Source organism: Panthera leo, chromosome C1, assembly GCF_018350215.1.
Source record: "Panthera leo isolate Ple1 chromosome C1, P.leo_Ple1_pat1.1, whole genome shotgun sequence".
Classification (NCBI taxonomy): domain Eukaryota; kingdom Metazoa; phylum Chordata; class Mammalia; order Carnivora; family Felidae; genus Panthera; species Panthera leo.
Window position 1 is genome coordinate 141488903 of NC_056686.1, and position 265126 is coordinate 141754028.

The 265126-nt window shown below is 41.1% G+C and overlaps 1 protein-coding gene across 6 annotated transcripts; it reads right to left on the bottom strand.

Moving 5' to 3' along the window:
* Window positions 1-1743: 1743 nt before the first annotated feature.
* Window positions 1744-176515, bottom strand: CACNB4 (calcium voltage-gated channel auxiliary subunit beta 4). Of its 6 annotated transcripts, none has more exons than XM_042948767.1 (17): window positions 176452-176515; window positions 160723-160878; window positions 143203-143330; window positions 140757-140871; window positions 137379-137538; window positions 52469-52588; window positions 50507-50629; window positions 41302-41432; window positions 38807-38883; window positions 37250-37269; window positions 36946-37026; window positions 35565-35623; window positions 26342-26451; window positions 20077-20228; window positions 17405-17500; window positions 4066-4251; window positions 1744-2083 (listed from the first exon to the last, which is right to left on the bottom strand). In XM_042948767.1, exons 5-17 carry the CDS (start codon window positions 137382-137384, stop codon window positions 1823-1825), a joined length of 1422 nt encoding a protein of 473 aa, XP_042804701.1. In that variant the 5' UTR covers window positions 137385-137538; window positions 140757-140871; window positions 143203-143330; window positions 160723-160878; window positions 176452-176515; the 3' UTR covers window positions 1744-1822. The 6 variants fall into 6 exon arrangements, with proteins under 6 accessions (XP_042804701.1, XP_042804700.1, XP_042804702.1 ...); XM_042948766.1 differs by having other exon boundaries at window positions 143203-143339; XM_042948768.1 differs by lacking the exons at window positions 140757-140871; window positions 143203-143330.
* Between the last annotated feature and the right edge of the window lie 88611 nt (window positions 176516-265126).

Genomic DNA, 265126 nt, shown 5'->3' on the forward strand with positions numbered 1-265126 from the left:
GAGAGGGAATGTGGGAGGTCACCATGGGCGTCAAGAGATGTGTAACTGATCAAGAAATTGGAACTTGTTTTCATGGCGAGGAAGATTATTTAACTGGTGCATGCTTTGAAAGCCTAAAGGTTGAAAGGCTTGGGAAGAAAATAAGGTAATAGAAATCAATTATCATTGTTTTCAAAATACAGTCTTCGTGACATGTACCAGTACAAAGGGATTTTTATGCCTGGTCCTTTGGGGGCTTTAGAAAAATGCATGCATTGTGGATTTTTAGAAACAAGAGGCTTTTCTGAAAGATATTTGTATAATATATAAAAGGGTCAATTTTCAGTAATTCCTTGGATCATAGTGAATCTAAGGCTTCCTTGATAATATAAGACAGAAGGTCACCAATTTCGTAATTACAGCCACTGGAAAAACTGTGAAGATTTCACAGGTGAAGAGGAGTGTTCATTAGAAATAAGGCAGCTCAATCTCCAAATTCTTTATAATTCTCGTCAGTAAAAATACTATAATTTTAGTGAACAGATATACTCTGAATCTGTGAGTTTGCTTTATATTGCAAGCCTTTAAGTTCATCATTTTTGTTTTCACATTTTTCATTCCATTATTTTGTATAAACACAGCTCTCAATATCAAAATTGAATGTTTCCGTGTAAAACAAGTCCTTAGCATGATTATAAAGAATTTGGGGAAGGGCTAGAACATTCACATATTCAAAGACAGAGACTGAATGAAGCAATGGAAAGATATGCAACTGTGCTGGCAGGAAACACGGGCCCCATGTTTGTGGTAAGTTGGACAGATGAATTCCCATCTGGAGATGTTTAGCTTCGCACTCAGGAGGCTCTGTGCCCATCCTTACTGTCTGACTTCGGATTCCTGGATGTTGTTGTGTATGTAGTTATGCTCAGATTAAGTAAAGGGGAAACAACTCCTCTTTTTCCATTTCCTGTGACCAGCTATGATTGGGCTTCTTTATATTATTCTCTCTCACTGCTAAAGAAATTTTGAGGGTTTTTGTTTGTTTGTTTGTTTGTTTTTTGCCAACTTCAGACAAGCTAACAGTAGTGACTAAACACAAAGCAAAACACTTTGAATACAACAGCTGTGCCAGGAAAGAAACAAAAATATTAAAATCTGAGGAGAGTGAATAATTTCTGCATTAATTGGAGACTTTTTTTTTTTTTTGGCATCATCAATACTTTTGGTGAGTTTGAAAGCCATTCTGGCAACGTTAACATATATTAAAATGTTTATACATTCCGACTTTAAATGTAAATTTAGCTTCCAGCAAATAAAACCATACCTGGTTTTGGCTTCTTTTGGTATTTTGATTTTCTCATTAATTAGGTTTTTGGTTTTTTTGGTTTTTTTTTTTTTCAGATTTTTAAATTGACTACAACATGCTCAAGTAGACTTTCTAGTCGATTCACCCAAATTCCAACAGGAATTGGTTTATAAATTGGTTCCAACTGGAACTGGTCATTTGGAATTTCCAGCATGGGAAATTATTTTATATGTGCCTTGATAAGTACCCTAAATTACAAATCGATGTGTCTAAATCTAATGAAGAAAACAAAAGGTACTGTTATGTAAATGCCGCGCTTAAAAATATCTATATGACTGGGCATCTAATAACCATCTCGACTTAAGGGCATAATGTTTTTTTGTTGGTTTTTTTTTGCCCCTTACCTAGCATCAAATGACAGCAGCCCACAAGCACAGGAAACACTGTGCTGTACTTGCCAAGTTAAGATGATTGGTTTATCCTAGCAGTGCTATGGCAAATTGTCAACAGATGAATTTTTTGTTTGCTTCTGCAGACTCAAAGCCTATGTCGGGAGTCATGGCTATATCCCCCAGGCGATCCTCGGTTCCTATGGGGTTTGTAAGTGTCCTGGTATGAGTCAGGGTAATCTTCTTCCACAAGAGGGTAATGATCTCGGCTATGCTGGGAACTGGAAGACAAGCGGTTCCTACTCTTCCGAGCCCTTTCATTGTGATAATTTTCATCAGAGGTCATTAGACTTCGTCTTTCAATTGGAGAGTTCTCTGTGGAGTGGTTGCTGTGCCTCATACGCTGACTCTATAAATATCAGATAGTTCAATGGTTAAATCATGTCAGCCTCATTCATCTAGAACATTTAAATATACGTACAACAGTAGGATATGTACAATAAAACTCTAACTATCAGACTTAATAAAACATTTTGATGCACAAATGGTCTGCTCAAAAGATCTGGTCTATTCCATTCAGGACACAACGTTGCAAAGATACTAAAATGCTGATAGTTTATGAATTTAATTACATAATGCTAGGTGATTAGGCTGCCTATTAAAAATAGAGAATTGAAAGTTAATTGCTGAATGGAACTTAATATATCTAGGAATACCTAATAACTCCACTTCTACTGCAAAACTGAGGATTATTTTACTTTTGGGAAATAAGTTAAAGTTCAGAATAGCATCTGCTATTTTATTTCTCTCTTTAACTGGTAAAATCTTTCTCCTCCTAAAGTCACACACTTCACCTTTATCTAGCTGAATGTCCCTTATGCCCTATAAAATATTTTCATGAAATTATGATTTGTGCTGCCCATAAAATAATGTGTTTGTTTCTTCATCACACATAAACATTAAGGCTCTCAGCAGTGTTCTCTCCAAAGGAGTGTATAATAATTATGGAGCTGGCTAATTGATATTTGCAATTCTTGCTTCCTCAACTGAAATGTCCTGCAAAAATTATCTTCAGATATCAACTAAATTCCTCTAATATCATTTATTGAAATTAATATCTTCAGATACTTATTTGATGGCTCAGAAAATGTTATTCAACATTTTTCTTTAAATCATGGGAAAACACGTATCATAGCTGTGGCTCTCTACTTAGGTCACCTCCATTAAGAAACAGGATCCTGATGAAACCAAGGACCGAGATACATTTCCTCTAAAGGGACACTCACCTTCACCCAGTGGGAAAATCATTCAATAATTAGAGCCTGTGTCTTTCACCTCAGCCAGGAGGCTAACAATTAAATACTCATGGTCACTAAGAGAAATAGGCTCCAGGATAAAGGGCACCACATTAACTCAAGTGAAATTGGGAGAACCACTCTAGGTGGATGCCTTAGAGGTGAGTCAGAGTGTTATATTCATAAATAAAGTGCATTTCGCTTCTACCTGCATTATAGAAGCATATTGCTTCATGCATCCATTTCTCTTCCATAGTATACAATTTGGAGCCAACCCAAACTAGTCAGTGGATATGCCACACTTGGATTAGCACACAGGCAGCGAAACCAGGCAAGAAACAGTCCTGGTGCATACATATATATGTGTATTACCCTAGCACATTTCCCATGTTCATTTCCAGCCTCAAAAACTGCTCCTTTATAGGGCAGTTTTTTGCTTATAAAGATGAAATTTTGTAGGAGAGTAATACAGTTATAACACAGTATTTCAGAGAGTGCCCTTCCTCTCAGGCTTAACTTTACATGATCTATAATTATGATTATCATTATAACTCTTTAATATAAAACTAGTCATGATACAAGAGGGCTCAATTGACTAGATGTACCTCAGCCACCTGTGGGTTGGGCTCCATTCCAGCAGACTCTCGATAAATGGTAAATAATTATTGATGTCAAAAGGCAAAATTCACTTTGTATCATAATGCCTCTGGCTCCTGACATCTAGCCTTGAGTGCAACAGTAGAATAGCAGAAGAGAAAACCTCCGGTCCTTGAACTTGTCCCCAGCTTTCCTAAAGGAGACCTACCATAGCCGCTGACCAACATGGGCCCCCACACTCCCCCCACCCCAAGAAAACGCAGGGATCTGTCACTGTTTCCAAACAGAGTGACTCTACTTGTGTGCACATTCTATGTTGAGGAAGCTAAGGGACAGGCCCTATGGGCCTGTAATATTTTGGATTTTTTTTTTTTAAAGATAACACCCACATATGTTTTCCTCTTCAGATTAAGGATAATCCCAGTCTTCATCCCCATTAAGTTCTCTGTAGAATCTTCAGTTGTAAGACTGTAAAAGCATGAGTGGAAAGTGGCAATACCTGTAACCCAGAAATTGCTGTGGGGTATGGTGACAGTGCGGTTGAGCCCAAATTCCTTCCGAGCAGAGGGGTCATGGGGGTGCTACTGGTTGTGTGGGTAGCACGCCAGTATGCTTCAAGGTAGTCTCCCAGATGTTCACAAGCATCCTCCAGCTGATTTTCATCCAATATAACATCAAACATTTCCTGCGGGTGACAAGACAAATCCGTTTTACTTATACTTCACGTTTTAAGCAATGAAACCTAAAATTCCACTTAATGCAGATAATAGCACCCCTAACATCTACTAGCAAATATCACATTGGAGAGGCTATGCTGGCAGTTTCTAAAGTTAAAGTCCAGTGAGGAGCTATACAGTTAACCAAGTGCAAATTTGGACATGGTCACGAAAATGAGAGCGCTCATGAAATATTTAGATCTTTCACTATTTAGAAGAAAAAAGATGACGTGAGTGTAAAAGTGTTATGTGTAGAAGACAGCAAAAACATATTTATATTTATCCATACATTCCTATAGAACTCAATTGTACTTACTTCAGAATATTAATGGCATTAAAAGAGGCATTCTCAAAATATTCTGGGCAATGACCATATCATGGGAATAAACATTTCTCCCCCCCAAAATATCTATGTTGAAGGGAATAACATTTACTAAGGCACTTTCCAGGATGTTTGTGAAAATGTTATCTGTCTCATGATAAAGCAACATGGAAAGAAGTTTTAGGATTAATAATAGAAATGCACATTACAGTGATTTCTGCTACCAAAAGATCATTGTGTGAAATGGTTAAAAAAGAACAAGGACCAGGAGTATTTAATTGTGGGAAGGATGGGGTGACACACAGGAAGTATCTGGTATCCATGTTTCTGTCAGGAAGGACTTTGTTCAACATCTGGCCTGTAAACAGGATGTGTTCTACCCCAGAGGGGCAAAGTGGCACTTCAGTGACCCTGCAGTGTGGCTGGGAACACCGACAGGATTTACCCAGGATGCAGATTCCCTGGAGAGACAGTCAGAAAGCCGTGACGCCTCACAGAGAGAAAAGCCATTCCATAGCTAGTGAAAGCACATCCCCAGCTTTCAACCACTGCATTCACACCTGCCCTCTCGCAAAATCTCCACCACTACCTACCTGCTTTCACAAACTCATTTTGCCAAGACAAGAACCTTTCACTAATGAATCAAATACAGGGTTACTGCCACCAGCACTGATACTGCAGCTAGATTGTCGGTTCACGGAAACTGGACGACTATGAGTTGGTGGTAGGTCAGCCGACTCACCTGCATCAATGTGAGGCTTCCCTTAAGCAGAAGTCCCCATGGAGACAATCTTTTCCCCAACATTTATACTGGAGCGTTTTCATCACAGTGATCTCTACTGCATATGTGGACCCTAATATGCAAAGCAGTTTGCAAGTCATTGGTGCAGTGAGAAATGTTTCGCAACTAGGCAAAGAATAAGGTGACTTCAGTCCAAACCGACTGCTGTTTGAGAAGACTCAGCCAGTTCAACTCATGCAGAGGCTTTCCCCTTATTGGTAGACTTCAGGTGTTGTTTCGTATGTTTTATTTATTCATGAAATATGTACTCAGGACCTATTTTGTGCTAGGTATTGTAAGTGTACAGAAAAGAAAACAGACATCATCCCTTTGCTTAAGAAGCTCCCCTCTTCTAGTGGGAAAGACACGTAATAAACTCCTTAATACCCCAAGTCACACTGGGACTTTAATTCAGAGCAATCTAGAGACAGTTAATGTTCTCAGCTGCAGCTTCCAATTCTGAATTTAGAAGGAGGCCCAGAGACACATGTGAAAGTTGGACTTTAATAAGGGAGGGGAAATTATGAGTAAATCAAAGAATTCTATCTGTAGAGGGAAGAGAATAAAACAGAAGCAGCAACGGAAGAAAGAGACCATGTGGCCCATGAGAGAATGGAAAAACAGCTCATTCCTACAGAGTCAGGCAACATATACCCTTATAATAAATCCCCTGTTCCACTAAATAACTCAAAGACATTTCTGCCTTTTGCAATCAAAAGCCCTTTCCCCACCTTAAAGTAACCCATCAAATGTCGAATCTGAGAATTATTCATACTGCTCTGATATGAACTTGCATTCTGACAGCTTTGCAGCACTGACTTGAGTGGGATGAGAACAGGCTTACCCCAGAGAATGTTGCACAGACTCAGACAGATGACACAGGGAGAAGAAAGTTGAAACTGGGCAGCACTGGAACAAAGGCTCACTCTGTTAGCCAGTCCAGGCTAACACGGTTCACAGTTTCTAAACTGTGTGTGATTTGGAGGCTGCTGTTTACATAATTTCATTTATGTGAACTGTCTAATTCACCCTCATAGGTCTCATTCTATAATGTGGGTTCTCAACAAGGTGTGGTCTCAAAAACTCAATTTTTTTCCTTTCATAGAGTCCCAAGTTAAAGAACCTCTGAGGACACCTGGACTGAGGGTCCTGACTGTCACAGGACAACAAAGCCCAGAGAGGGCAAGACCAGGCAAGCAGCCCCCACAAAAAAGTATTATTTGAATAAGGTTTATATCCACTTGGCTGTTCCACACGCTACAGCTATACCGTCATGCTACAGATACAATTAAGCATACAGTTTATTACAAGTAATTTTAACAAAGTACTCCTCTTTGCCAATGGACAGAATTTGTATCCATCAGCACACGGCTGTTTGCTCAAGCCTCAATCATTTCTAGGAAACGATGCTTTTGCACCTGCTAAAAAAGACAGTTATATGATGGAAGATGATTTGAAACTGCTTTCATGCTTTCAAAAGCACAGAGGAAAGCAAATTTCAGCTTCTGAATGAATACTGACATATGCGGCTTATTTTCAACTAAGAAGAATTTCACAGCCTGTATATCTGTGACAATTTTTCTTTTCAACTGTTGAGGAAATAACACAGCTGATTAGACCAGAGTGTTAGAAAGTGAGTATAAGGGCATAAATTTTTAAAAATATTATACATGAAATTCAGAGAAGCAGCCCCATGAATTATGCAAACTGGCTTTGCCAATTTTTCAAAAATGTAATGGTTCAAGTCTAATTAGTTCCTTACTGTGCAATACGTGAGGCCTCCAGCGTGGGATATGGACTCAGAGAGTTATCTGATCAGCAGAAGAGGGTGTGGGTAATGGGACAGTCACAGGCAGTGAAGAGGGACCCACTCAATGACACCATGCCCTTGGTGACTGCCAGAGATAGGGTACCACTAAGCTGTTTTCAAAGCTCTACCACGGCAAACGCCTCTGCTATACTGTGATGGGATATTTTCTTTAGCTGAAGTGGGCAGAAATAATGTGGCTGCTGAAGTAAATACATAGTGAACACAGGAGTCAAAACCATTGGAAAACCAGGCACAGTAGGTCCCTTTTCTGGATAAGCTCATTCAGGAAAATGAAATACTAAAGCTTTATAAATAAGAAGAGTGAAACCCAGGCCTCCAGCTCACCCAGTAGTTCAGAGAACTAGATGACAGGGACGAGAGAAAGCAAAAGACTGATGCTGAACTGAATGGACATGAAGAAAATCGGCAATATCTTTTTAAAAAATTTAAGTACTTAACAACAATCTGTCTGGTTCTCCATCCACAGAGCATCACAAAGTTTCCTACGAAAGGCACCTGAATTAGGGCAACCAACTATCCTTATGTGCCCAGGGCTGAGTGTTTTTGGGTACTTGGGACTATTAGTGCCCAAATCTGGAAAACCCAGGGGGAACTGGAATAGTCGGTCCTCCTAGTTTTTACAGAACATAGAGCACTTCTCAGTTCCTACAGTGAGAACTGGAGCAGGTCCCATTTACTTCTGGTACATTCTTTGAGGAGGGGAGATACAGAGACAGAGTGTACAAGTCTTTCTTTATAACTATGAAATTCATCCTTTCTAGCACAGAAGGGAATGTCTCATCAAACCTAACATATAATTTGTAATAAGTTTTATCTAGCAAGTTTAGCAAGTTGCTAAACATTTTCTAATAAAAAGTATATTAAACTTAGAAATTAATTTTACCTTTTTTTTTTTTTTTTAAAGCTGGCGCATGACAGAATACTAGCTAGTGAGGAGATTAAGTACAAACTCTCCCACGGTATACGCATTGTTTTACATTTATTTATTGTGCATAGATAAAACCTCATGTGGGGAATCTTTCCTATTTCTAGGAGGAAAAAAATAATAGGGGTGGGTACGCTTTTATTTCTTTGCTACTAGAATAAAGAGATCCTGAATCTGCCACCATTAAAAAAAAAAAAAAAACTGGAAAATACTATTCAGTAAAATAAAATGGCTGAATGGCAACTATGTAATACTAATTATAAAATAATTAACCAATGTTTCTTTCATATCACAAGTGCATTTTTGATATTATTAAAGCTTTTGAAGTCCTGAGTACTTAACTCAGTGACCAACTAGTGATGGGAAACTGTTACTAAATTAAACAAATCTAGGAGGTATTATGGGGATAAAGGAAAGCCTACCGATATTGTGGGGCTCTAGCAGTTCATCTCAGGTACAGTTTCCAGCTTTAATAAGCTGCACAGGAAAGACAATCAGAATTTGCCACTAATTTCGGGGGCGGGGGGGACATGAAGGCAAAGAGTATCAGTGACTTTGATCCCTTGTAGTTCCTGTCTTAACAATCAATGATGTTCATTAATGAACCCACGCACATTTCCTCACTACCCCCCTCCATCCTGTCCATTCCTATTCTTCAAAGAATATAGCAACATCTACCCGTGTTACTGTCTGTAGAAGCACCCAGTGTTTTTGTTACGTTCAAATTAATCCAATGCTTTAAATCATAGCACTGGTGGGAGTGAACTATCCCTAACTCCATATATCTAAGTTGGGTGGCTAAAATCCCTACAACAAGAGAAGTCTCCTTTGGATTGAGAGAACTAGATCCTATGTGGCCTTGTTTCATGAAGGAGACATCTCCTTGATTGATTACTGTCTTTTTCAAAAGCAGTATTATGAATTAAACTGTGGATGTCCAGAGGCTCTGTAATAGTGAAAGCACCGCTGGTGACAGTACTTTAAATAGATGGATGAATCCACACGATTCTAAATAATTTACATAAAGTGGCTGGAAGAGGGCAGTGGAAAATTACTACCATGATAGCAATATGATCAAGGATACGGGGCACCATTATTCACTTCAGAGTGCTTGTATTTAATAGAATAAATCTGAGTCTATTCAGCAGTGGAAAATAAAGGGTGACAGAAGAGAATTCCTATGGTGACTGTAATGTTAGAGGTTTGCAAGACTCCGTGAGGAGATGAGTTCCCCTCTTGCAGAGAGAGCAATCAATGTCGTTTTACACGCTCAAAAAAATCACCCAGCTCAGAGAGCCACAGGGTCATCTTATGGTAACACAAGCCAGCTTGTAACTAAGTAGGATTAAAGGATTACATTTCATTTATATATTCAATTGTCTGCCTGTCTACTTTTCTCACCATGTATTATGTAGCTCTTATGTGTATTACCACAGTACTGGGCCAGTTCGAACTTTGGCCTTCTTAAAATGTACTATTTTCAATTTCTCTGAAAAGGACAAGGGTACCGATACCCAGTGAAACCAAAATGAAATCTAATCATGTAGTGTATACATGAATATTCCAACTACAAATTCAGGCCAGTCATATTAAAAAAAAATGGGTCCTAGGTTCATTGGCCCCTCTTCTGTCTGCATCCCACGTTTTCTTCTGTGAATCCAGGGCAGTCAATGAGGCACTTCTTCCCTCTTCCAGAGTAGAGCTGTCTGTGGCAGATTAAACATGGCCACATATTCTTTTGACGCTCCCTGCACTGAGATGGAGAATTTATGTCCTCTCTCCTTGAATCTGCGCAGCTTCTGTGATTCCTTTGCCTGGCAGAATGCTGTAGAAGTGACGCTGTACCATTATCTAAGTCCAATATCTAAGCTTAAGAGATTGGAATGTTTGGCTTTCAGAGCCCTGGGAGCTGCCATGTAAGAAGCCTATATCCCTGTGGGAGAGAGCCCATGGAAAGGCCCAGCAACCATGTGGAGACAAAGAGGAAGGAGCTGGCTAAGCCCAGCCTTCCAGCCATCCCCACTAAGGAACCATGTCAGCCACCGGCTGAATACCACCAAATACTCATTGTTTGAAGTCACTAAGTTTGAGGGAAGTTTATTGCACAGTTATGGATAAACAAAACATTGTCCCAGAACAAGGGTGGCGACTTTGGTGCAACTTTGGTAGGGTGGCTACAGGCCTGCTTCCTGCTTCTATAAACAAAATTTCACTGGAACACATGCACTCACTTACACATTGGGTATGGTTGCTTCCCTGCTACCAAAGCAGAGTTGAGTAGTTTTGTGAAGAAGACCATAGGGCCCACAAAACCAAAAATATTTGCCTTCTGGCCTTTACTGAAAAAGTTTGCTCACCCCTCTCTTAAAAGAAGCTTCCCCAGGGTGCCCGGTGGCTGAGTGTTGGACTCTTGATTTTGGCTCAGGTCATGATCTCATGGTTTTGTGAGTTCAAGCCCCATGTTGGGCTCTGTGCTGACAGTGCAGACCCTGCTTGAGATTCTCTCTATCTTTCTCCCTTTATCTCTGCTCCTCCCCCACTCATGCTATCTCTCTCTCTCAAAATAAATAAATAAACTTAAAAAAAAAGAGAGAGAGAGAGAATCTTCACCTGTGAAACCCAAGTTTCTCTTTCCAGGAGGATATATAATAACCAGTTTGCTGCCATTTACTATCTGATGCTGACTTTGGCCAAGTCTTATGTTCTTTGGAAAGCCAATTCACCTCTCTTGGTCTCAGTTCCCTCCTTTGAAAAATGAGGAGGTTGGACTAGATCAATCTTTCCCTAGAAGTGTTCCACGAAACACTAGATCCATAGGATGCTCTGTGGAAAAATGGTTCCACAGTCAAAATTTAAGGGAAACACTGTATACTATCCTGATGGAGATATAAAACACTCATTAGCATATTAAGGCAACTGTAGTAGAGAAATCGGTTTATCTTTGTTTACATAAGTTGTTTCTTCAAACATTTTTGGTATCAGAACTCTCCCCATAGCACCTGCTGACATCACATGGAGATCATATTGGGAAGAAAACACTCCAGGAAATACTACACTGGCTGCTTTTCAAGGTTCCTTTCTGCTTCAACAATCCCTGAGCCTAGGATTCATTTTTCTGGCTACAGAGAGCTAAGTTTTTTCAGCACTATTTTAGACTTCCCTTTCTAAAGACTGCTGCCTTTAATTTCTTAGCAATGTGCGACTCTGCCAGTATAATTTGCTGACTTTTCAGATTGGAGATGTAGTGGCCAATTAAGCAAGTTGTAAACTCTCCTAGAGGAACTAAAATGACACAGTGATCACCAGTCTTTCAGTGACAATTATAATCATGGTCTTAAAGTAAAGTAGGGACAAATGCAGACACATTTTTAAATTACTACTAGTTTTTATAATCCAAAGATTTTTTTTTCACATGTGCCAACCTAGAGTGTAAAATTCCTTCTTAGCATTACAAATGCTATTCAAACAATATCAAATGAACATGTTTAATAATGTAAACAGTGTTTAGAAAATATTAAATACAAAGTAACCTTACTTATCCAGACTGCTTGTTTAATATTTCAGGTTATCCGATCAATTACATAAAACAAGAATTTGCTGCAGAGGGGAGCCTGGGTGGTTCAGTCGGTTGAGCGCCCCACCCTGGATTTCGGCTCAGGTCATGATCTCACGGTTTGTGGGTTTGAGCACTCACAGTGTGGAGCCTGCTTGGGATTCTCTCTCTCTTTCTCTCACACTGACCCTCTCCCTCATGTGCACGCACATCTGCCCATGCTATCTCCCTCTCTCTAAGTAAATAAACTTAAAAAAACTTTTGCTGCTGAGACATAATAGAGCAAGACTGTCTCCCAAGTGCCTGAGGCTGTGTGAGATTCCTGACATGTGGACAAGTCCTAAGGGACCTCACAGTATTATTTCCACTTAAGTATGCGCCTATATTTTCTTGGTTCCAGCTATTTCAGAGGTAACAGATGCATTATATACACAACTATTCAATTTTCAGACCTCTCAGAAGCTAAAATGCCTCAGTTTTAATAGGACACAAGTATTTTCTCTAATAGTCATGAGGAATAAATATTAATAAACTCATTCTCGTAAAAAGATCAAACTAAAAAGAAACAAGTTTAATTCACCTAGAACGTATCTCAAGAAATCACTTAGTAATAAGACTTCTAAAACATTACTCACCGAGACTTACATATATATTAGCCTAAACCAGTGGTTCTCAACCAGGAGTGATTTTTTTTTTCCCCTAAAGGACATTTGGCAATGTCTCGAGACATTTTTGGTGGTCACAATTTGGAAGTTGTTGCTGGCCAGGGATGTTGCTAAACATCCCACAACGCATAGGACAGGTTCCCATAACAAAGAATTATCCAACCTAAACGGTCAATAGTGCTGAATTGGAGAAACCCTGATCTAAACCACTCTTTTGGGGTGCCTGGCTGGCTCAGGTGGAAGAACATGTGGCTCTTGATCTCAGCGTCATGACTTCAAACCCTGCGCTGGGTGTAGAAATTACTTAAATAAATAAAACTTAAAAAAAAAACACTTTGAATCTATAAGACATTTCTGAAGTAATATCTGTAAGGATATTATGATCTACCAAATTGTTTGCTGAGAGCTGACTTAATCAACTGCAATCTATTTTTTAAAAAGTGAAGTGTAGTTGACATATCCTATCAGGACACACTGATTCCACAATTGTATACATTACAGAATGCTCACCACAAGTGTAGCTGCCATCTGTCACCATAAAAAGTTATTACAAATTATTGACTATATTCCCTATGCTGTACTTTTCATCCCCATGGCTTATATTCATTTATAACTGGAAGTTTGTACCCTGTAATTCCCTTCACCTATTTCCCCTGCCTTCCCTCTGGCAATCATCAGTTTGTTCTCTGTATTTGAGTCTGTTTTCTCCTCTTTGTAGCCAACTGTCATCTTATTAGATTATACAGTCCTTGAAGGCAGGCACGTGCCTTTGAATCCCTAGCACCTAGCAAGGTAACAGGCCTAATGCTTGAATAATATTTGCTAAATGTCATTCTTGTAAGTGAGCCACACGGAATTGAGATGACCAAATATTTGAGTTTGTCTGACTTAACCATACGGTGACGTGGATACTATGTCCTCAGACATGCTCACGGACCATCGGTAGAAGTATCTGATCTTAATGCCATTTTGTTTGTTTGTTTGTTTGTTTGTTTAGCTTCTTTTTTTTAATTCAATTTTTTATTTTTTTTAAATTTACATCCAAATTAGTTAGCATATCGTGCAACAATGATTTCAGGAGTAGATTCCTTAGTGCCCCTTACCCATTTAGCCCATCCCCCCTCCCACAACCTCTCCAGCAACTCTCAGTTTGTTCTCCATATTTATGAGTCTCTTCTGTTTTGTCCCCCTCCCTGTTTTTATATTATTTTTGTTTCCCTTCCCTTATGTTCATCTGTTTTGTCTCTTAAAGTCCTCATATGAGTGAAGTCATATGATTTTTGTCTTTCTCTGACTGACTAATTTCACTTAGCATAATACCCTCCAGTTCCATCCACATAGTTGCAAATGGCAAGATTTCATTCTTTTTGAGTGTCAAAAAGAATGATCTTAATGCCATTTTGAAACAATGAGGATATCACTTTACTTGACATATTTTTTGCTTTTAAAATTTTTTTAAAAATTTTTTAAATGTTTATTTTTTAGAGAGAGAGAGAAACAGAGCACAAGCAGGGGAGGGGCAGAGAGGGGCAGAGAGGGGCAGAGAGAGAGAGAGAGAGAGAGAGAATCCAAAGCAGGCTCCAGGCTCCGAGCCATCAGCACAGAGCCCGACCCGGGGCTCAAACTCACAAACCGTGAGATCATGACCTGACCCGAAGTCAGATGCTTAACCCACTGAGCCACCCAGGTGCCCCTCTGCTTTTTTAAAATACTCTTCTCTTCCTTGGGCTCCATAGCCTTCATGGTTTCACTAACATCTCTACACTGATTAATTCCAAAATCTAGATAGAATCAGTCTTGCAGTTGAAAAGGGTCTTAGACACCATATCCTTCAGCCTTCACCAGAAGAGATTCCTCCCACATCTTGACATCTGTTTCTAGAGGCCACTCCACCTCCACCCTGCCTTCAAATGAATGCAGTGAGAGACTAGGAGCTCAGTACTTAGAAAGGCATCCCATTCTTCCTGGCATTTGCATTTGAGTAGACTTGTAAAATGCCTTGCTCCTTGTGGATGAGACTGCTCACTCTGTCCAGTGAAATTAGACACACCTACCTGCTCTCTAGTCAACACAGATCTGCTCCCAAAACTTCTGCAGATCTTGGGGCCACCTCAGGGACCTCACAGAACTAGGCTGCCTGCACAGCGTAGACCCTTCTACCTCTCTGAAGGTAGATATGATCAACGAATTTTGAGGTATTAATCTGTGTTTCTCCTTTTGTATTTCCCCCTTTTCTTTTCTACCACTCATGCAGGTGGCAGGGTCTGGGCTTCCTTGTCTGGGGGGCAGGGGAGGGGGTGCTATGGCAGGAAATTGCCAGCTCTCCATTTCCCTTCCTGGGTTTTGTTTCCCAAAAGCCTAAATTGGTTGGAGAGATTCTGCTAACTGACTCAGGAAACAGTAGAAGGTGGGGATGCTTTTAGATACAACAAAAGCAAAGAGGAAGTTCTGTTAATAGCAACAGTAGGGGAAAAGAGGGAGACACCTCCTCTCCCCCAGACATAGAAGAGAAAGGAACTCTCCTGCCAATGTCCCAGAGAGGAGGCGCTTATCTAAAGATTCCCTGCCTTACCAAAGATTCTCTGTTCCAGATGAGGTTTGATGCAGCAGAATATCCATCCTTAAGGACCACATGGGCATGGCCAATGGTTGTCTGAACTGGAACTCCCCCCCAAAAACTCCCTCAACTTCCTCACCAACCCCCGCCCTACCCCACCCCCAGCCCCCATCCCTGCCCAGGTGAGGTCTTTGTTCTGCCCTGAAGATATTTCTTGCACAGCAAAGTTGGGGCCAAAGATTCACCTGCACTACACAGCTCTGTGCAGAGGTAGAGAGGCATGGGAAACAGAGCTTTGTTGGAGTCAGACAGATCTAGGGTTGAATCTTGGGGCTCATTTACTAATTGTCACCTCCAACAAATTTCTTAGTCAGGGACTTAGCTTCTTTCCCTTCTAGAAAGCAGGGATAGTGTTATCTACTAGAGTACTCTCAGATTTCCTGGAAAATTTGCTGTGATGAGTGAAGTCAGCAGAAACCCCGGGATGGGGGTTAGGGGACCTTGGCACCTTCCAGAACCACTACAGCATTCAAGCCAAGGCCACGCTCTCCACAGGCTGCTCCTAGCCAGTCCCTGAGCACAGCGTGGGGACTAGAGCCTGGACATTTCTGCCAACATGTGACAAACATGCAAGAAATCTGCATCTCAGTCTGAGGCTCCTTCTATCCATTTCTCCTTCCTTCCTCCTTTCCTTTCATGAGATCAGACTTAACGTCTGATCAGAAGGCTCTCCTGCCTTGTTCTGCCCCCTTTCTCAGGCATTTTCTCCAATCAATTTTCAGTTCTAATTCCATTTAGGTGTCTGCTTCCCAGAAGACCCAAATTGATACAACTCTACATAAAACTATTCTAAAAATTGGAAACAATAGCATAGTTCCTAGTTTTTGGTAACTGTTTGATAAAGGTTAACATCCTTTAGCTGGGAAAGATTATAGAGTCAGGGCTGGGTAATACATTCTTCAATATACATGCAGTGTTTTAATCATACATCCCATTTTGCAAGTGGACTTCATTCATAGGCCATGTGTAGTGAGCCTTCTTAACATAGCACTCCAGCTATCCAAATTATCTGTGGACAGGTAACCAGGCGTGTATATAGGTGGGTGGGACTGTGAGGGCAGGAAACTGGCTTTGACACCAGACAGATCTAATCTAATCCTAATTTGCTGTGTGACCTTAGTAAAATCATTTAACCTCTCTCTCTCTTCAGTCGCTTCATCTACAAATGGGGATAATATTGCCTACTTTACTAGATAACAGTGAAGATTAGAGATAATCTATGTAAAGCATCTAGCACAGTATCTGGCCTATCCAATAAAAGGATGCATCATACTCTTATTGCCTTTCATTCACTCACTCGTCAAAAAAAATATTTACCGTGGGCCTACCATAATAAAGGACTGAGATAAAACAGTAAAACGGACAGGGACAGATCCTTACAGAGCCTGACAGGTTAGGCATGGCACAATGCAAAGTACATCCAATAATTATAACAGAAACACCTAGATGGTGCTTAGTATGTGCCAGTCCCTGTTCTAAGAGCTAAGAGTCTCTCATTGAATCTTTATACCAACCCAGTGAGGTAGATACTTGCTGAAGATTACATAACTAGTGTGGACTTGAACACAGGCAATTTGGCTCCACAGTCCATACTTTTTACAGCTATGCTGTATTGTCTCTCTAAACATCTGAATTAGATTTTATGCTTCCACAGAGCATAAATGATCCTTACACAAGTATATGAAAAAATCTAGTGAATCAAATCAGTAGGAAAGACAGTTATTTCCTTTAGACAAACACAGGCACAGAAGTAGTAAATCAGCTGAGCAGGAGTAGACACTGATCAGCCACTGGTGACCCATATGATAGCAGTTATGTCCCTCAACACCCACCAAAATCTCTGCCATTTTCTTGGCTTCCAACTCAGCAGCTGTTTTCTGGCAATGGCACTAGGAGTAGAGTTGCTATAATACGGTTTTTCATTTTTCTTAACCCTGACTTCTTCTTTATCTGCTATAACCACAGGGCTCTTCTTGTTCCCATAAATTCTCAACCTTCAAGGTCCTATCTTTTCTGCCTACTGGAACTTCCTGGCAGAAAAGTTAAAGAAAAGTCAAATCAGTATGTTTTATTTTTCTTCTCTGTTCATAAAAGTGCCGGCATGACTGGATTAAGTAGTTTGCTGAGTGTTTGTGAGGTAATCAAGGTAGCAGGCAAGGACATCAGACGCTGAACACTAGGTTTAGCTCTTACTACATGGCAGACACCCCCCGTTTCTGGATGCCTGAATGTAGCCAACATGACAGCAGCAGTTTGTTTGAAAAATACCTTAATGTTTACGACAACATGTCATTGCCATCATTCTAGAACAAAAATGGCAATGGTAACACGAAAACAAACAACAACAACAACAACAACAAAAACAACAAAACCACCACTCTCTCCTGTCTAGGCAAGAATGATTATGACTAAACACAATGGTACTTACTGGGGGGCATTGTGCAAGTTTATCAGCTGCCACCAGTTGAACATTTAAGTGTTTACTTTGGGACTTTCCTCTAGATTTAATCAACCGCTGTAAAACCTGATAGAAGAAGACATAAATCAACAAGTTAAAAGAAAACTAAAAAAAAAAGACAAGATCTTTTAAATAGTCTGTTTAAGCCCTGAGTATTAATAGAGAAGAAATACAATATGAAAAACCATATATATATATATATAAACTCTGTAATGACATCACCCACTTACACTGGCTCTCAGTTATAGTGGATTTGATAGGTTCATCCTATTCTCGCTCCGTGTGAGGCCTTGGTGGGATCTTGAGTTCCCGCCCTAGATTTTACCCAGAGAGTTCAAAGAGAGCCCTGCAAAAGTGGAGGAACTGATCTGTACCAGGTCATTTATGTCCATATTTAGTTGAGCAATATTTTAGTTCACTATCTCAATGTCAGATAAATATCAGTCACTTATATATTTGGTTCTTTTGGTCACTGATAATTATTAAGGTGTTCCAGTTTAAATTTACATTAATAAGAATGATTTTATGATAGAAATCTAGGCAAAACATTTGCACTGGCATATTGCTACATATAAACCAGTGAATATCTGTTCTATAAATGCTATAACCGCATTTGCCATATACTCCCCTCTCCCTTACTTTTTAAAGCTGAAACAGGGTCCTTCCCCCAAAACAGTACTAGTCAGTGAGGCTCTATGATAACTCAGTGCATATATCCATAGGTACCCCTGTTCCTACACTTAATGACCCCATGGTGACTGGAGCAGGGGTGATGGAGGTTGAAATCTATTCTACTGCAGTGAAGGATGCTTGAATCTCCTTCAGTTCTGGGCCAAATAGACCTCCAGGTGGTCAAGGCAATTTCAATCCATTCTAATGGTTCTCCAAAGGCCCAGGTTTGGTCAGGATTCCCAAATCCATCCTGTGCAGAACCAGTGCCCAGAGAGATGGAAAGCTGAGGGGTTGGGGAAGGGCACAGCTTCTCTAGACATTCTCCACCTGTGAGAGATGACTGGTTGGAAGCTGAATTGGCATTTTAGCACTAAACTGCACTCTTGGAGGCATTGAAAATAAACTAATTATTAAGCTTGTACCTCTCTAGAATATCTATTTCACATTACTTATTACAATATCATCTACCTTTGCGGCATAAAGACACATGGCAGATATCCCATTGTGTTTAATCACAGCGTATCTTATTCCTTAAAGAAGCCAACCTAAGCATATATATACACACATCAATTACTTTTCCATAATAGATTCTATACAGTAATGTTTGACTCTATACACGATAAATGTAGATTCCTTTCTTGAATTACATACTCTCTCAACTGGGGAGAGAAGATAGGTGTTACAAGAATCAATACTACTCAAGACATTTACTAGGACAGAACATAAGTCTCTGAAAAGCCATACTTTACTTTTCCTCACCTTTCTTAATCTTTTGTTTCTATTTTGCTCTTGCATAACTGCCCAGTTGGGGAACCACAACAGACAGGGAACTTCTTTAAAACAATGGCTATTCTTTATTTGCTATCTTAGGATTTCTAGAAGCTGTACAGACTACAGGAATTAAAAACCGCCCATTAAAAAGGGCCTCAAATGTGGAGAAACAGGAACCCTCTTGCACTGTTGGTGGGAATGCAAACTGGTACAGCCACTCTGGAAAACAGTGTGGAGGTTCCTCAAAAAATTAAAAATAGACCCACCCTATGACCCAGCAATAGCACTGCTAGGAATTTACCCAAGGGATACAGGAGTACTGATGCATAGGGGCACTTGTACCCCAATGTTTATAGCAGCACTCTCAACAATAGCCAAATTGTGGAAAAAGCCTAAATGTCCATCAACTGATGAATGGATAAAGAAATTGTGGTTTATATACACAATGGAGTACCACGTGGCAATGAGAAAGAATGAAATATGGCCCTTTGTAGCAACATGGATGGAACTGGAGAGTGTGATGCTAAGTGAAATAAGCCATACAAAGACAGATACCATATGTTTTCACTCTTATGTGGATCCTGAGAAACTTAACGGAAACCCATGGGGAAGGGGAAAGGAAAAAAAAAAAAAAAAAAGAGGTTAGAGTGGGAGAGAGCCAAAAGCATAAGAGACTCTTAGAAACTGAGAACTAGGGGCGCCTGGGTGGCGCAGTCAGTTAAGCGTCCGACTTCAGCTCAGGTCACGATCTCGCAGTCTGTGAGTTCGAGCCCCACGTCGGGCTCCGGGCTGATGGCTCAGAGCCTGGAGCCTGCTTCCGATTCTGTGTCTCCCTCTCTCTCTGCCCCTCCCCCGTTCATGCTCTGTCTCAAAAATAAATAAACGTTAAAAAAAAAAATTTTTAAACTGAGAACTAAATGATGGTTGATGGGGGGTGGGAGGGCGGGGAGGGTAGGTGATGGGTATTGAAGAGGGAATCTTTTGGGATGAGCACTGGGTCTTGTATGGAAACCAATTTGACAATAAATTTCATATATTAAAATAAATAAATAAATAAATAAATAAATAAAATTAAAAAAATAAAATAAAAAGGGCCTCAATAAGATACTCTCCTTACTCATGAACAAAAAAAGCACAGAGCAAAGACTATTTCAAAAGAAATGTGCTTCTAATTCTTAAGGCAGAAATGAGGTAATTACCTTTGGAGATGAAACTTTAACATGAACAATAATTGGCGCTAAAGAAGTCTTTATAAGTTGTGCTGGGTGATTGATGGTGTCTGCGTCAAGAACAACCAGTTGCAAAGATCTTGCCAACTCAAAGATTCTTTCAATTTCACTTTGCACTTCCGCTAAAAGGAGAAATAATAAACAACAGGGCATGGTTATTTTTATTAATTAGTTCTTATATGTAAAACCATTTAAAACCATTTGGATGTTTGTCTATATTGCACAACAGAACATTCTGAATGTCATGCTTCTGTTAACTTAAGATCTTTCCTAAAGAGAGAGAGATGGGTTGAGTTTTTCATAAAACCAAAAAATTGGTGAAAAAAAATTGAGATGGCTCTCTTGACTCACTTCTTACACTTGCCCTGATATTCAGCTACTTATATAGCTATGTTGTTTTTGATTATTGCTTTGTTTCAAAGAACTTTTACTTTAGCTATAAAAGCTGAAACCACAATTAGGAAAGAATTGAAATACATGCAGAGCAACATTGCATAGAAAGCAAATTATACTGAAATATTCCAGCTAAGCAAGAATTTATATATTGATATTTTGTGAATATGTTTTTAAAAAAATCCCACAATTCATCTGTTTTGACTGATGTGCACATTTTTGTATCCAGGGTTAAATGTTCTGGGTCTACACTTAACGTTAACAAACTGCTATGCTTTAATTCAAGTATTAGGGCCAGTACACTTGTTCTAAGGCATAATCTTCAGCATTAAAAAGAAAAACAACTAAGGCCAATTATATTATAAATGCTGCAATGCCTTGAGAATGCAAATCTATTCAATTGGTTGTAACAGCCAAGTGACTGAAATCTCTGTGTGAATCTGGTCGAATAAAAAAATCTAGTTATTTGTCTGAAGTACTCTAGCTATTTTAAAAAAAAAATTTTTTTTAACGTTTATTTATTTTTGAGACAGAGAGAGACAGAGCATGAACAGGGGAGGGGCAGAGAGAGAGGGAGACACAGAATCTGAAACAGGCTCCAGGCTCTGAGCTGTCAGCACAGAGCCCGACGCGGGGCTCGAACTCACGGATCGTGAGATCGTGACCTGAGCCAAAGTCGGCCCCTTAACCGACTGAGCCACCCAGGCGCCCCACTCTAGCTATTTTTAAAGCAAAGCAGATTACCTATAAAAACATAATACGTCTTTCTAAAACATAAAAAACTTTTTCACATATGTTTTATAAATCATCTGACTTATTGGGTCATGTCTAAAGTCTGAATTAGACTACTTAATTTTCAGAGAGATGATCTTATTTTGCTTTTTACTTGTTTTTATTTTTGGCCTATTTATTACAGGCATGACCCAGCAATGTTGTAATCTCATTTAAATTACACAGAGCAAACAAGTTACCTAATTTAAATAACTTCAAAGATGGCCTAAGTAAGAGGTGATGTTGCTCTAAAAATAACTCTAGAAGAGTTTCTACCACAATGTCGTGATTTGTTTTGCTTATCCAGTATACATTCAAGTTCATGTCACCCACCACAAGCCAAAACCTGCCATAACCAAACATACGGACAAGGTGTGTGGGATCATGGATGTTCAAGACTATCATGTAACTCTAATTTGGGGGGCTTTGCATAATAGCATAAAATTCTGACTTCCCACCAAATCACTGATGTTTAATGCATGATTTGTATTAGAAATATGAATTTAGAGAGTCAACATAGCAATCATTGTTCATATTATCCAATTCCAATGTCTGAAAGATGTCATGTTACTTTGAACTGTGACTAGCTCTCAAGGTATCTATGTAAAGAATCTGGACGATTAGGCTTATTTGCAAAATTCTTCTGAAGTCACCTAGTACATTTGTCAATAATAAATAACATACCCGTCCTTTTTTCTCACATGTCAAAACACTTTTTAAAAAAAGAGATCTTTCTTATGAGAGAAGTTCAGAAAATAAATTTTATTTTTATTGTAGTAGATTTCAGCCTCAGGCTGTTGGGGTGTGTTCTCCATTTGTTGTTGTCATTAAATTGACACTGGTTTAAGGTAACTCCTGGCCAGGACTGTTATAGAACAAGTCTGCATTGTTTTAAGTTTCAAATCTGAATACAACATTCTCTCAAGTAGCAAAATGGCAGTGAGGCAAACTGGACTGCTCTGGTATAAAGAACCCTTGAGACACACTGTGTAAATAACTCAGAAATGCCTGGGCCTTATTTACTCTACACCAGCAATGAGATAAGTGTGGTTTTTGACCTGTGCGGAGGGCAAGCACATCCACAGCTTAGGCAACACAAAACTCTTAGGCAATGGCATTCCAGCACAAGTGGAGAGGTGCTCAGGCAAGCAAGCCAGGAGGCTGCAGACAGCCACACTATATACTAGAGTGGGTCCCTATGTGGATAATAGGTATATAGAATTCAATACCTAAACTGTCTGAGAAAGAGAATGGCATATGTATCTACATAGCTCATTTTCTTAAAAACTTGGAGCAAGCCCAGCAATCCTGACTTTCCATGCTGATTCTCAGAAGGTTCCAAAGTTTCACCATGATCTTACTACAGACAAATGGGGCTCTGAGAAATTTGGACTATGATGCTGGAGGGACCTCAATGAACACTTCTATAACTTGACCACGACTGATCTAGATCCACCTCTCTCTAGCATCTCTGACACCTGTGATCTTTCTTATATCCAAATGCTTAAACTACTTCAATGGCTCCTTTGGGTTCAAAACAACATTGCCCAAAGTGAATACCCTGGAACACTAATCCCATAAGATATCCTAAGGGGAAAAAGAGATTTTTTTTTTTTTTGCAGGCTATAATAATTTCTTTTGGAATTTCAAACATGTATTACCCTTTGTATCTTAATGGCTCTTCGAAGTCTTGCAGTAAAGAAATCTGCCAATTGTTTAATCCAAATTTCCAAATTTATCTGACTGAGGAAAATGTTTGGATGTAACAACTATTAGTATCTTTTAGAACCCACATTTCATAGAATCTACCTTGGAGGAGGTTTCTTTAGCAAGGCATACTAGAGCCCTAACATACTAGCCTCAACCTACTTTTTCAGCCTCTTTCCCTGTTGCTCTCAAACCATGCCACCCACTCTCTTTTTTTAAGTATGCTGTGCACAAACTATTTGTTTATCACCTACACAGTGTTTTTTACATGTTGATGCCTTTGGACATTCTTGTCTTCCATGAAGAACCAGCTCAAATATAACTTCTTCGAACTCTTCTCTTTCACCTCTTACTCCCTACCCTTCTTTCTTTATACCCCTAGCTTGTTGTTCATAAATCTATTATCAGACAGTATTTTAACCACCTGTCCCTTCTTTCTGTTGGCTTATAGGTAAGACACTTTGTCTTTAGTTATGTTTGTACTTACTAAGTCTGGCATAATTTGTGGCATATAACAATAACCATGTGATGGGGAAATCTACAAATGTGCATTAACAAGCAGGCAAATGGACATAAGTGGCTCACATAGGGATTATCATAATAGATTTCCATTAAATTAATTCCAATGGCTATAGGTATATGAATTTACAAAGCAAAGGAAAAAACCAGTGAACTGACACTGCCTTGTTTCTTCATCAATATTTACACTAGCTCCACTCCACTGACTGAAACAGGTGACTAGATTACACAGAATGACTTCAAAGAATGTCCATGAAACCCTTGGCTGGTATAGATGGTGAGAGTCAGGCAACCTCACTTATGCATCTAAGTGTTTTTTAGCCTCTCATTATTTATCAGAAGAAGAAGTAATTAAAAGTCAAAGGCACTTTGTGGAGTGAGGAGAGTGGAAGAGGGAAGAACAGACAACAGATGCTTGTTCGAGAAATCTTCAGTCTAACTTTTCCAAAGAAGACATCCAGATGGCCAACAGACACACGAAAAGATGCTCAACATCACTCATCATCAGGGAAACACAAATCAAAGCCACACTGAGATATCACTTCACACCGGTCAGAGTAGCTGAAATGAGCAAATCAGAAAACAACAGATGCTGGTGAGGATGTGGAGAAAAGGGAACCTTCTTGCACTGCTGGTGAGAATGCAAACTGGTGCAGCTGCTCTGGAAAACAGTGTGGAGGTTCCTCAAAAAATTAAAAACAGAACTACCCTATGACCCAGCGATAGCACTACTAGGAATTTACCCAAAGGATATATATATAGGAGTGCTGACACATAGGGGCACTTGTACCCCAATGTTTTTAGCAGTACTTTCAACAATAGCCAAATAATGGAAAGAGCCTAAATGTCCATCAACTGCTGAATGCATAAAGAAGATGTGGTTTATATATACAATGGAATACTACTTGGCAATGGGAAGGAATGAAATCATGCTATTTGCAGCAACGTGGATGGAACTGGAAGGTATTATGCTGAGTGAAATAAGTCAGTCAGAAAAGGACAGATATCATATGTTTTCACTCATATGTGGATCTTGAGAAACTTAACAGAAGACCACATGGGAAGGGAAGGGGGAAAAATAGTTACAAACAGAGAGGGAGGGAGGCAAACCACAAGAGACTCTTAAATACAGAGAACAAACTGAGGGTGGATGGGGGAGGGTGGCAGCCCAGGGGAAACCCAGGGGAAAATGGGTGATGGGCATAGAGAAGAGCACTTGTTGGGATGAGCACTGGGTGTTGTATGTAAGCCAATGTGACAATAAATTATATTCATAAAAAAAAAAAGAAATCTTCAGTCTAATTTGGCATCCTTGTCTCTCACAGTATTTAACTTTAGTCACCTAATCTGATTCATCATCATCAACTCTTCCATTGTTACCACCTCAAGGTCAAAATTACTGTCTCTTTAAGAGTGTTTCACTCAGCATGTGAGGGATCTAAATACAAAACTAAGGAAAGAACCACTGATGTCCAAGCTCCTGCCTTCACAAGAACAAACAACTATTCATTTGGTATGTTTAACATTCTTTTTATAAAGCAACTATGCAGCAGACATTTATTGAACAATTACCATGTGCCAATCCCATGCTAGGAATATACAGGTGATACTTTGTAGCCTCTTTGCAATCTGTACAATTCTTGGTGCAGGGTCAAGGTATAGCCTTCAATGAATTCTTGAAGGGACGTTTAGGCATGCAAGCGATCTTGGAATTTTTTTGTTTTCTATTATCATCTCAGTAGTTTAAGAAAATATAGTGACAGAGAAGACCCTTAACTTTCCCACTCTGCCCATGAGGGAGGAGGTAGCAAAACAAACTGCCCTCAGAATGTGAATGCAAAAGAGACTCCTAGAAAGTTGTAAGTGGACTGCACCACTCTCGGCAATCATAGAAACCACAAACAGGCTTTTTTTTTTTTTTTTTTTTTTTTTTAAATTTTTTTTTTTTTTAACATTTATTTATTTTTGAGACAGAGAGAGACACAGCATGAGCGGGGGAGGGGCAGAGAGAGAGGGAGACACAGAATCGGAAGCAGGCTCCAGGCTCTGAGCCATCAGCCCAGAGCCCGACGCGGGGCTCGAACCCGCGGACCGCGAGATCGTGACCTGAGCTGAAGTCGGACGCTTAACCGACTGAGCCACCCAGGCGCCCCACAAACAGGCTTTTGAGATGAATGTCGTGATTGCCCAGCAGTGTGGACTTGTTTCTGTGGATGGTAATTCCATCTTCCACAGCCCTGCTCATAACATGGTGTTATGTAGCTAACCATATAAGGTGTTCTTCCATTTTCCATCATGGTGAATTTCATAATTCTTTCTAACTAGTGCTCCAGGAAAGACACATTTAAACTCCCTACATGTTATTAATGCTCATTGCTATTTCCACTTAAAGATGTGACTGTTCTGGATACTACCAGCTAGCAGCAGAAGCTATACTAAGACACCGTTAGCTAGCTTTCTTCTAAAGATCTGAGAAAGTTGAACATCTCATTTCTTTTCATGTCAGCTGCGACTCAGGTATGGCATATCATTAGCATCACTGAGAAACTTGGGCAGAGTAGAGATGGGTGCTTTCACGTGGTTAGGCAGTAGCAGACCAGGGGAGCCCAATGAGGGTTCTTCCCACCAGACTACGGATTAACTGATTGACTAGAGCTGAGACAGAGGAGGCTCTGGCTGTTGAAGGAGTCTGCTCCCTTCTTTTCCATGAGAGCATTCTCTTCAGTTAATCAGCACTTCCCCATTCAGAATGGGGAGAAGACTGGAAAAGACATTCACAAATGAAACATGTGTCATCCCACTCCAAAAACACAGCTTGGAGAAGTACCATATTTGAACATCTTACCTAAGCTGGACCGAGTGTTCGAACGTTCAATTATTGCTCGCTTGCTGGGATTATTTAGGACAGACCTCTTAGCAAGAGAAATGTCAGCTGTCACTCTTGTTATTGATATCCTATGAATAGGAACACAGAACAGAACAAGCCAGTAGAAATGTTATGGGGCTCTCAAGTGATTTATAACCACAGTATTTAGTAACCACTTTACATACTGCATTGCAACCACGGTATAATAAACATCGCCACAAGTATTTTAAATAGGCTTTGGCTAGTATTAAAAATATAAGTCAGGTATAATGGAGGAAGGTTCTGGCTATTTAACGAAAACAAAAAGCAAACCTGTGGTTAAAAACAAAGCTCTTCCTCCACTACTGTCTAGCTTGTCAAATTCTCTTTATAACGCACACCACACCAGGAGGGAATCAAAATATGTGAATAAACATGCTCTTTCTAGGAAGCATCAATACAATTTCCCTACAATTCACAGTTGATTTGCTCTTGAATAAGACCTTCAGGAACTACAAATGTTCTGCCCAGGCATATCAACCAGAGGGGAAAACCCTGTTCATTTTCATCAACACTCAACCAGTTGGTAGTGATGTTGTATTCCTGATGCCTAACAGTTAATTCATGATACAAGAAGCATCTCTCCACGAGCCCAAAGGAATGTTTCATTTCGAAGAATATGGAAAATATGACTTCTATTCTGCCTGCACAAGATCCGTCAGCATATTTGCTTAGGACTTTGAATGCATAAAGTGGAAAGACATAAGACACTATAGTTGAGGGCAATGTGAGGATTGCGCCAGGATTTTGGCAAGTCAGAAAGTTTCCTGCAGTTACACAAGAGAAGAATAAAGCTAAGAAGTTGCAGATGAACAAAGAGAGGAGTCCATATGCATATGATTTATCAAATAAGAATCTCTGGAATTTACAGCCTTAAAATTCTTTATTTTAAACCGTGACTGATGAATTTCAGGTTATTATCTACCTGTAGAATGCAAAGCATGCCTCTCTAAGCCAGTTACCTTCACCATGGACCTTTCCCCATTCTCATTTTCAGAGCTTTGGCAGAGTTCTGGAATGGAGACAAGAGAGTAGTGCCCCTTCCTTTTTTGCTCAGTGCACCCATTTGCCTTCATTTTTATATTCCTTTGGCAACTGGTGCAGGGAAGAGGTAGAGTTGATATCAATTACTGAGTCATAGTTTTGGTATACTATCAGCACTCTCAGGAGACTCTTCACCTGACTTCAGTGACCCAAAGCCTTAAGGAAAATTTAAAGTATTCCTTGTCACAAATGGTTCTTTAAAGCTATACAGGCTATCTAAAAGTTCTGATACCATTTTAACGCAAAGCACCTTCTTGTGTCATTGTATTGTATTTACATGCTGTAGATGGTCAGTGAGTTTTAAATTCTTAATGTTTTTAGAATTTTTAGTCACTAATAAATTATTGGAGTCATCTTCATATTATCTTCTACAGAAACCAAGAGTTTTGTGAAATACTTCTGGGCCACCAAGAACACCAAGGGGAGGCTGAGTTGGCAGACCTCCAGCTTTCCTACCTTCCATGTCAGGCAAACGCCTCTGCATTTCTGTTTTCTACATTGGGGCTTTATATATGATTTCCTTGTAAAAAGCTGCCCAACTGCTAAAAGACATTGGAAAACACTGGTCAAGCACAACTGCTTCATTTTACCAAGAAAACTGAGACACAGAGAGGAAGTTCCACATGATTAGTTAGAGACTAAGAAGACCTGAAACACAGGCCCCCAAGCACCAGGCCAATCCTTAGTCACCTGAGTGATGATAAGTCTCACAGAGCTTCAGTTTTCTTCTCCAGCAACCCCACATCCCCAGATGTAAGCCAAATCATCAAGTGCAGATGCAATCGATCTTGGCCATGTGCAGAGAAGTGGTCAGGACTTTAGTGAGCTTAAAGTCAAGGGAACCCCATGTCTGAGTCTGCATTACTCAGTTGGCTTTTGCAACTTGAAGTATGAAATCTCATAGGCATCCTGTATTCACAGCTTCTTTAATTTACAGAATAGAGATTGCTCATTTATTTTTGTGTGTTTGTTTGTTTGTTGTTTTAAGGACAGAGTTGTTGGTTAGAAACATACAGTCAAGTTCCAGAGCAATTCAAATACATGACTGGAGACGAATGGGTTAAATTAGGAGTAGAATTCAACTTTCTAAAATAAAGACTTTTGAAGGGCCCAAAAAGTCTATTCTGCTTATGGGAGATCAAAATTTGTAGTTCTATACAAGCCAAATAGTGAGTCTTGGTTCTTAAAATTTGAAAGGATTACCACCATACCATCACATATAGAGTTTTATAAGTTTTTACAAGTTTTACAAAAAAGCAAGCAAACAAACAAAACAGTAAGACACACACACATCTGCTTCATATATTCTCCAAACAGAAAAAGGTATGGACAATACAGGGTTCTTTTTCTTGTTTTATTTGTCACCAAAATACCAGCGAACTTGTTAATACAAGTTATTTCTTTTTAAAATTTTTTAATGTTTATTTTATTTTATTTTATATTTTTTGAGATAGAGACAGAGCATGAGGATGGGAGGGGCAGATGGAGGTGGAGACACAGAATCTGAAGCAGGCGCCAGGCTCTGAGCTATCATCACAGAGCCTGATGCGGGGCTCAAACCCACAAACCGTGAGATCATGACTTGAGCCGAAATGGAAAGCTTAACTGACTGAGCCACCCAGGCACCCCAATACAAGTTATTTCTTAATAAAAGTACACATGCATGCATGAAGGAGCTCAGGACAAGATAGACACAGCCCCAGAAACCCTTCAGTAAGACAAAGCAGAGTTTTCTGTTTTCTACTGCAAAGATGCTTACTATTATCAAAATAAAAAACCAAACCCAAACTTTTTTTTTGTAAAAGACTCTCCAGAAATATAATTGAATACTTCTAGTTTATATACTTTTTTTAGTTTTATATACTTAAAAAATATTTTATATACTATATATTTTTATATTTTTATATACTAGTTATATATTTTTATTACTTTTTTTAACTTAAAAAATGCCCTTTCCACTTCTTTTCTTGCTGTACTCATTCCCTCCAGTACTTCCACGCATCTTGTTTGATGTATGTTTTTACGAAGTTCCCTAGGAAACTTTTCTGTGACATAGTGTTAGTAGTTACTAGCTGGTCGATTAATGCTAACAGAAGTTCAGCTCCTCAGCAAACTGGGTTTAGTAGCAAATGTCACTGAAAACTAGCAAAAATTGTTCTCTAACTCTAGCAAATCTGAACCCTACCTGTTCTTTATTTCTGTTTTCGAATTCATCAGAATTGCCCCAATCTATCATGACCTATGAGTATTAGTTTTTTGAGAAAAGATATTACTTTCAGTTATAACACATCCATTCAAAAATAATTGTTATTTCCATATTGGTTCAGAATGGCTATAAGGTCCTTCTATGCTCTATCTTTGCTACATCTAATATGCAACACTGTTAGTACATTAATTAAAAAAAAATAACTCCTAGTATTCATAGAGAAGAGTATTCCAAAGAACAGAACAGTGCACTGTCAAGAGAATTGGGATGGAGGGCCTATATAGACCTGAGTATTCTTCCTGGATCTTGCTCTTGCTGGTTGTGTGACCATGGACAAGTCAGATTAGCATCAGAATCCTAATCAACAAAATGGTGATACTGGTCAAAATAGCTAAAATTAACAACTCAGGAAACAACGGATGTTGGTGAGGATGTGGAGAAAGAGGATCTCTTTTGCACTGCTGGTGGGAATGCAAACTGGTGCAGACACTCTGGAAACAGTGTGGAGATTCCTCAAAAAATTAAAAATAGAACTACCCTATGACCCAGCAATAGTACTACTAGGAATTTATTCAAAGGATACAGGAGTGCTGATTCATAGGACACATGTACCCCAATGATTATAGCAGCTCTATCAACAACAGCCAAATTATGGAAAGAGCCCCAATGTCCATCAACTGATGAATGGATAAAGAAGTTGTGATTTACATGTACAATGGAATACTACTTGGCAATGAGAAAGAATGAAATCCTGCCATTTGTAATAATGTGGATGGAACTGCAGGGTATTATGCTAAGTGAAATAAGTCAGAGAAAGACAGATATCATATGTTTTCACTCATATGTGGAATCTGAGAAACTTGACAGAAAACCATGGGAGAAGGGAAGGGAAAAAATAGTTTTAAACAGAGAGGGAGGCAAACTGAAGGTTTAAGGGGGGGTAACAGGGGGAGGGGAAAATGGGTGATGGGCATTGAGGAGGGCACTTGTTGTGATGAGCATTGGGTGTTGTATACAAGTGATGAATCATGGGAATCTACTCCTGAAGCCAAGAGCACACTGTATACACTGTATGTTAGCTAACTTGACAATAAATTATATTTAGAAAAAAAATAATAAAATAAAATAAAATAGTGATAGCAGCTTTGCCAAACTATCTTCTGGGACTGCCAGTAGGGGCAAATGAGGTAATATACAAAAGTGCTTTGTTAACCTAATATATAAAAGACAATTACTGCAGATTTGAAGACTTGAAGGGGACAGTTTCTTTATATTCTGTCCTCAAAAAAAAAAAAAAAACAGTCTACCATAAACTCTCCTACCACCGGAGTCCATGGAATTTATATAGACTTTCAGGGGAGGAGAATCAGGTCAGACGTGTTGTAATCAAAACCTGCTAATTTAAGTATTCATGTTTGGCATTAAAGTGTTCAATTACTTATCTCTAGTGTTTGACCACTGATGAGTCTCCACCTGAAGAGAGAGAATGGTAGAAGGAGATGATAAGAGGGTGATATTGACTTTGAAACAGAAGGTGCTGTGTTGTTCTTTTCCATTTGTTGACGGCAGTTACAAGGTGTTTTGATTCTGCCATGACTTGGCTGCTCTGTTGATAGCATCAAGGGTTCCCATTGCTGTTTATGAACAAACATTACCTCTCTGAGTCTCCTAAGTTGTATTCTCAGCCTCGTTTCTTCAAATTCTTCCTCAAACCCTTTTTAAAAAAGTATTCCCCCTCCCTTTATTTTTATTTTGGAAAGAGAGAGAGAGTGAGGGAGTGTGAGAGGCAGAAGGGCAGAGGGAGAGGGAGAGAGAGAATCTCAAACAGGCTCCACCCCCCAGTGCAGAGTCCTGACACAGAGCTCGAACTCAGGAACCATGAGTTCACGACCAGAGCCAAAATCAAGAGTCAGATGCTTAACTGACTGAGCCACCTAAGTGTCCCTCAAACCCTTTTTTCCTTCGAGTGGCCTTTGGCTAATAACTTCCTTTAACTTTAGATTTTATCTATATAGATTACAGGATGTTCATTTAGGATTTTTGGCCACGATCATGTCGATTACAAAGTGTTCAGTAATTGCCATAGAGCTGATCTGATCTAGTCATCAAAATGCCTAAAGCCAGCAATTTTATTGGAATTTGAAACGATTAGCATAGTTCAACAAATGGCAGTTGGTTTGACTGCCTGCTGTTCTATGAATGGTATATTCAACCAGCTGAACAAACCTCATCCCAAAGGATGATCCCCAATGAATGTTTGTGGTAGAAAATGAAGAGAGAAAAGTTCTACATCGTTGTGAACCCTGTGTGTTCACCAGGCTGATGCCATCGTACCAGCTGGTTAGGCTCATCTAATTTACGATCTGTGCACAGGCACTGTCACCACGTGTGGATATGCACATGGACGAGGGTTCCTCAGGAACTATTTGGTACTATGCTTTTCATTTTTCTTCCGCGTATTACAGTTAGGCCCTACAGTAGCAATCATGGCAATAAAACTGTCCAATAAGCAGCTCTCAACGGACCCAAATAATTTCTAAGGTATCAAAAATGGGCAAGTATATGATTTGGTAACAATCAAGCTACTGGACTTTAATCCAATTTGTTGAATTACTGTCTAACCAGGATCTGGAAAACAGTACTGAAGAAAGCCTCTTAGCCAATGGATCCATTTTTTGCTTTTTCTGGAAAATAATAAGACTTTCTCTTGACTATTTTGTCTAACCTACTACATTCATAGCCAATGACACACTGAGTAGGTTTTCATTAGAACATACTGTTTATGCTGTATCACTGTGCTATAGCCTTCTGTGTAATTGTTCTCTTGGCTGGTTTCAGTTAAAGACTATTTGTTGTTTTCACTCTCTTTATTAATTGGTAAAACATAATACAGCAGATTGTCATAGCTCAAAATGTAAGGCTATTTCCCACACAGCAGATGTGTCAGAGTCGGCGTGAAGCTACAAGCACATGGCTTCTTCCTTATCAAAGACTCTACATACCCTCAACTAATAAATTCATTACTGGTTTTTCTGCAGCACTGTCCTCTTATTATCTGAAAGCAAGTCCACTCTGCTACTCCCACCTTTACTGTCTATCTTCTATCAACTCTGCCATAAATCAGAGCTCTCCAGCACCGAGTCTCTTTCTCTGGCTATTACTTTGGCTGCTGTTGAAATCTTCCTTTTATCTCTAGATCCTCTGCTGTGCCATCAGACCATATGCAACACTTGGCGTTGACATTTCAATCCTATTTCTACTAAAACCATCTTCAACAATGTGTATAAATGCTTGATGCAGCAACTTTACCCGACTCAAAACAAATCTCTGCTGTTACAATCAAATGAACTTCCTCTTTCTGGGCCTGAAAATTGAGGAAGAACCTCAGATGCTTCATTCTTGAAAGTAGTAATTAAGCCATTCACTTTCTCTTTGTGAAATTTTAAAAAATCCCCTTCTTCTTTTCCTTTCCATCCTACCTTTCAGACAGTTAAAAATACTATTATTTATAAGGATGTTACATGGTGATGGAAAGAATCTAACACAAACAGGCTGTGTTATGGGACACAATTGTTCAGCTTGAGGACTGTTACCGGGTCTCATGATGAGGTACAGCTCAGAACTTCCTTAGGTAAAGACAACAGAGGTTAAAACCATGTGACTTCAAGCATAGTTAAAGGAAGTGTGTGTGTGTGTGTGTGTGTGTGTGTGTGTGTGTGTGACCAAGAACACAGAAGACTGAGGGGCGCCTGGGTGGCTCAGTTGGTTAAGCATCCAATTTTGGCTCAGGTCATGATCTCATAGTTCATGGGTTCAAGCCCCACATTGGGCTCTGTGCTGACAGCTCAGAACCTGGAGCCTGCTTTGGATTCTGTCTCTCTCTCTCTCTCTCTCTCTCTCTCTCTCTCTGCTCCTCCCCCACTCATGCTCTATCTCTCTCTGTCTCTCAAAAATAAATAAACATTAAAAAAAGAAAAAGAACACAGAAGACTGAGCCATGAATGTTAGCTGTCAACAATCCACAGTCTGCTGCATGAAGGTAAGGATTAAGGCCCAATCACTAGAAGGCAAGACCAAGACCAATGCTATTAAATTAAAGAGTCGGAGTTCAGCTGTTCTTTGCAATGCTTTTTCAAGAAGTGAATTCTCAATAACCAAACATTCTCAAACAGAAGCAGTTTATCCATCTATTTGTGGTTGCTGAAGCAAAGAGATTAGAATAAAAGAACTTTTACATTTCCTTCCAACCCCAATATTCTAGTATTCAGTGCTTCATTTGTTTTCTTTGAAACCACCTCATTCTCTGCGTATCTTCTGTTTAAAAACAAGGGGGGTGGGGAGAGGAGCAGGATAAATCCAAGGCTTTCTTAGTAAGCCTTTTGGGTGCACTAGATGAATGTGGCAGAGACGGTTATTTGTTCAGCAAAATCTATTTCCTCTTCCTCCTGAGCCATGGCTAGACTGTATTTCCCATCCTGTTTTGTAATTCAGTGTGGACACACAACCAAGTTTTAACCAATGAAAAGTGAGGATCCATGTGCGTCATGTCCAGGCTGGCATGTGCCTCTCCCCACCAGCTGACCGGAGAGCCCCCCTCAGGCCGAGGGCTCCAAATGATGGATGGAAGAAGCTTTCCGCCCAATCCTCCCCTCCACCACTCTATCACTTCCTCCTCGCTGAGGGACACCTGCCTCAGACTGTTAAATGAGCAACAGTAAGCTCCCACTTGTGTTTAAATCATTATATATTTTGGGGTCTATTTATTAAGGCAGCCTGGCACTGTATTAATGTACTCAGCTATTCACATAATGGCTCTGAAGCATTCTGATTTCTTGAACTAAAATCTCAATTATTGGAACTAAAATCTCAGTTTCTTTGTATATAGTCCCAGAAGCTAATGAATATTTTAAGTACAATTACCCAGAAGGCTTTTCTTTTGACAAAAGTATACAGTTTGTACTCAAAGCATGGTTTGCTTTTTTCCCTTAAAATAGCATATTTTTCAAAATGTATTTGATGCTATTTAAAAAATATATTTGGTAAGCTGGATGCATGTACCCATACTTCTCAGTATACACTGTGTACCTTTTCTTCATTTCTACTATGTCTTCGATATTTGCATGTTATTTTTACAAGGAGTGTGTTCTGCATTATAAAGGAGCTTAGTACATCGTATCAAGTCAACATGGACTTTTTTCCATTTCTCTGCGAAACACAGGAACTCTTTCTAGATGTTTTTCACAAAACCTAAATGATAAAATTATTTGATGGCTAAAGACTGAGCCGTATGAATAAGAGGATACATACAAAATACACTAACAAACTACAAGGTGATTTCTGATGAAATGAACCCAGAACTAAGCATCCAAACAAGTGCTATTCTCTACAAAGTAGTCACTTAGGGAGGTTTATGATGAAAACATTTCTTGCACTCTACTTCTGAGAAAACACAGCACTTTACACCTTCATATGATACACACGTACATGCATACACACACACACACATATATGCACGCACACAAACATACGCACGCACAGTTCCCAAGTGCTACTACCAGCTTGACCAGCAAGCCACCACATTTATCAAAATATTCTATATTTTCATTAATATATTTCATAAAAATAAGTTTGATATGAATTCACTAACAAGCAAGGAATAAAGACAAACACATACATTTAATTAAAACAAATGGGTTATTTTCCTTCTCAAGGTCCTTTCTCCCTTAGGGATTCAATGCTATACTTCATAACTTCATATCTTCAGAATTCTCTCATTGTATTCTTCCCTGAATACTGAGTTAACTTTTAATTAGAGAACTTCTGCAATCGCTGGAAACACAGATGCACAAATCAATTTATCATACACGTTCGGTTAAAGGAAAATAAAAATACAAAAACATCTGTATGTCTCACCTCCCATCAAACCTGTGCTTCAGGAAATCAAAGAGGGCTTTCTGCATCATGTCTGTTACCTTTGCAGAGGTGAGAAAAAAAGAATGAGGCAAACACACGCAGAGAGACAGAGAGAGAGAGAAGTCAAAAGTGAGAGAGGTGGAAGGGAAGGGCACTTTGTCTGAGCAAAGACCTCACACAGCCTGTTGTCTCTGAGGGGTAGGGCAGGTTGTCCTGGAAGGTGTTTTTCATGCTTAACCACTTACACTTACTCAAGTTTCCCCCTTGGTTGTCCTCTAGGGTGTTGAACGAGCCAGCAGTGTTCACTAGACCTAAGGCAGACTCCCTTCCCTTATTAGGTGATAGAACTGCAGCCAAGAGACCACAATAGGCTGGCTTTGCTCGCAAGTGCTGCCTGTCCTTGGCTCGCCCGAATGGGTGCTTGCCTCCAGTGAGGACCAGCTAGAACTCCTGCAGCCAGCCCTGGGCTTGGCCACCTGCTAGTCTGTGCATGCTGGTAGAAATTCTCCATTCCTACAGATCACTCGCCTGCTTTTCCTCGGACATTCCCCACTGAGAAGCGAAGGGAAGGGGGAGAGGAAGGAAGGAGACACATTTTAATGTCCCACCCCACCTAGTTTTATCTATGCTAGCACGAAATCAAAATGGAAACACCCGAAACATAGTACTTCTAAAGCCTTCACTCTTTTCCTTCTTACATGGTATTGTTTAATCTCTGAACAAGTTCATTAATACTTTCGTGGACAATTTTTCCCTTCTATGTGTCTTTGAAATAAATGAGAGAAATATTTGGTGGGGTATGGCATCATGTTGAGCACCCAGCAAGGTGAGGTTTGTTGGTGCTTTGAAGGTTTAAGTTTGCTGGAAGATTGCCTACATTGTTCTCTTGTGCTGTTCATACTCATTTATTTATTTACGCATTTATGTATTTATGTATTTATTTATTTATTTAGTTTTACGTAAACTCTACAGCATGGGGCTTGAACTCACCACCCTGAGATCAAGAGTTGCATGCTCTACCACTGAGCCAGCCAGGTGCTCCCATACTTGATTATTTCCAACAGTAACGGGAATGGTTGAGACTACATAGTCCTTCACTTTGAATTTAATGCAGAGGAAACCTTTGACCACAACTTTCCATCATAAAGGTTTTAAGGGATGTATTTCTAAACAAAGTGATACATATAAGATGAGAAGCGTGCCAGAGAGGGAAGAAAGAGTGAAGGGCCACATGAGCCCCATGCTGTGCCACCCGCCTTCACATGTGGAGAATTGGCCCCATCGGTACCTCTCTGTAAGCAGACCCTAGAGGAGCAAGCTCCCAAGGCTGTCTCCTAGGTTCTTGATCAAGGACTGAAGCATAACAGACTGGTATTTGTACCTCATAACCCTTCAGTGACGGCCCCACTAACACCACCGGACGCATGGATGGCACAACATCATAAGGAGGGATGTGCTCCGTCTGAAAAAGATGATTGGACAGCATGACAAGGTGAGGATAAGCATGCCTTCTCAAAAGCCATAGCAATCGTAATTCTCAGGTCGAACACAAAATGATTACCACAGGTCCCCACCAAGGAGGCTCATCCCTTATTTTATAGCCATTTGGGTCACTGAAATGGAACATTGCAGGCACGTGCGGATAGAAACCTTAAAGGAAGATTTAAAAAGGAAACACAACTTACCACTTTTTGCTTCTGTTTTGCTAAAAGACAACAATGAGAGCCATATCAAAATACGTAATCTCTGTAAATGATAGTACATGATTTTAAAAGATGGAAGAATGTACCAATTTGTCCTTATAATTCTCATCATGTCACTATTACCCACTCTGTGGAGAACTACTCTATTATTTCATTCTGGACGAGACGATTTTGAAGACAAATGAAACAGACAACTTCTCCCCGTACGAATGACCTTATATCCTGATTTCATGTTGGGTGTGGAGGGTGGACTGCATGAAAACACTAGAAATTCTGGGCCAGCCATGGGCCATAGGTTGTTTCCTGCCACACACAGCATACAGTGTGGCTGAGAACAACTTGGACAAATACAATTTGATAAAAAGGAATTAAGAACGACGATTTGGGTAAAAATGATCATCACCTTAATCAGGAGTTATTTTTGGATTTGTAATTTTGATGAACCAGGAGAAAATTCTGCAGTCCTTTGTGTGTTCGTTAAGTTTTTGCCTACTTTCCAGGATAGTGACATATTTTTCCTACTATGCTGTTCTTAATTTCAAATAAATTTATAACCATTTATTCCTGTTCTTTCTTGTTTGTAATAGTGTAATAGGTTTGTAATGACCTAAATGTCCAACAAATGGGGATGAGGCAAAATACATTTGATACCTGATTAAACTGATTTTGTTTAAACTGGTTTTGTTTGGCCATCAAAGTGGGTCCAGTCCATCTGGGGACAACCCAGAGATCTAGTTCAGTTCAGAGCACAGGATATGAGGAAAGATCCACCCAAACAAGGACCCAGCACTCAGCACTACTCCAGAACCAATCCCGTTTCCTGCAGTTACGGTAGGCCAGGCTAGACCTTACACTTGCCCTTCTGAGTTGGTAATACTGGATGCCCTAATGCAGCATCAATTCTGGGCCAGAAGAAATTAGACTATAGGAGTCAGGGAATGTGGTAGAAGGAAAATTCCTGCTTGAATGTCTCCATAATTATCAAATATATAACAACTCTTGATTGGACCACCACTGTCCCTTCATTTCCATTAATTCCAGGGCTTGGTTATCTGCTTTCCAAACAGAAATGAGGTCATCTGGGCCCATTTGCTGCTTCAACCTTTCCAGTCTCCACAGCCCAGGCTGTACCATCTTAAAGTTCCCCATGGAGACTGAAATAGAGCATTTTCTTGAGAGTCTACAACTTTTTTTTTTCTTTTTTAATTGGCTTTCACCATCTTAAAGTCTGTTGGGTTCTTGGGTGGAATAATGAACTTGCTTCAGATTGGTCTGCACAATGGACAGTTACTGGCTCTGGGGGGTAAACAAGATTTTTCAGAATCAGATTGTAATGATTTGAATTTTTAGTTTCACAAGTACCCTTTAAATCAAATCAAATTACTATAGAAAGCAAATGAGCAATGAAGAGTTAAGTAGAAGAATTTTTAAATCAAAGCCTTAAATTATTTCCAAATTAGTAAAACTACTTGTGTGTATGTTCAAATCCTAAGGGGGGAAAAAAAAACATTCCATTAAAAAAACCCCTAAAACCCTTACCTGCTGATGTGGGTGTTGCTCGAAATGTTCCTGATACCATTTCTCCAAGACTTGAAGAAGAATTTCCACTGGATTTCCTAGGATAGAGAAAAGGAACTTAGGACTCATTCCCCAGATTCCTTGAAAATAGAACTTGAGAGTACAAAGCTTTCTTTGGCCTAAATCCTACTAAATAATTCAAAACACACCAAATCCTGCCTTGGAGAAGAACTTCAAGAATCTGTCCACATGTTTTCTTTGACATATTTCTTAGAGAAGGTGGGGAACAAACTGGACCTAGAAATACTATGCATAAATATCTCTCCTAGTTATTCAATACAGAAATTAGGCAGAAAAAATCACTGACAGAAACACTCTTGTGAACTGATGCTTAATACCAGTCACCAATGCACCAGTCGGATGTCAAACACAGCTCAAAACAGCTGTAAGACCTAGAAAAAAACATTTCCTTTTAAAAGTGATTTTATTGGGTGGTGCCTGGATGGCTCAGTTGGTTAAGCATCTGACTCTTGATTTCGACTCAGGTAATGATCTTACTGTTCTGGGTTCGAGCCCCTCATTGGGCTCCACACCGATAGTGCGAAGCCTGACTGAGATTCTGTCTCTCCCTCTCTCTTTGCCCTTCCCCTACTCACGTGTGTGAGCTCTCTCTCAAAATAAACTTTAAAAATAAATTTTTAAAGTGATTTTATGGGAGTCAGAATTAAAAAAAAAAAAAGGTAAGGATTTGGTCACAAAAAACATTAGTTGTGACCTATTGGGCAATTGTTCCATCAGTCTCCTCTTGCTGCTTTGGAAGCTTCCCAGAAGCCCACAGAGTCCCTTGGGAGCCTACCTTCCTAGTGTTCTTCCCTTTTATGCTTGAGAGTATGGTCCTTAGGTCAGAACTATCTAATTTCTCATCCTGGCTTTTCCCCTTACTAGTTGTGGTAGCTTGGCACATCGTATTTCATGTCTTTGAGCCTTAGTTGCCCTATCTACAGAAAAAGTTACACCTCACAGGGTTGTATAAGATCATGTCTGTGAGCTCTTGGTTTTACTCCTGGCCTGCCACAAAAAAAAAAAAAAAAAAAAGCTTTTATTCAAAAGTACATAATAACATAATAAAATAATAATAAAATAACAATTTTGGAAATGATAAAAATTCATTTATTATTTCATTCAACAAATATTTATTGAGCATCCACTGTTCTAGAAACTAGGAATACAACAGTAGGGGGGAAAGACAAAATCCCTTCCTCCCAGAGACAGATTTTAGTGGGAGATATCACTATCAAACAGATGAACAGGTAAATACATCGTATTTCTGACAGTAATAACTGCAATACGGAAAACGAAGTCAAGGAGAGAGATAGGAAGTAAGGGAAGGGAAGTGGGTACAATTTTAAAGATGGTGGCAGAAAAGGGGTCACTGAAAAGATTATATTTAACAAAGATCTGAAGCAGATGAAGGAGTGAGCTGGTGGAAATATGAAGCAAAGTGTTCCAATAAGAAAAAAAAACTAGCAGGTGCAGAGGTCCTAAAGCAGGAACGTGTGTTCCTCATGCATTTAAGGAGCAGCAATCGAGACAAAACAGTCAAGAGAAGAAGGGATAAGAAGAATTAATAATTAATAATATTATAGGCATGTTATATACTAAAGAAGATTGGCAATTAAAAGTGGGGCTAACTGTACTTTTGTGATGTTTTATCATAATTAAGAAGTTCCCTTTAAGACAAAGGCAAAGGGCCCCTTAAGAACACAGGAGTTTTTGAAGCAGAAAAGGATCCAACAGAAAAAGGAAGTGAGAGTCAAGAGAAAGAACTGCTTCTATTTTAGGTCTTTCAAAAAATGATAACACTTATTAAATTCATGCTTCATTGTAGGTTCTCAATATATGCAGGCTCAGGATGATTCTGATTTCTCTTTTCTCAGGCTTTGTTTGTATCCTTGGGACCTACAAACACCTGCACTCTGAGATTTTTGTAGCTATTTCTTTAGTGTACTACAGGTTGATTCATCTGAAGTTAGACAGAATCTTCACTCCATTATCAAGAGATGGTAGATGCCGTGGGGTGGAGGCAACCTCTAGCCCTGGGATGGTACCATATGTACCACTGCATTACATGCCCGCTTGACAGAGGGTCTCTGAAAGTTAACCAGGAAGAGCCCTGATGCCAGGTCAGGTCAGGTTCCCACTTACTGTACTGAGAAAGAATGCCCTGTGACCATCACGGAGGAGACCTCTTAATCTCCAAGCAGGGTTTGCTGAGGCCACAGAAAAGTCTCCGCTGTGGAATTCATGGTGATGCCAATGAGGTGAGACTTTACATGCAGGGGGGACAATGAACTCCCTGAAACCCCTCTGTGTCAATGTCAGAAACACCTCATACACAGAAAAGTACCTTTTACTCTCAAAGCATACATATTTAACCTGATGAGCAAACTTGAAAACATCATCGTATTTTTCTACTCACCTCCCAAAATAAGTTTCTAAGAAGGAAGGAGCCTTACCCTCCGTGAAAACGTCCCCTTTTTTGTTCTTGCTGAATCCGTATATTCTCCAGTCTAAGTGGACTTGGGATGAAGCCAATCTCACAGCCCTCTTTCACCAGTCTTCCTATCCACCAATCATTGTTGTATTTCTGGAATGCAGAAATAAAACTGCTATCAATAGTAATTCACTTATCTTCACATTCCATTAATTAATTTCTGGGGGTGAGAAGAACCAAAAATACTCTTTACATTATACTATACTATATTATATATACACACTACATTATATTATACTATGTTATACATATCAGAACATGTATCGACTAAAGCCAAAGTCTACAACCTTTGTATCTAAAGGCCCAGATAGTAAATATTTTAGGCTTTGGAGGCCACATGGTTTCTGGCGCAACTACTTAAATCTGCTATTGTCACATGTTAGTGGCTATAGACAATACGTAAACAAATAAGCATTTCCTATGGTTCAGTTAACCTTTTCTTTCCAAAAAAGACAGCAGGCTCTAATCAGCCTGCAGGCCACAGTTTTCCAATCCCTGGACTAAAGTTGGATCCTAATCTTTGGATTCCTTTGGTCCTTGTCAAGAAGCCCTAGCCAAGTCTTAAGGAATAGATAGTATAGGGATAATTATGCATCAATGTAATTGGAACCCTGGAGAACAAGACAGACAAGTCTGAGATGAAATACACTCAACTGTCTGTTATTTGTCGAAAAGTTTCAGGTAAAGATTCCACAATATTGTCTGTAATCTACTCTCATTGGAGAACTGTAATCTTCCAAACACAGGTTTACAAACTAAGGTCCATCTCACTACCTGCTGAAAAAGGTTACTCTTACAAAAGAAATATATTGTATATATGTGGAATTTTTGAAACAATATCCAGATGGCCTGAAGTTCAATAGAAAAACCAGGATTTCCATTTCTATAAAGTTCCATGACACATAAATTCAGAAAACAAACCCACACAACTGCTTCAGCCAATATGGGGTAAGACTCTGTGAACGTGATCCTATTCGGTGGGTCAGCAAAATTGTATTTGGAAATACAGATTTGCTGGAGCCTAAATCAGAAGGTATATTTAATCCAAGCCACCTGCCTCAAAGGAAGGTTTCAGGTAGATGATTTTTAGAATGCAGGTATCAGTCCTATTGTTTACATCCTCCAGAGATGATTCCAAAAACTCTTGTCTTCATCAGCGTGGGGCAAGGTAATTCTCTCTCTTTTTGATCCAAAAAGTATCTGCTTTTTTTCAAAATGAAAAACTATATGTAGTACACTTTGTTTAGCTCAGAGAAAAGGGAAATTTATGTGTATATGACATTGATACACTGTGAAGGAGGAATGGATGGTTTCATTAACTCACTGCAGCATGAAATTCTGCATAGCTTTGAGTAATTCTCAGCAACAGCCTCACACTCAAAAGCAAAATGATATGCCTTAGGGATTTGGCCTTTATTATGCACACAGCTCCTACATGAGGCATGCATGGCATGTAGTATGAGACTGCACTGAAGAAATGTGAGTTGACCTAATATAAAATCTTGAACAATCTAAGTCGTGGTTTTTCTATCTTCCCATCTTTTATTTCAGGATAACAGGGCTGAAATAACAGGCCTATTTATTTTGGAATTAACAAAAGGCAAGAGAGCCCTTTTAGAATCTTTGGTGCACAGGTCTGGAATTCAAATCTTATTGTGGTGGGGACAAAGCAGACTATGAGTCAGAGTATCCTAGGGTTTAAGTTATTTCCTGAACTTTAACTGAGCCTGCTAGAACGCTAATTTATTAAATGATACCCAAGTGACCTTAAAGGGCTTCCTGAAATGGTTAATGGCAACTTCCCAACCTGTTTTAGCCTAGTTCTAGGAAACAGTGAAAGCTCGGTGATAATCTGGCTCAACGTAAATGAAAAATTCTTTGAGCTACCGGGCGGGAAGTTGCTAAGTACATTCAGGAGCTTAACACACTCGTCATTTGGTGTGTGTGATAAGCAGAACTGTAGCTTTTCTTTAAGGTTAAGCTTCTCATTACTGAAAAAAGTGTTTAAAACAGTGCATGAGAGATGGCTTTCTAGATGACAGATGAGAGAGGAGGCTACAACCTGATTACACAAATGTGTGCAAATGTGGATGTTCCAGGAGCTTGTGCCAGCGTTCTGGGGAGGTCACCTTAGTGTTGCTCCAGTCCTTCTCATTTTCATCTCCCTAACATGATTAGCACTTTCTCTTTCTAAGATGTTTTCTTATCTGTTATCACAAGCTCTGAAAACAAGTGGCTCTAATCCACATAGGATTACCAGCTCAATACCATCCATCCACCTGCCTGTGTGAAGAGAAAGTCACTGATCAAGAGACATGTAGATCAAAAAGCAACCAACGAGACAAATGGAGAATATTGATGGCATGGAGGAAAGCAATAAAGTACAGCAAGATTGGAATGCAGGTGTGAGTGGGTATGGATAAATATGTGAGAACCTCTTACCTTTTAAAATTCTGCTTCTCCTTTGAAGCAAGGGGTGTTAGTGACTAATGAGCATGGTTTGGTCATTTTTGGTGGAAACGGTGAGACAATCAACTTAACCATTCAGAGGCTGGGGCACATGTTTCAGGCTGAGAGTCCCCGTCTACTAGGCAAATATGGATATCCTCACCACATACACCTTGAGAATGCAGAAGCCATCAAGTCAATGCTACCCCAGCTTCCTGTTACCCATCAAGTCAATGCTACCCCAGCTTCCTGTTACCAAGGCTCTGAACTGTCTGTGCCTTCACCCATCCTTTCCCTGCGTGTTGCAATAAGTAAGTGGATACCCTGCTGTCAAAAATCTCTCTCCCCTATTCAGGGTCTGGATCCCACCCTTCTTGGCTCCCCAAAAACTTTACTCCATTGCCTATCTTTCCTTTCCCATCAACCTTTCCCTCTCTCTGTTTGTTAATATCAGCCTGTGCAGGTGCTCCAAGCGCTTCTCTCTCAAAGAAAACCTCTTTTGACTTCACATCCTCCTCAGTCCACTACCTGGTCTGTGTCAGCTTCCTTGAAAGCATGGTCTATGTTTACTAAACATACTTCCTAACCCCCTTCCCACTTCATCCCCTTTCATTTGGCTTCCAGACCATGGTCCCAGTGACTTCCATGCCACTGACCACCATGTTGCCGATCCAACGTTCATTCCTCACTCCTCATCTTAGGCAACGTGTGACACCATTCACTACGGCTGACTTCTTCCTCCTTTTGTACACACTCCTCTCTTGATGTCTCCATATGGCTCTGTCCTGGTTTTCGTCCTATATCTCAGGTTTCTCCTCTTCAGTTTCCTTATTTGTTGAGTCATTTCACATAGCCCACCTCTGCAGAATGGAATTCCTTCGGGTTTGATGCCCGGCTGCCTTCTCTTCTCCCTCTAATCTCCCTTAAGTGACTTTGATCATTGACCCACACAAACTAATGATCTAAATTTACATCTTTGGCCCAACTCTTTTCCTTGGAGCTCCAGATTCTTATATCTAACTTCTACTTGATATCTCCATTGAGATGTCCACTCCTCATCTGTCCTCTTCCCACCCTCATCATCTCCATCCCTATTGATCAATTCATAAACCTTGATTTCCTTGATCATGCTGGATTTCTCCCTCAATCTTAGTTTCTACACCTGACCCATCACCAGCACTCTTCATTGAATGTCTGCAATAGATCTCAAATCGGTCTACTTCTTTCCATCTCACTGCTGTAATGCTGGCTCAATTCCATTATCTCTCACTGAGAATGGTTCTAATGGGCTCCCTGATTCCATACTTATCCCACTCCAATCCGTGGTCTCTATAACAATCAGAGTAGCTTTAAAAAAATAATAAATTCATCCCATTCTTCTGCTTTTAAAGTTTTCAATGGTGGGGCGCCTGGGTGGCTCAGTCGGTTAAGCGTCCAACTTCGGTTCAGGTCATGATCTCACCGTTTGTGAGTTTGGGTCCCACATCGGGCCCTGTGCTGACAGCTCAGAGCCTGAAGCCTGCTTTGGATTCTATGTCTCCCTCTCACCCGGCCGCTCCCCTGCCCGCACTGTGTCTCCCTTTCTCTCTGTCTCTCAAACATAAGTAAACATTAAAAAAAAAAAGTCTTCAATGGCTTCTCATTCCACTTAGAATAAAATCTGGTCTCATGATCACTTTAAGGTTCTCCTTGACCTGTGCCCCACTTAGTTCTATAACTGTCTCCTACTACTAGGTCCCTTGTTTATTGCATTCCAGCCATATGGCCTTCTTCTAGTTAACTGATTGTGCCAGGCTATTTTCCTACTACAGGGCCTTTGCACATAGTGTTTCCTTTCCCTAGAAGGCCTCCTTTTAATCGTTTTAATGCTGGCTCCTCTTCATCCCTCAGGTGTCTGCTTAACAGTCATGTTCTTTAAAAGGCCTTCTCTGGTCACCTCTGTATTTAAAAGTATATATAACCTCCTCATCCCTATATTTTAATTTTTTTTAGCATCTGCTTCATTTTTTCCCCAAAGACACAATTTGGAAGTATTTGTTCATTATCTGTCTCCCCACTAGAATTTAAGTCCATGAGGGAAGGAAATCTGTCTGCTTTTTTTATAGCTGTCAGACAACATCTGCCAGGGCCTGGCACATACTAAATGTTCAAGAACTATATCTTGAACGAGTAACTTAACAAAGGAACAAATGTAGAGCCTCAGCCAGCTCACATGGGCACAGCAAAGAGAGACATCTGTAGACATCCAGATGTTTGACCTACTTGCTATCAAGTGGTTAAAATGTTAAAACTATGTACGTCTTGGTGTCAATAATGCCATCTTAGAATGCAGAGTTTCTTTCTTTTTTTTTTTTTATGAAATTTATTGTCAAATTGGTTTCCATACAACACCCAGTGCTCATCCCAAAAGATTCTCTCTTCAATACCCATCACCTACCCTCCCCGCCTTCCCACCCCCCCCATCAACCCTCAGTTTGTTCTCAGTTTTTAAGAGTCTCTTATGCTTTGGCTCTCTCCCACTCTAACCTCTTTTTTTTTTTTTCTTCCCCTCCCCCATTGGTTTCTGTTAAGTTTCTCAGGATTCACATAAGAGTGAAAACATATGGTATGTGTCTTTCTCTGTATGGCTTATTTTACTTAGCATAACACTCTCCAGTTCCATCCACGTTGCTACAAAGGGCCATATTTCGTTCTTTCTCATTGCCATGTAGTACTCCATTGTGTATATAAACCACAATTTCTTTATCCATTCATCGGTTGATGGACATTTAGGCTCTTTCCACAATTTGGCTATTGTTGAGAGTGCTGCTATAAACGTTGGGGTACAAGTGCCCCTAGAATGCAGAGTTTCAAAGACAATGATTTTCAAAATTGTTACATATTTACCATGCACATCACGTTTTAGACTGTGGGATAAGTGCAGGTATCTCAGCAACCTGGAGTGATAGGTTTATGTTGACCACACTCCTGTTTCACTTTACTGTTCCCCCTATACACTCTTTCCTAAGACCCAGTTTCTAACACCTCCCTCTAAGCAGTGTCACTGGAGACCAGCAAGCCTACATGCCTTCTGATGTTAAGCCCCTGAGTCCGACTGGGAAGTCCTGTGCAGAACAAGAAAGGCAAGACTGTGCTCCTGACTTGACCTAGTTCTTGTGACCATCTCCCAGATGCCATCCTCACCCCCCCCCCACCGCCGCCCATCCCAGCCCCTCATTCAATCAGTGATGGTTTTTCCATCCAATATATTTCACTAGGTTCATTATCTCAGCATGGGAAACATGCTGAAATCTTCCCTGTTTAACTAAAAAACAGGGGAGCCTGTGTGGCTCAGTGGGTTAAGCTTCCGACTTTGCCTCAGGTCATGATCTTATGGTTCATGAATTTGAGCCCTGCGTTGGGCTCTGTGCTGACAGCTCAGAGCCTGGAGCCTGCTTCAGATTCTGTGTCTTCCTCTCTCTCTGCCCCTTCCCCATTCACACATACTCTCTCTTTCTCTCAAAAATGAATAAACAATAAAAAAATTTGGGGGGAGGCACAAAAACAGATACTCAGATCAATGGGACAGAATAGAGAACCCAGAAATGGACCCACAAACATATGGCCAACTAATCTTTGACAAAGCAGGAAAGAATATCCAATGGGATAAAGACAATCGCTTCAGCAAATGGTGCTGAGAAAACTGGACAGCGACATTTAGAAAAATAAACCTGGACCACTTTCTTACACCATACACAAAAATCAACACAAAATGGATGAAAGACCTCAATGTAAGACAGGAAGCCATCAAAATCCTTGAGGAGAAAGCAGGCAAAAACCTCTTTGACCTCGGCCACAGCAACTTCGTACTTAACACGTCTCCAGAGGCAAGGGAAACAAAAGCAAAAATGAACTATTGGGACCTCAAACCATCAAAATAAAAAGCTTCTACACAGCAAAGGAAACAATCAGTAAAACTAAAAGGCAACTGACAGAAGGGGAGAAGATATTTGCAAATGACATATCAGATAAAGGGTTAGTATCCAAAATCTATAAGGAGCTTATCAAACTCAACACCCAAGAAATAAATAATCCAGTGAAGAAATGGGCAAAAGACATGAATAGACACTTCTCCAAAGAAGACATCCAAACAACACATGAAAAAATGCTCAACATCACTCATCATCAGGGAAATACAAATCAAAACCACAATGAGATACCACCTCACACCTGTCAGAATGGCTACATTAATAACTCAGGAAACAACAGATGTTGGCAAGGATGGGAGAGAGAGGATCTCTTTTGCACTGCTGGTGGGAATGTAAACTGGTGCAGCCACTCTGGAAAACAGTATGGAGGTTCCTCAAAAAATTAAAAATAGAACTACCCTACGACCCAGCAATTGCACTACTAGGCATTATCCAAGGGATACAGGTGTGCTGTTTCAAAGGGACCCATGCACCCCCATGTTTATAGCACTGCTATCAACAATAGCCAAAGTATGGAAAGAGCCCAAATGTCCACTGATGGATGAATGGATAAAGAAGATGTGGTACACACACACACACACACACACAATATGGAATATTACTCAGCAATTAAAAGAATGAGATGTTGTCATTTGCAACTACATGGATGGAACTAGACGATATTATGCTAAGTGAAATTAGTCAGAGGAAAACAAATATAATGTGACTTCATTCATATGAGGACTTTAAGATACAAAACAGATGAACATAAGGGAAGTGAAGTAAAAATCATATAAAAACAGGGAGGGGGACAAAACATAAGAAACTCTTAAATATGGAGAACAAACAGAGGGTTATTGGGGGGGGGTGTGGAAGGGGGGATGGGCTACATGGGTAAGGGGCATTAAGGAATCTACTCCTGGAATCATTGTTGCACTATATGCTAACTAACTTGGTTGCAAACTAAACAATAAATAAGTTAATTAGTTTTTTAAAAAAGTAAAAAAAAATTTTTTTAATAAAAACAAATACAAATTTAAAAACACTCCTTCAATTCTATGTTACTTTTCTCTGGCAAGAATGCATTCTCCTTTTCAACTCAAAGCATTTAGGAAGAGCAAATTGCAGTTCCTCTCCTCTGGCCTTCAGATTATGTGGGTAAAGGCCTATTAAGTGTCTTTTTTTTAAAAAAAAATTAATGTTTACTTATTTTTGAGGTGGAGGGAGAGACAGAGAGAGAAGGAGACACAGAATCCAAAGCAGGTGCCAGTCTCCAAACTGTCAGCACAGAGCCTAACATGGGGCTCGAACCCACGAACCGTGAAATCATTACCTAAGCCACCCAGGCGCCCCAAAGGCCTATTAAGTGTCTTCACAGGGGTTTCAGAGTACCCCAGACACAGTGTACCTAAAAGCCAATTCATAACCACATCCACCCTGCAACAGGCGTCTCCCTTCTCTGCCTTCTTTATTTTGAAAGCTGACACTGCCCATCTACCCTTTCTAGCAAGCTGTAAAGCCTTTCTCCATCCTTCCTTTCTATTTCGCTTTCTCTGATATCCCTTCCTCATGTGAAGTCTCCCAATCCTGTCTGTCTGTCTCATCATTCTCCCTCCAAGCGGCTCCCTCTCTCCAGCCTCTCTGCTGCAACCTTAGTTCAGCCTCTACAATACTCCCTGGACCATCAGAGTTATTATGCTAAGATCCAAGGCTGGTTGTAACTGTCCATTATTTAAAATTCCTCTTCAGCCCACTGCCTGGTGATAAAGTCCAGTTTTCTTGTCAGGGCCAAAGAGGTCTTTTCTTATCAGGCCCCTGCCTCTGAGACCTGGCTCATCCCCTGCACCACTCCCTACTTACTGCCCTCCAGCCATGCTGCAATGCTCCTGGCTGTCCCTTCCACCAGATGCCACCCCCATCCCACCCAGCCTGAATGTCCTCAGGCTTTACCACTTGTGTAGAGCTCTCTGGCCCTGTGATCCTCCTCCCCACCAGCCAGGTGGTCCCTCCTTCTCCTTCTTCAGGCTCCCACAACACCCATTTAGTTTTACTATAATAGAATTTGTCATCCTTGGCAGAAACTAGGAGCCTCTTAGTCTTTTCCACCAGATTCGGAGCTCCCGGGCAGTGGGGACAGTGAGCCTTCATCTCCAATCGCTCAGTGCCCCGCACAATGTCTGAGATGAAGTAGGATTTCAATTTAGGGTGACTAAACGGAAGTTTTTGATGTAATTATTCCACCTTTCAAGTTGCAAGGCCTCAAGTCCTCCTTGTACTGCTCAATCCTTTAAGCTTTCTGTTTCCCCAAAGTCCTCTGCCCTCTTCTTAGCTTTAATACTCTAATGATTATAATGTCTAGTGTCAGTTCCAAGGTCAAGGTCCACAGGATTACAGCACAGATGTTTATAATTAAAATATCCCTTGTAAATGGTGCCTCATGAGTAGGGCGCCATGCCACCAAATTCACGTTTCCCTAAGTTGGATCCATAGATCTGTGGCTCTGCAGTCATACAAGGTGGTTAAAAGGTGACCAGGAGACCACAGGTCTGTCTTAAATCCATCCTATGATGACGGTGATCCAATATTCTCAATGTGTGATAATGCAAGCGATGATGTCAGTCTTCTAAATCTCAGTGAGAATGAATGGATTTGGAAAGCCCAGCAAATTAAATGAGGTAACACATTGGCAGTTCCTCAGGGTTCCTCTCTAGTTTGGCACAGAGCGGATTCGAGCTCTGGCCTTGTGGCAGTTGCAGAGAATCCTACATTTACCTCTTTAATGTGGAGAAAGTCCTTGGCATCAAAGGAGATGGCCGTGCTTGGAACAGGCACATCCTCATCCAACGCACCACAGTAGCTCACGTTCGTCTTCACAGCAAATGCTACAGGCTTGGACTTCGGGCAGAGCCATGGTGTGAGGATGGGGGAGGAAGACAGAGCAGGATTTTTCATATTGAAAAGTATAATACGATAATTGATAGTACCAGGCCGGAAGGGAAACCACTTTTCAAACAGGTGTCTCCAATGGGTTCCCTGGCAGCATAGAGAAATTTGTAGCAATGACTCTAACGGTGATTCAACCAGATCAGCCCAACCATTTCCCCCCTCTGTGGTACTTTCCAGCATCCTAAAGACAGAATCCTACCCTAAAGTATTGGGGACAGATGGAAAGATGGAAAGAGGCTCTCTGCTTTCTCCTCTGGTCCTAAGCTTATGTTTGTTTTTTAAAATGATAACCGGTGCCCCTTGGGATACAGGAAACGTGTGCTAGGTCTTACATTAAATGGTGGTGGTGGGAGTAAAATAAATAGTTTTGAAATAGCCTCCTATTTCTGAAAACCTGTGGGATCTCACTCAGTAGAATACCTTGTCCTGCCAGGAAAAAAGAAAGGCCATTCAGGGGGTAGACAGCAAGGACAAACATCATCTTCTCTCTAGGTAACAAAAGCCGGTTCTGAAACTCTGTTGAGACAAATTCCTCCTTGGCAAAGTGCTTAGGCTGGTGCAGCCTCACAGAGGCTAAGCAAACCAACAGCCTGAGCTGACGGCACTCTGGCCGCCATCTGGGTGACCACAGAGGCCACAAAACACTCTGAAAGAAAACTAAAACAAAAATTAGCCACAAATGAGAACACGAGGTTCCTGCAATCTGGGGCTACTTTGTTAGTGGCTCATTGTTTGTGCTGAGAACGTGACTGGGGGGCAACAGCTGAGGGGAGACCCCAGCTAGGGTCTCACTTTCACGGGCACCACCCCAAACCCCCCTTGGCTAACCGAGCACAGACAGCATGGGTGTTACAGCAAATGAAGACGCCTCGTTCTCCTCTTACTACTCTCATAAAGATTTTATTATAAAAACAGAAAAAGGAAGGAATTCATATTATTTGAGTTTCAGTTTTTCTTCTAAAAATAAGAAAGATTGGATCAATATGCTTTAAGAAGTCTGTCATGGAAGGCAAGGAAGATAAGCTGGCCATGACCCCTGTCTTATATTTTGCTATTATGCATAAAACCTCATCTGACAAAAGGAATTCTACGCTAAAAAACAAAAACAAGAAGTTTGAGAGACACAGAATGGGAGATCTCTAGTGACTCTTCCGATTCTAAGATTCAAAAATGCAATTTGCTCCTGTGGCCTCTTGTGGGTACAGAGATTTGGGGCTGGAGGTGGGGGGGGGTCATCCTTTTGTGTGATATCTGAAGTTCGGCAATGCCTTCTACTGCTCATCTTTGCTGAAATGCTAGTAGTTGTTCAAAGCTCTGAACTTCACCCTGAACTTGAGACAGGAGGCTGAAACCAAGAGGCAACTGGTAGAGAGACCCACAGGGAAACCCACAGAACAATAGTGCACATGTAGCCTGTAATGAAGGCTGAGGTCACGGACAATGAGGGGTCAGGAACAGATAGAGAACCTGTACCTTAGGAGGCTCTCTGCCAACACTGGGAGCGGCATGCTTAATATTAGCCACAACCGTGAAGTTGGAATATAGCCGATAATTCAGCCCCAAACCTAACACAAAGGGTGAAGAAGGGTCTGTACCTCAGGAAATGGCCCCCTGGGAAAGTTACTAACCTCTCTTAGGGGATGAATGGATCAGGGAGCCTTGAAATCTGGTGCCTCATTAGGATGATCCTAAAATGACTGTTCCAGAGGAATTTGAGGCAGGGGAAGAGCAGCTGATACCTGCTGAGCAACATGACACTTTGGAACCCAAGAGGGGCAAGAAAGTCACCTTTGCTCTCTCAAGCTGGATAGCGGCTTGTTGCTCTCTCTCTTGCCGAATCGCTTCCCGATCCTCTTCCAAAGAGACATCGGAGTCAGACGGCCTGCTCGTGTAGGAATCCGCTGAACCCTGGAAAGGAGAACCCACAGTGGTTTAAATGAGGTGACGTGGAGCTTCTTAAACTGTCACGTCCATAACAGCATCCTGGAGTGAGTTATTTTCACTTGCATGGGGTTTGATGCACACACTCTGTGCCTCTGTTGCAGGTATACATTTAGACAGCAGAATATAGTGAAGCATCTGAGGGATCCGGAAGGTAGGAATGTTGTGAAGGAAAAGAGTTTGACTAGATTAAGCGTTAGGAAGTGAACTGCGATGAAAATTATGTGATATTTGGTCCCAATTCTTCTTGCTTTATGCTATGTTTATATTAAGCTCACATTAATTTGTAGACCTGAAGTTTCATTCCATTCTCTTATACATACATCTAAAGGAAAAAGAGACTCAGCTTATGACAAGAGCTAAATTCTACCTATATCTCGGACTACAGAAGATAGATTTATCTAAGGTTGCAATACAGGCAAGCAGAATCCTGCATTAGTACATGAGTTCCAGTTCTAGCATCCACACCATCGAACTCTTTCACTGTGAAAATTTCAGTCATTGTCCTATAGTAGCCATACCTGGTCACTATGGCCACTAAGCCATGAGCCTTGAGGATGAAAACAAGGATGTCCTCAACTGAAGCACACAACCTAGAAGGGCTATTTGAGCAACACTGAAATCCAGTCTGACAGAAGTGACAAGGTACTGGGGGTGCCCAGCATCACTCAGTATTCATGCTGTAAGAGCTGAGAACTACGGCATCTAGTTAAAAGTTACAAACAAACAAACAAACAAACAAACAAAAACCTCTTTGTTTGCCTCTGATTGCTAAAGGAACATCACTGTGACAGTTTCCTTAAGCTGGCATTACCAGTTGATATTTGCATAGATGACGGCATTTACACAGCAGAGGTATTGATGGTGTATTTGGCATTTTTCATAAATCATGCACAGATTTTGAAAAGCATAGCTTAATCCAGATAGCTGTGAATTTGTTATCCACCTCAGAAAAGAACTCTAAGAATGGTTGACCGCTGAAATGGATCTTTTGAAAGTTTTTCTAAGCTTAGAAATGTTACCATTAGCACAGATTTTCCTGGTAGCTTAGAACAGTAACTCCTGATCAAAGGTTTAATCAGAATACCCGATAGACACTGGTTCTAAATTCTGCCTCTGCAACGTACTTTTGAAAACCTTATGCAAGTGACTTCGGCCACTCCAGACTCAGTCTCCTCATCCACACAATGGGGACACTGCTTACTTCAAAGAATTAAATGGAATAAGACATAATGAACAGCTAATATTTACTTAGCCCTCACTATCATAGTAGCACAGAGCTAGCAGCTTATCTCTCTGAATCCTTGTAGCAGTGTAGAAGCTGAGATTCAAACTTGGGTAGTCCAACCTTCAAACCAGCAGTTTCAAACCCTACATACACTGAGCTGCACTGGATATTAAAATATTTACTCCAGGATCTGGCATCTGGTAAGCACATAATAAATGGCCATTCTCATTCCTATTTCCTGGTCCTGACAGCTCTACATTGATTAAAAATTAACAGATTTTAATCATTCTTTCAACTCACTCATAATATATATTCATAATAGCCCATCTTGAAATGTATCCATTTTTCTTATTGTATTTGTTGCCAAGAAAACACTATGGCTTTCCCCCAGCTCTGTTGAAATATAATTGACATGCAGCATTGTGTAAGGTTAAGGTATACAATATTTTTGATTTGATATATACTGCAAAATGATTACACTTTAAGTTTGATAACTACCATGTGCCCAAATCCATGCACTTTTGAAAAGGCCCTTTATGGAGGAAATGGATTTGTTAACCAAATTATAACCAAATTCTTCTGTGCAAACCTACTGGGGAAAAATTTGGACCTACAAAATGGATAAATACAGAGCAACGGACTATTCTCTAGATTCCTCATTACTGGGGGGGGGGGGGGGGGGGGGGAAGAGCTACCTTGCAATCTTTTAAACAAATTCTCTTAGAACACAACTTTTGTCCAGATGCATAAAATCCAGAGTAAGAGAGAAAGAAAACAGCATTTCTAAAATATATATGAGGACAGTTTTGAGTAAGTTCTAGGGAATGCTTTGCTGTAGGGTGATATGTGCAATAGATCTTTCTAAGGTACTGGACTGGCTACATGAAGATGTCTGGACTATAACATGATTATGATGCAGGAAGTCAGGAAGGAGGCGCTTGCCTTGTTTTGAAAACATGCTGGGGAGGCTAATAGTGAGCACAGGCCACAAGCAAGCAGGCTGCCTGCTGGAGCAGTGGGGTGAACGACTAGAATACACAATCTACTGTTGACATAAGGAGACGGCTAATTCCCAAAACAACCTTAACGACTTTTCAAATCCTGGCGTTCCGTCATCTCTGAGCACACAAGAAGCAACTCAAGGATTCCTGCCAATGAACTTTATTTTGAAATGTGAACAAGACTGTGAAAATTTCACAATTATTTAATAAGTTCTACTATTGCCAAATATGTAAAAGCAGAAACTTCTGTTTACTTCCCTATTTCTAAGAATATTGGTTGAAGGAAAGATAAAGCACTAGGGTGTCCATTTTCACAATTACAGTTGTTCCATCATTTCAGCATTTACTCTGCTTTTTCTTTTTCTTTCTTTCTTTTCTTTCAATGCTGGCTACATTCTTTGAATATGGAAATCACTGCTGCTGTGTCTCAGGATCCTAGGGAAAACAGAGGTCCAACGTCAAGAGCCCAAAATTGGCCCATGGACGTCTTCTGCTGGCTTGGTACAGAATTGGTTTCTTGTTTTTATTTATTTGTTTTGTCTTGTTTCAGCCGGGTGAAAGAGAGGAGAGGCATATCCCAGGAGAAAGGAAGGAAAGGAAAACAAAAAGGATCTGCATTATTTATAAAGACTCAGAACAATAGAGCCACCAAGAGGCAAGAGGAGAGTGCCAGGCCAGACCAGAGGAAAGATCTGGAAGGGAGGGGGCTACAGGAAGCTTAGTACAACTGAGGGTTGGAGGGACTGCCAGAGAGATGGTTAAACATTTGTGATTAGGCATAGGGACCTGGCAAGAAGAGAACAACGCTAGATGCTGAGAGGATATAAGTGAAGATGTAAAGGTTACTAGCTCTGGCAAAAGCTGGAAAATGCAGCCCCATCAGCTTCTCATTTTCCAGAATTCCATTTCATAAAATAGGTGAAGAGCGAGCTAACCAGCTTATCAAGTGAGACAAGCCTGTACAAGAGGCACAACAGGGGCTCGCCTCAAAAATTCCTAAGCAGACACCACTGCAAGTCACATCCTGAAGTCTCCAATGAACCAAGTAAAATCAGGAATAAAAATGGAAATAAATGCTGCAAATCTCTTCATATATAGCATATTGTATGTAGACGTGTATATACAGGCATATAGATATATGCATATATATCATTTTAAAAGCATCTTAGTGAACATCAAGAGAGAAACGCACTATCTTTTCATTAACCTAAGGTTTGGCGTCTCTGCCCGCCTTTTATTCAATATTGAAAACAGATTCATGCCTTTCAGGAATCCTTTTGAGTACAAAATACAAAACACTGATAGAAACATTGGGAAATCGGTTTCCCGTTGTCCTGGAAGAAGGAAAGTGACCTCAAGTCAAGCGATGGAAGGACTTCTTCTCAGAGAAAGGGCACGATGTAGGGGAGAGTGTTGCCATGTGCTGGTGGGCCAGACAGTGTTACATTTAACACTCTTGCCAGTTCTCACTGGCTGTGGATCTTGGGCAACTTTATTTTAACTTTCTGACTCTCAATTTCCTCCCCTGTGAGATGAGGATAATAATAGACACCTTGCAGAATTTCCCAGTGTTTGGTTAGAGACAGAGCATCACTTCTTTTACCATCAATAGGGAAATTCAGGAAATTCCACCAACTAATCTTTGACTCACTAAAATTCTGGACAGCTTTCAACATTAAATTTGTGGCTGCCCCAGAGTTTTAGGGTTTACATCTTGCTCTTTAAAAAAACAAAACAAAACAAAACAACAGCGTTTCTAAGGCATAATTTATATACCATTAAATTCACACATTTTTAAATGTACAATTCAATGATTTTTAATAAAGTTACAGAACTCAATTAAGACCACAATCTTGTATTAGAGTATTTCTACCACCTCCAAAGAGACCTATGCCATCTGGGCATCCACTTACTTACCTTGTCCTTTTATTATTATTTTCTAATGTTTATTTATTTCAAGAGAGATTGAGTAAATGTGCGCATGCACGCATGTGGGAGAGAGGCAGAGAGAGCGAGAATCCCATGCTGGCTCCATGCTGTCAGCACAGAGACTGACGCTGGGCTCAATCTCACTAACCATGAGATCACGACCTAAGCTGAAATCAAGACTCAGATGCTTAAACAACTGAGCTGCCCAGGGTCCCCTTACCTTGCCTTTTTAAAACTGAAATATACTCTCTCGCTTTATATGTAATTTTGATATTTGTATTTTATTATTTTACTTTATTATTTATATTTTGTGAGTATTTTACTATTATGTCATTAAACTAGATTAAGGAGGAGGGAAAGTTCACAAATGTTTGATATTAAAATGCACCAATAGCGGAACAGAATCTTGGTCTTGCCAGAACTTCTGGGCTTTCGGGTCAGACAGTCCTGGGCCTCTCAATTGGTAGCTCAGCTGTTCGTTCACTGAACCACTGGTCAGGTTCTGCAGTGGCCACTATGTGAGAAGAGAATGGCTTAACTTTCAGAAATTCTTTCCTCATCTGCAAAGTGGGAATGAAACCCTTCAGGGTTATTTTGGAGAATTAATAAGAGACCATAGCACAACAAAGTGAACAAGCACAATAATGGCATGTACTAAACCCACGCTGTCCAGGAGAACTTTCTGCAATGATAGATGTTCTTTATATGGGTGCAGTCCAATATGGTAGCCACTGGTCACAGGTGGTTATGGAACACTTGAAATGTGACTAGTGAGACCAACAAACTAGAATTTTCATTTAATTTTTTTTTTAATTTTTTTTTTTAACGTTTATTTATTTTTGAGACAGAGAGAGACAGAGCATGAATGGGGGAGGGTCAGAGAGAGGGAGACACAGAATCTGAAACAGGCTCCAGGCTCTGAGCTGTCAGCACAGAGCCCGACGCGGGGCTTGAACTCACGGACCGGGAGATCATGACCTGAGCCGCAGTCGGCGGCTTAACCGACTGAGCCACCCAGGCGCCCCTTCACTTAATTTTTAAATGCTTAAAATTTTATTTTACTTCAATTAATTTAAATAGCCACATGTAGCCAGTGGCTACCATATTGAGCTGTGTGAGAAATAAGCCCACTGACCCAATCAAAAGAGGGACTGGGAGCACAATGAAGCAAGGCTTTAATCAATGTTCTTGCAAGAGCCTGTCTGATGGATAAGCACACTGGGGTAAGTTACAGCAGGCAATGTATCCCCTAGCATACAAATCCCTTCCCTGGTTCCTCATTGGCTGAGTACTACAGAGGTTACAGCCTTACCGGGATGTCGCCTATGCCCATGTAAGGCAAAAAGTCATCTGATTGGAACAAATATACATTCCTTGAGGTGACGCAGAGACTTCAGTTCTCTGGCGCGTGCTCATTGCAAAGCCCGCAAAACAGAGAGGGGAAGAACCAGAAAGCGATGTGTCAGGGTTTGGGACTCCATTGTGGCAGGGCCAGGTGGTGGGGGTGGGAGGCTCGTACGTTTTCCAATAGGTTGTAAGCCTATTTTAATTAGACAGCACAGCTTTTATTTGGTACTTCTGAAAACGAATCATCTCCCTTCCTTCTCACAAGCTGTGCAGTAGCAGACATTCCACATGTCAGTTTCGCTTCCAGATCAGATAAGTGAATGTTCAACTTGGTGTAAATCTGGTATGTTAATAGTTGCACTGAGTGGACTAAATGACACTGAGTGGACTAGTTGCACTGAGTGGAATGTCCAGAGAAACCTGTCACTCCCAACAGATTTGAGTTTGTTTCTCTCCAACGAGCTTGCAATGACTGGGAGGATGCACTTTTCCACACTGCAGAAGAACAAACCCTTTCCGGATTACTTTCCAAGATTTCCCAGGGTAGAAGGATGAATAGCCCACTCACAAGGCTGCCCTAGGCAAAAAGGTCTCTCAGGCATCCCTTATGTTTACAACCTACCCCCACTTTCTTACAGATGCTTTCTTTTCCTTCACCCCTTTCACCCTTGGAGATGCAGGGTCCAGGCTGCATCTCCAAGTATGCAGGCCTTGGCAGTGTCTGGCACACCGCAGAGCCTGAGTTTTGTTGAAAGAAAGACACTCTTGCTCCCATCAAAATCTATCTCTTCTCTATTCCATGATTTTAAGTTCTAAGATGGCTGGTTAAGTTCTAAGATGGCTGATCAAAGTTTATGCTTACTGGGTGTGATGATAATTGTTAGCAGTCCCACCCCCAAAACATGAGTGGGTTTTTTTTTTTTTTTTAGTTTAGTTTTATTTATTTTGAAACAGAGATAGAGAATGGGCAAAGGAGAGGCAGAGACAGGGACAGAATTCTAAGCAGGCTCTGTGCTGTCAGCACAGAGACTGATGCGGGGCTTGAACTCCTGAACTGTGAGATCATGACCTGAGCCGATACCAAGAGTCAGATGCTTAACTGACTGAGCAACCCAAGTGCCCCAAGATTTTTTTCTTTTTAAGAATTATGGTTTTCAATGCTTTAAACCAAAGCACTGCATAGTGTGTGCATTCCCAGCACTTTGGCAGAACAAGGACCTTTTGAAACTATACCTTAGAGATGACAATTTAACTTTGCTTTAAGTTACCTTCTGCCATTTCTTGTAATTAGGAGGTTGGTTGAAAGAATGAGGCAGCTCTGCAGCCCACTTCTACTGGACAGAAGACCTGAAGGTCAACCACAGCCATAAATCCAAGCTTCGTTTTGGGGCTTCAAAGAGCAGTCAAGTGCAGCAAAGCAATATGACAAATGCTTACTCAACCCTTACTTTATGTTGAAACAAGGAAACTGGATGCCCTTTTTTTTTTCTTTGTTCCTTTTCCAGCTTCTATTCTCGTTAGGGCCTGCATGCCCACCCCACTCTACACATGCCTGGTAATGCAAACAGCATATGTCCTCCTTGTAAGGGATAAAGAGATAATGGTATCTTTGGAGTCTTTCAGCACAAGAGATAACATCTAAGGAGTGACCAGGTGGGGTCATCATAAATGTTCTCCAAGACCACTGACTCCAAACACCTGACTTCAGGGAATGAGCGACTTGTGAAGGACCCCTGGACCTGTCCTTGCTCTGACCAGTTCCTGCATGCCTAAGAGTGACATGTGTACCAGATCACAATCATCGATAAAATCCTAGACTCTAAGCAAAGATGAAACTCATGCTCTTTTCCTATCTGAGTCTCCCAGATGTTCTGTCCATAGCTCTCTTTCTATATCTATATCTTCAGTAAACTCTGCTTTCACTTCCTGCTGGCTCCCATTTGACTTCCATCTTGCATAAAGCTAAGGACCTTCTTGGCTAGTCCTGTGGGACCCCTTTTCTGGGTCCTTGGACCTGACCTGCTGGCATCAATGTGAATTACTAACTATGGACTTTATATTATCCTACCAATCCTATGAAGTAGGTTATAATTATCCCCATTTTGCATATGAGGCATCTGAAGCTCTTAGTGAGTAAGAAACTTCCTCCATGCCACTCTCACAGGGCATTGTGCAGGGGGCAGTGTAGGTAGAATCTTTTTAAAAAATTTCCTCTACAAAATCAGATGCAAAAACTTATGTCCAATATTTTAGTTGCCTTCAGTAAACCAAAACAACATTCTGCAATATTTTAACACTGATCATATACGAAAATTCAGTAATTTGGAATGACAGATGTAGGTAAAGAAATGAGAATCCGAGGTCATAGAAAGTGAATTGCAGGCTACCTTTCAAAAGACATGTTTGCTAACTCCACATAGTATCTCTAGATTATTAAAGTTTTGGTTTGTGGATTTCTTTGAGCATCTGTTCTAATGACAGGATTTTGATGCTGCATTTTAGTTACTGGTAGGAAATTCGAAGGTAACTTTGAAAGCTTTTTCTCTTAAATGATAACTCCTTCAACTGTGTTGACACTACATATCTATAGACTATGTCTTATAATTAAATTGTAATTACATATAAATATATAGTTAAAAACAAAATGCCTACTTTGAATGATCTCATTAGTGGAATCCAAATTAATGGGTTCTAATATAAGTGTTTTACACAATTTATTTAAAAGGAAGTAATATTCATTTAAAAAACTTAACCAACCTCACCCTTCTTGTTGACTAGTTTGACAATTGCTGTAATTGACTAATTTCAGATTGCTATTTCTTTCGCTTGCAGAGAAGACCCATTAACGGAGGTACGAGAACAGCAGAAGAATGTCAACTGACCTCACAAGTACAAAGAGGGAAGTGACAAAAAGGCCTAGATGGAGACGGACAGGAAATCTGCATCAGCCAGAGCCATGTAGGTGCTGTGGGAAAGGAGAAGTTGAAATGTGGGCTGAGAGCAGATTTGCAAACTAATCACTGGTGATGGTGGTAACCAGGGCGGCGGATTCTTTCTATACTGGGCTACTATAAGAGCTGCAATTTCATACGGTTCTACTTAAGATACTGGGGGAATATCAAAAGATAAAGATTACTTCCTGTAGATGGTATCGGGCAAAAACTGCTTTGATAACTAGTGCCTAATATTATACACGTATGTAAAAAGTGCTGCATCAATGAACACAATTAGTAGTAAGTCAAATCCCTTCTGTGAGACTGAGTGTAGCATAACTTGAAAAGGTCATGATCAGGGTCTTTTTGGGCATCCAATAAGAAATTGTATCCTAAAGGTGGGGATGGTGAGATTACGGGGCTCACTCGCCTTTTGGGAAAGCGGAAGTGATCACCTGCTGGGAAGGTGGCCTCAAGCAATCAGCTTTAGCACAGTATAGGCCACAGAACGACTTCATGGGCCACTGAGCTGCCACCCCAGGAACCACCCCTGCCTGGTCAAAACTTAGCGAGAGCTTCTGACCAATCCATGTGACACAGGTGAGTGCCTTGGCGGCTCCACCTGACTAAGCCCAGCCCTGGCAGCTGTAAGCGGTAGCCACGGCACAAGGTCTTTATTCAAGGGCAGCAGCTAGAGCAGTACTAATCTAGTTCCCGCTGAGGCGTTAAAAAGGAAATGACAGTATTTGCTCAGGAAACCCTGGATATGCTGCTGGTAGATGCAGACCTGGATACTGATGAGGTGACTAATAGTTTCTTGTAAATGTGGACTTCTATGGCCCTTCCGGAAGTGCTTCCTTCTCATGTTGCCCCATGGTGGTTTGCAAAGTAACCCACCAAACACTACTTTTATATTGTGGTCTATTTTTGAAAATCATATTCGAGATATGACAGTAAAATGTTTCCCCTAAAAGTAGCTCCAGGCAATCACTTACATCTTAAAAAAAAAAAAAAAAAAAAAAAAAAAAAGACCTTTCCTTCTAGCATATAAGGGGAGGGATAATACAGGTTGGTTTAGAAGAGAAGAAAAACGTATGGAAAGACTTAAACCTCTCCTGTATATTATTTCTGTAGCCTCAGAAACTGATGAAAAAGTACCTTTAATTCTCTGGAAATATTTTCATTCATTCAATTTCTCATTGAGTGAAAGTGTTTTGTTTTTTTTTTAATTTTTTTTTAATGTTTATTTATTTTTGAGACAGAGAGAGACAGAGCATGAACAGGGGAGGCGCAGAGAGAGAGGGAGACACAGAATCGGAAGCAGGCTCCAGGCTCTGAGCTCTGAGCCATCAGCCCAGAGCCCGACGCGGGGCTCGAACTCAAGGACCGCGAGATCGTGACCTGAGCTGAAGTCGGACGCTTAACCGACTGAGCCACCCAGGCGCCCCAAGTGAATGTGTTTTGACTGCTAAGGAATCGAGGTGTGTTGTCAAGAAGCAGAAATGCTTCCCTCAGAAACAGCCGCAGGTATAACAGAAGCCACAGGGAAGCATCTACTTCATTTCAGACGGAGACTGTGTCTTACCAGCTTTTGTTGTCCTCGGAGCGTCCAGCACAAAGCCTTGTACCTCAGGGGAGCTCAAAACCACTTACTGAATGAAAGAGTGCATTAACCTCAAATGGAAATTTTGATAGGCAACATTAAATATTAGTAATCATTATAATATCAAAAACAATAGTAACCGATATCATTTGCTGAGCACTTACTATGTCCATATATACATACTATGGTTAAGGTGAAGCCTTTTGTTAATTGTGCTCTTTGGAAAAGAATATTTCCTGTTCCTGTGAAAAGGCCCAGCAAAGAAGGCTAGATTGGTATGAGATTTTCTCTTTGGTTGCCAGACAATCTCCTAAATTTGTGAAACCTGTTGGTGTTAAGTTAAAAACAAGATGATGTAATCTCGTGGAGTTGTTTACACTTAGGTACAAATGCTATTATTAGACAGTGACTGATTTGAGGATATTTGAGAGGTGTGGTGGGTCCCTTCTCTTCAGGCAGAACACCTGCCACTCTAGGTCAGAGCTGTGTCAACCCCTCCAGTAGCTTAATGTCACAGAACTTGTACCCTAGGCAGCCGTATTCCTTACACATTTGCTATCCCTCTGCTCTTTGGAGCCTCGAAAACGACTACACAGTGCCCAGCCCTCCTCATCAGTGTGGACCAACCCCATTTGGAGCGTGGAGTGGCCAGAGCTCACACCCTTCCCCTGGGGTAGTGCCCTTCCTCCCCAGCACTTCAGAAGTGGGAGGAGAGGAAAGTAAGGCTTGTTTTTTGACTCCCATCTGATAATTCTGAGTTGGAGCACATGAGGTAGAGGAAAAGGACTTATTCTTAGTTCAACCTTTGGAACCAGGAAATGAAGCTTTAATCAGAATAAAACAGCACTTTACAGATGTTATCTAATTTAGGCACCATAAAAACTTTAAGAGACAGAGTTCATTTTCTGCATTGAAGTAAACATGGTTACAGACACCAATAACATGCCCAAGCTTGCACAGCTGGTGGCATGCGGTAAACTTTGGTGTGACCGACTCTAGTCTTTGCCAATAGCTAATAACCAAGCCCAGCAGAGGTGCTGGTAGGCACTGCTGGACGAGCAGATCACTGAGGTTCCAGGCTTAAAAAAAAAAAAGTAGAGTCAATTTCTCTCTTTTTGCATTTAAATTGAACTAATAATTACTAGGATGTTATGTTCGCTCTAGCACATTATCTTGATTTCTCTCCAAAGTTCTTTTGAGGCCTTACCGACAGGTCAGGCTGCATGCCCTAAGTCACCCAGCCATTAGCTGGTGAAGCCAAGACTTGCATTTCTTGGCAAGAGCGTCTCTTGGATGATCTCTGAGATTCCTCTGAGATCTGTTCTTAAGGATGTCTTTACGGTGCCAGGAATTAGGTCTTTAAGTACTTGGAGATGGAGTGTTCATTTGCATTGACATCAGAATATGTATAATCAACTATTACTAAGGATATGACCATCAAACCTGTGGCCTTTCTCTCCCGTTTCTTCAGGCCTATCTATTCGCTCATTAATATATTCAGGGTGATCAGAGAGAAAATCAATAGCTGCTCACTTTTTGTTGGAAACTTTTTTGGAGCAAACAAACAAAAACACATTAAGAGATGAAATTATTAAAAACAAAAACAAAAAATAAAAAAGATTGAATTATTGATGAAAATAATCCTGGAAGAGATACAATGATATAATTTAATCTTTTTTTTTTTAAGTTTATTTCTTCATTTTGAGAGAGAGAGAGAGCATGCAGGCATGCCCACAAGAACACATGCCCATGAGTGGGGGAGGGGCAGAGAGAGAGGGAGAGAGAATTCCAAGCACGTCAATCCCAATCTCTGCATGGTCATCCTACAGACCCCGACGCAGGCTCGATCTCAAGACCTGTGAGATCATGACCTGAGCCAAGATCAAGAGTCTGACAACCAACTGAGCCACCCAGGCACCCCTGATTTAATTTATTCTGATCACCTTTATTTTTCATTAGGATACATAAGGAGAGGGAGAGATTATTCAGATGAGAGCTGGAATAGAAAAAAGCCCAAATTCAGGCTTGTCAGTTAGACTGACCTAGTTGGAATCCTCAGGCAGCACTTACTAGATATTTGCTTCTGAACAAGACATTTAATCGTTCTATGCTCAACAACCTTTCTGAAAAGCAGCATGTTAACCTAACTCATGCACTGCTGTGAAGAGTATGCACTCAGAACAAGTTGAAGCACTCAGCAGAGGAATCACTCCTTAGAGGTTAGCAAATACACTTCAGTTGACAGATTTATCCCAGCTCTTCCCCCACCCCGTGAGTCCAACTTGCTGTTTTCAACCCCTCTGTAACAAATGGACAGCTGATGGCAACATCACATTCTTTTCTACCACTGGGTAATATTCCACTCTGTGTGTGTATGTGTGTGTATGTGTATCTCACATTTTCTTTATCCATTCATCTATTGATGAACACTTGGATTGCTTCCACAGCTTGACTACTGTAAATAATGCTGCAATAAACATAGGGGTGCATGTATCTTTTTAATAAGTGTTTTTGTTTTCTTTAGGTAAATAAAATGGATGGACCTAGAGAGTATAATGCTAAGTGAAATAAGTCAGACGGAGAAAGACAACTACCATATGATCTCACTTATATGTGGAATTTAAGAAGCAAAGCAAAGAACAAAACAAACAAACAAAAGAGACAAAAAACCAGACTCTTAAATACAGAGAACAAGGTAGTGGTTGCCAGAAGGGGGGGGGGTGGGTGGAGAGATGGGTGAGACAGGTGAAGGGGATTAAGAGTACATGTATTGTGATGAGCACTGAATAATTGTAGACTGGCTATATTGCACACCTGAAACTAATATAACACTGCATGTTAATTACACATCAATAAAAAAATGGATAATGATGTAAAGCTTAAATTAATCAACTGAGTAGGAATTAAATGCTCTAGTAAGAACTGTTATCGAAACAATTAAAGGTATTGGCTAAAATGAAATTTAGAAGTCGGGATGGCTTTATTCCTCCATATTTTCTCTGCCTGCCAAAGCTATGTTTACTCAGGAGGCATTCCCTCTTTGAGAATAACCTGAAGATAGTCCGTTGTTTTGTTTTGTTTGTTTTGTTTTGTTTTGTTTTGTTTTGTTTTGTTTTGTTTGTCAGAGAGTAGCATGGCTAAGATGACAGTCTTTTGAAAGCAGGAATGATGTGCATGACCCACTCTCCACTCTGAGCTGCATGGTAGCCCCAAGTGACATGCACACTCGCTGGGCTGATGTGGTGGCCCTGCTCTTTAAGACTCCTGCACCCACTTCACGATGCCTAGGGCTGGGGTAGTCACCAGCACAGAGCATAGTCCTGTCCTTTGTTAACCCACCCTCACCAGTCACGGAGTGTAGTCACATCTCTCCTCACCCACCCATACCTCAGGCTTCGGGGCCAGCCCTCTCAACAAAATGAACCAATCCATCAGAAACTTTAAAGAATCCTAAATGGGTTCAAAGAGTTACCTCCAAGAGATAAGACACTCTTTTCCCTTCCAAAAACAGAATATGGAGTCTCTGGCCACAGGATACACCTTCAGTTGTTTCAATTAAGAATATAAGGCAAGGGGCACCTGGGTGGCTCAGTTAAGTGGCCGATATCCCTCAGGTCGTGATCTCATGGCTCATGAGTTCGAGCCCCATGTCGGGCTCTGTGTTGACGGCTCAGAGCCTGGAGCCTGCTGCAGATTCTGTCTCCGTCTCTCTCTGCCCTCCCCCTGCTCAAGCTCTCTCTAAAATGAATAAATGTTAAAAAAAAATTTTTTTAAGAATGTAAGGCAGCAGTTGCTTTACCTTCACTACATTTTGCTTTCTTCCCCCCTATTTCCTCACCCTTTTTGCCTCCTTGAAACATACACTTAAAAAATGAAAACACTCTCATTTTAAAGCTGTGGAGAATTTATTTAAAATAGGCCTTTTGTTATCACTCTCATTCTGAATCTTAACAGGAAAAAATTCAAGAACCATATACATACATAATTCAAATGGCTAGATTTGGAATAAATTAACAAATATTTGAGTACGACAGTCCTACAGTCTCTACTGTTAGGGGTGATGATGTTTATAGAGCAGAACCCAAGTCTGGGTGAAGGCGAGGCCGGAGAAGAGAAGCAGGGGTTCCCATCAAAACCTAAGAGACAGGATGTCCATTCAGTGCGAAAGCTTTTACCTCACTGGGCTCATCCTGGAAGCTCTTCTCCTTACCCCCCAGCCCCGGTACTGCAGGGGATATAAAACTCCTTCCATGCTACCACCAACACTCAGAGAGACCCACGGTGCAGAAGAGGACAAGCCTGGGACCTGCAGCCAGCACCAGGCAGGCTGACGGGGAGGAGACAGGCGCCTCCATCTTTCCAGTGCTGTGTGTACCTATGTACTGGGTAGTGGAAACAGAAGGGACAAGTTCAAGAAGTTCAGTTCAGGGAGATTTGGTCCTTAAATGGAAAACTTACAGCAAATGCAGACACATACACTAACAGTTCTCTGTCCCTTGATTAAAAAGGTTCCAGATGATGAAGGATTATTTCAGTGAAGGTGGCCTTCACTGTTTCAGTAGAAACAGAACAGCACTGGACCAGTGAACACGGATGTGCGTGGGCCCTGGGAAAAAGAGGGACCAGAGGTATTTTCCTTATGTCCCCAGAGTAAGGGTGCTACCAACACCCAGTGGCAAGGGCCAGAAGTCAGTACTCAACAGTCTTGCAGTGGCTGTATAGTCCACTCTACACACAGTAGTGAAATTATGCTTAACTGCTTGGTTCTAACCTCACAGTCTAGCTTTAGTCATTAATACTGGGCATTTTATGGTTTTCATTATTTTCCAAATAAAAGAATCGTTTCAAGTGTTGTTAAAAATATATATGTGAATCAGGTGACTCTAATAACTATTACCAGGCTCTGGATACCCCAAGAAGACAGAGCAGGTGAATGGCCCTTCATACATCAAACATACTCACAGGCCCCCTAACAGTGCTTAGTCATGTCTGATTGCCTGCCATCTAATATGGGATTCAGAGTGACAAACACTTGTTAAAAATCAGTATATATATGACCCATGCTAAGCGCATGAAGATGAATAAGCTGTAGTCCTTGCACAACAGGGGCTCATAATCTGAGAAGGCGAACAGTTACGCAAATGACCACACTATGAAGGAGAGCATGAGAAGTGCTATAACAAAAATACAAATCCAATTCGTGAGTAGGAGACAGCAGATTAATTCTTTCTGGGGAAACAGGAGATCGTAGTGAGAAGGTAAGAGAGTGGTAAGCAGGGCCACCAGGAAGAGGCTGTACAGCAAAAGACATCAGGATAGGGCAGTCCAGATGGAGAGGGCAACAAAGCCAAAGGGCAGGAAAATAAAGGAAATCTTTGAAGAAGGGAGAATTTTGATAACTGTGTAGTCAGAATTGGGGTGAGAGTTGTGCAGGTTAAAAGGCATGTTTCTTGCCATTAAACAGTCTGTAATCAAGTTCAGGGGATATGTGTTCATGAAACAGAGCAATTCGATGCTAGAACTAGATTATTTAAAAAAACAATCAGGGCTACTGATTTTGGAGCTGCAAGAAGGTCAGTCTGAGGTGACCGAGCCAAAGAAGCCTCATGGAGAAGGCAGGGTTTGAGCTGCATCTTAAGGACAGGCTGGGGTCAGGCAAATATTTCCCGGGCATCTCAAGAAAAGGCAGAGGCATTGTGAACACAAGCATGAAAGTAGCACCTTGCCTCGTGTGTTGGGGAATGAGAAGTTCAGAGGCTCCTGTTGACAAGTAGCTGGAAATAAAATCGTGGAGTGAAATAAATGCAGATCACAGCGAACCAGCGGAGCGGGGCGGGGGTGTTTGTAGCCCTCTCGGTTCTGAGTACCTGGCTCATGCTGCCGGGTTGAGTGGGAGCTTCGGATGGGAAAGGGTGCGTTGGGAAGACGGTGGAGAAGCGCGAAAGAGTGCAGTCACAGAGACTGGGTGACAGACGGGATCATGGTGGTGTAACACATTCCAAGGGACATATTCTAAAAATGGTTTAGACGCATGGTAGCTAAACTTGTGGTGCGCAGAGCATAACACGGAGAGTTGTGGCATCACTATGGTGTACGCCTGAAACTAAGGTAATGTTGTATGTCACCTAGACTTCATTTAAAAAAAAAATCACCAAGTTAAATGGTAAACATCGCATACAGAATTTTTACAATAAATGTACGAGAGATAAAGTATTAAAAATAATAGGTACCATGTATTACCTACTCTATTCCAACAACTTGTCAAAATCATCTTATTGGATACCCAGTGCCTTTGTGATGTTCGTTTTTGTAAACTGTCTTATAAGTGAAGAAAGTTTGTGTTCGAGAGACACTTTAATGTGCTATTATGGATTGTATGTTTGTGTCCCTGCAAAATTCACATATTAAAGCTCGAACCCCCACAGTGACTGTATTTAGCCTTAAAGACTTTATGGAAGTAGTTACGATTAAATGAGGTCATAAGAATGGGTTTGGCCTGGCTTCTGTTTCCATGTGGTGCCGGCTCTTCATGGTGGCTCAGCTCTATATGCAAACCTAGTCCTAGGAGATATCCTGGCACCATGTGGAGGCTAGGGCCCCTGAGGAGGCTTAACGCCTTTTGGAGGCCTCTTTCTCCCCATGGGCTTCTTCCCTAGAATGGCTTCTTTCTGAAGCAAGAGCTGGTTTTGTGAGAGCTGGTGCTCACATTTCATGGGTTTTATGGGTGGAGGAGATGGTCTGGCTCCATGGGACCATCTGGTTCAATGGCCTATCTCCTTAGGATGCCCATCTGAGGCTTAGTCAACAAACACTGAGTGAGTGCACTTGAAGTCTTTGTTTCTCTGAGAGGAATCTGATCTTCCTGCTGTTGAGTTCTTTGCAGCTAGCTCTGGAAGTCTGAAAATTAGGAGGTACTTCTCAGAGACCCTTCCAGGAAGAGAGGACTGACGGTTGGGAGTCTGGAGGTGTCTACAGACTCCTGGCTGTGGTTCTGATGTTAGCCCTCAAATGTGCCTTCCACCAGGCAGAGAAATCTCTTTCTACAAATATATATTCATACATATATATACTTGGCTATATTCATACACTTTTCTAGAGTTACACAGCTAAAACTTGAAACAGGAGACAAGCAAATTCTGACTCATCTGGCTCCAAATTCCATGCTCTTTCTTACTGTACCTTCTCTAAAACATTTATTAAATGTATAAAATGCTACAGATAGTAATAAAAACAGCAAAAGAACATTTCATGAATAATGAAAGAAGAAGAAATATGATCAGGAGAAATGTGGTTTTGCGTGGGTGTGCACATCACTTCATGTTGTGATAACAACAAAAATTTACACAAGAACAAAGATTAAATAAATTAATTAATTAAAAGGGTTGGCAGGATATACAGGGGATATATACAATTTACTGACCATTTAGCATGTGTCAGGCACTGTTTTAGAGGCAGGCTACAGAGACAAAGGAGGTGAAAAACATCTTTTAATTTAATCATTTTCAGCTTGAAGATCAGTCTTGTTCACAGTTTGTTTGTTTTTAACTGTATTAAATCCATCAACAAGCCGTCAGCATTTGTCTATCTTCTCTGTTCAGCAGAGACAAGGAGAAACAAAAATCATAGCTGATAAGAGAGAAAAAATGGAGTAGAGGTGGGAAAGTTTTAAAATACACTGAGTCCTTTATCTAACAAGTCCAATAAATCCTCATTATTAACTTCATATCTTGTGAAAGCGTTCTCAACTTAAGCTGTACAGGTTCAAGGCAATCCTACCTCCAACACTGTACAATTAGTAAATAATCCTTCCTACTACAAAAGATCACAAAGAATTAAAAAAGGAATGTGGATTGAGTTTTGGACATCGCTATTGAAATATATAGTTTTGTACTTGTTCCCGGAGTTATTTATAACCAAAGAGAGCATAAAAACTGACAATGATGAACAAGCAAAATGCCTCACTGGGTGGAGGCTGAAGCTTATCTTAATTTCAAGAATAAGAATTTGAGAAACGAGTCTTTCTCATTTAACGCTTTACTGAATGAATTCCGGATACCCTATTTGTTTTGCAAATTCTATTACTCCACTACAAAACTGGAACCCCAACAAAACCTATTACCATCGGGCATGAAATGCTGTAAAGATGCTGAATATGAAGGAAAAATGAAGCTCACATGGGCAGAACACCTAAACTTGACCAGAAAATAAATCACTAAGTGCACTGTCACAGACCCGTTCTCATGAGAATAAACTGGATGCAGCTGATGCTGGCAGTACCCTCAGTGGATAACATGGTCACTCATCGGTTGATGGAATGCCTATTTAAGCTTGCATAAAAACTCTGCGGCCAAAAGTCCCCATGAACACCCTGGGAAGTCCTTCAGTGAAAACGCTCCCGGAAAACATGCAAGGCTGAGTTAACCAACTTACACCTCAGATGACTAAATGAAAAATGGTTCTCTGCAAATACTAGAATCTCGTGTTCTAGATAATAAAAGTTAAGTCCTGTCCTGATATATTGTCTCCATTGATCTTATTTTGGTTTTTGCTTCAGCCACCAGGAAGCTCAGAGTTAAGTTCTAACTTTCCTCTCGACACAGATCTTCTTTAATTTATTATTTCCATGACCCTGATCTTTGCTTACTAACGTTTGTTTGGCTTTATATTTCTTTGAATTCACCTCAAAAACTGTAGAATGAGATGAGAATAGAATTAAAAAAAAAAAAAACTACCATGATTTTCACCAAGTTTTATTCTACGTTTTTGTGATGAGTGAAACTTTCGTTTGTTTTCTATAAAGATAATTCTTTTAAGCCCTTGGTTGCTGCTATCTAGTTAAAATAATTGTTAATTGGGTCTCTTTTTAGACCGGATTTTTTTTTTTAATCCCTCTCTTGCCCAGGTTTTGCCCAGGTTCCTATTAGCCATTTGGAAGTTTCCAAGTGAGAAATTAGCAATTCACTGTGCCACAGGCTGGCCTACTTCTGCCCATGAATGCTGAATTTGTGATTCATTCAGTATGTTTCTTTCTTTTTTTAAATTGAGGTATAATCGACATATAACATTATATTGGCTTCAGGTGTACAACATAATGACTCAATATTTGTACATATTGAGAAATGATCACTACAATAAGTCCAGTTAACACCCACCACCACATAGTTACAATTTTATTCTTGTGATGCGAACTTTTAAGATCTACTCTCTTAGCAACTCTCAAATATGCAATACAGTATTATTAGCTACAGTCATCAACCGTATGTTTCTTTGTGTATTTACAAAGATCAGGCATAAACATGTAGCAAATCAACTCAAAATCTTTGTCCCATTACTCTTTATTTCATCCACATCGAGCTAAAACAGAATTTAAAAATGTCTGTTCATTTATTTCGCAAAAAGAAACAAAACCAGGGGCAACGTTGTTAAAAATGATATTTTAAATTGTCCCTGCCCACACTCAGGCTCATCGTTCATCTTTCTCCTCCAGCATGCTCTGGTCATAATATACTTCTCACGCTTTTCCAAAGATGCTTCCTTCACAGTATGTAGCACATGGTAGAATGTGCTAGAAAATACCTGTTGAATAAGGGGGTGGGGGGGATGCTCTGATACCAGCTTGCCCTTGTGCAGGGTGTTGACTATTATTTGAGAACTCCTTTTCTCCTGTCCCTGCGGCAAACTCCATTTCATTGGGCCCTGTGTTATAATTGTCTGTAAGTGTAGCTGTTTTACCTGATAATAACTACTCAGGGCAAGTACTCCATCGTTTTCATCTTTGTGCCTGCCACATGGACTTGGCAGATGTATAATAAATATTTGCAGGTAGGTAGGAAAGGAGGGAAGGAGAGAAGAAGGGAGGGAGAAAGGGTGAAACAGTTTTTTGCATTGCTCTTTAAAAAAGAACGTGTGGCACTTTGCTCTCCACTCAGAGTTGCATTCCACAGAGAAAAATGCTTGCCTCCAATTTTTCAAAGCCACTCCTGCAAAAGCAGATTGTATTTTGTGTTTTACTGAATCCATCCATTCATGATTAATTGAGTAGTTAAGCACTTCCAGTTACATGTGTAGCTGGGAATTCTTCCAGCTGTCGTCAATGTTACTAAAGATTCAAATTCGCAGTATTTATCTGCTGAAATGAAGCCACTGTTACTCCTCAGCCTATCAAAATGGAGTAATAAACTGTCTGTTACTGACAAACAACTGAGTATTTTACAAAAGCTATAAGTATGCTAACTCTAGTTGCCCCATTGGTTACTATCATAATAAATATGATGCCATTCAGTCCCCTGTTTTCTTCCACAAACCAGTTAAAAAAAATGCAGATATACCCTCAAATCAGTGAGCTCCGAGACATTCAACAAAAAGACAGTAGTAATAAGCAACATCCTAACAACTGAAATGGAAGGAAATACAGTTTCAGCTTCCAGTTTATTAGTTGGGTAGGAAGAGAGGAAGTGCACTTGAACTCCATGCAGTATCTGGTGATGAAACGTTCTGAAGTATCACAGACTTTTCCAAAAAGAAGAACTAGAATACTATCATTTCCGCTCACAGCCTGCAATCATGCAATGAAGTGGGTCATGATCCAGCTCATTTTAGCTGCTAGCCTCTCAGCACGGTTCAAGCACGTGCTAGGATGCTGTGCTATTAAATGTAATATACATAGGGGCACCTGGGTGGCTCAGTGGGTTGGGCGTCCAACTTCGGCTCAAGTCATGATCTCATAGTTTGTGAGTTTGAGCCCCACATCGGGCTCTGTGCTGACAGCTTAGAGCATGGAGTTGGCTTCAGATTCTGTGCCTCTCTCTCTGCCCCTCCCCCACTAGCACTCTGTCTCTCTCTCTCTCTCAAAATAAATAAACATTAACAAAATTTTAAAAATAAATTATATATATTATACACATATATACGTATATATGTATACATATATATAACATATATGTATAATATATATACATATATGTGTGTGTGTGTGTGTGTATATATATATATATATATATATATATATATATATATAATATGTGATATAGGCCTGCAGATGAACCTAAAACATTCAACCCATTCTCCAAAGGAGAAAAAAAATCTCAGCCACCGTGCCTAGTCATTTTCCTCCCCCAAACTGGACTTCTCACCAGCCAGCTGTTTGTCACCCATCGACACCTCATTGCTAACGTATTATCAATGTACAATTCTCATACGTGACAGATAATGCAAATGGACTTTGCTTCCACCTAACAGACATCTTCCATATGTGCACTCATCTTTCAAGCTAAAAACGCAACTCTGTCTGCAGCAGAGAAGAACAATTAAGAAGTAGACAATTTGTCAAAGCCAAGTGTTCTGGGGGTCTTGGGTGATGACTTTGCTGTCTTTAATTCACAGACATAAAGATGATAACAATAGGATAGAATAGCCACAAATATGCATATTGTACCTTGCAATACAGAGTAGGGGTCAGGTTCAGTTTCTCTCTTCAAGGATCAGTTGCCTTCTATCAAGGCAGGGTCTTTAGCCAACAGATAGTAATTCTTCACATGCCGGGGAATATCACTGATATAGCTAGCCTCAGCAAGAAAAAGATAAAGAAAGCAGCCAGACAGTCCAGTGCAAAGAGGGCTAGACATCCAGAAGTATTCCCTGACCAGAAACAAGAAATGTGTTCCTTACTGTCTGAAGTAATTTTCTAGTGAAACTGTTCACAGACAGAAGGATTACTCAACTTCTTATATCAAGTTCATATTCAACTCAATGGGCATAAACCCTGATACAGCCAGATCCCCTTTAAGAAAATAAAGTGTTGGGGCACCTGGTTGGCTCAGTCGGTTGAGCATCTGACTCCTGATTTCGGCTCAGGTCAGGATCCCAGGGTCATGGGATGGAGCCCCATGTGGGGCTCCGTGCTGAGCCTGGAGCCTGCTTGAGATTCTCTCTCTCTCTCTCTCTCTCTCTCTCTCTCTCTCTCTCTCTCTCTCTCTGCCACTCTCCCCCACCCCCACTCACTCTCCCTCTCTCTCTCTCTCTTTCTAAAATTAAAAAAACAAAAGGAAAAAAAAAGTGTTTAGCCCAAACTCTACCTTGGTTTCTTCCTAGCTCTGCACAAGCAGCTACCTCATCCAGTCTGTACACACACACGCACGCACACACACACCCATCATGCTATATCATCTACCTACTCAAAAGTCTCCAGGAATTGCAACAAATCCAGAATATAAAAATTGGCTTTTTCCTCAAAAATTTTAGGGACGCTGTATCAGAAAAGAACTACTCAGATGCATTTCTGTTCTCAGCAATCCTCATTTCAAATGAGTGATTGATAATACAAAAACATTTAAAAAGAAGCATCTATCTGCCTCTTTAAATAGTTTCTCATACTTTGTCACATGAATTTTTAAAATAAGAAATAACTAAAGGCATTGGCTGCCCTATGAATAAAAGCAAAAGATTGATATTTCACTCCTTGTCAGGAATAAAAATTATTGTCTTACATATTATTGTTTACGTGCAATCATTATTGAGCATTATTACCCATATAAACACTAGACATAAACCACTGTTTCCAGTTAATAGGGCAAAGGGGAAGAGGCTAAGAATAATCATTCCAACTACAGAGCCAACAACTCCTTTCATGGCAGGACAAGCTACTTCAGGGTTTGCCATATTTTCAGGAAATATGTGACCCACTTTCAGTGAGCCACTGTAATTGATGGGAAATAAGGTGAAGATAAGATGCACCCATATCATTGAATAATTATCTCTCTGCAGGTTTATTCCCACTGGCTTATACATGCTTTACAGGCAGAAACCACGCTTTATTCTGCTCCTTTTCTTTTCCTCAGGGTTAAGCTCCATACCTGGTTTTATAAATGTTCATTGAATGAGGGAGCGAGTGAACGAGTAAGTAATTTATACATCAGCACGGAACAGAAGGTGGGAAAAATAGCATAAGAAAGAGCACTAATAAATGATCAGATATTTTCATTAGGGATATGGATGAGTTGTAGCAGTAACAATTCTTTCCTGCATGGTAAAGCTGTATTTTACGTTGACATTTTTTTTCCCATGAATCAGGTCCTTAATATATTGCCCAGTAAATAAATAGAGGCAAGCAACCCCAATTATTCTAGAGAAAAATATGCTTTTAAAATTAACTTTTTAACACCAATTTTCCATTTCTTTTTTTTTAATTCATGGGAAGACTCAAAAAATAAAAGTGGCCTTGACAAGACGGGAATTTCGAGGGGCCAAGGGAAACTGCTATGAATCTGAGTACGGTGTGGCCAGTCTCCTGCCTCAGTTTCCCCAACCTCCATCCTGTGTGTATGAAAGCGTCTGTGTGGGTATGAGGCAGGTCTAGGGCTGAGCTGTGGCCCTCTAAAATAAGTTTTTTATTTTCGAACAATTTTAGATTTACAGAAAAGTTGCAAAGACAGTATGCAGAGTTCCCACATAGCCTTCACCCAGTGTCCCCTAACATTAACATCTTCTATAACCGCGGCCATTTGTCCAAACTAAGAAACTAACACTGATACACTACCACTAACAAAAAGCCAGTTATCATCAAATTTTGCCTGTTTTCCACTCATGTCTTTCTTTCTGTTCCAGTTCAGGATACCATACTGCAGGTAGCATATGCTTTTCTAAATCATATATCGACTTGATTTTGACTAGGAAAAACTGCTTCAGAGATTGATTAAACATCACAGCCCTTCTTCCCGTTTCCTCCACCTCATGTGTGCCAGACTGGCCAGCGGCCTCCGTCTCTGGTATCAGCCAGGAAGAGCACTGCAGGTGCTGTCCTGCTTCAACTGCCGGGCATAGCTGCTCACTCCTGTGGGCTAAGAATATTTCAATCAGGTCACCACACAGTTTCTAAATAAAAGAAACTGAGGTAGAGTAGAGACGACAGCAAAGAAGGTAGCTGGTAATAAAGAGCATCCTGAGTTGGTTTTTCAAAGGGATCACACGTGGATCAAAAGTTCTCAAATACCCTTCAAGAGGCTTTTGTCTGGAAGCTTAGCTTGGTGCAGTGGGTTAGAAAAAAGCCACCCTGGGAGAATGCACGGATGGGATGGGCCTTTGTTGCTGTCAAAACCAAAACGCTAGCAGGGAGGCCGGAGAGGAAGAGCACAGTAGGAAAGAGGACAAAGGCACCAGGGAGCGCCCCATTTCAGCAAAGGGGCCTTTCAAGGTCCATAGGGCAATAACAGCAGAAAATAAGGAGCTCATTTGCAGCTAATTTCCGTGTTCCCAGGCCTTATAAGATAGAGAGCAGTATATTTAGGTAGAGGTGGTGAACTTGAACAGTTTGGAAAGTTTGAAAGCAGACATCACGCAGGGACTATTTTTAAGGCAAAGAGAACCTAAACTTTTTGCTTGGTGATAAAGAAGAGAGGATTCTATTCTAGTCAGAATAGCAGCTTAAGGCCAGTCACGATACCTTACCTGGCATCCTCAGCTCTGCCTGGTTTGAGGGGTCTGCACTGCAAAGGAAAGTGAAGATCCTGAGGGGAGGATGTGGAGGGTTGCAGATCATGGCAGATCATGGCAAAAAAAAAAAAAAAAAAGGATCAACTAATCTGGAGACAGAAAGCCAAGGGAAGATTTTAAGCCAAATGTTTTAAGAATCTGAATGGCTCAAACTCAAGGGCTGAAGAAAAGCAATTTTGCAGTAAGAGCAGGGTGGAAGAAACCATGCCTCTTTGCAGCCTCAGAGATTTAAGTCAGACATAAACATTTTTGGACCAAGACAGTAAGAGTTTTGAGGTGCAGGACTAGTGTTCTGACCCAGGTTATAAAATCTCATGCCCTATTTTCTCAAGTTCCCTCATACTTCTGAGAGTTTACTTAAATAAGACGGGGTTTTAAATATTTCCCCATTTTCTTTAAGTAAAAATCAAAAGTGGCAACATACAGCGTTTTGTTAAGTATAAGATTTTTTTTTAAGGCAACAGGTATTATGTTTAAGAAAATAATAGCTGGATATATTTAGGAAGAAAGAAAACTTTCAGTTTTTACTCTTAATTATTCCTCGGTCTTTTTTTTTTTTTCCAAAGGTTTTCAGGTCTCTTACTGTGATTACTTTCTCTTATCTCCTTTTCATAGCACAGAAAGCCCCCTTCTACATGATTTCTTGATATAACCCTTCTCTATTTGTTATAGAGAAAAACAATTAGAGTGGACATCCCTGTCACGTTCCTGATCTCAGGGAAAAAGCTCTCAATTTTTCCCCATTGAGGATGATGTTAGCTGTGGGCTTTTCATAAATGGCTTTTATGATCTTTAAGTATGTTCCTTCTATCCCAACTTTCTCAAGGGTTTTTATTAAGAAAGGGTGCTGAATTTTGTCAAAGGCCTTTTCTGCATCGATTGACAGGATCATATGGTTCTTATCTTTTCTTTTATTAATGTGATGTATCACATTGATTGATTTGCGAATGTTGAACCAGCCCTGCATCCCAGGAATGAATCCCACTTGATCATGGTGAATAATTCTTTTTATATGCTGTTGAATTCGATTTGCTAGTATCTTATTGAGAATTTTTGCATCCCTATTCATCAGGGATATTGGCCTGTAGTTCTCTTTTTTTACTGGGTCTCTGTCTGGTTTAGGAATCAAAGTAATACTGGCTTCATAGAATGAGTCTCGAAGTTTTCCTTCCCTTTCTGTTTTTTGGAATAGCTTGAGAAGGATAGGTATTATCTCGGCTTTAAACGTCTGGTAGAACTCCCCTGGGAAGCCATCTGGTCCTGGACTCTTATTTGTTGGGAGATTTTTGAATGACTGATTCAATTTCTTCGCTGGTTATGGGTCTGTTCAAGCTTTCTATTTTCTCCTGATTGAGTTTTGGAAGCGTGTGGGTGTTTAGGAATTTGTCCACTTCTTCCAGGTTGTCCAGTTTGTTGGCATATAATTTTTCATAGTATTCCCTGATAATTGTTTGTATCTCTGAGGGATTGGTTGTAATCATTCCATTTTCATTCATGATTTTATCTATTTGGGTCATCTCCCTTTTCTTTTTGAGAAGCCTGGCTAGAGGTTTATCAATTTTGTTTATTTTTTCAAAAAACCAACTCTTGGTTTCGTTGATCTGCTCTACAGTTTTTTTAGATTCTATATTGTTTATTTCTGCTCTGATATTTATTATTTCTCTTCTTCTGCTGGATTTAGGCTGTCTTTGCTGTTCTGCTTCTATTTCCTTTAGGTGTGCTGTTAGATTTTGTATTTGGGAGTTTTCTTGTTTCTTGAGATAGGCCTGGATTGCAATGTATTTTCCTCTCAGAACTGCCTTTGCTGCATCCCAAAACCTTTGGATTGTTGTATTTTCACTTTCATTTGTTTCCATATATTTTTTAATTTCTTCTCTAATTGCCTGGTTGACCCATTCATTCTTTAGTAGGGTGTTCTTTAACCTCCATGCTTTTGGAGGTTTTCCAGACTTTTTCCTGTGGTTGATTTCAAGCTTCATAGCATTGTGGTCTGAAAGTATGCATGGTATGATTTCAATTCTTGTATACTTATGAAGGGCTGTTTTGTGACCCAGTATGTGATCTATCTTGGAGAATGTTCCATGTGCACTCGAGAAAAAAGTATATTCTGTTGCTCTGGGATGCAGAGTTCTAAATATATCTGTCAAGTCCATCTGATCCAATGTATCATTCAGGGCCCTTGTTTCTTTATTGACTGTGTGTCTAGATGATCTATCCATTTCCGTAAGTGGGGTGTTAAAGTCCCCTGCAATGACCACATTCTTATCAATAAGGTTGCTTATGTTTGTGAGTAATTGTTTTATATATTTGGGGGCTCCTGTATTCGGCGCATAGACATTTATAATTGTTAGCTCTTCCTGATGGATAGACCCTGTAATTATTATATAATGCCCTTCTTCATCTCTTGTTACAGCCTTTAATTTAAAGTCTAGTTTGTCTGATATAAGTATGGCTACTCCAGCTTTCTTTTGACTTCCAGTGGCACGATAAATAGTTCTCCATCCCCTCACTCTCAATCTGAAGGTGTCTTCAGGTCTAAAATGAGTCTCTTGTACACAGCAAATAGATGGGTCTTGTTTTTTTATCCATTCTGATACCCTATGTCTTTTGGTTGGTGCATTTAGTCCATTTACATTCAGTGTTATTATAGAAAGATATGGGTTTAGAGTCATTGTGATGTCCGTAGGTTTCATGCTTGTAGCGATGTCTCTGGTACTTTGTCTCACAGGATCCCCCTTAGGATCTCTTGTAGGGCTGGTTTAGTGGTGACGAATTCCTTCAGTTTTTGTTTGTTTGGGAAGACCTTTATCTCTCCTTCTAGTCTAAATGACAGACTTGCTGGATAAAGGATTCTCGGCTGCATATTTTTTTCTGTTCATCACATTGAAGATCTCCTGCCATTCCTTTCTAGCCTGCCAAGTTTCAGTAGAGAGATCGGTCACGAGTCTCTTAGGCCTCCCTTTATATGTTAGAGCACGTTTGTCTCTAGCTGCTTTCAGAATTTTCTCTTTATCCTTGTATTTTGCCAGTTTCACTATGATATGTTGTGCAGAAGATCGATTCAAGTTACGTCTGAAGGGAGTTCTCTGTGCCTCTTGGATTTCAATGCCTTTTTCCTTCCCCAGATCCGGGAAGTTCTCAGCTATTATTTCTTCAAGTACACCTTCAGCACCTTTCCCTCTCTCTTCCTCCTCTGGAATACGAATTATGCGTATATTATTTCTCTTTAGTGCATCACTTAGTTCTCTAATTTTCCCCTCATACTCCTGGATTTTTTTATCTCTCATTTTCTCAGCTTCTTCTTTTTCCATAATTTTATCTTCTAGTTCACCTATTCTCTCCTCTGCCTCTTCAATCCGAGCCGTAGTTGTCTCCATTTTATTTTGCAGTTCATTGATAGCCTTTTTTAGCTCCTCCTGGCTGTTCCTTAGTCCCTTGATCTCTGTAGCAAGAGATTCTCTGCTGTCCTTTATACTGTTTTCAAGCCCAGCGATTAATTTTATGACTATTATTCTAAATTCACTTTCTGTTATATTGTTTAAATCATTTTTGATCAGTTCGTTAGCTGTTGTTATTTCCAGGACGTTTTTCTGAGGGGAATTCTTCCGTTTGGTCATTTTGGATAGTCCCTGGAGTGGTGCGGACCTGCAGGGCACTTCCCCTGTGCTGTGGTGTATAACTGGAGTTGGTGGGAGGAGACTCAGTCAGACCTGACGTCTGCCCCCAGCCCCCCGCTGGGGCCACAGTCAGACTGGTGTGTGCCTTCTCTTCCCCTCTCTTAGGGGCGGGATTCACTGTGGGGTGGTGTGGCCCGTCTGGGCTACTTGCACACTGCCAGGCTTGTGGTGCTGGGGATCTGGCGTATTAGCTGGGGTGGATCGGCAAGGTGCACGGGGCGGGCGGGGGGCGGGGGGGCAGGCTCAGCTTGCTTTTCCTCTGGAGATCTGCTTTGGGAGGGGCCCTGTGGCACCAGGAGGGAGTCAGACCCACCAGAGGGATGGATCCGCAGAAGCACAGCGTTGGGTGTTTGTGCGGTGCAAGCAAGTTCCCTGGCAGGAACCGGTTCCCTTTGGGATTTTGGCTGGGGGATGGGGGAGGGAGATGGCGCTGGCGAGCGCCTTTGTTCCCGGCCAAGCTGAGCTCTGTTGTCGGGGCTCAACAACTCTCCCTCCCGTTGTCCTCCAGCCCTCCCGTTTTCCGAGCAGAGCTGTTAGCTTATAACCTTCCAGATGTCAAGTCCCGCTTGCTGTCGGAACACACTCCGTCCGGCCCCTCCGCTTTTGCCAGCCAGACTCGGGGGCTCTGCTTGGCCGGCGGGCCGCCCCTCCGCCCCGGCTCCCTCCCGCCAGTCCGTGGAGCGCGCACCGCCTCGCCGCCCTTCCTACCCTCTTCCGTGGGCCTCTCATCTGCGCTTGGCTCCAGAGACTCCGTTCTGCTAGTCTTCTGGTGGTTTTCTGGGTTATTTAGGCAGGTGTAGGTGGAATCTAAGTGATCAGCAGGACGCGTGGTGAGCCCAGCGTCCTCCTATGCCGCCATCTTCCCAAGATCCCCCAACAATTAGAAATACATGAGAGATCAAGAAAGATGTAAATTGAACCAGTTTACTCTATATTTATATGAACACTTAGAAGAATAAAAAGTGATTAAAGCATAGCATTATTCATGCCTGTTTTATTTTATTTTATTTTATTATTTTATTTTATTTTATTTTACTTTTAGTTTATTTATTTATTTTGAGAGAGAAAGTGTGTGTGCGTGGACACATGTGCGCACGTATGGGGGAGGGGTGGAGAGACAGGGAGACAGAGAATCCCAAGCAGTCTCTGCACTGTCAGCTCAGTGCTCGATGCGGGGCTGGATCTCACAAACTGTGAGATCATGACCTGAGCTGAAATCAAGACTTAGATGCTTAACCGACAGAGCCACTCAGGTGCCGCCATGCCTATCTTAAAAGCTTTCCATTGAAAAAGACATATTATGGAATAAAACATGAGAATTTATCACCAGTTTTAAAATAGTCAACTAAAAAAATCTTCCATCTTATCTGGATTATAAATTGTTGAAGGTAATGAGTTGTGCATATTTATATTTATCTCAGAAACATGCAATACTTAATGATTGCTCATATTTAACAAAGAAAACCAAAATATTGACCTGCATACAACTTGCCTGCAGAACCTCAAGGAAACAGCAGATTTCCATTCTGGTGCAAGGTCAAGCTTCTTAAACTATGGGCTTAGAACAGTGGTTCCCAATGAGGGGGGGTAGTTTTGCACCCCCCCAGCGGACATTTAGTGATGTCCAGAGATCATTGTGATTGTCACACTTGGGGGGGAAGGGGCTGCTACTGACATCTAGTAGGTAGAGGCCAGGGATGCCGCAAACATGTTAGGATGCAAGGAATAGGCTCCCACAACAAAGAATTATCTGGTCCAAGATGTCAATAGTGCAGAGGTTCAGAAACTGGCTTACACCATGGAAAACAGTACGGGTATTTCTCAAAAAAGTAAAAACAGAACTACCATATCATCCAGCAATCCCACTTCTGAGTATATACAAAATAACTGAAATTAGGATCTCAAAGACAAACCAGCATTCCCACACTCACTGCAGCACTACTCCTAATAGTCAAGATGGAAACGACCCAAGTGTCCATCAAAAGATGATTGGATAAAGAAAATGTGGTGTATACATGCAGTGGAACATTATAAAAGAAGGAAATCCTGCAATTTAACAACATGGATAAACATGGAGATGAAATAAGTGAAATAAACTAGTTACAGAAGGGCAAACACTGCCTGATTCCACTTATATGAGGTACCTAAAATAGTTAAACTCATAGACAAGAATGGAGGTTGCAGGGGTGGGGTGGAGAGGGGGAAATGGGCATGGTTCAGTACATATAAAGTCTCCATTTATATTCAGTGAGATGAGTAAGTTACAGAGATCTGCTATATTATGTAGTGCCTATAGCTAATAGGAATACTGGCTATAAACTCACAAAGGGACACTGGGAAGGTTTTGGAAGTGATAGACATGTCTACTGCCTTGATTGTGGTGACTGTTTCATGGGTATATGTTTATGTCCAAGTCTATCAAACCATACACATTTTTTTTTAAAGAAACTCTGGCTTAGAATCATCAGCTTTACCCTTAATGATCAGTTTATTTTTTCAAAATTAAGTGGACATATTTAGAAACATGTTTGTGTTTTTCTGATTAACAGGGAAACTATTTACCAGCCAACCAACTATAGCTTGACCTTTCAATAAACATCTCAATAAGAAGATAAGTAGGATGTAAGGCAACTAGTAACAAAGTTCACCAATATTTATAAAGCTGGAGTTGTGATCACACACGCCTTGCATATCCAGAAGAGCATGTAGGTATCTCCTGTGAAAGAACTGAAACCATCACAGGTGAAAAGACAACTGCCAGCTTGGAAGGCTTTGGGAAGACCCAGCAGATCCCGTGTGACTGGATCTCAGTGGAGTCCCTACATATGACACCTGCTGCTGGAGTAGAAGGAATGTAACAATAAAACAATCGCCTGGAAGGACTCTGAGGTGAATTTGGGTCTAGTAATGTGCTGGTAAAGGGTTGAATAAAGAGGAACTGCCACATAGAGCTTAGGACTATGTGCCATAGAGAGCTCAGTGCCCTGCAGAACACAGAGTAAGTGTTCAAAAATATATTAGCTATAATGAGGATAATGAAAACGATTGTCATTGTTATTATGAATACCAAACGAGTCTTTCCAAAATGAGCGCCATTGTTTACCCCCAAACTTCTCCCTTCCATATGCTTTGTCTGTGACAACTAGAAGGGCATTAAAGAGAAAGCTAGCTGGAAACCTCAATACACTGACAAAAAGAGATCTTGTCTTGACTCCTCCTCTCAATGTGGCAGAAACAAACATTTTGAAACAAAAGTGGAAAGGGCTGGGGGGGGAAAGGATGCTACCAATTTTCACAGTAAGAACATACAACAGCTACCCTCAACCATATGTACTGGTTTGTCCCCTTCCAAAATATGTGGTTTGCCATCGTGGAGGCACAGCATGTTTTCCATTTGCCACAAAAGCGTGCGTTTATTTTTTTTAACACAACATTTATTCAGCGTTGACTAAAGTCTGTTAGTTCATTCATTCCATCAACAAGTACGTGTTAAGCACTCACCTACAGGCAGGGTACTATAGGAGTCGCAAAGATCTGTAGACTGTCTTTCCTCTCAAATTGTTCACAATCAGGCAAAGAGAATGGTAAACTATACCAAGAGACAAATATGGATGACTCCAGAGACTCATTTCCTTTCTGTCCATTTGGCTAGTTGTGCAGAAAGCTGGCTCAGCTCAACAGAAAATAAGCTGATACCAACCACTGGGCTCCAGAGGCTTTCCTCTTCTAATAAGGTCACTTCCCTGACCAGGGAGCTTCCACTGTTATACAATCACATCAATGTGCCCTGGCCGCAGGCCCTATAAATACAGAGAGCGTTATCTACCAGCTGTGGCTACAGTGCGTGCAGATATTCACACCTGGATTAAGCCATGGGAGGAAAGCTCAAAGGATTGCATGCATTCTACTGTGTCTGCTTATTATTTATTCTCTAAATAAAACCCATGTTATATCTGCACTGTGTAGCAGTATATCCTGCAAGTGACTCCTTGCATACGACACAGAATTGGCAATGGCAGCAAGTCCAGAGATGCAAATACCATGTTAACTACATCTATAGTTTACCATCCCAACTTTGTATAGATTTATGACATTTAAAATTTTTCTTTTTGCACAAAATAGATTCAAATTATTATTGACTGAAGAGTTTCCTAAAATCAAAAGGCATATAAGAGAGTTGAGTGAATCCTGTTCTCTAAAGTTCTGTAACACATGGAAGGTGTGCTTTAGATTGGAGCCGACTGTAGAGTCAAGTTCTCTTGAGGGGTGAGCCTAGAATCTTGACCAGGGTAGCCTCAGGAAGTATGGTTCAAAGGAGAGATCATGCTCAACTGTGGGTTGATCTGGGGCCATACTAAGTAAGCCTTCTGTGAATTCTGCTTAGCAGCTGAGGGTCTGCCAATGGGGGTGGTCTGGAATGCATGAGGAATCTCAGGACAAACTTGATTTGCAAATACAGACAGGCTTACATCTATCATTACAGCCATCATCAGCCATGCCCTCACCTTTAAAGAGAGACTATTGAGGCAAATGGGGTGCCTTGGTTGCAAAGTGTAAGAAGGCACTCACTGTCAAAATGGTGCCAGTGCCAACTCAGCATATGCATGATCCTGAGAGTGAGTGGCACCTCTGCCTTGAGGAGGCACCATCCCCAGGATCATGCAAGTTTAGGTTGGCATGTGCACATTTCAGAGAGTAAGTACTTCCTTAAATTTTGTACCCTAGGCTCCTCACTTGCCTCACTGCTCACCCCTTCCTTTCTTCCTCTTTCCCATTTGGTGCCCCCTTAATTTGTACATTAGTCCTCCATGAACATTTTGAAGAACTAGGATCTAGCAATGTCTAAAGGAAACATCAAGACCAGACCCACCATGATAACACATCTTAACTTTGAAAAAAACCTACCCAGACTGAACTCTTCCCTCATGGAAAACCAGAATATACCTTGAAAAGTTCAGATAAAACAGGACTGAATTCCTGACTCATTTTTCTTCCTGCCAAGATGAACACTCAAAAATCCAGCTTTAAAGCCATTTTGCAATGGTTGTGATTTCCAAATTGAATGCCTTGTAATTAGCTCCTCCTATATGTTTGGTAATCCTATTACAGCAATTCATTAAGCATCACACCAATTTAGGCATTATTAGGTGTCAGAATGTGTCTTTCTTTTGTGAATATTAATTAATAGAATATTTGTGGAAAGATTTCATGTTATATCTTTTTTTTTTTTTTTTTTTTTTTTACTTTATCAGTCCAGAGTCTTTACTGGACTGGTCTTTATAGTCCTCAGACCTATACCAGTCCAATGTAATTTATAATTTTGTTCTTTATTTACCAAAGAAGAATTTCCATCTAAACACGAAACTGTATTTTATGATAATGATACAACGGACAAGCGAAACAATGCTAAGTAGCTAGTTATGATCAGTCTTCAAGATTTTGACAACTGGCCTTAGAATCCTTAGCCTTTGTCACTTAAACTCATTTGATTGGTTTAGGAAGTTTGAAAGAGCTTCACAAACATTGCTCTTTGGAAACAAGTCACAGTTTCACCATCAAAGGATGATGTTTGTTGCAAATGCCAATCTAACTATCATATGGTGAATCTTGGTTTAAAACAGCATAAATGAGAGTGGGTGAGCCACATGGATCTTGTCATGTCTCATTTACACATTCTTCATCCAGGAGTGTATTCATTTCATATTCTTGCTGTAACGAATGACCACAAACTCCGTGCTTAAGCCAACACAAATTTATTATTTTATAGTTCTAGAGGTCAGAATTACAAAATGTGTTTTACTGGCCTCAAATGAAGGTATTGGCAGGGGTACATTCCTTCTGGAGACCATAAGGGAGAATTCATTGCAGAGGGTGAGGGGAGAATACGATTCCTTGCCTTTTCTAGCTTCTAAAGGCTGCCCATATTCTAAGCAAGTAATGTGTGGTTGAGCCCTTCGGGTGCTGCCAACTCTCTGATTCTTTCTCTTCTGCCCCTCTCTTCCATTTATAGGGACCCTAGTGATTACAGTGAGTCTACTGGGATAATCCAGGATAATCTCTTCATCTCAAAGTTAGCTGATAAACTACCTTAATTCTCCTTTGCCATGTACCCTAACGTATTCACAGCTTCTGGGGATAAGTATGTGGACATCTTCAGGATCCACAAGGAGTTTATATAAAATCTGCCCTGTGTGAGGCAAGGGTTTTTAAGACTCATGACATTTCAAGTGTTGGATCTTTGGCATATACAGTCTGGAGTTTTCTGACAATCAGAACTTTCACAAAAAAATTTTTTTACAAGGCAGTTGTAAATCACACAGGCGATTTTCCTATCATCATTTTGAAACCTTTTGAACTTCACAAGTCAGTTTCATAAAGATTTGAGTTGATTCTTAAGGACCAGGTCTAGTCAATACCCAAGATGTGTAGATTTTGCTTACTGTGAAATAACTGCACATTGGAATTTATCCACATTCCTATTTGTGAACCTATGAGGATTGTCAGACTGTGTAAAGGAATGGTGCTTGCTCCCTAACCCACTCTGCAATGACAGAGCCCCTAAAGAAACAGCAACCTGGGCTTCTTAAGTACCTGTCTGAATGTCTGTGAGACAACAGCCAGGACCATGGTGAGATGGAGAGCATGTGACCTGCCTGAAAGTATTGCAAGTAATTTTTTTAAAATAATAATTATTCTCAACCAAATATACTGCAGGTCATAGGTGGCCCCCAGCCACCCCTGCTAGAGGCTGCTTCCATTCTGAGCCTGGCTCCAATTCCCACAGTTCCAGAGGATTCATTATGGCTACTGTGCTATAAGAACTTCACTCTACTTTGCCCTCCCAATTCCTTCCCATCCTTAAACAGTCTGACATCTCATCTTGCTCTTCTACACAGGCACTAGATCTCTCACGAGTTAGCTTGATTTTTGGTGCATTGCTGACCAGACTCTGAACTTCTCCTGTGCTCTGCCCCGGTGCTGGCATCAAGACTATGACCCCATGTGGCCCCAGACTTGCGGACTGCTAGAGCCGTTCATGTGGCCTTTCTGTAGGAGCCACTATGTGAGAGGGAGCCTCACTAGAGGCCAACGGATGGCCTCTAGCTGATACACCATTTTTCAAGTGCAAAATATTTATATTTGGCTAAATAATCTCAGATTGGCCTACAGAAACCTGATGGAAAAAGTTGTTTCTGGGGGTCAGACAATGTAATCGCATTAATAAAGCAGAAGCAACAGCACAGGACTGAGACAGGAAACTTGGATTCTATTCCCAGTGCTCTTCAGATCAGTGGGGTAACTCTAGGAAAGTTCTTCATCCCCAAATTGGCCTCAGTTTTCTTATACGTAATATGAAGAGGATGGGGAGATTACTTCCTGCCTCAATACACCTCAGTATTCGTAAAGCGAGATGGGAGCAAGTGATAATATAACACTGAACTCAGGCAGTCTAATTCCAAAATTTCTAATAGTTTTCTATGAGTTTCCACTTCATCTCCACTCAGGAGTGCTGGTTTTTAGCTATAAATCGCTGATATATTTATATTTATATTTGTTTCATATACACACACTTACACTTAAAACTATATTATATATATGTGTGTATGTATGTGTGTATGTGTGTGTAAAATCTATTCTAAAATCTCCTAAAGTACAAACATACACACATTTCCCACAGAGAAAGTTGTAACATGGAGGTAAATTACATATAAGGTAGAAATCCTAAGAAGCTTTAACGATCTCTGAATCAATAAGAGAAGGTCTGGAATATAGCTACTTTAGGAGGTTTCAGAATAGATCCCACTTTGTCAAACATTTCAGACAGGCATTTTTCCAACCTAGGGTGTTAACAATACTTATGACATCCATTTTTCACCCTTTAGAATTCCAAGCCCTAGAACACAGCTGATTGTATCACTTTTTAAGGAATCTCAGACAATGCCTCAAGATTGAAACTTCCTGACTGATTTACACAAAGCTGATCATTCCTTCTTTGCATTGTACTATTGTCGTCTGTAATCCTACCACTCCTATTATGGTGCATATCATATTGCATTGTACCTGTTTATTCCTCTGCCTCTTCCACTTGTCTGTGATCTCTCTAAGGATGTTCACTGGATTTTATTCATCTTTGTATCCCCAGCACCCAGTGGAGTGCCTGGCACATAAAAGCCATTCAACAGTATTGATTGAACAAATGACTAAGTTAATTGCTAAGAAAGTTTACCTGCACTCTAAGCTACTTGAGGCATTTCTATTATTTTCTGATTAAATATCAGAGAATGAACAGTACAAGGATGTGGCTTTTAGCTAAAACATTCTATGTATTTAGTAGTCACATGACAAAAATAACATAATAATTTGGGGATCTAGGTCATGATTTTATTTGAACATCTGAAGCAATTTCTGAGCATCCTTTAAAAGTGAGCTCCTGGGGGTGCCTGGGTGGCTCAGTCAGTTGAGCATCCAACTCTTGATTTCATCTCAGGTCATGATCTCACAGTTTGTGGGATGGAGACCTGTGTCAGGCTCCGTGCTGACAACACAAAGCCTACTTGGATTCTCTCTCTCCCTCTTTCTGCCCCTCCCCCACTCATGTTCACAGGTGCTTTCTCTCTCTCTCCCTCTCTCTAAACAAATAAATAAATACACATTAAAAAAATAAGCTCCTGAAGTTGAGGTACCACCTTCATATCAACCTTCATACCAAACCTGTAGAGTGACATTTAAAATTCCATCAGGTTCATGATGTTGCTGCTGAATGAATTCCGTAAGTCACTCATGGGAAAATATCCATCATTTTGGAACTGTGTACATTATGAATACCTGAAACTTAGATGAGTTTTGAATACAGTTAGGGAACTACGCATATTTCTTCTGAATTCAAAGGAGCAGAGTGAATGGGATGCTTGTAGGATTTGTGAACTTCAAACTTTAAGGACAGAAAAAAGGAATGGGGGGAGGGTGAAGATACCAAGTATTCCAGGGAAAGGCCTTGGAAGATTGTGTCAGGGTAGCAACAGTGAGGCAGTGGAAAATAGCAACACCCAGGACATACTTTGAAGTTAGAAGTGACAAGAGTTCCTGATAGACTGCTTTGTGAGAGGAAGAAGAGCTCAACCTGATTTCAGAGTGTTTGACCAAAACAACTAAAAGAACTGAGCTACCGATTGCCAAGATAAGAAAGACTGCAAGAAAAGCAGGTTTGGGGAGAACACTGGAACGCAGATTTGGACACAATGAATTTGTTTGCCTACTAGGCAACCAGGTGGAAATATTGAGTAGGCAGCTGGATATACGAGTGTGGACTTCAGTGGACAGATCAGTGCTGGAGCTATCATTATTGGATGGGAACATTAGAATAAAATGAGTATTTATTTATTTTTTATTTTTTTTAATGTTTATTTATTTTTGAGACAGAGAGAGACAGAGCATGAACAGGGGAGGGGCAGAGAGAGGGAGACACAGAATCTGAAGCAGGCTCCAGGCTCTGAGCTGTCAGCACAGAGCCCGACGCGGGGCTCGAACTCACAGACCGCGAGATCATGACCTGAGCCAAAGTCGGACACTTAACCGACTGAGCCACCCAGGCGCCCCTAAAATGAGTATTTAAAGCTCACAGCTGGATGAGATGAACAAGAGAATGCATAAAGATAGAAATAAAAGATATCTAAGGATTCAGTCCTGGGTCGCTCCAAGATTGAGCACGCAGATGATGAACCAGTAAAGAGATCTGAGTACTAGTGGCTAGAAAGGTAGGAAGAAAACCAAGGGAGTATATATATATATATATATATATATATATATATATATATATGCTTGTCTTCACTTGACTTCAAAGATATATATATATATCTTTGAATATATATATATATATATAGATAGATAGATAGATATAGATATATCTATATATATATCTTTGAAGTCAAGTGAAGACAAGCATATCAAGAAGAAAGAATGATTAGTTGTCTCAAATACTGCGGATAGGGCAAGGAAGATCATTGGCTATAACAATATGGAAGTCACTGGTGACCTTGATAAAAACAGTTTCAGTCAATTTGGGGGTGAAAGCCTGACTGGAGTGGACTCAGCAGAGAAAAGGGAAAGAGAAGAAGAAAGCAGAGACTACAACAACTCTCAAAGGGATTTTTGCTATCTAAAGCAGGGTCTCTTAGATTAGGGTGACCAAAGAATCTATGGATAGTATTCAGAAAATTCATGAATTTAGATGGGGGAAGGGATTGCATCTTTATTTCCACTATTCTCATTTTCTTCAATTATTAATGTAAAATCAGCAGTGTCTGTTTCTTTGTCCCTACATCTAGAATTCATGGATATTTTCATATCACATTATAGTTGTTACAGATATCTCAAAACATCATGATCATCACTATTTCAAATGTACAGTAATTATTAGCCCATCGCTAGATCTCATGAAACTATGATCTTCTGCTGTAAGTGTTCATACCAACATGGCTGGCCAACTCTTAGCAAATGTGCCCAGAAGTTCAGCCACCTGGGTAGTGAAGGGACATTTTCTCACAGTGGTGACCCAGGCAACTTTGTTGCTTTTCAGTTTTCCTTTTCTATCCATAATTGCTTGTTGGCCAATTCATGGAAGGAGATGAATCATTTGCATTGTTTAAAAGTAATAACATTTGACAGATCAAATGAGAATTTTTAATTCTGGTAAGATGGAGTTTTGTAACAGAGGTACAAGGTGCAAGAGCTATGATTGAAGAGAACCTCTGTAGCAAAATGTCTTTAAAAAACAAATTTTAACTTTAGCTTGCCTGTATTTGAGATGTATTATCTAATTCATTAATAAGAATAATATGTTACCACTTCACAATAGCTGAAAGTTATTTTAATAACTATATTCCAATATAATTTGTTTCTTTTGCAATCCTATGTTTTATTTTAAGCACTTAAAAACATTATTCTGAGGAGTCCATGGTCCTTAGCAGGGCATTAAACACATTCATAACCAAAAAGTGAAGAATGCCTGCCAAAAATGGAAGGGAGAAATGATAATGCGAGGAGGAGGAAGCATCAAGAGCATGTTCTAACATGGAGACATACAAAGATATCTGCACTGAGGACGAGAATGATTCAATAGAGAGGGACAAAGAGATGATGTAGGATTAGGGGGAATTGCTAGAGCAATGCTCCTGAGTAGGCAAGAAGAGATGGACCTAATGCACAAGTGGAGGGGTTGGCTTAAGACACAACCATGGAGCATTTGTGCAGTTACAGAAGAGAAGGCAGAGAACATGGGTGAATAGCAGGTACGTAGGAAGAGATGCTGACAAACTCCTATGGGAGTTCTCCTCTGATTGCCCCTATCATCGCATTACTATGAGAAGAGAAGTCATCCACTGAGAGTGGGGTAGGGAAGGAGGTGCTTGAGGTTTGAGGAAAGAGCAGAAGGTATAAATGAAATGGTCGTCCAGAAGAGTAGGAGAGTGAATGGACTAGTAAAATGCAGGGTGACTGGTGACTAGTACTGGGGACCCGCTTGAGGGTAATGATGACAAATTGCAAGTGAGTCATCACAATTGCGTGCTTTACTCCAGTTTCATCTAGCTGCAGCGATGCAGGTGCTGAGTAGGTGGAGAGTTGGATATACCAGGGTTGTGCAAGTGAAGACAAAGCAAGAGAATGCCAAGAATGTGGAGAGTGGCCAACGGCTAGAAAATAAAGAGCTCTGATACAGAAGAAGTGAATGTGACCAATCAGACTCATTTTCTCTTTCTACCTTTCCTGCCTTCTTCCTGTCTCCTGCTTTTCTGGGAGGCAAACATGAGAGAAAGGAAAATTATCAGGCAAGTGACCTACGGAACAGAAGCTGAAATACTGTCTAGTGGAGAGGCACAGAGCAGGCTGTAAGTAAGCACAAGTCTTTTTTTTTTTTTTTAAGTTTATTTATTTATTTAAGTCATCTCTACATCCAACAGGGGACTCGAACCCATGACCTCAAGATCAAAGGTTAGACATTCTTCCAACTGAGCCAGCCAGGTGCCCCAGGTAAGCACAAATCTTAAGTCAGCAGAAATCAAACTTGAGTAAGAGGTAACAGAAAAAGAAGACTTGGTCAGGTGAATGGTTGAGCATGGAGTCAAGATCTACCAGCTCCTGCTGTTCAGGACACAACTTGCTCAAAACTGGTCCCTGGAGCTGCTTTAGAACCTGAGTACATCACAGGTGTCATCCAGGGCTATCTGGATGAGAGGGTATACAAGCAAATGGGAGCCACTTATTACCTGATTTTTTTAAAATACCTTTTTACTACTGAATGACTTTCAACTTACAAATGGGAGCATTAGACTTCCTTGATGCCCACTTTTGCATCACTTTCTATTTTGTGTGCTAAACTGTACATATCTAAGTGTAAGTATCTGAATAACTATAACATGACAGAACCAAAACCAAGCCTCGCTTATTCCCATGTCTCTTAGGACATCCTATTATGCTTGGGAGGCAGTCCACAAATGCATAGGTATGATGACACTTAAGGGATTACACCCTGATTATATCTCATCTATTTCTGCCTCCTTGAGAAACTGAGTTGTGTAAGTGGTCAGCCAGGTAGTTGAAAAATCAAGTGTGGATTTGCAATCCCTGCACTTTATTTGGCAATACTGATATACCTTGGAGATATCACAGGGCTTGTTTCCAGACCACCACAATAGAGTATCACAATAAGGCAAGTCAAATGAATTTTTTGATTTCCTAGTGCATGTAAAAGTTATTTTACACTATACTTTAGTCTATTAAGTGTGCAATAGAATTATGTCTAAAAATCACAATGTATACACCTTAATTTAAAAATACCTTATTGCTAAAAAATGCTAACCATCATCTGAGCTTTCTGAGTGTTGTAACCTTTTTGCTGGTAGAGGGTCTTTGCCTTGACGTTGATGGCTGCTGACTCATCAGGGTGGTGGTGGCTGAAGGCTGGGGTGGCTGTGGCATTTCTTAAAATAAAACAATGAAGTCTGCCGCATCAACTGACTCTTCCTGTCACAAATGATTTCTCTGTAGCATGTGATGCTGTTTGATAGCAGTTTACCCACCACAGAAATTCTTTTCAAAACTAGAGTCAGTCCTCTCAAACCCTACTGCTGCTTTATCAGCTAAGTTTATAGAATATTCTAAATCTTTTCTTATCATTTCAACAGTCTTCACAGCACCTTCACCAGTAATTACCATCTCAACGACTTCTTTTCTCATCCATAAGAAATAACTCTTCACCTGCTAAAGTTTTATATGAGATTACAACAATTCAGTCATATCTTCAGGCTTCACTTCTAATTCTAGTTTTCTTGCTGCTTCCACCACCTCTGCAGTTATTTCCTCCACTGAAGTCAAAGTCATCCATGAGAGCTGGAATCAACTTCTTCCAAACACACCCATTCATGTTGGTATCATGAACCATCTATTGCAGACTATGAGTCTGGAGTTCTCTCTTATCCAACAAGACAGCAGACACAGAATTGAATACAAGAGAGGCTAATGTCTGGCAGGAGACAAGAGACCCAAACAGGGGTTTCATCTCTATATGTATTGAGAACTCAAGATCTTACACATGTGGTGAATATAAAGAAAACAATCAGACAGGAGTCATTAATTTGTGTGTATAAGAAGCAAAGGGTCTGGGGGGCAAGTGGAGTTTGTGATCAAGGTACATTGGTGCCAGATGGAAAGTAATTTCCTGCAGGTGATATAAGTTTCTCGTGATCCCATTACAATACCTCACTAACTAACCCTGGGTGCTTCTTCCCCGTGGTGACGGCTTTCCACCCTAAGCTTTTTTTCTAACCCATTTATGTAAGTAGAACCTATTTCCCCATACCATCAATGTTCTTAATGACCTCTACAATGGTGAATCCTTTCCAGAAGGTTTTCAATTTACTTTGCCCAGATCCATCAGAGAAATCATGATCTATAGTAGTCATAGCTTCATGAAAAATGTATTTCTTAAATAATAACACTTGAAAGTCAAAATTACTCCTTGATTCATGAGCTGCAGAATGGATTTTGTATTAGTGACCATGAAAACATTAATCTCAGGCATCTCCATCAAGAGCTCTTGGATGACCAAGAACATCATCAGCAGTAGTATTTTGAAATGAATCTTTTTTACTGAGCAATGGTCTCAACAAGGGGCTTAAAATATTCTTTAAACCATATTGTAAAAAAAATAAAATAAAATAAACCATATTGTAAGCAGATGTGCTGTCATCCAGGCTTTGTTGTTCCACTTACAGGTCATAAGCAGAGTACAGTAAGCATAATTCTCAAGGACTCTAAGATTTTCAGATTGGTACGTGAGCACTGGCTTCAACTTAAAGTCACCAGCTGCATTAGCCCATAACAAGAGTCAGACTGTCCTTTGAAGCTTTGAAGCCAGGAACTGACTCCTCTTCTCTAGCTGTGAAAGTCCTAGATGACATCTTCTTCCAACAGAAGGCTGCTTCATCTATGCTAAAAACCTATTGTTTACTGTAGCCACCTTCATGGATTATCGTAGCTGAATCTTCTGGATACTTGCTACAGCTTCTACATCACCACCTGCTGCTTCACTCTGCACTTTTAGGTTATGGGGATGGCTTCTTTCCTTAAACCTCATGAACCAATGTCTTCTAGCTTCAAACTTTTTTCTGCAGCTTTCTCACCTCTCTCTGCCTTCACAGAATTGAAGAGAGTTAGGGCCTGCTCTGGATCAGGCTTTCAGTTAAGGAAATTTAGCTGGTTTTAGCTTCTATCCAGACCACTAAAACTTTCTCCATATCACCAATAAGGCTGTTTTTGCTTTCTTATCATTTGAGGTTCACTGGAGTAGCACTTTTAAAATTTTTTTAAGTTTATTTATTTATTTTGAGAGAGTGTGCACATGAGAAAGAGCATGAGCAGGGGAGGGGCTGAGAGAGAGGGATAGAGAGAATCCCAAGCAGGCTCCACGGTGTTAGTGAGGAGCCTGATGTGGGGCCCAATCCCATGAACCGCAAGATCATGACCTGAGCTGAAATCAAGAGCCGGACACTTAACCAACTGAGCCACCCAGGCGCCCTAGAATAGCACTTTTAATTTCCTCCCAGAACTTTTCCTTTGGAGTAAAATCTTGGCTAACTGACACAAGAATCCTAGCTTTTGGCCTATCTTGGCTTTTGACATGCCTTCCTCACTAAGTTTAATCATTTCTAGCTTTTGATTTAAATTAAGGGACAAGTGAGTCTTCCTTACTCTGGAACACTTGGAGGCCATTATAGGATTATGAATTGGCCTAATTTCACTACTGTGTGTTTCAGGGAATAGGGAGGCCCAACGAGAGGGAGAGAGCTGGGAGAACAGCAGGTTGGTGGAACCGTCAGAACACACACACCATTTATTGACCTTGCCTTCTGTGGGCATGATTCATGGTACCCCAACACAACTACAATGGTAACATCAAAGAAAACTGATCACAGATCACCATAACAAATATAACAATAATGAAAAAGCTTGAAATACTGTGAGGATTACCAAAATATGGCACAGAGACACAGAGTGATACATTGGAAAAATGGCACTGATAGACTTATTCAATGCAGGGTTGCCACAAACCTTCAATCTTGTAAATGATAACAATAACTGCAAAGCACAATAAAGCAAAGCAAAATTAAACAAGGTATGCCTATAATTCAGAACTAACCAAAAATGGTAGTACAGATGGACTCACTACTCTGTCTAAACTCAACAGATAATGGCTTTGCCTTTTGGTTTGTTGTTGTTGTTTTTTAAAGCAAGCTAGCTATAGTCTGTCTCCTGAATATTCTGCTGAAGGTACCACCTGCCAACCCAGAGCTTCCCCTACCCACTGTCATTCCATCAAAAGGCTATTAAGCCACCATTGTGCTTGCAAAATTCCACCTCAGTTACTTGTGGGGAGACAAAGGGAGAGAGTATCCTCTAACTGCCGAGGAAAAGGAAAAGCATGCGTAAGTTCCAGAAATAAAATCACTTACATGAGTGTATGTCAAACATTTTTTTACCACAATCTGCAGTTAAGACATTAATTTCAGTGTGATCCAGCAACACACATGCACAGACACACCCACAACTGAACCCACAGATTCTGAATTCTCAGTGTGGGTAGTGCTCTCGGATAGTTTTCCATTTTTATTCTATTTTATTTCTGGTTTCAAAAGTGCAAGTCATAATATATTAAATGGATTTAATGATCCACAAATGATTTGTCACCTACAGTTTGAAAATATTAACCTATGTGAATTAGGAAACAAAAGGTACTATGGTGTCTCTGTTCTGTAATAGCATACAAGTAATTTTTTACCACGATAGAAAATAAATCTCCACAGTTGAAAGGAATAGGCAACAATTACCATTATTTGCAGGTAATACGATTGTATACCTGAAAACCTCAAGAGGATCAACTAAAAATCTAGTATAAACAAAATGAAAGTTGAGTAAATTGTTGGTTACTATATTAACACATAAAACCCAATAGTTCTCCTTTACACAAATAATAACCCAATAGACAACAGAGAGGGAAAAACCTCCCATCTAGGATAAAAACAAAATAGGTATAATACTTAGGGGAAAATACAGATGCCCAGGCCCTATTTGAAGAAAAGCATAAATTTTCAGCAATGATCATTCAGGAATTGCATAGAAGGACATGCACTGCTCTGGGGTGATAGGAGTCAAAATTGTGAAGATGTACTTTTTCCCACATTAAATTTAATGTAACTGTAATCAAAATACAAATGGAACTTTTTGGAAAGAATTTTGACAAACTCATACTCAAACTCAAATGGAGAAATAAACTTGTGAGAAATGCCAGAAAAACTGTCAGGCAAAGAAAATATCAAATGGGAAAACTAACCCTACTAATTATTTAAATGTATCATAAAGCTATAGAATTTAAAAAGTTTGATAGCACAGAAAAAGACAAAATGACTGTAAATACAGAGTTCAGAGAAAGTCCTAAATGTATATGGATGTTTTGTAAATAGTACATGAAGTCCTTCAAAATTGGGGTGGGGCAGGCAAACATGTCATATTAATAAAAGATGTTAAGGGGCACCTGGTTGCCTCAGTCAGTAGAGCATGAAATTCTTGATCTTGGGGTTGTGGGTTGGAGCCCTATGTTGGGTACAGAGATTACTTAAAAATAAACTCTTTAAAAAAAAGATATTAGGATAGCTGGTTGGCTTTGGGAAAGTAGTTAGATTGGACTCTTACTATTACATTCCCCTAAAATGTCATACAGATCAAAGACTTAAATAGTAAAAAATTTAAGCTAAACCAGTGTAAGGATAAAGTATATACAGCTTTAAAATTTTCTTCATCTGAGGAGTATTGAAGCATGACCCAAATTTCAGAAGTCAAAAAAATAAATAATAGATCTGTCAATGTAAAATGGAATACACATGACTGCACAAAGATAGTTGTTTAACTTGTAATATTGGATGTAATATGAAAACACTCAAAAGTACATAAATGCTCATCAGGATGGAACTGGTGAAACATTACAGCACAGCCCAACCAAGGACTGTTAAGCAGCAAGTGAGAAGAATGAGTGGGTCTAAATGTACTGACATGGTGAAAGGGCAAGTTCTAGAACATATACATTTATGTATACATATATGCACATGTAATATGAACACATATATATGTGAGTGTCTTAACATACACTATAGATACATGTAATATTCACATTACAGTTTACTGTGTGATATATATAGCAAAATACTATATATATTGTTCTGTCGTTTGCTTTTTTTCATTTAACAATTCATCTTGAAAATATATGTACTACACAAGAAAATGTTAGCTACCTCTGGGGATTAAAATTCTGGGATCCCAGGTTTTTACTTGTCTTACTTCTGTACCATTTGAAGTTTGTTTTATCGTAAGTTTTTCAAAAGAAGATGAGGGGCGCCTGAGTGACTCAGTCGGTTGAGCATCTGACTTCGGCTCAGGTCGTGATCTCACAGCTCGTGAGTTTGAGCCCTGCATCAAGCTCTCTGCTGTCAGTGCAGAAGCCTGCCTCAGATCCTGTCTCCCTCTCTCTCTGTCCCTCCCCTGCTAGTGCTCTCTCTCTCTACCAAAAAGAATAAATAGTAACAACAACAACAAAAAAAGGTGATGAAAACAAGCCAGTACCACATCCAAATACACCATGCTCCGTCCCCCTCCGTTTTAACCATGCTCTGCTCCTCTTCAGTTAAAATACATAAACCTATAAACTCACTTCCTGCAGTTGAACTCGCAGGTTATCCTGGGTCACTGCAGTCCATGAGCTGGCCGCTAACCAGAAACTGCTACACAATCTGCACTGTGCTTGCTCTGACAATGGAACCAGATTATGAATCATGCTAACTAGTGACTAAAACACAATATCTGGAAGCCTGTTACTGATATTTCTATGGACAAACTAAGGCCTGAAATGTCTCTAACATGGCAGGTGACATCAGTTTCAGCTTACTTATAAAATCCAGGTCATGTTTACTGTGTTCTAATTATTTTTCCTGAAGAGCCTGCTTGCCCAGTCTAGCTGGCAATAACATATGCAGTATGTGACACATGAAGGCTTACTTTAAGGCTCACAAAAAGAACACGGCAGCACCAAGTTATGAAACTCAGGCATCATTAAATTACAAAGTTCAAAGATGCTTCCAAATCACATTTCACACTTCCCATTGGTCCCAGGCTCTCCCTCTGTCACCTTCCTGGAGGCACAGGGCAACACAGTGGCAAAGGGTTTCACCACTCCATGAAACCCTGCCAGATACTCCTATATTGATAAGAACTGAAATTTTGTGGGTTCTTTCTTTAAAAATAATAATTCTTCAAGTTGCACAGTAAGAAGACAAAGAAACGATTTCTACCCCTTCTCAACATTGCCTACAATTCAAATGGGAAAGTGGCAATCTAAATTTCCACCGATCAGTTTTAAAAATGAGTAGAAAAAAAGCGTAATATACCCATATATTATGCAACTATTAAAAAGAGACACAGCTTTTGATCTATGACCTGGATGCAAGCAAAATGATAAATATGACACAACCTTATTTTCTGTAAAAGTAAAAAGCCAATAAAATGACAAGAGATATTGTAATGATTGAACATGAAGAAATAAATGGAAAGATAGACACTAAGTTACTAGTATTGACTTACTTTTGGAGATGGTGAAAATGGAAGAAAGCTGGAAGAGATGGCTAACTTCTGCTTTTATGTATCACTGGGTTGTTATAACGAGCACACATTACTTTTATGATTTTTTAAATTACAAAATAAAGGAGAAAAACATTTTTTAATGTTTATTTTGAGAGAGAGAGAGAGAGAGCGCACGAGCAGGGGAGGGACAGATGGAAGGAGAGAGAGAATCCCAAGCAGGCTCCATGCTATCAGCACAGAGCCCAACATGGGGCTTGATCCCATGAACTGTGAGATCATGACCTGAGCCAAAATCAAGAGTCGGATGCCCAATTGACTGTGCTACCCAGGCGCCCCAAGGAGAAGGGAAGTAAAATAGACCACTGAACAAGTATGCATCCTGAAAGAATCTGTAGGAGTGGCAGATTTCTACCACACATAAAGCTACAAGTGAGACATGACCCCAAATTCCGAAATAGCCAATGCACAGTAGTTGACAAATGCCATCAGTGAGTGACCTCTGGTGCAGGAGGTTATAGACAACCCTAGAGAATATGTATCTGATGTGAGTTGAATTGTGTCCTCCCAAAAAGATACATTGAGGTCCAGTGGATCAGAATGTGACCTTTTTTGGCAATATGATCTTTGTAGAGGCAATCAAGTTAAAATTAGATAACTTTGGGGCCCCTGGGTGGCTTAGTCAGTTAAGCCTCTGACCCTTAGTTTCAGCTCAGGTCATGATTTCATGGTTTGTGACATCAAACTCCACCTCAGGCTCCGTGCCGACAGTGCAGAGCCTGCTTGGGATTCTCTCTCTCCCTCTCTCTGCCCCTCCCCCACTCACTCTCACTGTCTCTCAAAAATAAACTTAAAATATTTTTTAAAAAATAAAATAAAATTGGGGCGCCTGGGTGGCTCAGTCGGTTAAGCATCCGACTTCAGCTCAGGTCACGATCTTGTGGTCTGCGAGTTCGAGGCCCGCGCCGGGCTCTGGGCTGATGGCTCAGAGCCTGGAGCTTGCTTCCGATTCTGTGTCTCCCTCTCTCTCTGCCCCTCCCCCGTTCATGCTGTGTCTCTCTCTGTCTCAAAAATAAATAAACGTTTAAAAAAATTTAAAAAAAAATAAAAATAAAAATAAAAAATAAAAAAATAAAATAAAATTAGATCATTTTGTAAGAGAATATATATATATATGTATATATATATATATATATATATATACATATATATATATATACCTTTATTTTTCTTTTCCTGTTGTCATTGGACCTAGCTATTACAAATCTCACAAATGTAAGCATGGAAGAGCCACAGATTTCAGACTTCTAGCTCTCAGAACTACAAATACAATAAATTTCTGTTGTTCCAAGTCACCCAGTCTGTGGTACTTTGTTATGGCAGCCCCGAGAAATGAATATAGTGTCCAACAAGTGGTTCATAAATCTCAGTATCTCAATGCTAGTCTTGGTATACATTCAACACAATTTAGCATGCCATCCATGGAATTACATCCTCTGATTACTCTGTAGACACATGCTGTCTCCAATGAGACAGGAAAACACCTTGACCATGTCTTGTTTGACAATGATAGCTAGCACTTTGATTACTTACTAAATATTAAACATTGTGCTTTCCATGCATTGTTTTATATAAACCCCATCACAACCCTTGAGAGGTGATCAGTTTTATTGTTATCATTCCTCTTTTTACAGACAGTTTTTTGGAGCTGCAGTTCCCCTAAGCAATGTACTCCAGAGCATACAGTCAGAAGCTTGGACTCAAACCTGGGTATGACAGCTTCAAGTTCACTCTTTGAGCTGCTAAACTGCACTGCTCCCACTCAGGCTTCCCACAGTGCATGGTACTGTGGTGAGGCAAGGATGGCTTACAACACCTGGGTTTTTCAATTAAGTGTTACACTTGATAACCCATTCTATATATGTTGAGATTTTGTTTCAGTTATAGGATCACCATTAAAATAACTATTCTGAGGATTCTTTTAATTGATGGGGAAGACTGCCTAAGATACATGTTCCTAATAGGTAGCAGCCAAATATATGAAACTTCAGACTTGAAAAAGTAGGCACTATATTATATATATATGAAACTGTCAGACTTGAAAAAGTAGGAACCGACTTGGCATATGAAACCCACAGTTTCGTGGCTACAATGTGAAGCTGGGTCTTTCATCCTGAGGAGAACTATACTGTGAGGGGTATAGATTCTTCCGTACCTACGCCAAATAAAGATAGCAGTGATGCTTTCCCTTGTGTAGTCAATAGCGATCTCTGTACCTCCCCAGAACTTACCTGGACCATCATGGGTAGGTGAAAAATAGATATGTGTTGACTGGCTGATTAACTAAATTAGAACTCTAAGAACCATTAGAACTTCAAGACATGGTCTTCATTTGCATGTTACTATGCAGTGTGACACAAGGCTTTCTTGTGCAGATGGAAGGAAAGTTCTTATACAGAAGAGATTAAATGAGAGGTTTTAGAATCAGAGACCTTGATTTACATCTTTGGCTCGGCTACTTACCACCTGTGCTTTTGGGTGGGTAGCTAATTTTCTAAGCCTCAGTTTCTTCATTTGTAATGAGACAACTACAATATACACAGCACAAAGGATTTCCATAGTAAAAGTGAGACATGTATCAAAGCACTTAGTATGGGACAGAATCCATGGAAATTATCATATAGTCTAAAGCAACATCCCTGAACATGTGAAATTTTGTGCTCTAATTCTTGGCTTGTGTATTTTCCTATTTTAACATAAGAATAGCTTAAATAAGACTGGGTTATTAGAAATTAGTGAAACAAGCTGGTTCATCTTAATAAACTTTTGGAAACAACTGTTACATAATTGGGCACACCACTATGGAGGAATCCATATGTGGATATAGAACTTGAATGCAGATGCTGAACTCACTAAAGAAAATTCAAATTATTTCATATTCATAACACTTCATTACAAATCATCAAAATTTGCAATGTCATGATGGACCTGAAAATTGTTACAAGATTTGCTGAAATAGTATTTACCAGGCAGCTAGATATTCCTCATGGTAGGATATGTTCTTTTATTCAATTAAAATATCAACTTTCAAAAAGGTTTCCTTTAAAAGAAAATGAAATGCCTAGAAAAAGGAGATACGGATTGCCTTCTGAAAGACTATGGTTACCCTTTTGTTATAAGTTTTTGTATAAGTGAATCTACCCATTTTTCAAATTCTCCAACTATTATGGATCCAGTTTACAGATGCTAATGCATAAATTCTCAAGCCAACTCTGAAAAACAAAACACACTAAACAATATCAAAACTATGTCAACTTTACCTTAAGATCACAAATCTTGGTCAATTGAGCAATCTGGTCCATAACAAATTAAATGAAAGTTGTGGAGTAAAGTACAATTCATGAATTTTTCTGTGCTATTTGAAACAGAAACATAAACAGCTTTTGCAGAGTGCCAGGAAGCCCACGTTAATTTTCCAAGGAATGGAAGTTCAGACAGCCCACAGTTAGTAATCCTTGACTGAAGAATTCTGGGAAGCAGCCAACTCTGTTTATTACACAGAGGACTGTGGCTTATTTACAATGAAAAGTCATGTTCAGGGCTCTAATGGGCATTCAGGGATCATAGTGCATTCTGTTTCTGCTTGCTTCTTCAGGGAATCTTGGCCAAAGACCCCAGCCAAAGAAACATGAAATCGTAGTCTGACCTCCAAAGAAATTCTGTGCAAATAATTTTGTTTAAGTGGTTCCCATTCCATGAAGAATAGTAAAAGTCTCTGGGTCCTGTTGTGAAAATAACTATTAAAAATGAATCATGCTGTTTCATTTCAGCTCTGTGAATTAATGTGTTCTGTGCCTGGGATGTCCTGGGGTATTTGGTTCTGTGGTCATTTGTGTGTCAACTTCCTCTTTCAGGGATGAAAAGCAGCCTTCCTGGGAGCAAGCCTAACACTGGTTAGGAAGTCCCTAGGGCCTGGCCCACCTCTCATTAGGGAAACAAGATGCCTATTACATCATCAGGTGTAAATTCAATCTCCTCCTGCAGACTAATATGCTGCGGTCTAAAATGAACCAGAAGAACTGCCACTAAAAACCTCTAAAAGCCCTGCTGTGTTTCGAGATTATAAATGTTCTCTGGGCTCTCAAGGCATAAATCACTGAAGATGCTTCAGCTGATTTATGGAGGTCACTTCATGAGAGTGCATTTGGTGTCTTTATATGTCTCATTGAATAAGGTTCTTTTTGTAGGGATCGGAAGTGGCCTTGTCAAAGGGAACATGTGGTAGTCATGGAAAAGATACAAATTACCTTTTAACTCAATTACAACAATGAAAAAATTCCATTCTACACTCAAAGAGCTTCCTATTTGGAAATCACTAAAATCAACACATTTCAGTGAATTCCTATCAGAGCAGGACTTGTAAGTGGTTAGGTTAGATATCGACTTACAAGACAGGAAGGCTCTACTCCCTTCCAGTCCTTCCTCCCACCAAATCTCTTTCTGCCAGTCCCAGGATTAATTTCCACTCTTAGTGAGTTATTCTTTTAAGTGTTAGAGTTTTGTTTCATTTTATCTTGATCATCCAGAACTCCACATAAAAATCCAAAGACCTCTGGGAGGGGGCTAGCTACAGTAAGCCTTTTTCAACTATCAACTCACTTCCCAGCAACCCAAGAGTCAGTTATGGACCTGGAGGTGAAACAGGAGGGTAAATACAGGGATCTGAGATGTGAGGTTCTTCCAAAAGGAAGGAAACCTTTCTCAGCTAATTTCTATTTACTATGTGTTTTTGCATACTATGGAGATCAACAGGATATTATGGAATGATACCAACTCAGAAATCAGAGAAAAAACTTGAAGGTCTTCTAAGAAACCAATGCATCATCTTGGCATCTATGGTCTGGGGAATGCTATGCCTGGGGTCGCTCATGGTACCCTTTTCTGTAGACGATGGATATCTGGTGACTTGGAGAATTTGCAATGGACCATGGAGTTTTATATTATGGTGCCATATTTGATGACTGCTAATTGGCCACTGATGTAATGATCAAATGCCAAGTCTAACTTTATTCAGCTGACACACAGAATCACTTCATTTCAAAGTTGGAGGACAGACACCTTAGAGAACATCTAGTTCATTTGCCAATTTAAGAATCAAATTCCACTACACTGTATGTTAAATAACTTGAATTTAAATAAATAAATGTTTAAAAAAATAAAATTCCATCGAAATAATAAACACTAAGTGGTCTTTTAGTCTCTGCTTGAACACCTGCAGGGCTGGGGAGCTCACCCGTTCAATTTTCAGAAAGTTCTGAAATTTTACTCTTATGTATTATAAAAATCTGCCTCCCTGAGATTTCTAACCACGAATGCTAATCCAATACCCTGAGCTCCTACAGAACAAGCCAGACACACATGACAGTCATTCAAATATCTGAAGACAGCTAAAATGTCCCCTGAATCTATTATGTACCAGAAATGATGAATAATAAAAGCACTGCCTTTGATCTGAAGAAATTCTAGCACATTCTCTGCAAATATGAGTTAATAAGGAGAGCAAAGGTCTTGTCTGAGGTCCTTTCTTGGAATATCCTAACTCTCTACTATGGTGACCTAAACAACCCTGTCAAGTTTGTCCAGTAGACATAGATATACAAAATGCACCTGCCTATCTTAAAAGTATGGGTAGGCTATTCAAACCATTCTTAACTATTTGTTTCTTCTTTTATAGCTATATATTTGCATCTTCTTTTGGGAAAGACTACAAGATAGAGCATTTTGAATTCCTGGACCCAATTTAACTAGCCTCTGACTGGCTACATAAAACCCTCCCTAGTCAAAGTTTCCTTTTGTGTCTTTCCAAGTGGTGTCATGTCTGAGTAAGAGACAGTACTACCAAGGAATGGAACCTTCCCCCTTCAGCATGGATGGGCAAAGGGTATCACTGGTGCTTAGAAATTCATCTATTTTTACTTTCACCTTATATTGGATTTCTAGAAATAAGACTTTTCCCATTGTTTCAGAATTTTACCTGGGTGTCAGAATGTCAGTGAGATAAAAAAAAAATTTTTTTAAGAAAGACATTTAAAGTATGAGTAGGGTTGAACTACCACCATTCCTCTGCCACACACAAAAATAAGAATAATTTGGAATTCTCTTGCATTAGGAGAATCTGGAGAAAAGGACAGTAACCTAATTGCAAACAACAGCCTCAGATGTCCAATACTGTGGTAAATACAATGGAAGAAGTCAAGGATTAGAACCAGCAATGCTTTCTGGTGAGAGAAAAGCTGTATTGGAAGCTAGGAAACAGATTCTTCCTCAGCTCTGCCATACTTTGAGACTTTTATCAGATCTCCTCACATATCATTTCTTCGTCTATGAAATAGACATAATACTTTCCCTATACACTTCCCAATGTTACTCTTAAGAAAATCCAGAAAGTCTAGTATATATCATTATAAGATCTTAATCTTTTGCTTTTATTTTTTGCCCTTCCTTGCTGGAGCCCTTTCCCCCTCAGTCAGTGTATCCATAACGCCTCAAGGGGAATTAAAACTAGCATCCAAAGAGTAACAATTCAGTGAGAAAAAAAAAAAGTGTATCCTTACTTCCAACCTCAAAAATAGATTTAAAAAAATATTTACATGGGAAAGGAGCTTTGAAAGCCAAAACACTTATTTCAAAGCAGTGGGTTTTGTTGAGAGAACAAAAGTACCCTTGAAAATTAAAGGGAAGATATTCAAGGAGTAGGCCAGAGGCAACCAGATGATGGTAACCTGGATTTTGAGGGTTGGGGGAGAGGGAGGTAGCCCAGGCCTGACCTTGAGGTTTTGCAGCAGGGCCTCAGAAAAAGGGGTCAGGTCTGAGGGGTCACTGGAAATAAATGGAAATGGCCCAGGACTTTCTTTGAATGAATGACAAAGTCTAAAGTCTCCAGCAAGGCATTATTCATTACCATTTATGTGATCACCTTGGGTCCCTTAGGTGGAACTCTTCTCCCTGGCAAGTGAGGGACTTCCATTCACAGCTGTGGGCACCTCACCTGGGAATTAGCTCACCCAAGTAGCCATGATGCAGCAATTTGCTGAGACCCTTCCAAACTTCTTTGTGTGAGTATCCCCCTTCTCAGTGACCCAGGATACTTAAAAGCACCCTTCACTACCCAGAAAAAAATTGATGGGCTAAGACAATGGTGAAACTCACCCTGTTATGACATAGAAATTCTTCAGAAAAGCAATCATCATGATTATGATCATAATCATAATCATAATCATAATAACAAAATAAATACTATACAAATGTAAGAAATTAAGAAACAAATAAGGGGGGAAGCTCTTTTCATTAATTTCAACTCATTTCTTAAAGTAAAAGCCTCATCTCTTAGATAAGAAGGGCTGAGAATTATATCAAATCTTATATGAGATAATCTGTCCTACTCCTAAATTATACTCTTGTTAGTTTTTCTGCCTCCAAGTTTTATTTATTTAAGTAATCTCTGCACCCCATGTGGGGCTTAAATTTATGACCCTGAGGTCGAGAGTCACACACTCTTCCAATGGAGCCAGCCAGGCACCTCGACTCTTGTTAATTTTAAAATTGATCCAGAAAAAAAAAAAGTTGTTCCAGCCTAATAAAATTCACCCAAATAATGATTCCTAGTTTCTCTATATTACTGGCAGTCATTAACATGTATACATACGCACAAGCAAAAAGCAAATTAATAAGCAACGGAATCTAGTTTCTTTTTTCCCTGTGAGGAATGTCTCCTTCTAGTTAATGTCTCCTTCTAGTTAATGTGACATTAATAAATAAATAGTGTTCTGAGTCTTTACACTACACACAAGAGATGTGAGGTGCAAGGTGCTGATCTCAAACCATACAGCATGACACAGATTCTAGAATCTCAAGAATCTCCTGAAAAAGAAGTCTCAGAATTGGAGTAGAATGTAGGTAGAAAATGGGTAAGTGGTACCAGAAGAGAGAAATGGCATGGATGCAGGTGTAAAGGCAGGAGAGGGATAAGTGTTGAGTGAATGGAAAGTCTCAGCTAACTGCTTTCCCCAAAACAGGATTCTGGAGTAGGAGGCCAGATTTCTGACTACTGATGCTTTAGGACTTGGGGCAAATCTGAGTGCTGGGAGTGTCTCTGGGGCATCTAAAGACTTGAGAGCGACCAGCTGGAATTTAAGTCTCAGGTTCAGCATTTATTAACTACTGGGCTTCAGATATTTATCCTATCTGAGCCTCAATTTATTCATCTGTAAAATGGGCATAATACTACTACCACCTGACGCAGCCTTGAGGCAGAAATATTTTTGCCAACTATAAAGATTAAAGAAAACAAGGGAGGGCTATGTGCTTTAACAGTTTAAAGTGGAGATAAAAATGCCTTTTGCCAAATGCTTGTGTTTGTAAGGTAGTGTGATTCTAATGAAAGAGGGATGTGTGAAGGTATTATTTCATTATTGTCCCCATAGCCATAGCACCCTTCTTTTGGCACAGAACTGGGCATACAAAAATGCTCAAATGGGCATTTGCTAACAATAACCTCATGTAATAATCTATTGGTTTCCTCCGTAAGTGTGCTGTGACTAATGACTAATTACCCAGATCCTCTGAAATGGATTTATAAACATAGCCAGTGTCTTATTTTTGGAAACTCTAAGTTGTGGACTGAAGGAAGCCTTATTCTGCAAGTATTAGACTCTCCCATGCTATTATTTATGAGACAAAGAATTCTTCCGAATGAGCAAGGAACACTTAGAAAGTAGATTTCCATTTAGTACGGCCACAGAAATATGTAAAATGAATCAAATCAGACCAGGAGTAATTGGGAAAGAGAGACTTTTCTTCAACTGCCTTCCTAGTCCATTTTGACGACCCCAAAGAAGCACTGAGTTGTTCGTTTTAAAAATGGTTAATTTAATTTCATGTTATGTGAATTTCCCTTCAATGAAAAAAAAAAGGAGAAAAAAATCATAAAACTAGCATCTCCCCTCAAGAAGTTTACAGTTAAGGTCTGATAAAGACAACAGAAATAACCTTTACTCATCCAACACATATTTCCCAAGTGTATGTTTCATTTCAATACCAAGAAATGTACAGTGCAAAGCACCTTCAGGTTAGGGGTTAAATTGTGTTATAGAAAAAAAATGAATGCCTAGAATTAATGGGAAGGAGATGAGTGCTGGCTTCTTAGAGGAGGCAGAACTGTTCTGGCCACGAAAGAGACTATAATGAATTTAAGTAAAAGGTGAAAAGAGCTTTCAGGGAGAAAGAATGAAAAAAGGCCCAAAAGTCACCCTGAGCATGACATAGATGCTGGATAGCAAGGAATCCACCCTGATATCTATGCTCTTCTTTTGTGATACGGCTACAAGAAATACTATTTGGAAATCATCAAGCCGCTGAACAGGGTAACTGACAAAATGGAGAAACACAGACCGCGTTATAGTTAGATGAATGTGCAAGTGTCTGAACACAGGGTACCTATCAGTGTATCAAATATTAGGCAGGAGGATGGATTCCATTTCTGTGATGTTGGTTCTGAAACATGTCCTGCTCAAGATGTCATTATCAGAAGCTTGGCTGAAGATATAAATGGCACTGATGATCAAATTTATGGTTGACCATGACACAGGGAGAGAACATTCACACATAGGATGACAGATGGAAAATCCATAAAGAACTCTTCTGGCTGAAATGATGGCCATATTGGACAAGTTGAAATTTAACATAGATAAATGTATTTATTTCTGGGGGAGGGGGACTATCCAAGTACAGTTATGAGAAGCCTGACTTAAAACAGTACAAATAATTAAAAGAGCTTGTGGTTTTAGCTGACTATTAAATTAATGTTAACCATGTCAGCTCCCTACCCCCCCAAAAAAAATTAACATGGGGTTCATTTCTAAGTGGCTCATGTTAGGAGGAACTGCATCAACCAGGAGAGCCTCCAGAAAAGAACCAGGAGGGTAAAGGATTTTTGAGGATCATTTAAAGAAACTGAACATGCATCATTTGGAGAAGACAATGTATGGTAATTATGTACAAATAGTTAAGGCCAACAGGTGAAAAAAAGGAAGAACTAAGGCCAATGGACAATTATTACAGAGCCTCTGATTTTACCTGTATTTGAAAAAGACTTTTCTGGCAAATAAAGTGTGTGAAAAAGAAACATGCTTCCATACGTTGCCTGTCACTAAGGCTGTTAAAATTGCTCCTGAGTGATAATTTGTGTGGGACACTGATCATCAGATAGAAACAGGATTAGACTTTTAAGGTCCCTTTCAGTACTGAGCTTCCACGATTCAGAGATAAAGAATGCAGTAGAGGTGAAAAGTTAGTCGGAGTTTCTCAGGTCTGATCTGGAGGATCAGAGGAGGATCATGTCTGTATTGAGCAGAAGACAGACATGATAAAAGCTGTATCTGAAGACAGGAGGGAGCACTGGAAGGGAAAGAAGGAGAAACACTGGAACCCAGGAAGTCAGAAATAGGGCTGTGGCAGTGGTCCAGCTATAAGCCACGAGGGTCTAGATTGGGTCAATATTAACAAGACTAAGAAGGAAATGGCATACTACATAATACAAGAAAAGCTGCCAGGATTTAGTCACTAGCTATTTATGAGACATGGAGTAAAAGCTATGCTTTTTCGGGGTACCGGACCTGAAGTGATAAGATACTCGAGTAGACATATCTGGTAGGCAACTGGAGACTGGACAATAAATCATAGATAGAGCTAAAGATTGGAGGCTTATTAGGATAAAAATGATGGTTGAAGCCATGAAACAGACGAGCTTCTCGAGGAATAAAATAAGAAAAGAGAAAAAGACCGAGTCTAAAATAAATCTTAGGAAAGAGTAAGTGCAAGAGTAAGTGTCCAAGGTGGAAGAGAAGACAGCAAAGGTCACAGAGGAGGGACCAGAAGAGCAGAGGAGACCACGGACAACACATGTCATGAAAACTATACCCAGGGCAGAGCAGCTGTGCCAAACACAGCTGTCCTAGTGGTCCAAGGTTGGATGTGTCAAGACCACCAACAGTGGAAGAAGCAGTTTATGGTGGACAAGCCACCCAATTTGTCACTCTACAATAGCTCTGCTTACCATAGAATATTCCTCCACTATAACCATTTTATATGTTATATGGTTGTTAAGTGCCAGTTAGACATATAGTAAAGTACAACCTGGTCTGAGTTATGGATTTGGGGACCCAAAGCATAAGCAAGGTGAGCTTGCCAAGTTAGACTATATCACATTCTCCATTGAAGAGAACAATTTTATCTCATGACTGTACAGAATTATTAATTTAGGAAGTTTTAGAATTATCTTTTACTCATGAGGCAAACCAGTGACAGAACTAAACCCCAAAGTAGCAAGTTCTGCCTTGTAAATTGTTATGGACTGAGTTGTGTCCCCTCAAAGTCGCATGTTGAAGCCCTAAGCCCTGATATATTTGGACATAAAGACTTTAATAATGAGGTAAATAAAGTCAACTGAAGCCACAAGGGTGGAGCCCTAATCCAGTAAGACCAGTGTCCTTAGAAGAAAAGGAAGACACATCAGGAATGCCCCTCCCCCACCAACAGAGAAAATGTGTGAAGACACAGTGTGAAGGTCTATGAGAGGTCTAACCAAAAACCAGCCCTGCTGGTACCCAGTCTCTAGAACTATAAGAAAATAAATTTCTGTCGTTTTGAGTGTATTTTGTCATGATAGGCCAAGCAGACTAACACACAGTCACAGACCTACTTTCAATCTTGCTTCTGCTCCAGGGTCAATAACCTGCACATCATTTCTTTCTTTTTTTTTTTCAATATATGAAATTTATTGCCAAATTGGTTTCCATACAACACCCAGTGCTCATCCCAAAAGGTGCCCTCCTCAATACCCATCACCCACCCTCTCCTCCCTCACACCCCCATCAACCCTCAGTTTGTTCACAGTTTTTAAGAGTCTCTTATGCTTTGGCTCTCTCCCACTCTAACCTCTTTTTTTCCCTTCCCCTCCCCCATGGGTTTCTGTTAAGTTTCTCAGGATCCACATAAGAGTGAAACCATATGGTATCTGTCTTTCTCTGTATGGCTTATTTCACTTAGCATCACACTCTTCAGTCCCATCCATGTTGCTACAAAGGGCCATATTTCGTTCTTTCTCATTGCCATGTAGTACTCCATTGTGTATATAAACCACAACTTCTTTATCCATTCATCAGTTGATGGACATTTAGGCTCTTTCCATAATTTGGCTATTGTTAAAAGTGCTGGTATAAACATTGGGGTACAAGTGCCCCTGTGCATCAGTACTCCTGTATCCCTTGGGTAAATTCCTAGCAGTGCTATTGCTGGGTCATAGGGTAGGTCTATTTTTTTAATTTTCTGAGGAACCTCCACACTGTTTTCCAGAGTGGCTGCACCAGTTTGCATTCCCACCAACAGCCTGCACATCATTTCATATCTTCACCCAGTGTCCCAATCATTTGCTGAGACTAAATTCAATATTTATTGGAGGTTCTACTAACAGAGAAACCCAGACTGCAAGCATCAAGTAATTTTCTGCAGGTGCTTGATGAATTTGTGTGTTAAAACAATTTCTCAACTGTCCCACCAAACTAAAAGCTCACCAAAAGGAAAGCCACAAAAGGGGTAAGGGAAAATATTCAGGTTTTGAAGGCAATTTTATCCAAGGACTACCTCCCACAGGGTGGCCTTACTCAGAGGTAAAACAGGCAGACACATGGCTGGCAACTTAAGGAATTCTGGAAAGCGTCCTCTCCTGCATGAACTTGGGCATGTGTGTCCGTATCTCAGTTTCCCCATCTACAGAATAAGGATAATGACAGAATGCATCTATAGGGTTGTTGAAAGGAGTAAATGAGCTAATATGGGGAAGAACTTAGAATAGCACGTGGCACAAAGGACCATACAAATACTAGCTAGTATTATTGCTAATGTTGTTGTTGTTATTATTATAAAACAGCTCCCCAGTGAGGCTTCAGAGACCAATCTTCCGGGTTTGCCTGGGACATGCCCAGGATGTGCCCAGGATGCACACATCAATCTCAAGCAAACTTGGGTGGGCTCAACCTAAGAGGCCTCAAATTCTTACGTGTTCACTTCACTGAGGTTGCTACTGAGATGCAAATATTATCAGAGGAGGCGGAGCTGGTTTAAACCATTAGCATTCCTTAACATTTTACAATCAGATCTTCAACTTAGCTAACAAAATGCTGAGAAGAGCAGCCACGTGACAGAAAAGTTCTGAAAAACTTCAGCAGTCAGAAAAAGATCGGAGCTTCAGGCTGTGTGGTTAACAGCCAAGTGCTCTAGCAGGGCATCAGGCAGCTGGCAGGAGGAGGCAGAAAGGGGGCTGGCACGCCAAACAGGGATGAAAGAAAGAAGCAAACAACAGTCCCAGAAAGATGCTGTTTCTCCCTCTCAATTTTCTCGGAAACCGTCCTTAGGTGGGGGGTACTTCATCAGAGTTGTAAAGATCCCTTCCCTAGATCCTTAGAGAAGTGAGATTAGGACTCGGAAGGATTGTGGCTATTCTGAGTCCTTTAGAAAACAAAATCTGAGTAAATCCCGATGCCCCGTGCCACAAATCCTGATGTGACATGTGCTCACAGACTGAGATTTGATTTCAGTCCAATCCCCCGAAGAGAGACACTGGATGAAAAACATTCTGTGTGTGGCCAGTGTGAAGAAAAGAGCAGTCATCAGAAAAAGCAATGTGGCTGAAAAGAATGGATTAAATCAGATCTCCAGAAGAGCTCTCTACAGCCGGCAGCAGGTGCTATGCAGCTGGTCCTGTCATTCCTGGATGACAGGGTTACCCAGGTGAGTCAACAGGGAAGGAGCTCTGCAGGTGTGCAAATAGATGTCTGGAGCTTGCCTTTCAATGTGTGCTGCTCTGTAAACCTGCAAGGCTGTGGTTCTGGTGCTTTTTAAAGGTGGTGCTCCTTGCTGCCTCTAGTGGATCCTAAAGGGGGTTCCACAAGTTACATTCCTAACCAGCTTCCCAGGTGATTCTACTGTGATCTGTGGACCATACCTTCAGAATCACTGCTGCAGGGGTTCTGGGTCACACGTGAACTAAACAACTTTAGAAATGGTTTCCAAGTGGCCTGAAATGTGTCTATGCATTTTTCAAAGGTGCTTCTGGAAGCATTTACGGCAGGGCTCTCTTAAAGATCCTTTGATTTGCATAAAGCTGTGAGGTCTTCTGGCTCTGGCCACAGAGGTTTCTAACTTGGAATGAGTACTGCCTGCTCTGCTTGCCTTCTGTGAGCCCGCCCTGCACTTTCCACAGACACCTGCCCCAACAGAGAGTCATAGGAGATCAGATTTTAATCATGTTATGAGAAGGGCTGTTTGTTGGCTGACTAGTCTCTGGTTTACAGAAACAAGTAGCAGTAGACTTAAAAAGGGAAGGAAAGGCTAATGAAAGAGCACAGAAGTGGTATATTAAGAAGTCTTTTCTTAGCTGCGGCTGCCAGAGGAAGGTAGGCATTCCAATGTTCCACCAATGGAAGCTCAAGGGGCTCAAGAAGCTCAGACCAATGATTCACGAGGAGGCTTTCTTGGGCCTTCAGTCTGGGGCATGCATGAAACAATGTGGGTATGGATGCTGGGTCATTAGTGCATTTATCATGTTTGGATTGGCTGCTTAAAAATCTCTTGTGAGAAACTAGGAATGAACCTACTGTCATTTTCTCTGTAGAGACCTGAATTTAAAAAGTCTTCCTAGCCCCATGCCACACTCCCTAAGTGAGCCTTTCTTTCCTATTTAGCTGCAGAGCCAGAAGGTAGCGGCATCACCTAGCAGCTGCCTGCAAAGTACGAATTATGTAACGTGTGCTATGTAAGCAAAGAAGAGCAGACACTTAGGCTGGGCAGAAGGCAGCCACTCTTACTTTGATCTCAAACGTCCCTTTATGTGCTGTGACCCAGAGGTCGCAAAAACAGACTAAAAATGATGGGACTAATGGAGCAGCTATACCTGCCAAGTGTCTTACACCCTCAGGGACTTGGAAAATACTAGTTCCTCTGCCCCTGGCCACAGTGCTGAATGGGTGTGGAATGGGGTGGGATTAGAGAGGCATTCACTCCAAGACCTCAAGCCCTTCATGCCTCCAGCCTTTCTCCCTCTCCCCTTCCAATATGCAAGCACATGTTCTGATGCAATAAGTCTGAAATTTATAGAATAAATGGCTGCATTTTTTTTTGAAACTAGGCATCGATGACCTAGCTACGCCTTGCCTTCCCTAGTTTCGTTCAGACATCTATTTTGAGAGCTCCTTTGTGCGAAGAACCGCTGCAGGTGTTTGAGACACATGATGAACTAACGGTCCTGTCCCTGTCCTCCTGGAGTCTAGTAAAAGTCATAAAGAAGCCATTAAAATACAGTGGAGAGTACCAAAAGTTCAGACTGGGGAGTCATGAGGGACTCTGGCAGGATAAGGGTGTTTGAGCAAAGCCTTTGAGATGTGACAATTAGTCCTGTGGGCGAAGGAGAGAACATGTGTACAGGCATTAAGGTATGTAAGAACATGACCCATTTGGGGACCTACAAGTAGGTAATGTGGCTCAAGTGTGATGCCTATGGGAGGAAGGGAGAAACTGAAGCTAAAGACCCCAGCCAGGGCCAGTGCGTAAAGGTCCTGATGTGCCAAGGAAGGAAATCTACGATGTATGCTGAAGGCCATGGTGAACCATTTAAGGATTTTAACTAGGTAGGTAACAAGTGAGGGTTGCACTTTAAACAGCTAATTCTGAAAGCAGACCATTCCAAGGGAAGGACTGGAAACGGACAACAGCAGAGGGAGAGCAACCAGTGATGAGGTCATCTCAATAATCCCAGTAGGAGATGGACTGTGGAGACATAAGAAATTCTCTGTTCCCATGGGTATCCAGCTATGTTTTTTTATTGCTTAATATTGGTCTCTAGAAGACATCCTACTGTAATTTTTAGTCTTGTTTCAAGATGCATAACTTTCAGTAGAGACAGTCATATGTTCTTTCCTGTCTTCATGACATCTGCCCTAAAGTTCTGTATCAAAACTAACGACCCATGCTTTAGCCCCTGTGGAAGACAGTTTGTCAGTTCCTTAAAAGCTAAACATAGAATCACCATATGACCCATAAATTCCACTCCTGGGTATATACTGCAAAGAATTGAAAATAGGTACTCAAACAAACACTTAACATAAAAGTTTCCTAGCAGCAAAAGGTAGAAATAGCCCAATGTCCACCAAGAAATGAATGTGGTATATCCATGTAATGGAATATTATTCAGACATAAAAAGGAAGTACTGGTACATGCTACAATATGGATGAATCTTAAAAACATTATGCTAAAGTGAAAGAAGCCAGATATCGAAGGTCACATATCGTATGGTTCCATGTGTCTGAAATATCCAAATAAGTTAAGTTCACAGAAACAGAAAGACTGGATGCCCAGGGTAGGAAGAGAGAGGAGTGGGGAGTGACTGCTTGATGGGTAGCAGGTGTTAACTGTGGAGTTATGAAAATGCTTTGCAACTGGACAGACATGGTGGTTAAATGACATTATGAATGTACTACATGCCACTGAATTGTTCACCTTAAAATGGTTAATTTCATGATATGTGAATTTCACCTCCATTTTAAAAGATTGTTTTTAAACCTAATGCCCTAATTTCACTCTCCTCTTTCTCCAGCCCTCTTCCCCTATAATCAGCCTCCTTATGACTGAAGTGTTACAGGCTTGAGTTGGTCAGAGCAAGCCCTCCAGAGTTGGCACACACACAGGTGACGACATTTTTCAATTTCTCTTAAAGATGCTGAGAGTTTAGAGGAGCTGGCAGAATTAGAGAGGTCAACAAGCACACGTTCCAGTTTGCTCCTTTAAGTGGTGGCATCCGATAGTTTAAGAGAATGAGATATATCCTAAATCAGGGCAACAAGATGAAGTCCATGCATAGGAGGAAAGCTTCTGCATCACAGAAACACATGCAGCAGGCTTCAGGGAAAGTAGCTTGAGAGATGCTTGCAGACTGTAGTTTGGCTTCTGCTGTGGCTGTGCCCCTGTTTCTTCCTACTAGAAAAGAGTAATGATGAAAAACTGGAGTGCTGTGCACAAGGAAGCTGATTAAACCTCCCTCCTCCAGTCTTCTAGAAGAAGGCATATTCTCAGAGACCTCATCTAGTAAACAAAGCAGCATGACATTACTTAGGCTCACCTAGAATTGAAACAGTACTTTCTAGAGCTTGGAAAGTAGCATTGCATACTAGGAAGGCCCAAAGGCTCTGAGTATGTGCGTGGATACTGCCATGGACTAACTGTGTGACCACCAGAAGTTATTTACTCTCTCTGAGCCTCAGTTTCCCTGTCTGCAAAATAGGGGTAATGATACCTATCTCACCCGCTCTTGCAAGAACTAAATGATGTATGTCATGCAGCGTATTCAGAAAGTGCAGGGTGATATTCAAATTGTGTGATAACTAGTATAATATCAATACCAACTAATCAGAATAAGTGCTGAAATAAGCAATCCAATCAGAATAGACATCATCTATGCCCCACTGTGTGCTTTACAAATAACCATATGTATCAGCTCTGAAATCACCCATGGTTCGCGGTAAGCCTTAAGTGAAGAGTAACCATTATTTGGAAGAGGCAGCTAGAAATAGGATGCTGGAGGTCACTGTTTCTATAAAACACAGACCACTCTTGGACAGCTCTAAGTAGAACATAGACAAAGGCAAGCAAGTACAGGCTGGAAAAGATCTTTGAAGGTCCTCCTTCCCTGGGAGCCTCCTCTTTCTCCTGACCCCTTACCACACCCCACTTATGTCAACAGGTGATCTCCAGGGAGGGTAGCAAAATGGATCCTGTTTCCCAAACATTTAAAAAGGAAGCCCAAAGGAAGTGTAAATATGCATGAGGTATATTTGAAACGGACTAATAATTTGATTCGGAAAAAAAGGACCTCCGAAGCAGCTAGCCCAGGACTTAAAGGCTGCCCCCAAAGGAGACTGGAGTGTGCACCAGAATGCAAATCAATGCCCTGATGTCTTCATTGGAGAAGGGTTGCTATGGAGTGGGGGGAGGTGTGAGCTGTGCTAACAGCACATTTAGTGATGTAGTTGATTCACATTCTGGCATTGCTCTCAAAAACATTTGAAACATTTATATTCCTAGGAATCGAGGGTAAATTTCAGGGAATTGTGTGAGAAGGAAGAAAACGGCTTCTGGCTCTGCTCAGCGTTTTGCTAGCATGGTCTTCAAGTGTTCAGACCTGGCTGAACAGATATATGGATGAGTGTGAGTGAATGGCTCGTGGAGAAGAAAGGACAGGGTATATTTAGAGAAGAAACCGCATATTACATGGAGTACTAGAATGCAATTTCTGCCCTAGGCTTAAGAAAATTAAGAGATAACAGAGCTGAGATTAAAGATTCTGCCCTGACACAGGAAGTGTACATTAAGAGGCTCGGTCCTCATCACTAAGAACTCAAACAGGGAAGAGATGCAGTAGTGGGAGACCACCATGTTCCCAGGACTCTTCCAGATGCAAAGGAAGCTCTCGAGAGAGAGACTCCACCTCCCCTCTGCCTCCAGATCAGTCCAGAGGCTTGGGTCCGAAAGCCATTCCCAATCACTAACAGGTCTCCCTCCTTATTGGTCTGTCGGTACTTTACTTATTCTTCTCCTGTTGTTCTGTTTCTTCATTTGATCTGCATGCCCCCCCCCCCCACTCCCCCCCCAACCCTTAACTTCCCTTTTTCAGGAAGAGGCTCTGAGTCAGATACTTGGATTCAAGTCCTGGCTCTACTGTTTACTGTGACCTTGGACAAATCACTTAAAATCACTAGAAAATGAGTGGTAAAAGTATCTACATCATCAGGTTGTTGTGAAAATTAATGGAAGGAATCCATGTAGAGCACTTAGAACAATTGTGGCCCACACACATGGTAACTATTATGATTACAGTGGTCTGGCTTAAATATCAGCACTTTACAAAGTTATACAGAAGAGTCTCATGCCTCCAAAGGCTTTCTACGATTCCCAATTCCTTTTGTGCCTGGGTTTAGAGTCTATGCCAACCCCCCTAAACCTTATTTCAGTCACCTTAAGCTATCTTCCTATTAATCTATTAATAATAACAATAATACCTATACTTTATTAAACTACTATGTGTCAGGCACTTCATTTAGCTCTTTACATATGTTCTCTAAATTGATTTTATCACCACAATAACCATGTAAGAACATTATTATCCTCATTGTACTGATAAGGAGACAAACTCAGGGAGGTAAACAATTTCTCCAAATCCCAACAGTTTGTAAATGGCAAGCACTGTGATGGATCTAATTCTTTTTGCAAGAATAAAGCCCATCCCATTATTTTATGGCCCCTCCTCGTTGTTTCACGTAATGAATCTGGTCCTCTTACCTTAACTAAGCATTTTCACGTGGGACACATCTTCTATTTTCATTATTCTTACAAGAGCCACCAGCCCCTACGGTGTTAGACATGCCAAGGTACTACATGTTTGTTTAGATGTTCAGAAAGAAAGTGCACCTGTAAACAATTCTTTGGTAACACTTTGATTTACTTACTGGTCCTGCACAAAAGCCATGAACAGATAAGTCTAGAATTAATTTACAAAGCTGATGCCTTAGTTTTGCACAAGTAAGAACTTAAGGAAGTCACCCAGACGACCCCTTGTCTTTACATGAAGGGGCCTCAGGATCCAATCACACATTCCTGCTGAAGGGATCTACCTGTTCTACCTATTACAGTGAAAAAGCAAATCAGGATGGCCCTGAAGTAGTAAGTACTTGGGTAGCAATGACCAACTGATGCTACCCTAGAGTTCTTTTCAACATCACACAAAAATTAAAGCTATGAGTTAATAGAGTAATTTTATTTATTATTTAATTTTATTTAGGCAGAATGACTTCCATGGACCTTTTCATAATTAACTTGTAAAGAAAGAACTGAGATGATTTGTTTATACTCTCATCTATAGAGAAATAACTGAAGAGTAGGTTTTATAGGAAAATGATTGAAATTTTCATTGCCAAGTACAGGAAAAACTAAAATATCTTTGTTCTGTTTCCAATTTTTATACCTTTCTGTCTCGTTTCCTGTAATCTTTTTGTTTTCATTTGGGTTTACAGATTAACATAAGGTCCATTTATGTAGTGCTCATTCAACTGACCTCATTTGCAGAGTCATAGAAATTTCGGATATGACCATCACAGACATAATGGCTCTGATAATGACAGAGTTGCTAAATGATGATCTGAGCTTGGAAATAAAAGAGAGGAAGTTGCAAGGATCTTATTTTCAAGACAACGTCCCTGAACATGTCCTTGCAAATGAGAACAAGTAAGAAGAAATGAAGAGAATATATGATGTTCAGACAGGATTATTTCTATACAGAATGCCTTTCAGCATTTTCTGTGACAAGTCAGCAGCTCTTTAAATGAGCCCCTCACAATTTCAGAGCTGCACCTGGTTTAATTGATGACTCTCGTCATTTCCTCACTGGTTGGTGCAAACCTCAGTCCCATTTTCCTATGCACTGAGAACATCAATGTCATGGAGGCTTTGAGCTATAGCATTCATTCACTGATTCAATATTAATTTTACTCTTACCCTTGGTGTAGTTGGGGTTGAAGTAAGGGAGGCACAAAAGAATGAAAGGACTTGGTCCTTGCCCTCCAGCACCCTGTATTTGTAGAGATAAGACACAGACGTATGAAATAGTGAACTAGTCAAATGAGGCAACAGGTGGTTAATGCCCAGGTGAACAGGGTAGATGCTGCTATGTGAGTTCAGAAGATTTGGAAATACTGGGAACAGTCTCACACAAGTGGAATAAGAGTTGGACCCTGTACAGTACGAAAGCTGTAAAGGGGGGTGGGCAGAGAAGAGCTCTCCCAAAGGAGGGGATGGTGTCTACAATTCTTGCACTTGAGACTGAGCACTGTCTATGTGAGCAAGTCTGAGAGAATCACACTGACTAGAGCAGGGTTACATGGGAATAGCTGAGATATGGCCATCTAGGTCAGTGGAATGGGATTCTATGATACTTTGAATCATCAATACAGTAAAACCTTGGTTTGCGAGCATAATTTGTTTTGGAAACATGCTTGCAATCCAAAGCACTTGTAGGTCAAAGCTAATTTCTCCATAAGAAATAATGGAAACTTAGATGATTCATTCCACAACCCAAAAATATTCATATAAAAATGGTTACAATACTGCAATATGCTACAAAATAATAAAGAAAATACAAACTATAAAGAAAAATAAGTTAACCTGCACTTAGCTTCGAAAACCTTTGTGGCTGGTGTGAGAGAGACAAGAGAGAGGAGGGTTATGGTGTAGAACAACATTCACTATCACTAACGGAATCACTGCTATCTATTGGCTCAGTGGAATCTTTTTCTTTTCAAGCAACTTTAACAAGGAACCTATCCAATGACCTAGAATGAAGGAAAGCATTCCTAAGCTTACTCTTGTATAGAAAAGCAAAGGACCGTCCATAGGTGCTTTGAAGTGACAAAAAATACACTAGTGCCAGTCGTGGGCACCTTCCAACGTTCTGAAAAATCACTGACTTCTGCCAAACACCTCAGCCTGAGACCGAGCAGCAGAGCATGAAAGACGATCACCCATAATCCCGCAGCAAGAGAGAGAGAGAGAGAAAGAGAGAGAGAACCACTGGCTCAGTTGTGATCATGCGACATTTGCCATCATGTACTAATTGTATTGCACGACATCACTAGTTTATCAAGTTAAAATTTATTAGAAATGTTTGCTCGTCTTGTGAAACACTTGCAGAACAAGTTACTCACAATCCAAGGTTTTAGTATATATCTCTAGTATGTCTCAAATTATTAAAAATGGCTTACATTTTAAAGTGACTGGTCAAGAAACTGTTAAGTTCCACATACACACACAAACTTGTTACAAATGTTCATAGCAACATTATTCATAACAGTCCAAAAGTGAAAACAACCCAAATTTCCATCAACAAAGAGATAAATAAAATGTGTTATATCCATACAATGGAATATTACATGGCAATAAAAAGAAACAGAATGCTGATACATGCTACAACACGATAAACCTGAAAACATTACGTTAAGCCAAAGAAGCCAGTCACCAAAGGCCAAATATTGTGTGACTAATTCCACATGGACAAAATATCCAGAACAGGCCAATCCACAGAAACAACCCAGGCCTGGGAAAATTGGCAGGAAATGGAGAGTGACTACTAACACGTATGCAATTTCTTTTTGGTGTGATTAAAATGTTCTAAAATTGACTGTGGTGATTGTTGCACAATTCTGTGAATATACTAAAACCACTGAACTGCATACTTTAAATGGGTGAATTGTATGGTATATAAATTATAACACAATAAAGCTGTTATTTAAAAGCAAACTGTTAAGAGAAGTGAACTCTAGGGAAAAGGGTGTAAGGAGTGTAGGGTGGGAAGGAGGCTTCGTGTCACCAATTTGTTTACAATCAGCATAACCCCATTGGAAATATCAGAAGAGAAGACTGAGTTTCCCTTATCACACTCTGGCTCTTCTAAAAATAAAGGCCTTTTAGGGGCACCTGGGTGGCTCAGTTGGTTGAGCATCCGATTTTGGCTCAGGTCATGACCTCATGGTTTGTGAGTTTAAGCCCCACATGGGGCTGTCAGCACAGACCCTGCTTTGCATCCTCTGTCCCCTACTCTCTCTGCACCTTCCCCACTCAAGCTTGCTCTCTCTCTCTCTCACTCTCTCTCTCAAAAGTAAATAAACATTAAAAAATAAAGGTATTTTAATTTCCTACATCTGCTAGCCTTCATTTTAAAATTTACTTTGATTTTTCAAGAAAAAAATAATAGCATGGCTGGTGTGTGCATATATATATATATATATATATATATATATATATATATATGTATATACATATGTGTATGCATATATATGTGTGTGCGTATATATATATATATACATATATATGTGTATATATATATATATATATATATATACACATATATATGTATATATATATATATATCTCCATCCATCCCTTGGGAATCCCTGACAAATATATCACATTCAATCATTTCTTTTTTATTAATTTTTTTTAACACTTATTTATTTTTGAGACAGAGAGAGACAGAGCATGAATGGGGGAGGGTCAGAGAGAGGGAGACACAGAATCCGAAACAGGCTCCAGGCTCTGAGCTGTAAGCACAGAGCCCGACGCGGGGCTCAAACTCACGGACCGCGAGATCATGACCTGAGCCAGTCAGCCGCCCAACCGACTGAGCCACCCAGGCGCCCCCACACTCAATCATTTCTGACCACTCCCTGGGTTCCTCTTGATTTCTCGAGGAATTAAGGTTATTGAATTTCAATTCCTCCCAGCAACCGTTTATTGAGTGCCTGTCTTGTGGCATGCACATGAGGTTTGCAAGGCCATGTAAGGGCAGGGAGATGAGTAAGAAAGACATTCCTATTTCAAAGTGCTTGCTACTCCAGAGGGAAATGGGACAAATAAATTGGGACCTGAAAGAAAAGGGAAACTAAGTACCGTGTGCTGTCACCAAAGTGCTGAAGTGTCTGCATGAAAATCATCTCTCGAGGGTATGTCAACAATGCAAGTCCTAAGCCCCATCCTAAACTAATTAAATCAAAGTCTCTGAGAAGAAGGCTCCAGAAACATATATGCTTTTCTCATGTAAACTCCATTCCAGCCCATAAAATCCACACAATTTAAGACATTGAGAATGTTTCCAGCAAATAAGTCCAATGTAAGTAACTACACCAGCATTTCCTCCAGTGAATTCTGCAGCATGCTAATTCTTCAAGTAGTTAATAGGTATTCCTTAGGGGGAAAAATGGGTTCTGAGGACAAAGAAGTTTGAAATATCTTTAGGTTAAACAAAATATATTTTGTTTATTTATTACAGAATGCTAAGAGACTTTAGTGGCCTATTGTATGCTGTGAAACTTTGAGAAAGGGACATAGAATGTGGTTATTACCAAACTTATTTGACTAGGGGATCATTTTTTTTTTCCACATACATCAATGGGCATATCACATTAATGGTCAGAGACTCATCTACTAAAATTAAGAGATAGGGGCACCTGGGTGGCTCAGTCAGTTAAGCGTCCGACTTTGGCTCAGGTCATGATCTCATGGTTTGTGGGTTCAAGCCCCTTGACGGGCCCTGTGCTGACAGCTTTGAGCCTGGAGTCTGCTTTGGATTCTGGTTCCCCCTTCTCTCTGCTCCTCCCCACCCTCACACCCTGTCTCTCTCTCTCTCTCTCTCTCAAAAATAAACATTAAAATTTTTTTGTAAAAAATAAAATTAAGAGATAGAGATACTCTGGGAAAATATTATGATCTTCCACTCCTTAATAGAAAAATAAACATATACAAGACAATATTATTTTTTTAAAAAGATTGTTTTTAAATAGTTTTTTTTCCTGGTTACTATCTGAGCAATATCCCAAATGCCCCCCTTTTTTTAATAATCTAGTTGTTACTTAGAATAATACTCATTTACTGTGGAAAAAGATGATTAAAAATCAATTTGAAGGGGTGCCTGGATGGCTCAGTTGGTTAAGTGTCTGACTTCCGCTCAGATCATGATCTCAAGGTTCGTGAGTTCGAGCCCCACATCGGGCTCTGTGCTGACAGCTCAGAGCCTGGAGCCTGCTTCGGATTCTGTGTCTCCCTCTCTCTCTCTGCCCCTCCCTTGCTCACATGTCTTTCTGTCTCAAAAATAAACATTAAAAATTTTTTTTTAAATCAATTTGAGCATTCTTTGCTAAGAATAAGAAGTTCCTCAAGATGGAGAGCACATTTCCTCTATGGTTTCCAGATATGCATATATTAGGATATATAAAGATGGGTACAGGGGCCAGAATGCATAGAGCCAGAACATAATTATTCTACAGCCAGTTCCTGGTCACTGTGGGTCCTGGCTGTCTAGAACAAACCTATTTCATGACCTTGGAATGAAACCAGTAATTTTCTTAGCCAGGAATCGAGACCAACAGCTGAAGGATTGAAAACTTTAGAACCTGGACCCTGCTTCTAACCTGAGCTCCCTTGGGTCAGTTCAAAAGGCATCAGAAGAGGGGCACCTGGGTGGCTCAGTCGGGTAAGCCTCTGACTCTTGATTTGAGGTCAGGTCATGGTCTCATGGTTCATGGGCTTGAGATTCTCTTTCTCCTTCTCTCTCTGCCCTTCCCCTGCTCATGCTTTCTCTCTGTCAAAATAAATAAACTTAAAAAAAAAAAGTCATCAAAAGAAATGGCCTAGTTTGCCAATCTCAGTGGCACCATCATCCAACCAGTCAGTCACCCAAGCCAGAAGTTGGGGGGTTCATTCCAGACTCCTTTCCCTTCCTAAGCTAATTAGTCATTAAACCTGCTGCATTTATGACTTAAATATTTCTCAGTTCACCTCCTCCTCTCTATTCCCACTGCTACTGCCCTAGTTGAGGCCTATGCCACCTCACACCTGTACTATTTCGACAGCTTTCTAATTGGACTCCCTGCCTGAATTCTCCCTCCTCAAATCCATCTTCCACTCTGACCAATGCATATCTGATTACACCTTTCCCGTTTAAAAATCTTCCACCAGCTCCTAATTACCTACCGCAAATAATTTCCCCCAAAGTGTTCTGCAAAACACTAACACAATGTGTAATCCACAAAAAAAGAGGGCTCCTTGAAACTGAAAAGTAGGTACAATGAGGGAGAGTACCTTTTAGTGTCTCATCTGTCTCCAGTATAGCAGAAAGGTCTAAAAATGCCTTGGAGACTCAGCACCCAGAGGTAGGTCCAATCCGTAAATAAAGAAATGCTTCCAGAGTCTATCAATGTCCTTGGCTAGGGGATCTTGGAAGTCACGTAACATAAACGCTTATGGGGTAATGGGCATTTTTTATGCTTCTCAGAAATGGTAATAGATTATAGCCAGAGCCTACTGAATATCCTCAAGTCTTCTCCAGGAAGGCATTCTTTAGCTTTGAAACTATCCATCTTCTGTTAAGTATGCAGAAGTGAAGTTTTATGTTCACAGCATCTCTGCAAGCCCTAAATTAAGAACCGAAAACTCAAATACTCTAAGAATCAGATAGATCACAACTGAGAGGATTCTGGCTGAGTTTCCAGAACAAGGTATCTGATGTGTGCCCTCCCCCTCAACGTCCTCAAGATATCTTCTTACTAAACTAGTCACTGAGTTAGACAAATCTTTAGTATTTGAGTTGGCTGCTGGCTGGCATTTGAAAGCCAGCTTCTCTATGTAAATGCAACACTCAAATGAAAAATCTAACAACTAGTTGCACATCTTACTGCCAGAACATATTTTAGTTAAAAGGGATATGAATCAAAACTTTCACAGAATCTAGGTTATGCATTTCCTTGTCCTTTTTCTACCTTATTTATATTCTTTTCTATTTTTCCTTCTCTTAAAATTCTTTGGATAATTTATACTAAGTTTGGAATGTAGCATGAACAACTTTTTTTAGCTACCTTTCTATCAGTGTATATTTCAAAACCAGGGCAAAACAATACATATTTATCAACATACTATTCAGTCCTAATAAAATCCTGATAGTTATATCTTGTAGAGTTCTTTATATTGTAGCTTTGATCCAAGGCATTTCTCCCTCTCCCTCTCCTTCTCTTTCTCTCTCTCTCTCTCTCACACACACAACACCATTCAAAATACCACAGCTAATGAAAGCATCTATAACAACAAATGGCAATAGTGTACTTCAATTATAAGACCCACCTCACCCTTCTTGCAAGACTGCACTCTGTGCTAATAATAATTTAAATATTAGAGCTACAAAAATAATATAAGAAACCAATCTCTAAAAACAACATGTTATTTTAGAAGTATGTACATTCTGAAAATGAAAACATTCAAGCAGTGTTCATATAATATGTACCCTAGCTTGGCTTTAATGTAGCTCCTTACATATATTTAAAGACTTATGCACTACTTCTCTATTGAGTGTGGACACCCATGTACCAAGTGCACACCCTTCCAGGAGTGAACATCTGAACCTTAGAACCTTATTTCAATAAACGTCATCCACAACTCGCCGCAATCTTCATTTTATTCCCTGTCACCAGAATGGACTCTCTGCTGAGGCACTGGCATGGTTCTAGAAGCATAAGGACCAGGTCTCACTGCTGAGAACAGCTTGGCTCTGACCCTGCAGACCATGCTAAAGGCAGGGAGAAAAGCTACTTCCCAGAGTCCCCCTTACCTTAAAAATCATGGTGTTCAGAGAAGTGAGATATCTGCCACACATGGGTGTGTGAGCACTACTATAACGACCTGTCCCAGGGAAAGCATGACACAAAAGGCCAAGATGAGCAGCTACCAATGAGAGAGGCTTCTACTCCAGACACTAGAAGGATATGGTCTTCCTGTCTCTCAGCAATGAATCATGTGTCCCATCCTTGGCCAATTGGCCCACTGGTCAAGACTTATTGCTCTTTCTGAACCCAGAACTCCAGCACATAGTCAGAATGTGAATCTACTCCCTTCTACATTTCCCAAGTCCTAACAATTAGAAACAAGAGCCTTTATTATATCCAGCTCCTAGATTCCCACTAGTTAGACTTATTTTCCCAGAAGAGACCCCTAAAATTTCTAATTGAAGTATAACGCACATACAGAAACGTGCATATATTGTATGTGTACAATTCAATGGATTCTCACAAATTTTGCACACTGTATAACCAGCAACCAGTCAACACTGACTTCTTAATAGAGACACCCATGGTCTGCTTACCTTTATTAAAAAGGGAAAGGCCTAACCTCCATCCTAATATTTTCCAAGGATTTCATCTACCTTCAAAAACAAGTTCTGCTTCCAACACTGTAAAGGAAACGCTCCTCTTGACTTTCCTGCCCCCACTTAGTCCATATATCCTTTAATAAGGAGGCTGTTGTCAAAAGTGCAAAATCTCACAACGCTAATCCTTACTCCCACCAATCCTCCCACAGTTTTATGTGGTGGGAATCACGATGTAATGACATTAGGACACATCCTAAGAATTATTCTCATCTGGTCATGACGGTGGAGCACAGTGGGGCCACAAGTTGGTCTGCTACATGCTTTTCTCTCTCTGCTCATTATCAGCAGAAGACCTTTGTGTATTTGAAGGCAATCACGGAAACCCACATAACTTGGCTTCTCAAACCTTCTCCCCAACACTAACATTTAAGCCTTTTATTTTATCCCATTTCTAGACCTTGTTGAAGTACTCCAAATCTTGATAATAATTTTAAAACAGAGTACAGGAACGAAAAACTCAGGTCACCATTGTAGTGGAACTATTGGCACATCAAAGCCAACACATATCTCCAATGGAAAACCACCAACAGCATCTCTTTCAGAGCTTCACTAACCTCTTCAGAATTGTGGTTTAGGAATGCCTTCAAACTGCATGATGTCACCTACTGAGACCAATATAGTCAGACAGGGCCCATCAGTGATGTGGATGAAATCAACATCCATTTACCTCTCCAGATCACCTTCCACCCCACCCCCCTCTGCTTTTGCACTGTGTTGCTGACCCATAAGCTCTGCTCTTTGGCTTCTGGTTGTGTTTGGCCAGTCAGAACCTTAGCATCGATTAGAGTGAGGGAAGAGAAAGAGATTCCCTGGCTCCCCCCACCATGTGGGATGGCAGTAGGCTGCCTATATCCCTCCCCAAGGAAGACTGCATCCATATCATGATAGCCTTCTTGGCAGAACTCAGCTCTCCTGTTTCCTGTAACCATGCCCTTTCCTAATTGTGTCGCACCTAAGGGAGGTAACAGTTCTGCAATTACCAGCCCTGGGAGTACTGTGGTATCCCTTGTGGTTTCCTTATACCCTAACAACACCTCTTCTATTTATTAAACCTCTCAAATTATCCTAATTTGAGGATGCTATTTTTTGTAGGGATTCTGATTGATTCTGAAGGAATCCCATTCATAACTTATAGTTCCTTTGGCCTTTTAAATATATGGATATCCCTTTTTACTTTTTAAAAATATCACTCCTAAAAAAAATGCATCACTACTAACTCATGCAAATGTTTCCCTGAATTGAAAGTCCATGGAGAGAATTGACAACAAGAAAAACAAAATAAAAATGGAACTTTGGTACTCTTGGCTAAGGCCAAATGTAGCATCCACGTGCAACTGTCACCAAGACCTGCATACAAATAGTGAGAATTCTAACATTTCCCTAAAACACAAAACCTCTTTCTGACATTCTCTAGCACTGAGCTTTTATGTACGTGTAGGTTTTGTGGATGTGCTGTCATTTCAATCCATCAAACTGGAGACTTTCAACCATACCAGAAAGCAGTATCAAACAAGAAAGCTTGAAAGAAACCGGGACTCTAATCTGGATTCCAAAGGTCTCTCCATTGGGGTCAGAGAGCAATCTGTTCTCTGTTTTGGAGATTCTCCCAACTCCCAACTGCTTTGTAAGCTGTCAAGCAAGCACCATACAAATAATGACTGTACCACCCTTCAGCGGGTTATTACAGTTTTTTTATATTATTAACCCTTGCATTTGGCATCATGAAAAGACCACTGCTCTAGTTAAAGATCTGAGGACAGCTCTAGGTCCAGTTCCACAGTAAATTGTCTGGGTCATTCTGCACAAGTTGCCTAACTTCTTTGGGCCTCAGTTTTTTTTTCATTTATAAAGTAAAGAGAGATGAACTTCATAAGTTTTTGTGGGTTTTTAAAACCAAATTATAATAAACAGAGACTAAAAAAATTCTTATGAAACCTGGAGGCCATAGCCTAATGCTGCTTCCCACAACCAAGAAACTTCTTTGGAATCTTCTATTTCATTTTGAGCTAATTCGCTTTAGTCTTAATCAAAAAAGAATGTTTATTTCAATATAAAAATATTTTACAATACACACCAGTACACATATATAAATCTTTAATTTTGCTAAATTTTAATTTTAATTTTGCTAAATTTTAATTTTACACATAAATAAATCATTTACCTCAGCAATTCCACTTCCAGAAAGCTATTCTGGAGAAATGCTCCATGTGTACACAAAGATTCATATGTAAGAATTTATCTACGGGATTGAAAAACAGGAAATATTCTAAATCTATCAGTGGGCTAAACTTGTTACAGTAAATCCATACTGTACATCAGCTTATAAGAAAGAATAAATTCATATGGAGAAAATCCATGGTACATTTTTTGGTGAAGAAAAAAAGTCACAGGAAAATATTTATTATGATCGTATTCATACTTTTTAAAATTATAAATGTGATATGTGCATTTATAAGTATGTTTTTCTAAATACCCATGTTTGTCAATGCATAGAAAAGAGTCTAAATGGATACCCACTGAGTTGTTAAAAATGGCTGCCTGTAGAGACATGAACAGGTCGGGAGGTTGTTAAGGAAAACCAATTTTTCATACTATGCAGTTTTGTATTATTTACATATTTCCCTCCCAAAACCTCATTTCACTTAAGATACCAGTGATTTAAAAAAATCAACGTTAGATTACATATCACTAAGAGAAAAAAAACACCAATAGAACAATAGTTTTAAGATGTAGCTCTATTTTATTTATTTATTTTAAATTTTTTTTATTTTTAACGTTTATTTATTTTTGAGACAGAGAGAGACAGAGCATGAACAGGGGAGGGGCAGAGAGAGAGGGAGACACAGAATCTGAAACAGGCTCCAGGCTCTGAGCGGTCAGCACAGAGCCCGACGCGGGGCTCGAACTCACGGACTGCGAGATCGTGACCTGAGCCGAAGTCGGACACTTAACCGACTGAGCCACCCAGGCGCCCCTGTAGCTCTATTTTAGATGTATCAAAATGTTGGGGGTGGAAGGTGGGGAATGTGTGCCTTAGTATCAATAAAATACAACATATAACTTCAGAAATTGTTACCATATTAAAAAAAAATAACATCAGCGCTTTAGGAAGACACATCATGTTTCACATACCAACTTGTTGGTTTTCAGTTAACTAATAATTAAACATGACCATCGAATGGTCTTTTCTTTTTAAAAATCAAATATCTAGGAGCGACTGGGTGGCTCAGTTGGTTAAGCGTCCCACCTCGGCTCATGTCGTAGTCTCTGAGTTTGAGTCCGCGTCAGGCTCTGTGCTGACAGCTCAGAGCCTGGAACCTGCTTCGGATTCTGTATCTCCCTCTCTCTCTCTGCCCCTCCCCCCCCCCCTTCCTTGCACTCTGTCTCTCTCTCTCTCTCCCAAAAATAAACATTAGAAATTTTTTTTTAAAAAAATCAAATATCTAACCTAGCCCTTTTTGATCTGTTTGGTTTTATTCCTTACTCTACTTTATTCTACTGGGCAGTATCCTAGCACTTCAAAAAGTGCAACATGATAACTAACACATGTTCTGTGCTTCCCTACCTTATCAACTTTATTCTAATTCCATTTCTATATTCTAAGCATTAACAATATGATCAAATGTAATATGATTTGGATATCTGATAAATTAATTCTTAATTCTGTCCCTTGGATCAATAGAGCCATTGAATCAAATAAGTCCAAGACATTAATCTCTGGGACTTCAACTGAAATTAAATGATATTAAGCTATCAACAATGACTCTTTGGAAATGAACTGGAGAACTAATTTGTTGACCAGGTATTTTAGCATGATATTCACCACATTTTTCTACCTTCATGATAAATATTTGCTTCCAACTCTTACTTTTTTCAAACAATATTTAAGGGACTATTTAAGAGATTGGGCTGAAGTAAAGATTGTCCCCTTTATCCCTTTGCCTTTCATTTTATCACAGAGAAAAATTAAACAGATTAGGCATAGTTACTGCTTTTAAAAGAAATGAATGACTTAAAAAAAAAATGAATGTCTCCTAGAATTTATTATATTCCTGTGGTTTTCTAATTGATTGATTATTGCTTTTAGTACAACCCAAAGGATAATAATGATGAACTGAAGAAAATTTTGTAAAGCAAGAAAACACCCCAAAATAAACATTCTTGATGATTAGGCAATGTTACAATCATAAAATCATGATTTAAACTTTTTTTTGCAGGGGGCGGGTAGGGGCAACAGTCTCCTAGTGCATAGCTCAGACAATTTAGCCAAGAAGGAAAGATAGAGATCATTTAAAGCAGAAATACCTCTCCTCAATTATCAATAAGAGTTAGGAGAAGCTCAATTCTCAGAAAGCATTCGTCTTTGATTTTTTTTTCTTAGAGATGAGACTCAAGTGTCTTCAGCTCAAATCCCTGTGGGCTGGGCATGCACTGTGGGTATTGGCAAGCAGATGAGCAATATGCAAAACACCATTCTGGCTTTAGAATTAAAAATCTTAAATAAAACATCTTTCCTCTTCAAAAATCTAGTCCTCTCAAAGGTGTGCACCAGACACAACTTCCTACTTCAAAGAGTCTGAAAAGGCCAAATGTTCAGACTCTGGGACCAAATATGGAGACCTTACTCAGTATATACAAAACACCACGGTAGTTGAGCCTTTCAAAAAGTAAATGGCATATGGTGGCATTTGTATCCAACCTGAAGAAATTGCTTATCAGCAAACAGAACAGAATTCTCGATGTGAAGAAACCTTAGAAATCATCTAATAAAGAGTTTTCATTTTATAGGAGGCAAAATTGAGAATTGGAGGGATCAAATGACTTGCCCAAGATCACTACTAATGAGTGGCAAAGACCAAGAATTCCACTTCCTTGTGCTCCCTCAATTAGACTCTACTGCCCCCCTTTCTGAAACAAAATACAACAAACTAATCAGAAGGCCTGAAGAGATTAGTACATTCTTTCACTTGACAACCACTGTAATATTTTTGGAAAGCACTGTCAAAAACCATGCAAATGCTCTGAAAATAAACCAAAGGATTTGATGGAAATATCAAAACCTGCAGAGAAAGGAGCATGCCAAAAGCTTAAGTATATTCATGATGTGAAGAATAATAATAGCAGAAAACACGTTTTAAGGGTTACACATATTACCTTATTTAATCTTCAAAAACACCCAAGACGTAGGTTTATTATTATTAACACTTTAATAATGTGGAAACCGAGGCACAGAAAGTTTAAGAAATGTACCCAAGGCCATAAATTAGGAAGACGGGAGCTGAGATGTAATCCCTGGCAATCCTGCACAGAGTCTCCACTTTTAATCCCAGCATTATTACAATACATTATTAGTTCATGATACAGAGTACAAAGAGTAATTTTTTAAAAGATTGAGAAAAAATTTTAAATACAACCCTTTTACTCACCAAACTTTTCAACAAATCTGCTAATAAAGAAAAACACTGAAGGTCAGAATCTTTTATGTTATACGATGCTCAAGCTAAAAAGAGAAGAAAGATTAAGGAGTAATAGGATTCAAAAGGCAAAATAAGAATTAAATTATTCACAAATTATACAATCAAGCTCCTGAATAATTGACAGCTGCCGATATTTGTGTTAGGATGTATCTCTTACATCAATTCCCCTGAACAAAAAGGCTGAAAGCAAATTCAAAACATCCTGTTTTAAGTTTAAGACGTTTCGCTATTTCTTTTTTTTTAAGGTTTTTTTTTTTTTTCTAAAGTAATATCTAGACCCAATGTGGGGCCCAAACCCACAACCTTGAGATCAAGAGTCACATGCTCCACCAACTGAGCCAGCCTGGCATCCCTCCTGAACAGATGCAAAAGAAACAAAAATAGGACGCAGGAAGTACTGATACTATGGCACTGTTTAAGACGAGAGAAAAATACTTATTACTAAAACTATGTATTTATATTATAAAAGAATACATGAATGCAGAGCAAGCCCAAGCACTTTTCTATTTAGATCTTGCAAACTATCACGTGAGCTATCTGAGCCGCCTTCCTTTTGGTCTACCTGTGAGAACTGCAAGAGTGGCTGCACGGTTTTAGCTTAGACTCACACTCCAGAATCTTAAAAAGTTCAAAGTCCAAGCCATAAAAATCTACAACTCCCAACCTGCTTGCCATTATTTTATATGAACTGTAAAATCCCTTGAGTTTACACACCAAGCAGTGGTCTGGTCTCAAGCAAGGTCGCATGCCAGTGTCCTTACCAGTCCAGCGGTTTAGAGTTGTTACTGTTTTTCAAGTCAGCGTGGCCCAATGCAAACACGTCACAGGCAAGTAAATCAGCCTGATTTAGATCAGCTACAGAGTATCTACAGAACTTTCTTGGCATAATTTTTAACTTAGCCTCATGGATATCTGAGCTCATGACATGATGATCATTGCAAAGGACTGGTGGAGGAGGGAAGAGAGGTAACAAAAAACAGTAACAGTCCAGTTATGTCTTCTTGTCCTCTTCCGGTGGCTCAGTTTACCCAGGTAACGGATATTAAAGGGAGATGGTGAGCAGAATGATGAGAGAACCACCCACATAGAAATAAGGTCTACACTGAACTCTGATAGAAAAGGAAAGGGTAAAGCAAGGATGCTTGCTCACCTTCACCCTAAAAGTACATGTTTTCCTAGTAATTGTTGACCTTCCTACAGAATACCTTGTACCATAAAAAAATGTAGTGTTCACTAAGCACTTGTGGAGGGAGTCACAGGGCTATATTCTAAATCCTGATAGACTCATCATAATCTAATAGGAAGAAGAACACCCACAGGAGAGAAGACAGCAAAGTCCCAGAGAAAATGTGGGGATCAATCCTAACACATCATTCTGTCACTTGAAAGTGGAAATGGCAGAGAAAGTGATGAGACTGATGACCTTGGAGAGGCAAATTCATGGGTTCTAATCAGATTTAAGGAATTTCTATAGCTCAATGACAACTACATCTAGAAATCATTTCAACATATATTTTAGAAAACCATCATTGCTAAGAACTGACTGATGAAAGAGAAGCTTCTGTTCATCATTCACTTAGATTGTGAACAAATACCAGAATCACTCAGCTGAGTAAAACAGGTTGATTTTCTCAAATTTCTTACACAAACCATGAGCAGCATTTGTCTTTCCTCTCTGGCCAGTGAAGCCAACAGACCTTGGATTCTTTAACGGAACAGGTCTCATTCTCTAGAAATAGGCCAGAAAGACTTTCTAACCCCAGAAGGTCCTCTGATCTGCCAAACCATAAAGACCTCCAGCCTTCTCATTTCCAAAAGGCATCTAATCCTTAGTATCTCTAGAGTCTTCTTCCAAAAGTCCCTAAACACACAAAGCCGTCTGTCTGAAGTTGATCCTCCTTCCTAGCAAGCACAAGGACATATCTTCATATTTAAAAGAACTATATTATATCTTTGAAAACAGCAATTCTTTATTCTCTTGTGGATGTGTGCCTTTCAACCCTCTTGGGTATCTTTCTTTATGTCAAGAGCAGTTAATTTTTCATCTCCAAAAGCTGTGTGGCAGAAATCTCCCACTTAGCGTTAACCATTAATTAGCAAAGCACGGAGCATATCTATATATGAATGTACAGGGCATACAGTGTGCATACCCCTGCAGGAACACAGACATTTAGGCAAACGTGCATAGTTGTGCAGCTTATAGAAAGTGAGTAGTTTAAATAATTAACATATAGTTATAATAATGTATAGGTACATATAAATGTAAATATGTGCTTTTATATGTACATACAGATATTACGTACACATTATAGTTTGTAAAATTCACCTTCACTTTAACTTTTATGTCTGTAACATTTCTAACAGTATTAGTAAATACATTATGCTCCTTTCTGTGACTTACAGAGAATATATTTTCCTCTCTAGTAAATGCCCTGAATTATGATCTGATCATCTTTTTCACTGAAAAAGATCATGTCTCTCCCTCTCAGTACTTTAGAATTTAAGCATTTGGAAATGGAAGCAATTGTGTTGGAGAAATCAACTATTAATTCTATGTGCAAGTAGCCCTGGCTTCACTTTACAAAATACTCTAAGAATCTATACTTCATTTAAATTGCTCAAAGTCACAGAAGGTCTGTGCAGGAGTTTTAAATTTTGCAAAGCATCTCTTGCACGGGCCAGTCTAGTCCTAGTGTGCTGAATCTTTTATCAAATGAGAACATCATTTCACAGCATAGGATGCAATACACACACAGTAGCAGGTTTAGAATGGCATATTCACGGATATGTGCATTGACAGTTTGAAAAGATACAAGGCAGTATGATAACAGTCATTATCTTGGGGTGGACTTTTAGGTAACTTTTTCTACTTATTTGCTTCTTCCATTTATCCCCATAAGAACATCCCTGCTATTGTGTGTATAATAAACCCCTGCTGAATAAAAAAATAAATCTACTCATAATGATCTCACAAAAGCCAAAATATACAGTGAATCCATTTATGAAACATGTATACCAATGAGCAGATCTATCAAAATCTATTTTGGTCGATAAAAAGTACATAGAGTATACTGGAGGCTAAATGAGTGAAAAGTATCTTGGCCACCTGGACTTGTATTAAGACCAAGTGCAGGTAGTGAAAGTGGAATAAGGCAATCCTGACACAGAAGACAACATAGTACAAGTCTGTGTGCATGATCTATTGTAACTGGCCTGGTCTGGGTATGGACTCATTCAGGAGCACACATTCCTTTATCCATGGCAAGGCAACAGAAGGAGTAAGGTGATGTTCTGCGTGAAGTCTCCCATTCCTGCGCAGAGCCCTTGCTGTGGGGCACTGAATCATCTTTTGCACTTCCTCGTATTCTGAATGATGCAAACAATTAACTACTCTCCTGGAAACCAGGGCAGAAGCTAACGGACTTGTCCAAAAAGGCTCCGTAGAACTCAAGAATCTAAAATGCCCAGACTCAAGTGTGTTCCCACAAGGCTCTTGTTCCTCTCTCTTTATACATATAAAGCATGAAATACGGAGATTACAACTGAAAAGCTAGGGTATTAGAAGTCTAATATCTATCTCTGGACCAGAATCTTAAGAAAAACCTTGCATAACAGTACCAAAGTCTCTCTCACACTGCGGGGATGTGAGGTGCTAACAGTGTATAATAATGCTTTATTCTTACTCAGAATAAAATATCATCAGTCCCTAGGCAAGATGATCTCATTACAGACTTACTGTGTGAACACGCTGAATACAATCACTTATCACATGTTAAACCCCCACACACCCCACAAAGGCATTTTCAACAGCGCAGAGTGGTCGGAAATATGTGGATGGCAACCCAGCCCCCCGGAGAAAGTGCCGTACTCAGCTTTTAGTGCCTGTATATTCTTGGACTGCAGCTGGTCATTGGAGAAGAGCCTGTCCACACCTATCCACCAGGCCTGATCCAAGAGCTTTGCTTCAATCTGAGCAACCCCCCACACTTACAGCCATAAATGCATTGGCACTGAGAAAGACTGCTGAGGATGTGGCACTCCAGGTGTGGCTTTATTTCTCACTTCACCGGGTCAGCTATTTAGGCCTAGTCTTCTCCATTGGCTTGAAGCTTTGTTCACACCATCTTGGGTAACACATCACATTATTCTTCCTTATAAAAACAAATAAACTCAAATGAGCATTCTGAGTCAGTTCACCCCTCCAAACACCTCTGTCTTCCCCTCTAATTTAAGTGACACGCTTTCAGTCCCACCCAACCGAAAGCTTCCCATACTTTCAGGTGAGGATTGGCCAGATGTCTTTCTTCGTTCCTTGGGTGTCCCACCTTCCTCGCCTCCGCAGATCCCCGAAGATCTCAGGCTGCTGGCCACCACTGAGTCACCAGGAGCACAGCACTGCAGTACCTAGCACTACCCGCCATCAACTACCGCCAGAGTCAAATCACTGCACTCTTCACTCTCTCCCCCTCCCCTCCAGAAAAACTCAGCTGTCCTGTGAGGCTGGACCAAAAGAAAAAAAAAATGCTTTCATACTTCTAATGGCTCCCCTCTGAACCAGTGCATCGGAAATTTATACAGTTCTAGAGAACAAGGTGCTGGATACATTAGTTCCTAGCCGACTCTGTTCATTCCAGCCAGTTTCAAAAATAACCTGTTATTCCGAAATAACTCCGATCTACCTAAGTGCAACACAGCGCCCGAGGTAAAATCGATGGTCGCAAATAAAAATTACAATCCAATAAGGCATCACATGTTTCATAACTGAGTGTGGAGAGAAGGGGTGTGAGAAATAATCAGGCTTCATGAAGAACCCCAGATGGTTTACTGAACTCCTATAGTTGCATTTTCCATTCTTCCACCCCACTTGCACATGTGGACTTTCTCTATTTCAGCCACCAATGTTTCAAACTACAATCCCTTGCAATAAACTGGCAGTGTGGTAATTTACAAGCACGCTGGGCAACACTCAGAGAGACTTTGCAGAAACAGAGTTAGAGTCAAAGCTAACACACAGACAGGAAGGAAAAATGGAATGCCTTATCAGAACTGAGAATTTCTATCCTTAATAGAGTACATCATTTGATACATATGTCTGCATTGATGTGTACCATGGGGCTTTTTTGTTGTTATTGTTGTTATGGTCTGTTTATTTGGTGGGTTAGCCGGGGAATCTTATATAACACATTTCCTGTTTCAAATGTAGCAACATGTATGGCATTGCACTCCTGTAAAATTCAGACTCCCCACAGCAGGTCCCATTAGCCACCCCAAATCATTTTACCTTGCACGGTTTCTAGATGATTGATGAAAAATCAAGAACTGCCACTAGCCATAGTAAAAGATTCAGCAATCAGCTTTACCCTATATTTGAAAGCTAACATTCTGGTGGTATGATTTTAGGGATTTCAGAAAACCATTTTCATCCTGATTTTAATAGATTACATGAGCCTGACCTATGGAGGGAAAGAAGTCCAGTTTTCTCAGCCAAAACACACGTGAGCCTACTTCAGTCTTCCAGGGCAGAGTACAGTGACTCTACCCTCTGCCTCTGCACTGGGGTGTTCTATGACCACAACCTTTGTATCTGATTTCCTTAACAAAGAATCAGATCTGCACCACTTGTTTGGCCAGAAAGCACATAACACAGCTACAGCTGAACAACTTCCATTCATGCTAGCTCAATAAACAATGTGTATTATATAATGAATGAGCCTTTTCTGTGAACCCTTCTATTGGAAAACATAGGCACTTTCTGCATAGTTTAAGCCAGGCTACAAGGAGCAGTTACCCCTTGTGAGATCAAACGTGGACTGAGTAATGTATAAATCCGAACAGCCTACACTCTCAGATGCCTTTGCAAGCACCCTAATTTCTTTTTTGCGTGACAAGAAATTATATAATAAAAAATAATCTCTGTTCACTCTAAACTACACAGAGAGCATTTACACAGAAGCTAGCAAGCACCCGAATGATGTTGGCTTTCAGCTCCATGTTCCCTGCGTTGCCTAAGAAATGGGGTTGGGGGGGGGGGTGGTTAGTGAGAGGAGGAAGAGGAGGGGAGAGGGAATCAGCTATCTATGAAAATACTTACAGCCTCCGAGTCTTCAATTCCATGCAGGTACAAATTGTCATACATGGAGGTCTGAGAATCCAGAGCACTTCTTTCAAGGCAAAAATAAAATTGCTACAGAAGCCCCAGCTACAGCTAAGAGATAGAAAAGGCCTGTTGGAAGAACTGCGTCTGCCTTATCAATTCCTGTGGATTTACTAGGCAAGATGCTATTCATTCACATCACACAGGGTGAGGTTATCCCCAGAGGCAGTCCAGCCCTGGCATTTTATCTGCCTTCCCAATACAGAGCATAAAAAAGCAAAAACCCTTCCTCAACCACAGACTGGTGACTGAGCTAGGAAAGCGGCCTGTGATTGGCTCAGCTTCCCTGCTTCAGTCAGCTGAAGAGCGTTCCCTTGGAGAGTGGAGGGCGCCTCAGAGCATCCTACCCAGCCAAGAGCTGCTTCCTGTTTCGCCCGTACTGTGTAGTTCTGCAATATACACTTATCGATATCTGAAAGGCTGCTTGGAATGCTTGGAAAGGCAGACTCTTGAATACTTCAAACACAACGCCTCACCTTCTTAATTAAATTCACAATGGGTGGGTGGGGGTAGGGGAGCAAAGGAGAAATTTTATTTTCAGAGAATATTGTATAAAGACAGGCAAACAGATACTAATCTCCATCCAACATCTCTGCTTAACAGATGCAATTTAAGTCAAACAGGCAATAAGTCATTTAAAATTAAAAAAAAAACAAAACACCAAGGTAAAGGAAAACGTTAAATAAACAGATGGTAAGATTTCTTGTGGGAATTTCTGCTGTAAAAGTTTTCAATGTTCTCGCTGAAGTCTCTCTGCCCCACTGGTAAGAAAATACCTCCGTGACCCAACTGTTGAAGTTTGAAAAAGAAGCCCAAAGACTCTCAAAGGCTTGTAGTTAGATGCAAAATGTTCAATGTCTTTTTAACTTGACATGTTTAACCTCCTATAAGTGACAACTAGTATTTTAACTTAAATCTTTCACCCCCTTTCCAATACTTAGACTTTAAAATTCCTAAGACGGCACTGACCATCTCCCAAAGCCCAAACAGAAAATGCCTACTCTCTCCCTGTGCTCCCACCACACCACAATTCAGCTTGACCTAGGACAGGGCCCACGCTGGAGCTTACCCAGATGCTTTCTGGTCAACCAATAAGTTCTGCAGCCTTCAAACAGGAGAGCTCTATAGCTCACACTAAGTGAAGTCAGCTAAATTTGGAAAAAAAGAAGTTAGTGATGGGCAAAGAACATAATCTAGAGAAACTGCATGACTCACTGGGGTAAGCAGTGACCCAGAAACTCAGAGGCTCTGAGTCCAATATCAGCTTCAGCATTAATTGGTTGGATGACTCTGGACCAGTCACCACTTCTACGGGCTTTAGTTTCTTCACCTGCCAAATTGAAGTAAGAAATAACTCAGAGAAAGAACTTTGAAATCTAAAGTGCAACATAAACACTTATCAATGACAACCCTGCTTTGTCAGCCGGAAGGCATTGGCTGCAGTTCACGGGAGCTCAGCACAGGAGTAACTGGCTGGCCCTGGACCTAGGAAATAAGACCTGTGCTTCTAGCCAGTATCTCTGAAAAGCGTAACTCTTAAAGGAACAAACCTGGATCACAAAAGGCAACCCAAGAGTTACAGCTGTTGAGCAGAGTACTGTTCTTCTGGGTCTGCGCTGACCTACCTATATCTTTCAATCATAGTTGCATGCCTAGGAAACAACACCAACAGTCACTTTCAAATATAAAAGATGGCAAAGGGATTCATCTGTCCTTCAGAACCCCAAAATGGTAGGGTTCATACAGGATGTCATCTGTGCCATCGCATAGGGAGAAATGGCAGAAGAGGATGGGGGCAACTGGCAAGATTTCAGAGGGAAAAAACCCAGGGCCAGCTCTACCTGTTGACAACTGTGGGTCCTGGAGCAAGTTCCTGCCGGGCTGAACCTCAGCTCTCCCCTCCATAAAGCAAGAGGACTGTGTCAAAGGATATGGAAGCTCAAATTCTTGTATCAAACTCTGTTATTATAATTAACTACAGCCATATGGTATTTCAGCCAGAATCTGCAGAAAATTGAGGCAAGAGGGTCTTTTCTCTCCTTAGATTTTCTAGATCATTTCCTTACTCTACCACTTCAATTGGGAGTATAGTTATTTCTGGAGTATCTTTAAATAGGCAACTAAATTACAGGTGAAACGAGAGGCAGTCCACTTCCATAACTCACCCAGGTGAGAGAAACTGCTCCCTACTGGGAAAACTGGGCACAGCTCAGTCGCTCTCCTGCATTTCCTGGCCTTGGAGTGCTCCTGACAGCTAATGTGAGAGTCTGAAGGAAGTTTTTAAGGAGGAGGGGCTCATTCTGTGATATACAAATGCATGCAATAAGCAAGTGAGACACCAGGAGGGAGGCAGTGGATAGAGCAGAGCATCCCGTAGTTACTTCTGCAACTCAGCCTCTCCAGGACTAAGAACAATGTGAAGCAGGGGCAGGCTGGCTTGGTCTGCTTCCCAGGACATTACAAGAATGCTGGACTCAGAACCAAAACCTGTTAGAGGTGGGAGAACCTCAGAGGTCACCTAATCCAGCCCTCATTTTAATACCCAGAATGGTTAAAAGGCTGTATTGAAAGCCACAATTTTTTATACTTGAGTGTTCCTTCCCCACTCCCTTCTTTTTTTTTTTTTTTTTTAAGATTTTATTTTTAAGTCATCTCTATACCCAACATGGGGCTCAAACTTACTACCCTGAGATCAAAAGCCGCATCACTGAATGAGCCAGGCTCCCCTCCCCACTCCCTTCTTGATGGGGTTTTCAAGATAAGGGATGAGAAGCAGTGGGCATGTTCCCAGGAGGAATTTGGCAAAAATAGAAGCAGGTCACTTTGGTGGGGAAAACCCCTATCTTTTCTTACTTTCATCCTAAAAGTGGTCCCGTCCCAAGTCATTTGGTCACCCTCAGCTGACAAGAGAAAAATCAACGAACAGACTGGGGAATCTGCCCCTAGGATTTCGATCTACACAGACTAAGCACCGCACCCGCAAATCACCTAAAGACTTCAATCCAATACTCAGGCTAATCCCAGAGTTCCAGAAGAACTCTAGTGAGAGATTCATTCTGGACTTCCCCAAAGGAACTCTGAGGAGTTTCTAGGAAAATGAACTCCAAGAGAATTTGCAAGTGACAATCTCTGTGCCTATATTCTCAGAACTGAGAGCTGGCGGAGAAGTATTGAGAGACCCCTGGGAGCTTCCTGGGCCTGTTTCAGATCATCTCAAGTCCCTGGTTTTTGATAAAAGGGCCTTGGGATTGCAGCAAGTCTAAGTTCCAAGGGCCACATTTCAATTCTCGCGGCAGCATGAGGTGAAAACTAGCTAAGGGCCTGGCACCCTCAGGGTTTTAACTTGAAGAGTTCTCTAGTTCAGTGACTGGCTGAGAGGATAAAAGTGACACCACCCACAACCAGTCTACTTCTGCAACGTCAGGCTAAAGTGAGAACAAGTCTGAAAACCTTGTGGCTCAGCTTGTGTTGGTGTTTCCATGAACACAACTACCTCTCATGTTGAGTAGCCTCCAAAACTGCATAGCTGCCTCCCAGAAAGGCTGCCTTCCATTTTGAGGCTGCTCTGCAGAATGTGTGTTTCACCCAATTCCATTCAAGCCACCTCTCATTACGATCCACAGTTCAAAGTCACAAGACCTCATGAAATGGCATTGCCTACCTGATTCTATTTTGTAAAGTCCACGTGATTCTTGGTATGGAGGAAGTTCTCGCAACTTGACAAATGTCTCATCTGAGCTCAATTCAGTGGAGGAAGTGTTATGGCTCTCGACAAATCAGGAAAGCTCTCTTCGGTATCTCAAGGGAAGAGTTTGGTTTTTGTTGGTTTCAAACATATGGATATGGAGTTCCTTTCCCTTACCCGGGCTGGGCTTTGTGGTCAGCAAACCCAGGGAGTTGGCAGTGCAGTCAAAGGTCAAGCATTTCTCCTTTGCACTTGTCTTGGGAGGCGGGGCGGGAGGGAGAGAAAAGTGAAAAGCTAGCTGATTAGCTCTGAGCTCTAGAGAGCCATGATCAAGACAGCTGGTACTGATTTGGAAGCAAAAGGGAATTCTGCTATCTGATTTTCCATCCAGATTTCTCCAGAATTTCACTTTTCTAAGCCAGCGTAGTTATATGTTCTATAGCAGGACTCTGAGAGGTCAGGGAGAGACAAAGGAACAGTGTTTGGATTCTTATTGGCTCTATGGGCTAAAGCACAAACCCAAGGCTTTTCCTTGCCAATTCAGCCTTGGGGTTGTTTTGCTCTTTGTTTTTGTTTAAGTTTTGCTAAGTGAACACAGTGTGCTAGATGATTTTCTCCCTCTTCTGTTCTCCAAGTATTAATCCACTCATTCACTTCTAGAAATCTGTGCGGCACTGTAAGCATTAATATTGTAACCCCTGTTTCCTCCCTGATGTGATTCAGACAGGTGGTACCTGCAGAGCAGACAAAGAAATGGAAACAAAAATACAAAACACTACCATCGATTCCCCTTTTAGTGGTTTTCTGAGTTTGAGTTTAGACTTTACTACCTAGAGAGGTACATCCTGGACTCTCTCTGGGCCTCATCTGTAACATGGAGATAAGAATAGTTCTGGACCTAATGAGTTAATATATGAAGGGTGTATGGAAAGTGCCTGGCACACTAAAAGGCAGAAAGGAAGAATTGGTCTTTTTTTTTTTTTTTCAAAGGAAGTAGTATGGAATCAGGGCCGCCTACCTCGCCCAGCTCCAAGGCCCCCCACATACTGCAGTTTGTGTGAATGGTACTCCCAGGCACAGTGTAAGAGGAATACTATGGAACAGAGTGGTTAAGAGCAGGGACTCCTAACACATCCCCACTGTGCCACTTCCCAGCTGGATAACACTCAGCAAGCCACTTGGTCTTTTTGTGCCTCAATTTCCTCACTTATAAAACAAAGATTATCCTAAGATTATCGTGCAGATCAAAAGCCTTGATACAGGAAAGTGCTCAGAACTGTGCCTGGTACAAACTCAGTGCTCCACAAGTATGAGCTGCTTCTTTAAATTCTGGCCTAAAGCCGTGGGATGGGATTTGCCTCTGGGATGGGATTCCTACTACCTGCCTCTGATGCTGGCCTGGTCCTCTCCATCCCCACCTGGGTCCCTCGTCTCAGCCAGCGGAGCTGAAATCAGCATCCTGCCTCCCGCTGCCCTACTTAACTTCATGCCAGCCTCCTCCCGGTTGCCTACCTGCTTTCTCTGGCCAGCCTGGCTGCTCCTTATGCTGAAGCTGGCATGCACGCCCAGGCCTTCTCAGCTTGAAAGCACCCCGACCCTGCAGCCACCACACTGAGCGCCACATTCTCCTGTGTGTCCCAGCACACGAGATACCCACGCTCCCGGATACCCAGCACTCCCGCACCGGCCTTCCCAATGGACTGACTTCCGTCACCCCCGCCAGCCACTCCTGGACTGCCCCAACCTGTCACAAACCACTGCCAAGAAAAGGTCCCCCGTGGAAACCCTGTAACACATGCCACTATTGGTTCTGACCAAGGAGGCGAGAGGCGTGTGAGAAAGACCGACACAGAGAGAGACAGGGATAAAAAGGCAGAGACGGAAAACCCTAGAGACACTCAAAGTAAGGATGAATATATGGAGTAGCTCCCTTCCTCCCTGCCATTCTTGATGGCTCCAGGAAAAAAATAATACTTCATAATTCATAAAAGAGCAAGTGTGGGTAAGGTAGAAAATTCCCATGGCCTATTCAACTTGACAGAAAATGACAGATCCCTCCCTGTGATTGACATATTACTCAGAAATCTCTCACTTCCTAAAATTTCTGTTAAAAAAAATTGCCAATCTCTTGACAAAAACATTCCACATAGCCACAATTTTCATTAATGCTACGTAACTCTACCTTCCATTCTTCTCCAAAATGAACTGAGGAGACTAGTCCAGCTGGCCTCCTCTCTGTCACCTATACATCATTTAGCTAATATTATTCATGCTAATTTAATAGTTACAGCTTCTACACTGCCACCTGCTCTGCACTACTTTAGAGGCTGGGGACTCGAGTATCAGCAGGACAGGACTGCATCCTCCTGGAAGCTGACAGAGGGACGGTACGGTAGCGATACTGGAGATCTCGAAGACAGAGACTGAACCGAGGAGATCGTTGCAATCCTGGAGAGCAATCTGATTCCTTTACCTGCAAAGCTTCAGCAGGGGAGAGAAGCAGGAAAGGGGGAAGGAAGAGCTCAGTCTCACCGATGCGGCAGGGCAGACATGAATCAGTCACCAACTTACTACGTGGCCTTGGGCAAACCACTTTCCCAAGCTTCCTAATTTGCTATCAGGGGTAAACCTTAGTTTAGGGGTTTTTTAAGGTGAAACTTGTTATATTGCATTTTCTCTACTGTTACCACTTTTAGGTAGAAATTCATGTTTTTCCCTCCCAGAGGGAGTTTTTCTCTCTGATTTGACAACACAGTTTATGTACAGATCCACTTGGCCATCAAATAAACATCCACAAATGTGTATTGGGTACCTAATATCTCCTCCAAACAAAAATGAGATTGTGTCAGATCCTGTCTGAAATTTTTCAAGGCTTCCTGTTGCTCTTAAGATAAAGACCCAAATATTTAATGTGGTCTAGCATGGCTCGATGTTTCTCTTCTGTCACCCCTCATTTTGCCCCCTGTGTCCTTTACTCTCTTCTGTACAGCCAGTCTGCTCTTTTTGGACACATCACACACACTCCACAACCACTCTGCTTTGTCTATTCTGAGTCCTTTGCCTGGAACCCTATCCCTTCTCCCTCCCACCTTACCCTCCATAAATATGCATTAGTGAAACTGATGAATTAATACCTTTCTCCAGAATGTGAGTTCTATGGAAAGAGAAAACCTGTAGCTTCTTATTCACCATTATATCCTCACTGTCTAGCACAGAGCCTTGTGCATAGTTTTCAATAAATACGCGAATAATTCATGAATGGCCCTGAACTCCTTGGCTACTTCTGCACTTTGGCTACCAAAACAGTGTAGTGAGTAACACACACACACACACACACACACACACACACACACACACACAGAGGCTTACAAAATGATATGTGGATATTTTTTGAAGATAAGAAAACCCAGAACATGAGCATCCCTAGAGGGTCCACACCTAATTGTCCTCATGCCCTGACTGGGAGAGCAGTCCTGTTCAGATTTAGATTCTTACAAATTAAATAATCTAGGTATGATGTACTGGTGTTGCTTTAACAACATCTTTATTTCAAAGAAAACAATTATCTCAATTTACAATGTGCTGATAATTTGGGGGAGGGGGGCAAAAGACTCCATGATCATTCATATCTTCAGACCCTTGCTCACAATGTTCACTCTGTCTGGGAAGTCTCGTCCACTATGCCACACTCCACCCTCAACTTTTTGTATTTGGTGAAGTCATTCCTTCTTGCAAGTCCAATGTAAATGTCACAAAGACCTTCCCCAACTCCCTCATACATTAAATACTGCTTCCTCTATACTCCTTTAGCACTCTGCCCTTCTCTACTTCTATTAATAGGCTTAACACATGACAATGTACTTTGTCCAATAAACCTGCTCCTTCCACTGCAAGATAAGCAACTAAAGAACAAGAACCATGTCTTACTCAGTTTTGTACCCAAATGCTTCATTCCATAGAAGATCCTCCATAAATACTAGTTGCAGGAACTAAATGACACACATGAAAAGAAAATCCACATTCCGAGCTCTAATGACACTGCTGTCATCAAAACCCATGCAGACTATGCTGTAGATGTTTGATTCTTAACGGAGTCAAAAGAAAAGGAAATGAGCCAGGAATCTGTGAGGTCAATTTAAAGGCTGCTGTAGATTTAGAAAAAAAAAAAAAAAAGCCACAAAAATGGAAAGGGGTGTCAGAAACTCAGGTATGAGCTGGACTTGGGTCAGTTGCAGAGTCTTTTCTTAGGTGGAATCTATGAGCAAAGGGGATATTGGTACATGATGGATGAATAGTAGTGTTAGGGTCCTGAGATGTTTCCTAAAGCTTTGCTGCCTCAGGACATATTTTTGAAGAAATACCTATTTCCCTTTGGAAAAAAGTGCCAGACCATGTATCTTTAAAGGGCAGGAACTATGTCTTTTTCATCTTTGTGTTAATAGGAGTTAGACCATCTGACCCAATGCCTATCAAAATAACTAGAAAATAGAAGTTCCGTGACTACACTGGAAAAAGCCAAGTAAGCAAGTATGATATAGATGACTTCCACAATACCACATAGCCTGAGGGGACCATGGTCTCATGGTCCCAAAGGTACCTCACCAGGTTGTGTCATTTCTTCTAATTTTTCTTTCACAAAATGCTGACAAAACTAAAATGGTGGTCAGTTATAGCAAATCCCCACCCCACCTGCTCCATCCCCTTAAAACCAGACCATTGTAATGTAAATTTTTAGCCACAATAAGCCTGTTTGTTTTCTGAAACCAAGGATTAGGGGCAAAAACAAAATGTTGGTAAAGTAAAAACACAAATTGCCAATTGCATACTGCTTTTTCAAAGCCCAAATGATTTTTTTTTAAATTTTCAACTCTATTGAGTTTTTGAATTGAAGTAGACCACTACAAAAAGAAAATTATTCACCACCTTTAGCAAGGTCTATAAGGATTTCCTCATGAAGATTTGAATTGTCAGTATAATTTCTCTTAGTTCCCAATCTGTTTGGTCATTTCCTTTGCAGTACTGGATGGAAAATTAGTTGAAGCACTAAGTCCAAAGCCTTTTCCCAAGAGGCACAAACAGAAACAAGCTGAGTTACTTGATCTAAATTCCAATTCTCAGAAGTGATTCTTGCATCAAATATTCAAAAAAATAACAATCATCTCCACAGAAAATAGTATAAATTTGGGGACAAATAACAAAAATAATGTATATTTGTACTGACAGAAAACAGAGGAGAATAAAAAAATGATTAATAATTCCTTATATCTATAGGCATATCTCAAATTCAAAAGCATAAACAAATTAAATAAGCATAAAGACTTTAGAAACACACACACACAAACACACACACGCACACACACACACACACTACTGGGCTTTGGAAAGTTGTTTGGCAATGAATGCATTTTTCCTTATGTCAGAAAGTGATCTCTCAAATAGTTAATAAATATAGATTGAAAATTAAAAATAGCAATATCCAGGGGCACCTAGGTAGCTCAGTTGGTTAGATATCTGACTCTTAACTTTGTCTGCGGGCATGGTCTCATGGTTGCTGAGTTCCAGCCCCTTGTGGGGCTCTGCACTGACAGTGAGGAACTTGCTTGGGATTCCCTCTCTCCCTCTTTCTCTGCCTCTCCCCTGCTCTCTCTCTCTCTCTCTCTCTCTCTCAAAATAAATAAATAAACTTAAAAAAAATAGCAATATCTGGGGGCACCTGGCTGGCTCGGTTGAAAGAACATGGGACTCTTGATCTCAGAGTCCTGAATTTGAGCCCCATGTTGGTTGTAGAGATTACTAAAAAAAATAAATAAATAAACTTAAAAAATAACAATATCCAAATAAATATTTAGGTGTCATATACCTTACAGCACACAAAACTCACTGCATTTCTGAAGCATATATCGAAGGGAAAGCTATAACCTTCTGGTCTGGCATACTTTAGAAATCTATGTTCTTCTAAACTGGGAAAGGCAGTAGTATCATAATTTTTCAATAACAGTAGTTTAAAACAAATTATTTCTAACAGTCCTTCTAAGTTACTCTTTAACATCCAATTAGCTCTAAATAAATATAAAACACTACAATATGGTAAACAGGTAACTAGTCAGTCTGGAAATAGTGTCAAATCATAATGTTCCCTTGGTTTCTTGGGCTCCTATAACCATCCATTCAAACCTATGGATCCCATAAACATGGAAGGACTCTGTTAACATAATTTGGATATGATAACACACTATGAAGACACTAACAGTCCATTCTGGAAAACAGGGGGGAAATTCATTAAACACATTGCTCTCAGAGTACTATCAGCAGGCATTAGGAAAAGGAGTATTAGTAGTAAATGTTCAGATTTACCTAACTTAATGAGAAATTATAAGCTTTTTCCTACAAGTTACCTTTAAAGCTTTCTACCAAAGTCTTGAACTAAAAGACAATGTCAGGCAGATGGCCTGTGGGCCTCGACTAATGCAGGCTTACTTTAAAAAACAAAACAAAACGTTATTTAGTACAAGAGTAAGACATTAACCAACCACAATTTTGGAAATCATTATCTTATCTTCCAACAAGCAAATCAACTACTAAAAGTTGCGGGAGAAGAATAAAGGTCCAGTAGGAGAAAGGATGACCCAGCTAAGTTCATGGCAAGTAGAGGTCATGCATTTCCTTCCACATTCAGCTCTTGTTGGTTGTGTTTACTTCATGTTGAACCTTATACTTGATGAATATAAAGCAACCGGAATGATCTGAAGGGTTGGAAATCATGGGAAAACTGCCTACAATCACACAACTCTGAAACTATAAACGAAGAGAATAAATATATTTTTCATTATATTTGCCCTCCATCTTCTTGTTTACCATCACTATGTCTTTCTTATCCTTACTTGATCCTTATTTCATCCACTCACTACACTTTCCCAAAAACATGTGCTTACAATCCAGCTTCCTGCTGCTTCTTATGCCTGAAACCAACTTAAGCATTTTTCTAGTTGACTGAAATTTTCCACAAATCCTACCTTCACAGATCAACTCTCCACTTTATAATGAGATCTTCCACTGCCAATTCTTCCAGAAAATTTGTTTTTCAAACATTTCCAAGGAGTAGATTTTTTTTTTCTGAGTAAATATGTTCTTTTAAAAAGTGATATTGTAGGGGCACCCTGGGTGGCTCAGTTGGTTAAGTGTCTGACTCTTAATTTTGGCTCAGATGACGATCTCATGGTCATAAGATCGAGTCCCGCATCGGGCTCCACACTGAGTGTGGCACCTGCTTGGGATTCTCTCTCTGCTCCCCCCACCTCTAAAAAAAAAAAACAACAACAACTTAAAATATTAAAATTTAAAAAAATGATACTGTGCAAACTTGCAAAATTCAGGAAAGTACAATGACAAGAATAAAAATCTATAGTCTTACTGCTGAAATGATTATGGTTACTACTTTGGTTTCTTTCTCTGTATGCACTCCCATCTCTGTAAACAATTTTGTTTCACATTTAAAACATGTTCCATGTAAACTTTTGTATTCTCTTAACAATAACAAGTATTTTCTCCCACATTACTAAAAACTCCTTATAATTTATTACAATTACATAATATTGCATCATATGAATATAATATGCAGTTCTCATTGTTTGGCTCTTATAAATAATGTTAGAATTATATTTGTCTGCAATTCAGATTATTTTCCTGGGCTGAGTCCCAGATATTCTTGGGTCAGAGTGTATGAACATTTTAAGTCTCCTAATCACAATGCCAAATACTGTGCAGAAAGATTTCTACCAATTTACATACCTATTAGTTCAATGTGAAATGCTGGTTCTAAGCCCTATCACTAGCCATGGGGCAAGGGTGGGGGGTGGGGGAACCTAATGGTCTAATTTTTTAAATCTGTTTATTTGATGTGCAAAAAGTGGAATCTCACTGCTGCTTTAATTTGCAGTTTTTGCTAATGAACATATGTATTTGTTAATAAACATATTTTTGCAACGCTGCATTTTTTTCATAAGGACGGCAAATCTACTTTCTCTGAGTGATGAATTTCCACATCTAAATAACAAAGACTGTGATGTTCTTGTCTCCAGTTTCTTCTGGGAAAGTATTATGAAAATGGCATTAAAGACAATGGCTCTCAACAATGGCAGAAGATCAAAATTACCTGTGGAGCTTTTAAAAAATCCATTTACACTCTAGAAATAGAGGTTCTAGAATAGTAGAGGTTCTATCATCTATATTTTCTAAAATCCTCACTGCCATTTTAGCAGGCAAGACCGAGCTAAGACCGCAACAGTTAAATATCACACTTGTCAAGTAAATAAGAAAGTGCATGCAATTCTTCAGGCAAGTGATGAAGAGTGTGTGCCCTATACTATCATTTTATTCTACGCTGCTGATCATACAACCATAAAGCAACTTATTTACTCTGTGAGATCTACTTTTACTGGGTCACATAACATTGCCTATATATCAACTCTCATTTCTAAGAATGATCTTGTTTCACATGAAAAAAAAGTAATCTAAATACTGATGTACCAGCACTTGGCATTTGGCAGAAGTATTTCCACAGTAGATAGGATAAACATCTGGTGTGTTTTTCCAAAATGGCACTTCTTCCAACTCAAAGGGAGCTTCTGCCTGTATTCTATGGGCCAGGGATAAGTGTTCATATTACTTACTGATTTATGGGGATGTTTACCAAAATACGAAATCTCAGCTAACCCTTAGACCGACCCCAACCCCACTCCCATCTCTAAACAATAAATTACTTCCCTTGAACACTAGTAAGCATCATAGTGGAAGAAGCTATGACTATTAATACTGGTGTCACAGGGCTTAGCATAGTCATAACCTGACACAACCTGGCTTAGAAAGTGCCCTCGTGTCACTCTCAGAGCTAGGTTAGCTAACACTATCAGGGGGCAAAATATGAGGGGAAAAAAGATCTACATCAGAGAGAGAAGTGTTTTCTAAGTCAACTCTAGTAAATCCTATTTGGCTGGAATATACTAGCATAAGAACAGCCTGGGCCCAATCAGACTCTCCTAGCATTGCCTGGACCTGAGGGCCACCTTTAGCGTAATCCCTTATTGTGGATCCCAAATTGAACCGTAATAAATCATTGGCCCAAGTTCTGTAAGAGCTATTTCAGAGATTGTTTCTTTCCTTGGTAGGTGCTAAAAGTGACCATCCCGTACCACCACAGAGAGACCATTCTGGAAGAAAGATATGGAAGGAGAGCACCAACTGAAGTGCTAAGACCCAGTACTTACACTCTTGGGTCAGAATGTAATGACTAAACCCATATCCTTGACAAATCTGTAAGTGGAAAACTGATTTGAATTTTCCAACAAAAAAAAAGTAAGGCGCGGATTTTCAAAATTAGGTAAAATATGAATCCCAATGAATTATTTTATCTGTTCTGCAAATAAATTCCCCAAAGTATCAGCATTACCATGCTAACCACCTTGGGCTCTTGATACAAATTGATTGACAACGATGGATAGGCTATATGAACTTCAAAAATGAAATCTTTATATGGCAATGGATATTCTTTATGGTTTACTACTGCAGCTCAGGGGGGTGCTTCAATCTCTTGGCTTGGTTGAGTTCAGAGAAGCAAAGTGAACACTCTGCTTCATTCTGTTCATCTCTCTCCAGGGGCTTTTTGCCTGCCTTTGGCTTGTACCTGCCATGGACATCATCCTCAAAAAAGCCTCAGGACAGAATAGCTTGGAGGCCACTGAGTATAATGAACTATGATAATGCATTCAAAATAAAGGGACTTTGTTGATGTTTTGAACTAAGTAAAAGAGAGAGAGAGAGAAAAAAAAGCATTAACAAGTGCACCAAACTTAGTGACTGGAATTAGCAAATCAGGACACATATACAAAAGTGTAATCACAAGGTCACACGTTCACACCTAGGCATTTAGCTGTGTGTCACTGTAAATCACCACACCAGCACTTTCCCTCCTCTTCATTTTTTTTATTTTTCTAAATTTAGCGTCATTACAAATGCTGTTAACTCAGATAACTTAGAATCTATGCACAGGAAAGTGAATCACAGTTTCCATGAAATCCACCAATTTAAATGTCTTCCCTTTTGTATATTTCCATTTCCAATGACACTATCTCAATCATTATGTATCATTTTCTGGTGTTCAGTCTTGAGGATTTATACACCTGCATAAATTTGCTTGAAAAATATCTTTATATATATTCATTAGAGATTGTACCCCTCCTTTTGAAAATCTGATACCATGAAATAATTTTTATATTCCCTTATTACCAAATAATTTATTACCAAATCAAATACAATTTTTTTCAACGGTTTTTTTTTTGGGGGGGGGTACAGAGAGAGACAGAGCATGAACGGGGGAGGGGCAGAGAGAGAGGGAGACACAGAATCGGAAACAGGCTCCAGGCTCCCAGCCATCAGCCCAGAGCCTGACGCGGGGCTTGAACTCACGGACCGCGAGATCGTGACCTGGCTGAAGTCGGACGCTTAACCGACTGCGCCACCCAGGCGCCCCAAATACAATTTTTTAAAAGATTGTAAGTTTGAGATGAGAATACACTGCTTAAATAATCTAGAAATCAAAGTGAAGTAAAATCTTACTGGGAAATTGTTGTAAGTGATTGGCTATAAATTAGTGTTACTGTCTATTTCTTTCTAAAAAAAAAGTCAAAGTGGACAACAACAGCAAACGGATAGACAAACCAGGCTTCCTACCCAAGGACAGCGTCTCTTCTATTAATTCCCCTACAGGTGTCTCTCAGTTACTCACATTCACTTGCTCTGTGGCCCTGCGGAGCTTTCTAGACCCTAAATACCTCACCTAATACATCAACCTTTCCTATGCTCACTGCACTCACATACTGGCGGAATCTAAAAACTTTCTCCACCCTACACCAGAGTGGGTTAACAGTCTGATTTTTTTTTAATCAAAATTATGCAGATGCAGCCTCATGACCTCCACTGGTCTCTCCATACTACTGTTTTAGTCAACCCAGGCTGCTGTAACAAAATATGATATACTGGGGGGCTTGACCAACAAACATTTATTTCTCATTGTTCTAGAGAGTGGGAAGTCCAAGATCAGGGTACCAGCAGATTTGGTGTCTGGTGAGAGCCCCTCTTCCTTGTTGGCATATGGCCACCTTCTTGTCATACTCTCACATGGCTGAGAGAGCAAGCTCTAGTGTTTCTTCCTCTCCTTATGAGGGCACTTACCTTATCACAGAGGCTCCACTCTCTTTGTCGAAACCCAATTACTTTCCAGTGGCCTCACCTCAAAATATTATCACACTGGGAATTGGAGTTTCAAAATATGAATCGGTGGGGGACACACTCAGATATAACAACTGCCCAGCACTCTTCCTGTATCTATCAGTTTCTCCTCAGTCCACACAAACTTTCATCACTCTGAAAGTTCTACCTCATCCCTCTTCCTTTACCATTAACAGATTATCTCATGCCCCAACTCCCCAGAAGGAGAACATGTCAACAACCCCTGGGTTTCCTGTTCCATCCCACAAATTGGACCTCTTTCCATTCCATTCCTTCTAAGGTTGAGTTCTTCATCTGTGCTCTGAACCCCGATCTCTCAGGCCTCATTATGAACCTGGTTCCATACTCTCTTGACAATAACTTCAACCCATACCTCTCACCTGGCTGTTACCCTTAACACATAAGTGTTGTTAAGTACCATTCACTTTCAAGAACAACCGCCCTTCCTTCGCCTTGCCTCTCCATACTACAACCTATTTCCATTTTTCCTTCATAGTCAACATTCAGAGAGTATATCTACACTCTTTATCTTCATTTATTCTATTTAGTCTTCACAATCCACCCATTTCTGACTCAAACTGTTCTCACCAAGGTGGCCAATGACCATTTTGTCAGTGTATCTACAGAATTTCATCTTTCATGACCTCTGACACTTTAGACCTCCCCTTTGTTGGAAGCTCTCTGCCCACCTCTCCAATTTTCCAGAATTCTACCTCCAGCTCTCCCTTAGCTTCAACCACCTCCCATCTTCTGATAATTCAGACATAAGTATGTTCAGTTCAAATTCAGGTCTGAAGTTCCAAGTCCTTGTACCCTAAAACAGAATGACACGTCTACCCGGTTGTCTGATTTAGAGATTTAAAGATAATCCAGGACTCTTCCCTTCCCTCCCTCCACTGAATCCCACATTCTGTTATTATTCCCAACACCTTCTGGACTTCTCTTCTCTCAATCCCTAGGAGTTTAGCCTCTCCTAATTTTTTCCCTGCATTGTTGTGATAGTCTCCTTACCGGCCTTCCTGTCTCCAGCTGTGCCCACCTCTCAAGTCCCACATCTTTCCACTTTAATACCAAAATATTCTGCAAAACTTACCTTATGACCTCCTTTTCTTTAATATAAAATTCAAATTCTTTCATGGATAAAATACACACCACTTCCTGATGTGACTGGCCTCATCTCCTGCATGACATCCTCACACTACATACTCCAGCCACACCATACAGTAGTTCCTGAAGTACTTGGACTTGCTATCCTGTGTTTCTGAAAATACTGAACCATTTTCCTCAAAAAATGGTTTCCTACCTCATTCTCTTTACCTTACTTTCTCTATTAGTCATTCGAAAGTCAGCCTAAGCACCTCCTCACTTGGAAGCCTTGCCCAAAGCACAAATCCTTCTGGTCAGAGATTATAAGGTCCCTGCTGCAAGATATCTCAGGTTCCAGCACCCCCATATCCCAGCATGTACCACAGTGTGCTGTCCACACTTAGGTGAGAACAGGGATTCCGGGAGGAACAGGGACTAGACGTTGCTGTACTATCGATTCCTTAAAAACCACTGCAGTGCCTATTCCACAAAATGTGTTCCCCAATTTTTTTAATACATGAAAGAGTTCTACAAACTCTCACATTAACCTCATCGTTGGTCAAGGGGTTTCAATGAAACATATTCTAATCCCTTTTACTCTCTGATTAGACTTAACACACCAGTGTCATGACATTCCTCCTGATGAAGGTACTATTTCAACCGAGCAAGAGAACAAGGAACTAGCCAGTCAACTGCATCGGAAAGAGAGTACTATGTGCAGAGACACATAACAAAAGATGTGAGGAGAATTTTCAAAAATTAGTTTGATAAAATGACAAGTAAGTCCACTTACAATCTTGCTAATAGTTGTTTAAAAAGTCGTTTTGGAATGCTGTTTTGCAAATGGGAGTTGGTGAATGGTGTAGCTATACAAAATGACATAATCCAGTGGGAATACATTTGCAATGAATTACATATGGAATACAAATTATACTAAGGTTCTTTCAAAAACTGCATGTCTAAGTCCCATTTATCTTTAGACATTTGGTTATACCAGAAAATATCTGAGAGAAGCCTGCTTATGATGAAATCCAGATTATCTCTAGCATGTTCCCAAATAGCATTTACTAAATCTCTTCAGAAAGAATGCTTGTGTACTGCTCTACACAATGGAGGTGAGCTGCTCATCACCTCCTAACTCAGAGTTTAGTTCCAGATTAAGCTTTAGGACTCTGAGCACAGGAATTCCATTTTGGAGATGCAAGTTAGCTCTTATTATAACTAATAACAAATAAAGCCAAAATTCCAGATTGGCTGGAGCCTAGCCAGTCCCTTCCTGGACTGGAAGGGAACCAGTCTTCCCAGAAGTTGGTCTTCGCCGTTGGTAAGCTCATTGTGAAGTATGTCTTCATATCAGTCCCTAACAAGACAACTGAGTTTAACTCTTGGCCTGTCTGAAGGCAGAGGGGTTGACCAGATGACTTTTCCTTACCTCCTATTATAATTCTACGTATGTGGTTCTGAACTGGAAGTAGCCATTATGCGCCAAACTTTGTTAATGTGCCAAATGACATGGCAATAATTGAAAAGGGGGTGTGAAGAATGTGCCTCTAACTTTCTAAAGTCATAGCCATCTGAATGTAGAGCTTCTGAAAATCTTATTTTGACCATAAAGGTCTTATATGACCAAAATCTTATTTGACCGTAAAAACAAAACAAAACAAAACAAAACAAAACAAAACAAAAAAACCCACACATAATTCTTTTCTTCATCTTTTCATTTTTCTGGCTTCCAAATTCTAACAAGTCAGGAAATATTATCTTTATCAGCAGAGATTTAAACAGAGATGTTGAAGGAGATGCTTCTAATGATCTCTTCATCATTCTGTGGTGGCAGTCATCTTAATTTGGCTTCCTCCAAAGCAGAACCTAAGATAAAGGATTTTAGGAGCTGCTCTCAGGAACCAGGAATGAGGAAGACAGGAGACTGGGTCAAGAAGGAAGAAAAGCCAACGAAGAATACATTCCTGATTCACCATTTCAAGTAATTAGGGCTCAATCCTACTGATGACTTCTGAGCAACAGGGTAAAATGCCCGTCAAATTGCTCCTCTGAAGGTATAGGAGTAGTTTGAAGGGCATTTAATCATCAAATCTTCTGAGCCATAGCTGACAGAGCGTTAACTCCTCTGCATCTGAGGAAAAGCTTCAGCAAGGACTGAGTAAACTCCAGAGGCTTCAGGAGGAAGCCCTGAGGCAAAAAAAAGAAAGACAGCAAGCAGACTTTGTGCACCAGAACTGTCCACCACAGCTGCAGCTTAATTTGAGGTGGAGAGAGGTGATGTGGCCTGGGGCCCCCAAAGTGCCAGCTATAAGTATATGTGGGTATAAGATTCTTTATGCAATGTGGCAAGCTGTACTTGCTATTTTTCAAAAGCACTTTTCTCTTCATTTTGTCCCATTTCCTGGGAATTTTAATTAATAACGATGTGCATTTCCTCCCTGCATTATTAGTTTATCTTTCAAGTAGTTAAGAATGAAATCTAAGGGCAAGTGTGGCTTTGGGAGGTTGTTAAGTACATAACTGTGGAGAGAAAAGAAATACAGTAACCACTGGCAGGGATCATTAAGTGGATACCTACTCTGGAGGGCTTTTACTTATCAACACAAAGTTCTAGATTTTTCTGTAAACATCATAGCTATTTCACGTGTCATTATGATAGTTCCTGACAGGTGTGAATGCAAACCGGGTCCTTGGGGATCAAATTTAAGTTTCCAGAAAAGGTGCAACCAGACTCTAGCCACTGCATCAATCAAAGATACAACTCTCAGCCCCATGTCTTCCCTTATTCCACCTGGGACCCATTTTGTCACCCCTAGAAAAAGTTGCTGCTATGAGCACCCAGTCGATGCAAGCTGAACATTTCCCATCCTCTGAGTGACTTTTACTCTGCTAAAATCAAGGTCAGGCCATGTCACTAAAGAAGCTTTGGAAAGATTCCACTTCCTAAATTGCAAATGGTTTTGCAAGCGATGCAAACAGAAAACTTCAGTTTTCAGTACTGTCAGAATGATACCTTCATAGGCTTCTAAATTCAGTAATTATTGTTTTCCTCACACCCACTGACAGGGCTGAAATTGAGTGGATCTCACAAGGTTCTCAACTCTGGTCCCTTTTTGGGGGAAGTGTAGGAAGAAAGGACAAGAAAACATCTCAGATAAGGTCAGGGTCAGAGATGTTGAACCATGTTTCCTTAACATCTTTTTTAACTATCAAGGCTTTACCCACAAGCTTCCCTCTTGTTAGGAAACACATTTTTGATCACTAACTATATCTAGAAACACTCTTTGAGACAAAGTAATTTGTAGATACCATTTTTGTTTGACCCAGGAAGCCTAGACCTACTTTCAGGGACAGGAACTAGGAGCCTGGGGCCCAGGAGAGAGATATTCATGGGAGCCAATGACAGTTGAGTGAGACCAGGAGGATAAGGCAAGGGAGGTGAAGCAAGGATGAAACAACACAGCAGGGAGAAATGTGCAGCCCAGGTGAGGCAAACAAACTGCAGGAGGGAAGTGAGCAGAAAAATAAGCTAGTTCTGGTGGCTACTGCTCCGAACAAAGGGGCATAGGTCAGGGACTACTTTTAAAGTTGAAATGGATAAATGCAAAGAAACACATTTGGAGAATATCAGTCGAATGTGTCTAATATCCTCATACTGAGGTTTAAATTTTACTAGGATGCCTCCTGGGCTCCGAATGCAAACATTATTGTCTGCCCAGCCTACATCTAGGAGACACATACATGCAAAGGCCAGATTCCTTCTAGCCCACGGATTCCTATAAGCCTTGCAAATTCTTACAATGGCTTCTGTGCCCAAGTGAAAACAGAAAGCAACTTAGACTTGAGGCCCGTATGCTGATCAAGCCAGGAATTAGATAAATTTGCAGAAACCTTAGTTTTTAAGCTGTTCAGAAGTTTATACTCAACAAGACATACTCCAAAATATTACTGGCCCAATTATTACCTCCAAAAGGTTGGCAAGCAGAAATGTCAATGTTAGCTATGAATATGACTATCCCCTTAGATACATACCAGGAGTGTTCTTGTCCTTTAGATGACACAGTAAAAATATACCTTGAAAACTTCCCCAGGCAGTGACAATAAACCACAAGGCCATTGCAGTTATAAGGTCAAAGGAAAAAAACATCATGTGTGAACTTTTTCTGCAGCTTGTGTTTAGCATAAAAGGTGTTTAGCCCATTAGACTGAATTAGAATGAGTTTTTAAAAAAAGGTGCTTAATTTGCAGGCAAAATAACTCAAAGCATAATACCACAGTGGAGATGCTTCATTACAGTCTACCATTTACAAGTCTGTGAGGCCTGGCAGTGCGGCCTGGTACACAGACCCTATGTTGTAACATCATCCACCAGCACCTGCTAGAACCATCAACTACTCCTAAGAAGAAGCAACGTTTTCCTTGGCCCAGTTTACTTGAACATTTCCTACAGCTCCCCAAATAGCTTTGATTCGACCAAGTTGTTGCAGGGCTGACCTTGCAAACAAGTTCAAAGCAGTTCAAAGTCTGCAAAGGGAAAATATGCTTGTAGATGAATGCTTGGTGCAAGTCCTTATTAAGAAGAAAGAATGTTTTCCATTCTGTTGTTGTTTTTCTCAAATGACCATATAAACAACGACTCCAGCCATGATTATCCTTCAGACAACTCACCTGGATTCAAGGAAGGCATTGACAATGGCAGGTATGGGTATGGCGAAAAAAAATCCATTTGCTTGCAGACACCACACCTCTAGCCTGCTCAGACAGAGTCTGAACAATACAACCACGGCATTTGTTTTTTCACCCACTTATTGAATGAGGCTCAAACAAAACAAATTCGAGGCCCAGCTTCCCCTGTGTGTTCTTTGACTGTGAATGTCGAGACCCTCATATACCGCCCAGACAACCAAAAATGAATGGTGTAAGAACCCCTGGAGATGCTCTGTGATTCAGGGGATTGGAGCAGAGAACTCAGAAGCTCCAAGTGTTAATGCTGGGTCAGCCTACGACTTGCCAAGTGACCTTATATAATCCTCCTGGCTTTCATTTTTTTCCTTCTGCAAACAGAAAATGCGAGTGTCTCAAAAATTAAAAGTCTGATATCCACTCCCTTCCCAATGCTTTTACCTTTCTTCCAATCTGGAGCTGAGTAAAGCTGCCATTCCATTCCACTGCTAAAGAATACAGAAACTACAGAACAGTTTTCCTATTTTCTTTTGCATGATTGCCTCTCTTCTGAACGGTAGTTTCCAAGACTGAAAACCAAATATCTTGCCTAGGAGGCTAAAGAAAAGGAGGGAGAAACAGAGTTATAGGAAATGTCATCACAAACAGACACAGCTCAAGACAAGCTCTGGTCTTCAAACTGGCAGCTGTTACCAGTTGGTGTTTAAGAAAAAACAACAAGGATCTAATCTCTACAGCTGAGGTGTTCTGATGGTTGTATAAATTTACATCATAGGGCATGAGAGCCAAGGGATTTTTATTTCACTGTGGAAAAAAAAATAGGTAAATAAGATATTTACACTCTGTAGTGGGTTGAATGGTGCTTCCCATAAGATCTGTCCATATCCAGGGGTACCTGGGTGGCTCAGTCGGTTGAGCGTCTGACTTCAGCTCAGGTCATGATCTCATGGTTTGTGGCTTCAAGCCCCGCATCAGGCTCCAAGCTGACAGCTCAGAGCCTGAAGCCTGCTTCGGATTCTGTGTCTCCCCCTCTCTCTGCCCCTCGCATGCTCAGGTTCTGTCTCTGTCTCTCAATAATAAATAAATGTTAAAAAAAAATTTTTTTTTTAAAGATCTGTCCATATCCAAATCCCTGGACCCTCTACATGTGACCTCATTTGGAGAAAGTGTCTTTGAAGATGCAGTTAAGCTAAGGATGTTGAGATGAGATCATCCTTGATTATGCACCTTGATTATGCAGGTGCACCCTAAATCCAATGAAAGGTTACAAGAGACAGAAGAGGAGAAGACACAGACACAGGGGACGAGGTGATGTGAAAATGAATGCAGAGATTGGAGTGAAGCAGTCACAGGACTGGAGGTCAAGGAATGCCAACAACCACCAGAAGCTAGGACAGGAAGAAAGGGAATCTCCTCTAGAGCCTTCAGAGAAAGGTGACCCTACCGACATCTTCACTTCAGACTTGCACCTTCCAGAACTGTGCGAAAATAAATATCTGTTGGTTTATGCCACACCAAGTTTGTGGTAATTTGTTACAGCAGCTTCAGGAAACTAATACACACTCTATTCAGCTACAATCAAATCCCTACAGAAAACCCTTTTTGACATATGGAACCATCCTTTTCCCTACTGTCATGTCACTCACATAGGAGCCATCATTTGAGAATATGTCTCAATATTTCACAGCTTCTAGAGTCTACTAATTATGTTGGCACATAATGCTACCTACAGCTCCCTCAGTTTGTTCTGTCTTCTAGAAATGAATGGTTACCAAATAGTTGAAATCAAATAAGTTGGAAACTATGTCATAAGGGGAAAGAGAATATAACCCGATTCCCCAGGCTTACTTTTGTATCCTAACTCTGCCACGTATTATCTGTGTGAATGTCAGTAAGTCCCTTAATTCCTCTGATCCTCGGTCACCTATTTGTAAAGCGGGAACAAAAGTACCAATGCCTCAGATCATAGATGTGAAAGTAACTGAGGACCATGCAGAAATCAACAGTGCCTGCTATCCTAGCTCTATCCTAGCTCTCACCCTATCATCTCCTCTCTACAAACTAGCAAACAGAGTCACAGAGTAATCCATCCAGGAGAATCAGCGATGGATCTGGCTAATAACTGGCTGCTCATGCCCAATCTGGGTCCGGATGTGGTTTGTTCAGCACATACCGCAGAAGATCTATTTGTACAGCTGGCCTCTCCTGAATTCCAGCGCTGTCTAGCCGACTCTGTGAGAACCTGCACACAAGCAGGCAGACAGGCCATCTGCCAGCATCCCCATTGGTTGTGTGAGTGGGGCAGTAAAGCAAGTGACCAGCCCCTCCACCAAAGTAGGACGAGCAGGTGAGTCTTATTACTCCCCCTCAAAGTACGGTTACCTGTGTGGTGCTTCTCTCTGTCACCTCAGTGCCAATGCTGGGGACTCCCACCCTAAGACATAGTCTGAATTTTACTTGGAGAACTGTTCTTGCAGCTCTAGCCTCGAGACAAACGCTGCCACCAGCTGCTCTGCATGAGAAAGCAGGTGGCAACAGGGTGCCTTCATTAATTACCTTGACAATCAATCACTCCGAGGCCTACTACTGACCGCCACTAGATGGCGCGGTGGCGTTTCTTCCCAGCTCCCGCCCACAGTGGCGCTCACCTCAAGCAAGTCACTCCAGATCATTTTAAGTTTTCTACTCCGTAACCCTTTTGAATCCGATCCCATCTGCTGGTATTTTCCAGAAAAGCCTCAGCATTTCTGAACCGTTGATTGCACCCTTTCCTATCTGTCAGCTCTATTACAGCTTTTTTTTTCCTTATATCTTTTTTGGGGAAATAATTTCAATGAGATTGTCGGATAAAGAGGAAATCAATACTTATGTCATTGCATCATCTTAACAAAAGCACACCTATTTGAGAAATGCATTGGTCCCCCTCCCCCGCCAAAAAAGCCCTAGTCTGCTCCTCCACCCCCACCCTGATTTACTGAACCAATATTCATTCACAGGAGGGGGGCCCAAGTGTGCAGTTTTCTTAAAGCTCTCCAGTGATTCTGATTCCAAGTCAGAGCTGAGAACCACAGAGTTAAACTTCTTGGTATAATTAAGGCAGCAAGTAGAGTGCAAAATAAATCATTAGCAGCCACTTCATTTTGTTTAGGCACCAGGCTATGCCACCCTAAAAGTTAATTGAAAATTACTAACCCAGCTCCAGGACATAACTAGTGCTTTGCAATCCAAACCCTCTTTCAGTGGGTGCTTTATTAAATAAAATGCCTGGTGAGGAGTGTCTAACCAGGATTCTATTGCCATATTCATTTCTTCCTAGGTACCCTCAATAATAACACTTACTACCTACTTACCTCACAAGAGCGTTAATTTACAGAATTTGAAAGAAATTCACGCAAACCTTGATTGAAATGGGCAACCTAAATATTGTATCAAATCACTGTCATCAATCCTGTAACCTTTTCTTGGAGATTTTAATAAGAATGTGGTATTAGTTAGCTCAGGCTGTCACAAAATACCAGACGGGCTGGCCTAAACAACAAATATTTATTTCTCACAGTTCTGAGACTGGAAGTCTATGACAAGGGTGCCAGCGGGGTTGGGTTCTTCTGAGAGCCCCCTTCCTGGCTTGAACACAGCTGCTTTCTTGCTGCGTCCTCACATGGCTTCTCTCACCCGTCTCTTCTCATAAGGGCACTAATTCCATCACGAGGGCCCCACCTCCCAAAGGCCCTATCCCCAAATACCTTCCCATGGGGCATTAGGGCTTCAACATCTGGATTTTGGGGAGGGACACATTGAGTCCACACCAAGTATTATGCTCTCACTTGACCTTTCCTCCCACTCATACCTTACGTCGATCCTGTATCCTCCATGATGATGTTCCCTTACGCCAGCAAACGGGTTTCTTTCAGTGCACACCCACCTCACTCTACAGTCTCCCTTCAAACAGTACCATCACTGCGGTGGCTTCACCACATCTACATGCCCAGACTTGCCTTCCTCTGAGACTACAGATGGAGGGTTTGCGTAAAGTGGTGGGCAAATGGGAATAACAATAGTATCTCTCTCATCGGGTGGTTGTGAGACCAAGTGGAATAGAACCAGTGAAGGGCTTGAACAGTGGCGGGGAACATCATATTCTTCTGACACACGCTATCTGTTGTTGTCGTTACCAGTGGGTGTCTCCATCTGGATGCATCCTGGACACTGCCAACTCAGCATGTCCATAACTGAACTCCTTACCTGCCGCTCTGATCTGTTCTACTCTCGGATCTCTTTCTCAGTCAGCAGCATCACTGTCAACCTAGATATCCAAGCTGGAAACCTGGAAGGCATCCGTAAGTCCCCACGTATTTCCCCTACTTCCACTGTGCAGGCACCAAATCCTTTCCACTTGAACCTTGGAATTCTCTCTCAGTGACAGCACTCTGCATCTACTCTCCCCTCCTAGAAGCAAATGGTGAAGGAGCCTGAGCTGAGGCAGGCCTGACACCTGTGGCCCATGCAGAGAGTAAGGAGAAAGGTGCAGGAAGCCTGGAGCCCATCCCTCCATTCTCACTGCCCCAGCGGTCTCTTCATGGGCCTCCGGTCTTCCACCTGCAGATGTTTGCTGAAAAATAACAATAACTGAGGCCTCTATCGTGTTTATATGGTACTGTTCTATGCACTTTTCACACCATCCCTCACTGAATCTTCTCAATAACCCTATGAGGTAGATAGTGTTAAGATTTCCATCTTACAGAAGGTAGGTTGCCTCTGGGTTCCCAAAGGTTACAGTCAGGAAGTAGCAGTCAGCATGCAAATCCAGGAAATCAGGCCCAGAGTACATGTGCTTAATCACCACCTCTCAGCACACTGGACCTGGCCCAGGGCTGGGTGCCTAAAGAAGGTGGAAGAATGGGTAGCAGCAGCCAGTTCCTGCCCACCTGAAGTTTACACTCAAGTCGAGGAGATATTCCTGAACAAAACCATCATCGGGCAAGGCAGTACCTGCTCAGTTATAAAATGAGTCCTACCGGTATAAATATTTGTGGAGGAAAATTTTACATCAGGTTGGGATTTCAAGGAAAGCATGTGGGAAGTGTGGTTCTGATGGGCTGTTGAAGAGAATGTGAGTCAATGTGAAGGGTCAGTGGGAGCTTTTCAAATCAGGTGGGATGACAATACAAAAGATAGCAAGGAGATTTGTGAGAGGTGTTTTAGAAAGCTGGCTTCTGTGTCCTTCCAGGCAGAGATCTAAAGATGCTGACGATGACCAGCCCTCCGAGGAGTGTCCCAGGCACACTGAAGCCGGCACGCACCCTGTGCCACCGCCAAAGGGCTGCCCCCGCCTTCCCTCCCATGCTTTAGACGTGATCATGGATGTGCCTGTGCCTTCACTCTCTGCAAGTCCCAAGAATCTTGTTAAACAAACTGTTCCAGAGTCTTAAAGGGGATAACTCGCAATACACCACTACTTTTAAAAAATGTTTATTTATATGAGGGATATGAGAAAGAGAGAGAGCGCAGGCCGGGGAGGGGCAGAGAGAGGGAAACAGAGGATCCGAAGCAGGCTCTGCCCTAACAGCAGAGAGCCCGACGTGGGGCTCAAACTCATGAACCCTGAGATCATGACCTAAGCCAAAGTCAGATGCACAACCAACTGAGCCACCCAGGTGCCACAATGCAGCAATATTTTTAAAGTGAAGCTATTTCACTGTAAAAGTTTGCCTCCCTCTTCCCCTCGCTTAAAAACAAAACCTAGCAGTATGATTTTTTAGGAAGATGATCTTTTTAACACAAAATAACGTGGAGCTAACAGAAATCTAAGATGTATCTGTTTAACTTTTTCTCTGTACATATACACAAGAAATACACTGAGGTTAGACAGTGACTATGGTCTAAATATCTGCAGTGGAAGATTTTACAAATACTTTCCCAGAGCAAAAGCCTATTAATGGGATCTATTTATTTTAATAAGAATGCTTCTGTTGGGCAATGGAAAGCACACAAGCTGAATAGCAAAAAGAATTTTTTTTTAAATAAGGATACATTGGGGCACCTTGGTGGCTCAGTCAGTTAAGCATGCAACTCTTGGTTTCTGCTCTGGTCATGATCTCAGGATCGTGCAGTCGAGCCCCATATGGGGCTCTGCACTGAACGTGGAGCCTGCTTAAGATTCTCCCTCCCTCTACTCTATGACCCAGCAATAGCACTGCTAGGAATTTACCCAAGGGATACAGGATGCACAGGGGCACTTGTACCCCAATGTTTACAGCAGCACTTTCAACAATAGCCAAATTGTGGAAAGAGCCTAAATGTCCATCAACTGATGAATGGATAAAGAAGATGTGGTTTATATATACAATGGAATACTACTCGGCAATGAGAAAGAATGAAATCTGGCCATTTGTAGCAATGTGGATGGAACTGGAGGGTATTATGCTAAGTGAAATCAGTCAGGCAGAGAAAGACAGTTACCATGTTTTCACTCATATGTGGATCCTGAGAAACTTAACAGAGAACCATGGGGGAGGGGAAAGGGGGAAAAATTAAAGAGAGGGAGGGAGGCAAACCATAAGAGACTTAAATACTGAGAACAAACTGAGGGTTGATGGGGGGTGGGGGAGATGGGAAAGTGGGTGATGGGCATTGAGGAGGGCACCTGTTGGGATGAGCACTGGGTGTTACATAGAAACCAATCTGACAATAAATTATGTTTAATATAAAAAAAAAAAGATTCTCTCTCTGCCCTCCTCAGGTTGCATGTGCACTCTTGCTCTCTCTCTAAAATGTAAATGAATGAACGAACGAATGAATGAATAAATAAATAAATAAATAAAGGTGGAAAGTTTCTTGAAAGCACCAATTATGTTCCAAATTTTTTTAAAGTTATTTTTAAGTAATCTCTACACCCAACGTGGGGCCTGAACTTACAACCCCAAGATCAAGAATCACATACTCCACCAACCGAGCCAGGAAGGCGCCCTTATGTTCCAAAATTTTTAAACACATCCTATCAATGACCATAATGCAAAGCATACTTTCCACTTCTGTGCAAATGAACTTCAGGACCCATGTAAAATATAAAATTCTGCATGATAATGACATTCTCTTCCTATAATTTAAAGACAATCAGCTGTATTGTTTGCTTTATTAGCCAGATTTTTTTAAAAGATCTCTGCAGCTGTTCTCATAACTTATGCAGCCCCACTTTTCAAAACAGCTCCTGATGTGACTATTATATTCTGACCTCCTCTCTAAAAGAAAGAAGACACATTTCAGTACAAACTTTACATTTTTCTCCTAGCAGTTTTCCCCCCTTCTCTACTCTACTTTTGTATAAACACCCTGTTTTAGAGAACTTTCTCTTCATTTTCCTGCCTCAAGTGAACTGGAATACAAATGTAATTCATCATCTATTGACTGCATTAAGGTATAAATACAGAACTCTCCAGAAGTTTGCAATAGAGAAGAAAGATTTCAAAATTAGTTGTAGAATGCTGAGACCAAGGAAGAAAAACTTTAAAAATAAATCTTATATATTTGATTTGCTCATTCTTGACACATCTTTGTAGGCACTGGAAGAAAAATGTGTGGGTTCTATAGTTGTACCCTGAATCGGTGCTGGCTGGGGAGCTGTAAGGAGGGCACAGTGTCCCTTGCTCCGTCTGTTTCTTTCCCTCTGAATGAGACCCTGGCACATTCTCCTCATCACCTCCACCACCCACAGCCCCAGAGAGGCCCCAGACCCTCCCTATTCCCTTTCCAGATTGTTCTTTCATTTGCTGGTGCCTCATGTACAAGCCCCTCTCCTGCCCTTCTGTGTACTTCAAAGACAGGTGTTTGTCACACTTGTACTGTGTGCAAACACCATGGTGAAGGTCGAAACTGAAAGCCCTAGTCCCAAGGTATTCAAAACTGGACAAAACACAATTTAGTCTCTGCCTCTGTCTCTCTCTTACACACACACACACACACACACACACCAACAACCAAAACGCTCCAGCCCATCCTCAGTGGAGCTGCCAGTCTATTAGGGAGGGAACTGAGGTATGAAGTGAGAGTCTCTTCTGTTTTCCTGAAATTATACAACCCACCAGGGTTGGGGTCCGAAGCACCCAGCTAGCTGGGCTGGACTGAGGGTGGGAGGGAAGGAAACAGAGGTGCTATGGCAACCAGGTCAGGTTGGCATTTTCCAACAGGAATACCGTAAATACCAGTGGCTATGGTTTTTTTTTGTTTTTGTTTTTTTTTTCCTGTTTTCTTCAAGTCCCGCGGAGTCACGGGGTTCCAGGACTGTTTCTTTAAAAGCACCCGGTAGTGACATCTAGTGGCCACTAGTTAAATTACTCTTGGACTATAGGGCCATGAATAAAGAATTTATGCATAACTTTGAGGAAACTCAGAGTTCATTTTAAGTACAACCGTGGCAACCACTGTGACCTAGATTCCTGCTAGAGTCACCTCTTCACACCTCTATCTCCTCATCTGTAAGTAGGAGTAATAGCAATTAGTGATCACGTGGTCTGTGACAAGGCTCGAAAGAGATAATACATGCAAATTGCTCTGAATGGCACCTGGCACATAGTGAGTGTTCAGTTAGTATTAGCTTCACATTATTTTCATCGACAGAATGTATCTTAAAAACTTGGAACATAATAACTGGTTAGCTACATTAGTATTCTAATGTATTCCATTTGTCTTTGTCATAACATAAAAATATCTTTAAATACTTAACACACAATTTTTACCCACAATCTTCTAGTACTTTTGACTCAGCCAAAAAGATGAGACTCCTGTGTCATGTGGTCTTGCATATCCTTGGCATCACCCTGCATACCTTCAGGGATGTGAGGACCTCACATTGAGAAGTTCAGTATTACCTAACACTTGTCTGAAAGCCCAACAGTGGCCCTCACTTCTCTGGGATTACGTATGAAATCTGAATGTCTTAGGTGGGATGTGGTCTATTCAGTATGCCATAGTCTACACCACTCCCTGTCACCTTGCGCTAAGCCACTTCCATTTATGTTGGCTGCGGGCTCTGAAAACACTTCAGTTTGATACTCCCATCTAGAATGCCCCCCAAGTTCTTTCCACCAAAATCCTGTCTCTCCTCCAAATTCCACCAACTTCTTGGAGACTTCTCTGTTTGTTACATACAGCCCTCAGTAATCTCTTCCTTTTCTTGGTTCGGACATCTATCAGCAGGGCTAATAAGCTTCCTGGGGTGGTTGTTGTAGGCTAAAGAAGTTAAAAAGCACTTTGCACCTGGCACATCACGTGTGGTCCACAAATGAGGCCTGACTGTCCTCATTTTATTTTTCTCACCTGACAACTCGACCATCTATTATTCTTCTCGTGCATGTGCCTTTTAAATCATTTTTTAAATGATGGCAAAATATACATGACATAAAAATTTACCATTTTAACCATTTCTAGAGTTAAGATATAACTGACACATACTAGTTTCAGTTGTACAACATAATGATTTGATAGTTGTATATATTGCAAAATGGTCACTACAAGAAGTCTAGTTAACATGCACCATCACACAGTTATAAGCTTTTTTTCTTGTGACCATTTCCTTGTGACCGTTTTTAGTATACAGTTCAGTGGCATTAATTACATCCACACTGGTGTGCAACCATCACCACTGTCTAGTTCAGGAACTTCATCTCCCAAAACTGAAACTCTGCCGGTGAAACACTAACTCGCTATTCCCTCCTCCTTCCCAGGCCCTGGCAACCAGCATTCTACCTTCTGTCTCTGAACTTGACTCCTAAGGGTAGCTCACGCAAGTGAAATCTTGCAGTACTTGTCCTCTTACGACTGACTTATTTCACTGAGCGTAATGTCTTCAAGGGTTATCCATGTTGTGGCCTGCATCAGAATTTCCTTCCTGTGTAAGGCTCAATAATATTACAGTGTATGTGCATAGCTCATTTTGTGTATCCACTCAACTGTTGATAGACACTTGGGCTGTTCAAGTCCCCTGTTCAAGTTCTTTCGGGCACATACCCAGAAGCGGAATTGCTGAATCACATGGTGATGCTACATTTCAATTTTTGAGGAACTTCTACACCATTTTCCCCAGCAACTGCACCATTTTACATTCCTGCAAGCGATGCACAAAACTTCCAATTTCTCTACATCCTCACCATTTATTTTCTGCTGTTTTGGGTTCATTTATTTTTTTTACAATGGCCATCTTTACCATCTATTGCCTCCATTTCACAATTTGCTTTTTACCACCTCCTTTGTTCAGTCTACTTTTCCCCCCTAACAGAATCACAAGGTTCTTGGTGGCAGAGACTGTCTTGAACAATTTATCTACACACAAGTATGGGGTCCTGATCCTCATAGTGTGGTCCCTGTGCATGGGCACACCTTGGAGCCTGTAAAAATTCAGATTCTTAGGGGCACCTGGCACAGTCAGTGAAGCATCCGACTTCAACTCTGGTCATGATCTCGCAGTCTGTGAGTTCGAGCCCCACATTGAGCTCTATGCTGACAGCTCAGAGCATGGAGCCTGCTCCGGATTCTGTGTCCCCCCAACCTCTCTCTCTGCCCCTCCCCCACTCACGCTCTGTCTCGCTCTGTCTCTCAAAACTAAATAAATGTTAAAAAAAAAATTCAGACTCTCAGGCCATGCCCTGGAACTACTAAACCAGAATCTGCACTTTAACAAGCTCTCCAGGGGCTCTGCAAGCACTTGAAAAGTTGAGCCGCAGGATGATGAGGGAAGGCAATTTACCTTCATTCTGTCCAGAGGTTCCATTACCTCATCTCGTAGGTGCTTTATATATGTTTGTTGAAGGGTTAATGAGAAAAATTAACAGCCCTGTTAAGACCCACCATCAGGCAGGCATTTATCAAAAATGTAAAAGAGCCATCTCTTGAAAAGTAGTTCAAAGCAGGTTGATAGGGCAGAGAAAACTCAAAACCAAGAGGAACCTAAGGAGACATGATTAAATGGCATGTGGAATCCTGGGTAGGATCCTGGGACAGAAAAAGGGCATTGGGCAAAAAGTAAGAAATCTGAATAAAGTACAGACTTTTGTTCATAATATGGTACAAATACTGGTTCGTTCATTGTGACAAATGTGTCCTTTTAATGCAAGATGGTAGTAACAGAGGATATGGGGTGCGGGGTATATGTGAATTCTACCTTCACAATTTTTCTGTAAGTCTAAAACTACACTACAATAAAAAGTTTATTTAAAAGAGGGAGGCACAGAATAAGCAGGGCGTCAAAATGACAGCTACCGCAGTGTGGGAAGTAACATTTGTGTCATTAATTTCCTGTCATGGGATTGGTTGATACCAAAACCAAAATGTGTAATCAAAATGACATCTTTGCAGCACTGAGGAAAGATGGCCAGCAGCTGCTTGTCTTTGAATCTGACATCCGTCCAGCCTTTCTCTGCTGGGCCCGGGATGGGACACAGCACACACTAAAAAATATCCAAGCCACTGTCTTATCTGCCTTTTGTGGGTTGAAATGTACTTTCTTGAGATTAAAATCTAAGTTATGTCAATTCTTAGAAGAAAGCACTGATGTCGAGTCCGGAATGAAAGTCAAGTGCCACAGGGGGCTAAGTTTTACTGACAGGCTAATGAAGTTCAGGTGCTGCACTAACCCTTTACATAAGCTCATTCTCCCTAACTGAAACGATTCCTTTCTCTCTTAGCTCCTCAAAAAGCTTCTTCATTGAATCTGTCACATTTTGTTTATATCAAAATATTGACCTTAGGGAAGTAAACACCATTAAAATCAATTTGCAGTAAAACAATTAGTATAACTAGCAATAATAAAGATCACAGCTAGCTTCTTCACTGTACTGTATTTAAATTATGTGCCACAAAGGGGCGCCTGGCTGGTTCAGTTGGAGGAGCATGCAACTCTTGACCTTGGGGTCGTGAGTTCAAGCCCCACACTGGGCATAGAGCCTACTTAAAAAAATAAAAGAAAATAAAAAATACTGTGCCACATGCTTTACATGTATGATCTCATTTCATTTACTCTAAAGACCAATTCTATGAGGCAGGTGTTGTTATCTCCATGAGATACTTGTCACACACTTTTTAAAAATTTTATTTATTTATGGGTGCCTGGGTAGCTCAGTGGGTTAAGCATCTGACTTCAGCTCAGGTCATGATCTCACGGTTTGTGAGTTCGAGTCCCACTTTGGGTGAGCTCAAGCCCCACTCTGGGTGAACACAAGCCTCACTTTGGGTGAGCCCCACTTCTCTCTCTCTCTCTCTCTCTCTCTCTCTCTCTTTCTCTCTCCCCTACCCTGCCTTCACTGACTTGTACCCTCTCTCTCTCAAAACAAATTTATTTACTTAAGTAATCTCTGTACCCAACATGGGGCTTGAACTCATGACCCTGAGATCAAGAGTCACACACTCCACTGACTGACACTGACAGGTGCCCCCCTTGTTACACATTTTCAACCAGAGAGGAGAGATGGGTGTGACAACAGCACATGACAAAGAATTTGGGACTCACAATCACTGCAAATTCGGTGTGGCACAAGAATGAAGACACAGCCACCAAAAACCTGATATAGTATTGTCTGAATTAACAAATATTTAATACCAAAACAATGAGAAAAAAAAAACATTTACTAAGAACAGATCATATGCCATAAACTGATGTTTGATTCTTCAAACATGTCATCCATTTATTGCTCCCAATTCCCCTTGGATGAAAGAATCATTGTCCTCATTTTACAAGATGAACAAACTCGAGGCTCAAAGATCAGAAAACAGCACACGGGTCACACAGCCAGCCTGTGGCAGAGCTGGATTCTGAGCCCAAGTGTGTCTGACGGCCAAGGTTGTGCCACTTCCATCAGGACCACTCTGCCCGGGCAACTGGCCCAGCCATGGCTGGAGTCTCACATTTATTCCAGACCTTGCACTATAAAAGGAAGGCTAGGGATCCAAGGGAACACAGCCCAAGGACAGCAACCAGAGAGAGAGGAAATGAAAACATTTTCCGTGAGAAATGGTGAGAGAAGAAACTTGGCCCCGAGGCAGGGAGACATATTTGAAGGACTCCCATGGAGGAAAAGGGATAGACATTCTGGGTGATCAAAGAAAGCAGAACTAGGGCTAAAGAAGGCCAGAAGTAGAAGGAGACAGATGTAGCTTCAATATGATGAAGACCGCAGAAGAATTATTCCACGAGAGTCACTGTCTCCTGGGGTAGTGAGGTCTGCATCCCAACAGGTGAGAGGCCACAAATGATATAGATGAACAGTGATCTAGAATTCCAGATAGAGGGGCACCTGGGTGGCTCAGTCGGTTGAGTGCCAGACTTCGGCTCAGGTCACAATCTCACCTCACGGTTCGTGGGTTCGAGCCCTGCGCTAGGCTCTGTGCTGACAGCTCAGAGCCTGGAGCCTGCTTCGGATTCTGTGTCTCCCTATCTCTCTGCCCCTTCTCTCTTTCTCTCTCTCAAAAATAAATAAATGTTACAATTCCAGATAGACTTTAAGATCCTTTCTAAATCTGAAACTCAGGACTCAGTTATCCTAATACAGAATTTTACCACAAGTCCGCTTACATAGAATATACATGCGCCATATAAGGATCACACATTTTCATAAAACATGTCTCATTCACACCAAAAATATTGAAGTCTTTGTGAGCACTTCAAACACATCATTATGAATATTAAATGTCATCAAGCAGAAGGTAGACAGAAATACCAGTGAGAAAATATATCAAGCTGCAAAAAATGAGCATGTGAAATGTGTCCTCAGGCCTGAGGGGTCCATTGGCACAGGACCTAGTGAGCCACCATGATGGAATGCCTGGAGATTCACATAGCAGGGAGTCCCCAAAGAGGAGGCCAAATCAAGCACCAGGACCCTCAGAAAAGCATGCCCTAGGCACAAGACCCTTGCCCCCGCATACTGAAGACATCCTCTTTGAGTCTCTTCATGCAACCATTACTATGAAATCAGCAAGAATGTCAGGTTGTGATCACAAAGAGAACTCTGCAGCAAGGAGGCTCACCCTCCTATTTGCGTTACAGGACAGGCTGGTTGTTTCCTTCAGAAGGATGGAATCTTCACAGCAGACCTTTGACAGATTTCCTGACTTCACTCCACATTAGAGACTGTTTCAGGTCTCCTGGACCAATACTTCTCTTCCACTTGTCTCCCCATCTGTTCTGTAGGGAAATTCACTGGCTCAGCAAGTCAGGCCTTTTCTAACTAGTTGGGAAAACACTACACTATCCTGTGAGACAACATGATGTGGCAAACATCATCAACTCCTCATGTAAATAGTGAACCTAAATCATCAGTCTCAGTTGATATACCCAAAGAAGCTGGCAGGTCAATCGAGACCACTTAAGTTTTCTTCTGGGGCAGTATCACATGAAGGAAATGGTTCAGCCATATATTCACCTGGAATTAGTGATACACTGCCACCCCCACTGCCACAATTCCTAAGCACCCCTTGGTTGTTCAATGTTAATGAAGTATAGAATATATATCCCAACAAGCAACACACTATGGTTCAAAAAAAGTCCTTCTTGATCCAGTACAAGTCTCTTTCTAGATCCTTCTTCTTTCTGATGATTTGGGTGCAACCGAAAGAGTCATAATTCCATGGGGCACCTGGGTAGCTCAGGCGGTTAAGCGTCCGACTTCAGCTCAGGTCATGATCTCACGGTTCATGAGTTCAAGCCCCGCATCGGGCTCTGTGCTGACAGCTCAGAGCCTGGAGCCTGCTTTGGCTTCTGTGTCTTCCTCTCTCTCTGCCCCTCCCCTGCTCTCTCTCTCTCTCTCAAAAATAAACAAATATTAAAAAAATTAAGAATCATAATTCTAAAACAATATAGAAAAACTACTGCTGGAAAAATGTCTTATTGGCTATTTTCATTTCTTGAAGGTCCTGTGCCTCAGAGAACCAATTACAAAAATGTTTATGCAGTCACTGGGTTCCACTGTCAAAAATTAAAATGTTTAATTTAATTTAATTATCCAAAGTAACATTAATCCAAAAGATGAAAACAAATGGAAGAGAAAGTGCCTTAACCCAAGGTTGAATACACTGCTATCTTATATAAAGAGCTCATTTGTCAAAACCATGCAAACAAGTCTCCTAATTTGAGAGAGAAAAGAAGGCTAGACTTGGCACTAAGAGACCTGGTGTTAGTGCCCATTTGGCCACTAAATGGCTGCAAGGATTTCAGTAAGTCACAAATTCCTCATGGATCATTTTAACACACTCTCAAAATCTGTGATTATACCTTTATTCCCAACCATCAACATCCCTAAAAAAATCTACTATCCCAAGCTCTGATGTCCCTGTTGTGATGAATTTTATCACCATATGCACTGTTGGACATGGGGATGTTTTTTGTCCCTAACCTGTGGATTGAGGCCCAGACATGACATTTGCTGTAGATAATGAGTTGTGAGCAGAAAAGCATGTCACTTCTTGATAGAAGCTTTAAGTGTTACCATGCTCTCTTCTCTCTCTACCATAGAACTGACAAAGTCCCAGACAGGAGCAGCTCTGTCAACCCAGGTCCCAGAGTGAAGATGGCAGTGAATGGCAGGGAGAGAGAACTATAGCAAACCTGTGATGGTCAGGAAGCACAAATGAGAAATAAACTTTTGTTTTCGTAAGCCACTGAGGCTTTTCAGCGTGTTTGTTAGCACAGCAGAAACCAGCCAATCCTCACTGCTATATGTGCAATTGCCAAATCAGTTAGTCAACGCGTGCAGAAGAGTCGGGTCTTCGTGATCACAAGCTCCAATTTTAGAATTGTTTCAGACAGATACGTGCTAAAATACGTCTTTTACAAAACTTAGGCATTTACTCAAAAGCTTTTTCTTTAAGTTGCCACTAAAAATAGGTTGACTTGCTAACCTGGGAACTCTGTAACAGTGGCTCTTTCCTCTTACTAATTACTGTAGTATTAGTCAGAAAAGTCAAAAAATACATAGTGCATCTGTTATGAGCAACAGAGAAAAACATTAGCTATTCATAGCAAAATGAGCACTTTAGGGAGCCTTGAGATTCTCATTCAGAGATACAGGAAGAATTTAGGAATGTAGTACTACAACAACATTAAAATTACTAATGGCAAGAATAAGGAAAAAGACAAAAGTTCCATTTAGAAAATGTTTTGCACAGACGATATATTCCATAACTTACAGAAGGAATGAAACTTGCTTTTTTCCACTCTAAAGAGGCTTCTAAGATCCTATTTTGAATTCAGGTTGCCATGGAAACCAGTAGAATTCTGGATGGGACTCCATCATAATTGCTGCATAATTTGATGCACATAGAAGAACCCTCACTCACGGTCTCAACTTCAAACAAAGCCACAACTCTGCTGTGATTCCTTAGATGAGTCTCACAATTTGAGGCTAAAACATCTATAAAAATTAAGGCTCATGACAATGACACTCTTCCAAACTTATATCTATTTTCCTTGCAAAGAGGTAGGAGTAACTCAACATGACCATGACATACAGTTGTGTCACTTGAAGCCAGGTCATAACATGTCATGCATGGTATCAGGCATGTCTATGTATGTGTGTTCAGGCACAGGGGTGGCTGGGGAGAATATCTTTAGGTATAGCAGCAATCATATGCTTCAGAAAAACCACAAAAGCTATGACATAACCACTATACAAAAATATGTAGCAATAATAGCTAACATTTAGTGTGTGCTTTCTGTTTTTAATCCTGTTTTTATATTAATGCAACAACCTTATAAGGTAAGTACCATTGTCATCTCCATTTTATAGATAGGGAACGGGAAGCACAATCCATTTACACAGGTTGCCCAATATTAGATAGTAGTTAGAGGTAGAACTGGGATTTGAGCCCAGGGATAACGGCTCTAGAGTCTGCACTTTTAACCACAGGCTTTTCTGCTTCTCTGAGCTTCTCGGAAATTTGCAACTACAAATGTGAGACAAGCTCAGCTCAGGTTAAGAACACAGACAGAGCACCTGTTACGATAGCCCTACACTCTAGGACGTACAAATAGCTGGGCTACTTAATGAAAATGTGTATGCTTGAGCCCTCCACCCAGAAACTCTGATTCAACATGTCAGGGGGTGGGACACACCTGCATGTTAACAGCACCTCTAAATGATTCTGATGGAGGTACTCTGCAGGCCACATTTTGAAAAATACTGTCCTCCCCAAATTCAGCTCATGAACACTTGTGGATAGATGAGGCAACTTCACCTACCCAGAGGAAAGCTGAGAAAAAATAGCCTTTAGGGGCGCCTGGGTGGCTCAGTCGGTTAAGTGTCCGACTTCAGCTCACGTCATGATCTCACAGTTTGTGGGTTGGAGCCCCGCGTTGAGCTCTGCACTGACAGCTTAGAGCCTGGAGCCTACTTTGGATTCTGTGTCTCCCTCCATCTCTCTGCCCTTCCCTGGCTTTGCTCTCTCTCTCTCTCTCTCTCTCTCTCTCAAAAATAAATAAACATTTTAAAATTAATTAATTAATTAAAACTTCCTTATTAAAAAAAAAAAGAAGATAGCCTTTAAAAAAATCCTCTGTGGATAAAAAAAGCTGAAAATAAAAGTCTTGAAATAATAAATCTCTTATACTTTATTCTTTAGAATTCTCTTTGAGCCTTTGATCAGTCTACTCATTCTAATTTTACACAAAATTCTAAGCACGGTTACCTGGTTTTCAAGATCACAGAAGATTAAAAGCAAAAATAAAGGGAAAATAAGGCAGAAACACTGACAGTAACGAATGAAGGCAGGTAGAAATAAATAAAGGAACAGGCAGGAAAAAAAATTAAAAATACATTCAAAGAAGCACCAAGGCCTGGGAGCATCAGTGTTGAGACCATTAGCCCTCCACACATCTAGAGGAAGGATTGATTCTCAGGACATGGTAAAAAAATAATATTCTCGATGTCAAGTCATCCAAAAACATAAAAGCGGGGGGCGGTTAAAGTTTTATTATATTCTGCATACTATTTTCAAAGGATATCAAGCATTTGAGGAAACTTGCCACTTAAAACAATTGAAACTAAAAACTGGGGTACTTAAAAAGCTGGTATGTGACCATTCTCTCTCTTGGGCTAGAGAAATGCTAAGCAATTTATTGGTGGAGGTGGGTGAAGTCAAGAGGAAAAATGTTGGCTGTTGATTAGGACCTGGGGGACTGGGGGGATACACATACCCTAATGTGTTTTGTACTATGCTTCTTATAAAACGTATGTTGCATTGACAATGGCACAATGACCAGACTTTTATGTTGAACAAAGACTCATATTGTGTTAGTGCTGGCACTTGGGAGTATTTTTTTTACTAGAGTACAGGCTTTTCACCCAGATAGTAATTTTGAACCAGACTCCTTTTACCTTAATAAAACTGCATGATAGAGGTTATTTCAGATCATTTCTGGTTACCTCTGTGCCTTAGGAATATGATTTTATATACAAGGATCTTTCCTATTCTACTTCTACTCCTGATGACTAATTAGAACTGATTCAAAAAGTTAGATTTACATGTGTGTAAGACAGACAGACAAGAGAAATAATAAAATGAAGGAAAATTATGATTTTGAGTTCCCTATTTTTAGCAGCAATGGCACAATATAGTTCCTCAGTACATGGAGGTAGGGAGGGACAGAGGGATGGATAAGTGAACTGGTAGGTGGGTTGATGGAAGGATAGATGGAGTGATGGAAGGATGGATGGATGGAGTGATGGGTGGATGGATGGATGGATGGATGGATAAATAGGTAAGTGATTGGAAGGAAGAATGACTATACAGGTAAGTGAATGAAAAGCTTTTCTGATAATACAGAGGATAGTATCTCCCCAGCAAAATAATACTGGTCATAATAGTTTAAAAGGGTCAAAATTACAAGTGGACTAAATATAGTTAGATGACCACAAAATATATACATGTATGTGCATGCACATGTATATATGTACTTATGCAAAGGACCGAGAATGGAGGTACTCCTCAATAAAGTCAGTTTTCTCCCTCTTTACTTTTACAATTCTCTAAATGTCAAACAACTCACACAGCTGCTGTGAAACAGGCAGGAGGCCCCTGCCATGGAAATGTGGTCCAAGTCAGCAGGACATGTGGTCGGCCAAAAACCCAAGAGGAATATTTAGACCAAAAAGCAGCTGGGATTGGAACTGAGACGATAAAGAAAGTCCAAGCAATTGATGAAGCTCTAGAAACTTCAGGGAAAATCACTGTGCTTCTATTTGTCTCCAACTCAAGATCCTTAATCCTGTAGCCTATGGTACTGATTCATGTCCATCCTCAAGTCAAAGTCTCTAGAGCTTAAAAGTCCTGGTCCTATTTATTATGAGTCCTACCCTTTTAGGAAAAGGAAAGCCTTTTCAGACTGAGACATACCCAACAGTGTCCATATGAGATGCCAGGGCCATGATAGTTTAACAGGTATTTCTGTGTTCATTTGGATTTTGGCAAAATTAAGATGGTGGTAGCATTCTTCTCACCCTCCTAGGGTGTCTTCTCTTTGAGGTTCCCAGGTAAGAACTGGTCAGGATTCAGAAACAGAGAGAGCAAGCTATATTCCTATTGCTTTGAAAGGTTAATAAGAATAGAGACTAGGACTGACCCCAGAAACTGTCCTTGTGACTATAACCCTCCAATGATATAAGTGTTCTGGTTGCCTCTGATAGATATTCCTCCTGATTCCAAAAGCAAGGAGAAAACAGAGTGCTTCCCTTTATGTAAAATAGTAAAGAAAAAGGTTAAGCCATGATACATACATTATACTGGAGACAATCGAAGCTTGTACAATAGGCCTAACCAAACAGCAATAATAAAATAGGTATTAAAGAGGCCATTATACAAATGGGATCCCAAACATCACATAAGTGTAAGATGGGAAATTAAGACTATCAGTTAAGCTGAAAAGATAAAACATTTGGACATGACATGAAAAAGAATCAAGATAAAAAGATGAACTCTGGCCAATGAAATATCTTAGCAACATCCAGGGACACAAGTCTTAGCCACCATGATGTCTCTCACACATAGTGACAATGTTTTGATATCACATATTGCTTCTTGTTGAACAAGAACCGTTTCAAAGAGGAAAATGGTCTTGTTTGGAAGAACATTTCTAAGTGACCGATGAGTGTGATTACTTGGGTGATGATATCAACAGACCATTTTGTCTTTGGCCTCCCAAAGACACTTTGGGGAAAGTAAAATGATTTGGGAAAAGAAAGCATAGGACATTTCCTTGTCTAAAACAATACTGGAGGGAGTAAAACGTCCAAACTGGGGCACATAACATGTGTTCTATATAAATGCATAGATTTCATCTGCATCTGTGGCTTGCCCTCAAAATGCATCAAATATCTCCGAGACATAAAAATAATACTTTTTTTCATATTATGTTCTCTACCTTCCTTTAAGCAAGTGGAAGAATCCATTTTAGAATGATTTCAAATAAATAAAATTTAGATTGGTACTTAAAGGGTAAAGTTTCAAATAAAGAGAAATATTACCCTTCAGACAGCCAAAGTTTGCTTTAATAAACACATGGTATTAATTGTTTCAACCCATCCTCCCTTAACATCTGATTCACCTAGAAATGTCAGTAGGCTATCAGTTAAAGCAAGGTTAAAAACAAAAAAAACAGTCTCTTAATATAAAAATGTTTTTCTTTTGAGTATGTTGTCAAACCTTAGAATATTTGACACCCTTTCTAAATATTAAAACAGTGCCTATTTTCCCTTCTCATCCATTTGTTTATGAATCACTGATGTTTACCAAGTGTAAAAATATCATTCTTTTTAAAGACTTTACAGAATTAGAGACAACGCACATAGAACTTTACACTGAATCTTGAAAGTGAGAAAACTACAAAGCTAAAAGTAACCTGATTTCCTTTTTTACTCTTCCTTTCTTCAGTTCTCACCTTTTAATTTTTTTTATTCAATTCTCACCTTTTAAAGAAAGGATACTGAGATGCCTGGGTTACTCCGTCAGTCAGGTAAGTGTCCAACTTTTGATTTCAGCTCAGGTCATGATCTCACAGTTTGTGGCCCCACATCCGGCTCTGTGCTGACAGTGTGGAGCCTACTTGGTATTCTCTCTCTCTCCCTCTCTCTACTTTGCCCCTCTATCCCCACCCCCATCTCAAAATAAATAAATAAACTTAAGGAAGAAAGAAAGAAAGAAAGAAAGAAAGAAAGAAAGAAAGAAAGAAAGAAAGAAAGGATACAGCTTATTCTTTTACCTTACCAAGCACTGGCTTTTTGTCTTCTTACAGAAAAGATTTTTCTCTAGTAGAATATGGATTTAAAGTTAAAGGTGTGTACATTCAAGAAGTATAAGCTCCTTATATTCAAACATGTCATTTGATCCAGCAGGCAATGTTCCATAATAAATCACAATTACAGACAAGGTCCCTCACGACTGTGATGAGTGTGTGCAAGCCCACCACGGAAAACTCAAGGGAGACAAGCGGCCCCTTGGCACTGCTCTTTCGCAATCGACCTTGGACGTGCATTTCTCTCCCTTCCAACCACCTCTGCATCCCAATATACACCACTCAAGCCACCTCACTTATTTTAACTCCTACTAATGAACCCAGTTCGGTTAGTTTTCCCCTCAGTACGCTCTGAGTGAATGGCAGAGATGAACCGGCACAGCCACAGCCATTATGGAGAAGCAGCAGAAGAAATGTGACAGCAGTAACTATTTTACAAAGAGCACAATCAGTGGCTCAGACCATACAAAAGCAAAGTGCTTGAGTGCTTTGCAAAAAGCAATTAATTCAGTCCAAGTACAATACAAACACATGAACAGTAATCAAGAATTACACCTATTGCTACAGTTTTTCTAAAAGCTCCTGGTTTTAATAAGTTGGATGAGAAGTGTAACATTCCTTTCCAAAGAGATTCCAGCATGTCACAGATCTCTATGCTGTTAACATGCTTGATTTGCTGTCCATCGACTGATGAATATACATATATATATAATGGAATATTGCTCAGCCATCAAAAAGAATTAAATCTTGCCCTATGCAACAATGTGGATGGAGCTAGAGTATATTATGCTGAGTGAAATAAGTCAGGCAGAGAAAGACAAATATATTATTTCACTCGAATGTGGAATTTAAGAAACAAAACAGATGAGCATATTGGAGATGGGGAGAGGGAAATAAACCATGAGAGACTATTAAAGATAGAGAACAAACTGAGGGTTGACAGAGGGAGGTGGGTGGGGGATGGGCTAGATGAGTGATGGGTACTAAGGAGGGCACTTGTGATGAGCACTGGGTGTCGTATGAGTGATGCATCACTGAATTCTACTCCTGAAACCAATATTGCACTGTATGTTAACTAACTAGAATTTAAATTAAAATTTGGGGGGAAAAAAGAACAATTCAAAGAATTAGATGCCCATTGCAATGATTCAGCAATTAAAAATATAATTGAAAAAGTACATAAAAATATAATTGATATCAATATAAAAATGTTTGATGTGCGATATGAAAGCATAGACTTTATTTTAATAATATGCAACCTCTACAGAGTCACAGAATTCAACATTGGGTATGACTTCCCCTTAATGGAATAACATGAAGCCAAAGAATTATAGAGAGCTGAATGCTCTACTGGGATCCACAACATTGCATCACCTGCAGTGCTGTTTCCACTACTCATCTACTGAATCATGCACAGTCCTCCTAACTGTAATTATTAGGACCCAGGTGATGAGGGCAAAGGAATTTAGGGCTGTTCTGAGGTTGTCTGAGTTTCTATTTCTTGCCAGTATTTGCACCTGGAAAAGTTGAGGAGGTCCAAGAAAAACAAAACTGAAATAAGTTTGGACAGAAAATGAAAAGACAATGGACTCTGGATAAAGGCTACTCTGGGCATGGGATGAGAATAGTACTGGCATTTAATATTAATTCCTGGCATTAACTTTTAAGGACCAAAGTAGTTGGCTATCTGTTTTGAAAATCAACCTAAGTGTACAGCTCAACGAATTAATTTTTTTAAGTTTATTTATTTATTTTTGAGAGAGAGAGAGAGAGCACGAGCATGAGTGGGGGGAGAGCAGAAAGAGAAGGAGAGAATCCCAAGCAGGCTCTGCAATATCATCACAGAGTCCGATGCGGGGCTTGAATTCACAAACCATGAGATCATGACCTGAGCTGAAACCAAGAGTCAGATGTTCAACCAAATGAGCCACCCAGATGCCCCCAACTCAACGAATTAAAAGCATTTCTGTTATCACAAAGCCAAAAAGAGAAGTTCTAAAAGCACAGGTAAGTACAAATGCCCTAGAGACACATACACCTCTTTGCCATGGTGACAACTGATGAGGAAGCACAATGAATAGATCATGATAGGGGTACATAAAATGTCAGGATTACCCTAACATGTCTAGTTTAAGAACCAACCATTTACCAGTTCAAGGAAATTGAGAAAAACACAAAATGGCTAAAAATGAATATTTTTAGACACTGGATTTATAATTACATAGCTTATGATGGCTACTTCTACTTTATTTTTTTATTTTTTTAATGTTTATTTATTTTTGAGAGAGAGAGACAGAGCGTGAGCGGAGGGACAGAGAGAGAGACTCAGAAGCAGAAGCAGGCTCCAGGCTCTGAGCTGTCAGCACAGAGCCTAACATGGGGCTCAAACTCACGAACTGTGAGATCACGACCTGAGCTGAAGTTGGATGCTTAACTGACTGAGCTACCCAGGTGCCTCGGTGACTTCTATTTTGTTGCTTGTCTATTCTATTTTTCTTTATATTTCAGCAGCTTCCATAAAGTCTTTACATAAGGGACATTACAATTTTCTTATTGGACAGTCTTAAATTGGCATTAAAATATTATATGCTATTTTAGCTTTGAACTGTGAAATAAAGAGGTGAGATATACTGCCTCAGTCACTGCTGGGTAATTTAGCATACCAACTATGACAGGCACCACTGTATCTTTCCCCACAAGCATATCATTACACAACTGAAGGGTGCTGCACACTTAGTGACCTGTTAGTATAACAATGTTGTGCTGGGCAGCACTCATTTAGAAATCTCAAAACCAGAAACCTAAAACCTGGCATTAACTTTCAACCAGTTTGTCATTTTGGCTAAACTATTTGCGACCATTAGCTTCTGTACTGCCAGACCAGTAAGCAAGTTCTGGATTTTACTGTTCTCTTGATCTTACCCCATATCCAAAATCTTGACTTTCATTTATATAAGTTAGGTATGATGGCTTGACTGAAAACAGGAAGTGGTTCACAAAATTTTTATCTTTCATACAACAGAAAGTGTAACAGTGCAAGCTTCAGAGCTGAGAGGCTAGAACGGTGCGGTGGGAACCAAGAAAGGAAAGGACGTTTTCTCCAAATTCTCCCAAACTGTCTACTTCAATCTACCTTATTCCAGATATTAGCACAAACTGTCTAGTTGCCAGCCCTCAGCCTGCATTGTAAACATATAAAAAAGCAGAAATGAGAGAAATATGCATTGAGCCTTCAGGGCAAGGGAAGTGGCTGTAAAAGTCAAAGAATGATTGCTCTAGGGAGAGATTAAATTAGAAATCTGGGTCTCTAGAACATTTCAAATGCTCTGTGAGGTGCAGAAAGTATTTCATTATTGCGACACAAGAGCATCTTATTTAATAGGAAAATAAACTTCAGGAAACTGAACTGCAAAGAAGCCACTGTTTCAGTCAACAAAATCAGATACACTGCAGCTTTAAAGTAATTGTGCCCCCGTGTGGTTTTTAACAAGATTTCAGAAAATGGTCAGCGTCGTCTCACTAGTCACATTTGTTATATAGCATGAAACAGTGCATTTTTTCTTACATACACTTTTTGTTTACAGTTTTAATGCGATTCAAGTTGTGCCTAGAGCATTGCAGAAAAGTGTATGCGCATGTGTTTAGAGCCGACAGTGTTGTTTCATCTCTTGCTTAGGAAAGAGAGGAGGATGTGAGGCTAGAATTTGCAAAGGGCACTCGCTGCAGGTGCTGATGCAGCAGGCTGCCATGTGCCTCTACAACAGTGCCCAGCAGAGATTCCTGGGAGCTATCAGAAGCTAACTTCCACTGCAATGGGGCCAAGTGCTCCACCTTTTTTCCTGTTGTGAGCACACCGCCCAAGCTCCTGACAAAACCAGCCCTCCCAGTCATGCACTGGGTCTGACTCAAAGACTGAGTACCATAAATTCTCCCTCTTCTCTCCTGCACCATCAATTTTCCCTTTCCACTGGATTATCCCCACCAGTATCGACATATCAACACGCTAACATAAAAACCCTCTCTTGGCTCATTTCTTCCTCCAATTAGCTCCCCATTTATCCGCTCCCTTTTACTGCCACAGTCCTTGAAAGAGTTGTGGACATTAACAAAAGCTAATTTCTTATCTTCCCGTCCTCCCTCTCTCTTTTTCCCCCTTCCTCCCTCCCTTCGTCCGTCCTTCAGTACATCCTTCCCTCTCTTGCTTATCATGATTCTTAGCTTAAGTGGCTCAAAACTTTATTCATGGCATTCCTGCATCATTAGTGGCCTTATTTTTATTGGGCTGCTTTAATTTGCCATGAACTTTCACACAAAATATGGGAGTTGTGGTTTGTTTCCTAGAGCTCCTATAACAAATTCCCATTCCCTCTTGAACCCATTCCAGTAAGGCTTTCCTGCCCACCACTCTACTGGTCTTAATGAAGTCACCAATGGCCTCCATGTGACCAAATCCATGGGTGAATCTCAGGCTCATCTAACTTGACTCCTTGCCAGCATGACACAATTACCATTCCTTCTTCCTTGGAACCCGTTCTTCCTTTGGCTTTCAGGCATCTTCTCTACTTTCCTGACACTCCTTAGTCTCCTTTGCTGGATCCTCATCTCTCTAACCTCTAAACCAGTGGCTCTCAACCCTAGGTGTGTAGTAGAATCACCCAGGAAACTTTAAGATGCCAGAGCCCACGCCTTGTGATCCTGATTTAACTAATCAGGGGAGGGCCTCGGACACAAGTACACTATCAGATTGCCCTAGGTGATTCTGATGTTCCTCCAGGACTGAGAATCACTGCTCTAAATGCTGGAACGTCCCAAGGCTCAGTTCCCAGAACTCTTCTCTTTCTGTCTACAGTCACCCTCTGGAAGCTCTCATCATCCAGTCTTATGGCTTTAAATGCTTTTTACAAACTGATGTCTTAGCTTGGGTTCATCTGAAAGCAGAGCCTGATCCAAGGACTTGGGTGCAGGGAGTTTATCTGGAACATGATCCCATTAATCAGGGCCAGGGAGTGGGCAGAGTAAGACAAAGGATGAGGAAAAGCCAATGTAAATTTGCATTTTCAGAGTCACTATTGTGGGCTACATTCTGCTGGGCCTCCTGAAAAGTGTACAGAACCCACCCTCCCCAGGATGCTGAAGCATTTACCTACTTGCTTCACTTCCCACTGATGGTTTCCCTGGAGGCATTAACTTCCTTGCACTTCTGGGCTGCAGTGAGCTTCAGAGAAGGCCAAGCAACAGAAAGTGAAAAGATAGGCACTTGAGGTGAGTTTGAGCTCACAGTGACCTGCCTAGTGGCAGACATCAAGGTGGGCCAACTGGTACCCAAGGTGGGTGCCACATCTAATGCCTCCGGACTGTATGTATCTACCCCTAACCTTCCCCCTGAACTCCAGACTCACATAACCAACTTGAATTTTGAACAGGCATCCCACACTTAACATGTCTGAAACAAAGTTCCTGATCTACTCCCTTCCCTCACCAAACCTGCTCCTCTTCTGATCTTCAAACAAAGTGCAACCCCATCCTTCCACCTGCTCAGGCCAAAAGTCTTCAAAGTCATCAAAAGAAAGACTACTTGCTTTTTTCTACTCCCCATATTCAATCCATCAGCAAATTCTACTGACTCTACTTTCAAAATAAAGCCAGATCATGACCACTTCTCACCACCTCTACCTCCCCAGTCCATGCCATCATCATCTTCTGCCTGAATTAGTGCTACAGCCTCCTAAATGGTGTCTCTGCTTCTACCCGCTTTTCCTCCCTTAAATCTATTCTTTAATCAGCAGCCTGCGAAAGCCTGTTAAAACCACAAAAGAGGGGCACCTGTGTGGCTCAGTCAGTTGAGCACCTGACTCTTGATTTCAGATCATGATCTCACAGTCATGGAATCGAGCCCTCTGTGGAGCTCTGTGCTAGCAACACAGAGCCTGCTCGGGATTCTCTCTCCTTCTCTCTCTGCCTCTCCCTGGCTCGCTCACACGCGCGCACTCTCTCAAAAATAAACTAAATAAACTTTTAAAAAATGTAAGAGAGAACATGTAACTTCTCTGCTCACAACTTCCCAATAGCTTCCCTTCTCACGTGGAGCAAAAGTCAGGACCAACAAGAGTTGGCACCCTGTGGGGCACCTGGGTGGCTCAGTTGGTTAAGTGTCCGACTTCAGCTCAGGTCGTGATCTCGCGGTTTATGAGTTCGAACTCTGTGTCAGGCTCTGTGCTGATAGCTCAGAGCCTGGAACCTGCTCCAGAGTCTGTGTCTCCCCCTCTCTGCCGCTCTGCCCTCACTCATACTCTGTCTCTCTCTGTCTCTCAGTATAAATAAACGTTAAAAAAAAAATTTAAAGAGTTGGCTCCCTGTGACCTCTTAGATCACAGAAGCTACTCACCCTTTTTGCTCCTCAAACACACCAGGCACACTTGGCACTTGCTACAACCTCTGTTTAGAAGACTCTTTTCCCATTTAACCACTTGCCTCCTTCTCTCATCTACTGTGGGTCTTTACTTAAATGTCATCTTCTTATTGAAGTCTTTTCCTACCAGCCCTACTTACCATTGCAACGCTTTTCTGACCGTAGTTTATTTTTCTTCATTGCATTTACCACGCTCTAACATAGGATGTGTTTTTCCTAACACCTTTTTACTTTCAGTCTTTCCTACTGGAATTTATACTCCATGGAATACTCCATGGGCAGGGCTTTGGGTCCATTTTGCTCCTCCCTGCTGATCCCCAGCACCTAGAATGGTGCCTGTTTTATAGTAAGTAACCTCTCAATAACTAGGAGTTGAATGGATGAATGGTTAGATAATAATTATGACATTCATTAATATTCACTGAGAATTTTCCATACACCAGGCACCATAATGAGCTTCCATGGATTAACTCATTTAAGCCTCAAACCCAGTTTAAGAACTAAATTCAATTATGGCCTTTATGTTACATATGAAAAATCGATCACAATGAGTTGCTGATTCATATAACTGTCAAAGCTATACGATTATTAAGCAGGCCAAAGATAAGCCCAAATATATCTCATCCCAAAGTATAGACTCTTAACCACTAGGAGACACTGAGACTAACTGCTAATCCCCAAGATTAATCACTTCTCTAGATCTTTAGGGGAACACATGTCACTGTGACAACAATATCCATGCAGATGAACTTGAGGTGGGAAAGGAGAGTCCACTTAGTGATTTGGGAGCCACAGATGGGAAGGCACAGAGAAGGATGCCACAGAGGAAGAGTCAGGGGTGCAGCCGGTCACCAGGGATGAGATCTGTCCACCCCACAGCATGTCTTCAACAGATACCCATTTTGAGCCACCCACTGCTTAGTGCAGTTCTTATTCCTGGCAGTTGGGTGGTGAGCAAATCAAACAAGGTCCTTATAATCTAGCGGGGGAAAGAGCCTCTCTGAGAAGAGCTACAATAAAGGAGCTGCCTCCATTTTGGGTGTTTGCGTGCTGACAGCTTGCGAGCAAGTCCATGCCTCCTTCTTCCCCTCATGACCCACCTCAGGCAAAGCTGGTTGAAAAGCCATGTGCTGCCTCCTTTGGCTCTGCTAGGAAACTCAAAGTACACATCCCCACCTAAGCCCAAACCACTGCCTAAACCCAACCACTGCCTAAGCCAAAACCAATTGCCCTTCCCTGCTGGCTTAAGCCATTTTCAGACCTGCCTGGGAGCCTGTCCTGCTCATCCCAGAACTTTGCCATTTGTGAGTAATGCATTTCTTTGCACCCTCTTCACACATCATCAGTGTGGCATCATCAGTCTTGCCAGCAGAACCCTCTCTGCCTGCCAGTACCACCACAAGGAATAGGTCATGTGAGCCAAACCCTAACTGAAGTGAGAGAATGAGGGCGCGGCCTCTAAGTCCCTTTAAATGTAAAGAAATAATTTAAGCCTGGGAATTTCAAGGATTCCCATGGTGGCTGCTGAACCAGATGGTTACTGGTATATTAACTGTTATTGTAACCTTCAGATGATCAAAGAACACAGCTGGGAAAACGTGCATTACAAAATTGAGGCCACCCAGGGGCACTTTCACTGCCCCTCTGAATATTTAACCCATACAATTTCCAGATAACGATGCGATCATTTCATCACCATGATGCAATATATATAACCCATATCATTTATATTTGTATTTTTAAACTTTTTTAAATGTTTTTATTTATTTTTGAGAGAGAGACAGAGTGCAAGCAGGGGAGGGGCAGAGAAAGAGGAGAGGGAAATACAGAATCCAAAGCAGGCTCCAGGCTCTGAGCTGTCAGCACAGAGACCAACGCAGGGCTCAAACTCACGAACCATGAGATCATGACCTGATCCAAAGTCAGATACTTAACTGACTGAGCCACCCAGGCACCCCACATTTATAATTGTCTTTTTGTGAAGGCACAGTATTATTTTAATTTGTTCTCCTTAGCATTCGACCAAGACTGAGACCAAATGAGCAATCTGTTGGTCAAAAATATTTCATGTGTAACCACGTGGCAAACAGCTTGCAGGGAGCTTTGGGAGAGTCACAGGAAAAGAAAGTAGATCCCTGCATTTAGTGCTTAAAATCTAATAAGCAACAGGGAACTCACACAAGTGAGTATCACCAAGAAAAGAATAAATACATAAAAACGCACCAAGTGCTAGGGATAGGAAGCCAGGGAAGCTGGCTGTTCAGAGTGTGGCACTGAACAGCTCTGAGGAGAAAAATCCAAGTCTTTGGGAGAGGACATTCCATCCAGGAGAAACAGATTAAGGCCGAGAAGATGGACTGTCTTGGTCACATGGAAGCAAAGGCACATATCATAATGGTAAAAAGGAAATCACAGAAAAGGGAAGAGACCCTTGAAACTCAAGTTCAAGTACAAGATGCCTCATTTTCTCTCAGAGGTAACTTGTGTGATTGAGACTGATGTTGAACAAAGCCCAGAGAAGATGGCTCATGCACTGTGTGGCCTCAGGTCTGATCCAACAAGGGAATGATGAGGAAACACAAGGGTGTAGCAGTCCTTGGGAAAGGGTCCTTGGGCAGAAAGGCATCACCATGGGGTAACAAGATATTTAAAGATGAAGAAACAGGGGTGCTTGGCTGGCTCAGTCTGTAGAACATGTAACTCTAGATCTCAGGGTCTTGAGTTCAAGTCTCATGTTGGGCACAGATTTTATTTAAAACAAAATAAGGCTGCACTATCAACAATAGACAAAGTATAGAAAGAGCCCAAATGTCCATTGATGGATGAATGGATAAAGAAGCATACACACACACACACACACACACACACACACACACACACACTGGAGTATTACTCGGCAATCAAAAAGAATGAAATTTTGCCATTTGCAACTACGTGGATGGAACTGGAGGGTATTATGCTAAGTGAAATTAGAGAAAGACAAATTATATGACTTCACTCATATGAGGACTTTAAGAGACAAAACAGATGAACATAAGGGAAGGGAAACAAAAATAATATAAAAACAGGGAGGGGGACAAAACAGAAGAGACTCATAAATACGGAGAACAAACTGAGGGTTACGGGAGGGGTTGTGGGGGGGGATGGGCTAAATGGGTAAGGGGCACTAAGGAATCTACTCCTGGAGTCACTGTTGCACTATATGCTACCTAATTTGGATATAAATTTTAAAAAATAAAAAGAAAATTAAAAAAAAGAAAAAAACAAATAAAAATAAAATAAAAAAATAAAACAAAATAGATTGGGGGTGCCTGGGTGACTCAGTCAGTTAAGCATGTTGGTTTTGGCTCAGGTCATGATCTCACAGTTCATGGGATTGAGCCCCATGTCCAGCTCTGTGCTGACAGTGCAGAGCCTGCTTGGGATTGTCTCTCTCCCTCTCGCTCTATACCCCTCCCCTACTCATAATCTCCCTCCCTCCCTGCCCTCTCTCTCCAAAATAAATAAACTTAAAAAATACATTTTTAAAGATGATGAAATAACGATGTACTAAGAACCGCACCCTCCCCCCCACCAGAAAGAAAGAAAGAAAGGACCTAAAGAAAGGAAGATCAACCATCCTGATTGGCCTTGGAACTGTCTCGATTCAAGCAACTAACATCCCTTCCCGGTCCTGGACCACCCAAGTCCCCAAGATGTTTGGTAACCCAGCAAAGGACAATTCACAAACTATTAAATCCAAGCAAGTAATGAGTCTAAAGTATCATGATAATGAAGTAACGACAGGATAAAAGTCTGAGGGTGAATCATGATTTTAAACTGCAGCCCTATGTTACATGTGACGTGCAGTTCACAAGATCATAGGGAAAGAAAAGAATGCTCAATAACCATCCATTTTTTTTTAAATGACTATGTCCATCTATTACTAAAAATCTGCTCGTTCTATCAGCATCCAGCTGTCTAAAAGGTAAACCCCATGAGGATAGTCTTGCAGAGCTAGGGGCTTAAAGCTTTGCACCCTGAGCCATGGTTTATCTAAGACTCAATTAGGGGAGGTCCAGCTCCTTCATTTCACATTCTGGAAAGAGTGGAGTGCAGCACAGCCTCGATGATTCAAGCATCTGCATCCCTCAAGGTACAGAAAATGAGGCAAAGAAGGGACAAGAAAAATGGAACAGGAGGCCCACGACCAAGTCCGATTTTTCAGTCATTCTGTTAAAACTGCCCAGCAGATGGCTTCGAAATATAGATCCAAACACTGTGAGAGCTGGAAGGGATCCTCTTTCCACTAGTCCAGTATCTTTGTTCCACATTTAAGAAATGAGCTGAGGGAGGGAAAAGACCAGCCCAGACTGCACGGCCAGCAAGGGGTGGAAGTCAGATCTCCTGATACTCAGTTTAACCTTCTTTCCCTTAAAGCATGAGCCCAAACATATTTTTCAGCCCATAGAAATCAACAACTGACTTGCTAAACTTGCAACTAGTTTAATCCATCAGTGAATGAAGATAGCACATCTAACTCATTGGGTTGTGATATTAAGAATGCTGTAATGAAGGGCGCCTGGGTGGCTCAGTAGGTTAAGCACACGACTTCGGCTCAGGGCATATCTCACGGTTCGTGGGTTCGTGCCCCACAAACAGCTCAGAGCCTGGAGCCTGCTTCGGATTCTGTGTCTCCCTCTCTCACTGTCCCTCCCCCACTTGTGCTCTTTCTTGAAAATAAATAAATAAACATTAAAAAAAAAAAGAATGCTGTAATGAATTACAAAGTCTTAAGGACAGCAAATAAAAATCATGGTTTAATCATACACTACTGAAATGCTTTAATAAAACTTAATTTTTCATAATAGGGAATTTTAAAAATCGAAGTTTTTTTTCACTTAATGCAGTTGGTCTTGTCAAAGATGTCAAGATCTTTCCACCTTCAAAAGTTTTTGGTATTTCTGCTGCAAGATTAGTAAGCAGGTCAAATAAGAACAGCACTGAACTCTCTGGTTCACTGGATCCTCTCAACACTGTGAGAGAGGGCCACTATCATCCCCCTCTACAGATGACAAAACAGGGGACACAGAATCGGCCAAGACACCTGCCAGTTAACAGCACCAAGACTGGAACACAGAAGTCTGAGTCTAGAGCTGGTGCACTACCCAGCTTCTCTAAATGCCGTTACAGCGAGCTTTAAAGGCCGGACTGCCCTTCTGTCGCACTGGATTCCTGCTGAAGAAACCACTGTGTGGACAAAATTAACTTCGACCTCGTCTAGATATTTGCCCATTTGTCGTCACTAGATCAGTCCCAGAGTTTCCACGCCCTCGTGAGACAACACTGACTCCTGTAGAAGTAACTATCAGGGTTGCTAACACAGGCTACATGATGTTTCATAACATAAGCTCCCCAGAAAAATTAATATAAGGCACTCTTTGTTTACAGTCCCCTTGTATATACAGACTTACTTTCCATACATTCATTTCATCTCTAAATGGCCTCAAGCCTTTTCCCTTTGCACGTATCTGGCAAGACGGTAAACTACCTGAAGGAAGGACTATGTGGCTATTTCTTTCATGTCCGGTCCTCTTAACCCTCCTTCCTCCCGCCTCATGTACAGTCTACAGCTCAATAAATGCTCTAGACCGAAACTGCCGCTGCAGAAAGCCTTAATTCTCCTGCTCAATACCAAGAGGGCTTTTGACACACACACGCCCAAAATTTTAAGGATTGATTCCATGCACTTACTAAACAGTCCAAATGCCACTGCCGTTCAGCGATGCCAGACACACTCAAATGACACAGACCATTCTCTGAATTTGCGTTTATGTTTATTTATTATTTATTTATTTATTTATTTAAAGTAATCTCCTTCTAGAGAGCCAAAGCATAAGAGACTGTTAAAAACTGAGAACAAACTGAGGGTTGATGGGGGGTGGGAGGGAGGGCAGGGTGGGTGATGGGTATTGAGGAGGGCACCTTTTGGGATGAGCACTGGGTGTTGTATGGAAACCAATTTGACAGTAAATTTCATATATTAAAAAATAAATAAATAAATAAATAAATAAATAAATAAATAAATAAAGTAATCTCCTTCTCACGGTCTGTGAGTTCAAGCCTCACAATGGGGCTCTGTGCTGACAGCTCACAGCCTGGAGCCAGCTTCAGATTCTGTGTCTCCCTCGCTCTTGGCCCCTCTACTGCTTACACTCTGTCTCTCTCCCCCAAAAAATAAATAAATAAACATTTTTTAAAAAATGTCAAAGTAATCTCTTCACCCAGCATGGGGCTCGAATCCACAACCCCAAGATCAAGTGCCACATGCTGTTCTGACTGAGCCAGCCAGGAGTCCCTCCTCTAAGAATTTGTAATCCAGCTAATTTTAAAGGAAGAAAGGCATGGAAGTCTACACTGCATGATGCATTTATTAGGCTGAAAGTTGTACTTTTAAACTGCTTAATTTCAGGTTAAAAAAGAAGAATATTCATTAGCAAAAGAACATTCATTCTTATATCCACCCACCTCCCCAAGAAACTATGCTCCTAGTGTTAAGTAACCTTGTTTTATTTCCTCACTGATAGGTTTATGTTAAACCCCAAAGAGAAACTTTTTCCCTAAAAACATGTTTTTAGCTTTATTTATTTTTTCCAAGTTGGCAGGCAGAGTCTGCCTAAATAAAAAGTTTGATTAAGACCTTGGAAAACAAGTAAATTGGGAAACATTTTTTACTAAATTAAAAATTAGCAAATTAAAAATTCATAAAGTTGATAAAACTAGTGCTTATTTAAAGAGTTTTTCAGGGTGCCTGGGTGGCTCAGTCTGTTAAGCATCCAACTTCAGCTCAGGTCATGATCTCACAGTCCGTGACTTCAAGACCCACGTCGGGCTCTGTGCTGACAGCTCAGAGCCTGGAGCCTGCTTCAAGTCCTGTGTCTCCCTCTCTCTCTTCCCCTCCCTTGCTCGCACTCGGTCTGTCTCTCTCTAAAAAATAAATAAACATTAAAAAAAATTTTTTAAAAGAGTTTTTCAATTACTCTCCCTTTTCTAAATATGATGGATTCAATTAAAATTCACTTATAATCAATAACTGATTTTTAATTTTTAAAAAATATTTATTTAGAGAGAGCGAGCAAGAGCGAAAGCAGGGGAGGGTCAGAAAGAGATGGGGAGAGACGGAATCCCAAGCAGACTCTGAACTGTCAGAACAGAGCCTGACGCTGGGCTCGAACCCACAAACCTGTGAGATCACGATTGGAGCCAAAATCAAGAGTCGGACACTTAACCGACTGAGCCACCCAGGTGCCTCACTGATTTTTAATTTTTACAATAATAAAACTTGACACAGGCCATAAATGTTGACTTAAACTTTATTATGGAATACAGTTTTCTCATTATCTGACAGCCAGTTTAAAAATACCTGTATACATAGAGAGAATGAGAGAGAGGGAGAAAGCACACAAACACAGCACAAGCACAGGTGAATATCTCTGTGGAGCAGGCTTTGTTCTAGAACCTAGCAAGGTAGCAAGAAGATATAGCCTCTGCCCACACACATTCCAGCAGAGACAAAGGAGGGAATACACAGGTCAACAAACACAAGATAACAATTACAATTATAATAACAACAATTAAAATAGCACATGGTTGTAGTATTTGCCATGTGTGAGGGCATCCTACTAAGCATTTGCATGTATTAACTCATGTAATCCTGCAACAACTCAGTGAAGGAGGTTCTATTATTATGTGCACTTTATAGATGTCAGATGAGTCAGACAGGTTAATTAACTACATCATGTTCACATAGCCAGTAAGTTCTATCCCTCTTCAGGAAATAAACTCAAGAGAGTTTAATAAAGATTCTCTTCACATAGGCAGGGGAAGCATTCAAGGAAACCAACAAGGTAGTGTAGAACCCCAGGGCACAGAGGGGAACAGGTCTAGCCCTGTGTGCTCTTCTAGTGCAAAGGGCTGAGGTGAGGGAGCAGGTGCAGGAACCAGGACAGTGTCTCTTGGCCAGGGGTGTGGCCTTTCCTAGAGGGATGCAGGTGCCAAGCCCGGGAGAAAGCCAGACTCTGCACTGGCCTCAGCTCCCACCACCCTCCCCCCCGCCCCCCCGACCCAGCTTTCCTGACTAGCTGGCCCAACCGCAAACAGAGGGGAAAGCTGGAGGTGAGAAACCCAGAGATGGGCCCAGAACCAGGTAGAGGAGAGCAGCAGCTAGATGTGGAAGGGGAAACAGGAGACATCCAGTGGCAGCACTGAGATACACCCGAGGGATCTGACACCACAGTCTGTGCTTTTACCAGGCATCTGAGAGCATTTCTGGAACTGAAAATACTATGAAGACAGAAAACAGAAAACTTATTGATGAGGTTGGTGCCAAAAGGGCCCCTTTCTTTGTTTCAGGCCCACGTGAGGAAGAGGGAGCCAGGCAAAGAGCTGGAGGGCACCATGCCAGGCAGGGGATGAGCTGGGCATGTCTGAGGGCCAGAAGGGGGCCACATGGCTGGTCAAATACCGACCGTGGAGAATGGAAGGGAAATGAGGATGAAGAACTATGTTGACAAGTGTTTGTCTGTTTGCCGGTGCAATTAAACTCCTGGGCAAGTCCTCCCCTGGTGTTGTGGATGGACTGCCACTCCAACTTTAGAGTTGCTGAAAACAGCAGGGAGGGTGCCGGGGGGCTAGGCCCAGTATCCTGGAGGAACAGCGGTGGTCTCCCTCTGAGTTAAGGTCTCCTGAGGTCCCCTGAGGTCGCTGTGCGGTCCCCAGCTGCCTTTCCAGCACGTGAACATTGCTCCCTATCAGCATCTGCCATTTAGGGCGAGAGGCAGATTCAGTGTGATCTGGGTAAATACCATTTCCAAAAGTAACAGGAACCCAAACCTCCCATCTTTTTATAAATTCTCCTCCACAGACGGTATAATCTCAAAGGACAGAGGAGCCAAACTTGGAAGAATTTTTTTTTCTCCCCTATTTAGAAAGTTCTAAATGATCTGACACAACACTTAGCTAGTGGGGGTGGGAGGAAGTGGGGAGGAGGGCTTCAAGACAAAAGTCACATGAAACAAGGAGAAAAATAAAAAGTATAAGCTTTCGCCCTTTTGTAAGAACTCTAATTTCCCTAAATAGAATTATTCACTCCTTCTGTTTTTAGGTAACAGAACTTTCTCTTCCTTATTCGCAAGGTGCAGGTAATCAGCAACATGACAGAAGCAAGAACTTTTTATTGCACAGTGTGTCTGGGTCAAACACTATTTTTAATTCCTGTTTCCTAACACCTGGAAGAAAAAATAAATTTCAGCAGCTCCTTAGGCAGGAAAAGAATGAGTGTTTCTCCCTCACTAAGAAGCAGCTCTTCCAAATAAAACCTGTCAGGCTTAGGAGCAAGATGGACCCAGAATGACATTCTCATCATTACCTGTCTCCCAACAGGGCTGTTAAATTATCAGAATGCACAGGGTCAGTGCATTTAAGTTTCATTTCAAATTAAAATCCCAACAGAAGTTAGGTCGTGCAAAAAGTAGGTCTTAATACATCCATGCTGGGCAGCAGAGCTCCACAGGGAAAGTAGAAATGGAGAGTGGGGTTCAGATGGAAACACTCAATGGACAGGAATGCTCCTGAAGCTTCTGTTAGGGCAGTCACATGGGGCTCCAACGAAGGGTGATGCCAATGAAGGGCAAAGGCCACCCTGCAGGGGGGTTAAGAGCAAGGAAAATATGTATCATGCATGAGGAGCAAGCTGACCTCACCACCTCCTCTGGCCTTCCCTCTTCTTTATTTTAAGCCCCATTACCAACAAAATGGGGACACTGCAGGGAGCTTCCCTACAGAAAGGTCTCTGGTCATGAAAAGCGTCACATAAATGCCAATTTTTACTTCCTGCTTTGCATATGAAGGAGAATGATGTGACTTTTTTTTTTTTTTTCTCTCTAGGTGTCGTCAGCAGTCTGCTTTGAAAGACCGGGGTATGGCGTCATATATAGAGTTTGCTGCTTTCTCCAATGGAGCTCTCATAACACCCTTCCAAACACAGCTAACCTCCAGGGTAAGAGAAAAACGATATGGGGGAAAGAGTTCCCCAGGTCTTCTTATTGTTTACTAAGCACTGTGTGGTGCTGCTGAAATGGGAGTAACTGGTTTGGACGTTCTGTCCTAAAGATCAACGGCAGGGCTGAGACAGAGGTGCTGACCAAACGAACCACTTGGGTGGCTGGAGGTCCTGGGAATATACTGGCAAAGTTGTCTCAGTTCTTGACAAGTAGCCCCTGTTGTTAAATGAACAAATTTCCAATGTCCTGACCTGATCATAAATTGACTGGTCTACTTTATAATCCAATGCCCTCCAAAATGCCAGACCTCTGGGTAGGAAGGAGAGAAGTCTGATTTCCAGTGAGAGATAATTGTCCAACATTGTCTCCACCATACTACAAGCAATATCCAAATGCCTCATGAGAAGCAAGAATGTTCTTAAATGGACTCTTTTATTTTGTATATTTATACCCTTCCTTGTTCCAAAATTCAATTAAGATGACTTTCAAAAATACTAGAATATTGGAATGAACTCAATATGGGCTAAGACCGTCCTTATTTAAAAAAAAAAAAAAAAAAAAAAAAAGACTGCCCTTGTTAGGTAAATCACAAAATTACTTTGCCTAAGCTTAATCAAGAAAAATTTCCAGTATGAGGAGGTTCCTAAGAAAATTAAAATCACAACTACCATATCATTCAGCAAGTCTGCTTCTGGATATTTATCTGAAGAAAAGGGAAACACTAACTGGAAAAGATATATACACCCTCAGGTTCGTTGCAGGATCATTCATAATAGTCAAAATAGAGAAACAACCTAAGCATCCACCAATGGATGAATGAATAAAGAAATGTTGTCATATATGTTTATCTACATATATTATATATATATGTATATCATATATATGTCATACATATATATTAGTGTGTGTGTGTGTGTGTGTGTGGACATATATACATACATATATGGGCATATATTCTAATATATAATGGAATGTTTACATGTACATATGTATGTATATATATAAATATAATGGAATATTATTCAGCCATAAAAATGAATGAAATCTTGCCATTTGCAACAACAAACAACATGAATGGATCTTGAGGGCATTATGCTAAGTGAAATAAGTCAGACAGAGACAATTACCATATGATCTCACTTATATGTGGAATCTATTAAAAAATAAAAATAAAGTTTTAAAAAACCAAGCTCATGGATGCAGAGAATAGATTAGTAGTTGCCAGAGGCAGGGGGTGGATGATGGGGAAATTGGGGAAGGGGGTCAAAAAGTACAAACTTCCAGTTATAAAATAAATAAACAATGGGGTGTAATGTACAGCATAGTGAATATCGTTATTAATACAGTACTGAATATTTGAAAGTTGCTAAGAGAGTGAATCTTAAAAGTTCTCATCATGAGAAAAGAAAACCATGTAAGTATGTATGATGACAGGTGTTAACTAGACTTATTGTGTTGATCGTTTTGCAATATACACAAATATCAAATCATGTTGTAGACCTGAAACTACTATAATGTTATTATATGTTAGTTATACCTCAATTTTTAAAAAGAAAAATAAGTAAAAGTTTCCCTTAAGCTTGTTCCCTCAAGAATTTCTGACTTTAAAACTCGAGAATAAATCAAATTCTCCAGAAAAAATTTTAGACACCATCATATCAATGAAAATAAAGGTGTTAAATGTGATGAAGGATAGGGGCACCTGGGTGGCTTAGTCACCTGGATGGCTTAGTCAGCTACGCGTCCAACTCTAGATTTTGGCTCAGGTCATGATCTCACAGTTTGTGAGATCCAGCCCGTCAGGCTCTGCACTGACAGCATGGAACCTGCTTGGGATTCTCTATCTCCCGCTCTCTCTGCCCCTCCCCTACTTGCATTCTCTCTATCTCTGAAAATAAATAAATATTTTGGGGGCACCTGGGTGGCTCAGTTGGATAAGCATCCAACTTTGGGTCAGGTCATGATCTCACGGGTTCATGAGTTCGAACCCCACATCGGGCTCTGTGCTGACAGCTCAGAGCCTGGAGCCTGCTTCAGATCCTCCCTCTCTCACTCTCTCTCTGCCCCTCCCCCACTCACACTCTGTCTCTCTCTCTCTCTCTCTCAAGAATAAACATTTTTAAAAATTTAAAAATAAATAAGTACTTTTTAAAATATTTTTTTTAGTATTTTTTTAATGTGATGAAGGATAGATTTCAATGAGACTGTCAATTTCTAGAAGCATAGTTTTCAGAGCATGGGAAATGATATTCTCAAAATACTTTAGACCACTGAGAGTATATTTAGAGTTTTCAGCTTACTGTGGACCCAACGGCCTATGGATGGACCATGGTTGAAAGGCATAATGTGAAACAAAGTCTTGGCTATGCCTTCAATTATAACATAAAAAAGTATCCTGTGCCCCAACAAGAAATCCCTTCAAAAAATTGCATTTGACAAAAACTGAGTATGGAAAGAACTGCTTTAGATGATACAAAAAGCAGCTATCAGGAACCGTAGCTTCAAAAAGGCAAAAAACCTGGGTGGAATTCTTTTTTGAGTGTTCCATCTCAAAAAATTTATGATGGCCTTAGCCACAAGATGGCGCTCTTACACCATCCTGCACACCTGCTGACCCTGACAGTATATTCTTGAGGTACAAAGAGTAAGTCCCCAAATGCTTACTTAAGGTCTTCTTCCCTGAGATTCTGTTCTGGTACCTTCTCAATGAGTCATGTCTGAGAATTTTGGTTTGGACATAAATATCGATAATACCCATGTCACCCCCCCCCCTTTGAAGAGCACTCTAAGATAGACATTGTATTAACCGTATATCTAATCATGTAACAAAGCTCTCTCTTTTGAGGATGAACCAGAGAAAGTGCTTGTATGGCATTCTGTATCCCACTGATTTACAAAATGTATCATTCCAAGAAAAATTAATCCTGCTTGGGCCCAAACCTCCATCTCTGCTGAAGAAATACATCTGCAGACATTACAGGGAATTGTGCTGTTCTTGAATCCATACAAATCCTAGTTCTGCAAATGCTTACATCTCTGATTTCTTGATTTAGGTATTTCAAGGCAAAAAAATAAATACCGGCTAACACATTTTGAAGTATTCCATGAACAACTCCGTGTGACCTTCTCACACCTCATGAAGCTACATTTTTCTCATTCTTCTTGCTTTGACCAAAAGCATCTAATCCCTCCTAGGTAAGGGCACAGCATTTAGGACGACGCTCTTTCTTTCCTAGAGATGGGAGGAAGAGAAAGAAACGTTTTAGGGCAGCCATAGCTTCCCTTCAAGACCTGAAGGGAGGAGATGCTGTGCCAGAGAAATTTTTCTTCTCTCAATTGGTTGAAAGTCAGCCAGGGAGGCCATCCCGCAGCCAAGACATCCGGAGGCCTGCAGGACTGCCGTGTGCCCCGGCCCCCACCGTCCTCGGAGATGCCTGCCAAACGCTACAGCAGGGAGCTGGCGGCACCCTGTCCTGCAGGGAAGATGGAGCTGGGTTTCAGCAGCTGGATGTGAAAGGTGACGCCCCCCCAAAGAGGCTGTAACAAAATGCAGGGCCCAGGGAATCTGTTCATTGCTCACGCTGGCAGGAAAAACTGGGGAGGGTCAAGGGGGGTCCCCCCAAAGAAATGCATGTCAGGAACCTACTGCGATCTACCACGCTGTGTTTGGGGGTGGAAGGTGGGAGCGCTGGTTGCTTTCATAAATCCTGCTGATGGCAAAGCTGCTAAGTTCTTTGGAGCACTGAGGATGCTTGCCTGTGATGGGAACACAGAAGAAACAGCCATGTAAGGCCAAGAGGTTGGGAAGCTTGTAATTCTGAGGTTTGCTAATTCTCACACCAGAGTGTAAGCATGCTGGGAAGAGTGGAACAGTCCTCCCCAGCCCTTTTCCAAGTTCTGCTGTCTGCCTTTGCCCTCATGTGCCAAATTCAGGTTGCATATTCTCCATTCAGCTTCTACTAAGGACAACAGGGGTTTGGCTACTGGCAGGCTAGGAGCTGGCGTGCTGCCTGATTGCGGATAACCAGCATGCTCCGCAGAGATGAAGAGCACTTGGGACTTCCACCCCTGGACCTGAATCTGACTTAACTGGATAAGGGTGAGGGAGCCACTGGAGGCAAGGGAGAGGGAGGGCTGTCCTTGCCTCAGCCTCGCCTTAGACCAGCGTCTCCTTCAGCAAATGAACAGCAGAGGCTGAGGCTTCCCTTTCTCCTTGAATCTCTCTCCACAAAAGACCAGGCAATCAAAGGCAGGACAGGCCGCAAGCTCAGTTGTTTTCAAAGACGCATAGAAGGTGACATGAGGAGAAGGGTGGAAGGGGGTGCCCCACAGACGGGCACAGAGGTCCTGAGAGGTACTGTGGCTGAGGTCACATCACATGCTCATGGTGGACAGGGACAGGAGCCCAGGCCTCTGCTCCTCTGCCCAGGTCCCTTTCGGTGCAGCAAAGAGACTTCCATTCTCTTGCCAGGCCTCAATGACCCCACCTCAAGAGAACATGATGACAGTTCCCCAGAGATGACTCCTTGCCAGCCCCTTGTCAAGCACTCTGGACAGGTACAGAGGAAGATGATAAACTAATCCAGGACTGACGTCCCTTGTTTAATTTATATGGGAGTTGAAATTAAACGGCATTTTTTAAAGATGTAGCTCTATAAGCTAACATTTCTTAGCATTAAAAAAAAATCAAGAAACATGGCTTTCCGATTTATCTTCCTACTTAAAAATCTCATTATCCTCCAATGTTGAACCCAAATCTTTCCTTGGCCAACATTTTACAGAAAGTCTCCACTTTTCCTACTCTATCCACTTGCCAAACAGCATATGGAGCCCTAGAATAGTCTTAGCTGTTTTTACATAGGTTCTGTCTTACCTTTCCAAAGTTATTGTTTGCTCTTTGCAGAGAATAGCCTTGCTTTATGCTTCTGTCTCTTAATGAAAACATCTGGTTGATAATTCTGCCATTGGCAGGCGTGCAGAACAAGGGAGCAGCGTGGGGCCCGGGTTGCTCACAGAAATACAGAAATTCCTTTATGACACTGGACAAGCAGAGGACAGCTCTGAGAAAATGAAATGAGTCCTCAGAAACATAACTGTACACATGAAGTGAGCACTAAACCTGAACACATATAAAATAACATCAATTTTTGAGAAGAATTTAAAGTAAAGAATAGAGAATAAAATGAAGATATTTAGTCTTGTGCACACTTTGGGCATAAATCATTGACAAAGATTAAAGCCCCTTAATTGTATTAGGGAAATGGATATACTTTATTAATGAATGAATTCTAATTCCACATTCTATTTCAACAAAAATTATACTGGCTAATAAATTATGTCTCTCCCCGTCCCCTGTTTTCACTGCAGCTAAATTGTTATGTCTCATTTATGGGTTATTCTGAATAAATTAGCTGGAAGATTTTTTTTAAGTCCCCAAAATGCCAAGAGGTCTAACCCATATACTAGTTAAAAAGTAGAATTTTATATATCTGCTGTATTAGAAAGTTCATGATTTCCTATTTCATGGTATTGAACTCCTACATTTTAAAAAGAATTCAGTAGCATCTAGAACCTTCAAATTTATAAATCCCTATAATCAACTCTGGCTCAGATAAGAACTGAACCAAAGTATATGATGCCATGTCGATCCAAGGTCTCCTATTTCACTGGTATTTCCTCTAGCTAATCAAATTCAGAATGAATTTTTGATGATTAGAAAATGTTTATACCTTGGGGCGCCTGGGTGGCTCAGTCGGTTGGGCGGCCGACTTCGGCTCAGGTCATGATCTTGCGATCCATGAGTTCAAGCCCCGCGTCGGGCTCTGTGCTGACAGCTCAGAGCCTGGAGCCTGTTTCAGATTCTGTGTCTCCGTCTCTCTGACCCTCCCCCGTTCATGCTCTGTCTCTCTCTGTCTCAAAAATAAATAAACGTTAAAAAAAATTTAAAAAAAAAAAAAAAAAAAGAAAATGTTTATACCTTACCTAAGAATCCGGCCCTTTTTTCACACCCAAATGTGCACGTTGCCATCGCCAAATGATGGTAATAACCATCTAACCTCTAGTTGATATTTTCTGTGAAGCAAATTGGTATTTGCAGGACAATTTTCTAGTGAGAAAATGTCCACATAAACAAAACTCCATTATGATCAAATCCCCGTGGTGGTCATCCTGGCAAAGTCCTTAATACCCAAGGCAGTGAAGCAGTGACTGCAGCCACCAATCTCAGCCTTGAGGGGGGAGCCCTGACTAGCCAGAGCAAAATCTGTGAAGTCCATGAAGGCAGCACAACATGGACTTCAACCTCAGAGAAAGCCCTCTGGTTTCTCAACAAACTTTCAGCATTCAATACGATTCTGAAACGCTAAGAAAGACATTAGCTAGTCCCACAGTATTTTGTTTTCCTCTTTGGAAGTTTTCACTGCAGAATCCTCTGTGCACAGATAGGTCTATGTTCTCAGGCTCAAGAATCTGTTTGTAAAATAAAATAATAAAAAAAGAATCTGTTAATAAACCATGAATTTATGAGGCATCATCGTATTTTAGCTGCATAAAGTAAGTACTCAAAGGAAACATTTCTGGAAGAAGGTAAAGGGCGATCTGTAATGCAGACTATAAATTTCTACTTACATTTGCCATGAGTGATTAAATCCAGTAAAAAAAAAAAAAAAAACCGGAATTAATGTGACAATGGGAGAAACATAAAAGTAGGCAATTGGCCGGAGCGGGGCGGGAGGGATGCTATTGCTGGTTATGAGAGACTTTACTAAAATCATGGAAGTCAGGGTTTACATAGGAGATGACCACAGAGACTCTGCAGGAAGAAAGAAGAATCTGGGCAATTCTGGCCATGACCAAGAGGCTGAGAGATCAAATCACTGGAAACACTTTCCAGTAATCCTCTGATTTTCTGAAAAAGACTGAACCAAGAAATAGCTCTAGGTATGACTTGTCTTTGCTCCTCCAACACCATCAAAAAGGGAGAAATGTTGCAAGTGATTAAAAGAGATAGGTTTTTGCGCAGCGTTACTAGAAGGAATATTCACCTGTAAATCAGAAGGCCAAATGTTAGCATTAATTCTCCTATTAATTCCATCAGAAAGATGAATATGTTCTGGGGATCTAATATTCAGCATGGTGACTATAATTAACAATACTGTGTATATCTTGGAAGTTGCTAAAAGAGTAAATCTTAAGTATTCTTACACAAACATTTGTAAGAATATATATAATTCTCTGAGGTGATGAGCATGTTGACTAATCTCACCATGGTAATCATTTTATAATATATATGTGTATTAAATTTTAAAAATCTAGGAGAACATAACGAAGCCCTTGTCTTGCTCACTCCATCATTGCCAGCACTTGGAATAATGCCTGGCACATAACAGGTGCTCAATAAATATTAGCTGAATGCATGAATGAATGAGTAAACTATATAATCTGTTCAGTGCACCGCTCCCATAGCCAAACCTCACCCCAATGCAAGGGCTGGAATAGACCAGCTCCTGCTTCAGAAGCAACACAAGCTTTTCCCCAGCAGCCAAGGCCAGGTCAATGACTCTGTAAGGGACAAGCCCCCAGAAGTTCCCAAACTACTTGCTACGAGGGTGGTGAGGCTAAGATGCTTTTGGGGTCCCCCTACTACTGCATCTGTGGTCACCAGCAAGATCTCCACCAGCGTCTGTTCCTACTGCCTTCCAACCCTAGGAAGGCTGTCTTATTCTGCTTCCTTTCCTCCGTCTGCTGCTATCCAGGCCCTGTTCATTTGCCTGTGGTTTTCCAGGGAACGGGACTGTATCGCTCCAACTCCTTTGCTTAGAAAAAGGCCTGCACCTCTGAGTTCCTGAGGGAGTCCTACAGACCAGAGGCTTACTTTTCAAAGTCAGGCTGAGGTCCAAGGAGCTAGACTGGCAGAACCATTGACAAGAAATACCAGCTAAATTTACTACATTATTTATTGCCCATATTGCTGGCCATCTGCTAATAGCAGATAATCACCAGAAGATGATTAAGGGGAAGAAAAATAGTATTTCGCATCTTAGGTTGTCCCTTCTGGCTGAAAAGTGTGGTTAATTTTTTTACACCTTCACACTTGGAATTAAAAGTGTGTGTGTGAATATATATGCATGGTAGGTACATATATTCATATAGAATACACTTATGTTCATAAAAATACATACACACACTGGATTTTTTACATATTTGTGGAAAAATATCTAGAATTCACCTGTTGTTTTTTTTTTAATTTAAATGTTTATTGATTTTTGAGACAGAAAGAGACAGCATGTACGGGGGAGGGTCAGAAAGAGAGGGAGACACAGAATCTGAAACAGGCTCCAGGCTCTGAGCTGTCAGTACAGAGCCCAACATGGGGCTCAAACTCACGGACCGCGAGATCATGACCTGGGCGTAAGTCAGACGCTTAACCGACTGAGCCACCCAGGTGCCCCTAGAATTCACCTGTTTCTTTTATTAAGTAAGTAAACCAGCAGAAATTTCATTCTTCAAATATTAAACTAAATTGAGAAGGCTTCTCCTTTTCCAGGCTTTGCAAACATTTGTTTCAATCAGACTTGTTTTTTTTTAAGTTCATTTATTTATTTATTTTGGGGGAGGGGGTTGGGGGGGGGAAGGCAGAGACAGAGGGAGACAGAGAGAGAATGCCAAGCAGGCTCCAGGCCATGAGTGTGGAGCCCCAAGCGGGGCTCAATGTCACGAACTGTGAGGTCATGACCTGAGCCAAAATCAAGAGCCAGATGCTTAACTGACTGAACCACCCAGGCACCCCTCAATCAGACTTATTTAATTTAAAAAAAAAAACAGAATTATATGGAAAAGATCAAAATAAATTACTGATGTAAAATATGCTAAAAACAAAATGTGCTCCTCTCTTTGAACCATGGAGAATATCTGTTAAGATTACATCAAACAAAACTGCACTCCTTGTAAAGCAAAATTATTGAAGATAATCTTCCTTTATAAAATCTACTAGAGTTTAGAAATCACTACTGCTCCCAGGTAGAGGACTTATCAAGAACATCATAACAACAGAAAACATTTAAAGGCCACATACAAATTAAATCAACTTCAAATAAGACATTCCCAACACTTCCCATCCCACATCCTCACTCAGGTCACTTTCTTTGGCTGGAACACATTTACCCTCATCTCTGCCGGCCCTCGGAAAGCCTGGACGCCACAGCAGGCTCAGGGCCTGGCTCGCACAGTGGGTATCATGGGTCTTGTCTCCAACAAAAGACTAGGAACAACCCAAGGGCAGTTCTATTCTTCAAAATCCCCAGAACATGACCTTGCATCTAAAAAGTTCTCAATAATACAAGTTTGCTCAATCGAACTGAATTAAGAGAAAGAAGAGATGGGGAAGGGATGGTAGTGGAGAGAGGTAGAGAGGGAGAGGGTGGATAGAAGGGAGCATATGAAGCAAGTATATGAAATGGTATTATTCCAGCTCAGGACTTCAGGCCAGAAAAATCATTTTCCATCGTGTAACTATTCCCAGAACACATAACTAGATAAACATATGGATACATATGGATATTGGAGAGGTATTATTTGCCAACTTCTTTTCAGTGATTTAACAGAGCAGATGAGGTTTCATTTAATATGCTTTAAAAGAAAAGGACCGGGAATATACCCATGTTCATAGCAGCATTATTCTCAACAGCCAAAAGGTGGAAACCCAAATGTCCATCTGCAGATGAACGGATAAACAAAATGCAGTATACACATACAATAGAAAATTGCTCAGCCTTAAAAAGAAATGAAATTAGAATACGTGTTACAATAAGGAGGAACCTTGAAAACACGCTAAGTGAAATTAACCAGACACAAAAGGGCAAATACTGTATAATTACACGCGTATGAGGAACCTTGAATCGTCAAATTCACAGAGACAGAGAGTAAACAGTGGTTAGCAAGGGTGAAGGGAGGAGGTCAGGGGGAGTCACTATTTAATAGGCACAGAGTTTCCGTTTGGGATGATGAAAGAGTTCTGGAGATGGATAGCGGTCGTGGTTGCACACAACAATGTGAGTGTACTTACTGCCACTTTCTTGTACATTTAAAAACAGTTAAAATCATAAATTTCACTACAACTAAAAAAAGATAAGGATTGGGAAAGAGGATCCAATGTATTGCTCACCGATTTACAGGTAACCTCTTTCCCTCTCCTTCACACCCGCCACTGGAGCACATCCTAGAACCCCCTGTCCTGGGAATTCTCCCTCCTGGTTCCAAGAGAGTCAGGATGGTGCCTTAATAACTGAAGATCCACAGTGTAAACACAGTGGCTTGCAGCTAGCAGGGATTCACTGAATATTTGCAGATTCACTAAAAAGGAAAAAAAAAACACAGGTAATGAAATTTGGAAAGATTTTTTTTTTTCTGTTTTGGAATGGAGATTGGAATAGAAGGGGTAAAAAGTACAGATAAACCCAACTAGAATGTAGGCAGATTAGAAATCAACCCATCTTGTTCTTCAGAGTAACTGCGAATCAATGATAGGATGACAAATTTTCTTTAATGACACTTCTATTATGATAGGGAAAAAAATAAATTGAATCATATGTAATTAGGATCAACTTGAGTTAGCTTTTTTTTTAGTTTATTTATTTACTTTGAGAGACAGAGAGAGCATGAGTGGGGAAGGGTCAGAGAGAGAGAGACAGAGGGAGAGAGAATCCCAAGCAGGTTCTGCACTGTCAGCGCAGAGCCCGACACAGGGCTCGAACTCATGAACCTCAGCCAAAAGATCATGACCTGAGTTGAAACCAAGTTAGTCCCTTAACTGAGTCACCCAGGCACCCAAAGTTAGTTTTTCTAATAAAATGGAAGAAAGAAATTAGTTATCAAGAAGGAAATGGCAACTTTAAACCTGGAAACTGATTACATAACAGTAAATGTATTTTTTCCTTTGGCCTGCCCATCCATTTAGCAGGGACGAGAACATCCCAGGACACGGAGCACCCATTTTCTCAGGTATGACCATAGGCAGAAATGACAACTCCTTCCTGGAGAAAGAAGGAATGTTAGGAACACAAATGCAGTCTGTGACTCAACGAGGTAAAAAGAGGTTCAGTTATAACTGACCTAGAACAATTCTATAGAACAATCACTAAGATGACTATCTTCCCTCTCTAATTTCTTCCCTACAGTTATAGCTGGTTGCAACTTGACTGCAGCAAACAGGACAGTCTATTTTGCCCTTTTAAAAAAATCTGTCTCTCACACTTCAGTTTTGCCTCACTTCCTTTCTTGACTGTCAGTTAAACCTATTCAGGGCCATGCTTTGACCATCAGAGCCCTATATCTAAATGAGCCCTTGTTTCTGCCTTTTTAAGATGTCACCCTGGGCAGAAGTCTCTGATGGGAGCAGTTAAAATACTGTAGGCATCTCAAAAGGAGATGAGAATTCTGCCTGCTTTTCATCAAACCTTAACTTTTTTAATTAAATTAATTAACCCAGAAATGCTAGTCAGCTTAACATCTCAGGCAGCTTGCCTGAGCCCCCGGGTATCTGGAATAAACTGTCCCCAGGTGCTTCCACCCAGTTAGGAAAAAGTGTTTCTGCCTATCCTGGGCCACAGGTTTTGAGCTTCTGCTAAGAAGACTTTAGGTCAAGTGGAGTTTCTCAACCTCAGCACTCTTTAACATTGTGGGCCGGACAAGTAATTCTGTTGTGCGGGGGCCAGATGTGCATTGTAGGACGCTCGGTGGCATCACTGACCTCTACCCACTAGATGCCGGCAGCACCCTCTAGATGTGACAACCAAAACCACCTCCAGGTATTGCTAAAATCCCTCATGGGGGCAAAATCACACTAGCTGAGAACCACTGGGATAAAATGAGACTCCATCCTGCTGCCCCCCCACCATCAGAAACCTCCATCGGAATGCTCCTCCCGCATCACCCTCCACCACTCCAGAGACCATGTGTTAGGTTCAGAAGGGTCCATCAGCAAGCAGCTTAGCTGGACCCAAATTAGAAAGGGTGAGAATTTGTCCAAGTGGAAACCAACTGGCCTTCACTTCAAACCCCAGGCTAAATGAAGGAAAGGAGAGAATAAGAAGTACTGAGAAATAACCCCTGTCTCCCAAGTATGAAGGAGGCTGATAAAGCTAGCATTTCGTTGACCAGCCTTCCCTCCCACGCTTCCCTTAGCCAAGGAGATCTCTCCAGGAAGCAGCAGGAAGAAGCCCTCCACCCAGAGACGTGGGCGTACCTGGATCTCCTAGGTATCCGTGGGATGGCAGCCCTGCATTTCTAGTTCAGCTTTGCACCCTACTTACTATCTGACCCTGGATAAGTCATTTAACTTCTACTTCTTCTTCCTCAGCTGTAAAATGAAAGGGCCAAATCTTTTAGACCTAGACCATGATTTTAGGGGCCCAGTGCTTGGGCAAGGGTACAGGAATGTGGTAGGGGGAAGACAGAGGCAGAGCAACCAAGAAAGCAATAGAATAGTCTCAGGTGACTGCATAGGATGCACAAGAGAGGGCATGAGCTAGGTTTTTAAGAAAAGTCAGGGAGGCTGAAGGCCAGCAATGATCAAATGCCATTTTAAGGACATAAAGAAGAAAGAATTAATAAAAAGAAGTTTTCTATATTTTTCATCACTCTCTACATGTTTACCCATCCTAACTGGTGCTGTTCATACCCTGATACCTCCCTCCCCCACTGCATTTCCTTTCCCTCTTATTTTATAAGCCTATTTCTCCATCTTTCTGTTTTGTACTCAGATCCCTTCGTTTCTGTTCGCTTTTTCTGACAGTTCTTTCTCTGTGGCTCTCTTGCTTGCTCTCTCTTTCCCTTCCTCCTTCCTTTCCTTCCCCTCCCTCCCTCTTTCCCTCTTCCTCCCTCTCTCTCTCCCTGACCTTCTTCATCATAAGAAGGAAGTAGGTTACCCGCCACAGTCCTAGATTCCATCTCCTTAAAAGATTCAGATCTACAGAAAGAAAGTCAAACTGCGTCCTGAAGGATGAAGCTTCCACATGCTAAGTTCCTGCTTATTGTATTTCCTTTTATACGACCGGAGTTATGACTATGCTTACAAATGACCATCATTAACCTCAAGTGAGGAACTCCTAGTGAAGGCCAAATGTGTCGACTTGATTGCAAGGCAACCGTGTCTGAAACGACCAGGCCACAGTGTAGAGAGGCAGTACCCAAATGTCTTACTTCAGCCCGCAGAACCCAAGTAAGGAGACTGCTTGTACTATGTGGACATATCTTGACCAAGCTGGTCCCACTCCAGGACGTGACAAGTTGGATGAGGGCCACAGATCCTTGGTGAAATACAGTTCATCACAGCCAAGCCAGGAAAATGACTTTTCAAAGCGATTCACTGTTCTGAGCCTGCTGCCTGTCATTCAGACACCAGGAAAGAAAGATTCAGGGCTCTCCCACACCCTGTTGCAACTTTCACCTTCCCCCTAATCTTATCCCCCACAGGCCGATCATAAATACCATCGTTTGCTATTTGTGAAGAGAACACCACCTGTGAATCTGAAGGACAGCTTTCTGTAATGCTGGACAGTGGGAGGAGGGCAAGTCACAAACTAGATTCACTCTAAATGAGCAAATCAGCACAAACGGAACATGAACAAAACCTCTAATCAGCCACAATCAAATAAAAAGAGACTTCCTGGAGAGGAACAGCCAGATGGGAAGTGAATATCGTTCAGACCGTTAACGTTCCACCAATGCTCGCTGCTTTTTTAACAAGCAAATGGGGCCAGGTCTGGTAGAGCGAGGAAAGAAAAATGCAGGCACATCTACTTTTTCTAAAAAAGCACACAAAGTTATATGATGTAAAAACAGGTGATTGCTGAAGAAATGTACCTAATAAAATCCCTTCCCTTGACCACGCCTGTCCCTACTTAGGAGCCCAGCTCTCCCTCTGGCTTTCTACTATCACTTTCTTCCTTTCTTTCTTTTTTTGGTAACAGCATTATTGAGATTTAATTCGCAAACTATTCAAATCACCCATTTAAAGTGTACAATACAATGGGTTTAGCATATCCACAGAGTTGTGTAACTATCACCACACTGGAGAGTATTTCCATCACCCCAAAAAGAAACCCCATTCCCTTTAGCAGTCAATCCCTCCTACCCCTGAGCTACCACTAATCTTTCCATCTCCATAGATTTGCCTCTTCTGGACTTTTCATATAAATGGAATCATACAATATGTGGGGAGAGAGGGAAGTCTTCCTGGCTTCTTTCACTTAGCATAATGTTCTCAAGGTTCATCCATATTGTAGCAAGTAGAAGTACTTAATTCCTTTGTAGTGCCAAATTATATTGCATTATATGGGCATGCCTTATTTTACTTATCCATTCACCGAGCCTCTCTCTGCTTCTTTTCAGATGGACATTTGGGTTGTTTCCACATTTTGGCTATTATGAATAAGGCTACAACAAACATTCCTGCATAAATTTTTGTGTGGACACATGCCTTCATTTATCTTAGGTAAATGGCTAGGAATGGAATTGCTAGGTTATAATATAACTCTAGATTTAACTTTTTTTTTTCTGAGATGGTGGGCCATTTTACATTCCTACCAGAATTTTCTACATTGCATGATTTTCTACATTCTTGCCAAAAATTATGTCTTTTTTATAGCCATCCTAGTAGCTGTAAAGCAGTAATCTCATTATGGTTTTGATTTCTATTTCCCTAATGATTAGTGATATTGATTCATATGATTATTGACCACTGGTATATCTTTTTTGGAAAAATATATATTCAGATCCTTTGCCTATTTTTAAGTGGGTTATCTTTTTATTATTGAGTTTTAAGTGTTCTTTATGTATTCCAGACACAAGTTCCTTATCAGATATATGATTTACAAATATTTGTTCCCATTCTGTGTGTTGTCTTCTCACTTTCTTGATAAAGTCCTTTGAAGCACAAAAATTCTTAATTTTTTTAAAGTTTACTTACTTACTTCGAGAGAGAGAGAAAGAGAAAGCCCATATGCACACATACCCGCCAAGAGCAGAGGAGAGACACATAGAGAGGGAGAGGGAGAGAATGCCAAGCAGCCTCCCCACTGTCAGTGCTGAGCCCAACCCGGGCTCAAACCCACAAACTGTGAGGTCATAACCTTAGCTGAAATAAAGAGTCAGACGCCCAACCGATGGAGCCATCCAGGTGCCCCAAAAGTTCTTAATTTTGATGAAGTCTGAACTATCTGTTTTTATTTTGGTTACTTGTGCTTTGGTGTCACATCTTACATCAACTCCTTGTAAAACAAGCTTTTTTCAGCTTGTGTTGCTCAGTCTCAAGCATTGATTTTTTTTTCCATTATAGCAGCAGGGCCTCTCCTTGGCCCAAGTCCCTCATATATGCAGAGACAGCAGACCATACAGCCCATAGGTAATGTGAGACATGAATGGGTTTTCATACCCCACTGAGTCCTGCTGCTCTCTGATTAGGACTATGATTATTATTGAATACTCATACTTCTGTGTAGGGCTTTTAGGCTTCTAGAGGCTTTCAGAATCATTAATTACTACTTAAAATAGCTGTGAAGGATAGGAAGGAAGGTAATCCCCACGCCCCCACCCCCTGCCACTAACATTTTGAGATAAGAAGACAATTAAGAAGTTGTTACAAAGACATAATTTTCCTCAGAGAAACTCTAACCTCTGAAATTCCCCGACTAGGAAAGAGGGAGGAAATAGAAACTGGGCAAAGTGTGACAGAGAAGTCAAAGCACAGGGCAAGTGAGAAGCAACTGGAGTCTCATATCCTTACATAGTTACTCACTCTCACTGCCACCCTCTTTCATGACCCACCAGACCACAGCCAGAGAGGAGCCTTATTTGAAAATCTGATTGTATCTGTTGGCTCATTGATATGTGCAAGATTTTTCAGAAGCCAGAAATTTCAGGTTCCCAAATGCTCCCCCAGCCCATCTGCTACAGTCATCTCCCAAGTTTCCCACACTCACACCTTATCAAATTTCTCTGTTTACCAAAACCATTGGAGCCCTAAAAACTTCGTTTGCTCTCAGATGTACTTTCCTTCTTCTCCACAGAGCAGACTCCTACTCACGAGTGAAGACCCAGACAGTGTTGCATCCCTGGTGAAGTCTTCCCTCCTTCACTAGGCAATTAATAGATGCTGCCCTTTGTGATATCCTCAGCACTGTCTTCATAGTTCTCGTTGCTATTATAACCCAGATGGCAGCTGGAATTGCCCTGCTCTTGAGGTTCTAGTTACCCCTGGCTTGCGCCACAATTCCACATTGTGTGGAAAATTCAATACCCATCCAAGATTTATAAACTTCCAAGAGGATGAGGGGAGAGTGGTGTTCCACCCCTGCAGGTACAGTCACTTTTAATTTCCTATCTCCACTGCGTTCTTACTCTTGGCTCTGTGTCTTGTGACTATTTCTTGCTTCGACAAATATGGACCTCAACTCCTTATGCTGATTTCCACTGAAAACTAATGATCCCTGCCCCCTGTATTCCTGTCTTGTACAATTCACTCTCCATGAGTAACTGGCTTCAAATCAGTAGAACAGAGCAATGCTGAGGGATGCCACTTTGTGATCAGATGACAAAAGACTGTAATTTGGTCTTGCTAACAGACCCCCTTTCACGGACTGGAGAGGCCCATGTGGCAAGGAATAGGGGTTAGCCTCCAGTCGACATCCAGAAAAGGACCTTAAGGAACTGAACCTGTCACCATTCATGTGTGTGAGCTCAGAAGCAGATCTTTGCCCACGAAGTCTTCAGAAGACACCCTACGCTGGCTGACCCCTGACTGCAGCCTGAGATGCAGGTAAGCCAAGGTCCCAGCTAAGCCACTCCCAGATTCCCTAACCCACAGAAAATAAGAGATAATAAATACTGTTTATGCAATAGATAACTAACACAAAAACCTAACAAATAAACAGTCCCATTCACTTGGGACTTCTGTGTGTACAGAAGACTTGACTCATGGTTTAGAGAGAGAGAGGCTTTATATCACAGAAATCCTAAAAACATAAAGCTGAATATTAGACATTTAGTTTGTAAGAATTCTTTAGCCACCCCACTGTGTTATTCAGCCTCTCTCCCTCTTCCTCCACGACATCTTCTACCTCATGCAAAACAATTACCATATATATTTAAAATACACACATACATAGAGAGGGACAGAGAAAGAGAAAGAAATTGATTTTGAAACTATCTGACCCTGACAGGTCCTAATGAGGCACGCTGAAAAAGCACCATTCTTCTCCTTAATCTTTGCCTGGGGCATGCAGTAAAGAAAGGACCTTGTATTTTTCTAAGGGCATAGTATAATATAATAAATATAATACAGTTTATCATAATACATTATCATATAATAAATATAATAGTTTATCATGTCTTATAATTACTAGTTTGTATGTCTTTCTCCCCCACCCAGACTCAGTTTTTCAAGAAAAGTGACTGAGTTTCATCCACCTTTATATCCCCTGTGCACAGTGCAAAGTTGATTAAACAGTCAGGACTCAGTAAATGTTTGCTGAATGTGTATTCATGACACAACATTACACTAAAAGATCTCCATTTGCAATTAATTATTAATGCATTATTAAATCAAGAGAACCACTGTGCTTGGCTACAAGTAAAATTACACTATAATAAGATCCTCAGATATTTCAAATAACTATAACTCTTTAAACTGGTTCAAGAAAAACTATTGCTCTGATAAATCTAATGCTAGAGCATGCTGTGAGGCTCAAATGTATTAATTAAATGCTCTCTTAAAAAGCATATATTCTGGTGTGCCTGGGTGGCTCAGTTGGTTAAGCGTCCAACTCTTGATTTCGGCTCAGGTCATGGTCTCGTGGTTCATGAGTTTGAACCCCAAATTGGGCTCTGCACGGATAGTGCAGAGCCTGCTTGGGATTCTCTCCCTGCGCCTCCTTGCCTCCCTCTCTCAAAATAGATAAATAAACTTTAAAAAAATGTAAGCATATGTTTTACATTACCAGATATTCTATAACTCATAGGGGAATATGTTAGATTTTCAGCTTAGAAAATAATTGCTCAGGAATTTCAAGTGTAGAAATTCAGCAGAAGAGAGTAAAACGTCAGCATTATATTTAAAAGTGAAAAATTGGAAAACCAAATATGCAGCAGCAGGGGCAAGTTAAATAAATCATAGCACATCCACACAGTGGATTAAAAGAGATAAACTAGATCTGATTTATTAACTCAGAAAGATGTCTACAATATAGTCTTGTTTAAAAAGAGTAAGTAACTTGGGGCTCCTGGGTGGCTCAGTCGATTAAGCATCCAACTCTTGATTTCGGCTCAGATCATGATCTCAACCCTCATTGGGCTCTGTGTTGATGGCTCAGAGGCTGCTTGGGATTCTCTCTCTCTCTTTCTCTCTCTCTGCCCCTCCTCCACTCACGCGGTCTCTGTCTCTCTCAAAAATAAAATTAATTAATTAAAAATAAATAAATATATATATATATATATAGATATAAAAGAGTAAGTAACAAAGCAGTATGTAAATGTTGGTAAAAAATACATTTGCCTATATTTACATATACACATGTAGAGAAAAACATGGAAGTATATACCCCAAAATGTTAATACCAGCATTTAACACATTATTGGTAATCTTTATACTTTTTTATATTTCTCAAATGTTTTGTAGTGAGCATGTCTTTCTTTTTATTTTTTTTTATTTTGCGAGAGAGCATGCACAAGTGGGGGAGGGGCAGAGGGGCAGAGAATCTTACACAGGCTCCACGCTCAGCACGGGGCCCAACACAGGGCTCAATCCCACAACCCTGGGATCATGACCTGAGCTAAAATCAAGACTGGGACACTCAGCTGACTGAGCCACCGAGGCACCCTACATATATTTCTTTTTAATCAAAATATTTAAAACTGTTTAAAAACAGAGAAAAGACTCAATTAGTAGTATCTTAACTTAGCAAACATGGACTCATAGTCGAAAATTTGCTAAATTAATATTGTGAAGTGTAAAAGTACCTAACATAATCTATCACACTTGAATTTTAAAAGCAACTTTAAATAAGTGGACTCATTTGAGCCCCCCAAAACTTTGTGCAGTAGAAAGAGCTTATTAAGTACATTTTAAAGGTATTAAGTGATTTGTTCAAGTCATACACCAAGTAAATAAAAAGAGCCAGATGTAGAGGTTAGGGTTTCTGCTTCCCAAAGCGGGAAAGAGAAATGTTATGAATGGTTCCAGATGCAGCTGGTCATCTCAAATGACGATCACAGAAGTCATGATCAAGAATGTTTTGCAAATATTCTGACGTCCTGAGTACTGTAATTCTTTCTCAGCAAATACCAAAGACTAAATTCATTTTCCATGTTGTTTTATTTGGGAAAACTTCTGACAGCTTAAGTTAACTATTCTTTTCATTGATCCTACAAATAAGCACAGACCACTATATGGAACTTCAAATGTATCCAGACAAGTGGAAAGAAGAAAACAAAGAGTTTAAGAAAAACTATCCAGACAGCCAGGATGCAGGGAAGGGCACACAAAGTCCCCACCACCCAGCCAGAGGTCTTGACAACACTGCGGAGTCACAATCGGCACTGACCAAATGCTTCACTGGCCACTTTCAAGTCATTTTATTTTAGTTTTGATACAGTCCCTTTGTGTATATGTCACTTGTAGAGGGGAGTCTGCTTTAAATCACAGCAAAGAAATACTCAGAAAAACAGCATTTCTGACAGATACACACACTCCTAAAGCAAGCAAAGGTGGTACACATCCAGAATGGGCATAACATTTATTTTTTTTAATGTTTATTTATTTATTTTGAGAGAGAGAGAGAGAGAGAGAGAGAGCATGAGTGGGGAGGGGCAGAGAGAGAGAGGAGAGACAGAATCCCAAGCAGGCTCCACACTTGTCAGCACAGAGCCCAACATGGGCTCAAACTCACAAACCCAAAGATCATGACCTGAGCCACAATCAAGAGTTAGAAGCTTAACAGAATGAGCCACCCAGGTGCCCCAAGAATGGACATAAAATTTAAACAGAAGACCCCAAGGGACACCCGGGTGGCTCAGTCGGTTAAACATCCGACTTTGGCTCAGGTCATCATCTCGCAGTTCGTGGGTTCGAGCCCGCATCCGGCTCTGTGCTGACAGCTCAGAGCCTGGAGCCTGCTTCGGATTCAGTGTCTCCCTCTCTCTCTGTCCCTCCCTGGCTTGCACTCTGTCTGTCTCTCTCTCTCTCTCTCTCTCTCTCTCTCTCAAAAATAAATACACATGAGAAAAAAAAAAAACAAAAACCAGAAGACCCCTGTGGCTGAGCCATACTGAAAATGCTACAGAATCAATCATCTCCTCATCACTGAACATTGAAGGAGGCTCTTCAGGGAGCACTGAACTTGAAGCAGCATAGCAAGACAGACTGCAGGCATTTGGCAGAGGACACAGGGGAGGAGACAGAACTTCCTTAAAGTCTGGCTTTGCTCAGACCTGTGCAATGACAAATTAGGAAGGAAACAGAGCAGAAGGCAGGACGGGAGGTGTGAACTGTGAGCAATTTTAGACAGAAAGGCTGGCACCTCTCTGAAACTGGCATATCCGCTTTGGGACAAGGAAGTGCCCCTTTGGACTTAGATCAGCATTAGGGTGTGGGCCAGCCAGCCACGCAGGAGAGGATCAGCAGATGAGTTGAGAAGCGTTCCAGATGGACCGGAACAGAGACAATGCTGTAACTGCTCCACACTAAGGGACTGGATTTAATATCAGACACACCAAAATGCTATTTATTGGGAATTTATTGCACATATATTTATGATTAGTTAACTATTTAGCAAACTGTGTATAGATCATTGCACATGTGGTTCAGTTATTCTCAACCAGTTTAGACATTGCCAAACAGTTACAAACCTCTTCATGATCATTAAAGGACTTGGTAAATGAAAGAAAATATAACAGCCAACCAATACTTACTATATACTAAGCAATGTTATTAGCCAGTTATTTTACATGTGTCCATTTCTTACTATCTCCATTTTACAGATGAAGAAACTGATGCAGGGAGTGGTTTAGCAATGTGCCTGAGGTTACAGGAAACAGTAGAGCCAAAATCTGAACCCAGGCAATCTCATTCCAGAGGCTGTGTTGTAATCACTAGACTATAATAAACCACACTTTAGCAATCCAGCTCCAACTGCGGCACAAAATCAGATACTGGGGCTCTGAGTGCATATACCAGGCAAACAACTCTCCTTGCAGAACGAGAGGCTTGAATAGGTTTTCTGCTCATTATATAATTTCAAGAAACTTCTGTTAACATTAACCATTTGCAAAATTTAGATCAAAAGAAACAATTTAGGGGCGGTGGCTCAGTAGGTTGAGCATCGGACTCTTGTTTAAGGCTCAGGTCATCATCTCCTGGTTTGTGAGATCGAGCCATGCCTCTCGGGCTCTGTGCTGACACTGTGGAGCCTGCTTGGGATTCTCTCCCTCTCTCTCTCCTCCTCCCCCATTAATTCTCTCTCTCCCCACCCCCCCTCTCAAAAATAAATAAATAAACTTTAATAAAAAGAAAAAGAAACAAATTCCACAAAAGACACACAGCATAACTGAGTGAAGCATGCTAGGTGTTAGAAAATGGGAAGTGGGGAGAAGGGAGCTCGTGAGGAACAAGAGAATAAACACCTACCTAAAGGTGTATCTCCAGACAGTCATCTCCCCAGAAGAATAAAGAACTAGCTTTGCCAGTTCTCGCATTTTTTTAAAGGAAAGTTGAAAATTCAGATTCTTGTACAAAATCCTTCCAATTTTTTTCTCTGAATGATGAACCAAACAAAGCCTATCTACAAACTTAGGCTGCCCGTTGGTTCTAGATTAACTGCAGTTCTCAACAGATAATATGATAATGGTCTTCTGAATGGGAGGGTACTGGAAATTAGCAGAAGTTCTGAAATGTTAAGAAGACAATATTCAATATGTAACTATGCACGGGGGTTGGTTTTAGTCTGGTTATGTCCAATGAATCCAAACAGCTCTCAGGGTTTACTCCTGGTATAAATGCATCCAGGGACATCTGAGTCAAGAGTCCCCAAAGCGGACTTTAAGCATTCCAGGTGGCATGAAAAAACATCCACCGAGGTGCAGGAAGAAAAAATTTGAATTTATATTTCTATTTTTTTATTCTTTTAAAGATTCTTTCACATATGTGTCATAATGTTCATAATAAACTTTAAAGCAGTACAAACATATATTCCTCAAATAATAGACACACATAAAAAAGAAAACAGACTTTTTCATAATAATTGGCTCTGACAGTTATACCAACAATGGAAATACACTCAAGCAAAGAAAACCATAAAATGGAAGAAATTCTATCTATATACACGGTCATGAAATCCAAGAAGTGCTGTCTACGTAAGTATACAGGGAATTCACCAACAAACTCTACATTAAACCGAAAAGTTTGGCTCTCCAGTCCCCAGTCAGCTGCTACACAGCAGTGCTCCTATGAAATCAGGAACAATGAGAGGAACTACTCTCAAGGGCAAGGACTGATTCTTATTTTTCTTTCTGTGCCAGGTGCCTGGCACGGAGCAGACATTTCATATACACTCTTGCTGGTGCAGTAAACTATCCTGACTTGCAGGTCTGTCTTCCGTCTCTTATCCACAGGCTGGTGCCAATGGGTTATATACATTTTCCATGGAGTTGCACTTCTGGCAAGTTCCTTGGCTGGTAACATCTATTTTGAAGGTTTGGTTAGGTCTGCTAAAACCACACAGAGAATCCTCCTAAGTCAGAGTAGTCCTTTAAAGTCAGAGGGAAGGGAAGAGTGTTAGAAAGAGGAGTTCTTAGTAACGAGCTATTCTGACCAGGTCTTCAAGGACTTCACGCACTGCAGTTTCAGGCTTTTCACTATAATGTTTAACTTCCCACACTCCACGTGGGAACTAACAGCACGCAGCAATTTAATGACATAATTTTTTCTCTACTCTCCTCACTCGTGCTCTCCCCCAGGCAGTCCTGGGGTTAAGACTACAGTATTTATTTTTTTAAGAAGAAGTAATATTTTAAATAACATTATTTGTTATCACAAAAGTTATTTATATATTCATATTCATAGCAGAAAAAAGAAACTAAAGATAAAATGGATGCTGTTGATGACCATAAATGTATCCATTTAGTCAATGGATCAATCACATCCCTCACTAATCACTTCTTAATGTCTCAGCCCCACATCCAGTGCCTGCTGAGGTGACCAGGTCCATGCAAGATTCAGGCAGATTCAAGCAGGTGTAATCTGACAACACCTAGCCTCTGTGGAGAGGCCTCCACACACCCTCAGGTTCCTACTTCAGAGCTTTCTAATATCAACCAAGATTTAGGGGCACATAGTTATCCACTCCATATTCATGCATTTGTAACCCAACCCCATGCATTTGCAGGGAAGTCATCACCTTGGGCCACTCTTGACCAACAGGGGCAGAAGCCAACGGATACATGCTTATTCATTTCATTCTGAGATGCATTTTATAAGGCTCCTCAAAGTGCCAGGAATCAAGCACCCATTGCCCTCAACAGTGGTCAGTTTGACAATGTATGCGTGTTTTGGCCTCCCTGCCTCCCTTTTTCCCTTTCTCCATCCCAACTGGGACCACATCCCAAATAAAGCCTGCATGCAAGCATTCACCTCAGGCTCTGCTTTCATGGGCACCTAAGCTACAAGAGTTGATAAGGAAGTGTACCTGGAAAACAGACCTTCTGGATTAGGAAGCTGGATCACTCCCCAACTGCTGGTGGTAAGAAGGTTAATGATAATCCCCTGGCAGTAGGGGGATGCGGGAGCATCATACTTACTAATACTCCTACCTGTGGTGGATTGGGATGAGGCACAGATGCACTGTGCCTATGTTCACTGTGCCTATGCACTGTGCCTATAGTTCAGTGCCTATGAAGCACTGAACTAAGTGGTAGTAATTGTGGTACTTGAATGATATGCGGTCCATTGTAAGAATTACAGAGTTGGTTAGCTTTTGTTAACTGCTTTGGAAGCCTTGAAGAGATAAAACGAAAATTACAGGCCCAGGTCAGCCAACCACTAACACAAAGCACACCATAAAATGCTTCTGTAGCGGCAATTCGGTTGATCTTAATCTCCTGCAGCCACAAGGCAGACAGTACTGAAAATCAGGCTCAGGAACTAACTGGAAAGCTGGAGGCCTGCAAAGGAGACTGAATGCAATCTGAGTACATCTCCTGTCCAAATCAGGGCCCTGATAGGAAAGCAGGTGACTCTATGATCTGAAATCTGGACATCTGGGCAGATGAGCCTAAGAATCTTAAAGCCCTGAATCCTCCAGACCGTTAACAGCAGTTCACTCCTTCCTGCTAGAGGAGAGCCACCTCCCCTTTCCTAGAGACCCTGCAAAGTCCTCACGTAAGGAGATGCCCAACAAGGTAATTCCTGTCCTTTTTGGGATCTGCCACCACATCATCTCATTGTCTCTGAACCAATAACTTAAGAGTCAAATCTCATCACAGCCCAAGCAGGGAAACATAGTTCCTGTTATAGAAATAAACTGCTTATTCACCAAAGCAATATATATCAGCAGGAACCAAAAGAAGATAATTTGGAGTGGATCCTAAAGGTTTTAGAGGGACTGCAAAATATAAGGCTGGATAAAGAATAACTGATTGACATGGGGCCCTCTCCCCTGACTCTGGTTTCAAAGGCCTGGCAAGGACACCAGGACATCAATATCCTAACTGGAATAGCTCCACGAAGCTTGGACAGGACGACGGCTTACTGTTGTTAGTAAGGTACTGAAGCCAAAATGAGGAACGGATCAGGAGGATCAGGCAGGTGAGACTGTAAAGATGAACTTACTTCTAGACACTTGAAGAACCCACCACCTATATTTCCTGGGAAGACACAGGAAAGAATCCTCCCTTCCCCAAGGCAATAAGGAATGAACCAGTGTCTCCGGGATGCACACTTGTACCCTTTAGGAACCGCTTCACATCCCCTAGGTCCCACCCCTTTCTCCCATCTCCACTGCAGCAATCAGTTCTACACAGGCTTGCAAGCAGCTTCACACCAGTGTCATCTGACCGTGCCTGGCCTCACTCCTTCTACAGACCTTGGATCCCTGGCCCTGGGCTTCTCTGACAATGGGGTGCAGGACACTCGGCACTCACACATGTGCAACCTGGTAGTAAGAGACAGCCAACTCCTGGGAGGGCCACCCTTGATCAAGGAGGGGCAGAAGCCTAAGGAGCAATGCTTCCCCCTTTTGTTGTCCAGCATAGACAGTTCTGACATGCATTTCACAAGGCTCCGTACAGAGACATCGTGTCATCAATCACTAGCTGCTCCTAGCGCCAGTCAACCTGTTAAAACATTCTGATAATGGCTTTCACTCTCCCTCTCCCACTCCCGCTCCCTGGAATCACATTCCAAATCAACCACCTGCACAAAAGCTTTCAAAGCACGGCACCTGGGTGGCTCAGTCAGTTAAGCGTCTGACTCTTCTTGGTTTCGGCTCGGGTCATGATCTCGTGGTTCATGAGTTCAAAACCCACATCAGGCTCTGCACTGACAGCATGGAGCCTGCTTGGGATTCTCTCTCTTCCTCTTTCTCTGCCCCTTCCCACTCATCCCCTCCCTCTGCTCCTTTCAGCCTCTCAAAATAAATAAATAAACTTAAAAAAAAAAAAGTATATACTCTTAAAAAAAAAAAAAAAGCTTCTGGAGGAAATTTTGGACAAAACAAAGCCTAATCATTTAAGGGGAGTATGGGAGAGAAAGTGCTTTAATAAGGATCAAGACCTCAGCCTCCTGGGAAATTGTTCCCATACACGACCAGAGCCTCATCAGCACATACCCAACCCGAACCAACCTCCTACTAAACCTCTATCACAAACATATAAGCAACACCCTTTTCTTTTTCAGTAGAATCCAATGCTACTTTCACACATACCCTCCACACTGGGCCTTTTACAGCTCAGCCTGATCAGCTGACAGCAAAGAAAGTGAATATAGAGACACGACAATGGAAAATAGGGAGGAAAAGTTTTATTTAGAACTTAAATCAAACTCTCAGACTTTCTCATAATAGGATTTTAGTTTCAATAACATAATTAGAAGAGCCCACCACAGGGCCAGGCACTGTAGATATGCTTGATACATTTCTGCTGTTTTAGAGGAAAAAAGTTTTTTAAAATTAAAAAAATATTTTTTTTAATGTTTATTTTTGACAGAGAGAGAGAAAGAGAAAGAGCATGAGGGGGAGGGGCAGAGAGAGAGGGAGACACAGAATCTGAAGCAGACTCCAGGCTTTGAGCTGTCAGCACAGAGCCCAACATAGGGCTCGAACCCATGGACCGTGAGATCATGACCTGAGCACGAAATCGGATGCTCAGCTGAGCCACCCAGGCGCCCCAGTTTTTTAATGGTTATTTATTTATTTTGAGAGAGAGAAAGAAGACACGAGCAAAGGAGGGGCAGAGAGAGAGGGAGAGACAGAGAATCCAAAGCAGCCTCCACACTGTCAGCACAGAGTCCAACACGGAGCTCGAACCCTCAAACCATGAGATAGGACCTGAGCTGAAGTCAAGAGTTGGACACTTAACTGACTAAGCCACCCAGGCACCCCTGTTTTAGAGAAAACTTTATCCTTTATTTTAGATCCTAATAGAATAGCAATCCATGCCAATATTTACAGCTAAACAAGCAAGACTATGTCACAACTTCTCAAAATATAAACACTTATAAGTAGGCCCAAAAATAAGAATTAACTTTTCTGTGCAAGGCCCAACCATGCTCTATCAGAAATAGGGCAGTTCCTGGGAAAAAGCCAGAACTTCAGCAAGCCGAATACAGCCCTCTTTAAAAAATATATTTTCGTGATTCGCTAGTATACTAGTCTTAGAGAATCATTTATGCACTAGCTGGGTTTGGGGTTGTACCGCTTCATGTGCATCAGCCAAAGATACCAGAACCCAATCAAGCCATCACAGGCTATGCCCCAGAAATCATTCATGCTTTTCCTATATTTAGCACAAACACACATATGCTGAAGACAAAAATGATTGTCCACAGAAACTGCACAGCAACAAAAGAGCTTTGGTTTTGACTTCCAAGTAGATGTTAAAACTAACGCATTATTACTATGCTGTTGACTCCTCAGGGACAGGGTAGTATGCAATCTGATTTGGCTAACAGAAAGGAAGTTAGAAAGTAGAGGCTAATTGAAACAGGTTGTCCAACAGTTAATCATTTCAGCAAACCAAATGCCATATTCTAACCTGCATGAGTATTAAAATTATATTCATACCTGCTTAATCATAGTTGCTATACATCATAAATGATTCTGGATCAAGAAACAAGTAATCAAAAGCTGCATATTTAATAACTGTTGTTCACACTGAAATTTCTTATGCTATTAATATCTAAGTTCCCTTCTGTGACTTTAGGCTATTTTAAAAGGGGGGAAAAAACACAGAAACCTTGTTACCATGGAGACTGTAAGCCGGTCAGCCCATCTGCTGAAGAGGATATAAAATTTTGTAAGTAGAATTTTAAAAGCCTTACTATGAGAAAGACTTCCTCAAACACAGCAGGGGGGAGGGAGTTACAGAAAGTCTGGCAAATGGCCATTTGCAAAAATTTGGGCTATCATTATTTTGATACTAACCATGAATTTGCAATAATTCTTATTAACAGGAAACTATTAATATCTATACATTAGGATACTAAAGATGCTAATGTTTATACCATTTTTTAGGGGAAAAAATGTAACATTTATATTAAAAAGTGGTCCAGGAAAGCCTACGGTTTGGTTCATTTGATTTTTAAACCTCTCCAGATATTTGCCACAGGTGTTTATAAAATAAATATGAGGCACTTTAAACAATTATGGTGTGAAGTTTCAATAGTAATATCTTTAGGATCTTATAATATTTATCCTTTCTCTTTTGTTTTTAGATATATGTGGGCCTAACCCAGGAATCTATGTATTCAACAACTTGTAAACCTAGTAGGCACAAAGCCCTGACTAAGACAAAGGCACAAGAGACATCATAAATCAGTTCTTGGCCTTAAGAAACTGAAGGACGTGGCTTATCTTCATTCATTCATTCATTCATTCATTCATTCAGTAAAAGTTCACTGAGCACCCGCTGTGTACCAAGCACATTCCTAGGCACTGGGAGTCACACAGGGATCAAATGCAACAAAAATCCTTGCCCTCCTGCAGCTCATACACAGGTATAATTTACAATTAGATGACAGTCTGACAGGGGCAGTTTAGTGATAAGAACAAGACACTGTAAGAGGACAGAAATGACTCCTTCTGGGGTGCCTGGGTGGCTTAGTCAGTTAAGTGTCTGACTCTTGATGTCAGCCCAGGTCCTGATTTCAGGGTTGTGAGTTCAAGCCCTGCACTGGGCTATGAGCTGGCATGAAGACTACTTGAAAGAGAGGAAGAAAGAGAAAGAAAGAAAGAAAGAAAGAAAGAAAGAAAGAAAGAAAGAAAGAAAGAAAGAAAGAGAGAGAGAGAGAGAGAAAGAAAGAAAGAAAGAAAGAAAGAAAGAAAGAAAGAAAGAGAAAGAAAGAAATGATGACTTCCGCCAGGAGCAATTGAATAGAGATTCCAAAGAGGGGGCTTCTAAGCTGGGGCTTCAGAGAGCAACAGGAACACACCAGACAAGAGTGGAACAATATTCCAGACCAAGAGAGCATGGACTGGTGGCAGAAATCTGGAGAATGTCTGTCACTGAGCTGAATGTTACTTCACAGCTCCAAAACAACTTGAGAAATGAACATGGCTAGAGGGGCTTAATGAATACTAAATTTGGGAGGAATGTTTGTATGCAAGATAATTTGAAAGTATAATTATTTTCATAAATATCCATGATAAGTGAATTAGCTTTCCTAAACAGCAAAATTCCTAAAGAACATTCATGCCTTAAGATACGTATCACAAGTCAAATATAAAAATAGCAATAGAAACCTTTGAATGTTTAAACCTTTTTCACAGATAATGTCTCAGTCAAAGCTTACAAAAACCTCGCAATGAGGCACGGCAGTTATTACTTCCATTTTATAGAAGTGGTAACTACAACTTAAAGAACATAAATGACATATTCTAGATCTAAGAATGGCTAAGCCAGACCTTGAACTTTGGCTTTTACTGTCAATATTGGGCTCTTTCTACAAGACCAGAATTTTGTGCCCATTTAAGGGATTTTACAAAATAACAGGGAAATGCTCTCACAGAGCAATATATCACAAAAATGCTCCCGGTCTTTGGAAGAAATCTACACACCTACTTTGTACACTTGGCAGAGAAAGAGTAAGGCCAGGAGAACTGAGGACAGTCAGCCATCAGGAAACACAAATGTTATAACGTCAGCATAATAATTTCCTTAACAAAGCAACCTTCCTTCTTGTTATCAAAGATCCAAAAATCCATGCGTCCCACCCTTCACCCCCAACTCCTGCACCAAATCCAACCCACTTGAAAGTGTCCTCTCCATTGAAGTGTCTGCCTTAGCTCAATGCTGTTTGCCTACTGTAGTAAGCTGGCAATCGTGTTTTTACTATGCTTCCATGAGAATTTAGCCACCGCCCCCAGATTCTAGTGCCATCACCAAGTCTGGCGTTAAGTTGGCAGAAGAATGGAATTATTATGAATTTTGAACAAGCTGATACAGAAATGTAAACAAATGCGTTATTAAATATACAAATAAAAAAAAACCAAACAGGTTAAATAACATTAAAGAGATTGGAACAGAGTGCAGGATCATAAAAACTCTGAAAATAATTAAAGATACATTTTGAAAAGAGAATAAAAGACATAATTGTGGGCATATCTGTCAGTCTGCTTTCATTGTTTAAAACAGAGTCCATTCTCCATTACCAGCTGTCTTCTTCAAGAGGGGGCTCCCAAAACTTGGGAAACCCCTTCAACAAGAAATGTAATCTCCTAGGATTAAAATCTCTCATCTGACAAGCAACTCAAAGGACTAATCTACTGGGGACACGTCTCTGGCTCCAGGGTGAAGATCAGGGATCTAGGACCAAAGAGACAAGACCGCATGGAGACGGATGGGATGGGATTCTACAATAGATCCAGGAATCTACCCCCAAAGCCAATGTACAGAGATAGAGTCAAGAGCTGAGCCAGGTAAGGAACCCCAAGGAAGCCTATGTGGACCAAGTTAGAATAAAGTGGGCAAGCAGAGGCAGAATGGCAAGACAACAGAAACAAAGCTGTGTAGTCATCACTCCAGGAGCTGGGGACCATGAATCCCAGTAGCGGGCTGAGCAGCAGAGGTGAGCAACCCAGAGTAGGTGCCAGAAACTAGCTTGTTCCCAAAGCCTTCAGAGCTACCAACACTTACCACCGTCAGCTCCACAACAACTACCCCCACACACCCAGCCTCACCATAGCCACCACCTTTACCAACATCCCTGCCACCACCTCACCCCCAACATCACCAACACCACCATCATTGCCACAAATACCACCACCTCTGCCATCACCACAACCACCATCACCACCAGCAGCCATGTCATCAACACAACTATCATCCTTCTAAGATGCTCTCCTAAAATTGTTTTAATGTTTATTTGTTTTTGACAGGGAGAGAGAGAGAGAGACAGAGCATGAGCGGGAGAGGGGCAGAGAGAGAGGGAGACACAGAATCCAAAGCAGGCTCCAGGCTGTGAGCTGTCAGCCCAGAGCCTGACACGGGGCTCGAACTCACAAACCACGAGATCATGACCTGAGTCGAAGTCGGACACTTAACAGACTGAGCCACCCAGGCGCCACTAAGATGCTCTCTTCAAAAGCACAGAGGGACCAGCAGAGGCTTTGAAATTTCAGCCTTCCCCACCAATCTCTGGAAAAGGAAGGCAGCAGCACTGGTACAAATCGTGGCCTCTACCCTGCTTCTAAAGCAGAATAGCTACACTAGGTTGTTTTAAACAAAATAATTTGTATATGAGATATGCGTACATTATCTCAGTTCTCAAAATTCTCATAACACCCTGTGAGGCAGATGTTGCTAGCCCCATTTTATGGGTGAGGAAAATAAGCCTCAGGGTATTCCTTGCCCAAGGTCGTACAAATAGAAGGTGATGGAGCTCACATTCCAGTCCACCTGATTCCACAGCCCATTCTATTCACAGCTCTGCAGTGCTGCCTCTCTGAAGAAAATGAAGACAGAGCCGAGTCCTTGAGAGGGATGACTGGTAGTGGGAGAGACCTGTAAACATACCATCTCAAAACAATGTGCGAAGTGCTCCAAATGTACTAAGGGAGGAAGAAACTAATTCTGCCCGGGGGTGTTGGAGAAGACTGTAGAGAGGATGTGACATTTATGCAATCGTGAAGAAAAGGAGTAGGAGTTCACCAGAAAAAGCAGTGGAGGGGAGAGTAATCCAGGTGGAGCGCTAGCGGATGCAAAGGACCCCCCCAGGGATCACTTACTCCCTCCGGCAGGCTCTGCCGATTTCCCCAGGTCAGACCTCTGGCCTGATCCACGGCCCGCCCTCAGGTCTGGTCAAAGTACCACTGGTCGCTTTACACCACTGACCCATACACACCTCGGCCGCACACGCAGCCTTTCCCGTCTCAGCCTTTCCCGACTCCGGCTCAAGCTCCAGAGCCCAACACATGCTGCTGCCTGCTGTGGAAGTCTAGGATGAAAGGATCTGGTCTGCAGGACTCAGGCATCCGGTCCCTGGCCCCAGACCAAGGCTTCAGCCACAAGGAGATGAAGATCTGAGGCCAAGTGCTAGTCAGACGGTGCTGAGCGAGAGGAAGAACACATTCTTAGATGTGTTCTGTTGAGGCAGAAACTGTCCTTAAGCAAATCCAGGATGGGGCATCCAATTGAAACAAGTAAGAGAATAAAGTTGATGCTCAGCTGCAAGTCACCAGATTGCAAATAACATCCCCGACATCAAACATGCGACCCAGGGCTTAGGGCATACATGTCATCATAAGGTCTTTTGGGAAAGGGGATTAGAAAGGGGAAGTGTCAAGAGCTAGACGGGCCACGGTAGGGGCCAGGGGGCCGTGGGGCGACAACGGCTTTAATTTTTTTTCCAAGCCAAAAACATAGCAGCGATGTCTCTGGGCTCGAATCTATGGGTCCACAAAGAGCCGTTTGTGTGTTTTTGAGAAAACTTTCTGAGACGTTTTCTGAGAGGACCCTCAGACCACGGATCACCTCTAAACCTTTTTTTCAGAAACACGTTCTTCTTAGATACCTCCGCTCTTAAAAGAACACACCAAGTCTATCCTTAGCACAATCTCTCACTTAACTGGCAACACAGACTAGGGCTCTACCCAGGTTCTTACGCAGGTGCTGAATCTCGAAACTACTGCCATCCTATTCATTTACCAACCAACATTTATTAAACACATACAATGTGCCAGATGCCAGATACCTACCAGTTCCCTGCCTTTTTCACACTTATGATCCAGTAAGGATGGATGGGAATGAATAAATAAAAGGAAGAATACATAATTCAGGTTATGTGAGAGCACGTAAGCGCGGGAGGTGGGGGTCTGCCTTAGATGGGCAGCCAGACAAGTGTAAGAAGGCAATGTCTGGGCTGAGATGGGAAGAATGAGAAGGAAGCCACCATGTGCAGAGCTGGGGAAAGAGCATTCAAGGACAAGAGGACAGAGGTGCAAAGGCCCAAAGACAGGATTAACCTTGGTTTATTCAAAGAACACCAAGAAGGCCTGGGCTGGGGAGACGGTAGGGGGGCAGGGTAGCAAGCAGGAGAGCAGCAGATGAAGTAAGACAGCCTGGCAGGCGTCCTGTCATGATAAAGTCTTGTAGACAATAAGGAATTTACATTACACTTTAACACAATTTAAAGCCATTTGGAGGGTTTTAAACCGGAGAATGGCATGATCTGATTTCCCTTTTAGAAAGACAACTCCGCCAGTTCTGTAAAGAACGGATGGGGTGATGAATGGAAGCAGGGAGGCTCTCTCGGTAGGCCAGAAGAGAGAGGAGGAGGCTCACAGGAGGAGCTAGGCTGGCGAAAGAAGACAGATGGAGAGAAGTAGATGGATTTGAGATGCCTTTCGGAGACAGAGCTGTCCGCAAGGATTCTTCAGACCCATCACTTCAATGCCTTCCCAATTTGCTTCCATGAAGAACAATATTTTGGGAAGATGGTCTATAGCATATGTGAACCATCAGTTCATCTACATCACTGATGTTCATGGGTCCTTCAAGATGCCTCTAGAACTGCTGCAGAGAGCATGAGGAGGAAACCGAGAGGGTGGTCCAGATACAGTCCCTCCCCATCAAAGCATCTCCAAGTCTGTTGATTACCAACGGTGACATCTGCAATGTCATTTGAAGAAATTTTTACTTTAAAAAAAAGGTTTTTTTTAACATTTGTTTATTATTGAGAGACAGAGAGAAACAGAGCATGAGCATGGGGTGGCGGGGGTGGGAGGGGAGCGGGCAGAGAGAGGAGGAGACACAGAATCCGAAACAGGCTGCAGGCTCTGAGCTGTCAGCACAGAGCCCAATGCAGGGCTCGAACCCACAGACCGCGAGATCATGACCTGAGCCAAAGTCGGACGCTTAACCGACTGAGCCACCCAGGCGCCCCTGAAGAAATTTTTATTTTAAAGCCAAACTTTGCAAATCACAACTGTGATAGGGCAGTGTCTGCCTAACTGGCCCCAATATCGAGTCTCTTTTTCTCACCAGAAATAAAGCTGTCACGATTTCTAGCCTTCACGTGGCTACTCAGCTAGAGACCACATTCCTCAGCCTCCTTTGAAGGCAGATGTAGCCTCACGACAAAGTTCAGGCCAATGGGTTTTGAGCACAAAAATATGTTCAACTTCTAGGTCATTCCCTTCAAAATGAAACTGCTTATTCTCTTCTTTTGCCTTTGAGCTGCCTAGGAAATAGCGATGACTGTACCAGTCACGTTGGGCCCAAAGATGGGATCTAAATGTTGAGAATGACAGAGCCTGTCCACCAGCCTGGGTCCTTGGACCACTGATCTCAGAATAGAGCCACCTACCACTCTGACCTGCCTATCTACCTCCAGACTGTTAAGTGACCAAGAAATATACATTGTATCTTTTTGTTTCAGTGCTACAGTATCTTAGTATACGTCCAAGCAGAGCTTCAACAGCCAATGTGTGATCCACCATGTCTCTCATTCCCTCTTCTGCAGCAAACAGAAATGTTCCAGAGAATGGCTGCCCTATTGGAGTGAGAACAACACCAACGACACCCCTAGCTAACCCAGGAGATACACGGAGTATGTGTGCACACCAAGCTTTTATTACTGTAGTTGCTGTTTCAAGGAAGTTTCTATTACTGCAATATCACCTAACTTATGCTAATACATCCTAGTTGAAAACAGCTGCTCTAAAATCTTCCCCTTGGATTACATGAGACCAGAGAGCAGCATTCATCACCTGAGGAATTTTAAAAAAACACTGATGCCTGAGTCCCATCCTCAGAAATCATGATTTAATTAAGCTGGAATGCAGCTTGGGCCCACAGATTTTTATATTTTTACCTGGTGATACTAATAGGCAGCCAAGGTTGAGAAGCACAGACACTAGTGAACCATAGATCAATGGCACCCACATAATTGCTTTTATTGAAGTGCACTCCAGCATGATGAGGAACATTATCCACTGAAGGGTATTATAAGCATCAACTCCAGAATTATGATAAAGTGTCACTTCAGGGTTTAACTTACTGACTTACACAGTGTCGACCTTATGAAAACATGGGAGAATATCTACTCTCAGCGTGCTTTTCCTAAACAACTTTACTTTTACCCATGGACATTATAAATCCTGTAAGTCATCTTGCTTTCCTCTTTAGGTAGGTCCTAGAAAGTTCAGAGTCAAACTTGAGGTTCCCAACTAGCAACTGACGAGAGTTGCGTATTCAGCACACATTCTTACCCTTATTTTCTCCTTAGTTCATTTAATTCACTGGTGATGTCATACAAGCTAACTAAAGTCATTTCTAGAACAAGGCAGGATATAAATATATCTTTAAATAATAAATAAGGAGCATGTGCCACTGAGTGGAAGAGGGATGAGAAAGGAAACAGTCAAGTGCACCAGCTTACCCAGGCAACTTGAACATATGAGGTCTGTTATAAAAATATCCACCGAAGTGTACTTATTAAATAGTTAATGTCACTTAAAAACAGAAATTCCTGCCTTATTTATTGGAAAATGGGAAGCCATGCTGAGTGACTAATGCTAAACATCATGCCCCTGAGAAACTAGGGAGAAGCAGGAAAGCCAATATCGAAAGCCCCTAATGCAGTGTTCTCAAATGATATAAATCAATCTTGCGGTTCCACTCACCTTCAGCAAAGTTTCAATATGGAAATTTTCGTCATTCTTTATTATAGTTTGAAAGCCCCATTAGCTACTTGCTCTTCCTGATGGCTGTGATAATCATAGCAGTGTGAGCCTCACTACTCTGCCGACTTCCTCTTAATAGCCTCCAGGATGCACATCTGAGAACCACCTTACCACATTACACAAATACTTCATTCTTGACAAGCCACTCTATTCTGCACATATCCTTTCATGCCGTATGCATATGCTTGAAAGATCTAGAAATTCCAGCTCTATCCCAAATTATCTTTCTTCTTGTAAGCATCTCCGCAGCCTCTCTTTGTTACAATCTAAAAAGGATAGCCTCATCTAATGCTTTCAATAATACTTTATATTGAACGACCCCACGTTTTATGAGCTCATCTCAGCAGCTAAGTGACACAGCATTGCCCCAGAAACAACAGAATACAGTGTCTTCTCCCAAGATAGGAGTTGACTACACACATTTGCAGACACAGACATAAAGTCCTATAATTACTAGTACTTGAAGGAACCTCAGAAGTCACTAGCCCTGTCCACTTAAACCCCCATTTTGCAGACAGAAAAACAGAGGTCCTGAGAAATATGACTTCGGTAGTCATTCCTCTATTAATGCATGGTGTCCCAGAAATTCATTGTTTAGTCAGTTATTTGAATCTTGGTACATATTTTTTTTTTAATGTTTATTTATTTTTGAGAGAGACAGAGCATGAGCAAGGGAGGGGCACAGAGAGAGGGAGACACAGAATCTGAAGCAGACTCCAGGCTCTGAGCTGTCAGTACAGACCCCAATGTGGGACTCAAACCCACGAACCATGAGATCATAACCTGAGACGAAGTCGGCCACCTAACTGACTGAGCCACCCAGGCACCCCTGAAATGTGTACACATTTTTTTATTAAGAAACAATGTTACGGGGCTCCTGGGTACCTTGTGTAGTTAAGCATCTGACTCAGGGTTTGTGAGCTCATGCCCCACATCAGGTGAGCTTGAGCCCTGCTTCTCTCCCTCTCTCTGCCCCTCATGGGATTCTATCTCCCCCTCTCTCTCTGCCCTCGTTCATTTGTGCCCTCTCTCTCTTAAAAGGAAGGAAGGAAGGAAGGAAGGAAAGAAGGAAGGAAGGAAGGAAGGAAGGGAAGGAGGATGGAAAGAATGGAGGAAGGAAGGGAGGGAGGGAGGAAGGAAGAAAAGGAAGGAAGGGAGGGGGGGGAGGGAGGGAGGGAGGGAGGAAGAAGAAGGAAGGAAGGAAGGAAGGAAGGAAGGAAGGAAGGGAGGGAGGAAGGGAAGGAGGATGGAAAGAATGGAGGGAGGAAGGAAGGGAGGGAGGAAGAAAAGGAAGGAAGGGAGGGAGGGAGGGAGGAAGAAAAGGAAGGAAGGAAGGAAAGAAGGAAGGAAGGGAGGGAGGAAGGGAAGGAGGATGGAAAGAATGGAGGGAGGAAGAAAGGGAGGGAGGGAGAAAGAAAAGGAAGGAAGGGAGGGAGGGAGGAAGAAAAGGAAGGAAGGAAGGAAGGAAGGAAGGAAGGAAGGGAGGAAGGAAGGGAAGGAGGAAGGAAGGGAAGGAGGATGGAAAGAATGGAGAGAGGAAGGGAGGGAGGGAGGAAGATAAGGAAGGAAGGAGGGAAGGAAGGGAAGGAGGGAGGGAGGAAGAAAAGGAAGGATGGAAGGAAGGAAGGAAGGAAGGAAGGGAGGGAGGGAGGAAGAAAAGGAAGGAAGGAAGGAAGGAAGGAAGGTAGAAAAGGAAGGGAGGAAGGGAGGGAGGGAGGAAGGATGTTACAACAGAAAGACTCCCAGATTAGCCCACAAAGCTATACTTAGGATAGCTGGTGGTAAAGTAGCACAACAATTCAGACACACCTAAAGTCACTGGACTGTACACTGAAAAGCAGTGAAGATGCCAAGTCTCATGTTATATGTATTCCACAATTGTAAAACATTCCAATTTAATCCATGACATGGTTAAAACATGAGGTAAGAAGAAAAAGGAGGAGCAGGAGAAGGAAGAAATTCTGATTATTTGCCGGGGTTCACATGAAAGTCCTTCCTCGAGAAAACATCTGACTAACTGCTTTCGCAGCACCCATTTTCCTCTCCATCTACCACAAGCTCCCAAAACTCCCTTAGGGAACTGGTGTTCCCCATTCCCAGCCATGATGGGGCGACCCCAATCTCATCCCTAGGAGTGGCCAACTACTGACGTCGGGCAGTCTCCTGACAGCAGCTTCTTCTGCTGGAGCTATGATAGGAAAGGCTACCTGCTCCTCCGAACAGGGCGGTGGGTTAATGGGAGATCCTGAACCACTGTGGGTATTGCCACCACCATGACAGGGGTTAACCCGAGGTCCAAGGCAGCACACAGAAGGGAGCGCAGAAGAGTATGCAGTGTTGAAGGAACTGCACAGGAAAGGAGCAGAAGCCCTGATGAAGTCGTGAACTTCTAGAACAAACCATGCATGAAGCCGGTCAGACCTATCCCTGGACTTTTTACTTGCATGAGCCAATAAGTCTCTGTTTTGCCTTAGCCAATTTGTGCTGAGTTCCTGTTTACTTGCAACTGAAAAATTCCTAGCAGACAGAGTTCCAGAACAAAGCTTAAAATGGACCAAGTTGGATCCTCATTCACTTCCCTCTCTCCCACCGGTCACTGTCCTTCTCCTCAGGCACCCAGAGCCTCCTTCTATCCAAAGGTCTCCATTCTGATACCCCACCCAGGCATGCACTAACTCTCAAAGTAGTCAGCCTCCAATACCATCTTCCCTTTCCTCTTCCTTCTTCTACTCACCTCCCCAATACAAATTCATAAAACAAAAATAAAGAAAACTTCATAAATTAATTATGAGTATGTTGTAGCAGAGGCTAAAAAGAGATTCAGGGGCGCCTGGGCAGCTCAGTCGGTTGGGCATCTGACTTTGGGTCAGGTCACGATCTCATGGTTTGTGAGTTCAAGCCCCACATCAGGCTCTGTACTGACAGCTCAGAGCCTGGAGCCTGCTTCGGATTCTGTGCCTCTCTCTCTCTCTCTGCCCCTCCCCCATCCATGTTCTGTCTGTCTGTCTGTCTGTCTGTCTCTCTCTCCTTCAAAAATAAATAAACATTAAAAAGGAGGGGAGCGGAGCCTGGGTGGCTCAGTCGGTTAAGCGTCCAACTTTGGCTCAGGTCATGATCTCACAGTTCGTGAGTTCAAACCCCACATCGGGCTCTGTGCTGGCAGCTCAGAACCTGAAGCCTGCTTGAGATTCTGTGACTCCCTCTCTCTCTGTCCCTCCCCCACTCACACTCTGTCTCTCAAAAAATAAATAAATGTTAAGAAAAATTTTTTAAGGGATTCAAAGCTTGTATCCACATCAATTTGTACAGATCAACATGCATGGGAGTTGGCTTACAGGAGCAAGTCCTGTGTACATTCCTGGGGCAGAGGCAGAATAGTGCCTGTTCCCCAGTGTGACCCTGCAGAGAGATGCAGGCCAAAAGTACAGAAGCGGGCTTTACAAGGGAATCTTTGACGCACAGGGAGCGCCCAGGGGACAGAGTGTGATCCAGAGTTGAGGACGTCTGGAACACAGCTTGTCCGGGGAGGCTGAAGGGCATGGTGCTATTTGTTACCTTCTAGGTTTTGCCTGAGAAGCAGCATCTTAGTTGGCAGAAAGCAGTGTTCTCAAAGACTAAGGCAGAGCAACTGCAGCACAAGAAGCCTTCCTCAAAGGCTGTGGCAGTAGACATCAACGAGGGACAGAGTTGTGAGCACCCCCTCGACCCCCAGAAAAAATGGACAAGATAGTAGGAGGCAGGTGTTAAGGTCCCGTGTCTACCTATAGGTAGGAAAAGTGAACAAGTGAAATGCGGATTATTAATGGTGATATCCTACAACTTCTCCTGCTCCTCCTTCCTCTTTCCCACAAGATTCGTAAGTGACAGTGTCCAGGGAGACCCGCAAGCTGGTGGGGAGAAGAGTCACAAGGAGAAGAGTCAAAACAGAATGCCAGCGAACGCCACAGAAGGAGATCTGGAGCCATACTACAGAGTTTTATGGGGGAGAAGGTTCTAGAGGGGTTTGACCGATGCTAAAATCATCAACAGGTGGAAATGATGAGACCTTCCTCAAGGAGAAGGAATGGCATGGCTGAGTGGGTGGAAGTGAGAGAGCAGGGGCTGAGTCCAAGTCCGGGTGCGTGTGCTTATAGCAGGAGCAGAGGGGACAAGTTTGGATGGGAAGGGGAGGGGAGGAGACTGTGAGAAAGGACAAACAGACTCAGGGAGACTGGGGTCTTTCTTGGGGACCGTGTCTGCTTTGTTGTGGTGGGTCTTTTAAGGATGGTAAACAGGAAGTCAAACTACAGTACTAGTTTAACTTGACTAGTCATTCTAGTTGAATGACTAGAGCCGCCTGACTCCTGGGAACAAGCATATTTTTCAAATAGGCTGCTCCTTAACCCAAATCATCTTGAAGGTGCTTGGACGTCAGTGAGTGGAGGAAGAAGAAAAGCATTCGGGCGTGTAAAAACAGGTATTCCAGGGCAACGCCACCACCGGCACAGGCCCCCTGTCACAGCCCTAGTTTCCCAAGCCCACCCGGGCCCGTGGGGTTCCAGGGCACTTCCGCTTCTGGATGGCTGCTTCTTGGGTTTTCTCAACCAGGAGCCACAGCTTCCTGAAGCACTTAGAAGTCTGTTTTCTGCTGCTGCCTGTGCTTTTAACAAGGCCACAGACGTGGTGGGAGGCCTCTCCAGGTGGATGTTTTTAGCGTATTTATAAGTTGGATATATTTAGGTTTGCCTGCTTACACTTTTTAAACAACCCGCACATCCACTAAAAAAAAATAACACTGGTAAATGCACTTAATGCCACTGAACTATACATTTAAGATTGGCTAAGATGGTAAAATTTCCTGTTATTTTTTTTTTTTTACCACAATAAAAAAAAATAAACCTAATTTTTTAAAACCCAATGTCCTTCCTTTTTTTTTTTTTTTTTTACAACCAGTACTTTTTACTCTTCTCATGTAGAAATAGTAAACAAAATACTTGGAATACGAAATTTGCATTTTATTCGGTTAGTGTAAAAATAGCAATAGTAATAAGAATGCCCCTACAAGGTACAATTACTCTTACAATGTGTTTTTGACCTCATTTTTAAAAAGATATTATTTGGTTTAAAAAATAAATAAAGTAAAAAAGATATTATTTGGTTTAATTTTCATTTTACAGGATCAAAAGCAATATTTATATTATATTAAAGTAAGTGAATAGGGGGGGCCTGGGTGGCTCAGTCAGTTACACATCCAACTTCAGTTCAGGTCATGGTCTCACAGCTTGTGGGTTTGAGCCCCGCGTCGGGCTCTGTGCTGGCAGCTTGGAGCCTGGGGCCTGCTTCGGATTCTGTGTCTCCCTCTCTCTCTGCCCCTCCCCCGCTCATGTTTTTTTTTCTTTTTCTCTCTGTCTCTCTCAAGAATAAACATTAAAAAAAAATTTTTTTTAATGAAGTAAATGAATATGACAACCAATACCAAATGAAAAACTGAGCCTTCCCTACCAGAAGGTCTCCCTATAGCACAGAGACCAAAAGAACAAAAAAAATATCCCCCAAACCAAATCACCCCTCAAGCTTTCTGAAATTAGCAGAGAATATTTGCAGCTGACCTATTTCTCTCCCACACGACTGTGTTGATAATTGACTTTTGTCCCCCAGGGAAGTGCTCAAATATAATTGAGCAGCACCTGCCACATAAAGAGTACAGTTTTATGTACCCAATAAGTCCCATAAATATTGTACTTAGCTTGGGACTTGAGCACTCTGTTTTCTCCTTAATTGTATCTCCCAAGGAATAAACATTATAATTACCAGAGTGGAGTTATTACAAACATCTAGATAAAATTTTGAAAGTATTTTGGATTGTAAGTATTCAAGACATTTCTATTATGAAACATTATTGAAAATGATGGCAATAACTACTTACATTACTCACTTTTTTAATCCCAGTGATCTCATCCTATTATATAAATCCCCTTCTATAGATGACCGTAACTCAGTTTTGTTCAATCCTGATGACAAGGAGGCCAGGGTCAGGGACTTGATTTCCACGCAGGTCAAATAGTTTTGCCCCTGACAAAATTGAGCTCTATGACCTGAGACTGTAGCTCCACAATAAATATAAATATAATTATCATTATCCCCATTCAACACCATGACTTGAAAAGCTCTCTGGAGCATAAGCTTAAGGAAAGGCAAGTCCCTTAACACAAGTGAGCCAACATCTGCACATTTAGACCAGGGGTTACAACTAGAAAACCTCAGGCTGGTGTAGAGAATATGTTAATGATAAAAAAAAAAAAAAAAAAAAAAAAAAAAAAAAAAAAAAAAAACTGAAGCCAATCACAAAAGATCACATTTTCTTATATGATTCCAGTTATATGAAATGTCCAGTAGAGGTAAATCTATCGACATAGAGACTAACAGATCAATAGTTGCCTAGGGGTGGGGAGGAGCATGGAAAATGACTGATAATGGGTACAAGATTTCTTTTGGGGGTGATGACAATGTTCTAAAATTAGATTATGTTGGGGCGCCTGGGTGGCTCAGTCGGTTAAGCGGCCGACTTCGGCTCAGGTCATGATCTCGCGGTCCGTGAGTTCGAGCCCCGTGTCGGACTCTGTGCTGACACCTCAGAGCCTGGAGCCTGTTTCAGATTCTGTGTCTCCCTCTCGCTGACCCTCCCCTGTTCATGCTCTGTCTCTCTCTGTCTCAAAAATAAATAAAACGTTAAAAAAAATAAAATAAAATAAAATAAAATTAGATTATGTTGATAACAAAAGACAGCCTCTGAATTCCTGTAAGAATGACTTCCCCCTCTCTGTTCCACACAGACACACTAAGAGGCCAGGTAAGAAAGTCATGCCTTCAGAGTGTTCTAACAACGGTGATTATTTTACCCACCTGTTTGATTTGGAAACATCACCAGCATCTGAGTTGTTGACATCAGCAGGGGCCATTCGAGAGGAAAGTAGAGGGTATCACACATTCACCTACGTAAGCCACTATGAACTTCCATTACTGCTGGTCTTTCCAGTACTAAAAAAGACACTGCAAACAAATTTTTCCTAAGGAGTTTAAAAATACTATTATACTATTTGGACACAGTGAACACTCCACAAATTCACCATTTCTAGTGATTTTGACAACCCAGAAAAAGGCAGATTCTTTCCAAGTTCATGTTTACAAAATCTTTCCTCTCCAAACGAAGGCTGATGGTCCAGCTATTAGATTGCAGCCCTCGAGAAAGATGCCCGCACCCGCAAAGAACATAAAATGAGAAATAACACGGGCCCCACTGGTCATCCAAATGATTACAGTGATAGGATCAGACACATTCAGTAGTTGTCACATAAGCGGTACAGCCCCGATCTAATTAATGCTTTCGGTGCATAAAGTACAAATGCTGAACGCCCCCTTCAGAGTCAAGTAATCACCTCCGCTCTGTGTATATGGTAATAACAAAGGACACGTTCAAGAAAATAAGAAAGTTTGTAGATGGGCACATTTACTCTAGTTCATACGACAACGATCTTCAAGGAATTTCAAAGCCAGTTCTATATTCAAGCCAGGTGTTGATAAAATATCAGCCTTCTATATTTCTTTTTTTTTTAATGTTTGTTTATTTACTTGGTGGGGGAGGGGCAGAGAAAGATGGAGAGACAGAATCCGCACTGTCCCTGCAGAGCCTGATGGGGGGCTCGATCTAATGAACCGTGAGATCATGACCTGAGATGAAATCAAGAGTCAAATGCTTAACCGACTAAGCCCCCCAGGTGTCCAAGCCTTATCTATTTCTGAAAGCAGGTTGCCATAGTACACAGCTTGTCATTATTGTTACCTGAAAGCCATAAAACTATTCCCTTAAAATGGAATAATTTCGCCTTTTCCTTAATCTCAGCTTATACCTCTAGTCTTATTCCCACTGCCTGCCCCAGTTTACATGGTTAAATCCACATACAATTCCTGATGTGTTGCTCTGTAGTCAGGTTCACAACTTACTCTTCTAGAAGGCAGAGTGTCGTATTCTACCTCAACGTTTTCTTGGTTCACAAAGTTCAAGAGCAGGTAACTAACTCTGTGAAGCGGGGCAATACCAGCTGCTCAGATCAGAACGTGTTTTTATAGGGGTTCTTTGTGCATAACAACCTAGCTCTTCTTGAGATTTCTCCATTGGCTGTATTCTAACCTGGAGAGGTATTATAAAAAGAGTGTGTAATTGGGATGGTTAAGGAAGTGCTCTGCACGGTCCCACAGAGGAAATGTTGGTGCAACACCCTGGATGCAAAGGGAGTGAAAAGCGTCCAGGTGTTCTGCATCTCTGTCAGGCACACCGTGAGGAAAGACAAACTCAGACGATCTGTGTTTCCGAGGCCTGTAATTCACTCGGCGCACACACTCCTGCTGGGAAGGAAGCTCCAGCAAAGGTGTGAGCGACGGAGAACATGGCACTGTTCTAGGAAATACTCTGCTCCAAGACGTTGCCTTAAAAACGGCATGCAGAGGCAAACACTGAAAGAAGAATGGGGCCTGCATGCCCGCCCCTCTGAGCACACGCCTTCTGATACTTCCTAGGGTCTTCAGGGAATCTGAGTGAAATGCAAGCCTGCTCGCCCTGGTTAGTAGTCTGCACTGCAGAAATGAGACCAAGAAATGGCCAAACTAGGACGTAGGTGAGGAGACTGGATAATGCTACAACATCAGCCAGAAAAGGTGGGTCAGAACTAGGTTGGCTGCATCCAGGAACACCACTGGGTTGGTAGACTCACCAGAAGTAGGGGGACTGATTTCTACAACCAGCCACCCACACGGTTTGACTAAACCACATTCTCTGTAGTCCACCCTTGCTTCGGCCCTCGATGAAACAGGAGTCTCTGCTCCTTAGCACCTACGGACAGACGACACTGCCTGTGGCACCGGTGGAGTAAGTAAGGGAGGGGAGTCACGGTAAAACCGAGGTTATTTTCAACTTAAGTGTCTGCACAGCATCCTACAACTTTCTAGAAAGATTAAAATTTCAATCAAAATTTATCTAAGGTTCAATAAAATCTTACCATCCTAAAGTGAAGGGATAAATAGTTCTTTATTCTACAAAAGTGAGATTTAGGGAACTCTGTGAGCCAAGAACAGGGACTTAGAGAAATGTACAAGTGACTGGTTAATAGGTTAGTTGCCCAGTAATTGGATTTCTCAATAAGGAGCTTCGTAAATCCCGTTCCATTCCTTCAAGCCCAAGAGCAAGAACAAAGAAAGGACAGTTTGCCCGAGAGGCAGAGCTCTTTCTTGGTCTACCAGGTCTCAATTTGGGAAGATGCATTCCAGATGAAATTCACACAGGAAATAGGTGTCAACTTTTCCCTCGGGTTCATCTCAACGGTACTATCCCATTTAGCCAGGAAGTTCTACTCCCAGAGCAAAAGGAAACTTCCAATTTTGCTAATGAGACGGATTCATCATTGTCTTCCATGCAGCTAAAATATACCAATGGTTGTGCCGGTCCTGGCCAGTTTCCCTCAGGGTCATTCTCCCCTTCCCCTGTGCTGCTTTCTCTCTCAGGAGGGCCAAGGTCTGCAGGCTGCTTCGAGGCTCCCAGGTCAGCGGGCTTCCCGCTGGGCTCAGCCAAGGGCAAGTACTCCAGGAGAAGGGGGAGGCAGAGGGTCACTCCTCATTCTCTCCCCTCAAGTGGCTTCTTTAGCAGAAGCTACATCTCCTCTGTAGGTGTGTGTCTCTCTCTTTTAATTGAGGTATGACTGGCAAATAACATTATATTAGTTTTAGGTATGCAACATAACAATATTTCTATATTTTGTGAAATGATCACAGCTCTAGTTAACATCCATCAACATACATAGTTATACATTTTTTTCTTGTAATGAGAACTTTCAAGATCTACTCTCTAAGCAACTTGCAAATATGCAATACAATATTATTGATTATATGTACCATGCTGTACATTACATCCCCCATTACTTATTTATTTCATAACTGAAAGTTTGTACCTTTTGACCCCTTCACCCATTTCACCTATACCCCCATCCCTGCCTCTGGCAACCATCAGTCTTATAAGCTCAGTTTTTGTTTTAGGTTTTTGGTTTGGGGAGGGTTTTTAGATTCCACATACAAGTGAGATCATACAGTATTTGTCTTATTTGACTTCTTTCACTTCGCATAATGCCTTTAAGGTCCATCCATATTATCACAAATAGCAAGATTTCATTCTTTCTTATGGCTGAGTAATATTCCATCGTATATATACATACCACAATTTCTTTATGCATTCATCCATCAATCAACACTTAGGCTGTTTCCATGCCTTGGCTATTATAAACACTGGCTGCAATGTATGTGGGGATGCACATATCTTTTCAAGTTCGTGTTTTCATTTTCTTTAGATAAATACCCAGAAGTGGGATTGCTAGGTCATATGGTACTTATTCTATTTTTAATTTTTGGAGGAATCTCCATACTGTTTTCCACAGTGGCGGCACTAATTTACATTCCCACCAACAGGGCATAAAACTTCCCTTTTCTCTACATCCTCACCTACTTTGTTGCTTCTTGTGTTTCTGATTGTAGCCATCCTAACAAGTGTGAGGTGATGTCCTCTGTCTCTTGCTCCTATAAAACAGTACCCCAGTGGCTACAGTATCTACCGGGTGATTCTGGCCCCTGTGTTCCAGTAACAGTTTCCTCTACTTGTCCTGCTAGCCTGGAGGTAACAGTGGCTTCCTGCTGTTGCTAACCTCCAGGGTTAGTTTCCAACCTCTCCCACTGCCTGTTTAACCATGTCTCTACATTCAAGTTCCTCAGTTGCAAAATCGCAAGTAGTTTTATTTCCTAGTTAGTACTGGCTAATACAATGACTACTAATCAAACCAACCAACCACCATGAACCATGCAAACAAAAATTCCATCTCATGATGAAATTGGGGAAAAAAACTACAGTCTTGAGATTCTCCAGTGGTTGCTTTGTTCCTCACGGTAACCATATAAGGTAAGAATATTTCTAGGATCTAAGAGGAATAAGCTCCATATGTCTTTTCATGTGTCCACATCTTTGTGTTTGTATGTCTATCCTGATTATTCAGGGATGAAGTGTGTTGTGGTGGAAAAACTGGAGGATCTGAGTAAGGTCCCCTGTCTCTGTTCTACAACCACTGATGTGACGTCGGTACAGCCTTTCTGTCCTTGAGTCTCCGTTTTATTTATCTGAAAATGAGGAACTGAAGTACTTTCCCTCTGCAATGTCTTCCTGTTCTAAAATTTTGTGATTCTAAGTTTATGGATAAATTTTGCATATATGCATGTCTCTAGGCATATGATTATTCTTAGAGCTATGCACAAAGCATATACCTTCTGTTGATGAATCTGCATTTTATTGGAGAAATGTGTCTCCAAATTATAACCCAAAGAAGTTTTTGTCAGCTTGTTTTATTATAGTATCAACTTAGTAACTAAATATGTTTTAAATCTCTAAATACAGTGTGGGCTTACTGAATTATTATCATGATCGTTTGTTTAGCATACCTAAAAAAAGCCAAGGTTCTTTGATCTAGAGTAGATGATTCCAAAGACTGCTGCGAGAGTATCTTCCATTCTACATGCTCTTTTGTAAGGTGACCTTGTTGTACCCCATGGCAAGAGTCTATTTCTTCTTCCTTTGAAACTGAGCTAGCCTTTTGTTTTGATTTAAAGATTGTAACAGAAGGAATGTCATGTAGCTTTCAACAGCAGGTTTTACAAAATCTGCAGCTTCCTCCTTTGCTTCTTGGGATGCCCCTTCTTGGAACCGAGCCACCATGTTGTAAGGAAGTTCAAGCAATCATGCTGAGAGCCCAGGTGGAGGAAGACTGAGCCCCCTGCCAAAACCTCTAGTCGAGCTCTCAGCCAGCAGCCAGCACCAACTGCCAACCACACATGTGAGGCTATTTTAGACCTTTCAGCCATGCCAGTGCCCAGATAACACCACACAGAACTAACTGGACAGCACACTGAAATTTAAAAAAAAAAAAAAAAAAATGTTGTTGCTTTAAGCCACTAAATTTGGGGAAGTTTTGTTAGGAGGCAATTTCTCCCCATCAAACAAAGAGTTTAATGTTAGAACAGAACGCCATGCCTAAAATATATGAAGCTAGTCCTCATCCATCCGCTCCTTCATTCATCCAAATAAATACTTATTGAACATCTACTACGCTAAATGCTTAGGGTACAAAGACAATCAAGTGCCCCAAATGCAGGTATGTCCCTGCCCCAGTGGTACTTATTATCTGGATGAGGGGACAGACATTAACAGAGAAATCTAATTACTGAGACCTGGCAAAATGCACTCTGGAATGAGGTACGTGGTTAAGGAACTGACATCATCAAAGAGATTAGAAAAAGAAATGAAGACTAGAGGGTGCCTGGCTGGCTCAGTTGGTTGATCGTCCAACTCTTAATTGCGGCTCAGGTCATGACCCCAGGATCATGGCATTGGGCTCCACATCCAACACCGCATTGAGCATGGAGCCTGTTTAAGATTCTCTCTCTGCCTCTGCCCCTCTCCCCCACTTGCACTCTCTCTCTCTCTCTCTCTCTCTCTCTCTCAAAATAAATCAATAAATAAATACGTACATACATAAATACATAAGTAAATATAAAAAGTAGTAAAAAAGAGGTGAAGACTAAACCTAGGTCTCAACAAAGATTAAAAATTAACTTGGCAGAACGGAGAACAAGAGCCCTCCACACAGAGGGCTCAGCATGTACAAAGAGCCAATGGCAGAAGGGAAGGTGGTGTGTGCAAGACCTGTGTCCAAAGCTAAAAGATAATGGTTTAAGATAAGGCTGCAAACTGGTAGGGGCCAGGCCTTATAAGACTTGCAGTACTGATAAGGGCAGCCTTAACAAGGAGAGGTCAACAGAATAATCACACTCTGATCAGATTTTCGCTTTGAACCCCAGAGGGGAGAAAACTGGGGTAACCTCAGTGAGAATAACCTGGAGTACTCCATCACAGCAACTCTATGTGCAGTGACACCCAGAGTATTACAGTATTCAGTGCATATGGCCATTTTGCCCACACCCTAATTCCTTGCTACAGTTCACTATGTTGTGTGTATATATCTGTGTCTCCATAAGTAGATTATAAAATCCTTTGGGTACAGGGACTCCGTCTTTTCATTCCTCTTCCATAGCATCTAGCACAGTGCTGGGCACAGAGCAGATGTTTAATAACTGCTTCCTAGAGGAGCCTGGGTGGCTCAATCAGTTTAGCGTCTGACTTTGGCTCAGGTTCGTGAGTTTCAGCCCCACATTGAGCTCTGTGCTGACAGCTTATTTTTTTAAATAAGTGCTTCCTAAAATTTTAAAACATGAATAAAGAATCCACTCACAAATGGCCTGTCACAAGTGATCTCCTAGGAAAAAAATCTACGGCCTCATTTGGAAAGCCATTTCAATGATAGCAACAGTCTTAAGTCATGCAGTTCTTGAGTTCCTTCCTCAATGAAAAAGGAGAACAGTCCATCACATTTCCAAAGAATGCCTTTGTGTACACTTTGAAGACCATTACTGGGTTACCCCCGAGCTCTCTTTATTCTTATCGTGGCAAAATACTTAATCTTCTCACCTTTCCTCAAAGAAACCATTTAGTTGTTTCCTGGATTCATTCCAAAATCTCCATCCCTCCTAGATTGTGGAGACCAGCAATCTAGTAGCCCACGAAACAAGGTCACAGATTCGAGAGAGACTTTGTGAGCAGTCCTCAGAGTGGAGGCAGGCTCACTTTCTCAGTTTGTTTTCAGCCCGACTCACATGTGTGCATGTGTATGCGTGCATGTACACACACAAACACTACAACTTTTTACCAGTTTGAAGAAGACTTTAACAATAATAATAAGTGGCGCCTGGGTGGCTCAAGTCAGTTAAGCGTCTGACTTCGTTCAGGTCACTATCTTGCGGTTCGTGACTTCGAGCCCCACATTGGGCTCTGTGCGCAGCTTGGAACCTGGAGTCTGCTTTGGATTCTGTGTCTCTCTCTCTCTGCCCCTCCCCTGCTTCCCGCTCTGTATCTCTCTCTCAAAAATAAATAAACATTAAAAAGTGTTTAAAAAAATAAGAAGAGGGGCGCCTGGGTGGCTCAGTCGGTTAAGCCGCCGACTTCAGGTCATGATCTCGCGGTCCATGAGTTCGAGCCCCGCGTCCGGCTCTGTGCTGACAGCTCAGAGCCTGAAGCCTGTTTCAGATTCTGTGTCTCCCTCTCTCTGCCCCTCCCCCGTTCGTGCTCTGTCTCTCTCTGTCTCAAAAATAAATAAACGTTAAAAATTAAAAAAATAAAAAAATAAGAAGAAAAAGAAAAAATAAAGATTAAACAATTTTACTAGGTGACAATAAATAAACTGTTTTATTTTATTTGCCAACTGTCCTCTGTGCTTCACCATCAGCCCCATATGACCCATCTGATTCGACACATCATTTTTTTTTTTTTTTTTAGTGAACGCTTTCCCTCTCTAATTTTGTAAATAACAAGATACAAAAATGAGCAGCACTATTTTACTGGCATCCCCACTGTCTTCTTCATGTGCGAAGGCATCACACAGAGTGTGAGATATCACCAAGAAATCCCATCACTTCAGTGTACCAAGAATTCAAAAACAATAAATCGTTAGTCATTCTACAAATAAGAAGGCTCTAATAACATAAACAGCTATTGTGCTTTTTTAAAAAATACTTCTTTGGCACTCAGGTGAAAACTCTTCAATTTTATTTCAAAAAACACAGTTAACTTCCATTTGCAGTAACTTTCCATCGCTTGTCAAAGAAATAAAATCCCTCTGTTATTTTTATTGTAGCCATTACAGAAGGGTCCATTATGTCATTTTTAATCAAGATCATGTGTAGGATACTTACTCAACTGTAAGTGTTCACAAAAATTATGTATTATTTTTACACAGAAAAGAAAAAGATTGTATATATCATACAATTACAACTAACTTCTAAACTTAAATTAGACCATTTTATTAAATCAACAAATCCCAGTTTCAGAAAGATTAATGAAACATATTTGTCCTATACATTGCACTGGTTTAAATTACTCCCAAAATTATTAGCATGCAGTACTTTTCACATTTTTAAGACAATACATAGCAACACACTTATCAAGAACTTATCCATGCATTATCTCATTTATTGGAGTAAACTGAGGAAAGAAGGATATTAGAAAAAATATTGATTGTTTTGTTTGTGGTTGGAAGTCTAAAGCATTAGTGAAGTGACAGTTAAGATGAACTCAAAAGTTTTAGTCAAACAGCTCACAGAATACACTGCTGTATAATTAGTATTTCTAAGAATTTGCAACAATGAAACACCACCAAAAATAGGCACCTACAAAATAAACATCAACAAGATCTCAGTCACATAAGTCAAAAATTTTTTAAAGATGAAGAATGTCTTCGCTTTATCAAATGCACAAATGATCTAAGCACTGCAAAGGGAATAGAATGCACTTTTAGAACGAATTCAGGATCCAAAATATATTTACTTTAAGAATGTAAATACTTGGTGCTCACTGAATTAAAAACAGTAGTGGTAACAATCTGTTTGCAGAAAATGAGTACTGCATAATAAATATTACCTAAATATGCTTTATAAACCCTTTAGGAGAAGTGTGAGTCCAATTTTGAATCTAAAGCCCATTTGTCCTAGATAATCTGTTTAAATTGACGATAATCACTAAGGAAACACACCCCAGCTGCCATCATTGGTTAAAAACATATTACACAATGCTCTCAGTGACCTAGAGGGAAAAGAACTTCCCAAGGTCACTCCAGCAGCCCACAGCAGAGCCTGGGATAAAAGCGTCTTGGGGCCACAACCAAAGTATTCCTAAGCCACCCTGAAAGCACACACCTCCAGAGTTTTTCCGCTCCAAAGAGAGATCAAGGTGACTCACTTTTGCATGATCTCGCTAGCACCCAGCAGCTATGTAGAGATGGTTTCATTTACAGCACATGGGCAGTAGAAAATTAAGGACCAATCTCCTGTGTCAAGGTGAAAGAGACCTAAGCATTCAGTGTAATCGGCGATGTTTTAGCACACAGAACGCTCACTAGAACTACACAGACGGAAACTACAAAGAAAACAAACACGAAGTGTAGTACCACCCAGACCCTCGAACTGAGTGCCGACCTTTGCTTATTTCAATAGAACCAGGTCTGGGCAGTCTTTTTTCCCTAGTTAAGCGAACCAAAGCAGAGGTCCCAAGTGACACCAAACTTTCTGCTCAAAGCGTCTTTCATTTGACCAGAGCTGGCAGATCTCTCCCAAGACCCACACTAAGAAGAGTATTCGAAATACGACAAACAGCAGAGACCCCGACCTGTCGGCCAAATTAAACCGTGTGCGGGGCCCCTGGGGCTCTGGTTACTCAAAGTCAAGTACGCGACTTGAAGACGTTACCACACACGGAAAGTGCAACTAGAAATACTTTCAGTCTTAAATTCAACATCCCTGCCCTACACCGGGTCCCCAGCAACTCGCATTCGAACGCACAAACTTCGAGGGCGATGCGGAGCCGCCCGGCCGGGAAGACTTTGCGCGCAGGGGGATGCGGAAGCAGGACGCAGCGGGAGCTCCCGGCCCCGGCCAGAAAGGGGCGCGAAGAGACTCTACCCGCCGCTCGCACTCTGGGTGGCAGCGCTCGGCTCCCGGACCCCCGCGCCCCGCACCGGGCCTTCTCCCCAACCTGCCGCCCGCGCGGTCTCCCCGCGCCCGCCTCCTACCTGTCTGAGGATGAAGCTGGTCGAAGTGGTGCTGCCATCGGATCTTTTCAACCTGCTCCTCCGGGTCGTGGTGCCTCGGGCCACCTGGACTCGACACACGGGGCCAGAGAGAAGCCGGTGAGGACCGCAGCGCGGAGCCGGACGACCACCCCGGGCCAGCGCCCGCCTCCGGACCAGCTCCCCAGGGTTTCCCAGAGCCCGTACCCCAGTCTCCTCGGCGGTCCCCAGATACAGCCTCCACCCCCACCCCCCCACCACGAGCCTCGACGGCTGCAACGATGCCCGAGGAGAGCAGCCCGCGAGCACCCACCACATCCATTAACAAAGACTCTCGGGGCGCGGGGTCCGGGTCCCCGGCATCGGCTGGGGAAGGCTGCGGGCTCCAGAGCGGGAGCGCTGAGACGGACGAGGTGAGGAGGAGGAGGAGGAGGAGGAGGCGGCGGCAGAGGAGGAGCTGGAGGAGAGGGACTAGGAGGAGGGGTGGGAGCGCGCGGTGGCCGACTCTCAGGACTGGGGGCCCCGCGCTGCCCGCACGAAGGCGGGGCGCGCTTGGGCCGCCGGGGCGGGAGGGGGGAGGAGGAGGGGGCGGTACCTGAGCGGTGGGGGAGTGCGGCCCGTCGGCCGGCCCGTTCTTGGCGTAGGAGGAGGACATGGTTCACAGCCGCATGGCGGGCGGGCGCGCGGCGGGTGGAGGGCGGGCAGGCCCCCGGAGGCCGGAGAGCGGGAGGAGAGGAGGGCGGCAGCGAGACCCGCGCCGGCTCCCGGGCTCCCTGCCCGCACCTCGGAGAGCAAGACACCTTAAAGGGACCAAGGCGCTTCTTCCGCGCCCGCAGCGGGGTCCCCGGGTCACGGCCCGGCAGGCAGAGGTCCCGCGGAGGGGGCTTCTGGGGATCTCGCCTACCCGAGCCGACCGGGAGAAGCGCTCCCCCACCTAGCGAGCGCCTTACATCAGAGCTTTCCAGAGGATGGAGAGGGGGGGAATCTGGGGTGGGGGTGGAAGGATTAAAATAGTCTGCACGGTTTCAAATGAGACAAAGGTGGCACGGTTCATGAATCAGGACTTGGGGAGGGACGCTGGTGCAGTGTGGCAGGGAGTGGGAAGAGCCGACCGGGCGCGCGCGGGTGTGTGTGTGTGTGTGTGTGTGTGTGTGTGTGTGTGTGTGTTGCACTGGAATTTTAAAAGGGCACGAGCAGAACCTTCCTTCCACGACTTCACTCATCAGCCCGCCATGGTAAGGCATGGGGGTTTCTGGTTTGTTTTTTGTCTGTGCTTTTGTACTGTTTGGTCAACTCTATTTTCACAACCCGGAGCCAACACATCCAGGCGGCCGCAGGAGAACCTGCCAGCCTAATGGGAGATGCAGCCTCGCAGGAGACTGGCGTGTCCTAAGGAGTTTTGAAGGTCATGTTAGACCTGCTAAAAAGCCAGAGTTGGCCACGTGCCTCCCATTTCTACGCGGATAGCTGTTTTCAAGGGAAGAAACTCATCCTTGAAACCATCCACGATCCGTGCCATTGTTGCACCCCTTGGTTTCCTCCTGCAAATACATATAAGAGGTTAATTTGAAATCAAAGCAAAAGCAAACTGTGGAGAAGAGGAATTTGAAGTAATAAGAAGAGGGAAGAAAAATATGTGAGAAGTCAAAAATAAAGAGACCTCATTTAACTATAGATACTGCATGAAAAACCCATCAAAATATATATAGTCAGTCAAACTGCTAAATCAGCCCATGTCACCTTGTATCCTAGTATTATTTTTGGTGGAAACAATTGGCCGCATATTGAGGTCCTGATTATGTTACCACCCACCAAACACTTCCTTTCCATTCCCGCCTTCTTCACTTAATCCAGACCTTCATTTCTTTTTAACAGTCTAAAACTAGTCTGTCTTCTTGCTTCCGGACTCTGCGCGTGCGCACTTACACACGCGCGCGCACACACACACACACACACACACACACACACACACAGACTTCATTCCAACTACACGCTACACACAAAGTCATTTTCCTAAAATCTCTTTGCCCAAGTCACTCCTCTAAAAAGCACTCATTGCTCTCAGCAGCCTACAAAATAGGGTTCAGACTCCATAGTCCCAAAGACCAAAGCCCTCTCCTCTCCCCTGCTTTTTGGTCACCACTTCATTTCTCACTTAATCTCTTCATACATACCTTCCAGCAACTAGGCAGGTCCACTCATTATTTCTCAAACATACTAAATGCAATCCCATTTTAGCACTTCTGCTTTGGAATGTGCCCTACCCCCAGCCCACCCATCCAGCTGAAGCCTACCTTCACCTCCAAACGTGCCCCAGCCAACTCTTCCCCCACAGAAATCCTCCTTGGCCACTCACTCCAGTACCTGGATAGTTTCTCATGCCTATGAAAAACTGGAGTATTTTTCCCCGGGAATTTAGTATAGCTGCCTTGGTTTATTAGTTCTCTTTTTTATGAAAATCTCCTAATTTCCAAAACAGATTTTTAGCTTTTTATCTTATATTTTTATACCTTACATATAGTAGACACTTCCTAAAGCTTATGGATAGTAGTATGTCTGCCAATGCAGAACTCCTTCCATTTTTAGCTCTGAGCCATTTTAATAGCTGATATCTAATCAATATATATAGAATGAGTTATTCTGTGGTTTGAGTTTTCTGGTTTTTCACTGCCCACAGTCGCTGACTTGGAGTTTTCAAAAAAGAATCTACAGCAGCCTGACAGTTGAGGTGCACTCTGTACCCACCCCCACCCCAAAGCAAAACTGGTGAAAATTGTTTTTGTTTTTTTATTTAAATCTCTGGAATGGCCCTAAGGGTACACAACAAATAAAGAAACATTTATTCAAGAAAATTTACTAAAACTCCGTAAGGAAAGTGAGAGTCTGTGGTATTTGAACCAGGATCCGCTCCCTCTTTCCCTGCTTCTGTCCATCTCGGCAAGGGAGAGACTCCGTTCCACACTGGTGCAGCCTCGAACACAGGGCTTCCTCTCCCGTCAACTCCAGTGGGAGGGTTATCTTCTTTGGATGGACAGGACATTATAATTTCTCATCCTGCCCCCAGCTCCTTGTTGCTGAGGTTGAACTCTCAACAAATACAGCAGGGAGGAGGGGCTTCCTTCGTTAGCCCAGCCCCCACTTGTAGGATGGAGGTCTACGCTTGGCACCCTGCCACCGAGGATACTGGGGCCCTGACTGCTCCTGCAGAGGCGAGCCTGGGGCCCTGAGACTGCTGCCCCTCCCTGCCAAGGGCTCAGCTCCTAAAGGGGTGCTGTCACTCAGAGAGAGGTGCACCTTTGTCCCTGCCTCCAGCACCAGAGCTGAAAGAATGAAGGTGGACCCTTACTTCTTACCACATACAAAAATTAACTCAAAATTGACCAAAGGGCTAAATGAAATAGTTAAAAATGTAAAACTGTTGGGAAAAAATGTACGATAAGGGTAAGCCTTCATGACTCAGATTTGGCAATGGATACTTAGATATGTCACCAAAGTACAAGCAGCAAAAGAAAAAAATAAATAAATTGGACTTCACCAAAATTAAAACCTTTTGTACTTCAAAGGGCACTATCAAGAAAGTGAAGGTAAAAATTTTTTAAAAAGAAGGAAGTGAAGGCAACCCAAAGAATGGGAGAAAATGTTTGCAAAGCATATACCGGGTAAGGGACTCCTATCTATAATATATATAAGGAAATCTTACAATGCAGTAATAAAAATAATTTAAAAAAATTTTTTAATGTTTATTTTTGAGAGAGAGACACAGAGTGTGAGTGGGAGAGGGGCAGAGAGAGGGGGAGACACAGAATCCAAAGCAGGGTCCAGGCTCTAAGCTGTCAGCACAGAGCCTGATGCAGGGCTCAACTTGCGAACCACCAGATCACGACCTGAGCCGAAGTTGGACACCCAACTGACTGAGCCACCCAGGCGCCCCCCCAAAAATAATTTTTTAAACGGGCAAAGAATCTGAATAAACATTTCTCCAAAAAAAGATAGCCAAATGACTGATAAGGACATAAAGAGATGTTGGGCATCATGAGTCATCAGGAGAATGCAAACAAATCAGAACCATGAGATACCACTTCACATGCACTAGGACAGCCATAATCAAACAGTCAGATAGTAACAAGTGTTGGCAAAGACAGAAATTGGAACTGCAATACACGGCTGATGGGATTGTAAAATGGTACAGTTCCTGTGGAAAACATTTTGACAGTTCCTCAAAAAGTTAAACACAGAGTTACCACAGCAAGTCCACTCCCAGGCATATAGCTAAGATAAATCAAAGAATATGTCTGTGCAAAACTTATACAAGAGGGCACCTGGGTGGCTCAGTCAGTCAAGCATCCAACTTTGGCTCAGGTCATGATCTTACGGTTTGTGAGTTCTAGCCCTGTGTTGGGCTCTGTGCTGACAGCTCAGACCCTGGAGCCTGCTTTGGATTCTGTGTCTCCCTCTCTACCCCTCCCCTGCTTGCACTCTGTCTCTGTCTTTCTCTCTCTCAAAAATAAACATTAAAAAAATTTTTTTAACTTATACAAGAATGTACATACCAGCATTATTCTTAACAGCCAAAACCAGAAGCAACCTGAATGTCTACCAACTGATGAATGGATTTAAAATGTGGTATATCTATTTTGGAATACATACAGTGGATGTACAGTGGAATATTGTTCTACAATAAAAAGAATGAAGTATTGATACATGCTACAACATGGATAAGACTTGAAAATATTATGCTAAGTGAAAGAAATCAATCACAAAAAGTTACATATTGTAAAATACCACTTATATGCAATGTCCAGAATAGGGAAATCTTTAGAAACTAAAAATATATGAGTGGTTGCTTGGGGCTAGGGAGGCTGGGAGGTATCGAAGTGATAATTAAAGGTACAGGGCTTCTTTTGGAGGTGAAGAAAATGTTCTAAATTGATTATATTGATGGTTGCACGTATCTGTGAGTATGCTAAAAACCACTTTAAGTGGATGAATTGTATGGTATGTGAATTCTGTCAATAAAGCTGTTATTTTCATAAGGAACTAACTGTGAGACCTAGAGGAGAGCACAGGCAGTAATTTCTCTGACATTGGCTATAAGAACATTTTTCTAGATAGGTCTCCTGAGGCAAGGGAAACAAAAACAAAAATGAACTAGTGGGACTATGGTCAAGATAAAAAAGCTTCTGCACAGCAAAGGAAACAACAAAACTAAAAGACAATCTACTGAATGGGAGAAGATATTTACAAATGACGTATCTGATAAAGTTAATATCCAAAATGTAGAGAACCTATACACAAGCTGGAGAGGAGCAAAGGAGGAGGGAGAGAATCTTAAGCAGTCTTCACCCTCAGTGCAAAGCCCGACAAGGGACTACATCTCATGACCATGAGATCATGACCTGAGCCAAAATCAAGAGTCAACGCTTGACTGACCAAGCCACCCAGGCACCCTTTTCTGGAATTTTTAAAAATTAAAAAATAAATAAAGGGAACAGAGTTGATTTCCCAGCTCTACCACTTACTTTTTAAAATAAGCAAGTAGATAAAACTATAGTTATGAAAGAGAGGTGAGAGTGTATGTGCAGACTTAGACATCTAAATGAAAAAAAAGTTTTAGAACAACGATCACATTTGTGCAAAATAATGTCTGTGCATGTTTGTATGTGTATATATGTGCGGGGAGAGGGCACATTTTAAATGATATACATTTTAAATGATATACGATATGAACATTTCACCAAGAATAAAAACTTAATAAGAAGTGTTTTTATCCTATGTACTTAAAATGCTTGGATATTATTTAAAACTACAAAGCAAGTTTGAAGTTTTCCAGAAAAATTAAATTATACCAGGTGGGGGAGGGGGGGAAAGCTGTAGTTTTTGAAAGTCTTCAGACCTTATATAAACTTAACTCAGGGCACCTATGTGGCTCAGTTGGTTGAGCATCCGACTCTTGATTTTGACTTAGGTCATGATCGCAGGGTCGTGGAATTGAGTCTCGAGTTGGGCTCCGCACTGAGAGGAGTTAAAAATGGTAAAATTGAAAAAAATAAAAGTTAAAACAAATAAACAACTCAAAATGGATTATACATCTATGTGTAAAGTACAGAACTATAAAACTTCTCAGAGAAAACCTATAGGACCTTGGATTTGGAGATGAGGTTTCAGATGCATGATCAGGGGTGCCTGTGTGGCTTAGTCCATTGAGTGTCTGACTTTGGCTTAGGTCACGATCTGGCGGTTTGTGGATTCAAGGCCCATGTCAGGCTCTGAGCTGTCAGCACAGAACCTGGATCCTACTTCGGATTCTGTGTCTCCTTCTCTCTCTGCCCCTACTCCGCTCATGCTTTGTCTCTCTCTGTCTCTCAAAAATAAATAAATGTAAAAAAAAAAAATTAGATGCAAGTATGATCCAAGAAAGTAAATATTGGTATGTTGGGATTTATTAAAATTAAAAATTTTTTGCTCTGTTAAAGACCTTGTTAGAGAACGAAAAGACAAGTGATAGGCTGGGGAAAAATATCTGTAAGACAAATCTGGTAAAGAACTTGCAAACAAAGGGGCATCTGGCTGGGCCAGTCAGAGGAGCATGTGGAGCTTGATCTTGGGTTCATGAGTTCAAGCCCCACATTGGGTGGAGAGATTACTTAAAAAAAAATAAAATCTTAAAAAAAAAGAACTTGTTGGGGGTCCTGGGTGGCTCAGGTCATGATCTTGCGGTTCATGAGTTCGAGCCCTGCCGACAGCTCAGAGCCTGGAGCCTGCTTCAGACTCTGTGTCTCTCTGTCTCTCCCCTGCTCATGCATTATCTCTCTCTCTCTCTCTCTGTCTCTCTTAAAAATAAATAAAAACATTAAAACATTTTTCAAAAACTTGTAGACAAAAATATAAAAATAACTCTCAAAACTCAGTAATAAGGGGCACCTGGGTGGCTCAGTCAGTTAAGCATCCCACATCAGCTCAGGTCATGAGCTCGCAGTTTGTGGGTTTGAGCCCCATGTCTGGCTCTGTGCTGACAGCTCAGAGCCTGGAGCCCGCTTCAGATTCTATGTCTCCCTCTCTCTGCCCCTCCCTCGCTCATGCTCTGTCTCTCTCTCTCTCAAAAATGAATAAACATTTAAAAAATTAAAAAAAACAAACAAACCTCAGCAATAAGACAACAAACAACCCAGTTAAAAATGGAGAAAAGATTTGAACGGATACCTTACCAAAGAAAACCTATATATAGCAAATAAGCATGTGAAAAGATGCTCAACATCATTTATCATTAGGGAAATACAAATGAAAACAATACAATACCATTACACTCCTATCAGAATGGCTAAATTAAAAAAAAAAAACAACTGACAATGCTAGTTGTTAGTATTAGGAGCAGCAGGAATTCTTATTCATTGGTGATGGGTATGCTAACTGGCACAACCAGTTTGCAGACAGTTTATCAGTTTCTTAAACTTTGTCAGGTTCTTCATAAGCTAAACATAGACTTTCCATACAGTCCAACAATCATGATCCTAGGTACTTACATGATTGATTTGAAATACCACACGAAACCCGGCCCACAAATGTTTATAATGTTATAATGTTTTATTTTTAATTGCCCAAAACTGTAAGCAACCAAGATATCCTTCAATAGGTGAATGGTATAATCATACCATGGAATACTACTCAGGGATAAAAAGGAATGAGCAAGCAAGCCATAGAAAGACATGGATAAACCTTAAATGCATAGTGCTGAGTGAAAGAAGCCAGTCAGTCTGAAGCTTCATATTTTATGATAACATTTTTTTTTTTTTTGAGATTCTAAAAACAGTAAACAGGTCAAAGGTTTGGGAGGCAGAGGGTTGAATTTGTGAAACGTAGCAGGGATTTTCTTAGGGTGGTGAAATTATTCTGTATGATACTATAACGGTGGATCCATGACACTGCATCAATCAAAACCTGTAGAACTTTACAGCACAAAGTGAGCCTTACTTAATATGTGCAAATTTTTAAAAATTCACTTGGGAAGTTGAGAAGTTCCAGAATGGAATGCAGAATGTAACAAAAGAATATAACTGTATGACAATATATGAAACAACCTCACCGAAGAAGGCTGGTGGGGGAGCAAAGATTGGGAAGGGTGGTGGTCTAAGTATCTTTGGAGATGAGTGGAGTCTGTGAGACTAAAGGCCAAAGGAACTGTGCATAAGCACTCTACTGCTGCTGATAAAGTTGCTTCCTGAGGTATGGGTTACCAATTCCGAAATCACTATGCATATATACTGGAATTGAACAATTAAGTAAATCGATGGCACATGATGGGAGCCACGTTTTCTATTGTTGGAGTGGACAGTTACAGATAAATAAGGAGAAGAGGCTAGGATGATCCATGTGGTAATGGATTCAAGTTAGAAACATCAGTATGAACCCAGGTGTAGCTCATATAGATAACTATATGGATAAATATTTATAAATTTGTATATCTATACACAGGTTAATCTACACACCTATTTTCTTGCTTTCAGCCAAGGGCCGAGAAATAACAACGTTATCAGTAGCAACAAACACATGTAGTACCCAGGTCTCGGTTTGTAATACCATCCTTTACCAAAAGTAACCAGGGCACCTTGAAGAAATGGCTGATCCTAAGACTGGGGCAGGAAATATACAAGATGAACCCCGAGTGTCTTGTAGTGCCAGAAAGTAAAGAATGCTTTCAAAGCAAAACAGAACAAAAAGCACAATGACTGGGGGTATGTCAAAGGGACACAGGAACAAACTGAAAGAGCTCCCAATGACCAAAGTTGGAACAATTTGAGCAATAAAAAGAAGTAGTATTGGGATGCATCCCAAAGTATAAAATAGTATCCATGAGTCCATAGTGATAAAAATAAATGACTGAATAAATAAGCAAACAAACAAACAATGGAAGAGAAGAGACAAAGCTCCCATGTGGAAGAATTCCAAATAACTTATGTAGATACTCCACCCGTAAGGAGGGAAAACATGACTCCCCCTTCTCAAGTGTGGGCTGTGCATTAGTGACTTCCTTCCAACATAGCATGGAAAGAGGAATTGGAGAAACTTGACAAACACTCCCTCAGTCACGTGATTAAGATGAACATCAACCGTGATGTCAGGCTGATAATATGTACCCTTGATATAACATGAAGAGAAGCGTACTTTACCTTTGTGGCCTGCCTCTCCCAAACCTGTAACTCTACTGTCATCATGAGGAAAATACCATACGAATCCCAATTGAGGGGCAGTCTACAAAATATTTGACTGGTACTCCTCAACACTGTCAAAGTCATCAAAAACAAGTAAAGTCTGAGAAAATGTCACAGCCAAAAGAAGACTAAATACCAAATCAAAAACCAAACCAAAACCCAAATCACCAAATAGACACATACCACTCCAGGATAACGTTTAAAGGAAGAATTATTTTAAAAGTTCACATGAAGGTGCTGGATGATGTAAGTTAAATGCCAAATAATATTCAAATTCTGGTTTTTCTACTTCTCTGTCCCGGGGAAGAACATAGACTTACAGGGACTTAAAATTGGAAGAGACCTTGAACAAATCTATACAAATCTGGCTATGGGGGGGTGGGGGGGGGGCAGGCGCCTGTATTTTTAGGCTTCAACTCAGAACTACTCTCCTAGTTCAAATCAGCCTCAAATAGTTGTCACCTGTTGTTTTCCTTAGAAATCCCTTGAATTTTGCGCTTTTCTGTTCAGAAAACAAAGAACTCTACATGCTTCATTAACCTCCTGCTTTCCCAGATGTTTGACCCCTCCTCCTTCCTCACAGATTCTCACCAAGAGCCAGTCTGTTTACATCAATCCCTGGTCTGATCAACCCACCTGTATGACAGAACTAATTGTACTACAGTGCACACATTAACTTTATCCAGCCACTATTATGCTGTTCCTCACAGGAGCGTTGTCACATCTGAGGGCATTTTGTAACCATGTGAGCCCTTAGGGGCCTCATCAATCTCAGTGATGTATGTGAAAGGAAGTCATTACATGGTATTACCTGACAACCACAATACACAGATTATTTCACACCAGTACAGTGGAGAAATGCACATGCTTGAGCATCGGATAGACCCAGATTTATAATCCCAGCTTTGCCACTTACTAGCTGTGTGACCTTACCCTCTTCTCCTACCTCTCTACCTAACAAGTGTTAAGAGAATTTAGTGACAATGTGTATGAAAATGTTTTTTTTTTTTTAAGTTTATTTATTTTTGTGAAAGAGAGCACACAAGTGGGGAAGAGGCAGAGAGAGAGGGAGAGAGAGAGGGGATCCCAAGCAGGCCCTGCACTGTCAGCGCTGAGCCCCATGTGGAGGTTCGAATTCATGAACCAGGAGATCATGACCTGAACCTAAATCAAGAGTTAGATGCTTAACTGACTGAGCCATCCAGGCACCCAAGTATGGTTTTCAATCAAGCCAAAGTGCAATGTCTGACACTATACAACTAGTTAGTGCATGGCAACGCCACAATACAACTCCGGCTTGGAAATTCAAGTCTTAGCATCCCCAGCATATAATAATTGTTATCGAACGCATTAATGAATGCTAATACATCTTTAATTTTTTCATTGTTCAAAATAGAGCAGACAAGAGTAGTTTGGAGCTTTTATCCCCATCTCCATTTTCAGGATCTTTTCTATATCTCATAAGGTTAGAAAAAAAAGTCCCAGTTTTAATCATTAAGTTGGATGCAAATATATTAAATCTAGCCTTATTGACAAAAAACTATGGTATACTCATATTAGAGAATCTTAAGAAGAGCTTATTTGACCATGGAATAATAGACCAACTTAACTTTGAATTTATTTACCAGGCACAAAAATAGTAACACCAGGTTGTAAACACATGTGGACATGTCTATCTCTGTGGCAGATTATAGCATGGCCCACTCTATATTCATTCTCAGTCATCTTGTCCCCTGCCTCCCTCTCTCTTTATAGAGGCTAGAAAGCAAAATACTCACCTTCCCAGACTCACTGGCTCCTAATGGTAGCCTTTTGGGACAGTTCTGACCAATAACATGTAGGTGGAAATCCCGAGGGGAAGGTTTCCCAGGAAAGAAATATGGTGAAGATTATTTTTGGCTGGGGTTCTAAGTCCCATTTTTTTCTTTTTTAATGTTTTTTATTTTGAGAGAAAAAAAGCATGAGCAGGGGAGGGGCAGAGAGAGAGGGAGAGAGGATCCCAAGCAGGCTCCACATCTACATGAGGCTCCACATCCACATTGACATGAGGCTCAATCCCATGACCCTGGGATCATGACCCAAGCGGAAAACAAGAGTCGGCTGCTCAACGGCCTGAGCCACCCACGCACCTCCTAAGTCCCATTTTTCTATTTAGACAATACTCTTTTGGGGCACCTGGGTGGTTCAGTCAGTGACACATCTGACTTGGGCTCAGGTCATGATATCACAGCTTGTGGGGGTGAGACCTGGGTGGGGCTCTGTGTTGACAGGTCAGAGCCTGGAGCCTATTTCAGATTCTGTGTGTCCCTCTCTCTCTCTCTCTGCTCCTCCCCCGCTCATGCTCTGTCTCTCTCAAAAATAAACATTAAAATTAAAAAAAAAATGCACTTTTCACACTCGTTTGGTTACTTGGAGGGAAAAAAAAATCTATGACAACTGAAAATCACCTCTACATACACTGACACCGTTATCATATCTGTTCACCATGGCGAGCTATCTCCTAACTAGATAGCACTGACTCCTCTTTAGGTATGTGACAGAAGTGATGAGAACAAGGCTGTTACCTTTCAGGACTATAAACTATATAGCTATGGAGTTGATGCATTACAATTATAGCAGTGTCCAAAAGCAGCTGGTAAAATAAGTCTTCAACAAATGGTGTTGGGACAACTGGATATCTATACGCAAGAGAATGAAGTTGGATTCTCTACCTCACATCGTGTATAAAAATTAACTAACACTGAATCAATGGCCTAATTACAAGAGCTACAACCATAAAGATCTTAGAACAGAAGGAAATCTTCATGACTTGGATTTGAAATGGACTCTTTGCAGGAGCAACAAAAGAAAAAAATACATAAACTGGATGTCATCAAAATTAAAAACTTTGTAAATCAAAGAACATCATCAAGAAAGTAAAATGACAACCTACAGAATGGTAGAAAATATTTGAAATAATGTATCTAGTACAGGTTTAGTATCCAGTATATATTAAGAACTCTTACAATACAACAAAGAGACAACCCAGTTAAAAAATAAGCAAAGGATTTACATAGACATTTCTCCAAAGAGGATATACAGTGGACAAAAAGCATGAATGATGCTCAACATCATTAGTCATTGAGGAAATGGAGATAAAAATCACAAAGAGGTACCACTTCACATCTACTAAGATGGCTATGATTTTTTAAAATTAAAAATAAGTGCTGGTGAAGACACAGAGAAATTGGAACTCTCCTGCATTGCTGGTGGGAATATAAAATGAATGGCTCAGCTTTGGAATTTTGACAATTCCTCAAGAAATTAAACACAGAATTACCACATGACCCACCAATTCCACTCCTAGGTATATATCCAAAAGAACTGAAAATAGTACTCAAATACATATACACACATATTCATAGCAGTACTATTCACAATAACCAAAAGATGAAAACAACCCAAGTATCCATCAACAGAGGTATGGATGAACTGATATATGAACCTTATATACTGTGGTACATGTGGAGATGAACCTCAAAAGACATATGGTACGTGAAAGCAGACACAAAAGGTCTCATTCTGGAACTAGAGGTAGTGGTTGCACAATATTGTAAATGTACTAAATGATACTGAATTATTTACTTTAAACGGCTATTTTATGTGAGTTCACCTCAGTATCTTAAAAAAGGGAGATGGCTCCCTAGACGAAAAGGTGATCAGTAGAGGTCACTGACTTGCTGTAAAAGTATTGGAAAGCCTTTATTTTCCTCATTAGGATATGAAATGGTGTACAATAAGAAGACCAAATTCCATTCTTTAGTAGCCTTTGTGGGAAATACCCATCCACCAGTTTTGTGTCTTCTGTTTGTCTGCTTGCCTTTGAACAGTTCTCCTTTTCATTCAATACTCACTACTCAAGATGGACAGAAGAGTGGATAGTCATAAATTATAATCTTGTTACCATCTCTGACATAAGGAATTATTGAGATGTGATGTAAAACAAAACAAAAAAAAATACCAGTAAAGTGGGATTATGAGGTTGACAGAGATCAGTTTCATTTATCCATGCAATTTCATTAGAATATAGAAAAGATAATAAAAGTGCTACTACTGGACTGCAGACATTTGTCTCTGAACTCCTGCAACAATCTTACCCACTCTTATGGAAGTTTGCAATGGTTGGTACTCAGATTTTGCTGTATACCTTTATCTATGTTTATTAGATTCCTAGGGCTGCCGTAACAAATTTAGTGGTTTTAAACAACATAAATGTCTTCTCTCTCAGGTTGAGGCTAGAAATCTGAAATCAGGGGGTCAGCAGGGCAGTGTTCTCTCTGAAGGCTCTGGGGGAGAATCCTTCCATGCTTCTTCCAGCTCGTGGCGGCCCCAGGCCATCACTGACCCGTGGTAGCATCACTCCAGTCTCTGCTCCATCTTTACATGCCTCGTCTACCTTGTGCGTCTGGGTGTCTCTTCTTCTAAGGCTGCCTTAAATCCAGAATGATCTCACCTCAAGGTCCTTAACTTCCAACATCTGCAACCTCTTTTTCCAAATAAGGTCACATTCTGACATTCTAGGCAAACATGAATTTTGGGGGGACACGATTCCTCCCACTACACTATGTAAGCTACATAATTTCTTTTTTTTGACACAGTAAGGTTTTTAGAGAACTCTAATTCAAACTTAGTTTGGTAAAATTAGAAAAATTCTTCTGGGGAAAATGTAAAAAAAAAAAAAAAAAAAAACCAACCCAACTTTAATCTCCAAAAGAAACTAAATTGTACTAACAACAAAAAAATTAAATCCCTAGAAATGAATCCTCCCTTCATTTACTGACTAAAACTGATGTAAGTAAATAAGAAAAATGTCTTTTCACAGAAACAAAGCATGATAGGTTGGTGCTCTATTATTTATAATTTATTACTTACAAAAATAACTTGAGCTTTCTCATAACAGTTCAATAAATCCTCTCCTAGAAGTCAAGAGACCAGACACTTATGATTTTTACAATGAAAACTTTTTAAAAGATCTAAGCCATAATATTTTTAATATTCAAAATAAATTTTTAAAAATTTTGGAAGGTGAAACTTTATAATCATCTTCAAAATGTAGTGAAATTTGTTATGTGGTCAAGTTATCAACTACTTGAAATAGAATCAGATGACAATGTATCTGCAAATAATTTAAAATCCTAATTGATAAATATTGTAATTATTTAATATTCAGGTAATTTTGTAAATTACCAAATTACAAGACAATGTTGGTAGACCGTACATTTTCCAAACTATTTTATATATCCCACCACTCCATATATTTTAACACCCAAGGGAAATTCTACATTGATGAAAAGTGATTTTATTATAAATTTTCAGAAATTTTTTCTAATGTACCAAGATTTCATATGAAAATGCAGAAGTTGTTTTTATTTTTTTATAAAACAGCAAGTATGAACCCAATGTAGAAATCTGATATTAGACAATTCCTTTGGCAGAAAACATTTAATTATAAAGAGATCTTAAAATAAATATAACCCATAAGATCATGGAAAAGAAAGAAAAATAACCCTGTTATTTCCTATTAACACCAAAAATATCATCTTAGTACACAGATTTAGTAACATTTTTATACTATCAACAACCTGCAACACAAAATTCATTACAGTATGGCCAAAATAAAATTGTTTTTAATTTAAGAGGGAGAAGAAACTTCTGGATGTATAAAATTTCACAGATAAATGCCAATATACAGTATTTATATACATG

Coding starts and splice junctions, on each gene's coding strand:
- CACNB4 (XM_042948768.1), bottom strand. Junction 38,884..41,301: donor AGGGGACGTTTTCACGGAGG/GTAAGGCTCCTT, acceptor TCTCTATCCTAG/GAAATCCAGTGGAAATTCTT. Junction 26,452..35,564: donor AAGCACAGGTTTGATGGGAG/GTGAGACATACA, acceptor TCCTATTCATAG/GATATCAATAACAAGAGTGA.